The 288,358-nt window shown below is 36.0% G+C and overlaps 1 protein-coding gene across 7 annotated transcripts; it reads right to left on the reverse strand.

The window, feature by feature from the left end:
* Window positions 1-1,762: 1,762 nt before the first annotated feature.
* On the reverse strand, window positions 1,763-228,863 carry LOC149789180 (protein kinase C delta type-like). Of its 7 annotated transcripts, none has more exons than XM_089975323.1 (19): window positions 228,710-228,858; window positions 203,535-203,680; window positions 144,317-144,482; window positions 98,456-98,652; window positions 85,131-85,191; window positions 80,839-81,004; window positions 75,577-75,608; window positions 74,584-74,669; window positions 71,926-72,055; window positions 70,483-70,646; window positions 65,654-65,674; window positions 46,062-46,241; window positions 42,167-42,340; window positions 34,737-34,828; window positions 29,251-29,313; window positions 26,570-26,708; window positions 25,843-26,031; window positions 16,031-16,171; window positions 1,763-9,389 (listed from the first exon to the last, which is right to left on the reverse strand). In XM_089975323.1, the coding sequence occupies exons 3-19, from the start codon at window positions 144,441-144,443 to the stop codon at window positions 9,246-9,248; spliced, it is 2,106 nt and encodes a 701-aa protein (XP_089831449.1). In that variant the 5' UTR covers window positions 144,444-144,482; window positions 203,535-203,680; window positions 228,710-228,858; the 3' UTR covers window positions 1,763-9,245. The 7 variants fall into 7 exon arrangements, with proteins under 7 accessions (XP_089831449.1, XP_089831448.1, XP_089831447.1 ...); XM_089975322.1 differs by lacking the exon at window positions 203,535-203,680 and adding an exon at window positions 227,995-228,088; XM_089975321.1 differs by lacking the exon at window positions 203,535-203,680 and having other exon boundaries at window positions 228,710-228,863.
* Between the last annotated feature and the right edge of the window lie 59,495 nt (window positions 228,864-288,358).

The raw sequence follows: 288,358 nt of genomic DNA on the forward strand, positions 1-288,358 counted from the left end.
TATTAACAGAACATGAGAATAATGTAATACAACCTTCTAAGTACATGATCAAGCTCATGGCAGAATTACATTTCATGATCATTAAGCAATAGTTACACATGTTGACTAGTTAAAATGAGTGCTGAATACAAATTATTTTTCAGTAATTTTTTGTTTCTATTCTGGTTCTAATAGTCCATATAGATTTAACCCTTTCTGACAAGAATTTTGACTGCAGAACCAGGTTGGACCTGTTCATTCATGCTGTAACTTTGGAATATAATATATATAGATTACACTTTTTACACCAAAATTACACTCTGATGCCATTTACAATAACAATAATTATGCTTATACTTATTGGAGGGTTGGCATGTATGGTTAACTTTGAGAAAGATGGGGCCTAAGATTAAACGGAACAAGCTTCAACTTAAAACTTGTAAGGATTGATTCAATGGACCGGGTAGGCATCTATATTCAGTGATCCTTAAACACGACACAGCCTAATGCTGATTTTATTTTTCAAATGATTACTGTTTTATTTACATTAATATACCCATGTAATAATGTTTAGATATTTACTGTGTAATAACACCTCATGCTGTCAGAAATGACACCTTAAATTTATGCAAAGGAAATGCATAATAAATGAAGCATCTGAATATATACTTCAACATGCAATAAACAAAATCTAATGTTTCAGACAAATGAAATGTCTGAAACTTGGCCAGTATTTTCAATCATTTGCTTTACAATGTTTGCAAAAGATACAAGATTTTAGCCTCATTTCATAATTTGCATTTGAAATGAGCACTTGTGTCAGATCCTCTAGTACTCTAAAGGACAGCAATAATTATGAAACATCACAAAGCATTCAGTACTACAAAAGTCTATTTATTGCAAAAAAAACAAAATACATGATGACAAAATGGTTTTCTTATTTAAATATGGGCTTATTTCAAGCTAATATGAAAACTTAGGAATTAAAAGAGATTTAAAAAACTAATTTTTCATCCGTCATTTTCATAAAGAGTATAACATTTTTGCTGTATTAAAAACGATACAATATTGTATCAAACATTTCTCTAATTTGCAATTCAAAAAATGTTTATGTCACAAAGATAGAAAAAACAGTGATAAAAATAATCTGTAAAATCTGAAGGACACACAGTTAAACTTTAATACCTTATAAAACGAGAGATTTCGATTCAGAAAAACATCTGTCAATATCTGACATTGTCCATATTTTTAGCTTTGAACTTTAAAAAAAAGCAAATGGTTAGGAGCTGAACTTGACCCCATATTGCATTTAACCACTTATATTTAAATATATGCTTTACTGAAGGAAGATAGGTGGTCTCACTCTATTTCCCCCAATTTACATAAATGAAGGGCATAGTTACTCCATGTGACCTATCTAGGTGAGTATACCAGAGAGCAAGAAACTGATATCATTACAAAACCTTAAACCTTTAGAACTGCAACAACATAAATGTCAATTAATTACCACTCTGGTCTTGACCTATATATTGCATATAACTGCATACATGTTGGATCCAGATGCAATATGCATAGACCCAAAATCTTGTAATGCCCTGGTGGATATTGATTCTATGCTATTTTTGTTTGGACTAATCAGTAAAATATGTTCTGGTATTGGATAGGAAGTGAAGTTTCACTCAAAGGGTGACGATTCTAGCATATGAGCTTTGAAGTGTTCATTAATACTGACAACTGATTTACATCTTTAAAAGTGAATAGGAAGGAAAAATATACTAGTGCAAAGGATCAAAATCTTTAATTATCCATCATGAAACAAGTTTAACAACCATTATTATAAAAATTGCTATAGCAAACTACATACTATTAATGGGAATATACTAATGTGTTTTTTTAGTAAGCTTAGTCAAATGTCACATGTACAAATATCGCTTCTATACAACTATAAAAATAGATAAAGGTGTCACAAAAAGGACAAAAAATACATACAAAGACATTACACTTTGATTTTAATCATCTCAAAATGGATTTCCTTTTTCAGCTACAGTCAAAATATTGCAAGTAACAAAATGTAATCAATAATGTAATGTTATATAAGAATGAAAATTAGTTGATGAAACATAGACTAATATTGCCACTCAGTATTGTATTACACCGATTAACATAGACCCTCATTCACCTGCATTTGTATACAACTTTATGGCAAATCTTAATCTGCATAGTTCACAATTGTTGAAAGATAATTTTATCATATACAGAAAAAATGCACTTATTTTATGTCACAACACACAGAAGGTGCATCATTCAACTGTCTACATTATTGATTATGCTTGTAATGAAACAAAAACAGACCTGCCACCCTGAGTGGAATTAAAATCAGGATGCCAAAAGGAAAAAACATGGGACTTGGAGAAACAAAATCAGGATTAGTATTTACGACCATATTTTTTTTATTTTTTTAAAAAAGGAATAGAAATTTTCATTGTCTTATTCTATTTACCTAATCTAAAACTGTATGCTAGTCATACCATCAAAAATCTTTCATTTTTTCCATTTTCATCTTTTACACTGATATTTAGTGTTGATTCCATTAACACACCAAATATTAGCATAAAAGATGAAAATGGAAAAATTATAGATTTTCACAGTATGACAGTACTGTATTCCAAACTGAATTTCTGCAACACTTTTGCTTTCTTGCACAGCCATTTTGAATCAAAAGGTATTTTTTAAAAATTGTTGCGGCATTTTTAAAGTTGTAATTTTGGGGGAAAATTGGGAAATCTGGATTTTCAGATTTTCAAACAAAAATTCAGTATGATCCCAAGTAAATCAGGATAAGTAGCAGATCTGCAATAAAATAACAATTATTAACTTTTAGTGTATTTAAATCCATTCCTACAATTCAACTAAAACTAACAATAATATAAAAACGTCTTAAAAACTCATTCTGAACTTCAGAAATTTCATTTAATATCAGAATATATGAATAATAATTGGTCAAATATGATTTTTAATAAATGATATAACACTGTAAAGCTGCAAGACCAGTTGCCTTTTTAATTACAGATCTTTAAACGCAGGAAAAAAGAAAAAATAACACATGAACAGAAGGAATTCAGAAGAAAAATATTTATATCTCAACACTAGTCCACTGCACTGTGAAGGAAAAATATATTTTTCTTAAATGAAGAAACTGTCTGCATGCTGAAATGTTTGCATCAATAATCCCTATTTGTAGTATACATTTACTCATTACAATAAGTAAACAAAAAATGACAAGCATGTAACTGCTATAATTGGACTCGAAACAGAAGATTAATTTGAAAACAAAATAGACAAAAATGATTGATGCCATATTTACTCACTTATTATTAACATCTGATGATAAAAAAACAGGCCCAATCTGCTTTGTAAAAAATGCTGCAATAGACTAGTTCTATGCCATCTGCACTTAGGGGTAAAAGAAGATAATGCAGCAATAGACTAGTTCTATGCCATCTGCACTTAGGGGTATGACAGTATGAGCATGATACTTTTTGGTGTTTAGACTCAATGCTATAATTTCTCAAACCTGAACATGTTACCAATTATTGTACATTTTGTTGTTGCTACAAACCACAAGTTTAAATGCCCAATAAACAATGATCCTTCTGTATAAACAATATACCCCATTCAACAATCCCCAAAATTAGGCACTGACAATAAATATTTTGCAATAGCACAACAATGTATACCAACAAAAATAAATTTTCAGTATTTTGTGGTGATTTGCAAGTACTAATTGTAGTACTTAGTAGCAGCAAATAGTTGAGTATCATTAACCTGACTTCCATCCAACCAACCATCAATTTATACAATATTTAAATTTATCCGGACATTTTTCATAGACACTGTTTAGTCTGATTACCACGACTGTATAACTGACAATCAGTTGCTCTGGCATTCTAAGGGTTAACACATAGCACAGGATAATCAGTGTTAACAAAGATAAGCATAAAGGTAATCAATGCAGTTACTGGCCTATTTCCTCTGCAGAACAGTCATGGCTTTCTTTCTGCCTTACCTGGTACTTGATAAATAACAAAGTGTTTATTAGTTTTTTAGTTTTGATACGTTTGAATGAAAACCACCACAAGCTATATTCAAGTAGAATTTCAGTTATTTGTTGCCTGATTTAGTAAGATACAGTGGTTTCCTGGGTAATAGTTTCAAAACACTGATTGTAGTTTGTATTAGTAGATTTCTTTCTAATGGAATTAAGGCTCTACTGCAATTGTTGAACAAGCAAGATTACAGAGAAATTGAAGATAATTATAAAATCAACATGTTCTCACAGCTGGCACTGTAATTTTCCCAGTAACTGCCAAATTTTCCCCATTTTATTATGTTGTGAACGAGGTAAAGGCTGCATCATAGAATTCTGCATCTTGCTCCTATTCAACTTCAAATGCTACCCATTATTGTAGCTTGTAATTTGTCCCATAATTAATCTTGTTCTCTAAATTTTGTCTTTCTAAACAAATAAAAGAATGATTTATTGCCAAATCCTGCATTCTGCATCCTCCTATATGTTGCAAATTTAATCCCTTCATTTTTACAGCCCTGAAAATATGTTCCAGATGTAGATGTTGCTGCTTTCAAAGCAAATATTCTGTAGATCACAGCATAGCCCATAAATATTCAACTGCCAAATATGTTTTTCTTTTTTTATACATTCAGTTGCATCCCAATCTGAAATTTGTATAGCCTTTGCAATTTTGACAATCGCCAGCACAAATACAGACTCTAAACACTTTAAAATTACAAAGAAATCTGTCTATAACGGACACTAAACAAGAAAATATGTAATTTATACTAGGTATCCTTTACAGAGATAAAACAGAGAGGGTCATAAATAAGGTCCTTTATAAGCAGTTACCCTTTACACCAGGTGTGTGCCTAGGCAGGTTTCCAACCATATACATGCATGTCATCTTCAAAAATGTTTATGAAAAATCTGTGACCTAAAGAACAATATGTTGTCTATATATGCCTGAAATATTCTACTACAGAACATAGATACAAATGTTTTCATCATTTTGCATTCTTAACTGCAGCGTCGGAATCTGTTCAATGTATTAACAAAAACTAATACCTCTCTATCTCACCCTCTCGCACATACACAAACATACCAACATATATTTACACCAACAAATATGCACAAAAGTACAAAAGAAGTTGTCAATGTTGCTAGCTATTTCAATATTTGTCAGGCACAGAACAATGATTGTCAAGATTTAGGTATACATTTATATCTATAAGTTTGTTTTTTTCCCCTCAGTTTTCTGGCTCATTTTGCAATGTTGCTACACTGCCAGAATAAGTACTTAGATTCTAATCATCTTAGAAAATGGCATCGTCCTTTCACCATTAATTATTTTAATGAGCTAAAATTACTAGCCCTTTCATGCACTAGCTAACATGGTCACATCACTTGTTATTCATATACAACACTTAGTGACAGGATTTCAAAGACTTAATGTCAAAACAAGTTGTTATTCCTTAAATGATATAATTTTCCATTTCTCTAATGGAATTAAATAATGCTAAAACATTCATATTGGACAACATGATAAAATATGTGTGCAAATCTGTTGCAGTCCAATGTGGTAGCACTGTGACTTCATTGTGGCCAATCATGAAAGACCTGCTACATGAGGGATCTAAAGGAAACACAAAGAGTTTAACAAAACTCAAATGACAAACATAGCCATTTTTCCCCAAAATACATTCATTATCATATTAATTTTGCCTTAATATTTTCTTGACATTGTTCAGATGAGGACAATAACTTTCATATCACTTTCATAAGGAGGTTAATTCCTTCTCAACAGAAACATTTCAATAAGAACTTTGAAGAAAAAAAAACTACCTTCCATGAAGACGGCTCCCCTCTATCCTGATTAACTCGAGTCTCTGTGCTGCATATGCTTAAGCTTTTGTAAATTGTACACCTTTCCCCGAACTTTTGCTGCATGTTGACATAACAACCATATCACACATATAACAGCCCTTGAACAATACTTTCCCAGCCTTACACCCTGTAGAACTTCCTCAATAATCTTGCTACCATTTGGTCTGAATAATTACCATCTTTTTGTGGTAATAAAAAGAAAATGATCACACTCTTATGCTGCAATGGTTAAAACATACACAATCAAAATAAGTGTTGTAAAGTTACATTATACCACCATGTCAAGTTATTTTGCAGAAAGCATGACTTCTTTCAGTGTAAGTGACCTTAACATACTGACCCTAAAATTGATAGGTGCATTTCTTATCTCAGATATTGTCCACCAAGATATCATGCAAAATCCATTTTTCTTCTTATAGTTACTGTGAACTTGACATTTAGAAGTCAAAATCATCAGGTGTATTTCTTATCTCAAATGAACCACTCCAGTGGCCTAGTAGTTAGAGCATCTGCCTCGGATGTGGGAGGTTGTGGGTTTGATCCTCGGCCAAGTCATACCAAAGACTTACAAAAATGGTACTAACAGCTGCCTCGCTTGGTGCTCAGCATTAAGAGGTTAGTGTTAGGACTGGTCAGCCTGGTGTCAGGATAATGTGACTGAGTGGGATATGCTATATGTCTGCAGTGTGATGCCCCAGTGCTAGACATCACTATAAACTGCCACACTGCACACATCATAGCGATATGACTGAAAAATTGTTAAAGCTACGTTAAAAATTCAAATCACACACACACACACACACACACTCTCTCTCTCATCTCAAATGACAGACATTTGCAAAATTTGGTCAATGTATCTTGCATACAATTAAAGTTATCATAAACAGTTGCCCTTCTTGCAGTTCCTGTGACCTTGACCACTGGCCTATTAGGCCCCAAATCAATAGGCTTCTTCCTTTCCCCCAAAACTAGCTACTTACAAAGTCTGACTATGATAAATGTGGAAAACTAGTTATTGTGCTGGAATGAAACAGAACAGATAGATTGACATCAACAAAGATACATTCTGCCTCATAGGAGATGTATAGAAACTGAACGTTATAACAACAGTATCCATTGACATGCACTCTTCAAAACTCAAATTTACAAGAAATGCAATATAATGCTTATAATCTTCAAGCCAAGAAGGGCATATTAAAAGGTAAATCAGCTTGATACATGGCAATTTGTGTTCAATCATCTACATCACATGTAAAATAGTTTAAAGTCAGATGAAACACAATTATAAAAACATGAATGCTGTACACAGTATAAGTAAACATCAATCACCCACAACCAATTATCCATACTCATCAATAACATGTCATCCAGATCTACACTTTGTTCTCTAGGCTTTCCACCAATGATCAGCAAAACATTTCATAGTACAGTAGCCACCATGGCACATACATCACCCCATACTTTGTTCTTTGTATATACAACATTATTTATCCCCAGACATTCATAATTTGTAACAAAATCCATGCTCCCAGAGGGACCTCAAAACCATTGTTTTATGCAAAGGTAGGAAAAAGACAGTAACCAAAGTACTATGCAGCTCGTTTACAAGTCAAACTGCAAATAAGAAATATCTTAAGTTGCAAAATGTGCCTGCAGATTATGGTCTATGCTGTTTGCTCTACAGATTACTACTAACAAACTGTACTGATTTTAACCAACTACCTTAGCTTTAATACACAACTGTTTCCAATAAACGAGTCCAAGCATAAAGGCTCATGATGTATTAACATAAAGTATTGATCTCTTAGTAAAGGTAGACTTTGCTTTTACCATTATTAAAAAGCCACATTAACAATCCGACAAAATACAGTAGAATCCTTACCTTTTCATTTTATGCTGTCTTTAGTGTTTCAACAAGTACATGTCTCAAGTTGGGGTGACACCTCAAATGAACTGCTTTTCATGTTGACAAAACAATGAAATTTGGCATTAACATGAAGGTAGGCTACTACGATTTGTACCACTGGAACAGGAGTGTCTGGGTTCAAAAGTGAACACATCTCAGCAGTTGAACACATCACATATGCAATGTTAACAACTGGAACATCCACTGCTAGTGGACTGGTCCAAATGTGGCTCATTTAGTACTATTTTTTAAACTAAAGATTACGCAATGATGGCTGAACATAAGAGAAGGTGTACAGTAGCCAATCAATCACAATGCAGGAAGTTCATTTTTTCTAGCATTTACCAGTAATTTAATATTTTCTCAAGAACTAATAATAATCACCACAGGACATGTTCTTTAGATGACAAAATAAAACATGATGCCAAAATTTCATATTTAAAATAAGTCACAACAAATCATTATTAAGCAGAAATTTTTTTTTAAAAATTATGCATAGGATATAAAGTCTCTTTTTTTTTAAACCAAACAAAAAATTAACCTTTTAATTCATAAACATTTTTAAGATTGAGACAGCACAATTATTATTACATGAATAGTCTGTTTTTCCTGCTGGTTGGAAGCAATCCATCTAGTTAAATAAAATGAGAAATGTACATGCAATGAAGAATGAAGTACAGTTTTACAACTCAGTTTTACTAATTTATTTACTTTGTAACTAATCATACATGAATTAACTCAGGGAAGAGATCATTAGTATAACATTAATCCACTCAAAAAATAAATGGAATCATTTTCTGTTCACCACCAATTAATCTTGCTTGGATTCATTATTAATACATTTGTTATTTTCATGAACATAGTTAGTCAGATTAGTGCTCTGATAACAGTTTTCTCAATTGTGATTGTAGGCAGCCAGAACAAAACTAGCAACAAATGCATGCATATAAAATCTAATACACTCTGAACTTGAGATTATCAATTTAAACATTCATTGCTGTAACATCAAAATTCATTGCATCTACATGCAACATTTCTCAAAAGATTTATGACATTATGCTACCAGCGTGATCAATGTTCACAAAGTTTGGATGAAGTGTAACTACATCAAGATATTTTCGACACAGAAATATTCAAAAATTCTTATGCAAAATGGTGCATTTGTTGCTGCATTTTAGATAAGAAAGTATCTATATATATCTGTAAATAATATATCAAGTATTTTTGGAAGAAAAAACAAAAGAACACCAAACTTAACCATTAGGAATAACAACCATCAATATACATTATAAATTCTCATTAGTAGAAATAATGTACATGCATATGGTAGTTTTTGTTAAATGAAATTATTAATATAACTGATTATCCAAAGCCACCTGAGCTTAGCTTTGTATCCATCAATCATCATAAAGCCTCAGTGCTTGTGAAGCTAAATCCCCTAAACATGCCCTGGTTCATCGTCTTAAGGAGATCCATATCAGGGGGAGTTAACTGTACCTTCTCCATTGTGAAATCCGAATCAAAGTTTGATATATCACTGTCTGATTTCTGAAACAGATGAAAGATTTAATGTTGAAAAATACTCACTCAAACAGACAAAAACAAATCCTCAAATTAAGGTATTTTAAGATCATTATCAATTCTTTTCAGTGATAAAGAAATTAAAGCTGGACTTGAAGTCTTTGGTTAAGATTCAAATTATGTCTTGAATTCTTCTTCATGCAGCTCTGAAAAACAAAGAATCTCATGAAATTTGTGTTCTTCCTCAAATAATTTTTGAGGAACAAAATACGCTCAAGTGTCAATTATTTCTCCTTAGATTACCTCTTCATTCCATAAAAATTCCAATGTTCTAAGCAGCAGCACAAGACTGATATTCTAAAATCTCAACTTAAGGAGACCATGTTGAGAATTCTGTCAAAAGAAAACCTGGATTTTTTCATGCAAACCCAGTACACAGGATATAAAACAGAAATTGTTTACAGTATACAAAGTTAAAACATTGGTCAACTCAAGGGAAGTGTTTGAATACAAAAGCAAAGCTTGGGAAACTTTGACCAACCATTGCATTATACAACTGGCTTGGGAAACTCTGACCTGCCTGTGTAATTGACTTGAGAGACCCAAACCTGCCATTGTACTATAAAATTAGGTGGGAGAAACTGACCTGCCAATGTAACATACACTTGGTTTGGGAAACCTTGCCAGTGTATTACATTATTGGTAACTAGATGTAACTTGTACAAAGGCAATGATGGTTTAGTCAGGTTTTACAAAATATTGTTTTGACACAAGCTTTCTGTTAGATATTACAAAATACTCTGTTCTGACACATTTTCTGTTAGATATGAAATACTCAGTGTTGTGATGATTTTTAAGCAGAACCCAGTATCTCACATAAATCCAAATGCGTGTCAGCAAAAAACCCATATCGTTTACAAAATTTCACACAAAATGTTGACATTGTTGAGAATGATATAACAAGTTTTCTTGCCAAGTTTTTCTTGGCAGGTAGATTAGCATGTGACAAGTTTTTTCCCGTTTTCACTAGCTGAGACAAGCATGACATGAAATCCTTGCATATCAATACATCAACTATAGACCTATTATAATAATATCTCTTTTGGATGCCACTTTGGTTGTTTGTTATCAGTTTGGTCTATTCAGGACTGCTCCGGTGGCCTAGTGGTTACAGTGCCTGCCTTGGATGCAGGAGGTTGTGGGTATGAACCCTGGCAGAGTCATATCAAAGACACAAAAATGGTCCTAACAGCTGCCTCGCTAGGTGCTCAGCATTAAGAGGTTAGTGTTAGGACTGGTCAGCCTGGTGTCAAGATAATGTGACTGGGTGGGACGTGATGCTACTTGTCTGTGGCATGATGTCCCAGTGCTAGACATCACGGTAAACTGCAACACTGTAGACATTGTAGCAATATGACTGAAAATTTGTTAAAACTACTTTAAAAATCCATATCACACACAACACACTGGTCTTTTCTGCACTGAGCTCCATCCCATACCTTAGTAATGCTATGTTGAGACGGTTCACTAAGGTTTCCACTTCATGTTCATCTCTTGCTAGGGCATCAATATCATCAGCAAAGCACAGACTGGTGATTGTTCTACCTCCTACACTGACACTGCCTTCATTGTCTCCTGAGAACATGATTCTTTCCAGTTAGATGTTGAAGACAGAGGATGAGAGAAGGCACCTTTGTCTGACTCCAACTGTGGTTCTGAACCAATCTCTTATGTTGCCATTGATGAGAGCTGTGTTAATTGCCTTGTTATACAGGTTTTCCATGGAGATGATATGTTTGCATTTATGTTGTATATCTGCATGGTTACCCACAAGGCTGCATGCTATACCTTGTTGAAAGCCTTTTTGAAGTCAATGAAGACATGACAGAGGTCTTGTTGATGCAGCTGCAGATTATTTTTCACAGAGAAATCTAAGACTGAAGATCTGTTCTATAGTGCTACGTCCTGCCCTGAAACCATCCTGTTCTTCAGCAATGATGTGCTCTGTTTGGTGTTTCAGTCTGTTGATGATAATCTTAAGCATAACCTTGCTTGGGTGACTGATGATGCTGACTGTTTGGTAGTTCTGACACATATGCAGATTCCCTTTCTTAGGAAGAGTGGTGCTCAGAGACTGGGTCTATTGGGTACAACATCCTCCTGTTTGCCAGATTTTGATGCAGGTTGTCATGAGGATATCCATCATGGAGGTTCCTCTTGTTTGAACAAGTTCTGCAAGTATAATTTCTACTCCGGCTGACTTCCCTATCTTTAGTGCCTTTACTGCAGCCTTTACTTCTTCTCTGTGGATCAGGTCAGCCTCTGTTGTGGTCAGTGGGAAGTTTAGTAAAACTTGGTCTCCAGAAGTCTACTGGTTTTAAGCTCTGAACAGTATTCTTATGGTTGTAAAGCTCTGAACAGTGTTTGTCCATCTGTTAAGAATCTCATGATCTTCTGTTGGGATCTAATCAGCCTTGTCCTGGATTATGGTAGATCTCCTGTTTCTCTGTTGTCAGGTCTTATAGCAATCAGTATGCCTTTTTACTGTTATTCTCATTCAAGCTTTTCTTGACTTCCTTTAATTGGTTCTCTAACCAGAATTCCTTCACTTTCTTGAATCTATTCTTAATCCTCATTTCCTCCTCAGTGTTCTCCTCACAATGCAGAGGTTGAGGCTATCTGCTGTGACCCATGGCTTCTTTATCTTACATTGCTTGCCAAGGAGCTCACTGACTGTGCATACTACTGACATGTTTATGTGGTGATCAAGGATTCTGTGTTGATTTCATCAGCACCCAGAGGGTACAAATTTGCTTCCAGTGCTTGTACCATGCTTGAATCTTTACATTTTTCAAGTTCAAGCTTGATCCAAACCTGTCTTATCTTCTCAAAATTTGACTGTCAACATCAGCAAATCATGGCTGCTTTCTATGTCAGCTCCTGGGATGCTAATTTTTTGGGTACTGTTAATGCTATACCAGAAGCACTTCCTTACCAAAATGAATCAATCTGGTTGTGATGTTTTCTGTTTGGACTGTGCCAAGTCCATCTTCTAGATAGTTTGTGGGGGGTCATAGGTGTTCGCTAGCACTAGTCCAGAAGCATGAATCATCTCACAATCGCCTATTCATTACAACATGGACCAGTCTTCTCACCAGTCTACCTCTGCATCTTCTCCCACAATGGCATTCCAGTCTCCTCAAATAATTAGAATATCCTTCTTGGGTGTCTGGTCAATGAGAATTTAAAGCTGGTAATAGAACTCATCTACTTCCTTGTCATCATTGTTAGATGTTGGGGTATAAATCTCTATGATGGTGACTTGAAAAGACGAGCCCTCAAGAAGATGGTAATCATCCTGATAGACACTGCTCGACAACCCATGACTGCACTCACAATGTTTTTATGTACCATAAATCCTACTCCATGGTTATGTTTGTCCGCATTCTCACTGAAATAAATCCACTGAAGGAAATAACAGTAAATGGACAGAAACTGGGCACAGTGATCACCTCTGATGAAGGACCGAAACCTGAGGTTCTTTCCAGGAATGCACTAGCTTTGCTGAAGCCTATTTGGAAGGACTGCATCATTACACATGGGTCCAAGATCAAACTTATGTGCTCCCTCATCATGTCCATATTCCTGTATGTAAGACTTGAACCCTGACAGCAGAACTAGAGAAAAGAATCCGTCTTAGAGATGAGATGTTATCAAAGCATCCTGAAAATCTCATACTTCAACCATGTTTCAAATGAGGCAGTGCACATCAGAATTCAAAGTACAACTGGATCATTTGAAGATCTGCTCACCACCATAAAAAAAATCACAAACTTAGATCATATGGTCATCTTTCATGCCCATCTGGCCTGTCAAAGACAATCCTACTGGACACAGTGAAAAGAAAGAGAAAACAACAGAAGGAGATGGAATGACAACACCCAAGATTGGACTGGCATGGATTTTGCAAAGTCCCAAAGAGCAGTGGAGAACAGGGCAAAATGGAGAGAGATTGTCATAAAGTCATCAACGGTGCCTTTACAACCAGCCAGGTTATGAGAAAAATGAACAAAATTAATAGTATCCCAAAGTTTAAACTGAATACAACTGATGTTCAAGATAAAACTTTTATCAAAGTGTATAATGAGACAAACTTACCACTTATGGAGACAAAACAGGCAAGACATAAACTCCTAGCCTATCAGTATATGAACTTTTGACCTACTCTCAAACTATACTTCATAGCAGCATTATTAAGTGCCAAGGTAACTGGAGGAACATGTCTTACAAATAACACCAAGGTAGCCCAATTGGCTGATTTTAGAGAGATGATCTAAATCCTAACGTTTTCAGTCCTGGCTAAGCATGCTAACCACTGAGCCACCTTGGCTCCTAAGCAAAATCTAGTTACCATGGGTCATGCCCTGCATCTAGCCATCATGGCATCTGACCTGAATCTAGCCACTATGACTCCTGCTCTGAACCTAGCTACTATGGGTCATGCCCTCAATCTAGCTACCATGGCTCATGCCCTAACTTTAGCAACCATGGCTCCAGCCCTGAACCATGCTACCATGGCTCGTGCCTCAAATCTAACTACCATGGCTCCTGCCTGGAATCTAGCTATCATGGCTCCTGCCTGGAATCTAGCTATCATGGCTCCTGTCTGGAATCTAGCTATCATGGCTCCTGCCTGGTATCTAGCTACCATGGCTCCTGCCTCAAATCTAGCTACCATGGCTCCTGTCTGGAATCTAGCTACCATGGCTCATGCCTCAAATCTAGCTACCATAGCTCCTGCCTGGAATCTAGCTACCATGGCTCCTGCCTCAAATCCAGTATCACAGTTCCTGCCCAAAATCTAGCTACCATGGCTCTTGCCTCAAATCTAGCTACCATAGTTCCTGCCTCAAATCTAGCTACCATGGCTCCTGCCTGGAATCTAGCTAACATGGCTCCTGCCTGGAATCTAGCTACCATGGCTCCTGCCTGGAATCTAGCTACTATGGCTCCTGCCTCAAATCTAGCTACCATGGCTCCTGTCTGGAATCTAGCTACCATGGCTCCTGCCTGGAATCTAGCTCCCATAGCTCCTGCCTGGAATCCAGCAACCATGTCTCCTGTTGCGAATCTGGCTACCATGGCTCCTGCCTCAAATCTAGCTACCATAGCTCCTGCCCAAAATCTAGCTACCATGGCTCCTGCCTCAAATCTAGCTACCATGGCTCATGCCTGAAATCTAGCTACCATGGCTCCTGCCTGGAATCTAGCTACCATAGTTCCTGCCTCAAATCTAGCTACCATGGTTCCTGCCTCAAATCTTGCTACCATGGTTCCTATATCAAATCTAGCTACCATGGCTTCTGCTGAAATCTAGCAACCATGGCTCCTGCCTGTAATCTAGCTACCATGGCTCCTGCCTGGAATCTAGCTACCATGGCTCCTGCCTGGAATCTAGCTACTATGGCTCCTGCCTGGAATCTAGCTACCATGGCTCCTGCATGGAATCTAGCTACCATGGCTTCTAGCCCAGATCTAGCTACAATGGCTCGTGCCTGGAATCTAGCTACCATGGCTCCTGCCTCAAATCTAGTTACCATGGCTTCTACTACAGATCTAGGTACAACAGCTCCTGCCCCAAATCTAGCTACCATGGCTACTGCCTGGAATCTAGCTACCATGGCTCCTGCCTCAAATTTTGCTACAATGGCTCCTGCCTCAAATCTAGCTACCATGGCTTCTACCCAGATCTTGCTACCATGGCTTCTGCCTCAAATGTTGCTACCATGGCTTGTGCATCAAACCTAGCTACCATGGCTCCTGCCTCAAATATAGCTACCATGGTTCCTGTCTGGAATCTAACTACCATGACTCCTGCATCAAATCTTGCTACCATGGCTCCTGCCTCAAATCTAGCTATCATCGCTCATGCCTGGAATCTAGCTACCATGGGTCCTGCCTGGAATCTAGCTACCATGCTTCCTGCCTGGAATCTTGCTGCCATGGATCCTGCCTGGAATCTAGCTAGCATGGCTCCTGCTCAAATTTTGCTACCATGTCTCCTGTCTCAAATCTAGCTACCATGGCTCCTGCCTGGAATCTAGTAACCATGGCTCCTGCCTCAAATCTAGCTACCATGACTCCTGCCTGGAATCTAGTTACCATGGCTTCTACCCCAGATCTAGATACAACAGCTCCTGCCCAAATCTAGCTACCATGGCTCCTGCCTGGAATCTAGCTACCATGGCTTCTACCTGGAATCTAGCTACCATGGCTTCTACCCCAATCTAGATACAACAGCTCATGCCCCAAATCTAGCTACCATGGCTCCTGCCCAATATAGCTAAGATGGCTCCTGCCCAAAATCTAGCTACCAAGATGGCTCCTGCCCCTAATCTCCTTACAATGGCTCCCGCCCCGAGTCTAGCAAATGAGTTGCAACATGCTGCGTGCCACTAGGAATATAACATTTTGTTCATGCTGATATAATAAATAGTAATACCTTTAAGCAGTTAGGATGAATCTGTGTAGTAGACCTTTACAAGCACAAAATCAATTTCTTCTTCCACTTATGCTCATTGTATTAAAAAAAAATTAACTTTTTAATAATTCTGCACATTCTTCACACACACTCTTGCCTAAACAAAATTCTGATTTACAGTACGTACAATCTTTGGCTTAAAAGGCGGTTCTATTTGCCTCTTCTCCAGTTTTTCCCAGTCCATGTTGCGGAAGAATGGGTGACTTCGGACTGGTCCTGCTGGACTCCCTGGCATTCCCATCCTCTCTACAGGGTTGCGTTCTAACAGCTGCATTTAAAATAATAAATATAGATTTTCACTAATTTCATTACATAATAAACTCCAACAATTTGTAAAGTTCAATGCAATGCATGTACAAGTTAAAGTTGTAACTTTTCTTCATATAGACCAGGGATTTTATTATTTTTTTCATATTGTTTTGGGTTTTTATCAATTTTTGTTGTGTCAGAGATAAATATGAAGCTGTTGTTTTAACTTGCATTACAGACAGGATGGTTTTAAGCAAATATTGGTGAAAGATTGACCTTGAAGTACTTTACTTAGAGTAACAGACAAGCTATATTAAATACTTTAATGGTGTTTGAAGTTTGGTCCTTCACTCTTTTTCCTCAGGAATGAGTTACCATACCAGAGACAATTTAGCTGGTTCATTAGATGTTACAGATGAGTTACCATACTAGAGACATTTTGGCTAGACCATAAGAAATTACAGATGAGTTACCTTACCAGAGACAATTTAGCTGGTTGATAAGATGTTACAGTCAAGTTACCATACCAGAAACATTCTGACTGGTCCATAAGATGTTACAGCCAAGTTACCTTATTGGAGGGGGCCCTGAGTGGCCGAGTGGTCTAAAGCGCTCTCCGTTACGGATCATTGCCATCTCACCTCTATCTGCGTGGGTTCAAGTCTCTGATTGAGCCAATGTGGGTATGTGAGTAAGCTTGCCAGTAGCTTCTCGTGGGTCGGTGGTTCTTTCTGGGGTTTTCCCAGGTTCTTCCTCCACCATTAATACTGGCCGCCATGAATAGCCTATCGTGTGCTGAAAAATGGCGTTAAACCCTACAGCAACAACAACAACAACAACAACAACAACAACCTTATTGGAGACAATTTGGCTGGTCCATAAGATGTTACAGATGAGTTACCTTACCAGAGACAATCTGGCTGGTCCATAAGATGTTACAGAAGAGTTATTACCTTACCAGAGACAATTTAGCTGGTCCATAAGATGTTATAGATGAGTTACCTTACCATAGATATTTTGGCTAGTCCATAAGAAATAACAGGAGAGTTACTGCACCAGAGATGATTTAGCTGGTCCATAAGATGTTACAGTTTTGTTACCATACCAGAGACAATTTGGCTGGTCCATAAAATGTTACAGTCAAGTTACCATACCAGAAACTTTTATGCTGGTCCATAAGATGTTATAGACGAATCACCTAACCAAAGACAATTTAGCTGGTCCATAAGATGTTACAGTCAAGTTACCATGCCAGACACAATCTGGCTGGTCCATAAGATGTTACAGACGAGTTACCTTACCAGAGACATATTAGCTAGTCCATAAGATGTTACAGTCAAGTTACCATACCAGAGACAATAGCTGGTCCATAAGCTGTTAGAGGTGAGTTGCCATACTAGAGACAATTTAACTGGTCCATACAATGCTAGAGGTGAGTTACCATACCAGAGACAATTTAGCTGGTCTACAAGATGTTACAGATGAGTTACCCTACCAGAGACAATTTAGCTGGTCCATAAGCTGTTAGAGGTGAGTTGCCATACCAGAGACAATTTAGCTGGTCCATAAGATGTTACAGGTGAGTTGCCTTAACAGAGAAAATTTGGCTGGTCCACACCATGTTAGAGGTGAGTTCCCATACCAGAAACATTTGGATGGTCCATAAGATGTTACAGTCAAGCTACCATACCAGAAACATTTTGGATGGTCCATAAGATGTTACATGTGAGTTGCCATACCAGAGACAATTTAGCTGGTCCATAAGATGTTTGAGGTGAGTTGCCTCAATAGAGACAATTTAGCTGGTCCACAAGATGTTATAAGTGAGTTACCATACCAAAAGGGGCCCCAAGTGGCTGAGTGGTCTAAAGTGCTCTCCATCACAGATCACTGCCATCTCACCTCTGTCTGGGTGGGTTTGAGTCTCGGACTTGGCCAATGTGGATACATGAGAAAGGTTGCTGGTAGCTTCTCGTGGGTCGGTGGTTCTTTCTGGGGTTTTCCCAGGTTCTTCTTCCACCATTAATACTGGCCACCATGTATATCCATTCCTGTGCTGAAAAATGGCATTAAAACCCTATAACAACAACAACCATACCAGAAACATTTTGGATGGTCCATAAGATGTTATAGGTGAGTTGCCATACCAGAGACAATTTAGCTGGTCCATAAGATGTACATGTGAGTTGCCATACCAGAGACAATTTAGCTGGTCCATAAGATGTTTGAGGTGAGTTGCCTTAACAGAGACAATTTAGCTGGTCCATATGATGTAAGGTGAGTTGCCATACCAGAGACAATTTAGCTGGTCCATAAGATGTTACAGGTGAGTTGCCATACCAGAGACAATTTAGCTGGTCCATAAGATGTACATGTGAGTTGCCATACCAGAGACAATTTAGCTGGTCCATAAGATGTTTGAGGTGAGTTGCCTTAACAGAGACAATTTAGCTGGTCCATATGATGTAAGGTGAGTTGCCATACCAGAGACAATTTAGCTGGTCCATAAGATGTTACAGGTGAGTTGCCATACCAGAGACAATTTAGCTGATCCATAAGATGTTGGAGGTGAGTTGCCATACCAGAGACATTTTGGCTGATAAGATGTTGCAGACAAGTTACCAAACCAGTGACAATTTAGCTGGTCCAAACATTGTTAAACAGTTACCATACCAGAGACAATTTAGCTGGTCCACAAGAAGTTACAGGTGAGTTGCCATACCAGAGACATTTTGGCTGATAAGATGTTGCAGACAAGTTACCAAACCAGTGACAATTTAGCTGGTCCAAACATTGTTAAACAGTTACCATACCAGAGACAATTTAGCTGGTCCATAAGATGTGACAGGTGAGTTGCCATACCAAAGAAAATTTAGCTGGCCCATAAGATGTTACAGGTGAGTTGCCATACCAAAGAAAATTTAGCTGGCCCATAAGATGTTACAGGTGAGTTGCCATAACAGAGACAATTTAGCTGGTCCATACAATGTTAGAGGTGAGTTACCATGCTAGGGACAATTTAGCTGGTCCACAAGACATTAAAGTCAAGTTACCACACCAGAGACAATTTAGCTGGTCCATAAGATGTTACAGGTTAAGAAGCGTCTTCCTTAAAAATGAAAGATCAGATCTGCTTCTTTTGAACAGTCATCACTGCTATCAATTTTAATCTAATTTTGGCATAAAAGTCTAGAGCTGGTTAACAGTACAGTAACATAATTTTTTATGATTTCTGCACAAGCCATAACAATACAGTGAAGTAAACAGAATGCATTCTGCAGAAAGCTAATTTTTATTTAATGTTTCTCTGAGAATATTTATTGTACCACAATAATGTTTTATACATAAACTCTGCTACATACTGAATGCAGTGAAAGAAAGATGAACAATTGTCTTTCCTGTCTATGTACCATTTAGACAAAGAGAAGAAACTCCTATCCATTACCTCCCAGTACCACCGTGAGGTGACTACCCATCAACTGGATATTTAACAGTTTAAGCTGAGTAATACATCAACAAGGTTTGGTTTTGTGGGTTTCATGCCATTTATTCAGCACACAACAGGCCATGCACGGTGGCCAGTACATTTCATGGAGGAAGAACTGAGAAAGAACCATGGAAGAACCACTGACCCACTGAAAGCCACTGGCAAACTTTTTTATAGACCACATTTGCCAATCTACAACAAGAACATCAAATGGACAGAAGTGAGATGTAGTGATCTGTAAATGCAAGTACCTCAGATTACTCGACCGCCCAGGGCCTAATACATCAACAAGGATATTATATTTGTGGGTAGGTGTGGGTGGGTTTAAAAGTGATGAGATCAAGTTAAATATTCATGGAAAAACAAAATTTTACTAAAATATTAACAAAAAATTTACTTTCTCCATTGAGCACATTTCCTGATTACATTAACATTAGAATGGGTGATAGGAGGATAAATGTTTGAGCATCCAACTTCTGCCATTGGTACCATCTGAAGGAAGAATAGATGGATTCATTATAAAAAAGATAAACCAAACTTATAGCATGACAGCACAATCTATAGTCACATAACTTTTTATGACACTATGTGGACAAGATGAAAAGAACAACTTTTCTGCACAAAGAACAAATCCAGGCAAATCCAGCAAAAGTGCTAAAACCCACATGCATGAGGATGTTGTACTGACATCAATTTTTGCCTGTGGTCATGATGCCACAGCCAATGGATACACCAGATTCAATTCACATCTCTGTAAGGCTAGATCACTGAGATAAAAACTAGAGAAGGCTGACTGTGTATGCCAGACAATAGTTTATAAAGTCTTGCATCAAAATGTTATATCCAAATGCCAGACTTGCTGAGATTGCTCATATCTTATGAGCTGAAATTCACCTGATTTCTCAAGATCTCGAAGTACACTGTGCATATTATCCCTTTCAGCTGTGATGACATGGCTTGAGGGATTATATCTTCTTATCATCGATCCCAGGATGAAAAAGATGTTGGGACCTATAACAATATTCCATGTGCTTCAAGTAGTGGCAGAATGGACCAGGTCTTGCATTGCCACCTCAATAGATATATCAATGAAGGAAAAGGTATAGATATAAAAAAAATTGAAGGAGAAGGTATAGATATATCAATGAAGGAGAAGGTATAGATATAACAATGAAGGAGAAGGTATAGATATAACAATGAAGGAGACGGTATAGATATAACAATGAAGGAGAAGGTATAGTTATAACAATGAAGGAGAGGTGCAGCTGACAACTCTTTGACAGCCAGCTGATGGCAACCATTTCTCCGCTACACAGCAAGGCTGAAGACATTATGACCATGGAAACATCCGATCTGAAGTGGAGATAGTTGGGGAGTACTCAAAGAGCATACAAAAACTCACCCTGCATGCAAAAAGCTAGAGATGTCAGAAAACATGTTTTATAGAACAGAAGCTTCAGTGAGATTGTAGCTACAGACACAAACTGATCTGAACTGAGCTACATCAAAACCTATGAAAAATTCCAATAAAAAAACAGGGTGAGGCATTTTGGCCTGTTAAGCCAAATTTAGATAGCAGGTCTGATAGTACATGATAGGCAGCCATCATAACTGGTGGAGGAAGAACCAGAGAATAACAAGGGAAGAACCATTCATGGGAAGCTACTGGCAAGAATTTTCACATACCATACTGTCTGAACTTTGAGATTCAAGCCTACATGAGCAAAGGTGTGATGACAGTGATCTGTAAACACAAGTGCCTTGGCCCATTCAGACATTCAGGGACCCAAAAGCCAAAAAAATAGCTGCCCAGTTGCAGGATCGATGTACTCAAAGGGACAATGCTACTGGTCTTGCACCAGTTTCTGAAAATCTACTACATTCATTCTTATGTTTTTACAGTGGAGAGCCTTCTAGTTCATGAGATATTCCTTACAAATTTGTTTCGATATTCCTGACAAGCCAAACATAAAGGAAAAGCCTTTCCAGGCAGGAGTGAAACACCTGCATCCATGGCTGTTTGCAGACTGGGCCTTATTGGGATATTCCTGGGGATGTTGATCACTATACAGATCTGATCATTCTCTCTGGACCTGCACCACCTGAAAAGGGACAAACATAATCACTCATTTTCTGAATTTTCTGCATTATCCTTGGTACCAGAATGATGATGAAAGAGGGTAGTCATATCTCCCAAACTCATTACAACTAACTGAAAGTCCTTCCACAGTCCAGGCTTTTGAGCTGGGGACAGAAGAAAAAGCGTGGACAGTGTCTGATTCCACATCATCAAAATGTCTATTTTTGGATAACACAAAAGTGCAATAATTCACTAAATGCCAGAACACTAAACCTGGCAGGAATATGATCTGGATCATGATATTCTGCTGGAAGCACAAGCAGAGATAGTCCTAAACTAGAACATATACATGATCAGAACCTACAGAGCTACAGAGCTGATCCTTCCAGAAATGAAATGCACTGAAAATAGCCACTATTTCCAAAAAGCTGATGTGAAGATGTAACTCCTCTAGCTCTCACTTGGCAGTCACACTGGTGAAGCAAATCATCAGGTGGCTCCCCATCCATGTCAGCCAGCATCTGTGCAAATCAGGACTTCTGCTTGGTGTTTTTCCTGGAATTCCTGCTGTGAGCCATTCTTTGTTCACTGATGCAGGAACAGTACTATTTTAGTCAATAACCTAACTTGCTGATGTTCTTTATGAATGACCATGGACGGATGTTGAGATGGAATGCGAGTGCACACAAATCTTGTTGCTTGGAAGCAAAAGCAATAGAATTTGCATGGCAATATTTGGACACAGACTTGGAAATACAAAATTAAGTCTAATGATAGCAAATGTGTTTATCTTTATGAAAAGCCTGAATGACTGCAATTTACATTCTAAACCTTGGAGACAGCTGATGAATATGACTGGTCTATGGCTTTGGGCACTAGATAAAACACAGAATAAAATCCTGGAGAGTCCAGCTTGTGAACTCTCTCCATCTACTTGTCGAGTAATGAACAGATCACTTTCTGCAAAATCAGATGACATATCTGTCATGGAAGGAACACCATAAAGGAGGGAGCTGATAAACTAAATCGTAAGTCCCTCCAAAGCAACTTAGATGACCTGTTTGTTTTGATGAAAAAGGTTCGAGTCTGGTGCCTATGAGCAGGTTGTTGCCAGGCAGCTGGGTTGGCAAGTCAGCAACAACAGTTGGGAGGTTTGGGGAAGGAGAAACCTTGCTTCTTATCTCCTCCAGAATTCAGACCTTCCAACATTGGAAAAAATCAGAATGAGGAAAATCACCATTAAAAATCAGAAGTCAGGGTAAAATATCAGGAAATACAAGAGTAAGGTGTATATATCATGATAAAGATGTCTACTTTTGTCATTTCAGTCCAATGTATGTTGCAGATTTGCATTTCTGCAAAAGTTCATCATTTATTTGTCCTTGGGTGCCAAATTTGCTTACAAGAATAACTTCCAGGGTTGATGCTGACAGGCTGGCTCTTTGGCTAGTTCTGTTTTTTTCTGACCATTGAGAATGCTCTCACAGCATTGTTGTTGCTATGCAGTTGTTGTTGTTGTTGTTGTTGTTGTTGTTGTAAGGTTTAATGCCATTTTGCAGCACACGATAGGCTATACATGGTGGCCAGTATTAATGGTGGAGGAAGAACCCGGAAAACCCGCGGAAAGAACCACTGACCCACGAGAAGCTACTGGCATGCTTTCTCACATACCCACATTAGCCGAATCCGAAGACTCGAACCCATGCAGACAGAGGTGAGATGGCAGTAATCCGTAATGGAGAGCGCTTTAGACCACTCGGCCACTCGGGGCCTTGGTATGCAGTATTGAAAGTATTGATAGCATTACTTTCCCAAGGGTTGGCAACAACAGTTGGCCAGATCCATCATTTTCTTCCTGAGAGCAACCCACTGATGATCTGATCTTTCCATTCAATTCTGCATTTAAATTGTAGATTTGGTAAAGCTGAAACTCTATGCAGATCATCAGTGTTGATTCCTTCCATTCGGCTGGAAAAAAAGGCCAGGTTCTTAAATGATACTACAGATTGTTTAGACACATCTGCAATGCTTGCACTGTGTTTATTAACGTCATCTAGACCACCACATCATATTGAGAGATGCTGTGAGCAACACTGGCAGAATGCATGTCATGATAGGCCCCGCGAGTCAATAGATGAATCAGAGCAAACTGATTCTCCCAATCACTCCTATATTTTTGATCCCATTTCTTTTTCTTGGCTGGTGAAAAGTCATCAGTTACTTCCTTTTCTTTTTTCGCTTCTTGTTGAGAAACTTATCCATTATGAAGCTGTGACTTGCTGATAAAGGTCGGATAATGAGAATCACACAGTGAGACAATCTCTTTGTATTGGCGGATGAAAATCGGAAATCAAGCCGGATATGGTAAAGTACTAAGAAACAAACCAGACACAGAAAAACCAGATATAGAAACATGGAAACGGAAAATGATGTTTTTGTAAACAAAAATAGATTTTTTTCTCGAGTTGAAAAATCTGGATTTTATCTTAAAAATCAGGGAATCTAGAGATAGGTCCAAAAATTGGTATTCTCCTGATTTTTTTCAGTAGGGTTGGCAGGACTGAGAATTAAGGGGTCTATTGCTGCCTGAAATTACACTAATTGTTGCTCCAATCTTTGCGTCTCTCAATTCAACTGCATCTGGGAAGATGTATGACTGGCATCTCTGAAAATCCTTGTTCATCCATTTTGACTTGTCCAGATGTAACAGTCTCAACAAGCACCATTTGGGATGGGGAGGGGGACCCTGTCATGGCATCCTCACTTAACTGGCACTGGCAACTGAAGACATCAGGTGATTCTGTCTACAAGACTTAACACACCACTCTTGGGACTTCAAGTTTTTATAAAAAAATCCCTTCCAACCACACTGCACATACACTGCAGGTCAAAGTCAAAGAACACCTTATGAAAAAGAGACATCTATCATGATGTCCTCATTGGGTTTAAATTTCTTGCACTTGCTAATCTTTTCATTACTGCTTAACTAAAATAACAAGAATGTCAAAAGTACTGGAAAATAACAAGCTGAATTTGTTCACACATAACATGAATTCATTACTTAATAAACAATCAAGTCTGTGTGCACAAATAAACAATCAACAAATTGAACCAACAATAGTGTGTTGGAGCACAGAGCCAAAATAACTAACTATACAACTGTGAACAAATTCCCTCAAATACTTAACAAAAATCAATACAAATAATTGGAACATGTAGCAAATATATTATCAGTATAATGTTGACCATACACAATGAAAACTTGAAATGGTAAAGACACAGTTGATGGGTAGCCACCTATCAGTGATAACGGGTAAAGATTTCTTCCCTTTGTCTAAGCCAAAAAGGAGTGGCTGGATTCAAAGGGTTGTAGAATTTATTTCCTTATGTTAATGCTATCAGGGAATATATTCAACAGAGAAATTAAATTTGTCAGTGAGTGCTTGCTTATGAAATACGTCCCACTCTAGTAGTAATAATATGGCAAAGCCCATTCTTATATGCTACGTAAATTCAACATGATACAACTGCATAGTTACCAATTTCATGAAGATATCTCAAATGGTAATGTGATAAAGCTCTTACAAGACAGTCATTATATGTATCAAATTTCCTGAAGATACCTCCATTGGTTAAAGAGATATGAAGTGTGAATACATTTTTTTCAAAGATGGAGAAGTAGCAATCTGATAGAGCTGCATCCTGAACACAAAAAACTAAATGCACCCTAAGTTTCATGAAAATATCTTCGACAGTTCAGGAGATAATGGCTGGAAAAGTGTATGGATAAATGAATATGAATAAAATGCCAAACCGACCGACTCGCTTATTTTCAATACAGAATACAATATCTCCTCATGATAGAAAAGCATAACAAGTTTCAAGAGGACATCTCAAAGGACTCAAGAGATATTAACTAAGCAAAAGTGTAATAGCTGGATGGTTAAGCTGTCTCTGGCATACCCCTTCATTTGTGGAGAACTCTATATGTGAAAGGAAAAACACCACCTGTAGAATAGTCTGAATTTGTACTATATGGCAATATCTGATTGTAAAGCAACCCATTTTAAAGATACCACATCTCCCTGCAGTTGTTCTTTATAAACCAATTTATTGTACATACCAGACTAAGTATAGAGCCAGCTTCTTTTGGCAGCCAGCGGGGATAGTGGGGAGTATCATTCAGGATGGAATGAAACAAGTCATCTTCATCATCTCCATGGAATGGAGATTGGCCAATCAACATCTCATACAACAGGACACCAAAAGACCACCAGTCTACAGAACTGTTGTATTTGTGTCCCTTAAGAATCTATAATAAAATTAAATGTTTATTAACTAATGTGCATCAAAAACAAACTACACTGAAAAATAAATCAAAACTTGCCAATTACTGTACAAACACAGACTTAAAACAATATAAATTGACAAGACTCTAAATAAAACTAAAGTCATTTACAAATATTACGAGAAGAAATTACCACAAAAAGTGCAACTGTGACTCACTGTTTTTACAATTTAGTATCAATTTTGCATTTTCTCAGTATGCAGTTGCTGAAAATGATTCTAGAGTTACCCTTATTGATATACCCCCATTTATGTTACCCTTTTAGAAAACAGATGTGATAAAATGTATATTTCATATGAAAAAAATGTTTCAGCAAAATTACAAGAGAGTATTAAATATTAAACACAGGCTGCAGATGCACTAGGAATATAAAATGTACCTTTCAGGATTTCAGAATTAGTAATTTAAATGGAAAGAAGAGAAAAAACTAGCTCTGTAAATATTTTGTGAAACAAATGGTTATGAAAGCTTTCAAAACAGGCAAGCCTCTGGTGAAAAACACCTCTGGAGCTATGTAATCTGGAGTCCCACAAAAGGTTGTGGCTCTGTTTTCTGCAAAAACCTTCTCTCTGCACATCCCAAAGTCAGCAATTTTAACATGGCCATCTCGATCCAGTAATACATTATCTAGCTTCAAATCTCTGTAACAAGATCATATATTGATATGTATAAACATCAGCATGTAACAAACTTTCTATATTTTGCAAATTCATATATATGCCCTACCTACATAATTAACTTAATCAAACTTACTACATCATTCAACTGTCAGCTCCACTCTATTTATATGGGGAAGCTCTATAATAATAATAATAATAATAATAATAATAATAATAATAATATATAAATCATTATGTTATGTATATTTAACTTAATTTATATTTGATTTAATTTAATTGACTGCTTGTAAGTGTTGATTTTTAAAAAAATGTATTTACTTGTGAAAGTAATTTAATTGTATTTACTGGAAATTGATATTTTCCAGAAATTAGTTTGACCTGACTGTTTTGTCGCAAACACCAAACTTTGTATCTAAAAGCTGACCAAGTTCCCAACCTTGATCGAGAATCAAGTAAACAACTTTTTTTAAATTCATTCTTCATGTGTGATTGATATTAGTGAAATCGAGGCTGACTGGAATACATGACCATAGACATGTGAATAGCTTCTACCCTGTTCTGGAAAGTGATCATGTGACCCTCATATGGGTATCTATTTTACGTCTTAGACTGTATAACCTTTGTCTATAGAGAAATTAGTCAGTTTTAGATTTTTACCTTGGACACTGAAAGGTGTTTCATTGTGACTGTGAGGGGGCAAATTTCTGTCAATCTACGAAAAGCACATTAGTTTGGGCCAGAGAACAATTAATTAGATTTATGGAGACACGTGCTTGTTAAATCGCTATACTGCAATGATTTCTAATGTCTGATCAGTGGAGGTGGTGATTCTTAATTAAGCTTTCATTTATCTAGCAGCCAGACATACTGTTAGTGTCAGAGCTAACTTCAATTTCATATTGGAACTGTCAAGAGTTGAAAAGTTCCAGAAACAGTTATTCGAAAACCAAGGGCAAGCTGACTGCAATTTTTGCGCCTAGTTATAAAAGACGGTAAATATATTTCATCCTGACTAGTTACACTAAACAGGGGCATGTTTCCCACACAAAATTTTCTAGCTGTAAATATTCCACCCATCGAAAAATCAAATTAGTCTAAGCTTTGCTGCAAGAGTAAAGGTACAGGGGACTCTGAGAATGAATTTGGAAGAAATTCTCTCATAAAACATTTGTCCAAGGGACCGGATGTCTGGAAGGTTGACGGACACAATTTTGGCAGTAGAAGCGAGAAACGCTTGAAAGCACAAAGGTATTTGCGCCAATTTTCACGTAATTTGTTGATACCAATATTATGACTTGCTTGAATTTAATTGCTTATATGTGCATGAATTTATTTGTTTAAATTCATAGATATTTCCTGATATGAGTATAACCGTGCCGAGTTTGTATATATATATATATATATATATATATATATATATATATATATATATATATATATATATATATGAATTCGTACAATAATCTTTATATAAGGTTGTCAAATTGTTTGAATTTGTCATCTTGTTTATATAGGAATTAGGTTCTAAGAATTTCATGCATTACTTTAGTTAATATGAGTTACGAGAATCCGTGTGAATTCACTGATCTTAGGTGATTTCACGTATGATAAAGACTTGAGTACATATTGACTGAAATTAAAGTTGTTAAGCTATGAAGTGATATTATTGCTATGATGTCTGCAGTGAGGCAGATTATAGTGATGTCTAGCACTGGGGCATCACACTGCAGACATCCCACCCAGTCATATTATCCTGACACCAGGCTGACCAGTTCTTACACTAACCTCTTAATGCTGAGCGCCAAGTGAGACAGCTGCTAGTACCATTTTTATAAGTCTTTGGTATGACTTGGCCATGGTTCGAAACCACAACCTCCTGCATTCACAGATGGTTGAACAATGACCAGTAGACCTAAATATTATTCTGAAAAAAATCAAACAAATGGACAATTTTCATACAAAATATCTGTTCAGCTGCTTCTTATTTTCAGAAAATTCAACCCATTTATTTCAAAAAGGGGTGGGGGATTTTGGCCCAAAATGTTAAGTTCCAGAATTATAGACCTTGATGCTGAGTTGGAGTACAGAACTAAACTTTTGACCATTCTGAATATTTATATTATTATACATAGTTATAACATCTGACACTCTATCAAACATGATATTACTAAATAAATTATGGATTCCATTAAAAAATTTGTCTATTCATGTTGAGAGTAGTACTTTTTTTCCATTACATTAATAACATGTATTATCAGAACATCAGTAATTTAAAAATATTACATGTATTTGATAAAAAGTTACTTTTGACTCTACAAATACTGGAAGTAAATCAATGATTTAATCTGAGATGAAATTGTAATTTTGATTTCTGAAAACAAACCTAAATCTTGCAAAAATTAACTGGGATCATTTACCTTGTGATAATTTTGTACAATGTACTTATACATTAAGCACATTGAATAAGTAATAATAAAAAAGCAATAAAAGCAATATTTTTCTGATTTATCTTCAGAACCAAAAAAATGTACTTCTCTAAATGTTTACTATTGAAAGAATTTACCTGTAAATGATTCCCTTGGAATGAAGAAACTGAAGACCACATATAATTTCTGATGCATAAAATCTGCAAAGGAAAATGAAAACATGAGATTTTATTGTACTTATTGCAAAGTTGGTTCACATTTACAATATTTACAAGTTATTATTTTTTATAAGTCAGCATGTTAACATATCACTTTCTGTGAATCCAATTGGTGAAAATAAGCCCACCAAATCCTTGTGCAGTATTATTATTACTTATCAACTGCAACCTATGCAGTGACCATTGCCATCCCACTTACTGGAACAAATTTATGTTGCTATTTACTATAAACAACATGACTGTAACTTCTTCAGTCAATAACTGAGGAAACATTTGAATCGAATGAGTGACTATCATAGAAATACACTATAGAATTAAAAGGGTCAAAATATGGTCCATTTACACTATAAAAAATTCTTGTAAAGCCAAACTAAAACTAGAAAACAAGTAAACCTGCAAGATGTTTGTTTGGCTAGTTAATAAAAATAAATGCTGAGAGATTTTTAGATACTCAATTAATCTCACAAGCATTTCAATGCAGCTGTTCAAACCAAACTTCCATATCAAACAGCTTGATTCCAACTACTTACCGGTCTTTCCTCATGTCCATAACATTGTTAGATGCATTGCGTCAAACTTTTATAAATCCCAATTTGTTTTGAATTTCATTCATAAAGATATTTTGAAAGAGTATGTACTAAAATAAAAAACCACAATCGTGTTTTGTTCTCAGTCAGGGGATATTGCTAACGAATAGAGCTTGGCCTGACTGCCTCAAGGTATTCCTACAACAGATCAAACTTGTTCTTTCTGCCGAATCAAAACAAAACAAGTATGCACTTTTAAGCATGTACCACATGCAGCCAGTCTGATTTACATTGCAATTAACATACAGCATGGATCAGATGTAACACCCCTTGGACAAACCTGATCAAAATGTCAACATACTGGAATTAACAAACATCACAGACAAAAAGTTGTCAAACTGTAGGGCCAGGAAACAAAGTTTTACAATTCAATAACACTGCATACTTTCAAATGAAGTCATGCTTATATCATTCAGTCCATCTACAGCTAGATGATTACAATCCAGCTACAGTATTTCTTTTCCATTTCTCAGTAAAAAGTCTGGCAAAACCCCTTAGCTCCAATTATATCCCCAAACTATGAAAATACTGTTGCATCTACCAGTAAATTTAATACCACTGTCAATGGTCATCGAGGAACAGATTATTTTTTCAGGTGGATATGTCCATGGAGGAATATACATTCCTTTTGGTGGATATGTGCATGGAGGAATATAAACTCCTTTTGGTGGATATGTGCATGGAGGAATATACACTCCTTTTGGTGGATATGTGCATGGAGGAATATACGCTCCTTTTGGTGGATATGTTCATGGAATACACACATTTTAGGAAGCAATATCCATGGAGGATAGAACATTTCTGAGTGGAAATGTTAATGAATATACACAATTTTTTTGGAGGATATGTGCATGGAGGAATATACACATTTTGGCAGTGGAAATGTACATGGAGAATAAATATTCAAATGCTTTGGGTGTCAATTTACATGGAAGAATATGCGTACTTTATGGTGGAAATGTTCATGGCAGTCATATTGGGATACAAATACACCTCTCCCGCACTATAAGCAAGGCGCGAGTTACCGAGGGACCTCCAAAATTTGAAAAAATTGCTTTGACATCAAGAAAACCGGGGGGAGGGTGTGTGTGTGTGCGTTAGGGAACTGGGCTGTTTAATGACTGAATCCTCATTTTACAATCACGTCAATAATAATTTTTAATAATGTGCTTTTTCTAATGAAGTTGTTCATTATTCTGTTTAAATAAATTTTTGTTTCCTCAAAATATCCAACATATGAAAGATCGTTCCAAGTGGTTTGAACAACCATCAAGTGTGCGCGAAAAATCTGTGTATTTACGTCACTGCTTTTTGTTTTCTTGACAAGTCTGGTTCCCGTAGTGGTATTTAATAGTATCTTGCAAAATTGGTAGTCCACAATTTGGGAACTAGACTAACTGTTGATACACCACCAAACAAGATTCCTTTTTTTTCAAAAACACGCGACATTTATTTCACGACACGTCTACGTCGAAACTCAATTTTTTATTGTTCAATTAGTAGAATGTTAATGTCATGATTTCATTGGAAGTAATAATGAAATTTCTTATCATCCCTGAGGATATCTCTAAATGCCAGTTCAAGAATTCTCTGAAACTCGCTTGCCCACAATGGTCCGTATCTGTGAAATCAAGCTCTTTATTTTACGAAGTATTCATTTCGCTTTGCTGCCTTGTTATCTTTGATCATAGTTATGAAAGAGTCGGTTAATTTAAGGTAGTTTCTGTTACATACACAATAACGTTTATTACAGTGTTCGATTGATCAAACGAAGTGAGTTCACCTGACATACTACTGAGGCTGCTAGATTTTAAGTTAGTCTGATTTTTGTGCCTTTTAACAATTCTTTTATTCCATCTCCTTTTTTTAATTCAAAAGACATAATTAATGTGATAATATAAAGGAGGCTAGCTCTTAATTCAGTGCAACAATACAATAAATACTTTCGCAAGTCAGTTACCATAACATGGTCGGCACTTAATTAGGTTCTCAGAGAAATGCTCACAAACATAACTGTTATGGTAGATTGACGCATTTTATGTTTAATTACAAGAGGACACATTGCACTAATGACGATTACACTTATAAGGAACTAAAAGATGGAACTAGAACACAAATTTCAATTGATAAGAAAAATTATTTAATTTGTATTTATTTGTATTTATTTATTAAAGTACTGCCTCCACTCGGCGTAAGTGACATTTTCATTGATCGAAATTTCCTTACATATCATTAATTGCGGTGTACTAGGAATGTCGTTTGGACAGAAAATGTAAAAAATTGTATGAATTATTTTTAAATATAATATTTCATAGTGTTGATTAAAATTTCCAGGTCCTATCTACCGTTTTCAACGATAAAATGAGCGATACATCAGAGTTTCCGTTACCAATTTTGATCGTGATTTTCTTCATGTTCAACAAATAGGGATAAATTTTTGGGGTATTTTCGGGTTTAAAAAATGGGATCCACTCCTGACACCGCGTTATAAGCGGGTTTGCGAGTTATCAGGGCACGAGTTATTGAGGGAGTGGTGTACATGGTCCTAAAAGTCCTGTTACTGGTCTGGATGACTGAACTAATTACAACACCTGGAAAATTTTCCATGAGATGTTGGACATTAAAATGCTGTTTTCTTCCTCATTGGTCAATGAACATTAAAGAAAGTATCTTTCTTTATCATTATTTAGAGTAACTGCTATTTTGAAATGTAGACTTTTATCTTGGTATGGTTTGATGCTCTTTGGTACAGCAACTTAAGTAGGTTTTTTCAGAACCAAGGCAATTGGAGTAGAAGTGTCTTGCTCATGAATATGCGAAGGTAGCTGACCCAGGCTGGTCTAATGGAAGTATCAAACCTATACTCTTTAAAGTCATGAGCTCCCTAGTTTTTTAAGAGGATAAAATTAATTTTAATTACATAATGCTTACCTGATATTATTGCATTGTAGTATCTTTTCCAAGTGCTAGTGCCAAGTCCAATGTAATTATTCCCTCCTCCAATTATTAACTGGAGGTCTAGAACAAAACATGATCCCAGTCTGATACCCTAGCCCACTTCCTACAATTGGAATATGTCCTTCTTCTGACTCGGATCAGGACTGAACAAGCTTAAGAGCAGGAAGGGAGTGGGGAATTGAGCAATAATGTCAGGTAAGTAATATATAATTAAAATTATTTTTAAACACTCCCACCCCAAATGCTGTTGAACCTGACCTCTGATCTTTTGATGTTAAAATGTATTGGGTTCTTTCCTGCTCCATGTACATGCTGTTCACATGCTCTGAAAAATGTAGATGATGTAGAATTTGAGTTATTGTGCAGGAACTGTTGTTCTTCCTTCAGTCACAGTGACCTGGCCTTTCAACTTTTGACCCTGAAATCAATCGAGTTTTTCTTTACCCAAAGTGCAAGACATTTACAAAGTTTAGTAACTGTAGATGGTGGACAACTTAATTTACTAAAACCAAATTTGGAAACAAACAAATGTATGTACAGATGGATGGATGGACATCATATAATATGATCTGCCATACGGCAGTCATATACAAAGGGGTGAGGTTTGGACTGGTCTTCTTTCAATTGCTAAATCTGATTTGTAAAAACTAAGACAATTTCCACTCCTAGTCCTGTATTTGAGGTAACTGTTCAATTATTACTCTCCAACCATGTGATTTTCCTAATTAAAATTTCCACAAGTCATGATCTAATAGTTAAAGTCACAAATATGCAACCATGAAAAGTGTTACCCTTAAAACATCTCATATGAAAACCATACCTTTTAATATTTGATTAAAAAACATTTTTTATGACAATGTAGAATACAGCACACTGTCACTATAATGCCATCCATTATAACACAGTCCCTGTTTTAAGGTGAGCATGGTCATGAATCCCACTTCATTAAGTGGTTGTAAAATTATATATTGTTGTTCTTGTGGGTTTAATGCCATTTTTCAGCACATGATACATATACATATATATACATGGCAGCCAGTGTATCTATACATATATATACATGGCAGCCAGTGTATCTATACATATATATACATGGCAGCCAGTATGTCTAGTGGAGGAAGAACCTGAAAATATCCTGGAAGAATCACTGAACCCACAGGAAGCTACTGACAAGCTTTATAATATACCAACATTAACTAAGCCTGAGACATGACCTCACAATTACAGAAGTGAGATGTTAGTGATCTGTAAAGGCAAGTGTCTTAGTCCACGCAGCCATCGGTGACCCCAAAATTATATGTATGATGTACTTAATTATAAGGTTGCCTCACTATAAGGCAATATATTCCATAGCCCCCACTGACAGCATCATAATGAGAGAGTGCTGTATGATGTATCACAACATAAATATCAGACTTGAATGCATGAAACTGTAACAATAATTGACAGGTACCAGATGGGTACCTTATACTTTGTCAGATCCTACTGCAAACAAGATAGACACTGACCCATATGCACTGGCAGATCAGGGTCTATATTGTCTGCTTTAATGATTACTCCTACCAAACTGCATAGACCCAAATCTTCTACATTATTATGCAACAGCACATCTGGGTCTAAGTAGATTGCAGATGTTTCAGACTTGTATCACATATCTGTACGCAAGTCAGACCCAACGGCAAAACAGCACAGACACAGGTCTGCCACGTGTGCTGGCAGATCTGGTTCTATGAAGTTTGTCAACATTAAACACATACACCCTGAATTGTCAATGCATTATGGTAGTGCCACAGACAATTGAAGAGCATATGCATTTGGTAGCCATTTGCTGGATAGTTTTCTGTAATGACTGACACTTACTGAGCTCTCGGCACCTCAAATTTGCCTGATGCCTGTATATGGAACATCAAATCTCCTCCATTTAGATACTCCATCACAAAGTACAAATGACTCTGAAATAAACCATTCTGAAGTTATGGATGCAATTATGTCAGGATAGGAAGGCACAACAATGAAATGGCCACTAAGGTGACTATTTGTTGAGATACTTTGTGCAAATCAGAAAAGTTCAGCAAGCACAAATTTGTGTCACAGAAATTAAATTCAGGAAAATATTACTCTTGAGAATTTATATCATAGAATGATAATAATGATATTGCAGAATGGTAACAAATATTAGGAATTTACCGTTATTGGCATCAATTTACTTGTGCTAAAATAGTATGATTTATATACTGTGGAACTTCTTTTGGTGAAATATAGAACTGGTATCAACAACATTTTATTTGAAAAACATTTAAACTGATAATAAAAAGATAAAGTACTCAAATCCTGGTAACAGGTTTCATACTATATATATATACATATATTATTATCACATACATTAAAAATAATATGGCATTTAAAGTATTGGTATAAAGCAAATTGATATACCAATACTATTGGAATATCAAATTGTGATCCACCCATGGCGCAATAATATGAATATATAAACATTCTTTCAACTGCAGGCCTACAGATCAATGATGAATTTCTACTCATTCATTAAACATAAATGACATGAAAATAACGATAAAAAGTATTAATAGTCTGTTTTCTAAATGAAATTATAAAGGTACACAATTTCATCGGAATCCTTTCTTTTTTTCCATTCCTCTCTCCCCTCTTGTGCATAAGGGACAAAATAAGCAAAAATCATGAGTGAGAGAGAAAAACATACTGCGCTGGAAGAAAACATTAAAACTGAACTTGTAACAAGTAACCTAGAGTAATCTGATTTGTCATAATGGTATGTTTCTGCTTTCCTTGGGATCTATCTACAGTTTTCATAATATCAATGATACATAGTTGCAATAGCCTGTTGACACTATTATGTTAAACTTGTCGGTTATGAGGCAACATACTATAGTGCATTAAATGCTTTGTTGTTTTTCGTTCTTAAACCTATTATAATGTTCTAAAAATCGATTATTAATTATTAAATATAAAAATGTTGGCAAGCCTCGTTTTCTTTTAAGGAAAAATTTATACATCTCATGGAATATCATTGATACAGTGTACACACATATATATGTGTGTATATATATATATATATATATATATATATATACACACACACACACACACATATATATATGTGTGTGTGTGTATGTGTGTGTTTATATGCACACATAAACACACACACACTTGATGACAACTGCTTTATGCAATATACAATATATACACATTACTTTAATGACTGATACAGCTTTGGAAATTTCGTTGTCTATCATATTTTTTCTAATACTATGCTGATAACTACTGCAGTTGCCCCTAAGACCGCAAAATAATCCAAATTATTCAACAAACGTCCGTCCTATATATACAATGCTTCGAACTCACCATCAGTCCTGCTAATGGAAAGTGTCAAACAAGTTCCAGTGCTTATTTAATCTGTGTAAGATCAGCAAATAAAAGATAACAGAACAATATCATGGTTTATCAGCTTTCCAGACACTCATCTCTATTTCATGTTTATCTTAGTTTACATTATTATGGTTCACATTATCATTTCTCTGATACCATTGATTGTGTGTCTAAACTCTCTGGTAAGTAAACTTCCCATGTGGGATTTTTGTTTCACTTTTACCAAACAAGTAAATATAGTGTACAACAATAACTGTGATTGGTCTGATTCTTTAAACTTGCTATATTCCTTCAGCTAAAGTCAGCTGACAGAAACAATTGTTACATGCTCAACAGCAAGACATTGCCAATTTTGTCTCATGACCTTCAAAGGGTGTAAAACAACATTACAATTGTTGCAAGCCAAAGATTAAAGATACTATGGATGGAATGGGGATATATATATATATATATATATATATATATATATATATCCTTTAAAAACTCCTGAAAGTACGAGTTACAGAGGGACCTTTGAAAAATTAAGGGATGGACATGAATGGTGTTAAATATTCATTTAATAATCCTGTTGGGCAAAAGTGTCAATAGCTATTCCTAATAAAGTTCTACCCTTTTCTGTATAAAAATACCTTTATTTCAAGTATATCTGAATAACCATTTAAATCATTACTCCAAGTGGTTTTAACACAAATCACACTTGTACCAGCAAAAATATTGTCGTGACACTGCCTTTGCATGTGAATGTGGATATATTCTAGTGTTACTTTAGAGTCAGAATAAAATAAGATTCTTTTATTTCATTAGTAGTTATAGCAAAATTATTGTTCATCCTTGAGAAAAGGTCGAAGTGCCAATTTGGGAATTTTAAGCATATTATAAGCTTTGAAATACATTTCCCCAAAATGAATCCTATTTGTGAAACTTTGATTATCATGGCCTTAGTACACAGTGTACACTTGGTTCATTTGCTATTGTTGATCACATTTGTGAATGAGTATGATAAGCAACTGAATAATGACAGAAACCTTTATTGGGTTACATGTACTTAGTGTCAGTGTTTGATTAAACAAATGAAATAAATTGATTTAACACACAATTCGGACCTACAGTAGAATATGCATGCCTTTTAACTTTTTTTATTCTACCACCTTACTTGATTTGATACAAAAGACAAATTCAAATTCAACATAATATTCAACTTCTTATTAAAAGTTATGAATTTCATGATGTTGATTACAATTTCATAGGAATAACCGATGTTTTCCACCATAAAATGTGTGAAGATTTCATCTACTAATTGTAAGCATGATTTTATTCATGTTAAACAAAGAGTGGCCTATCTTGGGATAAATACATACATACATACACACACACACACAGAGTTGGTGGAAATAACTGTAATGGATGTCCATGTATTATTATTGTCAAATACTGTTAAGTTAAAATTACAAACAAGTTTCATTCAAATACATTTACATTTTCTTCAATTACTGATTTAAAAAGAAAGAAAGAGCTAATGGAAAAACGACAGAGGATCAACAAAAAATGGATAACTAGCATGTTTAATGGAAATCTGAAACAGTATCAAAGTAGTGAAACTCTGGCCTAGATTGCACTCAAATCCATAAAGATTACACTCAAATCCATACAGATTACACTCAAAATCCATACAGACTGCACTCAAATCCATAGAGATTACACTCAAATCCATACAGATAACACTAGTTTAATTGTTCTTCTGCTGCTTTGCTGATCAACCTATTTTGGTGCTTCATTAATAAACTATATGAGGAAATTCGAAGTAGGACCTGTTTGCTTCATCAGACAAGAATCCTTTCAACTGAAATACTTCCTTGTTTGAACAATAGTCAAGAACTGAACAAACATGTGAAGGTTAAGCAAAACGTTATGCCAAATTTAATTTTTCCATCCTAGAAACAGTTAAAGACAGTTCTAACAAGAATTGTTAAAATTATTGTGTCTATGATACCAATGATGCCAATCTAAAGAATTTTATATCTTACTATACTGTCTTGTTCCAGGTCTATGATCCCAGTGATGCCAATCAACAGAGTTTTACATCTTACTATACTTGTTCTAGGTCTATGATACAAGTAATGCCAAACTACGGCATTTTATATCTTACTATACTTGTTCCAGGTCTATGATCCCACTGATGCCAATCTACACCATTTTACATCTTACTATACTTGCTCCAGGTCTATGATACCAGTGATGCCAATCTACAGCATTTTACATCTTACTACACTTGTTCCAGGTCTATGATACCAGTGATGCCAATATACAGCATTTTACATCTTACTATACTTGTTCCAGGTCTATGATCCCACTGATGCCAATCTACAGCATTTTATATCTTACTATACTTGCTCCAGATCTATGATCCCAGTGATGCCAAACTACAGCATTTTATATCTTACTATACTTGTTCCAGGTCTATGATACCAGTGATGCCAAACTACAGCATTTTATATCTTACTATACTTGTTCCAGGTCTATGATCCCAGTGATGCCAATCTACAGCATTTTAAATCTTACTATACTTGTTCCAGGTCTATGATCCCAGTGATGCCAAACTACGGTATTTTACATCTTACTATACTTGTTCCAGGTCTATGATCCCAGTGATGTCAATCTACAGCATTTTACATCTTACTATACTTGCGCAAGGTCTATGATCCCAGTGATGCCAATGTTCAGCATTTTACACCCTACTATACTTATTTTCATGGATTTCATGACAGCCACAAATTAAAAAACACAATGTACAATTATCCTATGAAATAAACAGGACCTTAGAATCCATATGATTCATATTAGCAAATTAGGTACCAATAGAAATGCCAATATTCACTCGTCCCTCCATAAATACATATACACAAAATTAAATAAATAAAAAAAACTGCTTCAGCTCCTAAACCGATTATTTTATGTCGGCATCCTGCTATTAAACAAGAGACTGCATATTATCTGTCATCTAATTATCTTTCTGCTTTCACTCATGTTGATATAAAAAACACAGATTTAAATCAGCAATAAGAACTTTAAGATCAATAAAAAGAACTGATCTCTGATATTTTCAAGTGTCTATCAAATCTATCATATAAAGGTTACTTTATGATTTTATTCTAGTAACACTTTACCAAATATATGAACAATAATTAATGTACAGTCAAAATTTACTATTTAAATTTCAATCTCTCATTTTAGTATTTTTAGATTTGTGCGTGTGTGTGTGATTTGGATTTTTAACATAGCTTTAAAAAAATTTCAATCATATCGCTATGATGTCAACAGTGTGACAGTTTATAGTGATGTCTAGCACTGGGACATCATGCTGCAGACATGCAGTATGATGTCCTACCCAGTCACATTATCCTGACACCAGGCCGACCAGTCCTAACACTAACCTGCTGAGCACCTAGTGAGGCAACTGTTAGTACCATTTTTATAAGTCTTTGGTATGACTTGGCCAGGGTTCAAACCTGCAACCTCTCACATCAGAGGCAGACGCTCTAACCACTAGGCCACCAGAGTGGTTTTAGATTTGTGTATACTCTATTACTTAATAGGATAATCATCATCAATTCTTTAGCGATTGTAACAAAACTTTATGCATTGGGGGAAGGGGCCACAACAATACTGCGATAAATGACCTTCCTTGATAGAGGTGATGGTCACAGCAGCAATAAAGAGGAACAGCACATATACAGTATAAGAAGACATTTGCAACAAGATAATAAAGCACACTTACAACAGTAAAAAAAACATGACTGGAGTACTCTTATGGCCCTATGAAGAATTTTTCAGTAATTCTGCTGGGCGTACAAGCCCAATTAGTTACTATTATAACTGTGGTCTCCCTTGAAATGCATGCAGTCCACTGATCTATTTTCCATACTCATTTACAAATACACAAACCAGATGAGGGTATCATATCACAATATACAATGTACAGTCATTGACATAATGTTTACCAAGAAATACACATTTTATTCATACATCCAACTATATTGGACAGAAATGAGTAAGCTAGATTGTACACATTATGGAAAACCCTATGCCATCATAAATACAAATACGTATCATATGTTAGTAAAGCATAAACTGTATGTCAGAGTGACTCTTTTTATGGTTGTATGGGAATACTACTAACAGAGATATCAAGTTACATAATCCAATCATGAACAGCACCCAGTAAATTAACATTAAACAAAAAATTTCATTTAGGTCAATAAGGCATGAAATAGCCCCTCACCAAGTTTCATCATTCATGATAGGATGGTATCATCCAGCTTTTAATACATAAAATTTAACCATGAGTGACACATGAGATAAAGGCCACAGTGACCTACATCTGTGATGAGGGGGTAATATTCATCGAGAAGCAATCCCTTACCAAGTTTCATGACTCTTGGTACAACAGAAAGAAACTCTTGCAGTCATGAGCTAAATTTGTAAAGTATTAAAATGTGAAAGCCAAGTCAAAGTGACCTTCTTTTGTTGTAAGGGTGTGGTACTAAAATATATATACATTATCTAGTTTGATGATTCAAGCATGAATGGTGCTTGAAAATAATCTTGCCACACAAAATCTAATCCAACTCTGCTAAGCATTAAATATATTCCAAGTAATCTATTTTTGCATGCATCACCTCACAAAGTTTCATGATTCTAGTTATAGAAGTATAACTGTGTAAAAATTCAACTAAATGCAAAACATAACTACAATTGTAAAATCAATGTACACTTATGTACAAAGTTATCCCCTTCCCTTGATGGTAGGTGCAACTAAACCCACTGCCTACTGTTGCTTAGGACAGAGGCAAAAGAGAGAGAGAGAGAGTGTGTGTGTGTGTGTGTGAGATTTGGATTTTTAACATATTGTTTTAAAAAATTCAATCATACTGCTATGATATCTGCAAGAGAGAGAGAGAGAGAGTGTGTGTGTGTGTGTGTGAGATTTGTATTTTTAACATATTGTTTTAAAAAAATTAAATCATACTGCTATGATATCTGCAGTATGTTAGTTTATAGTGATGCCTAGCACTGGGACATCATGCCACAGACATGTAGCATCCTGTCACATTAGCCTGACACCAGGCCAACCAGTCTTAACACTAACCTCTCAATGCTGGATACCAAGTTAGGCAGCTGCTGTTCCATATTTTAACAAGTCTTTGATATGACTCAGTTAGAATTGGAACCCACAACCTCATGCATCCGAGGTTGACACTCTAACCTAAACACTTAGGCAACCAAGTGGTCCCTAGGACAGAGGAACAAAGACAGCTGAGATGCAGTGAGGCTGTGTGCATGTATGTGAGTAGGTGTGAGTGTGTGCATGCATGCATGTGAGTGTGCTTTTATATATGTGAATGCCAACACCAAGAGTAGTACAATAGTTCTGTACTTCAAGGAGGAAAGCTAACTAAAGGTGGTCTCAATGCAGGTAGTCACTCATCAGGTCATATTTTTTGACATGATTGCATGAAAAATGTGCTGATTCATGACAGATGGTCTTTTGAGCCAGGTGAGCTAAATCTGCATACCTTTCAATTCAGCCATTATGAAGAACTTGTCAATTTTACTGAAACTAAAACATCATTTTATCATAAGATTTGTATATAATATCAAATATCAGAGTAATTAAAAACAAAAATAAAAGCACAAGTCTGTCTCCAGACATATACATTACATACATACATACAAGAAATGAATTAAATACATTTGGTGACTTATTCTTTAGGCTGTAAAATTATATGAGCCAAACCATATATGAAGTATAAGGCTTCCTTTTCAAGAAGGTCTACATTTCTGGCTTCATTTTGAATTTCTAAGGTATTTTTATGTAGTATCCCTACCTCAGTCTGGAAGGTACTGTGAAGATGAGTAAGGAAGGGATGTGAGCAACCGAGAGCAAGGACTCTCATTTCTACCATGGTACATTCAACATCATCATCCTCAAGCACAACATCTTTCTTCAAAACCTTTACTGCATAGAATTTGTTCCTGCCCTTCAGTTCAGCAAGCATAACCTTAAAAAGACAAGAGATCTTCAGATCAAAGCTGTAACAGCTAATAATTATCAAGAGTCCCAAGAACTGTTGCTTTTTAGCCTTTATTATATAAAATCTGTTTTGCACTTCAGGTCAGCAAACATTAGTTTAAACTAGAAAATTAACAAAATGCTCTAAATAATTTGTTTTGGAACCTCTGTGGTTTGTACCATTACCTACACAGACTATATAAAAGCACAACAATTCTGCATGAAATTGATTCATTTCTTTCAAATATTTTTACTCTTCAATCCTTCTGCATCTGCATGCAAATATTATCATATCTATATCTATTCCAAATTAATATCTTAGCTAATGATAATTCTGCAACAGCTTAGTCCAGGTCACTTTGACAGTTGTTGATTAAATAGTTTATGCTTGAAATATTTCACACAGTGACCCTTTAGCAAAACAGATAATTAAAAGGGTATTCACCCCTTCTCAAAAACAGACTTATTCAGCATCCAAAGCATGCAAATGGATGAAGCAAGTCAAGATTACCAAAAGGTATTTGGGGTTCCAAATTCATGTAGCATGCTTAATATTAGTCAGGTCATATTTAGGCAAATTTTAGCAATATTGTGCTTTTTTTAAAATCAGATATAGACTGGGTACAAGCTATGAGTCACCAGATCAAGCTGTGCCACTTCTGAGGGCATGGATAAGCATGAGGCCCAAGAGACTAGTGCTTTTTACATGTTAAATCAAACTCTAGTTTTTTGTAACATATCTGAATAAGACAAAGGTTATTAATTTGAGTATGGGGTAATCTACCTGGTATATGTGACTGTCAATGATGCTGTCTAACATAGCAATGATGTTTGTGGTCTCGTTTTCAGATTATTTTCACAGTACAATGATGGGTTTGAAAACCTATCACGTAAATGTTAGCCAATGTGGGTATGTGAGAAAGCTTGCCAGTAGCTTCTCGTGGGTCGGTGGTTCTTTCCGGGGTTTTCCCGGGTTCTTCCTCCACCATTAATACTGGCCGCCATGTATAGCCTATCGTGTGCTGACAAATGGCGTTAAGCCCCAAAACAACAACAACAACAACGTAAATGTTACTAGAAAAAATGATCAACATTACTGCTAAGTTGACCTATAATGGCCTGCTATATGATAATATAAAAATAACTGCATTTGTTGCAACAAATGGCTGTAATAATTGTAAAATATGTAAACAAAATTAACCAAAAAGGAGATTCACTTTTCAAAATGCTTTAACTACATAGGCACTTAAAGGGTTTAATGGCAAATCAGCACAATCCTGACCATGTAGTGATGCATAAATGTAAGTATTGAAAGAAAGAAAAAGTTAAACAAGATGCTCAACTGAACCTGATATCATTCACCTGCGTGATACATGTCAGCTTGTGAATGCAAATTCACAGATGTATTGAAACTGTAGAAAGAAAAGAAAAAGCTTGGAGCACAATGTTACTATAGTGCTAATTAATGTTGGTGTCAATGATCTACTTTCCAATACCATATATATGCACCCCTACTTCATTCAGACCTCAACATCGTAGCTAATATATTACATGCCATAATTACAGTACACTGTATAAAAAAATTCGATTTATTTTTTAATACTAACATGGATTTGCAGGTCATATTACTTGGCAAAAACAGGCTAAATCCAAAATACCAACACAAAACATACTGAAAAATTATTTATATTCACCATTCATTTTAACTATTCTACATGACTAATTTTTGCCAAACGATCATGAAGTCCAAAAATTATGCAATGAGTTTAGTCTGAGTGCTAAACTGCATCACTCACATTCTTTTTAACAAATTTGTAAAGCAGTGTTAGGGTTCATACAGAATTCTGAATGATAAATTCAAAGACTTTTTTCTGAAACTTTTAAAGACCACAAACATAATTTCCACGACCTATTTTCGCTAACATTTTGTATACAAGTATTGTTCTATGAGACAACACTGAATGCAAAATACTACAATATTGTTTAATGATGAAATTCAAACTATAATTAATCAAAAGAAAGAAACCAGGAAAACTCTACTTCATCGGAATCTAACAACCTTGGACAATTTTATTTGATTATGGAAAGAAATTAAAACGTTTGGGTTTCTTTCAATTTTCAAAGACTTTTAAAGACCTCAGGGTAATCTGATCAATTTTCCCAAACACTCAAAGCCTTAAAATTACTACCACATTTTCCCCAGACTGTCAAAGACCTTAAGAACCCTGAGTGTTGATTAGTCCTTTTTCTGACAGGACATGTTTTGAACTTTTAAAAACCCATCTACTCTTAAGAATTTTCATCCACAAGTCAAACCATAAAAGAAGCTCATTTAGGTCAATATCTGGTGGTGTCATTTTCTTTAAAAGTACAGATTGGTCTGCTAACTAACTTGATTATCAAATATAATGACTCTGCAAGGCAAAGTTTCAAATTAAAGAAACATGATTTCTTGGGTCATATACAGTTGCTATAAAAGAAAATCAGGATAGTACATGTAGATCTATGATGAGCAAATTAGTTCTCATGCTATTCTTATACAGCAGTCTTTCCTTTTAGAATATTCTCAAATTTTTATGAGTGGAATTAAAAAGATGATAATATAAATGAAAAATACAACTTTTTATTGCTTTATTTTTTTAGTTTTTATTGTACCAGAAAAGCATAATCCATAGACAGGTAAGCTATTTTGGTGAAAAAAGCAAAATTATTATGCCAATAATTGGCATGTATGCATTCATATTCAAATACATCCAAGGTTGAGATATCATAAGCTTGTATACCAAAAATCAGAAATATAACTTATGAGTGTTTACAAGCTCATCTGATGAAATACTGGACCAGTCCATTAATATGTCTATATGATGCTAATATTGGAGAGCTTGATGATAATAGCACATATCCCAAGCTTGAACAAAACTGGATTGGAAAGACGGCTTTCAGAATGGTAACAAGCTCAGCCAATAAGATGCAAGATCACTCAATAATATGCATTTATCTTGCTCAACATCAACCTTTGCCTGAGATCTTTAGATATATCTATATTCTGCGATCTTGGTGATATAAATAAATATTCCAATGACCAAAATCAGACCAGAAATTTGGCCTCAAGAGTAGCAACAAGCTCAGCCAATCAGACGCATGATGACCTTATTAATATGCATCAATCTTGCTCATTATCAGAAGAATCAGACAAAAAATATGACCTCCAGAATAATGACAAACTCAGTCAATGAGATGCAGGATTACTTCATTAATATACATAGATACTGTTCATACCTGAACCATATGAGATATTGCCAACATGAAAATACATTTAAAGTTTATTAAAACCAGTTATTAAAAATGGTCTCAAGACTGTGTAGATGGATAGAAGATTAACACATGACTGACACAGCCATACCATAAGCTCACTAGCCTTATGGACAGGTGAGCTAAATACAATGTCAAATTTCTGATACAGTTTGAAATCCCACCCAAAAGTCCTAGATGTTCTAATCATGGGACATGTACCTGGCAAAAAGACTGCCTCCATTAGTTGCCTCTTACAGCATAAAGCAGGGTACATTAAGCTGACTCTACATCACCCAAGTCTGCTGGGGTGCTAAACAAAAACTAGTGGATTAATCATAAAATCAAATTCTACATCATGCATTCTTATCTTGCCAAAAGTCATAAAATCAAATAAATTCCATATCATGCATTCTTACCTTGCCAAAACTACCTTTTCCTAATACTTTGAGCATTTGGAAGTCCTCTGGCTTAAACTTTCTTCTCGGTGCAGGTGGAGGTCGTGATGGTGGTTGCAATGGAGCATTTTCTCGTTCCCATATTTGTTCATAGCTCTCTGACTCTGAATCACTATCTTTTTTATTATCTTCCTTGTCATTCTGAAACACATATCAAGGGTCTGAAATGTATGTGGAAGGATCATATATATATATATATATATATATATATATATATATATATATATATATATATGAATAGGATTGTGAAATATAAAGACTTTTCATAAAAATCAATTAAAAGTTTATATGCACTGCTCACATTACATGAAACAGTCCTTTTAATCTAACTGAAGTTCATACACGCTGCTCAGATTTGCATAAAACTGGGTAATGTAGGAGCTGCTTCCCTCACAGATCTTAACATGTATTTATCCACTGAACTTACATACTGTAATTAAAGTTTCATGATTTGATTTGCACTCATAAACTGCTGAGTTGGTACTGATCAACATATCTGCAATGAAGTACTCTCCAAGGAAGCATGCTGAATGTCAGTATAAACCACATCTTAACAGATGACTGAATTCTGCTTCATGTTGTTTTTCTAATGTAAAGAGCCTGCACACAACATTCACACCAGCCTGAACACACGGATCATACAGAATAAAGAAAAAAGCAACACCCCCCAAAATAAATCTGTTGGAACCGATGCCTCGTTCACAAATGTATTACTACATTTTTGAAGAATAACACCAGATCTGTCCAAGACAAAAAAAATCACAAACACTGTCAACAGTATAATTTTAAAAAGTAATTTGACTGAGCTTTTAATTGGATTGGCAGTGCATGACATGCACTGTAAACAGCTAGAAATCATTAATCTGTTAATTCATGATGAGGTCACAGTGTCAAAGGATTATTAAATTTCAACAGTTGCCAAAATTATGTCAGAATTAGTTGCTAAAATTCAACAACATCCTTTTGCTGTCAAAATGTACCTAATACCCAAGTAATTGGATACAAGATTAAGCACTCTTTCTTCCAGGATAATCTCTTTGCATTTCTATCATTTTTATTTCCCAGCAAATGATTAGAATATGTAAAATTTCAAATGCTGTTTTGCCTCCCAATGTAATAAGAATTTCATAATATAAGTCTTATTATCATTTGTAATTGGTTGTAGTGGAAACTTTAATAAAAATATGGAGCCATGGATCTTATCAAATGTTAAGTGGGTTTGCGATTTATCTTGGTGCAATTTGATGAAGAAATGATGTATTCCACCAATAGTTCTGATTCCCTTATGTTTGTACTTCTGCATACCTGGATGTCAGTCTCAAATAATATATAGAGATTATGGTATCAAGCAAACAGAAACTGAATGGTCAGTCACCAATACATATCACTCACACACTTATGTCCATGTGAGCTTTGAGACTTGGCTTGACCAACAGGGATATGCGAGAAAGCTTGCCAGTAGCTTTGTGTGGGTTGGTTGTTCTTCCTGAGGTCTTCCTGAATACACTGGCTGCCATGTATGTAGTGAAAAATGGTATTAAACACCATAAAACCAAATAATCAAGCCCAGATTTTATCCAAACCTTATTTAACAAGAAGCCCATCTTGACCTGATTACATAACCTTACAGTTGCCAAGCTTATGCAAGCAGACTAATGCAGTATTGTAAAAACACAGTTTGATGTAATCTCCCAACCTTTACATCATGTCCATTTTGCCTACTTAACCAAAGCCTGATTCAAATCCTTTGCAAACAGATCTTACCCACACTCAAACTCATCCAAGATCTTTATGACCTAAACCTATTTAATAAATTCTGAGTCTCTAGAGTGGTTAAATGATCAGCCAATCTCATGCAAGATGTCATTTACATGAACAAATCCCTTTTATTACAGAACCTGTCCAAGACCACGATGATAAAAACTAATTTACCGAGTTTAAACAAACTTGCATCAAAATTGAGTTCAGCAAATCAGACAAAAGACTAATAAAGAACCAAGATCTTTCTCATGTCAAACTCACTAATTCATGAAATATGACTTTTCAACATTTTTATCAAAATCGAATCAGAAATAGAGATACTTGACTGTTTATGTACACATCCAATCAGACGCAAAATCACCCCATTAATATGCATCGATATCCTCATAATCATAATCAACCTGTGATCTTCATGATAAAGCCCAGTTAGCAAGTTCGATCAAATACAGCTTCCTGAGAGGCAAGAAGCTCAACAAATCAGATGCACGATTGCCCATTAATGTCAGTGGCTATAAAAAAATTTCCAGATCTTGGCAGTATAAACTCAGATGTTCCAAGCTTGGTAGAAATAAAACCAAAAATAATTATGGCCTCCAGAGTGGCAGCAACCTCAGCCAATCAGATACGTGATCAACACATTAATATGCATAGAGCTTGCAGATATTACCTAAATCACCCGAGATCTTGAAGAAGCAAGTTCATGTTCCCAGCTTACTTAGAATCTGACTAGACATATTGCCTCCAATGTGGTAACAAGCTCAGCCAATCATATGCAAGCTCATCTCATTAATATGCATGGCTGTTCCTCATTGTTTATCTTAGCCATGGTCTTAATGAGATAAGCCTATATTCCAAGTTTAGATATTTGCATACAACTTATACATGCATCAATGACAACTAATTTAACATCAAAATATGTGAGTGCAATGTATTTATAGCAGCATCTTATTTATATTTTAAAAAACTTAATCTCCAGCCCTAGGTTGGAGTTTTTTTGGGTAGGTCGAAAAGAGTAAACGACTGCTCCAGTGGTATGTGTAGTTGCATTTTCATGTCAATTCTGTAGAGGGTGGGGATCTCAAACATGTTAAAATTGTGAATCAGGAGATATGTCTCCTAAAGAGTAAACAATGGACCCTGGAGCCAATTTCATTTGCATATTAAACTTGTGTTTTATGTCAGTTAAATGCATACATGGTTATTGTGTTGGCATGTCAATCAATTCAATCATTTCCAATTTATGAGCCAGGGACTGAATTCCTGTGGGTAGTGATGGACACAAGATCCAATGCCAGCTGAGAATGTTATCTGTCTTTTCATGCCAATAATGGTTGATATGTATGGTTATAACTTGATACTAATAAGATCCCCCATGTTATACCCATATACATCTATATATACTTATCATGTAGTGACATTCAAATGGATCAATGCCTGCTGCATTTAAAATTTACCTTTTCATGACAATGTGTGTGTGCATGTCTTTAAATTAAGCTTGTTTTTTTGATATATATAAATGTAACAATTTATTGGATACTTACAGATAAATGAAAAAATAAAAAACTTTGAAATGTAAAAGTTTATGTACAGTCTTCAATATTTTATCAATATATTATAAATAAATGCATTATACGTAATAATAAAAAAGTAACAAAACTGTTTATTTCTATTTATTCATAAAGCTCTACTTTAGTTTTCATTGGAGATGCTTGCATCCTTATGATCTAGTTTTATGTATTTCTTTGTATCTAAATGTATTTTAACCATACTGCATATGCATTTTTCATGCCACTTGTGCATTTAAGATTATAACAAGAATGTACAAGAACAATTTTAAGCAATGACATCATGTTTATAGCACAGATCACACAGAAACAGAACGTATTTAATGATGTAAGCAATACAATTGAATTCAGTCTGAAACAATAAAGCAAAACTGGTTTACTTTGTTATATATATATATATATATATATATATATATATATATATATATATATATATATATATGAGATGGAATCATATATTTTATGTTGTGACCCAGGGGCTAACTTCCTGAGAGTAGGGAATAACCCTGGAAAATCACCCAGGGCCACAGTTTACAAATGTTGACACTTGTATTATGGATACCACATGCTAATTTCCAGTTATGAAATACAACTGAGGAGGATATTTGTTTAAAAATTATGTCAGAACACACTTACCTTCCTAGCTCCACCTCCATGATTAAAATTGTGAAAATGCTATTCCATGTTTAAATGTGTTTAGCTTTAAGGGTGTACAAGTTTAAGTATGTTACACATGTAGATATGTCCAACCACATGGATGAAGAGATTATCACAATATACTCATGCTTCCCTGAAAGCATGGGGGATAATGAACTATTAAATGGGAGAAAAAAACTTTGGGGCTTTAAGTGGTGTGGTGGGAGGGAAGAGAAATGCAAAGTGTAATATTGCTGCAACAAGTTTTTAACTGAATGTGGACTGAACTGGATGGAAAATGCTGATGTGGATTGAACTGGATGGAACCTGCATGATACCAAACACATTTGGGTGAAAGTGTGAAGTGGAGGTGATAATTACAAGTTTACTGGGGAAAACAATCTCCTGTATTAATGTGCAAATCTTACTAAATTTTGTGCAAGAAACAAGAACTACATAACCAAAGTGTTTACAAAATAATCTTGTGTCATCTGCAATGAATGTTGCTTCTGCACTACATTACTAAACTACTGATTGGACCCTGACCTTTCTTGCTTGGACTACCCACAGGTGCATGAAATGACATGTCTCTAAATTTGTCTAACATTTTTCAACAATCATCACAAGTGAGACAGAAGTATTCATATAGAGTTGATACATCATTACACTTATTACAACCAACCCATCAACAATGCTCAATGAAAACATTAAAGTGCACATGAAGTTCTTCAAAACAATATATTTTCTTGCAAACATTGTTCAATATACTTAAGCTAAAATTCTGTTGAAAATGTAACAAAACAAATGGGAAGAAAAAGGACTGGTGTACATGTTATGCAAGCAAATATACCCTGACCCAGAGGTTATAGACCATTTGTGCATGAATTTGCTTTCAAATTTATAATAATAACTTTCTTAAGTAATTAACTAATCTTTAAATTTACATGGTCAAATAGAACTTCACACATCTCAATTTCTGTTAATTTCAAAGAAATTAAGTGTGGACTCCAATTCCAAGTTGCAAAGTAAATTGTTTTCAATTTGGACTCATGAAGTGAGTTCTACGATTTTAATTTTAATCTAAATTCATGGTGGACTCTAGCACCGAATTCCAAAGTTTTTATTTTGAATCTTAAGTCATGGTGGACTTGAATACTAAGTTCCAAAATATTTATCTTTAATCTGACTCCTGATGCATTCTACCACCGATTTGCAAAGTTTTATTTTGAATCTTATGTTTATGAGTCTATGTTCTTAAAATAAATAACAGAAAAGAGTGAAAGACAACAAGCTTTGAAAATTTAACAAATAATTTATTTCTGTAGAATACAAAGTGAAAATGAAAAGGAAAAAAACTTATGGTATTGCGAATTAAATCCCAAAATAATCAGAGAATTACAGACACAAGTCCTAATAATATAAAGTCCTGAATAAGTTTCAGTACAAATCCTGAAGAGGTCCAAATCTGAAGGTGATGATGTGTCTGTTATAGCTTATGGAGTGCTGATGTGCCAAGTCTTTTGTTGAATCATAGTAATATAATTCCAGGTTTGAATTCAAAGCACAAATGGTAAAATCCTCACAGTTACAATATATATAGTTCTCTACCTGACATCAGGTCACAACTGGCATTTCTAAAAAAAAAACATTACCTAATGGAAAATAACCTTCTAGGATGACCTAATGAGCCTTGTTTACTTACAACACAATAACCTGTAAAATTCACTTAGGAAATTCCAAAAACCCAACCCAAATAAACATATTTAATCCTTCTTGTTTACCTGAATAATAATCATGATATGAAGCTCATACACATGGAGGATTTAGTTATGTATTAGTTTTGACATAAATAAAATTTAAAAAATATTAAAAAAGTCAATCAGGTCAAGCAGAAATGAACTCAGTTTTGGACAAGGTCAAGTCCAGCATACAATGTTACATAGCATGTAATGAAATATATATAAAAAATTAAACTAACAAACAATTAAATTAAATTTACATAACACTTAACTCATGATGGGCTCTAACACTCAGTTTCAATGTTTGATTTTGAGTCTCAACCTGAGCTCATGTTCAAGTAAAGGATCCTAGAGGAGTGCTCATTTCAAATGATATTTAGGCATGGAGTGAATAAATTTTTATTTTTGTGATATTTTACACTGCCTAGTAAGAGATCAAAATTATTCATTGAGTTTGATTAATTTGAAATCATCTCAAACTGAAGAACATATTTAAGACCACTCAAAAATAGACTGATTTTATATGAGATTTTATAAGATGAAGCTGCAGAATTATGTAGCAAAATGAATTTGAAATACATTCAGACTCCTCAAAACATTATGATGTCTTTATCATCATGTGTAGCATATTATTTTTTTTGTATTAACATAAATAGTACAATATTCAGGTGATAAAGTTTCATTAACCTCAGGGCCATGTGTCAGATTCAAGTCGGCAAGAACCTGTTGATGCAAGCAACTGTCATGATTGAACAATTTCAGTACATGCATCATTAAGCAGAAATTATAAGTTTATGTACTTACTTCAGATCACTGCAATCAAAATACAATGTCTGACAAAATGTAAGTAACATATAATTGACTTCTACAAAACATGATAAAGACAACTGCAAGAAAATATCTTAAGAAAACAAGTTGACATAAAAGAAGAGACACATGAAAGAAGCTGTGAATCAGTGACATGGTTTTGCTACAGATATGAAGCAGTGAATCAGTGACAGGTTTTGCTGTAGGTATGAAGCAGTATTTAGTAAAGCAGGACTGATTTGCTCAAGATTAAAGTCTGGAAATGTATTTAAGTTTTTTTTAAAAAGATAAAAGCCAAATCAAATATATGTGTTTGTTTTGCTTTTGACCCATCCCTGCATCACCTGAGACTACATACAGGATCCAAAAAAATCCATGATCCACAAATGACCTTTTCATCTTCAAAAACAGGGTGAACACAAGAAGACAAAAAATCCACACAATACACCCCCCAAAAAATGCTCAAAATGAGAAAATTGTACAAAAATCTAAGACTGTGCACAATTTTTTTTTTAAATTTCAAATTCCAGAGAACACATTAAGTTTATCTTTCTTAAAAAGAGATGTTTTCTCCACATTCTCCCAAAGATGAAATACTATCTTTTAACATCTCAGTGAAATTATGTATTTCATCTTAGGTAGAATGTGGAGAAATTAATTAAAAATCTCTAAATAAAAAGAATGTAAGAAATAATGAGAAAATCGAAAAGTACATTTGAAAATCTGCATTTTGCTGAAAGTCCATAAGTACTCTCACCCTGAAGAAATAACAAATCATATGTGACGATCATCCCTTCATACAAAATTAGTTCAGGATAAAATGAAAAACAAATGATCCTTCATCATCCAAGGATTACATCAGGTTACAATGAAACACAAACCACCCTTCATTATCCAAGTACTACTTCGGGTTACAAGGAAGTACACAATTCATCCTTCATTATCCAAGAACTACTACAGGTAACACTGAAGTACACAAATCATCCTTCATTATCCAAGAACTACTTTAGGTTATGAGGAAGTACACAAATCATACTTCATTATTCAAGAACTATTTTAAGTTGCGAGGAAGTACACAAATCATCCTTCATTATCCAAGAACTACTTCAGGTTACAATGAAACACAAATCATCCTTCATTATCCAAGAACTACTTCAGTTTACAACGAAACACAAATGATCCTTCATCATGCAAGAACTACTTCAGGTTACAATGAAACACAAATCATCCTTTATCATCCAAGAACTACTTCAGGTTACAATGAAACACAAAAATCATCCATCATTCAAGAACTACTACAGGTTACAATGAAACAAATCATCCTTCATCATTCAAGAACTACTTCAGGTTACAATGAAACAAATCATCCTTCATCATTCAAGAACTACTTCAGGTTACAACAAAGTACACAAATGATCGATCATTGTCCACAAAAATGACATAATGATCAAATACAAATCCTGGATTGGCACCAAAATAATGCTACAAATGACCTTATTCCAAATTTTCAGACAACACAATTCCTCCACTCAAAACGGTTACCTTACATTCACAGCTATTTATCTTATATGCAAACAAATTCTGATGTCACACCAAATATTTTCTGTATCTATTTCATCTCCCTTCATCTGCCGTCTCACCTAACCAGCAAAAATCCAATATTGCCTTCCTCAAGCTGGCTAGTTAAAAGATATTGTTTTTAGCACCACATTTACTTCTGCACTGTTCAGGCCAGGATTTTATCTGCAGGGTCAAGATTAACCATCAGTAGAAGAAAAAGCAGTCATTATCTCATCTGTGATACCAGGGAACAGAAAAATAATGCACTAATACGCTAAATGCTGAATCAGGTTACTATACATTAACATCATTTTCTGCAGGATCACTTTAAAACTGTACTCCAGACTTATCTGAATTTAAATTGGATATTTATAACTACTTGGTAAACAAATAAAAGGTCTTCAAAGTTGCTACCATTACAACCAAGAATATCAGCTGCAATATAGTGAGGGGGTGCATTTTAAGGATGACTGTACAATTATCTTATGCTATCACACAACTGGAGCCTGACATTAAAACAAGAATTTGTCCTAACATTATGGTGAAACAAAAGATTCCAGAACACCCCATGGAAACAATGCCCATGTGTACAGCCCTTTATGGACATCATTGGGGGATCGGATCAATAAAATTAGTTTACTCCCCCCAACCCCCTATATTTTAGTATCAGTAACACCATACCCATTGCTATTACATAGCGGAGTTTGTCAATCTGGTGGGAGACTGATGATATTACAACTGGTCGATAAACAACAACACAAGGAATACTCACCTACAGCAAGACTACTACAGGATGGAATCTGCCTGTGTACCTTCTAAGCAACGATGTATGGGCCCAAGGAGAAAATATCTTCACTTGGGTGAGCTAACAAGAGAAGGTGAAAGGAGGAGAAAGCAGTATGAGAATGACATCCTCCAAAGACAAAATACACTACTCTCTCGATAACTCGTGAACCCGCTTATAACGCAGGGTCAGGCGTGGATCCCATTTTTTAAACCAGAAAATATCCCAAAAATTGATCCCTATTTGCTGAACTTGAAGAAAATCACGATCACAATTGATAACGAAAACTTTGATGTATCGCTCGTTTTATTGCCAAAACCGGTAGATAGGACCTGGAAATTTAATGAATGCTCTGAAATAACAAATTCAAAATAGGTCATACAATTTTTTCATTTTCTTTCCAAATGACATTCCTAGTACACCACAATTAACGATATGTAAGGAAATTTTCGATCAATGAAAATGTCACTCACGCTGAGTGGAGGCAGTACTGTAGTAAATAAATACAAATTAAATAAAAATTTTATCAATTGAAATTTCTGTTCTAGTTCCATCTTTTAGTTCCTTTTAAGTGTTATCATCATAAATACAATGTGTCCTCTTGTAATTAAATGTAAAATGTGTCAATCTACCGTAACAGCTATGTCTGTGAGCGTTTCTCTGAGAACCAAATTAGGTGTGTTTGATAACTGACTTCCGAAAGTATTTGTTCTATTGTTGCACTGAATTAAAAGCTGGCCTCCTTTGTATTATCACATTAATAAAGGAGGTGGAATAAAAGAAAAGTTAAAAGGCATGAAAATCCTACAAACTTAAAATCTAGTGGCCCTGGTTTGTATGTCGGGTGAACTAATTTCATTTCATCAATCGAACACTTATAAATGTTATTGTGTATGTAACATAAACTACCTTAAATTAACCAACTCTTTCATAACTGTGATCACAGATAACAAGGCAGGCAAGCAAAATGAATACTTTGTAAAATGAAGAGTTTGATTTCACAGATACGGACCATTGTGAGCAAGCTATTTTCAGAGAATTCTTGAATTGGCACTTATAGATATCCTCAAGGATGATAAGAAGTTTCATTATTAATTCCAATTAATTAATTCACGACATCAATATTGTACTAATTGAGCAATACAAAAAATTGAGTTTCAGCGTAGACAATTGTCTCACGAAATAAATGTCTCGTGTTTTTGAAAAAAAGGAATCTTGTCTGGTGATGTATCAACAGTTAGTCTAGTTCCCTGCTCTGTACACTCCCGATTTGGCAGGATAATATTAAACACCAGTACGGAGTCCAGACTCATCAAGAAAACAAAAAGCAGTGACGTAATACACAGACTTTTTATGCGTACACGTGATGGCTGTTGAAACCAGTTTTAACAATCTTTCACATGTTGGACATTTTAAACAGAATAATGAACAACTTCATTAGAAAAAGTGTGTTATTAAAAATTATTATCAATGTGATTGTAAAATGAGGATTCAGTCAATAAACAGCCCAGTTCCCTAATGCTGCCACATATCCCTCGGTTTTGTCGATGTCAAAGCGATTTTGTTACATTTTTGGAGGTCCCTCAATAACTCGCGCCTTGCTTATAGTGTGGTGTAGGTTTGTGGACCCCATTGTTCACCAGTTATCAAGGAAGAGGTGTAAATGGGCCCATGAAGCAGCATAGACAATTCCTGCCCATTCTTCTCCTTTTAAAGGCTGCTAAAAAAAATCCAAAAAGCCCTATAACTGGAAACAAAAGTCTAGCTTGATCAACCCGAGCACAGATACAGCTGAGACTGGAGATCTCAACTTGGAGTGGAAGTGGAGGGAAGCTGAAAACCTGTTTGGCAAAGGAGAGAAGTAGAATCATAAATCTGACTACCTGATACATACCAGCTCTACACTTAGTATTGTGATATCTATACTGTGTGCTGAATTTTTGCACATGACTGAGAGTTGTACTTTCACTTTGTAGCTTTGGGAAATAAATTTGTTTTGCTTCTTTTTGTAATATAGTTTAAGACAACAGAGTCATAATAATATAACATTTAGCTCACTCCTTCATTTTGCAGAAGCTAAGGTGAACAAAGGAATCATCTTGATGGAAAGGATCTCAAAGGAAACTTCACCTGAAGGATTCGGTTGGGGGGGTATCAAGAGATCACAAAACACAAGATTCCATGTAGGTATTAGACAGTAAGACACTGGTCTTTGCTGGCTGTTCGAAATATCTGATCAGGTTTTTCAAGTGAAAATCTGTGCCAATGGCTGGGCCTTTAGAAAATTTCTGAGTCAGAAAGGGCCACTCGATAGTAGAAACTGACCAGTTTCTCTTGGAAAAGAAACAGACGAAAATCAGCCACTGCACGCATTATGGAATAACTAGGATTGATGCATTTCTATTACACCAATCACAAAAAATTCTCCATTTGGCAACATATGCCTTTCAGGTGGATCAAGTCCTGGACTGATCGATGCACCTCGCAGCTTTGATCAAAAACGTTTCTTTGGGGGAAAGATCATTTGAGACATGCCAAGCATGAAGGTGGAGAATCTGTGGGCTGTTGTGAAGGTGACAGTCCCTGTGCTGTGACCGGAGGTCCTATTCTCAGGTAAAGTCCACCAGCAGATCAAGAAAATTGCTGAACCACAATCACTGGGGCCACAGAGGGGCAATCAAAATGAGCTGATCAGTAGAGTACATGACTTTGTGTAGAATTTGTGGATCATCCTGAAGGGTGGGAAAGCATCAGCAAGCAGATGACCCCACTTCAGGAGGAAAGTATCCATTGCCCATGCCCTCTGATTGGAGACTGGGAAAACAAAAGGTGAGCTTGTTGTTAACCTGGTGGTAAATATCCACCAAAGGAGCCCCCCCCCCCATTTTAGAACAGGGAGTCTACTATGGATTGATGGAGTGACCATTCAGTTCTGTTTCCTCGACAGTCATCTAAAATATTCTTTTTGTGAGGAATATGGCAAACTCAGGATAATTCCTTCTAAAGTTGTCATCTAAGAAAGTTCCAAACCTCCAGGCTGAGAGAAGGTCCACGTGTGCCTCCTAGTCTTAAATGACTTAAATGGCTTGAAATTTGAAGAATTTCCCCATCCACGCCAACCAAGAAGTACTTCATCTGTGGAGGAAAGATAGGAATATGAAGGTATGCATCCTGAAGATGGATGAAGACAGCCCATTTGCCAAGTCTTATGACATTCCTGACTGAAGTTATGGTCTCCATCATGAATGGTTCCTCCAGCAGAAAAATAATGAAGGTCAATACACAAGGGCAACATGTTTATGGGGTGACCCAGAGGCGATCCAGTGTTATGTAAATTTCTGGACCACCATAACAGGACAAATTCTTGTCATGTGGTTGGGGTATCTGCACCTGGAAAATAGCAACAGGTGTGGTATTAATGATATTGGTTTTAATACAAACATTCATTTCCAGATCTCATTTATCAAGAAAGTATGCGATTGACACTGATATTAGTTTTAATGTAAACATTCATGCTATATTGCTATATGTCTGAATCTCATTTATTAAAAAAGTATGTGATTGACTAACAACACAAAGTAAACCCATACCAAAACTGAATCAAAATACTTAATACACTATTAACATCCCTCATATAAACCTATTTTCATAAAAGAAGTTTTATATCATACAAATCTGCATAATCAAGGCATAAGACTGATTACTTATTTTTATTGCAGAGCAATCTGCATAATGAAGGAAAAAAAATTGGTAAGAATGAACCAATCTCACCAGGACCTTTTTTTTTTTTTTTTTTAATTAACCCCATAATAGGGTGACCAATGGGTCGGGGAACCATCCCAGGGTCACCTTACAATCAAACATTTCTGGTTATCAGATAATCTAGGGATGATAAATATAATCTACAGAGAAAGTAAAAAAGAAAACACACACACACACACACATGCATATGGCACACAATCTAGGTGACATGGCCTTTCTGATATTACAATATTTTGTTCCTGTTTACCATCAAGTCAGAGACAAGTTAAATGTTCATTGTTGAGGTCCATTTTTGAAGAAATTGGTCCTCTTTTTTATTTACCTTAGCAGTGTATTTTTCAATGTTCTTATGCATTGCAACTATTTGCTTAAAAACAAAAATAGAAGGATTTTTCACATTGAATCTGCAAGTATAAATATAATATTTTGCCAAAATAAGCAGAAAATTACCCAAACTGTCCAGTTGTTCACTTCCAAAAACTGTTTCTTTTTTGGACACATGTACAATATTTGGGCAAAAAGGTGCAAAAACTTCAATAAAACGGTACCAAAACTGTGAAGTAATACTGCAGTCATAAAAGAGATGCTCAATACTTTCAGTTTCACTCTTACAGAAAGTACATTTGTTGTCATCAAATATGTTAATTCTTTTAAGAAAATCATTAGTAGCGATTATTCTATGGATTAATTTAAAGTTAAAAGAGATCAACTTGGTATCCTTGGTACAGCATTTTGCCCGGCTATATATATCAGACCACTCCTCACTACTTATATTTTTATTAAATACTTGCATCCAAGTTTCTTGCTTCGCAGTGTGTTGCCTTTTAGCTTCCTGTAAAAGATCTTTGTAAACAAACTTGAGTGAATCTTGTTTTCACAAGTTCGCTATTTTATCCTCCTGCTTATCAAAATTATTATGTACTAGGTGATTTTTTATGGCATCTTTCCATGCTTTAGGAATTCTGGATATTAAGGAGAAGTATTTCAAGAAATCATTGCTTCCAGTTTTTTGTTTTATTATCTCAAAAGGTATAAAATTACCGTGATCATCTACTAGATCGTTCAGAATTTCAAAACCAGCTTCTGTCCAGGATTTGTATTGATAAATCATTTTAGGGGGGACAAAATTTAAAATACTCATGGATAGATACTCGTTAGGACTTTGCAGTTCTTCTTTATATTTAGATACTGCCAAAATTACATCTCTCCAAAAACTGTTTTTAATGAACTTACTAAATTCTTCTAATTTCCTTCTCCCTAAATTCCAAATATCCTTTATATTTCTGAGTATAGTTGTACTGACTAAGCTCTGCCACATTCCATCTTCCTTTTCCAGCAATCTTTTAACCCATCTTATCTTAATATACCTAATGAATGAAAATATGTTATCATATTTAGTCCTCCCTCGTTTTCTGGGGAAACTAGTATATCACGTTTTATTCTCTCTACTTTTCCACCCCATACAAATTTAAATAATGTGCGATTTAGTTCTGCTTCAACTTTTGCTGATGGGTTAGGAAGTGCTGAAAAAAGATGTATGAATATGGGCAGAACAAGAGTCATTACAACAATTACTTTACCAACCATTGACAGATGTCCATTATTTATAACACAACTATTAGAGTCATTACAAAACAGTTTAAACCACTTACAAACGGAATCACCAAAATTAAAAGATTGTAAAGCTTCTTCCACAAAGATCCAGTTAATTGAGTCAAAGGCTTTTTCGAAATCTATTAACAATAATAAACCATATCTGTTTTCATTCTCAAGTTGGTCCATGATATCATATAATAGTCTGGTGTTTTCTCCAATGAATCTACCCTTCATATATCCTTTCTGAGTATCGCTGATTATTGATGGAAGAACCTTTTTAATCCTAGCTGCAATTGCTCCCGAAGCAATCTTATAATCAGTATTTAAAAGTGATATAGGTCTCCAGTTTTTAAAATATCTTCTGTCTTTTTCCTCCTTTGGTAGACATGTGATGACTCCTTGAATCTGAAAATCTGAAAGTTTTCCTACAGTATATCCGTAATTTATTGATCTACATATAAATCCCCCCAGAGACTTCCAAAAGAATTTATAGAACTCTACAGTGAATCCATCCGAGCCAGGACTTTTTCCATTTTCCATCTGTTTTAGAGACATACCGAATTCATTAATTGTAAGCAGACCCTCGCATGATTCTCTTTCCTCTCGACTAAGTTTAATATTGTGATTAAAAAATCTATTTCGAGTTTCTTGAGTAGCCTTGTCATCAAGCTGAGCAATTCTACTTTTGAATAATTCCATATAAAACTGTTTTTGTGCTTCTAAAATATCTATTTGGTCAGATATATTTGTCCCATCATCTAAAATAATTTCCTTTATTGTCTTATTAACATAGTTTCTTTTTTCAAGATTTAAAAAGTACTTTGTGCTTTTTTCCCCAAATTCATACCATCTAGCTTTAGATCTTAATATAACACCTTCTATGTATTTTTTCCTAAATTCCTCTAATTCTGCTTTTTTCTCTCTAAATTTTCTGGAATTTCCCCATTTATGTTATTCGACAGTCCCCCCTGAATTTCTATTATTTCCTGCCCAATTTTCTTTAATTTTTCCCATTTCTCTTTTGATTTCCTAATAGAATAACATATAGTTTCAGATCTTATTTTTGTTTTCAAAATTTCAAATAACATTTGATCGTTACAGGAAAGAGAAACATGGAGAGAGTCATCTTTATTTCCCCCTAGATAATATTCATTTACAGTGTCAGCTATACACTTTTTGACCAAATCAGTATACTCAATGTTCCTCAACAGTTGGGTATTAAATTTCCAATATCCTTTTCCCCTTGGAAACGTTGAAAACGCCACACTCAGAACAATAGCTGAATGATCAGTCTTGTATCCTGGTAAGATACATGCATCAGCTGTATTCATATGAATGTCATCCGATACAAGAAAGTAATCTAGTCTACTTTGTTTCAAGGGAGATTTTTGCCTCCAGGTATACATCTTTAAGTCTTGGTTGAATTTTGCCAGGGATCAATTAATTCCAATTCGTTTTTCAGGTCTTGAATCGCTGCCCTAGACTGTTGGTGTTTGTCATGTAAAACATTATAAGTATCCAAATCTAAGTCTTGAACAGTATTCCAGTCTCCGCACATTATAATTGATGAGTTCTCAAAAAATAAAGTCTCCTCCTTTAACTTTCTAAAAAAGCTAGGATTATCATCATTATAACCATACAAATTCACGAGGGTTATTCTGTTGCCATTAATTAGAATATCTAAACTAATAAATAACCCTTGACTGTCACATCTTTCTCTATGAATTATAAATTCAAAAGTATTTCTAAAAAATATTGCAACCCCAGCACTCTTACAAGAGCAGTGGCTAAATATACATTTGTATCCCCATTCAGCTGCCCAATATATTTCATCATTCTTTGTACTATGAGTTTCTTGCAAGCATATTATAGATACATTCTTTTGTTTTACTCAGTGGAAAATATCCCTTCGTTTTAAGACTGAACCTTGCAGGCCTCTAACATTAATAGATATAATTTTTATGTTATTATCCATGAAAACAGCAGAAATTTTACACATACATATTCTTGTACAGGAATATATGAAGTAATTATCACCTTGAGTTTATCATATGCATGACTTTCACACTCACACTCACACAGAATACAAACATCCATAATAAAAGCATCCATGGTGTTACAGTAAATGCTGTAGCTTTGGCTGCATTTAACATTGATACAGTATACTATGGACAACAAGTGAAACAACTCCATTTGCGATAACTCTTATGCACCTCTGACAGACCTTTCCGGAGCTAAGACAGTTTTGTAAACCAAACGGCACAGATTAAAAAGAATATAAATTACAACTTAATTAATGAAAGAAGGGGTAAAAGGGAAGAAAAAGAAAGGGTGAAAGAGCACATACATGGAAGTGGTGGGTGATTGAATGTATGAGCAAAAAATGTGAGACTGAGAGATTTATCATGGAAGAGTAATGTTGAGAAAAATGAGTAAACAACTGAGCAAATGTGTATATGAGAGTATAAGAGTGAAAGATGATTTATAAACTAGTGAGAATTTATTAGGGAGAGATATAACAGTGGACCAGCGAATAAACAAACATATTAATTAAGGATAAAATTGGTGAGCGAAAGAAATGTCTTATAAACAAAATATTAAAACAAATTAGAGTAGAAAAAGGAGTATAAAAACGAAAGTTCACATACCTATTCAGTCAATTTCATAAGTTCACAGAATTGCATATTACACTTATAATCTAATTTTCTCATCAATTTCATCATAGATGTCAAATTTTATCCTTTTTCTTGATTTGGTTTTACCATACACAGATCCATTAAAGTACCATACACTGTCAATTTCTTGATGCCTAGATAATTTATTGATAAGTTCAGTATTCATCCTGGTTACATCCTCTACCAGTCTAATTCCTTTGTACTGCAGAAAATCCTTCCGCTTCTTGATAATTGGAAGTTTACAATCCAGACTCCAACATGTGACAATCACTGGCCTTGGTTGTCCCTGTCGACCTGGAATCCTATGCACAGCCACTATGTCCCTGTTATCTAAATTAATTTTTGTAACTTCCTTCACCAATTTCGGAATTCTCTCTCTCAGATTTTCATTTTCCTCCTCCTCCAGCCCTAAAACTTTTCTGTTCAGTTTCCTTGAATATTGTTCAAATTGGTTTGAAGTTGTACTTGCTTGCTCTGATCTCCTCTCATAATCTTTCATATCAAACCTCATTTTATCATTTTCCTTCTTTGCTTCTTGTAATTTTTCTAGCAATTGGTGGTTTTCAAATTCCAGTGAATCCACCCTATCCATCAACTCTCCTGTCCTCTCCTTTACTACCCTTTCACTTTCTGCTACTATCTCCTTTCTCAGATCTTCCTTCACATTCTCTAACAATTTCCTCACAATAGTTGTAACAATTTCTGTTAGGTCATCTTTTTTCACCATGTCAGCAACAGCAGATGTAAAATCTGCTTTTGAAATGCTCCCTCTGAGACTTTGCTTTATTTCATCCAAGTCCAGCTGAATTGTACTCAAGGTTGATTCACTCATACTTGTGTCAGATGTCTCCATTAGGGTGCCACTCTGTAATCTGGTTTTTATTTGTTGCTTGCCTTGATCTTTCTTTCCACTCATACTTGTAGACAATCTTGTTTGGACTAATTTTTTCTCACTACTCAGTTGTGACACTGACATTTATTACTCACCATGTGCCAAACAATTCTTACAATTGAAGGCAAACTACATTGAAGTAAGTAAATGAGTCAAACAGATCAGGTAGGGAATGTCCCAAAACTGCACCACTAAACTTCCATCTCTATTCCATCATATTTAAATTTTGAGTGGAAAGACACATTTTTTTCAAAACTGATTAAGATCTACCAATAATGTTGTATGTCCTGCATTCCTTGAATATTCACACATAATCCCAACAAGTATGAACCATTTCACTGTAAAAATAACCACTTATAACTGCCAAAATCTACAGAGCCCACTTTACTAGCTTCCACCTATAGCCGCCATTACTGAACCCCCTCACCAGGACCTTCATTAATGCACACTTGAATGGTAATAAATTTTAATTGTGGGAAATTGCTTCCAACATGCCAAAACTTTTGATTGCTCTGAGTAAATGATGATAGAAATTACATGGACTTTATTATGTATCACTAAGACCCATCATGATAATGATACTAAAATAAATTAGCATGAATGATGTTGCACCTGCACACTGTACAAAGGCAGAAAACTGCAAAAAGGATAGATCCAGGCATGATGTTACACTGTGCTGGCAGATTCAAGTCAAAACAATGCCAGATCTACTGCTTAATTAAGCAACCATAAATATTATTGATAAAAAATGTTATATACCCAGTATTTATTGTTCTTTCCATAATAATAATAATAATAATGTGGGCTTTGTATAGCACCTAATCTTTAGAAGCTCTAAGTGCTTTACAACATTAGACAACACCTATAACATAAAAAACATATATAATGATATGATTACAAAAAATAAACACCATGAAATTAGAAAACATAAAAAACATGCTGAAAATATTTAAGGTAGGAAACATTATTAGGTCTTTAAGTTTGTTCTTGCAGTCGAAATAAGTGAGTTTTAAGAGCACTCTTGAATGGCACTCTTTGTGTCTAAGTTCAGTGGGCAATTTCTTAATAATTTCTTATACGGTATGCCACAATAATGTCTCAAAATAATCTTGGCAGATCATGGAAATAAATGTTATTATAAACAATGAAATGTTATCCCACAAATAAGGCACCATATAGAACTTGTACTAAATTTAATAAGTTGAAGGTCACCAAAAAATCAATATGTGTTTAATGGCACATAAGGTGCCAATTAAAAGTAACTTTTCTAAAACTAAAATTAAAAATGAAGAATTGCAAGAAATAAGATAAACCCTTCCAAATAAATTTCAACACAAAGTGAAACAAGGTAAAACAAAATGTAACAATTTACAAATGCTGATAAATGTGTATTAAAAAAGTATAAAGGTAAAATAAATAAAATCTTTAAAATATATACCACTATCCCTTGAAAAGTCCCAAGATTTTCTAGGATGGTACATCACCATCAAGTTCCTTAACTGAATTTACATACAAAACCAGATATAAAAAAATCTTCAAACAAAAAGGATATCCAAAAAGAAGTGCCGAGGTTGCTGATGTAACTGTGCAATAGTAGCTGATTGATTTAGAAACTTTGAGTGTCAGAACTATGATAAATAGGAAAGAGATACATGTATCTTCATGAACACCAAAACTACCAGCAGGCCTTGCAATGCATACATTTTAATTTTAGACAGTTACATAACAGTGTTAAATATGGTCATGTGATTCCTTGAAGCAAAAGGAGAACCTTACCTTTTGTACTGACTTTGTTATCTGGAAATTCAAAAATATATTTTGGTGCATACTTTACTACGCTACATACATGTGCTATTAGTAATATTATATCAGGATATGTGTGATGGAACCAGATAGTAAGAGGCCCAAGTGGCCCTTAGAGTGCTCACCTGGCTGATGCTTGTCTAACAGCCTAAACCTTTTGTACTGGTTTTGTCTTCTGCATATTCAAAGACGTTTCTGGTACATACTGTACTATGCCACATACATGTACTATTAGTAAAAAATTTACCAGGAAAAGCATCACGGAACCAGGTAACAAGGAGCCCAACAGACAATGACCAAGACAAATCTGGTCAATTGGATGCTTTCTGGTGAAAGTTCTTCCAATGTTATTGATTTGCATGCTGTAATATAATTTATTTTTTGTGGGTCTCTACTTTTATTTTCATGGGTACTTAAATTCTGGTTTTGTCCATTGTGTATTTTTAAAAGTATTGTATTCCATGGATTAACCTCAACAAATCCTTAAATAAAGCATACATATGAACAAAAATATGAGGAAAACAACCAATGATCATGCCAATGATTAAAACAGTACTACCACCTGTGTGAGCACAAATCAAACAACCTGTCAAGATCAATCACTTACACTCAGCATCAAAGGGAGTTGACAGAACCAACAACACTAAACTACTAACTGATTATTAAGTACATGTGAATAAACTCTTCCTTAAAAACTGTCCATAAGTCTGCACCATCAAGTTACTTTCAAAGTGACTGGTATTACCATAGTGCCTAAAAATGATAAAAATTGACTCAGATCCCCATTGGTTTGGATAATGACATCATTCCACGTATGAACTAGATACATCTGTTCAGAGCCCATCAAAGAAGGAAGATACTAACTAAAACAAAAAACAATGGAATCACTCTTCTGTTTGAGTCTGTCCCCTGCACAAACCAACTTTAACCACAAGAATCTACTTAAAACATTGTCACTGAAGCCAACTGATTCTGACTGGATAACTGAAGCCAACTGATGCTGACTGGATAACTGAAGCCAACTGATGCTGACTGGATAACTGAAGCCCACTGATGCTGACTGAATAACTGAAGCCAACTGATGCTGACTGGATAACTGAAGCCAACTGATGCTGACTGGATAATTGAAACCAACTTATGCTGACTGGATAACTGAAGCCAACTGATGCTGACTGGATAATTGAAGCCAACTGATGCTGACTGAATAACTGAAGCCAACTGATGCTGACTGGATAACTGAAGCCAACTGATACTGACTGGGTAACTGAAGCCAACTGATGCTGACTGAATAAATGAAGCCAACTGATGCTGACTGGATAATTGAAGCTCACATGATATTGTATGAATAAAATAAGACAAGCACAAGGATTGATTTTTAGATGATTTTCATTTAAGTATTAAATCTAATTTTCGTTTATAGTATTATTTCCAAATCTTTTCACTTTCAGTTAAAACAGTGTAAAAACAACTTTTCTCATTCTCTCTTATCTTACTTATCTCATAACATAGTGATTTAAGGCAGTGAGTGGAAATTATGGCTACCGGATACCATATAAATATGTGTGCATTAAACAATATGAAATGATTTCTACTTCTTTTTATAAAAGGGTGAAAATAAAACATATGTACAAGCCAATATCTTTAACCAGATTACAGAAAGAATGCTGATTTATCCAATAATTTTACTGATCTCTAGGAATGAAACACAGTTCAAATGGCAGAGCTTCTTTTTATTACATGTCGCTATTTTTTCATACGGTCTTTAAATCTGTGGCTCTGGGCAACAACAAAATACTCAAAAATTGGTACCCCATGAAAATTAGTGATACTACAGCATGCTATAAAAACAGCTCAAGATTTTTTTATTTCGAGTATCTTCATCCAATATAGTTAAATTATGGTCATCAGAACTGATGGTGGATCAGCCCTTAATGCCATGTGCAAAATAAGGTTGAAAACTCGTATGATTTTTTTCAAGAGTTTACACATTGGACAGAGTGCCAATGACATGCTCACTGGGACTTACAACCAGGTGAGCTCAACACTAAAGGAAAAAAGCAACTTACAGGAAGCCTTATCTTATAACAAACACACAAACCATCATTAATTAAGTTTGCTTTATTATTGAATGTAATTTCCTAGAATTCGTCAAACCTATCTACAGATGCCACTCATAGCAAAAGGACAAAATGGTCTTTGCAGGCAGGTGACCTCTATGGGACTTGGATCGTGACAAATGCATGTACTATGCACTGAATAGGATTAGCATTAGTAGAAGTAGTACTATCATTATTATTATTATTAATATGCATGTATTATTAGCAGTAGTAATATTTTATCAGGTTTCATGTATTTAGTGGAGCTATTTAGCAAAAACAAAAATAACAAAATAACAAAAACGTTCCCCACAAGATTGCTGTATCCTTCCACTAATCCCTCATGTACATTACATGTGTTAAAATATTTATAAATTTTTAGCAATTCCTTTATTTTGCATCCAAATTTAACCTATGATTGGAAAGGGCATGAAAACAGGTGTTCACACTTCAAACTCACTGAGATAAAAAGACAGCTTTTATGACAGACCTTTGATGATTAGGGACTGAGAAGAAGGTTCTAAGGTTATCATAATATGCCTTTATACCTACCATGCCTTGCCCATAAGAAGCTTAATCTGCAAACTTGGAGTGGTCACTGCTGATATGCTCCAGTGACTGTAGAAGGCAGGGTCAAACCGCTGCTTGGTTAAGAAACACATGGCCAATGACCGCAGAAGACAGGGTGAAACCACTGCTTGGTTAAAAAACACATGGCCAATGACTGCAGAAGACAGGGTGAAATGACTGCTTGGTTAAGAAACAAGTGACTGCTGACCACAGGAGACAGGTTGAAACAACTGCATGGTTAAGAAACACATGACTACTGACCACAGAAGGCAGGGTGAAACCACTGTCTGGTTAAGAAACACAAGGACACTGACTACAGAAGACAGGTAACCATTGATTACATGACATTTTATATAGGAAATTTGGTGGGAGGTAAATTAGAATTTCTGTTGTGACACGGTGATCATTACGACAAGTCTGACTGTACATACTAGTAGTAACCAAGGAATGCAATCATTATTTTCTTATTAAATCATTATGACTGTGACCTTTACACAACAGAATCAACCGGTTTCATTCTAACCCCAAGTGCAATTGATTCACACAGTCTGGTCAAAACACACACTCTAGAACAAATGCTTCTTATCTTAAATGCAAGCCCTTCTCAGACCTTGGTACTTTTAACTCCCAATCCTGAAGATGCTTTCTTACCCAGAGTCAAGTGCCATCCATCCATAAGCTTTGGTAAACGCAAGCTCAAGTTCTAGTGCAAATACCATTATTTATATCAGCCAAAGTGACCCTGAACTCTGACTCCAAAATCAATAGCCTTATTCCTTACTCAAAGTACATGCTATCCACAAAGAATAATCCAGATCTGTGATGCAGAAGCAATTTTTCTTCTTTCAGTCGCAGTGACTACAATACCCCAAATTCAGTAGGTTTGTTCCTTACCTTAAGTGCAAACTTTCAACAAGTTTGATCTATGGCTATGATGCTGAACTAATGCTATAGTGCAGAAACCATTTTTTCCCTTCCATTACAGCAACCTTGACCCTGGAACTTTGGACCCTAAAATCATTTGGCTTCTCTAACGAAAGCATAAGCCATTCACAAAATTTGGTAAAAGTGAATAGTGCAAAACCAAAGTTAATGTGCAGAAACAAAACAAGCAACAGACATAGTTGAATATAGACAATGTCACATGTGCTACCTTTTGGCAGGCATTTACAAGTTAATAAAAAGAGCATAAAACAGTCCTTCTGTGTTCATGCCAGCAATTTTTATGTTTGCTTTTGAGTAATTTTTTTGAAAATGGCAAGCTGTAGTTAACTTAACAAAAGGTCAGCTGTTAACATGCCCTCCAAACATGTTATTTTGTTCAACTCAGTTTTTGAACCAATAATGTAAACACTTTGCTATTTTGAAGAAGACAACAATCTTTTGATGAGAAATAAAATGGCTGACCTATGGTAATTATCCTTTGAGCCCTTTTTACCATTTCAGGAAAAACATTGAACTATTAATGGTTACAGCAGGTGAGATCAAGTGACATTTTAAACAAATACTATTTTTCAAGAATTTGCTGGCATTTTGATATATCTTTTGGTAGTCTAGTTCCCAGTCCAGGTTTTGCTGGTTAATGACAGGTTTCATGTCACTTGCTCACTCAAACTTGAGACCAGTCAGGAACTCATTATGAAATAATGGTTGGTTTAATAATAATTTTCTAACAAGAGGTGTAAATGGACCTGAGATTACTGGCTGTATCTACCATCTTGCCTGGTTTGCAGAATAGGAAGTAGCTCAATTCCATTTATCGGATGGTTGCAAAGATGGCAAAATAATGACTAAAAGTGACAAATGTTCTGGGTTACACTCACCAAAATGCATCACAACATGGCACTTGCCCAGTAAATATTTTTCCAAATAATTCAAAACAAAAGAACTTACAAAAATGCCCTAAAAGACTTTTAGAAAACGATTTCATTGTTATGTATGTTATATATCACTAATTCTCAGGATAACCCCATACTTGAAGATATACCCCCATCCAGAATATTAACAAAACTTTGCCAGTTGTTATATGTGACAGCTGTTTCCAATGACAAGACTATTCCATGCCTGTCTAAAATTGTTCAAAATAACCCCCCTTGGCTTATCATTAGAGATATAATGTAATCTTGGATTACTTACACTTTGAGCACTTTTCTGGGGGGAGACAGAAAGGCGTTCACTACCCTGCCCTAGGACTCCGCCCTTTTTGACCTGGTGTAGTGCTTCTGCCAACAGCTTCTGATTAATCCCACACAGGTTTGGCATGAACTTCTGACACTTCTTGTGACAGTTTATGCCACAAACTGAAAATGCAACAGACTTGTATTTTTCTTGGTGCATAACATGACGTTGATATTACCTTGACAGTCACTGTGCAAAAGAAATTTTGTCAGCACAACTGTAAATAAACTAATTCCTCTGCTAACTTTCTTTGTAAAGGATATAATAGTCAAATAGTTACTTTTTAACAGAGTGCTGTACACATCAATTTCATTTTGAAAAACAAATAATACAAAAAATAAGTAGAAAACTAGCAAATTGTCCTCAATAGTAAAGAACCAGGATGTATATATGTATGTATCAGCAGTGTAGCAATTGCCCAAGCAACCCCTACAAGGGACCCAAAAGAACCAGAACATATGTATGTACAATTGATGCAGTAACTGTAAAAGCAACCCATGCAAGGGGCCCAAAACTCCCATCAAAGAACCCTTTTGTTTTTACTGAGACGGGATCAAGTCTTAGTTTTAAGGAAGGGGGCACTGACAGAATTTCTTGATATTCCACTGTGTGTGTGTGTGTGTGTGTGTGTGTGTGTGTGTATGTATGTATGTATGTATGTCCATCAGCATAATAATAGGTATATGATACTATTGTCAGTTAAAGTTTTAAAAAAATTTAAAATAAAAAATTGTTCAAAAAATAATAGGATCATAAACCTTGTAAAATAAACATAGATATGAAGTACTATGACATAAAAGATACACAAAATCTACCAATATGATGACACAGCTTCATTTCACAATCTAACAATGTCATTTAAAGCAAATTCATTTCTTTCTGATTTATTCTTGACACTCTAACTTAACTACTTTCATATGAATGAACATGTACAAGATTTAATTAAACATTAAATTAACATCATCAGTAAAGACACTGCCAGGACTTCTACCACAGAAACTGGCAGGTCCAAAATTACTGAAGTAGTCCATAAATCTGTAGTTGTGCCAAAAATTGCTGCTCCTGACTGGATGCAGGACTTTTATGTTTGTTTCATTCATAAATGAACCACAAGTTTTCTTGTTCCATTGAAAGTTAATGTGGCCTTGCATGGACAATTTCTGTCATCCAAAAATGTATGGCAGACCCTGGACACACTTTGTGAACAGATTTTCAACAAATCACCATTTAATACTCTCTTGAAGAATCTACCTAAGTTGCTAGTGCTCTTATGTACTTGCTTCTTTTCACTTGTTCTGTCATTCTTTCATCCTCTAAAGTGAGTGATGTTCAGAACATTAAATAAAATACCTTACTGATGAGTTTTCCAGATAATAGTGAGGAATACAAAAACAAACTCACCCTGACATTTGAGACCCTGTCTAAACAAGCCATACAGTAATGTACCACAGTGATTGCAAAATGTTGGGGACATGTAGTTGTTGACTTTGAAGGTGTGTGGAACATTAATGTTGAATCTCTCTGACATCATCTGAAAAGATTTAGGTAAAATAAAACTTCCTAAAAACATTCCAAAGCATATATATATATATATATATATATATATATATATATATATATATATATATATATATATATATATATATATATCACTCAAGGAATGTATGTCAGGTTTCAATAAGGATGTTTTTCCAGAGGGTTGGTGTGGCCCCTGAATATTTTTTAAAAAGTCTAAAGAGGGAAAATAGAATGACATAAGGGGAAGTAGAAGGAAATGTATGGACAAAAGGTCAATTAAGAAAGAATCTAGACACACACAGACACACAATATCAGCAAAACAACAACTTTGTAATTTCTGTCTCAAATATTTAACTATTTGCTGTACTGAGAGATGCATTTTCTGTTCAATCTTGCTTTCATTTCAGTTTAGTTTAACTTCAACTACTTTTTAAAAATAATTCTCCCTTTTTGAACTGTTTTGCTAACTATGCATTTAAAAAAGCTATTTTCTTCAGAAATGGAGTCCTTTATGTCATCAACATCACCTGAAAAATAAGTAGCAGTTGGCAGTGAATTTCTACAGCAGAAATGTTAGAAGCAAGCATACAAAATAGGTCAATACTGGAAAGTTTCCATCACCAAACGTGTATGACACAAAAGATCGCTCATCTGGCTGACTTGTACCTAACAGCCAAATGCTGGACGAAATCTGGAACAATAGGATACTTTCTGTTCAGTGGTGTAGCAACTGCTCAAGCAATCCCTGGGGAGGAGGTACAAACCTCGCATCAAACAACTCTTATTTTATCTGAAGGAAGCCACAGAATTAACTTTTGTGGCAGCTGAAAGAGGGCACAATATTTTGCTACCATACTGTTTCTGTTGAAACACATTCCAGTGATCTTGACTGCACTGGTTATAAAAATAATTGTTTCAAGGTTTCCCTTGTTTTATGTCTTCATCCATACTGGAAGGCAGTCCAGCATTATTTGTGTGATACTAAAAGGCCACAGTACCAGGACAGTCTCTGTCAAAGGTGGTCTGGTCTAATTCTATGAATTATTTTTTTTGTAGTTGATAAAGTTGTGAAATCTTTATCTGTTTCCAGTAGTAGCAGGCATAATTAATGGCAGATCATCTGTATAAATGTGAAAGGCTTTCAAGTTAGGATACTGTCATATTTACTCAACTTCTGTTCATTAACTTTTTAAAAGTTACAAAAAATTTTCTAAGTTTAGTAAAAACAGCTGCCATATTGAATTGCAGATTGGCATGATTTGTCTACATTTCAAACCCTTCATGTCAGGATGCTTTGTGTCAAATTTGGTCAAATTCTTTTCTACTTTTTGTAATGGCAGCTATGTCTGATGGTGGATACAAACCATCTCTACAAATCTGAAAGCCAGAATGTTCTGTTAAATTTGGTCAAATTCTGCTGAGTAATTTCTGATAATTTTAGTAATGGTGGCCATATTTAAAATGGCAGATAACATCATTTTCAATAACCTGCAAGGCCTATATGTCACAATGTTTTCCATCAAATTTGGCGGTTTTAGAAAGAAGTCACTTAAAGATTGTGTTTTAAATAATGGTGGAAATATTTAATTGCAAATTAATGTTTGTACTGAACTGAAAACCTAATGCAATCATGCATTCTGTCAAATTCTGTTGAAAAGTTTTGTATAAAATTGAAAGTCACATTATGTCAGGTTGCTGTCAAAGAAATTTGGTCATGCTTTTGAGAAATGTTTAAGAAGTAGTATTTTAAAGGTTTTGTCCCCTATTTTTAGTAACAGTTGACATATTTGACAGCATAATGGCCTGAAAGACCTAAATGCCAGAATGCTTTCTGTCAAAAGTGGTCAAATTCTACTTATCAGCTCTTGAGAAGACACTCTTTTAAGGTTCTTATATACTGACCTGTGTATTACTGGTGGGACAAGAACAGACTGATGTTGTATATTAAACGGCTATTTATTACAAACACATTTATTGTTACATGGATGATCTGGCACTTTATATAGATGCTCAGTCTATATTTCCATACTATATATCCAGAATGGTACTCCTGATGTGTTTTCACTGCCATTCATCAATCAATATTCTCATATGCAACTAAATGACTTTTCTAAATACCAAACTGCTGTATATTCCACTCACATTGTTTGTCCAGAAATATTTTAACTGTAAAAGAGATGGCATTCAATAAATAAATGGCACACTTGGTCAAAGAACTCATTTGATATGGCATATGAATCCATCAAGGTAATCCTTACGCCATATCGAACTCATTCTTACTGGGAACAAAACACCTGTAGCTTTGTGCATGTACCATATATACTCACTTAAATGACGAGTCCAACTGCAAAATGCACAGACCCAGATTTTCTATGGCATAATGCACAGGCAGAGCTGGGTCTGTGTAGTTTGGTTGGAGTAATCACTAGAACAAACAACATAAAGCCTGATCTGCAGACACTTTACTCTGTGGCAGATAAGGATCTTTGTTGTTAGCAGTTTGACTCGACTTATAAACAATTACAAATGGTATGCCATACCTTGGTCTCCCTGCTATCTTTGGCACTGCCAGGACATTTGCCTAGAATCTTGTCATGGCACTTTTTATGTACAGTGCAATTGCATGCTGAAAACATATCAAAGATAGTGATGATGTCACTCTAAAAAGAAAGAATAATCACAAAACAAAATGAGCAAAAGAACAGTTTCATAGACAATGGCATAAAATCTCCAACATATTGCTTTTTAAAAAATCTAATTCATTTTACTTATTAAATGGATGCTGCAAAATTTCTCGTTAATTTTTTTTCAATCTCAGATACATCTACTGCAATAAATGTGCAGCAATGACAAAGTACTTAATTTGTTTTGTTCTTCTACAGCCAAAAGATTTTTGTTTCTGATATTTTATCTCACTACCATATATATTCTCATAAAAATTGACTCCAACAATTGACTCAAAAAAACTGACTCAACCCAAACCATGATCTGTCATTGCATAAATCAGGTTTTACACTATGTTTTGTACAGGTTAGTCCTTAAAAAACTGCACAGACCCAGATCTACCAGTACATTACATAATGGCAGATCTGTGTCAATGCAATTTGCAACTGAATGTAACTTAAATGTGATTATACAAAGTGATACACAAACAAATACAGCAAAATTATTTATAGCCAAACAATTCTGTAATGTTAATGTAAAGATAACTATTATATATGATGACAAATTATACATTAAATTCACACAAGAAATTCTAAATTTATGAACTGTACAGTATATATCAAATTATAATCCCATGTCTGATGACAATCCCACCCTGTACCTTTAGTGCAGATATTTACTACACAGATCACTGTTCATTTATAAGCCCATTCCATATGATTGGAAAAATTTATTTGGCTGACACCCAAACTCTCCCACCCCCAATGGGCTGATCAGAGTTGAAATACTTTAGTTCAAATTGGATTTTTAATTTCATACCTACAGAACAAACAAAATTCATAAAACTTGTTCAACACTATTATACTTACATGTACATTGGTAGCCTTGTTTGTTCAAACCCCTGAAAAGATTGAAAAATATTCATCATAAAAGTATTTATAAACAGGAGTCAAATGTTTCTTTTTGTCAGAGAGTTCATGCAATTCCTTTATCTGGCCATACCATTCACACAAGGATTTAACTGACCATTGCCTTTTCCCTTACAAGGATGATACAAACTTGTGTTTATGCAAGCAAGAGATGAAACCCAAGTATACAGTTATGAGTCTATGGTCTTAAACAATGACAGAAAGAAGGGAAACCATTAAGCAAAATCAACAGATAATTTAAGTTACAAAGTGAAACTTTAAGAGGAACTTTCAGTATTGTGAATTAAATCTCAAATAATCCTAAATGTTATATCACAAGTCCACAAGAATAGAATGTTATAAATGAATTCCAATAGTCTTGAATGTCATGCATTAGAATGATATAATCAAAAATGTCTTTGAATAAGTCCTCAATAATCCAAAAGTAGTGCTTTAGTCTGAAATATCAATGAGCACTTTGTAATTTTCAATGAATAATTTAAACAAATAACTCCTCTAAAATTATAACTGAAAACAACTATAAACTCTGACCACAAATTCCCAAAGAATGATATTAAAACAGGAATAAGCAATTTGTTTATCTAGTCCGTTATATACAGATTGTCACCTGATCTATGACACAACAAAATGCCATGGATGTGGGTCATTTCCCATGGAAAATTCCATCAAATATTGACAACAAGTTCTCTTCCAGAACAAATCTAAGGTAATAACCAAGACTAGGTCCTGAACTCAATTTCAAGTAAACATCTTACAAAAACATGACAATAGTCAGATAGGCCAAAAACTCAATCATGGACAAAGGACAAGCACACAATATAAATTATATATATATATATATAAAGAATATTAATGTACAAACTTAAGGCATACAGTAAAATTATTGCTAAAGCTGCAATTCAGTACAGCAACGGATACAGAAACAGAACATATATAATTTGCAAAACTATTTAATACAGAATATTAAGATTGATGTTCCTGATGTTGTAGGTACTGAAGTACAAACTTTAGGCACATACTACCAGTGCTAAAGTTTCATGTGACTACAGTAACTACACTGTCATAAGCCAAGGGTGAAAACCCACTACACAACTTTATGACCAATGGTTATCTTTTCCAAGAGTTCCTCAATTCATATAAATATAAATATACCTGTTTAAATAATCACTGTGAGCACAAGTAAAATTTTCTTGCACTAAGACCCAACATAACCTTTCATTCTGTCTGAATGAGCCAATCAAAGTTTCTCTTTCAGACTTAGTAAGTTATTGATCCATAAAATGGGCACCTCTGTTCGACAGGTGTAATAGTCTGTTACATTGTTTAGTTGATGATATACTTTTGTTTAAACATTCTGATGAAAAATTAAAAAGTCACAGCACAGGAAGTCATGGGTTTAAAAAGAGCATAGCGGATTGCTGTCCACAGCTTGTGACAATGCAGGAACTGACAGAGATAAAGGTCATAAGCACAAAGGTCATTCTTAAAAAAGCATCAAATTTGTATTTATTGATCATTTGAAGGTGCAATAAGAAAATAATCTGCTCTATTTTTTATTCTGAAGCCATTTTCAATAAGGCAATTCTTTGTTTCATTGTTTTCTTGCTTGTCAATAAGATATTTATTTTGAATTAAATGATGAGGTCATATTTTATGTCATCAGTTCGTTTACAGCTAATTTAGCAAGATCAAACTATACAATGGGCAGCAGTTATAACTTTAAAAAAAAAATCTTCAGGTTTACAAAAATGCCATCATTACTGTTGAAATGAAAGTAAAACTGGATACTGGATGGATGGACAAATGAAAAAAATCAACATTACAAACAATGAAATACTGATAAATTAGGAATATCAAAAGGCACATATTGAGCACAAGTCTAATATGTGAACCAATTTTCACATATCTTTAATAGTTTATCAGTTTGCAAAAAAATTAAAATTGTGATGGATGAATGGATACCAGTGTTCGCAATACTGAGGAACATGTACAATTTTAAAGAGGTATCTTAAATGAATTTTAGAAGCTTTGCCCTGAAAACGAAAACATGGATAGTGGGTGAACAGAAAAATGATCAAAATCATTAAATAAAGAATTTTAAATAGCAAAAAGTACTTCTGAATATGTAGTCTAATATATGTACTAAGTTTTGTACAGATATCATGACTTGTTTGCAAACTAAGTGCCAGAAACAAAAAAGAATAGGACAAACCTTAAAAGCCTTAAAATGCACGCATTACTTATTTGTATGACTCTCAATAATTGCAATTTTTACTGACTACCACTGAACAGTTCTGCAGTTAACTTGTTAACACAAAGACATACCAACAGGAGTGATTTTTCCAGTGCACTAGCATTAGACAAATTAACATGTTATCATTATTCATGATTTTCAGAGCTGCTTCTCTAGCAGGCAGACAATTATCTCAGTACCATTTATCCCAAGATTTTCTAAGATAATTTAAAGAAATTTCTATTATTGTGTCATCTGAAAGTTTTTCAAATAAAATAAATACCTTAACAAATGGTCAATAGCACATTTTCATAAACACATACCGTATATACTCGCGTATAAGCCAAATAATTAATGAAAAAGTAACGACCTGGAATGGGGGGGGGGTCGGCTTATCCACAGGCCAATATCTAAACTTGACAGTTTTTAGGTCTTTTTGTTGACTACTCTAATGGCTGTAAATCTTGAGACATGAAACAATAACTATTTCCGTGTCCTAAGACATAGACATGTAAAAGAGTAACTTTCTGTGACCCGTCAATTATTAAACTGTTACACAGTACTATGATTGATTTTGTTATTAATTTGCATGTGCATATTTTCTGATTTCTCCAACACGAAGTTAAATAAAGGTAAATACAGACTTCATAAATCAAGGGCCAGTTGAGTTTACCTAGGAGACCAAGCTGAACTATAATGTACAGTACTTACACAGTGCAAAGCGTACATAGCGTCACTAAAATCCTTACTTATTCCCAACATATTAGATGCAGATTTTGCTTTATTCACTGTTTCGACTAAATTGCCATCTTCCAGATAACATTTCAGCTAGTCCTTAATAGCTGTTTCATTTACGTTGAATCATGCGCTCATGAGTTACTCATTTTCAACCATATAAGTGATCCTACAAACTGGGGTCATATTTTTAAAAAGGTACGCACGTTTATTTATACAAGGCACGAAGAGTGGTAATAATAAAGACCAAAATTCTCATATAGTTCAACTAAGATCAACATCAATCAATTTTAGTTTTGTGTTTTAGCTGAACAAACAGCATAACTTTCCACACAATGGAAAGCTTGGAGGGAATGTTAACCGCTAACTATACAAGTACATTGATGTGTAATTGCCTTTCATTCCTTAATATTAGCACGATTACCGTAGTTTTGTAAAACAGGGTCAGAGGCATATCTATGAACTTTTCAAAAGCCAAGCAGGGAGACTGAATAAAAAAAATTGAGATTGGGACCTAAAATTGGTAGGATTTTCATGGCATTTTTAAAGCATTGTTTTCACAAAATATTGATTGATCTTCCTGGTCCAATATGCGTGAAATTTGCAAAAAGACTTGCTGTTTCTCCCTGTGACATGCCCTATTTTCATATTCTGGTCAGCTGTGGTCAAACTGCACAGTAGCTAAAGATAAGTCTTAAATAAACAAGCAAGAAAGCCAACGCAACTAATTAAAAGTTAATCCTTATCCATACAACTATTTTGTGAAAATGATTGGCCCTTGGCCGTAATTTAAAGAAAATGCATTCTACAACACTGTGCGTTATGCAAGCATCAGCAATTGATTGGCAAATAAAGGATTCCCAATTTTGGTGAACTAAAGGTACCAAAATACCTGGCCTCATGGCACCGTACATATGACAACTATTTTCCCCTCTTTGTATATCCGACCATATTCCCTTATTGTCAACTCGTAAAGCATTTAGTATTGTTGATTATAAAGCATGTATTCTGAATTAGTTTTTGGAAGATACATTTGCTGTGTGGTATCTATTTTCATTCCTTCTTTTAATTTAACAATGGTAATTATCACTGGTATATACAGTATAAAAATGCCAAGTGTTTACTCATGTAAGTTTCATTCATGGGAATGGTGCTATAGCAGATGGAGTTACAGCATCCATAGTGATCATTTTTGGGACTGAAATTATTTGTAGATGATTTTACTGTTGCGGTGTACTTTCTTGTTCCAGTCTATATTTTATTTCTGTATTACTGTAATGGTAAAACAAACAATTTATGCAAATAATGTTTAAACTTAACATTCTATTTAGTGAAGAAGCGTATTCTTTAAAGTAAAGTGATTATTTCACCACAACAATAATTCACAGGTGATACAACAAACATGTAGGACTTTTCTTGTTTAGAAGAAATGAAAATCGAAGACATAATGTAATAATCAGGAGTTCTCTGCAAAAAACAGAAGATATTAAGAAATCGGGAGGTAGGTGTGGAGCAACCCTCAAAATTGGGAGTTATTTTTCCTCCTGGCGTGAAAGTTGACAGGTATGGTGTAAGGTCACTTACATCAAAAGCAAACTACAACTCAGCTTTTACAGTATTAGCATTGAACTGTATTGCTTGTTAGTTGTGTTGTCATACTGGGATTACATTATAATGAGTTAGGTATTTACAATTTCAAACAAAGTAAAAACATAATTACCGGTGAACTGATATAATGTGTCCAATGCAATAATGCATAAACAAACAATAATCGAGTCAAAAGGGAGAGGTAGTGTTACAGCAACTTGCGAATGCTAAATTCTTTTCATCGTTTGATCAAATTATACACAAATCTAAATTAGACAGAAACAACAAGAAAACAGAAAATTATAAAATAAACTTACTTTTCAAACAAGTTTATACCATTTCTTTTTAATAATCATGCATGCCAACCTCGAGATAATTATACATGTAATTTTTTTAAGTATAACTTTGCCTAAATAAATGCATTTAGAACTTACCTTGTGCAACTTGAGATGTCTCGGAGTTGTAGGTTGGCTTATACGCGGGTCATGCACTTTTTAGTGTTTATACCTGTACAGTTTGGGGGTCAGCTTATACGCGAACGGGCTTATACGCGAGTATATACGGTAAGTACTGAACTAGATGGAACACAACATATTCTTTCCCATGCACAACATTAGAGGACATGGCCAATATAGCAAAAGACTTACCAGAGAAATTCATTACAGAATGAGCAGTAAGTTGGCTGTCGGAAGAACTTTGCAATGAACTGATGTCCCTGAACCTGATGAACTTTCTGTTGCTTTATTGCTCCTCTTCTACGTGTAATACCTCCAGTCATGAATTTTTCACCATCATCATGAAAAGGTGCTTGTTCTGAGCAGACACAAATCAAGCTTATCAGTAAATTTAACAAAAGTTCAAAGTGAGGAGAATATGTCCAACATGCATATGCAATAAACACTGAACAAATTCAATAATGGAAAAACAATGTTTTTATCTGACTCTGGAAATCAATCAATCAATGTTCCTTTAAATACCTTGGGGTAATGAGTTGCTCACTCTTGACTTTCACTTACCAAATGGCATTCCTTTCTCTCTGAAGCCATCATTTCTATTTCTATAACAGTAGCATACGCAAGTCCATCATTAAGGTGCTTACTTACCAAATGGCATTCCTTTCTCTTTGATGCCATCATTTCCATTTCTATAACAGTAGCATACACAAGTCCATCATTAAGGTGCTTACTTTCTATACACAATCCACCTTAACTGAAAGTACATGTGTACCACATTTTCCAGTCAGATTAAATCATTGGTTAGGACAATGAACATAGGTTATGCAGTTTGACACCACAAATGTTATCAAATCACTTCAGTAATCATCAGGTTGAGATAATATACTAGACCTATCAGGAACTGGTGTCTCACAAATGGCCCCACTCACTACCATCTGCTTGGCACAGCCTTAAACACAAGAGCTTGTATTGGGAAACCAATTCTGCCAAATGGGCATTCAAGGTGTGACATGGAATATTAGAAATCCAACTCATTCAAGGACTCATCAATATAAAGAGACATTCAAAATTTGGTTTAAAAGTGAACAATTCTTGTAAATGTAAAGCTGCAGAAACCAAATTCTGGAGGATGGCAATCAGGGGCTGTAACTCCTGTAAATGATGATATAGATAGCTAAAAATTAAACTTCTTCAAGGTCTTCCCAATATAAAGCTGCATGCCCAATTTAACTGAAATCCAGCACTTCTTGATAAAGCTGTACTGCATGAACCAAAATCAGGAGTAAAGGTAATAAGGAAATGCAACTCCAGTAAATGATGACACAGAATGCTAAAAACTGAATACATTCAAGGTCTCAACAATAATGAGATACACATCTGGTTGAAATCCAATAAGCCTTGGTAAAGTTAAAGTGAAAGCTTATGTTACATGTATTTATAATGCATAAGATGTAAATGACAGGCTTTTTATTACATGCTCATTTTTGTTTACTTTACATTTTCCAAATCATGCAGTATTTTGTGCAGAATTTGTATACTGCACAACACGTGTCTAAAAATAGTGTAGTCTATAAGGAACTACTTTGTAAACAAAACAATGTACACTCAATTAGTACGCATTCAGTTTTTTGTTTATTAGATTTGTTTGCTGCTTTGCAATTTTCCCCATTTAACTATTTTGATACAATGTTAGGCTAGTGATAGACGACATACAATTTATGATAGTCATAGCTGGGGTCCCTCCAATTGTGAGCTTGCAAGTAACAGGACAGAAACAAGTTTTCTTCAGCTGGTGATAAGAATGGTATGAAATCTATGGACATTTACGCATCTTGAATTTCCTCAAAATATACTTTCTTATTCAGTTCTGCATATCCAAAGGACATGACCCATGCAATGGAAAAACTGATACACACCAAAATTGTGCTGTAATTTCAACAAAATTCTCAATCATTCTCCTTACTGCACTGAACTGACACAATAAATCCAGTCCATTATAAGCAGAACAGTTTAATAAATGCACATTCATTTAAAACATGACTCTATTTCAATTTTAAGTAGACCAAACCAAGAATTTATTTAAACTAATATCAAGCATGTGATGAAGTTCAAAGGTCACTGGGCGGTAGTGCATTACTAGACATTCATTAATATTGTTACAGTGTATTGATGAATCTACAGTTGTGTATTTATTTTGAATAACAGCATAAATTCAATTACCATGTTTCCTGTAGTGTATTCCTTTATTATTAAGACTCAGGTAGGAAAATGAAATGAGTATATAATAAAAAGGTTATTGCATCTGTTATTAGAAAATATAAATAAGTTATTTTTTACTAATACTTTACTCCCATGGTCGTGCAGTATTACTCAGAAAAACCTCGTTCATAGCTTCCCATACAAATGAAGTAACCATAAATATAATTATCAGAATAGAATTATATTTTCCTGTCTCGAAATGAAATCATTTGAAAGTACCATATTATCGCTGTCACAGTCTGCTGTCGTTTAAAAGACTGTCCATGACATCACAAGACTGATTTGTGTAGAACGGTCCCAAGTAATTTGCAGTTGAAACTCATGATTACAGAAGGTCATTGGCAATACAGCAGCAGGCAGAGAATTTTCAGTTAATGAAAAGTCTGTGAGTGGAAAAATGAAGTGGAGCTTCAGAAATTAAATCCTCATAAAAGAGCACACTCAGGAAAGAATGCAAAGTGGCAAAATCTATAAGAAAAATACCCGGGCAAAGTGGGTTCTTGCACAAAGTGATAGCCAACATGCAGTGTCAATGGTAGCCATAAAACTCAAAGCTCAACTTATGTCTGTGGAGATGAAAATTGGTGATTTTAGAGGAGGTTCAGGGATCTAGGTTTACAAATTTACAAGATGAAACAACCCTTCAGCTCAAGCATAGACAACTGTTGGGTGACAGCTTCCTGATGAATGCGAGAAGATAGATGATTTCAAAGATTTAGTCCATAAAGAAATTAACCAGCTGAGCCTGAAACCTAATGATGTCATTAACATGGGTGAAGTGCTCATGTCCTTTGATATACTCGCAACTCTGTCTACAGCTGCAACTAGAGTGAAGACAGTCAGTGTAACAATGCACCTGTTTTATGGACATACTGGCATGCACAAGAGGTGGTGAGAAATTAAAACCAATGGTAATTTTTAAGACTATGCCTTGAGAAAAATTACCAGATGGCATTACTGTGGTCAGTAACAAAAAGGTTGGATGAACACTGAGGTGATAAAAAGATGGACAGACAGCCGCTTTCATGCATGAAAGGCGGGTTTTTAAACCCAAGTCTCTGCTCATTTTTGATGCCATGGCCGCCCATAAAGAAACATCAGCTCAAAAACATATCAAAGCCATGGAAGCACATATCACCATAATTCCAGGGGTGGACTAACCCAAATATTGCAACTGTTTGATGTAGGTGTCAATCACCAATCTTATATATATTAAGATATATCCACAAAATAGTTATTATGACTGTGGCAAACTGTATTTGAAACTGACAACATAAAAAACATTAACATTGCCACTGATCTAGAATGTGGAATGAAAGACAAATGGATAAACACACAGGCTTGACGATATTTTAATATTTATGATATAATGCGCTGAATTTTCACCTGTCAAAATAAAAATCCCTTTATCTGGAATGAAGGTAAAAAAATATTTTAAAATATTTGATTTTAGAGAAGATTTTATGCAAAAAAAATAAAGTTCTTTTTCTCAATGATCTTCCATGTTTGGCATTTGAAAGGCCTCAATTTTGGTAGTTTCTTCTGTACAAAACATAGCAACTTGCATGCATATTCTATCAGCAATAACTATTTCATTAAAACAAGTGGCTCAAAATTGCCACACACAGTAAAGATAGCACAAGACAATTGATGAACTGATCAAAGCAAATTTTTAAAACTTCATGCATACAAAGAGGAAAGTCTACTTCAGGGGAAGGCAACTTATTTTACATAGTGTGCCACTTTTTGTGGATTAATTACAAAATGAATAAGCTTGTGCTACCAGTAATAGAACAACACTCCTAAAATCAAGATTTTTAGCTGCCATTTGGGTGCCACAAAAAACCTCTTGACGTGCCACCTTGTGGCACATGTGATGTAGGTTGCTGACCCCTAGTCTATTTCTCTGGATAAGTCACTATTTAGTATGCATTTGTTATCATCTTCTGCAATGGTAAAAGGTCCATCTCATAATCTAGTTGACAAAACATCACAAAATACATGAGAAAAATTGTTGACATGTAAATGTATCATTAATCATAATTCATCATGACAATGGATGCAATGGTTAACTAATACCCAGTCCAACCTCCCATAACCATCAACTCCATAACACAGCCATATTCTGTATCAAAACATGTTCAAATAATTTATCTTTCCTCAAATGCCTCTTGCCTTACAAGCCAAAATATTGATCTACGTCATGGGTGTTGGCAAACACCTACCTTCATTTTCACTGAAGTAGCGAATCTGGATTTGAAGTCGACCCGAGGGCTTAAAGTCAAGCTGAAAAAGGATATTTTCAAATCAAATCAAATGTAATAAGTAATAAAAACAATATTTACTACAATCAAACTTTTGAGTTTTCTAATGCTTTGGAGTATCTAAATGACAATAATTTACAACAGAGGAATTTAACTCCCAAGTTATTACTATACATGGACATCATAAATGTAATGCTGTAAATAATCTTTATATATTTTTCTATATGTCCTTGTCTTTATATGTCACCAGAAAATTTACATTTACATTCAAAATATTATTTGAGAAACTAATTCTTTAGAAAGCATTTTCTACAAGTGCTTCAGGGGAAAGAACTACTATCAGGCTAAGAATTTATCTTAATTTGAGTTCCCTCCCTTGACATAAACAATTGATATTTATTGCTAATGGATCTAATTAGAAATTGTAGCAAAACAATAATGGTAGTTACTATCTTAAGTAACAGAAACTACTGGTAACAATTAAAGGATACCATGCTATAAGTATTCAGTCCAAACCAAAAATACAGTCTTGTTAAAATGACTCAACCTACTTTTACAGTGGTTTTGGAATAGTCTGAGATGGACTGGTCACTCGTCAGCAATGAATATCAGAAAATTATATAAATCATTTTATTTTGAATGTAGATCTTTTAGGTGCACAATAAAATTATACTTATCACCATATTTATCCTCCTATAATGATTTGGATTTTGCAATACTGGTAACTTGAAGTGTTTTCTCCAGGTTGCACCATTGTACTTGACAAGACAGTACAATTCAAAGGAGTGAATATAAACATCAGCAATAAACCATAAAAGGCACACTAATAATAACGGTCTATACTGTGCAAATTTGTGCTATGTACACCAAATGATAATTAGGCCTGTCCTCCAAAAAAATCAAAAACAGTTATCTCTTATGTCATGCAGTAAACTTCTCATTACCATGTGCATTCTTTGCTCTCAGCAAGTGAATTGTTAAAAATCAAAGAATATCTGATGTTTTAACACTGAATAATAAGTCAGTTAAGGTGATAATGACTTATGGTCTGATACACAAAGTAAATACTATGTATTTTTAAACTGTAGCAAACAAAATAATTAAGATTAATGACAATGACTATGAGGGTATTTAATACCGGATAGAAAATGCACAAGAAAATACAATAAGCATGACCAAACCCCGCATGATCAAAATGAAATACAAAGCTTTCCTTTTTAGTGCAAAAATGTAGAAATTTAAAGGAAAACACTCCAAAAGTATGTATATGTAGACACTAAGTTACTTAACTTCCTATCTGTAGAAATTTCTATCATGAATAAAAACGTGTGGAAATATTATAGTATCAATAAGAAATATTTGATTGAACTTATTCCAGTAACTTAAAGAAATTCAATGGCAATGTTCATAATTGTGGTGATGTATTTAGCAAGTATTAGGTTTAATTAGATGATGAAATAATAGGCACAATCCCATGAAAGAAAAATGCCCCATAAAGACCCAGGGTGTCCTTTAAGTATGCACATGACCAGAGACAAGTATATGTACATAATGCTGCTGCTGCTGCTGTTGTTGTTTTGGGCTTAACACCATTTTTCAGCACAATATAGGCTATAAAAGGATGCTTGTAAAACTGCTGGAGAAAGAGCCCATGAAAACCCTGTTAAGAACCACAAACCGATATGGGAAGCTACTGGCAAGATTTCTCAATACCACCATTGGTTAAGACTGAGACTCAAACCCACGCAGACAGAGGTAAGATTGCAGTGATCGGTAAAGGTGAACACCTTATATCACTCAGCCAAATGGAGCCACATACAAAATGCTTAACATTTTTTGTGACTCATCTGTCTTAGATCTCTCCAAGTGCTACACATTTTAACTGAATTTGTTCCTTGTTGAAGTTTAACTCCTTGTTTTCACCTCCAATGTCCATAATCACATTTTCTTGTGACTAATCTCATGCAAGTTATAACTCACCTGAGTAGCGGTATGATGAAGTCAATGCTGCTTAAATTGGCTGAACTTAAGAGAGGGCAGTTAATCAGCTATTCTAATTCAATTTAGAAAGGGTATCATATTGACAAATTAGTTAATTTGCAGGCAATATTTAGTCACTATCATACTTATGAGTTACTGCATATTTTGAAGATGGAAGCCAACATAAGACACAGTATATTCAACAGTATATCCAATCATCAGTTTCACTCTCTACCCGCTTTCCAATAAATAAACATATATATTCCTACTACCGAATAATACGACAAATCATATTCTTGAAGGTAACTTGGTGTAAATTCAGTTTCAAGGTTTTCATCCAGCCCAAATTCTTTTTCTCTCTCACTCCTGATTTCTGGATATTTTGTCCCTTATGCATGAGAAGGGAGGGTGGAACAGAAAGCAGAAAGAATTGCGATGAAACTGTGTACCATATTAAATTCATTTAGAAAATGGGGTTATTATTACTTTTTATTGTTATTGTCATTTGTCACTAATGATTAACCAGTGGAAATTCACCATTGATCTATAGGCCTATAACTGACAGCACACAGTCGAATGAATGTTTATAGATGTGTATTATATTGTATATGTCGCCAAGTGATGTAGCAACCAAGCAAGCAACTCCCATGATCGCAATCTGGGGGGGAATGCAGCCAAATTACCATCAAACAACTTTTTTGATTGGGAGGGGGTCCCAGAATGAAGTTTTTGGGTAAGAAGCCAGAAGATTGCGCTATGCCAATATTGTAACAAAGACTTATTTTGGCTAAAACATTAAAGAACTTGTCAAGACTCGTCCACTAACAAGTTTCACACTTCAAGGTAGGACAGAATGCATATAACATGCCACAAACTCATATGGTTATGAGCTAAATAGAGGAAGGGGGGCACATTATTTCTTCTGGTTACTCAAATACTTTACCTCATAATTCTCAGCAGACCTTGAGATATTTCGCTAAGATCTTCCTAACTAGTAAAATCAGAGTATAATCTAACCAGATGCCGATTGACTAATGATTTTTTATAATCAACAGTGGGAGAAAGTGCCAAAACCTTTATGTTGAGCATTCTACAGTATCCAGTGCATATTTAACAAAAAAGACTCCTGCTATGTGAACTTAACCTTGACCCCATAAAATCAACACACATTTTGTAGTTTAGCAGTGTTCAAAATTAACTTCAGATACTGCTGGACTTTCTGACCTTCCTCTACTGAAACAAATACACAATCCTTTAAAATATTACTGGTCTCATCTAAAAAAAAATTGGTCTTGGGTGCCTTGCGGGCCACAATTTCAAATGCTGGAGATTTTTAGATCATAGTGTGTGTCATGTTCAATATTATGTGCTAGACTGAAGCATAATGGGGTGAGCTTACTAGCACCATGTTCTTCTGGCTACCTCAATATCCAGCAGAACAATGCAGTTTATTATATATCCCCTCTTTTAAAAAATTCAATTTAATTGATACCTCATAAAAGTTCAACACATTAACCCCTGATGACAAGTTTACGTAGCAGGAGGTAGTAGCCTACTGCCAAGCTCTGTAGTGTCAAGGTCATGTATGATACACTAATATGGGTGGTATTATAGAAAGGTAGACAGATGTAGCTCTAAAATGATACCAAATAATCTGGAAGTTCTAGTTGTACTACAAAATACAGAGGGAAAAACCTAAAAAAATTTACCTTATTTTTGTCCACCCAAAATTTGTGCATGGTCAGAATCCGATTTTGTGTCCGGATTTTAGACTATTTTGGTCTCAGATCTAAGGCAAACCGGTATGAATTGCAAACAGAGAGAAGATGAACCTTTTCAAAAAGTAGGATAAGATGGAATAAAGAGCGGACTCTATACAAAAATAATGGGTCCGTTAAGCAACAAAATAAAAACTTTTACCCTTCTGCTCATGCGTGAGCCAAATAGGGAATGAAAAATGATGTTTCTAACATAACTAGACATTATGCTATTGGAAAATCACCTGGAAGTTGCTTTCTTAGGATTATTTCAGAAATAGCTTTCAAATTGTGTTTCCTACTCGAATTTCAGGTGAAAACAACAAAATCCTCCAGGGGTTAATGTGTTAAGGAAATGTTTTGAAAGAAATTACATTCTAATAAAGAATATCATACAAAATTTTGAGTGAAATGTGTCCAAAAGTAAACAATACATCTTTGTCTTTAGGTAAAAGAGATTTGGACATGTGATTTTGTTTCTTCAAGTCTATATTATTTGCTTAAGTGCCTGGTTCATTTTATGGAACTTTCTGCAATTAAGAGATGTTTCACAGCCAATATAATTGAGAAAATGTTCTATATTGTGTCATACAGAATCAAGAGTTGATGGTTTTTATTCAGGACCATAAGATTTTCTAATAAAAACAAAACTTTCTGTAATTAGTTTGTTGCTTGGGGATAATGTTTTCTATTGGTCTGGGTTCTCTTTTCAATTCAGAAAGCCACCTTTGGGCACGTCACATATCTCTTGCCATTTGCTACCTTGGTCATTCAATGAACTCATCAACATCAACTTTTTCCCCAGGAACATCCCTGTCTGAGCTCTAATCTGTACTGCTGTCCAGAGAGCTGACCAAATCTATGTGGCCAAGATTAGACTCCTATCAGGGGAATAGGAACCTTTATCAGTGTGTAAAATGGCCTGATAAAAACACTATCAGATGTTAAATTTGATAACAAGTCTATTAAATCATAGTCAACAAGCAATTCCATAGCATCTACATTTGACCTGATCACTTTTTTAAGCACTTTGAACACATTAAACCCTGGCGACGAGTTAATGTGGCAGGAGGATGTAGCCTACTGCTGAGCTCTGTAGCGTCAAGGTCATGCATGATACACTAAAGTGGGTGGTATTACAGAAAGTTAGACAGATGTAGCTCTACAATGATACCAAATAATCTGGAAGTTCTAGTTGCACTACAAAATACAGAGGGAAAAAACCTAATTCTTTGGACCCGATTTTTATCTACCCAAGATTTGTCCGTGGTTGGAATCCAATTTTGTGTCTGGATTTTAGGCTTTTTGGTCTCAGATCTAAGGCAGACCGGTATGAACTGCAAAAAGACAGGAACCTTTGCAAAAAGTAGGATAAGATGGGCATTTGGAATAAAGATTGGTCTCGATACGAAAAAAATGGGTCTGTTTAGCAACACAAAAAAAAGAAGAAAAAAAAAAGAAGTCCAACTTTTACCCTTCTGCTCATGCACGAGCCAAATAGTCAACAAAAAATGATGTTTCTAACACAACTAGGCATTAGTTTATTGGAAAATCACTTGACAGTTGATGTCTAAGGATGTATTCAGAAATAGCTTTTAAAATGTGTTTCCAGCTCAAATTTCAGGCAAAAACGACAAAAACATCCAGGGGTTAATGTGTTAATAGTAGTTCCCCAACAACGCTGAACATTATTACATATCAGCAAACTTGCTGGGTCTTATGTGTGCGTGACAACAGCAGACAAGTGTTTGACAACATCCAATAAGTGGAAAAATTGTATTGGATCATCCACTGCAGTGCAAATGCAAAAGAAGTCATGAACTGGATATACAGTGATAGAATATACTGAGTTCCATCAAGCTATGTTGACTAGTTTTGCAACCTATTTATGATATATGCAAGACATAAGGACAAAAAATCCTTCTAATTATATGATTTAGAGTAAATTTTATTTTTAGAACATGGGTTTAGACATTTGTATAATATCAACCTTATTATGAAACTGGATCACTTTATACAAATTTCTGTACAATACTGATAATATCCAAGAGACTGACCAATCTCTAAATGATGCTGATGCAAACTAATATTCATTTCAATCCAATTTTTATATATACAAAAAATGTAGTTTTAAATAACTGTCTTTTAAATTTTAAAAGAAATTACAGCAAAATTTTCAGAAGTGCATTGTGTTCATTATTATTCATTTAAGAATAAATGAATAAGCAATACATTATGTATATAAACTGCATTTATTCTATAAATTAAGTCAACATAAATTATTCTGAAATCTACCTGTTTCGGAAAATCTGAACAGACATCAATGCATGCTGCAATTTCATTCTGAGATCAACAGTACATCTTGAAAGTAATATCACCAACAAACTATTAGATATAAAAATGTACGAGGTAATGAACATACCATATAATCACTTATAAAACTAGTCCAGCTGCAAACTACACAAACCCAGATCTGACATCACATAATGCACCAGCAGATCTGAGTCTGTGTAGTTAGGAGTAATCAGTAGAACAAACCTCACAGACTCTTATCTGCAGGTGCATTATGCTATGGCAGATCAGGATCTTGGTAGTTTTTTGGCAGTTTTGACAAGACTTATAAGCAAGTATATACAGTATTAAAATAAAACAATCACTCAAATAATTGTATTACAGTGCTGGAGTGGGTTCAGTAGGAATAGGAGCTAGGCTTCAACTAGGCCATCATTAGAGCCTGTCTTTTCAGCAAACATGAAACCTGACCTGCCATCACATAATACACAAGTAAATTAGGATCCATGTTGTTTTTGTTCAAATGATTGCTCCCAACAAACTGAAGTATACAGATCTGCTGGCATACAATGCAACAGCAGAGTAGAGTCTATGTTTGCTGTTAGACCCAACTTGTACAGAGTATGTATGGTACCTTTGGATGTTAATGTGCATATCTACCATATATACTTGCTTATCAGCCGAGATCCTGATCTACCATAGCATAATGTGCCTGCAGATCAGGGTCTATGTTGTTTGCTGTACTGATTAATCCTAACAAACTGCAAAGACCCAGATCTGCCAGTGCATTATGACATGATCTGAGTCTGTGAAGTTGGCAGTTGGACTTGACACATTATGAGATGGCAGCTCTGTGTTTGTGCAGTTTTGACTTGTAAGCGAGTATAAACAGTACTTTGACTAGAACTGCATTGCAGGAAGAAGTATTATGGTATGCAGATAATGATACAAAAACTCTAACAAAGCAGCATGATTACATGGTCCAGTCAAAACTGGACATGTGCAAGATCATGCTGACCTTAAAACTGTATGATACATATATTGTTCTACCATAACTGTTTTCAGCAAAGGAGGGTGTGGATTAAGAAAGGACGAGAACATACCATATATACTCACTTATAAGTTGGGTGCAGCTCCAAACAAAATAGACCCTGTTCTGCTGCTGAATAATGCAATCACAATGTTCTTAATTCTACTTATTTTTCCTAACAAACTAAACAGACTCTGAACTGCCAGCACATTATGCAATGGCAGATCAGGGTTTATACAGTTTGCAGTTGGATCTAAAGTATATAATATAAACAGTAAAGAGCCCACTTTTTGCTGAGACTGCCTATTATATGAAAAAGTAAAAATGTTAACACTGAGATTTATTCTAGTGAGACTCTGGATGTCCAACTGGACAGACATGCACACAGACACCAAAGTGTGCAAAGTAATTGCAATTTTGAGTTCACACCAAGGCAGGTGAAGATGAAGATGAGAGAGAAAGCCTGCAAACACTCTTGAAATCTTGCAGAGAGGAAGCTACGTGCATGCACATAATTTGGTTGGAATTTGATACAACACACAGGAACTGTACTCCCAAAACAAAACAGTGTGCAGGGTAACCCATGAATTCTAAATGCCAACCCCCAAAATCTGCCAAGAACGGTACTGTGAATGGTACATTATATGCCCACCCTGTGTTTAACAGTCCTCCATGTAATCACTAGTAGAGCATGGTTAACCCTGAAGATTATGGACCAACAAGTCTCAATGACCTGGACTTTAGGTCTAGGTATACAGTCCTGAATTAAACTTGCTGTGCAGAAGAAACCATTATTTTCTTTTTTAGAGTTGACTGTAACCTCTGACCTTTAGACCCCAGTATTGACAGGTTTCTTTATTAGCCTAACCTTCCATAAACTTTGGTCACTGTAGGTAATTCAGAACTAGTACCATGGTTCTGAAGTAAATTTATTATTCAAAAACAGTTTCCTTCTTTCAATTTGTGACCTTGACCTTTGAACCCTGAAATCAATATACTTTTCTCTTATTCAACATTCAACAAGTAATTCACCCACAACTTTGGTGATAAAGACAGGTGCTGTAAAACTGAAACTATTATGTGAAAATGAAATGTTCTGGACAGTTGAATGAACCATCAGATAAATAGGGTCATGGCATAAGTATGCTCCACCAAAAGGTGGGTATAGACAAATAATAACTTCAAGTCAAACTATTTCAAGACTAATTAATCAGAGTCATATGCAACAAACAGACAAATTAAGACCTAACAGATGGATGGACTAATGGCTAAATAAACAGAGACACACAAATCAATACAGTAGAACCTATCTTGAAAGACTACCTGCCAAAAAACAAATCAGATAATAAGTACACCTATAATCTAGTCTCTTTCATCATAAACATTGAACCTTCACACCATAAACTACTTTCACTCCAACATCCCATTCATCTGAACATGTTGCAGTCTACTGTCTGCTTGCATCCTGTAGAACAGAATGTTTGCAAGCATCACATCTGGCTGATGCAATAAAAAAAACTTCTCTGCCATAATGTGAAATGTATTATAATTTTCCAATTTTAATAAATGTGCTCAGCTTTAAAATGGTGCAGTGTTTCTTTTTCAAAGCAATTAACTGACCAGTCAAAAAGGTTACTTAAGGTCAAGGATGCAAGTGGCATTGATGATGATTGCTGTATGCATGCATGCATAACAGCCAAAACCCTCAACTTTCATTTCGTAATGTGCTGACACATAAGGGTCTGTACTGTTTACATTAAGTCCTACATAAATATTCATGTACAACTACAAAATTTGCTGGTAGATCTGTGAAAATGCAGTCAGGACTAATCTGTTGAAGAAACACAAACCCTGATCAACTGGTGCATTATCTGATGTCAGACCTGGATCAATGTATGTTATGATTATTCAGTAGAATATAGACCCTCATCTACTGGTGCTTCATGTGCTGGCAAATCTGGGTCAATGCAGTAGGACTAATCAGTAGAACAAACACAGACTCATATCTGCTAAAGCATTATGTGATGTCAGATCTGGGTCTATCATGTTTGTTAGGACTAATCAGTACAATTAACACAGACCCAAATCTACTGGTCCCTTATATACTGGAAAATCTGGGTCTATGCAGTGAGGACTAATCAGCTGATAATAAGCCCTGATCTAATTGTGCATTATATGATGGTAGATCAGGGTTAATGTCTTTTTTGCAAGGACTAATCAGTAAACAGACAAGAGACCAAAATCTGCTGGTACATCATGCAATGGCTGAGCTGGGTCTGTTACCTGCAACTGGATATGACTTACAGTACAAGTGACCATAAACATTATGTTAAATGAACAGCACAGACCCTGATCTGTTTTGATAATGAACCTTTTGCTGTTGGCTGTGCAAAGTACCCAGATATATCAGTTCCTGTTAATTTCCCCATAAGCATACCTTTCAGATATAATTACAAGTCATCATCTCTCATGCCTGGTTTTTCTTTAGCTTCATAAATATAGTGACTGTATTTAGTGTAACATCATTCAGTTTCGACAATCTCAGAAAACAGAGTGTACTGATCTGGTATGAAAATTAATCTATTGCATACTTAGTGATCAATACATTATCATAGTTTTTGTGTCATAAAAATCAGATATTTTATTACAATCTTGTAACTTATTTCATTAATAATTTTGATGTATTTATAAAGAGTATTTGCTAACCTAAATGAAGTTAATCAAAAGGGAAGTGAAACAAAAAAGTGAAGAAAACAAAATGGCATAAAATATTCTGAATGGTTTAACCCAGAATAAAACGTTCTTGCTGTGATAAAAAGGTTCTAACATAACTTGTCAAGAATTAAATCATGGTAAAACATAGTAGCTGATTTAATAGTAGAATTTTAATCCAAAACTTTTCAGTCATGAATCTAGAACCAATGAGCCATAATAACTCCCTCCTAATAATGCTTCATTAACTGCCAAAATTGCTGTCTCTTTTTTTTAAATCTTCTCACTGAACGTTAGTTGCCTGCCTCTATGCACTTTTACACCCAACGTTTAATGCAGCTTGATGCAACTGGGAGCTATCTGAATTTGACCAATTGTTTCTCTGCTCCTTATACAACACCTGTATCACTTAAATGAACAAGAAATGTGTTCATGCAATACAAATGCCCCTCCATGATGACCTCCACCCAGAAAAGAACTGGATGGATGGATGAAAATACAGACAGATACACAGAAGGATGATAGCAATACTACATTCTTCTTCCATATTCATGAAACTGAAAAACGTCTAATACACACATTCTTTTCAGTTTCTATCTTTAAAAGGGAACAAGAATAAAGTACATTTTTAAAATTGAAGCTCTTAATTTTCCATTACTTCAAGGCTCAAACAACTGTCCACCTTAACTCTGCATATGTAAATTTGATAAATTTCTCAAGAAATTAATTCACTGGCAGCTGACACCATAAATAAACAATACAGAACTTTAGGAAACAGCAGCAGTGCTCTAGATACCTTTCAAATGTCTCTGCAACCATATCACAATCTTAACTTTAGTGGCCATTTCAAATTTTTGGTTACCTTGCCCTATTAATTTGGTCACATCAGAAAATATCAGCATAATTCAAATGAGTGGGGGAATTAATGGTGACAAAAACTGAAGGTGTTAGAAACGACGAATTAGAGTAATAAAAAAAGTGATTTTTAACAGCATACTTAGCTCTGCATGACAGCAGTCATTATCTGTTTCAACCTCAGAGTATCCACTGAAATTCACTATTTAAAGTATTCTAAGTATTATCTCTACAAATTGCCTAGCCTGAAATTCACTATTTAAAGTACTCTAAGTATTATCTCTACATATTGCCTAGCCTCAAATTCACTATTTAAAGTACTCTAAGTATTATCTCAAACATATTGCCTAGCCTCAAATTCACTAATAAAGGGTCTTAACTTTCATCTTCTGATGATGATAAATTATAGTAAGAAAGCTTCAATCATGGCTGCATTTGGGGTGGTTTTTGAAGGAAAGTGATTTTACTGTTGAATAAATTTTCCATATAGGTCTTCATTTCTGCATTGTCCAGGACCTGTACCATTAGCCGAGTCTGATTGCTCAGGAAATATATTAGACTTATCACTTGTAGGTTCCATGCAAGCCAGAGCAGTCACATGTAAGATGGTGACATATGCTGAAACCCAATATGAATCCTTTGTATCTTTTCTATAAAATTCCATATAGGAAATAATTTGATGGAGTGACAAAGCACAAAAGGGGGAAAATGCAATAAAATATGGCAGAATACTCGGTCACACAGTACAGTAAACCAGGTAAGATAAAACCATGACAAAGTATTATACATTTATGGAATTGTCTGAACAAGTTCAGTAAAAGAAAGCTCTCAAGTGAGATCATGCATGAAAAAAATTGGGAATGTTTTGGCCCAGAGTATGTCATCTCAGTCAAGTGAGAAAAATGAATGCTATGAAAATATGTGATGTATTCATGACATTATGTGGTAAACAATGTACGTGCAGATATGCAATGGCGGGTACCATATAGTACATGCATCTCCAAGGCATTTTCCCAATCACAGGCTGAAAGGCATGACACAACTGTTTTTAGTGTTAAACATGGTAATACCTGAAATTAGAAAGTGCTGATATCATTTTCTATCTGCAGCATTAGGTTTCTAAAGGTCACTAGAGGACAACCAGTTGACGATTTTTACTTGTATATCTCAAGTTTTAATTGCAAATTCAACCGTTTTACTTGCAGCTTTGAGGGATGAAGAGACTTTTGGGTTTTTGCTTTAAGATGTCACCAACATCTTTACGCATATGAGTAGCCAGCTTTGAGGGATGAAGAGACTTTTGGGTTTTTGCTTTAAGATGTCACCAACATCTTTACGCATATGAGTAGCCATCAACTCTATGACCAACACTACATAATACTATGTAACGTAATGTTCTGTGTAAAGTTTCTGCCAGACTTAATACCAAGTAAAACCATGATCATGATTATTTTTTAAAATGTTAATTTTATCTTACCTATACATAAACAAACAACAGTTTAAGAAATCAAAGAACTGAGAATACTGATGGAAGAATAAAAAGTTTGTTTAATATAGTAGACAGGATCAAAGGGAGTTATGCCCCTCTATATGGCTTGAATGGATTTTCAAGGTCAAAAGTTCAAGTAGAGGAGCATACAATAACTGTTTTATTATTAGAATCAATTTATTCTCAATAACAGAATGATAGGCAGAATGCTATAGGCTTACGGATGGAAATCCCTGCAAGCCAAACTGGCTGGTTTGTAAGTTACCACTTAATTCTAGAGTAAAATAATAACCACCAATGAGAAATGAATATAGTGTATCGCTGTAGTAGATAGTAAAGTAGATACAATGATGCTGCCTCTAGGCTGGAACTACATTACATAATGGAAAAACTTCTAATAAAAATGGCTATTAAATGAACATAAACCATACACAATGAAATAGTTGATAATGTATCCTTTCCATTCACATAGCTCTTTTGTCATTGAAAGCATAGATGGTATTAAAAAGCATCTCAAATCTGCAAGGGGTCAAAATTCACTGGGAGCAAGTTAATCATTTTTAGTTGATTGGAGGAGGGGAGGAGAGCTGTTTGAAGTTTTATGTACTATCCTTACAGACAAAGACAAGTACCTGTGGTTTGGGCAATTAACAAATAAGAAAATCTATATATTAGTTAACACTTATTCATGTAAGTTGTTTTTGCTGTACTCCTATATTTCTGAGTCGATTATCATTACATATTTTCATATCAATGCCAATTTAAAACTTCAATGAACAAAAATTCATTAAATCTGATGATTTTAACCTCTAAGAGAAACAAAAAATCTTAAAAGTAGTACAGTACAAAAAATAATTGTCATCTTTTTAAAATCCTTTTCTTCTATCAATGTGCTATCTGACAAAAATGAACAATGTTTGGCATGCATTACTTAAGGGAAAGAAAATGGAGTTGCAACCACTTTGAAGCTCAGTTTGATACAAGAAATTCATTTTGATTAACCAATGTTATTCATTCCTGACACATTCATTTCAATTAAAGTGATCTGTTATTAACAAGTGAGAAAATTTTTTAATTTAACATGAAAAATATTGCACACACTGTAAAAACATGCAAACTCAAAATAATTTTTGGAATTCAAATAAATTAAATTGTAATAAAATTTAATTACCCATATTGTTGCAATATTTGAGTCTGTGCATTTCTCTGCTAAGGACCTCGCTCTGATAGAAACATCTCCAAGGAAACGATTGGGCCGCTCCATGCATACCATTTGGATGACCCTGCCCTCGTATAGATGAGCATCAAAACAGGTGTTCCATTCTGGATAGATTGTCTTCTTTTTCTGTATTAGCTGCACACCACGACCTGGAAAGAAGTAGGTAACAAAACATTGAAATAATGCATGAACTGAATGCAAGAAAGGTGCAGAATTTCATTGCACATAAACAACCAGAGATACAAAATAACACTGCTTATCAAAACTGGCTGATACAAAACATGCTCCAACAAAGCCAAGGCTGATAAGCCCGTGTAACATTTCAGTCAATTCTACAGAAACCTACATTGGAATGAAGTATGGGCCAAGAAAGCAAAGTGAAAATAATTATATGCAAATAGCTCAGGACTGACTTGCTTTATGCTGACAGACTTTCTGGTGCTGAAATTTTTCTGAATTTCAGTTCTCTATGGACAAATAGACTGAACATTGATTCCGCAGAATGACAGGTCTCATCTTTTTAAGAGTTATGGGCTTGCAAAATACTTTCATACTGAGTTGGTTACAGCACCACCACTACCATCATCCTCATTATGTACTGAAAGTTTCTCCAAAAATGACAGGAAACAATTTATTCACATGTCCATTTTAGATATCAACTTGTCTATATTTGCCTCATATGTCCATTGCTGATACTAATTTGTCCCTATTTTGATTTGAAGGCAAGAAATCTGTACATGCTTCAAGACACACTCAGTCAATAAATAAACTGATGGCTTCCTCAATGCTAGAAATGTAGGAATCAATTCAAAAATCTAACCCTTTTACCTGCACATCCCATATGATGTTCATGACGTCATACTCTTGCTCCCCATAAAAAGAACCTCAATAAACCATAAAGCAACGTCATCTTAAAAAAAAAATATTATTCTCACATTCCCGGAAAAGCCTAAAAATAACCTAATAATTTCAACCGCAAGTCTGCATTTGTTATATATTCTAATGTTAAGTAATATGTCATTAAAATCAAATGTTAGTAAAGATGATGTATTTTTTTTGCCAGAGTTTGGTTATCTCACATGAATCAACGTTTAAATGGAACACGTAACATATTCATAGTAGATACTGTGTAATACATAGAAATGCATAGATGGGAGGCAAAGGTAAAAGTGTAGTTATGCGTAGATGGGAGGCAAAGGAGGTAAAGGCATACAAAAGTGTACCTGGGGAGTAAAGGGTTAAATGCCTCAAAAAATATAACTCCTTTAACCAATGAAACTAGCTGTGTAGCATTCCCAAAAAGATCTGTATAGAGTTTAACCATTTTTATCTGGTTTTGTTCCCCACTCAACCTGTATCTGATTTATCTGTCTAAATAAGAATGTGAAGTGCAAATCATATGCCTGCCATCTGGCAAATGGCATTATTACAATTCTTTTATATAAAACTCTTTCATTCATTGACTAATACCCTGTACTAAAAATTGTAGTGCCTGTTTAATTCATGCACTATGTCACTGTGGTTAAACAATGTTGCTTTCCAATACTAAATGATGTGCGCCACTTTACAAGCAGGTTTATTCTTGTCATCTAGGAAAAGGGCTTGTGTTTGCACTGTGAGCATCACATGGTGTCAAAAATGACCTTTGGACATGAAAATTCCAGGCAGAAATTTGGGGTTGGGGTGCATAAACTTCTCCTGTTATGAACTGCCATTGACTTCTTTGGTCAAGTGGGCTTTGTTTTAATATAGGTATCCAATATAAGTATATGGACCTTGTTGATCTCACTAGTGTATTTCATACTTTATGATTTTTTATACTAGGTCGCTGATTGTAGCATTAAATCTGTACATAAAACTTGACCCCTGCCCCATAAACCAACCAAGAGCACTCCATGGCATACCTCATGCCTTGTATTGCCTTGTATTACCATAATGCCAAATACTGCAACCACCAACAAAACACTTTCTAGGCAGTAACCCTGGGGTAATAACCAAAATCCCTTACATTAGTATGTCCTGCTGTTACAAATGAATGCATAAAGTTGAGTTAGCAAATGTTTCAGTATCTAACATTTGTCTCCCAAAGCTGATAGATACCACCTAAGGTTTAAATTATTTCTGCCTATGAGTAGATTCTGATTGCTGACTGCCTGCCAAAACTGCTTAGACTGTCTGGGTTGAATATTGTTTTAATCTCAGTAAGATTGCCCATATGAAACAAGCACATAAATTATAGGTGCCCCAAGTGGCCGAGTGGTCTAAAGCACTCACAGTTATGGATCACTGCCATCTCACCTCTGTCTGCATGTGTTCAAGTCTCGGGCTCGGCAAATGAGGGTATGTGAGAAAGCTTGCCAGTAGCTTCTCGTGGGACCCTTGTACCTTGGTGACTTTAAGTTCTAATTTGCAGATACCTTAGTTTGTTTTTCATCATTATCATCACCATCACAAATCTTTAATAATGACAATCAAATGGGGGGAGGGAGTGTATCACATTCTGCTGATAGTCACTCACAACAGTGAATTTATATAACAAATTATTACTATTATTATTATTATTATTATTATTGTTATTATTATTTAAAATTATGATTACTTTTCAACAATGTTACTTACAGCTGCCTTGCTAGGTGCTCAGCATTAAGAGGTTATAGTTAGAACTGGTGGCCTCAGGTGTCAGGGTAATGTGAATATGTGGGACATCATGCTACATGTCTGTGGCATGATTCCCCAGTGCTAAACATCATTACAAAATGAAACACTGCAGGCATTGAAGCGATATGACTGAAAAATTGTTAAAGCTAAGTTAAAAATCCAAATTACACATACCCACACACACACTTTTGAATAATGAACTAGTCACTATGTGGGTAGATTTGTCTGTTTGCATGGGAACTTTATTGATATTTACAAATCGGTGAACACTTTTCTGACCAGACCTAAAAATTTGATCTTCTACCAGAAATGGCAGATTATGTTCAGCTGTAAAGTTGGTAAATGGTGTCAGTACCTGCAACTTTATCCACAGTTGATGCAGATTCTGCAAATATGGAATTGAGTGATAGCATATTTGTGGCCATGTTTTATATGCTTTTCTGAGATGTAGTTGCTGCGGTTATGTATATTTAATTTGCATTGTTTGCTAGTTTTTTATACTTTTGTATTTCATTATATGCTGTGGGTTATTTAAAATTATAACTTTGTAGCTGACCTTGTCCAAAATCATGTTGATTGTGTATCTGACAAAGATCATTGAATTTTTTTAATTCTGTAAACAACTAATACATAGCAAATATTTACTCTGTGAGTATGGATTTAATATTGGGATCATAATGAATAGAAGTAAACATATTTACGACTTTAAGTCCGAGTCAAAGACATTATGTTTTCCCTGTCCTTTATTATAATTTTAGTCAGACCTTATAATTATAACTAGGATTATGTCTTATAAAAATCTGGAACCTTGCAGAACGAAATGTTCCATTAGGTATAGTTTTGTTTTGAAAATACTAAGTGTGAGGTCAGATGAAGGACTATATAATCTTGTTACTGAAACAATTATTTATTGATGCTGTAACATCTGAGCAGAATCAGTTGCATTACTTAGTGTCCAGTGTTTCATACTGAAATTCCATTAAGGATATATTCTTGGATTGTATTATTGTGATTCAACAAAAGCCATTTGGCACAACATTGTGATACAGGCCACACCACAGGCACATCAACAGTTCCAGCATTGGATTTGTTTTGGATATCACTAAAGTTTATTCAGAATTTTAAATATTAGGGCTTGTATTAAAAATTCTAGGATTATTTGGAATTTAGTTTGCAATATCATAAGTTCTTTTTACATTTTTAAATTTTGTATTCTAGGAAAATAAATTATTTGTTGAAATTTACAAAACTTGTTGGTTCTCACCCTTTTCTATTACTTATTTTAAGACAAGAGAGTAGTAATACTGTATGAGAGGTGATGTTATTTTTGCCACAGCAACAGACTTTAAAATCAGCTTTATAGGAATGCATATTCATATCCGTCTGAACATGATTGCAACCAATGAAATTCCCACTTCCAACCATCACTGAATTTCATCTGATATTTCAGTTGCTTGGATCTTGGCGTTTTAGCACTGGTGTTCATAGACATCTTGACAAACTTTAAATACCATGTCAAACCAACACAGTTTTAGGCAATTTGAGCTACTGTAAAATTCTGCCATAATCAATTAATATCTATAATCCTGTCCAAATTATTTTTGATCATACATCATAAGCATCAACTAAAATCCATCTCCACAACTTCAAGCATTGTGAAGAACATACCATGTGAGAGAATCAAAGTAGTTTTATTGTTTTATGCTGACTGAGCTCTTAAATAATGCAACCATAATCAGTTAATGTAAAACTAGACATCAATACAAAATGAAACACTGCAGACATTGTAGCGATATGACTGAAAAATTGTTTTATGCTGACTGAGCTCTTAAATAATGCAACCATAATCAGTTAATGTATAACTAGACATCATTACAAAATCAAACAGTTTGAATTACTTCTGCTCACATACTACAATCAACATTGATAATCTTCATACAATAAAGCCAGCTGACCATGCCAATAGTATCAAATGGTGAAATTAGCAACTACATTGTCTTGCCCTGCTGAAGTCAATTAAGTCATTACCATAAATATATCACACTGGAACCACAATGTGAAATAATGAGAAAAAAAATCACTAATAACTTTGTTTAGACAGAAAATTTCTGTGAGTAATAGGAAAGGCATGAGACACCCCTAAATTCGAGAGAACCACCACCACCCCCATGCAGGAGGTTCACATATATTTGTGCTCATACTGGATGTACAATTGGCACCATTTTCATTCAGGACAAAACCATATCTCACAAGAAGTCTTTTGGTGAAAACCCCATCCAATCAAGAGAAGTAGCTATAACAAGATTTTCAAGAGGACCACAGTGGATATCCTTGAATATCATTTTCATTCATGACCAAGCAGACCATGAGATTAGTGCATGTGACAAGTCTCATGGCAATCCTCAAGTCATTTAGGAAGAGTATTGATCAATTATGTGAACTCCTCTGGTCTATGACCAATAGAGCAAGAAAAGACCAGAAAGGTCAAGTCCCAATTAATACTTGCATGTTGTTGTTGTTGTTGTAGGGTTTAACGCCATTTTGCAGCACACGATAGGCTATACATGGCAGCCAGTATTAATGGTGGAGGAAGAACCCAGAAAGAACCACTGACCCACGAGAAGCTACTGGCAAGCTTTCTCACATACCCACATTAGCCGAATCCGAGACTCGAACCCACGCAGACTGAGGTGAGATGGCAGTGATCCGTAACGGAGAGCGCTTTAGACCACTCGGCCATTCGGGGCCCCAATACTTGCATGTCAAAATATACCTAAGATGAAATAGGAACATGAAATTACTTGCCCCAGTATTTTAAGTCAAAATTTAAAATTGATTGAGCTGGTGTGCAAGCATGTGCACTGCAAAATGTTCCACAACTCATTCTACCAATGTAATTAAAGATGGTGATTTCAAAGTTGGAGATAGCATTAATAACTATTTGTAAATATGTACAATTTTCCAAATTTATATCTTCTTGCACATACCCACACATAGATGGGGGAGCCTTGGGTGATGTAAATAAATAATGCCCCCCCCCCATGGTATAATTAAAGGCATCTTGATTCCAAATTCAAACTAAAGATTTCAAGTCCAACATGGCAGTAAAGTTCTCAATCTTTTTGATATACAGTTAGTAGAAATTTAATTTTTCATTTTTTTTTTCCATTTCTGTTTAAAATATTACATGAAAATCAAACTTGGTCCAAGACTTGCCAAAATAAATCTGGTTTCTTTCTGTCAAGTCCTTAAAAAATTACAAACCATATATGCACAAAGATCTGCAGTCACATAATGTGCTGGCAAATCTGGGTCTGTGCAGTTTTGTTAGAATTGAGAAGATCAAAACAACAATGATCCGAATCTGCAGATGCATTATGCAACAGCAAATCAGGATCTTTGTTGTTTGTACTTTGAGTCAACTTATAAGTGAGTGTATATGCTAGAAACTGAATTTATGCTGGCAATTCAAACTTCCAAGTCCAATAGGAGGTGTAATAACTCAAATTCTTTTGGCAAAATAAAACTTCTCAGTATACAGAATTGTTATACAATCCATTGAGTCCTTCAAGTATAAAGAATAATGATACAGGACAAAGTTTAAGTTCTAAGAAAAGGGTCATAACCCCTGCAAACTTTTACATGAGCAGATCAAAATCAACTAGGCCTGTGTTTTCTCAGCATAAAGCCTCACACTGAATATGGTTTCAATCGATGAAGTCTGCTGAAGTGATCTAGTTGAAATGAAATTCACAATGTTACACTTTTAAGAATTATGTATGTAATCTGTCAATTTTGACCAAAAACAACAAACTAGACTTAAATCTTCTAAATTAAATGTCTGACTTTGGTCCACACATTTTTCCAATGTTATTATGCAGAAAAGATGTAAGTAATTTTGTGAGAACAATGATCACAGAAAAGACATGCAACACTATATACCACACTCCACAGTGTTATGACTCTAGGGTCTTAAAGTATGCATCAAAAAATGAGCAAAACCAAGTTTTGTAAAATTTAAATGTTAATTTATTTCCCTAAAATACAAAGAAAAAGAATTAAAAATAACTTGCAGCATGGTGAATGACTTCTTAAAATCCTAAAGATTAAATCAATTCAAATATTTCCAAGTAATCCGAATGAGTTCCAGTCAACTATTCCAAATGATGTCACTATACTGTACTGATATGTCAGCAGTAACAAAAGAAATCAATATATCTGATATAATCCCAAAATGTCTTTAAATGAATTCACCATGATTTCAATACAACTATTAATCCAAACATCTTTAAATGAATTCACAGTACAGCTATTATATTTCCAAATAGTATTTACCAGTAAATGAATGTTATAGCACTGTTAATTCTAACAAATGATTAAAATTAAATAAATGATAAATGCTCTCTGAATAACTTCCAAAACCAATAGTACACTATAAGAATGTCTAAGTCTGCATACTTTTGCATAATAATTTACTTATACAGAAAAATAATACAGTATGCAATAGTGAACAATGAAAAATGAGACTCTGAATGAATCATTCTAGATATAATGAAATACTCTTATCAGTAAACAGAACAGCAGTTTCAGTTCTAGCCAATCAGAAAATTGGGTCAGTCTGACCTTTTACCAAAAACTAATGTCTTTAACAGATCATGTGATATTTACTTTAACTAAGAAAATTCATCAACTTATAAATTTATGAATGAAACAACGTATGTACTAACACATGACTCATCTTTCAAGTGCAGTCTAAGATCACATGACATTAGCATTAAAAATGTCATAAACTAAATGACACTTTAAAAAACTATTATGAAAATAATACAAATAACAGATACACATAAAAATTGAGATGGGGGATGAGGGAGCAGGAATAATTAATGGGTAAAAGTTCTAATTTAGTACAAAGATGAATATCTTTAAAAATATTACACATTTATAGTCATTTACTAACCATAAGATGATATCAATCTTCATGTCATGCACATTAACTGAAGCATGATAGTATCTATAAAACTATCTGTAACAACCTGAGATATATCCATGAATTCTTTCTAAGTTCCTGAGGAAAGGATGAGGACCATAATACTCTGCAACCTCCTTCTTATAATGGAGGGGAGCATAATTAGGAAAAATGTTTATTTTACAGAAACGATAAACATCTTTCAAAACATGACACACTGTAAACATTTTTAGGCATTGTAAAATAACCATATCTTGAACACATTATTATAATTATTCACATTAACTAAGGCACCATAATACTTACAAAATTATCTGCACACACATCCACACAAGTATTATAACTGCTCCAGTGGCCTAGTGGTTAGAGTGTCTGCCTCAAATGTGGGAGGTTGTGGGTTCAATCCCCAGCCAAGTCATACCAAAGACTTCTTGTTTACTGTAATATCATTATATATCTTTTTTTTATGTTATAGGTGTTGTCTAATGTTGTAAAGTGCTTAGAGCTTCTAAAGATTCGGTGCTATACAAAGTCCTCATTATTGTTATTATTATTAATTCTAAACTGTCCCAGTGTCCTAATGGTTAGAGCATCTGCTCTGGATGCTGGAGGTCGTGGGTTCAATCCCCGGTTGAGTCATACCAAACATAAAAATGGTACAAAAAGCTGCCTCGCTTGGTGCTCAGCATTAAGATGTTAGTGTTTGGACTGGTCAGCTTGGTGTCAGGATAATGTGACTGGGTGGGACATCATGCTACATGTCTGCGGCATGATGCCCCAGTACTAGACTTACAAAAATGGTACTAACAGCTGCCTCGCTTGGCGTTCAGCATTGACAGGTTAGTGTTAGGACTGGTCGGCCTGGTGTCAGGATAATGTGACTGAGTGGGGACATCATGCTACATGTCTGCGGCATGATGCCCCAGTACTAGACATCACTATAAACTGTCACACTGCAGACATTTTAGCGATATGACTGAAAAATGGTTAAATCTACATTAAAAATCCAAATCACACACGCACACACACAAATATTATTATAATTCTATGGTTTTAAACTAAGAAATAGAAAAGAGTGAAAATCAACCAGTTTTGTAAAATTCAACAATTTATTTTCCTAGAATACAAAAGTGAAAATTTAAAGGGAAATTACAGTATTGTGAATTCAATTCCAAATAGTCCGAAAAGTTCAACGCAATTGTCCAAAATATTTTTAGGTGTTTTGTTGACACAGCAAATTTTGCTATGGTTAGTGTTACACATAACCATCAACTTTGATGTATGGGCTAGGCTTGCAATAAATTGCTGCCTATGATGGATGGGATATGCTCTGATTGAGGGCATAGTTGGATTTTAATTAGGACCCACTAGGAGAACAGTTCAATAGATATGTTAACATAGGGTCAAGAAGAAGAAATGACAAAGTAGAGACAATCAAGGGACAATTTTAGGGCCATTTGAAATAAATATCATAAAATGTCATTTTCCAGACTAGTTATTAACATAGGTTGAATAGAGAGAATTAATCTAGCTTCAGTCTCTCTCTCTCTCTCTCTCTCTCTCTCTCTCTCTCTCTCTCTCTCTCTCTCTCTCTCCCTGCTATCAATAAACAGCATATCAATAAACTGAAGTTTGACAAAATAATAATTTGACCTTCAAAACCTTTCTGTTTTGGCTCCATAGTTTTCAAAACCACTGATATAACAATCCTGAAATCACTGCATTTGCTGGACATGTCCATCAGATCAAACATTTTGACCAGCACATACTCTAACTGGACATCAGCCACAGGGTACCTCAAATGTCATTATAGCGAGCTGTTTTCGATTTCTTTATCAATGAAACTGCCAAATAATTACCCTAACAGAGTAAAATTCAAATGTCACTGGGTCTAGTTTACAGTCTTTCAGTGATGGACTATCACTGAAGGTGTCATCCACTCAGCTTAGCAGTGAACACTATAGGTCCAGTTTACAGTCTCTCGTTGATGGACTATCAATGAAGGTGTCATCCACTCAGCTTAACAGTGATTACTATAGGTCCAGTTTACAGTCTTTCATTAATGGACTATCAATGAAGGTGTCATCCACTCAGCTTAACAGTGATTACTATAGGTCCAGTTTACAGTCTTTCACTAATGGACTATCAATGAAGGTGTCATCCACTCAGCTTAACAGTGATTAGTATAGGTCCAGTTTACAGTCTTTCATTACGGACTATCAAAGAAGGTGTCATCCACTCAGCTTAACAGTGATTACTATAGGTCCAGTTTACAGTCTTTCATTAATGGACTATCAACGAAGGTGTCATCCACTCAGCTTAACAGTGATTACTATAGGTCCAGTTTACAGTCTCTCATTGATGGACTATCAATGAAGGTGTCATCCACTCAGCTTAACAGTGATTACTATAGGTCCAGTTTACAGTCTTTCATTAATGGACTATCAGTGAAGGTGTCATGCACTCAGCTTAACAGTGATTACTATAGGTCTAGTTTACACATTGTTTTCTCTGTCGGACAGTCAACAACAATTTCGCTTTCATTATTCTCCTCCTAAATTTATTTGGGGATCAAATCAAATTTTAACAGCCAACTTTACCAAAAATGCCATCAAAAACCTTATATACTTGCTTATAAGTCAAGTTAAACTGTAAAAAACAAGGATCCTGATATGCCATCACATATTAACGCCTGCAGATGTTCAGGCTCAATGTTGTTTGTTCTACTTATTAATCCTAATAAACTGCACAGACCCTGATCTGCAAGTATATCAATGTGATGGCTGATCTTGATCTGTGCAGTTTGCAGCTGAACTCATAAGCCAGTATACATGGCAGGTGTTTCATATCTTCAAGTTAGTAAGTCTGGTAGTCATAATTCAATAAATTAATTTTTAAAACCATTGGAGTAAAAAAAAATACATATGTTGTGTGAAAACCTATGGCATATTTTCTGAGATAAAATGATTTTGTAAAAAAATATTTAGTTTCACAAGAAAATTAAATTTCACAAAAATATGGCTGCCCATGCTAATTTTCAGGAAAAAATGTTCAATTGGAAACATTAGAATTTCAGGATCCCTGATAAGCATGTCTATACAAGAGTTTTACCTTTTTATCAAACAAATCAATCAAATCACTTCCACAATCCAACTGTAGGAGGACGATATGTAACAATGAGAAAAGTATACATGTTCAAGAGAAATAGTCTGTTAATTAGATTTATTAATCATGCTGGATATAGTTATATGTATTTTCTTAAGGAAACTCTTATCTATATTAAGTAATTACAATCTGTAAAGGGGTCGAAATCGATTCCATCTGGAACCGATTTGTTATTACTAAAGTTGCTTGTGAATAATTCATGCTGAACTATGGACAGACACAGGCCTGGAAATCACAGAGATTTTAAAGAGACACTTTATATTACATTATAATCTATTATTCCTCTTTGTTCCATCTGGAACAAAGGGCTTTGCTGCTGCTCTCCATGCGTCACAGTCTTGGGCTATATATTTTCCTCCCTCTAGAGCATGTAAGATGGATGCTAACATTACTGGTCAGAGAGTGGCAAAGGCATGCTGTGTCTTCATAATCTCATCTGTTCCTCCTTACTTGTTCACAATGCTGCTGAAGGCATTAAAACTTGTGGACATTCTAAATGGCTTGTCCCTCTAAGAGAATAGATGTATCTTGGTTTGTACTGACTAACATGCATTTTGTCTTATCAACAGTGATCTCCAGGCTGGTAGTTTGGGCTATGGTATGTATGCTATCTTTAACTGCATGTGTTGGAATGTATGCAACAGCAGTCCACTTTTATCTGCAAACTCCAGATCTTCCAGTTTTTGACAAAAGTATAACCCAAGTGAAAAGATCAGTGAAAGTAAGATTCCTTGCCTGATGCCAGTGTCAACAGTGAAAGAAAGAGACAGGTTTGTTTTGTGTTCGATATGACAGGATGTGTTTTAAATGAGACACTGGATAAGATTCAATGATATATTGATGCATCAATACTTTTGGCATAATGAAACACATTTCGATACAAGAGGTGGATACACAATGAATGATACTTACCCTATACTGTAATCATCAGCAATCATGAATAATTCTTAGTCATTTGCCTTGTAATTCCTTTTAACTGAGAATTCATCATGTGCACAGGCACTCATTTTGTCAGTAGAAAAGAAAAAGAACTACTGGCAACACCCACCTGCCTTCTATAAATTAGATCAAGGTGATGTGGTTAGCAAAGATTCTATCCCCTGCCCAGCCAACTCCACGTTAATTATCTTATCCCAACAGTGCAATGAAATAAGTTACATTGAATTCTGATTCATGGTTATTGTTTGCTCAGATTACCTTGAAAGACCACATTCAGTCACCAAAGCACTGTCCACCTTAAAAAACACCACTGTAAATTAAATATTGCTCTCTCTACTGCAACAAAGAACCAAGCTTTTCCTCTGAAGAACAGTAAACACACTGCAAATTTAGCTTATCAAGGCTTGGCTGGTGCTGATTACCATGAAAAGACCAAACTGCATTAATGAAGCCTTAATCAATTTATAGTCACAAAGATATATCACATACTATGATTTAAGATGAAATGAAAAAAGAACAAAGTTATTTTCCAAAGAAGAAAAAAGGTTTTTAGAGTTTATACATTAATTATTTTGTTTCATGATGTATGAGTTGTTGTTGTTGTTGCTGTATATATATTTAAGCTAGCTAGCTAGGGCACCTGTATGAGATTTTACCTAACAGATTAACTGCAGTCATAAAATGTATGTCCCCTGAATGTGAATCTGATGAGAACATTATCACTGCTTGAATTTGAAACATTATATTTCAGTTCAACCAAGACCATATCAAAAAAAATGATTTTATCCAGTTATGGAATGCTCAACAGTACTGTTACAGTAATCATAATATTTGTTCTGCTGCAATGCAGTACTTTGCACAGCTTTAGAACATGTTACCAGTCATTACTGCGCATGTATTTCTGGTCACTGTTTAAAATTGCTGCACAGAACAAAACGCTACACAGTGTTGCGAAAGAAACGCGTTTATTAACATAAGCAATCAAAAAACAAAGTTATCAAAGTTTATAAGCATTATTTATTTCTTTATTAAGGCTATTACCAGTAAACAATTTGGTTATTATGCAACATGCAACGGATTTAATATTTCAAGGGGGCGAATGTGACATGTGTAGTTCGATCCACTTAGCAACACAAATTTTCTTTTATCTGTAACCCTCTATAAATAAAGCATTATTATTATTATTATTATTATTATTATTATTATTCAGTACATTTTCAGGTCAGCATCTTTAATTGTAGCTAAAAGTACCTGATTCATTTCACACAAATTATTTAAAATGAATTAGATACTTTTACTACATTTAATGTCAGTAGCCTGAACATTTATAAAATTCATGATACTGTGTGAAACGATCTATATGCAGTTATAGTTCCTTCATCCTTGTGTCAGATTAACGTGGAAAAAACTTTCCTTTAATCCTTGTAAACGATGTAGACCAATCACTTAAAAAAAGAAAATAAGGTGAAAGAATACACAGCTAAATATGAAATGTTGAGATATTGAATTATTCACTGAAAGTGATGATACCATCAGTGATAGTCATTATAAAATTTATACAGAATCAGTAAGGAGGCAAATTTGAAGCCGCAATGAGGTTTGTCACCTTGTGTACATTTTTATTTTTTTTATTATGGAAGGGAAGTGAGTGTCATCATTGTCAAAAGTTTTCCTTTTTCACAAACAAAAAAGTGCATGTAGCCAATGCAAATGTTTTGCATATGAGGGAATTACAATGTGAGAGATTTTATTGGTAATCACCCCCCTCCCAATCACACATCCAGACTTGTGGATGAGATTTTCCTTGCACTAGAAAATTGCACTTTTTCTTATGTTTTGAAGATAGCACTGTACTGTCTTCAACTTCAAGTGAGACATGAAATTGGTAATATGATGTTTTTAAAGCATTCATGCACCACAAAACAAAGGTCATAGTGGCTAACTGATGAGTCCTGCATCTATCAAATGGATCAGCCAAGATTGGCCTAAAAGATTGAATTGAATCACTGAAAATTAACAGTCTGAAAGTATGTTTGTTATCTTGTCATGGATGAAAATGGCATATAAATATAAGCTACATCTATGTCTGCCTTTAATTTGCATGCTGGAAATACAACCAGTATGTCAACACATAAAAGGGCACCACCTAACACTGAATGACCTTCTAATCATGGAAAGATCATCAAGCTAATATGTGTATCAAGAATGTGCTGTATCATAGGCTGCATATCCTGAATCATACTGATATGTGGCACAGGTGTGTTGTTTCACCCCTAATAGATAATCCTGACAATCCTCTCTGAGATGCCATAGTAACTCAGGATTTTCCACATGGTGCTTACCATGTCATGAAGCTTTCCTGATGTTCATTTTAATTTATTCCAAATGACAATATGTTGATCAGGGTTCTCTGATTTGGCTTTTCTCTTAAAATTATGAAATATACAAAAATATCTGACCAGCAACATTAAGTTTACAATAACAGTAATTGTTCTGCACAAACGTTACCATTGTCATTTGTATAAGAGATTACAAAAATGATAAAGCTGAAAAAAGTGCATGTACTGTGTTAGATGTTGGGACAGAGTTTAGTTTTATTTCATTAATTTCATTGATCTAAATACTGCATGAAAGCCATAATTTATTTATTCAGCAATTTCCATGGGTATAATTTCCATTTACACCAGACTGAACTGTGTATTGGCATCGCTGAGTATTAGGAAAATGTATTACAACTACTCTAACACTGCTGAATATAAAGTTCATAATCATTAATATCACGGTTTGACATAAAAACTGCTACCTTGGCAAATTCTGAGCTAATTAAGACAAAAAAATTTCATTTATTCTTCAAAGCTCACTATTTGAGGACATAATGGAAGAAATTAAATATATAAAACAGTAATTTATGCAATTCATGGCCAGTGATGATCATATTAACAAGATCTATGTAGCTTTCAAATTTTACCACCAAATTAAAATCTTGGGTTTTTTTAAACAAAACATATGGTTCATATTTCACGTTTTGACCTTATTTTTCTGGATTTTTTGTTTTAACTTTCAATGTTGGAATGGTTTATCTTCCTAAAGTATTTTACTTTTTATTATCTTGACATTTTTTGGAAATTTGTAATATTTAGCCAGGATTCTGCTGACATGCCATTAAATCCTTCCAATAATGCTTAAAATAGGAATCCATGCAAAATTCCCAGTGAATGTGTCATTCCACTGCAAGTGAGTCCATGCCAAGTACGTTTCAGACATTTCTATTCAATTAAATTTCCATTCAGGGCTTTTTTTAAAAAAATTATAATTTTTGATGTCATAATAAAAAAGATTTGTACATATGAATAAATTCAGATACAAACCCTCTATCTTTTAAATTTGCTTGCTGAAACTGAAAAGTAGATGGCCAATCACCATAAAATACTGCAACCACACTGATATACAACAACAAAAACAAAAGACTCAACTGGAAAGGAAGACAGCAATTTTGTTGGCAATCAGCTGATAATGAGAAAGTTGAGAATCATAAAAAAGTGTGGTTTTAAAATAAATGTAATTTCAAATGCAATGTGACAACAAGTTCAATGAAATAACAATTCAACAGTTTCCTGCAGATATTGATAATACACATTGTAAAAAGAGAGAAAAAAATCAGAATGCCCTGGAATGCAGTTATTATTGCCCAACTGCCAAGAAAAGATCTTGCACTTCAAGTCAGAATATACTTGTGCATCCATACCTACACTGTTGACTATGTTTATTAGCACAATACCCTAGCACTGCACCTTGAGAATTAATATCTCCATGCACTTTTTCTCTGTGTGCCAACATATGAAAAGGTTTTGGTGTTATCTGTTTAGCACAGCTATTTTTATAAATTGGTGGGGTTTTTTTTTATCAGACTTGACTTTACACAGAGAGTATTCAAAGTGACATATTTGAAAAGTGAAACAATCTCAAAGCTCTTTTTTTATACCAATTAAACAATTTCAATCAATATTTTAAGTAGTACTCAAAGTAAACTAGAAATACATTCTTGGAATACCAACACCATTAATTTCCGTGCCTGAAAACCATCCAAAACACAAAACTTAACCAAGAGTGAATGCTAACAAATGTGCTGATAAAATAAATAAATTAACAAATCAACATACTTTTCATGTACCATTATTTACGTGTATATTGCTGTGATTTACAGAATCGAACTTGTTCCAACTGAAGAAAACTTTGTGAAAAATATTAAACCGCTTTCACTATCCAACAAAAAACTTAACTGATAAAGTAAAACATGCTGCAAGAAATTCACCATAGATACCATACCTGACCTAAACTAATTTATCATGCTCAGTGCTCTTCTCTCCTCAAGAAAGTAACTAATGGCACTTCAAAAAAGAAAGTTTTTAAATGTTCAGAGTTAACACAGCTGTGTTCTTGCCTATGCTATCAAAATAGCCAAGAATTCAACAAAAAAATCTACATGCACTGCAACTTAGCAATATTATTTGAGTGACCCATCAAGCTCAGTGTTCTGCCAACAAAGTTTACTCTATAATCCCTGTATTTATATGTATACTAGTATTTATTTCAAAAAGTTTCCTGACTTAAGACATCTAAGAAACAACTGGACTAAACCATGGCCAGTAATCCATGCCTAATGCCTGTCTGTACCATGCATGTCCAATACCTGTCTGTACCATGCATGTCCAATACCTGGCCGTTCCATGCATGTCTAATACCTGGCTGTACCATGCATGTCTAATACCTGGCACTACCATGCATGTCTAATACCTGGCACTACCATGCATGTCTAATACCTGGCACTACCATGCATTTCCAAATAATTCTGCAAAAGCAGCAGGTGGTGATTTGGAATTTTAACATAGCTTCAACAATTTTTCAAATCATATCGCTACGATGTTCGCAGTGTGACAGTTTTATAGTGATGTCTAGCACTGGGGCATCATGACACAGACATGAAGCATGATGTCCCACCCAGTCACATTATCCTGGCACCAGTCCAAAACAATTCAGTTCCAACTCTATTTCACAATGGAATCTGTACCATTATTTAATTATCGTCTCAAAGAATGGCATGTTTGGTCATAGATGAGTTAAGTATACCTGGTGCCCAACAAAGAATGGTATGTCTGGTGATATACAATTTAATTATAGCTATTCTCAAACAAAGAATGGCATTTTTGATGATATTTGATGCAAGAAAAGCATCATAGACAAAAGAATAAAATGTATTATAGTCCACAGCAAATAGAATTATGATCAAATATGTCCCCACCTCCCTAGAATTTACATTAAAAACAAAAACCATTTTCAATGGAATCCTGCAAAAGCATCTTAAGTTGAACACTGTATATACCAGTATCTGAGTATCTATCGATGTGTGCTGCATACAATTAACACTAACGAAAGCATATTTCACAATTACTGAGTAAATAGTTGGTCAGTATGACCACTTTAGTTCATTTCTGAAAACTGCCTTTGGACTAATTGCCAATTTGCGAATTTCATTCGTAATGATCCTATTGATCAACTTTTCTCAAGACCTTTCTCAAGACATCAAAATCATGCAATTATATCTTCACAAAGGTTCTTCTCACAATTTTCCCATTTTAATTATCCACATTCAAGTTTTTTTTCCAGGATTCTTAATAAATATTTGGAGACTATGAATTAACTGACCCATTTTCTGCATGTCTTTAAAAACAGTATATATACATACACAGACACCAAAAGGTTATTGCCAAAATAACATTTTCATGTACAATTGGTAACTTTCAGACATCATTTGAAAAGAATTTTTTTTTCACTAATATTATTTGAGAAGCCCAAGTTTTACAATAAAATGACAATATAGACTAACAGCCCTTCAGAAAGTGGAGTAATGGCTTGTTTATGATTGGAAACAGCCTCAGCCAGCTACATGCATAATTCCAATTGTTGACGATTGGGAGAACCACATGTTCTTATTCACTAGACTGTTGACATTGATAAAATGAATAACATTTGTTTAAAATTATACTCCTTGCTTGTGGAGAAAAAAAACATATATCATAAAAGCATTAGAAGCATATCATACCCATTCTTGTAAGAGAAAACAGTTCAAGTAAAAACTTGATTCTCCCCCTCAAAACTGTTAATTCGTTATCCTCCAAATGCCTCCTTTTTGTGTCACAAGGTAGTACACCTATGGTCTGTGTCATGACCACATTTCATGACAGACAGAAGCAGACATCGTTTCATAAAGGAGTGAGGATCTAGCTTTACAATGATGCCAAGTGACTCGGACATTCTACTCGATGAAAAATGCAGCAAAAAAATTAGAATTTTTTAGATCAGATAATTTTTGAGCCAAGATCAGATCCATAGTCTGTGTCCAGATTTTCAATTTTGTTCCTCTGGTCATCTTGTTAAATTTAAAGCAGACCTGTCCAAATGGCACACATACAAAAGAACCCCCTGTGCATAAGGTAGGGTAGGTATGAGATGTGGAGAAAAAGGGGCCTGAAAATAAAGTCACAAGTCGAGAATAAAGGCACAAGTCCAATAAATAGAAGAAAAGACCAATTTTCATCCAACTGCTCCTGTGTGAGCAAAACAGCCAATCAAAAACAACTCTTTATGTCTCTTTGAACGAGAAGATCAAGAATGTCAACAAACTGAGGGTTTTCTTCACAAAAATTTAAGTTCAATCTGAAGCAATAAAAATACTTTATACTGTACCCCAATTTGTAGTGAAAATGAAAATAATAACTTGGGTACAGTGGGTTAACAACACTTTCACATTAAAACTTTCCTAGTCACATATACAGAAATTGGATTCAGTGGATAAATTGCATACAAAATAAAATTCCTAGAAAGGAAACAAAATTCTTATTTCATGCGTCTGGTATATTATTATGAATGTACAACATTGGAATGTTGTTGTTGTAGGGTTTAATGCCATTTTTCAGCACACGATAGGCTATGCATGGCGGCAAGCATTAATGGTGGAGGAAGAACCCAGGAAAAACCCCGGAAAGAACCACTGACCCACGAGAAGCTACCTGCAAGCTGTCTCACATACCCACATTGGCTGAATCCGAGACTTGAACCCACGCAGACAGAGGTGAGATGGCAGTGATCCGTAACGGAGAGCGCTTTAGACCACTCAGCCACTCGGGTCCCCTCATTGGAATGCAATTAAGTTTGCCTTTGATCTCATATGAGTTTTGGTACTGGACCATATGAAATGCTAACAGCTGATTGGTACTTGACCATATGAAGTGCTAACAGCTAATTGGTACTGGATCATATGAAGTGCCAACATCTGATTGATACTGGACCATATTAAGTGCTAACAGCTAATTGGTACTGGACCATACTAAGTGCTAACAGCTCATTGGTACTGGACCAATTATGAAGTCCTAACAGCTGATTGGTACTGGACCATATGAAATGCTAACAGCTGATTGGTACTAGACCATATTAAGTGCTAACAGCTCATTGGTACTGGACCATATGAAGTGCTAACAGCCCATTGGTACTGGACCATACTAAGTGCTAACAACTTATTGGTACTGGACCATATGAAGTGCTAACAGCTCATTGGTACTGGACCATATTAAGTGCTATCAGCTGATTGGTACTAGGCCATATTAAGTGCTATTGGTACTGGACCATATGAAGTGCTAACAGCTGATTGGTACTAGACCATATGAAGTGCTAACAGCTCATTGGTACTGGACCATATTAAGTGCTAACAGCTCATTGGTACTGGACCATATGAAGTGCTAACAGCTGATTGGTACTGGACCATATTAAGTGCTAACAGCTGATTGGCACCGGACCATATGAAGTGCTAACAGCTGATTCCAGGTTCTGATATAAGGTATGCACAAGATGAGCTTTCACCAGCATTTTTGCTATTTTTTATTGAAAACCATAATTCCAGTCTTCCAATACAGTGATGGCCATAAGAGATCTTATCCATAACTAGATAAAGTTTCTTCTGATTAGGGTGTACAAGGATTTTCAATGGATTTCGGCACAAAATGATCATTATAGTTCAATGTGCAATTTGAAAGCAAGAACCTCTCATTGCATATGCAATGCAACCAGAACATTAGCTGCAGTCCATCATGACTGCCATCAGTCATCAATATTGTTCTGGTACTATAAGAAACTATTGTAAGAAATTTGATATTTTCCAGCAAAGCCTATCTTCTTCAAGTTTATAATTTGTGAACAGATTTTATAGCTGATGCTGGTAGGTATATAATGGAATACTGTTCTTTCTATTACTAAAAGAGAATAATTCATGCACATATTATCAAGGAAAAACATTTGTACTCGATTAATTACTATTAGTATTATTAATATTTATACCAAAATTCTACTCTCCCACCTGCTACTGGATAAAAGAAATACTGCTTTACCTGTCTGGAAAACTGCATTAAAGTGTTGTCCTATCATCATCTATTTTCTTTTTGTTGTTTGTATTTAATGACAGACTGTGACAATACGAGTTATATTTATGTGGATTTTTTATTAGCTGTAGATAATGGTAAGAGATTACAACATGGCTAATTCTTTTGCTTCACATCTTAAGCTGTGCTTCTGCTTGCTTTTTTATGGTGGAATGAAACTGATTTGAAACCGACTTTAATGGCATTTCTAGCGATTCTACTCATTCTTTCGAAGCTGTCTTAAGGACACAACACAAGAATTTTCTTTCTATACCACTCAGCAAGATTTAGACAAAGCCAGAATAAGCATGTGCAATACCATATATAATGGCTTATAAGTCAAGTCCTGATCTGCCGTAGTATAATGTGCCTGCAACTCAGGGTCTATATTCTTTCTGTTCTACTGATTATGTCTAATTAACTGCACAGACCCAGATCTGCCAGTGCATTATGCAGTGGCAGATCTGGGTCTGTGCAGTTTGCAGTTGGACTCATTATATAAGCGAGTATATTTGGTACTGATTAATGTTGGGGATTGTATTGGCAGCAACCCCTCTACAGACTTAAGGATGAAGAATAGGCCTGATATCCCATACTGCATGTCCTAAGAAGGCACAAATGGATCTAGTAGCCACAGAGGCTCAGTGGTTAGTGTGCCAGATTTGTAATCAGAAGATTTGAGTTCAAATCCTATTATTGGATCAGCCTAGTCAGCTTACTGTGGTGTGTCCATTGTCAAAGCAATCAACTCAAAATAACCTTGACACTAAGCAACCTATGTTGGTGTAAAACAGAAAACTAAGCCAAATCCAACCAATAATTCTGTGCAACTTTATTATTAAATAGACAAAACCTGAATAAACAAATGCAGCTGAACCTTGCATACATGTATGCTGACCACCATGGGAATTCATTAGCAGTCTTTCCCTTTTTTAATAAACAAACATCTAAGTCCAGCTGCTACCAATGAAATTCCACACCAATAAATCTTCAACAACCAATTCTATCAGCCCAAAAGACACATCAATCAATAGCAAATTTTACTCTTGGCTATTGCAAAGAATTTATCCTCCTTAAAAAAGATTAAAAGGTCAAGCCTCGGAAAAAAACAAAGTTGAACGAACTGGTACAAATTTTCTAGAATAAGCTTATGAAGTGGGAATGTGTAAGATCTGGAAATAGTTCTACCTGGGATAGGTGCCTATTTTCTGGTTCTTAAAAAAAAATCTACAAAAATCTCTATCTTACAATACTTATCCTTTAAAAATCCAGACAGGACAATTTTCTGATTGCTAGGTATTTAGATTTTGTGAAGAGCAGCAAAATCAAACATTTGCTTCATGTTTTGAACAAAAGACTAAGTTACAGAATATTCCATTTTCCCAATGTCACCTTTACCCCGACCCAGAGTAGCCCAGTTTGAAACATGTATAATCAAGGTAATTCTGACAAGCCATTGTTTGATGTTAAACATTGCCGCAGGCTACCACTAATCCATTACGTAAGATTTCCGTGGCTAGAAGTGGAGAGCCAGACCTAGGAGCTGCGAGGCCGCCAGATAGCCAATTATCACCTAGATGTGGAAACATTTGTCCAGATCAAAAGAAGTTGCACGAAGAAGTGGAAGTGTCTTAACTTTTCTCCCTGCAGACAGACAGCCAGGTTGAACTGGCCGCTAAGACGACTGGACAGGGTCACAGCGCCACCCAATCCGAATCGAGATGGGGAGAGACCCTGATTTGGGTAGAATATCTCCGCATCTTCCAGCAAGAATTAGTTCGCTAAGAGAAATTACCCAGAGGAGGTTAGCGTAACTCCGAATAGCCATTCGTTATTGGCGGGAATATCTTAGAACAGGAAATTCTAAGTACAGACAGCTTCAAATAAGGTCAGTGAGCTAGTTGTTTGGTCTTTGCAGAATGCGACTGCATTTTTAATTGTAGATCGTATGTATACTTTATTATTACTAAAATCACAGTACGAAGAATTACTTTGTGGTGTTAATATGTTTGCATATTTTGAAGAAATGAGTTGATATTTGTAAAGAATTATATAGCTTGCTAGCCATCGTAAGAGTTAATATTGTAATTTGCTATGTGGGTATTTTATAGTAGACTAACACGTGTTCATGTGATAATAGATTTTGCCATTGTTGAATATTTGTGTAATGTACAGACATGCGTCTGATTATTGTCAGATTGTAGTACAATGAGATTAAATATATATGTGTATATACTGATGTGATGCAATGTATTGATGTCTGTATGACAATCGCTGATACCGTGTTATTATGCCATTGTTTACCTGCAAGAAGTGTGTGGGAATTTTGATGTGTACACATGCCTGACAGAAACCGTGATAGCCTTATCTGATGATTAATTGTTGATCTAGTCTGAGGTGAGATTCGATAAAGCATATGTTAACACCTTGTGGTTTTTCACAGGAAACTTTGAGGGACAGACCAGTTACAGTTTGGTTCCGTAGTCTCAGATAGAGAGACGGAGGAAAGGAGAAGAAAGGAGGGAAGTCAGGGGAAGTTGAAGTCTAGGAGGAAAAGGGGAGAGAAGGGAGGAAGAGGAAATTGGTAGCGAAATTGGAGGAGGAGGAGATAGTTGAGAGGGAAACGGAGTCAAAGGAGGTGTTGGAGGAACGGAAGGAAGGAAGGAATTAGCGGGAAAGAAAGAGATGAGTAGACGCAAGTACGGGGGAAAATCGAACTCACACTGTAAATCACGGGATGAATTAGGCTGTCACTTGGTTGAGGGAAAGACAGGTGATTGAGAGTTTATCGTTTTAAATTATTGAATTTATGAAATTGTTATTAATTGAATTCATCTTCGTGTTCTCTATAATTTAACCATCGGCATTGCTGACTGGGGGCTCAGAGTTGTAAATCTACCTTGTCACTAATTTAACTTTCTAACCCCACGAGCCAGGGTGGAACTTTCATCATAATTTAATTAATATATATTGGAAGAACCCCACCCCAATGCATGCAAACGTCACACCCAAAAAAATTAATGTATCAAGGACCTGAAAGTAATTAAAGTGCAGGACAAGTCTATCAAAACCTGGACATGGTATTGTTTTTATAGTTTTACAAGCTATTTTACAGTTAAGATAAAACTGTACACAACAATTGGCTATCTTTTACAAAGAGACTTTTACTTTATCTGAGGTCGTAGAGTCTGTAAAATCAATTTCTATCAGAGTTTAAGATGGGTACATAACCCAAAGTTATTTTAGATTTCACCATTAATAATACTGGAGTTCACAACTGCCAACCAAATTATGTACAAACATTAGAATCATGAGAATCATCAACATTTTTATGACTTGTGTACGAGTGCCTGAGGAGGTTGGAGACAAACAAAACTGGACTAGTGAAACATATGGTAATTTTTTTACTGCCAGCCAATTGGGATTAACACAGCTTTATGTTCAAGGAATCATTTCTATCTAGAACATTCATTACAATCTGTAAGTTGAAATTTTAAGGTTTCTATTTTTATCTGATTGCCAGATTAACTGATGTTTTCAGTATTTTCATGAAATAAGGAATAGCTAGGACAAAAAATTCTCAAGTCATGACACAACCATGTTATATCCGAACTTTATTTTTAATGAAACATGTTGCAGCGGGATTCCCCTGTACATGTGCTTATCTGGATATATCATTCACCTCACTACTGCCTTTGTGGGATTCCCTAATACATGTATTCACCTCACTACTGCCTTTGTGGGATTCCCCTTTACATGTATTCACCTCACTACTGCCTTTGTGGAATTCCCCTTTACATGTATTCACCTCACTAATGCCTTTGTGGGATTCCCCTTTACATGTATTCACCTCACTACTGCCTTTGTGGTATTCACCTGGCTGCTATATCTGGTGGATATCATTAATGGGATACAAACATCTAAGACAAAAATCTGTACTGTCATATAATGTGTTATCAGATCAAGGTTGATCTTGATCATTGGTATTTTCCCATATTGAGTGCATACATATCTTCAAGAGTTCAAAAGTTTTGGCAATATCTCACTGTCTTCATCAGCAACTAATGCTGATCACATGACTTGCAATAGTCATGTGATATGAAAAGACTGGTATAGATGGGTAGTAATTCAAGCCCCTAATCTCTGTTTAGTGTTTGCCTCTGCTGTTGTATTGCCTCATTCAACTTCCTTTTCCATGTATTGTCCTCAGATGTGATGACCTTTGTCTGACTGGGAACCATGGAATATCCTAAATTGCAACAAAGCTCAAGTGAGAGAGATCATACTCTCTACTGATGTGTTCCTTGTTCCTTATTTTCTAACACTGTTTCACCAATGTAGTCATTCTCAAAATCAGTACATTCGATATGATAAACCACACATTTAAAAAAAAGAATATTCTGCTTTGTCCATCACATGTCTAACTTGTTCTTTTAAATGGTTGTATGATTTGTGATATATGTAATCCCTTGTTGTCGGAACACTCAAGCTAGGACTTCTGATATACCGGTAAAAAGTGTTCCTCATATAAGTCACGTCATCAACATTAGTCGCAATGTGATATTGCTGAAAACTTTGACCTTTATGCTCAGAGTGGGAAATTGCCAATGATCATCAATTATCCAGAGCAAGGAAGCAAACCTTTCCAGTTGTAAGGTTTATCCTGTTCACTCAAAATTGCAATTTAAACAAACTGTTCACTCAAAATTACAATTCAAACCACTGTTCACTTAAAATTACAATTAACCTACTGTTCACTCAAAATTACAATTAACCAACTGTTCTCTCAAAATTACAATTAACCAACTGTTCTCTCAAAATTACAATTAACCAACTGTTCTCTCAAAATTACAATTAACCTACTGTTCATTCAAAATTACAATTAACCTACTGTTCACTCAAAATTACAATTAACCAACTGTTCTCTCAAAATTACAATTAACCTACTGTTCACTCAAAATTACAATTAACCAACTGTTCTCTCAAAATTACAATTAACCTACTGTTCATTCAAAATTACAATTAACCTACTGTTCACTCAAAATTACAATTAACCAACTGTTCTCTCAAAATTACAATTAACCAACTGTTCTCTCAAAATTACAATTAACCAACTGTTCATTCAAAATTACAATTAACCAACTGTTCATTCAAAATTACAATTAACCTACTGTTCTCTCAAAATTACAATTAACCTACTGTTCTCTCAAAATTACAATTAACCAACTGTTCATTCAAAATTACAATTAACCTACTGTTCACTCAAAATTACAATTAACCTACTGTTCACTCAAAATTACAATTAACCTACTGTTCTCTCAAAATTACAATTAGCCTACTGTTCATTCAAAATTACAATTAACCAACTGTTCTCTCAAAATTACAATTAACCAACTGTTCATTCAAAATTACAATTAACCTACTGTTCACTCAAAATTACAATTAACCTACTGTTCACCCAAAATTACAATTAACCAACTGTTCATTCAAAATTACAATTAACCAACTGTTCATTCAAAAGTACAATTAACCTACTGTTCACTCAAAATTACAATTAACCTACTGTTCTCTCAAAATTACAATTAACCAACTGTTCATTCAAAATTACAATTAACCTACTGTTCACTCAAAATTACAATTAAAAAAAAACAACAGACTCTGATCTGCCTGATCATTATGTGAAAGCAGTTTGTGGGTGATGCTGTTTACACTTAGATATACGACAAAAGCAAGTACAGTACACAGGGGTTGAAGAAAAAGACTATAAGCTATACATATGAATTAGGAATATTCATAATCCAGGAAAATTTCCTTATGTGAACTGACCTTTATTGGATAATGTTTAGCATCTGTACCCAAGTCTGGCATTTAAATGGTATCCCCAGGTTAACACCAAATCCATTTATCAGCCTATTCTGATGACAAATAAAGACTTATACAGCAAAACATGTGATCAGTCATAATCTTCAATCAAGTTTCTAATTTAGAAAAGATATTTTCTACCAGTAACCAGTCACCCTTGGGCAGTCAGCAGAAATCAATTACTAGGACATGTTTCTTGCCTCAGTGGTCTAAGTAAGCCCTGCAGCACCAATACAAACCACTGTTATCAAACCCTCTGCAGATAGAGGTTTTTCTACAATGCCTCTAAGGAATTTTTGTCATTCAGTACTAATTAGTGCTACCATATTATTTTATACTGGAAAATATGAAAAAAAACTGCTGTTGTATAAACATTTTCCATACAATCAAAACAACCTCTTTTGTATTTTTATGAGTGTCTATTGTGGCCAGATGTTCATTAAACAATCACTGTAACCCACTTTGGGAATTATCACTTATAATGACTACCTCATAATGACTACCTCCAAGTCTCTTTCTGAGATACAACTTGCATCAGTGAGACAGAAAACAACTAACAATCCATTTTGTCTCAAGGATTTCTTTAGGAGTTCTCTGGGGTCCCAAAACAGGCTACATTCACAATGCAACGTATTTCAAACTCTCTGAAACTTACATTTTCATTCATGTAATTAACTTCTAAAAATGTTATGTTTCCAACTGATCATATTTTATCTCAGAAAATGATAAAGTGAAGTCAAATTCCTGATCGTCCACGACAAATCTGTCTCCTTTATTGTCACCACTAAGAAATTTCATAACTCCAAAACAGAAAACAATTTAAATTTAAATGAACTGTAATCAATTATAGCATGTTTAAACAGATTACTGGATTCAAAAAAGTTAACTGAACAAATTTAGGTTATACACTATATTGATTATTTTGGAGACAATAAATTAAAATGTGAATCTGAAGAGGGTTAGTGGCGTTTTTCCAGTAAAAATCCATACCCCCCCCCCAATTTCATGTCAAAAATGAAGAAACTTTTTAAATTTTCGCGTAGTACAGCCATTTAAAACTCTAATATCTCCTTAGATAAAGTACTGAAAATAACCTCAGAGTCATCCATGCATTATGCTTTCATTACAAAATCTATGAACAGTGTTCTTGTGTGTAATTCAACCAACATTATAAATGCAAGTCTGAAAAAACACTTTAAATGGACCTACCAAAAAAAGCTGCAGTATTTAAAGAGTTGATTAATTTCAGTTTCGATTATGCCTTTGTGACATGACAATTCAACTTTACTTCCATTTAAAAAAACTTGTAGGATGGATATATATTACATTCAAGACACATATTAGTGTAAAAGTAGAAACTCCGATGGCAGGTTTCTCAGTTTGAAGGAGAAATCACATGGCTCATAATTTGATCAAACATCAATATCATATCGATTAAAATGAAACCCACCAATGTTTAGAATCAATGTCTTTTTAGATTCAGTATTATTCAGATGATTTGGCATATATGACTTCTTGCATGCAACTGTGGCATTAGGGCTTTAACATGGTTACACTCATAAAAATTATAATGCTATGCCACAAGTGTTGATGCATGTTAGGGGCAAGGTGGTTTTAGCAAAGCATTAAACAAATTATTGGCTATATCATGTGCAAGAAAAGTTAAAAAGTAATTTTACCATGGCCTAAGCAGGTATCAAACACACAACCATTGGTTATGAGACTTACGTTCTTTAACTGCTAAGCAACTTCCCTGTCTCTGTATCTGCCTGTACAAGACCATAAAGTCAAACCTAAAAAAAAATCCCAAAAATTTGGGAGCAGGTCTAATATCCAACATCCTTAGTAAATATCTGCTAACATTTTGAAAAATGGAGGTAGGTTTACTATATGGGTTTTATCATTCCATTAATATGGTAATTGCACAACTGTTGAGACCAGAGATTTGCACATACTGCTGCATACTGCACTCACAAATAGGGGTTTATTCCATTTATTCTGGTTTATTATGATTTCAAGCAAAATTGTAAGTGGGCCACTGTTCACTGTATTTAGCATTTCAAACATTGCAGATACTGACCTGGTGCAGTTTCTGACATCTCATGTAACTTATTCACTGCTACAAAGGGGTACACACGGTGTGTTTGTGTTCAGTTAAATATGGTAAATCTATTTCACACTGTACCACAGTAAGCATGCACGCCTATACCGGTCTTATTGCTTTATTTCGGTCACCACTTCATTATTTTACTCCTCCATGCAGGCTCCATTATGTAGAATAAAGTGCATGTCAGAACAATCAACTAATGGAGGCAGTATGTTTTCCATCACGCCCATTACACCATAAAGTTCAGAGTGGGGTCCTATACTTGTTAAAAGCGTAGTATATATGGAAAAATTTGGACATTGTATCTTAACAATTATATCCTTTGATTCCTTTATATTTGTATTGCATACATTTTTATAAATTAGATTTTGCAACAATTTTGTCTTTTATTTTAACCTCCTTGTAACAAAGTTACTCAGTTTAAATAAAATTTCCAAACCTGTCCAGGTACAAATGTGAGTTCAGCAGTAAATAATAATATTTTCCAAAAAATTCATTAATTCATGTTTTAACCACTGCCGCAATATTTGAGCTCTCTGTGCATGAAAGCTGATGTTGTCTATTACACCTATGATACAGGCGTGATTACCGTAGCTGAGAAATTCCACAAGGTTATATAATACAAAAATATTAGAAAAATGCCTGCAAACTTTTGTCTGGAAACAAACTTTCTTTTTATAATAACTGATCATTCGCCTAGATTACTTTGCTAAAAACAATTTCTGCACAACAGTTTCATTCCAAATAATTTCATATTTATTTCATCTTAAAAGATGTTGGGCCTGCTTAATTTCATGGTATTTATCTACATGTGATCTTGTACAAACTTTGGGACATCCCCCTGAATATGTGATTTAGGTAAGAATCAATCCTTCTTAAATGCATTGTTTTAGCATTGTGCAAGTAAACTACAATTTAAAGAAATTGTTGTCAAATTTGTTTTCCTTCCACTTCTGTGTTGCTTGAATTATAAATGAATCAGCTGATTACAGCATCTATCTTTAGCATTCTAAATTGAAATCCAACTGGTTCCAGGTGCTGGCAAATAAGAACAATAATGCTGTAAATTATATATGAAGGAAGGCTACAACAACTGTTCCCAATGATAGATTTCCATTTGCTTTGTGATGTATATTGTTGCTACACAGTAAATCGTGAATCATCTGCCATAATAATGGCAGGGACAAGCTAGAAGATAATAATGCTGACAGTAACTTGATTGTGTTTTGGAGCATTTGAGAAATAAATCAAAGGCCAAGTGATAAGAACATGTCAAATTTCCCTGGGCAACAGAACAGACTTTTGCTGTCTTTAATGAACACCCTGATACCCAAACAGACTCTTCTGGTGTTGAGATTGATATTGCTCCACTTGATATGTAATTAAGGGATTCTATTGAAAACACTGGCAATGAAGTAACTTTATGGCATAACACTGCACTGTATCCATTTCAGCCAATGGACAAAATGTGCATGTATGATGTCAAGTTCATATTTTCAAGGCGAATCTAATTATGTTTTGTTTGTGTCCTTCTACATTCTAAGGCCCTTGGGTGATTCCTGCCTGCACACAAGGCAACGATGAGACAGCAAAAATTATAAATGAGAACATACCCTATCTATCTTTCTGTCATACACATACACAAATTAGTCTCTGCTGCCAAAGAAACAAATGGAGTAAGAACAGTAGCTGAATTTAAATGTCACTACGAACACACTCACCACCCGAACCCATCTCAGTCTCCAAGTACACATGCTGGTCATAATGTTAATTAAGAATGGAGCAATCACTTGGCTCCAAGTACTCATGCTGGTAATGATGTTAATTAAGAATGGAGCAATCACTTGGCTCCATGGCTGGATAATTATATGTTAGTTATAATGATTATCTAAAATCAAAGGAATGAATCTCCATTGTTTAAGTGATGGTTCCACTGTGGCATAACTGCACATTAATTCTAATTATTATCCAAAATGGAGCTATTATTTCACTCAGTAACTAGAACCCATTTTACCACTGTGATGCCTTAGGCTTTCATTTACTGATAGGACAGCTTGCACTATGTATTCCATATATGGGTATACATGTAGGTCAGAGGTGGGCAAACTTTCCAAAGCAAGTGCTGCATACACAAATTTACACCTTGTCGTGGCCCGCATAGTTCATTAAGTCAAATAATTAATATTTGAAATAGCAAAAACAAAAGGTTTTTCTAAATAACATCTAATTCATTTTCAGTTGTTAATATGTTGTTAATATTTGAAAACTTAAACTTCAAAAGAAGCACATTTATATGATAAACAGAGTAACATAAACAGAGTCATTTCGATTAATGACTTGTTCCTATGCCACATGAAAACCCATGGCAGGCCGCATGAAAGCCCTTGGCGGGTTGCATGCGGACCGCGGGCTGTAGTTTGCCCACCCCTGATGTAGGTGAATGCATTTGCAGGCTAGTTTTGCATAGTAATGAATAAGAATGCAGAGTATATCCACATTTTATTGTCTTTTAAATGCCCTTGGAAAGGATTGTTGCAATTATTATTTCCATCATTATTAATACAGCAAGCACTAAATTCGCCATTGTGCTATAATCCAGCAATCCCATTATGTGAAGAATGTTCAAGAAACCACACAAGGAGTCATGCAGCTAGATGCATATGCATAATTCAGACAAAAGCAAAATGCAAGTATATAAATGTTTAGGTGACCTCAATCACCCTCCACAGTTCTTGTGTGTAAATCAGAAAATTTATATGGTTACACCCCTGACAAATATAAGAATCAAAATGGTTTGATTTGTGCAAGCATTTGCCGCAACATGTGAGATGACTTCAAACCTGAGAGATTAAAGTCATTCCAGAGTGATCTGGCAAGCCTTTGCACATGACAAACCACATATGATTGGTACAGAGTGATCTGGCAAGCCTTTGCACATGACAAACCACACATGATTGGTACAGAGTGATCTGACAAGCCTTTGCATATGACAAACCACATATGATTGGTACAGAGTGATCTGGCAAGCCTTTGCACATGACAAACCACATATGATTGGTATTCTTAAATGATCAGTAATCCAGAGCAGTAATTATGATTCAACAACAACTACCAAATAAGAGTCCATCAAGGAGAAACATGTGCACTACTGTACCATTCCGACAAAAGCTACCTAAAAGGAACTGACTTAACTAGTTGAAAAGAATTTCCAGGAATTCAAGTCAAGACCATTATTACCTTTTTAACCATCTCTGATATTTGTTCAACCATAAAAAGATTTTCAAATCAGTTCCTGTGGATGTCAGATTGGTACCATTTTCAATAAGGACCAACAAGGCATCATTTAGGATCCATGAGACATAAGTCTCCTAGTGGAAACCCAAATGATATGTATATCTATAGCTTTTGTACATCCCAGCACATGATTTATATCTAATTTTTGCAATTTTTATTCATGGATGTTAACTGTACAGATAAATCTTTAGTTAGATTTCACTTACATGGCAGGGTCTGTTAAGAAAGGAAAATTAAATTACATTGGATCTAAAAATACACGCAGATGTTTGCGTATGTGTTGACAATTACTAATAATAATCTTCATGATAATAAACACTTAATATAATGCCTTTGGATTAATTTCTCATTGGCTGATGGGGTATGGACAGTTCTATAAGAATTCGGTAACTTCCCATTGGTTGGGCTAGGTCACATGAATAGGCAAAGTTTGAGGTAAACTAAGTAGTAAGATCCATCACTGTATTAGGAAAGAAATGAGCAATTTGTTTCATTCTGATATATTGGAGTCATCCTCATTTCATTGTACTTAAATATTATTTAAGATGGACTGTTCAGTGGAGATAGAAAGAGCTCATTATTTGGACTATAACATTATTCTGGAGCTAAAGTGAATTATTCAAAGGAGTTATGGACAACACCATTTTGATATGATTCTTGGTGACACAGTACATTTCTGGTTTCGAAATTTATACAGAACTTCTCATTCTTCTAGATTTTCATAATTTTCAGGATTATTTTGGATTCACATCATAATATTGTTACTTCCTATCACATTTTGATTTTTAACTTTGATAATTAATAATTTGTTACATTTTACAAAGCATGATGGTTTTGCTTCTTTCTGTTACTAATTTTATAACGATAGAGTCGTTGTTGTTGTTGTAGGGTTTAACGCCATTTTTCAGCACACGATAGGCTATACATGGCAGCCAGTATTAATGGTGGAGGAAGAACCCAGGAAAACCCAGGAAAGAACCACTGACCCATGAGAAGCTACTGGCAAGCTTTCTCACATACCCACATTGGCCGAACCTGAGACTCGAACCAACACAGAGGTGAGATGGCAATGATCCGTAACAGTAAGCGCTTTAGACCACTCAGCCACTCAGGGCCCCCTATAGAGTCGTAACACCAATGTTGATGTGACTTCCTGTTTTAGAGAAACAAGATTATAACAAGTTTTTAAAGACTGCTGTCATGCTGACCTAATTGGATATCAAATTGGCACCATTTCCATGTAGGACCAACTATATGTTGTAAGAGGTCATTGTGAAAACACAACATCATCCGCCATCAAGCAGAAGTAACCATAGCAAGATTTTCAAGATGGCCTTTGTAGTGACCATACTGGAAGTCAGTTTCACACCATTTTCATTTACAACCAACTAGATATAAGAATTCTTTCAGTGAATACCCCATGCTGATATGACCATTTAAGAGTAGTGATAATAAAAATTTTTAAAGATGGCCACTGTGGCAATCATACTGGATGCCCGAGTAGCACCATTTTCATTTAGGACCACTTAGACTACATAAGAAGTCATTTGGTAAAAACCTAAAAACCTATGTCGATACAACCATTTCCTTTCAGCAGGAATTACAAAAAATAAATTCTGGACATCATAGGAAGTCTTCTTGTGAAAATTTTGTGGCAATATTACTTACTGTACAGGGGCCCCGAGTGGCCAAGTGGTCTAAAGCGCTCACCGTTCCGGATCACTGCCATCTCACCTCTGTCTGCGAGGGTTCGAGTCCAAGGCTAGGCTAGCGTGGGTACGTGGGAAAGCCTGCCAGTAGCTTTTCGTGGGTCGGTGGTTCTTCCCTGGATTTTCCAGGGTTCTTCCTCCACCAGTTATATTGGCCGCCATGTATAGCCTATCTTGTGCTGAAAAATGGTGTTAAACCCTAGAACAACAACAACTTACTGTACAGGAATAGTAATGATAAGATTTTCAATATGGCTGCTGTGGTGGCCATACTGGATGTCAGATGGGTACAGCTTTCATTAAGGACCAATTAGACATCATACATTCCTTTAGTGAAAACCCCTCGCCTATATGACCATCCATTTAGAAGAAGTAGCAATAAAAAGATTTTCAGGATGGTCACTGCTGGACCAAGCAGACCAAGGAGTGAATTTGTTTGTAAAATTTCATGACAATCCTCCAAGTCATTTTAGTGTGGAGTAGTCATAGCAAATTTATGCTAATGGTCAAATGGATGATATAAATAATGCTGTGTACCATAAAAAAAATTGTGTATGACAGTATAAAGCATTACATTTGGGACACACAATTTAATGCTCTGGAACAGGGTCCTGGAGCATTTTATATTTCTGACTGTCAATCACTGTAAAAGAAAAAATTTGTTCAGACTTTTACAAGATTAACACCATATTATATCCATTATTTGAAGGAAAAAAGTCTTGAAAACCCATCTCTGCTCACAAGAATTCACATTCCCCACATCTTATATTAGATGATTTGCTATATGTATGTTAATTGTTGCACAAGTTGTATTCCAAAATCTTTAACAAAATTGGGATGATTCAGTGGGCACTATAGCAGACAACATATTTATTAAGACATTGGGCTAACATCAGAGAGCTTGTTGATACAAACAAGAAGTGTTGACACAAATGACTGTAATTTACTTGTACGCTGTTGTAACGATAGGCAGGGAAACTCTGAATGGGATGCCAACACCCAGGAAGATATTTATCAGACAGGGACATTAAATATAAAACACTCTTAAGAAACAAGAAAATATTTAATGTTTTTGAGATATTAAGAAAATTCAGATGGAAAACAACTGCTATCCTGAGAATTCTTTGGACAATCCTTGGTCTTACTAAGGAATATATGTACTTGATACATTAAAAAATGCAAGTAAATAACTAAACAAATGAAATTTGGGGTTTGTTCTTCTGTTCATTTTTTTAAAATCAAAAATATTCTGAAGCTGATTTGGTCTGAATATCTTTCACACCATCCCATTCAGCCACAACGTTGGAACCAGAAAAAAAAATACTCTGGTAAACCAGTATACTGATAATACTGCACAGTTCTACAGACTACAGATCATCCCATAAGTTGAGACTTCTGGTCCATGGCTAGTAGAGCTCAAAATTGCCAGACAGGATCGATGTCCTATATTTACACAACTAGTACATGGAAACCTCTCTGTAATGAATACTAAACGGAACACAGCATGCTGTCTTTTATATACAAGTGTCCTTTAAAAAGAGATTAACGATGAAATTAAAAAGATATTTATGAATCTTGTCACATGTGATAAGTTGCTCTACTATACCAAATGTATCCAATGACAAGCCCATTGTTAATAAGCCCATTGCCCATGTTTACAACAAGACAAATATTTACCTAGAATTGTACCTGTCTGATAATAAGTCTACTTTGTGAGCGATTTATTGTAATATGGTGTCCAATGAGGTAGGTTAATTTTTTTTTTTACTGTGAGCTTGAGGATGTAGAATAGGCCTGATGCACCCTCATGCATGTCACAAGAGCTGATTAAGGGAGGAAACCTTTTTGATATGGAATGTGTCCCACAATAATGCTGATGGTGTGAAAGTCTTTAACCTTTTAACAGTGTTAGATTTATATATGGACTATTTTGTATTTTAAAGTTTTTTTGCCTTTATTTTTGTGCATTTGATTCTTTTTGCCTTTATTTTTCTTTTGTATGCCATTTTAGATATCCCTAAGCTTACTTGGTACTATATAGCTAGCACTGTGTTGATGTGCCATTAAACAATATACATATATACCAGGGAAGAGTGGTATACTGACAAAGTGTACAGTTTACATCTGATTAGAAAAGTTCTGCCTCCAATGATTAAGTTCATAATAAAGCTGAACAGCATGAAAATTACTTTTCCAGAAATAAACCAGTTTTTACTACTGGTAAATAATAGATTCCAAAAGATTTGTGGAAGCTTACATGTAGAATTAATGCATTCGATCAGTACAGAAAACTACAGTATTCTGGTTATTTCCACTAAAACTTCCTTGTACTCTTTCTGATCTATCTACTGCATGTGGCTTTGAGTATGAAAAGTTAAAATAGTCAATGAACCATGAAGAACAAACAGAAAACCTCCTTAAAACACCCTAAAGATGATTTGGTGGATAAATTAAGAGTGGATTCTTACATTCTGCCTTCAAATCAGTCACAACATTGTCTGTACCCTGCTTTGGTTTCCCTTCTTCAGTTAAATCCTGCTCTAATTTACTTGCAATGCACTCCATTCATTGTCGCTTGATCAATCTCTCCTTCTTGCATACTTTATGGCATATATAGTGTAAATATTACACCGCTCCATGTATTATTATGCTGACAATTTTCAAGAATCAATCGACCTGTACAGGACCCTATTGCTGCATTCAAAAGACAATGTTGTGAACTCATTTCAATGCAGTTCCCACAACCCAGTCTAATTATAATCAATGCAAACTGTATCAATCCATGAATATCATGTTTTACTGCATGAATTGGATCCCCATCTTTAATTAACAAAACAGGGACATTGTGAACAAAATCGGTAGAACTGTAGAAATGTTGTAATTAAGAAGCTCACTTCAGTCTTCATTTAAATCGGTGGATAAAGCTTTCCCATAATCATGTTAAGCATCCCTTCAGCCCTCTTTCTCTTACCCCCCCCCACAACACCAGTTCAACAGTTACACAGTCCTCTCACCAGGTCAATAATTTAATAACTGGCAATAAGCAGAACCACTATCAGCTCCAATCAAGGTATGATCCCTCTGAGTGAGGGACTGATAAGCTCCCTTGTTAACAAGGACATGGTGGCTGCCAAAATATTAGCAGACCCCTTAATAGGTAGAAAAAGATGCTTCCTACACGACCCTCCAAAAAACAGCACCAAAAAGCCTGTATTGTGCATAGAAGTCCCAGTGCAGATGCAGCTGTGACAATAGATATAGACTGGGAATGGAGCTGCAGAAAGAAGCGTTTTTTCTTGCAAACAAACCCAGCTTATAAAGGAGAGAAACAAACTCCTAATTACCATTGACTTGAAAGTAACTATTTTCAATACACAGAGCATAAATCTCATTCATTTGCCCCACAGATGCCAAGGACAGCGTGAAGACCATTTTAAGGGTAATGTTACTGAATAGAGCTTCATCCAATAGTTTGTAAAGAGGATTTGACAAAACCCATACAGCACAGAAAATTCCATCTAGATATTAGTGGTCATGAAACACTTCTCTGCAGCTCAAAATACTTAATAAGACTGGAGAAATGAAGATTGAAGCCAATGGCTGACACTTCGAGAGAACTTGAGCATGTTAAACAGGGCTGGCCTATAGCCCATAATAGTAGAGACTGAACTTTCTCTACCAGGAAGATAAAAAAGTCCGCAACTGTACGAAGATTAATGACCAGGATCAATGCACTTCCTATTACACCAATCACAAAAGATTCTCCACTTTGCATCATAGACTTAGATGTGAACTGCCTCTTAACATGGATGTAGTTGGCAACATAGCTGGAAAACTAGTCCTGGCAGACTGACTGCTTGAGATGCACCAAGTGTGAAGGTGGAGAATCTATGAGCTGCAGTGACGATATCCCTTGTGCTACATCAGCAGGTTCCTCCAGTGAGGCAATGCCCTGGGTAGGTCTACCAATGAGTCAAGCAGACTGCTGAATCATAATCATTGGGGTCACAGTGGGGTTATCAGACTGAGCTGAGCATTGTACATTTATACTTTGTGCAGCACTTGCAGAAACATTCTGCTGGGTAGGAAGGCAAAATCAATCTGACACAAAATCTGAAGGTGTCCACTGCCTAAACCCTCTGATCATATACTGGGGAGATATAGAATAGAAGCTTGTTGTTCCATCTCATCGTGAACAAGTTTACTAAGGGTTTCCACCACAATCTAAGCAGGAATTCTGCTATGAACTGATGCAGAAACCACTTCATGAGGACTACCTAACCTCTCCTGTCTAAATAAATTTCTTGTCCCAAATATGGTGAACAAAAGAAGGTTCCAAACTTCCATGCAGAGACAAGAAGCATGTCTTCCTCCTTGTCTCTTGAGGTGTGCACCCCTTAGAGCTATGAATACCACCCACATTTCCGAATTGTTATGTGAAGGTTAGCTTCTTCCTGGGATCACAAACCCTCAATAAGTAGCCCATTTTGGCTCCGAGTGTAAAAACACAAATCTAATAAGAGTATGATCTGGGTAAAAACCAGTCCCAATTGGCCCACCAACTTGGGTGCTGATGAAAATCTGGTCCCAGAGAAATCTGAGCTTACTGCCGAGGATCCAAAGCCGGTCTCCGGTGTGCCAAAAGCAGAAACTATAGAGCGCACAAGCAAAGTCTTCCTGATGGAACCAGGTCTGCAAAGGATATTCAAGGTCCTTAGGAGGGATTGGTGATTTATATTTTTAATGACGCTTTAACAATTTTTCAGTCATATCGCTATGATGTCTGCAGTGTGGCAGTTTATAGTGATGTCTAGCACTGGGGCATCATGCCGCAGACATGTAGCATGATGTCCCACCCACTCACATCCTGACATTACGCCAACCAGTCCTAATACTAACCTCTTAAAGCTGAACGCCTAGCGAGGCAGCTGTTGTTACCATTTTTATAAGTCTTTGGTACAACTCAGCCAGGTGTTGAACCCGCAACCTCCCACATCCAAGGTGGACGCTCTAACCACCAGGCCAATGAAGTGGTCCCTAGGAGGGATTGGTAAAGGTGGGATATTTCCGGTGAGAAGGAAAAAGTGGAATGTGAAGATACAATTCTGAAAGTCTATGGTGGCTACTCAGCCAAGCCAGGCTTACAATATTCCTGACTGAAACAGTGGTCTCCAACTGAATGGTTCCTCCTGAAGAAACATGTATAAGGCAGAATGAGAGATAATAAGCCTGAATTTTCTGCTTCCTTTTAAAAGCCAAGAAAAAATGGGAGCAGAAGGCTGGACACTGGTTGTTTCTCACCCCATCTACTGTGCCCTAACACAGTTTTGACTGTGGAAAAAGGATGGGGTCCTTGATGGAGGAGGTAGATCTTGAAAACAATCCTGGAAGCCCTTCCTCAGAACTGAAAGGACCCATGCATCTCCCTTGAAGTTGATGCCCAACTAAACCTTTGAAAAAAGGGATAGCTATGCATCCATATGGATCCCAGGAAAACAGATGCATGACAGAAAAAGCAGCTAGTCCCTTGAGCCCACCTCTCACCCCCTATTATGAAAGATGGAGGGGCCTGCAACTGCAACTTCCCTCTTTAAGCCCCTATAGCCACCTCATCCAGGTAAAGACGGGTGAGAAGGAAGTTTGAATTGGGATTGTGGTGTTACTGCCCAGATCAAGCAAACAATAAAATATAATATGAAAGTAATGGATGGAGTAAAAGAGATATAAGCAAAGATATAAAAGAGAACAACACAAGCCCCCATATGTAAAATATAACAACTTAATTACATAAACAAATGAAACTGAACAAGACATTTAGATGACTTTCTCTTAAGATTACTTAAAACAATGGATTTTGTCTGGGAACATAAACACCATCGTTTAGTTTAGCCAATCAGGATTAACTTTCTCTAACTACCTAAATTTTAGCACTCCCATCAAAGTCAGAATAATTCTCTCTAGTCTGCCTTGATTAATAACTATTCTGGAAAATATCATTTTATGACAATTATTTAAAATGGTCCCAAAATTTCCCAAAATTTTTCTCTGGCTTATCTCTCGACTTAACCCTACACTGACATATCTGTTGAACCATTATCCTAGCAGGTCCTAATTAAAATCCATTCTTGCCTCCAAACAAGAGAGGTAACTATTGCAAGCTACCAATTTATGATAAGTCTAACCCACACGTCAATCTTAATGGTTACATGTCACACTGATCATGACAAAATCTTGCACCATTAAAGATTCCTTCTTGGAATGTTGAGGCTGCTTAGTCCAAAAGAATTTAGCACAAGGCCCGGGCGGGCTGTCAGGATGTGCATTCTGGTCAGTTTTGACATTCCATGAGCAGATGTGAGAATCAAGCATTGCTGGTCTCAGGTCAAAAGAAACCATGGAGGGAACGAGGCCTATAAAGAGCATCACTGCCTCCAAAGGGGCAGCCCTAAGAAGATTCTTACTGTGTTCTATTAAGATCATTGAAATGTCCAGAGAAACATCCTTACAAAGGTGGAGTGACTCTGCCGTTAGCACCATGGTCGTAGATAAAGCATTCCTCTACATCTTAGCAGCTGCCTCCAGTAAGCATGTGAGTACAATCCTTCAGAGGATTTAAGGAGGATGCCTAAAAAATAATCATCAAGCGAGACTGTGGTGATAAGCATCCTTGTCTCAAGTTCAAGCACCTCCATAGTCTTAATTGGAAGGTGAGACCACATCCTTGTCTAAATCCCTACTTGCAACATCTCAACATTCAAGGGAGAAAATTCAATGGCCAAACTGGAAAGTACACTTGCTAGCTGGCTGCCAAATCCAGCAGTCTCAACTTGGAGGGGGTAAAACCACCTCTTCTGTTGCCTAGCAAACTCTGGGCCCCTCGAACACCTTTGTGAGAGCACTCTGGAGCAGAAGACCTGGATGTGATGCAACTCCTAAGAGTCTCCCGAAAAGGTATCCTTGTCCTGTGCTGGACATTCCATCCCAACATTTCTCTGTTGACTGGGTGGGTACCTGGAAGTAGGGACATCCTTGTACTGAAACTCTTCATGAGGAGTGACAGGACCACATTCAGTAATAGACTTTCCAGGAGGATGAGAACACTTCATGTCCTTCCTCAATTGTCTAAGGAATTAAGACCAACACCCCCACCCCCGTTTTTCTTGGACTACACACAAGCAGACAATGTGGTACTGCTATGAGGTTAAGACATGGATGCCCCCATATCTCATAGTGATAAAGAGGGAACATATGATCAGATGCACATATGTGTCAACTCCCTGTTCCATAAAAGAGTTGATGAGTAACATAAAGATAATGCAGGTGGATTAGTATTAACCCGACCCATGTACTCATACCAATAATGGGGTAATAATGAGTGGTGATCAAAGCTCACTGGTACCTAGCACCTGGCCACCAGAAAAGAACTGTCAGGAAACTCGAATCAAGTGAATGAGTCCTCCTCAAGACTTTCTGATTGTGACTGCAACTCTCCCTTGTCAGGGTGGCATGATCTGCTCATCACTTTCACTGGGCTAAGGGCCTTGAGAGGGTGCTGCTCATGCCTGAACTGGGGGCCACACTCACTCTATTCTGGAGCTATCTTCCCTTGGGAGGGGCATTCAAATGAACCTTACCCAGCAATGGATCTTGGCAGATCAACTTTCTGGGATTGTATGGCCCTATCATTTTCCAGAAATTAAGGACTGAGCCCATAAAAATCAGAAAGATCACACACACACCCCCGAATCAAAGAGTCATCTTCTTTCAAGTCCCTCGGGACTCAGATAAGGATCCCATGCAGTCCAGGGATCAAGGAAACTAGAAGGACCTTTCTTCCTCCCCTTAAATGCACTGACATTTGGCAAGGCCTCAAACCTTGTCAGACCATGAGCAACAAAACATATATGCTTGAACAGTTCATACACAAAAGACAGGTGGAGTGGGGGGGCATAGGACATTTTATGCAAACACTTCCTCATGCTCTGCAACATTTTAGTTTTCCTGTAAAGTTCCTGAAACTGAAATCAATAATAAAACTGTACCGATGTCACTTTTTGCTGATTATGCCGATACCGAGTATAGCCGATTATTAAAATTGCCAATACCGATTATGAGACCGATTATTTCAAGAAACCGCCTGTTCTACAGTTAGTAAAAGCACTAGTATTTGATTGACAAGTAAACCATGCCCTATTTTTGTTATAACTAACAATACCTAAAACGGGTGCGGATTTATGTTAACAGTTCAAATGTGGTCTCAAGCTACCATACATGTGATAACCACTTCCCCCATTTTATATCCCAGCTTATTTCTATTGTTGACTCGTATATGCAAATAAATCTCTTTACTAAATAACATATTTATTCCGAATTAGTTTTTTGGGGCACATATGCTCGTGATAGGTTTCTTCATTCCTTTTTTAAATTTAATGATGATAATCAATCAGTAATTCCAGGTCAAGTTGACTCATGGAAGTTTCATTGGTGGGAATGGAGATCATAATTTGCTTGAAGAGAAAAAATCTACAGCATTCAGTGATCATTCCTGGGATTTAGGAAGCAGTTCACTAATAAGCAAAGCATGTAAAGTGCAGAAAAATAAATTTCTGAACTCCTGGTTGATGGAGATGTACTTTGTGAAGCTAGCCATAAAAGCTGGGGGGGGGGGGGCATTTAATTCCTGAATGCGTGAAATTGATGGTCGCATTATACATCACTTATCTTACATTGCAAAGTAAGATCATAGAGTTTTAGTATTAAAATGTTATTATCTAAATAAAGTTTCTTACAAAACTATTATTTGGAAAATAATATACATAATATAGATTTGCTTAATACCTGATCATAGTTTCTATTAAAATAAGAGAGACTGAAGGAAAGTAGACATTTTACATTTGATAATGCATTTATTTCAGGTGACAACCATAAGACCTATGTACTAATGGTGATGCGCAATGCAAAGACCATGGACGTACTGGAAAACAGTCATGTAATGATTTATTTTGTAATATTATCGCTGTATTGCTTGTTGTCAATAAAGAAATAATTATCCCATCTTTCTCAATTTTCATTGCCTATTACATTAGTAGTCTTGGAAAAATATTCACTACTTATTGTGGTGACATTTTTTGAAAACTGGCAACAAAATATTGAGACTGGCGATTTTTTTTTTTTTGGCAACAACTTTATAAAAGCCAGAACCATCCCTGTAATGTGTATGCTGGAAGTTCAACAGCCACATGAGGCCTCATTGGCTGGTTGGCTACTGTGATTGAGATGAGTGCATGCATGAAACTGATAATTTGTTGTGAGCAGACAATCAGCAGTAGTTTACAGCAAGCATGTTAAAAAGTATTTACTTTTAAGAATATACTGTCTTTCAATTAACCCCCAAATCAAATGTTTATTCCTTAATTTCCACTATTTAATTCTGATTTAAAATTCAAGCCATGTCAAGATGACTGTTATGATTAAACTTATATTATGGAAATTTGTTTACATCAGCACCGATTATTTCTGCCGATACCAATTATGCCGATTGTTCCAATAATCAGCCCGATTATGAGTATGGCAGATTAATCGGTACAGCTTTAATCAATAACAAAAATACTGATAAGAACAGTGTTGTGAGACCTCAGATGAACATTAATAAATGTACCATATATATACTGATATGAGGCCACAGCAATTCTGGATGTTAAGGGGAAGGCAACACATACTCTAAAACCATCCAATTAATAAGTTACATTGATGATGATGATATGGATATAATAAAATTGGATGCCAACAGGAATAGCTGTTACTTATCACCAAAGAAGAGGAAGGGTATAATAGGATTAAGCCTTCCTAGATAAGACAGCACAAAAAATACCTCAGATTTAACAAGAGTGCTTTTACAGACTCACAATTTACAAGGACTGAGTGTATGATTACTTGAATAATACAGAAAAACTGATCAGAATGCCAGAAGCATTTAGGAATACTAGAAAAAGGCAATTTTTCCGAGAGCAATTTAAATACAAATGATGTGAACAATGGTATCCAAGAAAATCAGATAATTGCTGTGCAAGGGCCTACAAGATGAAGGCCAGAGTGGGTTTTTGTTCTTTCTGTTCTAGACATTCTGGAAATTTCTGTCTAATGGAAGGATGGAAGTTTCTAATCTTGATGAGGGTAATTAATTTTGTCCAAGAAAAAGCAAGCAAAGTAAAAGTGACAGGAAATGTATTAAAGCTATTAAAGATATGCTTTTATGGTAATACTATCCCAATGAGGTCATAGCTACTCATATAACATCTATCCATCTGTGACCAGTATAAACTTTTATCTGTCTGCATGATATGTACCATACATGTACTATCCAACTAAGTTCATAGTCGTTCAAATGACACACACACCCATTTGTGACCAAATTCAGATCTGAGTGTATAAAATGTCCCATACATACTATCTCAATGGGGTCATAGGCTTAGCTACTCAAACACACACCCATCTGTGACCAGTATAAACTCACATCTGCTTGTATACAATGTCCCATACATACTATCCCAATGGGGTCACAGTTACTCAAATACCACAAACCCAGACCCATCTGGTACCAATACAACCTCAGACTCCATTTCCTGGTAATGGAACTCACAAAACAAACAGCACAGAGCCTTATCTAGCACCTTCAATCATAAAACTTTACTGGACTCCAAATCTTACTCAAAAATATCAATCCAATCCAAAACTTGCTTTGTAAATTCTGATTAAGATTTCAGTGTCAAGTAGCATTTCTTACTCAAAATCCAAAGTCTAGTTTTATAACAAAGATGCCTTAAATTTAAAACAAGATTTCTATGTCTAGAATAGCGTTTCTTACTTGAATTATGAAGAAACATTTCTGACTCAAAATGGCAAGTATAGTTTTATGATAAAGGATCCTGGATCTGCATATCTTTCAACAAAAGTCATCTGGCTCAATGCTATTTGTGGTTTTCACAGCTGATACACATTACACATCAGGAATTATATCCATGGCAGAAATAGCATTAATTTTGCAAGGAAGCGCCCATCTATGACTGCAAAACTGCAAACCTTGTTAGATATTCACTGACAAACTTCTGTCACCTTGCTATGTAATGTTAGCAATCAATGCTGACCTTGCTATGGCATGCTGATGAATCAATGTTGTAACATCTGTATGACATCAAACCTGAAAATCTGTTGTTAATATTGTTGTTATATTTGTTTTACCGGTAGTTAGAAACAGCTCAGACTCCACACAATTATCATATCTGAAATTGTATGTAAACTGTAGGTCTCCAGCAGCCAAAATCACACACATATAAAACTGCTTCTAAAGGATTTCAAACTATTCCGAGATATGTAGCTTAAATAATATCTGTAATCTGAACTCATTTTAATGTACAGTGAATGCATTTTACTTTCAAAAATATTTATTAACACATCTGAATATGGAAGAAATATATCAATACTTTTTTTTATAACAATATGTATTTCTCATTTGCCCTTGGTCAATTAGGCAGATAATGATTTCTTCTTGTAGCTGTCTAATGAATGTAGAGGTAAGACTAAAAATATGCCTATTTTAGCAATACATCCATGAAAACATCAGCAGAACAAGGTGATAAAATGAACCTTTGCAGGTCTGTCCATGTGTCTGTCTGGTCTATTGTCTATCTATTCTGGTATTTATATATAAGTTAGTAAATTGATTTTTGAATATATTGAGTCAATATAATATCTCGAGCTCAAATATTAAACTTTGCAATGTAAGTGTTGTCATCAGGCATCAAATTAAATGCGAGCTAAAGTTGATGCCATATAAAGTATGACCACTATGGAGCCATCAGGTAGCTCAGACGGTAAAGCATTTGGACTCGTAATGCAAGAGTCACACTGTACAACACCCATGCAGTCCAGCCCTTGTCAACTGCCTCAGTGTCACTGAGAAAGGCACTTAGTTCCCACTATTATACAGCCAATGTATTAAATATGCAAATAAAACCAAAAGAAAATTATTCCTCAACAGTGCATTAAACAGATGGCTTAAATATATGATTGTCATTGTTGACCAATCAATCTCATGACTGTTAAGTCTTTAAGCTGAACTTGAGCACATAAGAATCTATGTACTTGTTTTGACCTGAGGTATGTGTCAGATATCTACTAGATTCCACAAATGTGAGTACTGAAATTTGCCCAGCTTCCTCAGCTATTTGTCAGTTATTAGGAAGGCTGTAGCTCAGTGGAGCACATCAACTTATGTGCCATCTACAGGTAACTGTGTGAATGTGACAGGATAAATACCTGCATGAAAAGTAAAGAAGGACCATGCATCTGACATCTTCTGGGGAAAGTTAGCACCATTTCTGCCATGGACCTGCAGCATGCTTACCACATTACCGTATGTACTTGCTTATAAGTCAAGTCCTGTTGCAAACAACCAAAATCTGATCTGCAATATAATAATGTGCTTACAGATTACGGTCTCAGTTGTTTGTTCTACTGATTATTCTTAACTAACTGCAGAGACCCAGCTTTCATCTGGACTTGTCTTACAAGCCAGTATATATGGTACCTTGGAAAATATCTTAGAATGCTTTGGGGCCATTCAAACATGCAATACTGAGCACTTACCAGGAGTGTTGATTGACTCTTTCACATTCACAGCAATATATGGATCAAATGTCTCCTCCACTGAATCCATTGTTTCTCCACGCTCCACCTGGAGCAACTTCACACGCACAAATCCAACTCCAGGCATTATGATTGTCAATACTCAAAACACTCTACCAGTGATTTTCTGAAATAAACAAAGAAATCTTCTGTTAATAAACTTCAAACTTCACCTAAAATAATGAAATTAGTATTATCCCATGAAGAAATCCACTCCATATTAATCCAAACAACATCAAGCCTTAAATGTGCACGGTCTTCTCAAGTTTTATAAATGCACCAAATCCACAGCCAATATGCATTTAAATCAGGGGTTTCCAACCTTAGCTCACAACCCAAATAAGGATCACAGGTGGTCCTCAAAAGGGTCATGAAAGGTCATCAGAACACTGTTTTTGCTTATTCAATGCTGAAAAGTGTCCTGATGGTGGCCAATTTTGGGTCACAGTAAAATAAAGACTAGGAACCACTGATTTACATACTCTGCTTCTTAATCAAAGTACATATACAGAATGCATACACATGTAAACAATATTGATATAAAAACACAACATTACCCCTTCCAACCACTCACCTGCACCACCAACTGACATCCAAGCTTCCACTTAACCAATCCCTGCAGCCTCCCATTCACTTATTTCCAACCAATCAAAGGTAGCTTCAAGTTGCTTGCTTTTCTTTAACTTTACAATTTTTAAAATTTAACTTTAATCTGCACTACACAGCCAGTATGGTGCTGATATGCTGCCAAGCCTTGTGTGTGTGCGAGAATGGACGCACACACACAGTGGATGTCAGATACATACTCACAGGTAAATGTACCTGCAAAAACCCTGTGTAGCAACTAATGGAACTCTTAGAAACATTACTGTATATCTGCCTGCTGCAAAAACATTTTGAAAGTGGTGTATATACCTAACCCATTCTCCATACATTAAGAAGATTTAATCATTGTACCATATGTACTTGCATAAAAGTTCCATCCAACTGTAAACTGCACAAACAAATCTACTTTCACATAATGCACCAGTAGATCTGGGTCTATGCAATTTTTGCAAGAGTGAACAAATATCACAGACTCTGATCACACAGTGCCTTGTTTAATGACAGTAATGGCAGATCCAAGTCTGTCTTGTTTGTAGTTAATTGTACCTATTACGTGGGCGAGTATATTTTTTTTTAAAAATCCAATGACTTTGCAAGGATAAATTTCTGGGGAAATTCAAGGAGTTATAATTCAACCTCACAAATTCAATAACTTTGCAAGGTAGTTTGTCTATGCTAAAACAAGAGTCCCTTGAAGGGTCTGATGCTCAAATGGCTGAATTTTTTTTCAAGGAATTCAAGATAAGACCATTTCTTCCTTTTAACTGCTGAATGTTGAAAACTTCTTTAATTTCTTCAGCAATACCAAGATTTTCAACTTAGCTGCTGTGGTGGACATTCTTGTTTTCAGAGTGACACCAATTTTCATTTGGAGCTACAGCAACTCCGCGGTTAGCATGCCAGACTTAGGGCAGAAAGGGTGCAGGTTGAAATCAACAACCAGCCTGTGTCAGCTATCATGGTATATACTTGGGAAACACACTTTACTTCAATCACCTCAGCACTAAATAACCTACTTACCAGTATATTGCTGTGCCGTAATGTACCAAGCCAAACCTTTTCATTTTGGACAAAGCTGACATCTCTAAAAGTCTTCTGGTGAAAACCTCACATCATAATTGTCATTGGGGGGAGGTAAAACAAGTTTTTAAGATTGTCATCATGGCATTTATATAATATTGGACATATGACTCGCTCCATTTTCAGTGAGGACCAACTAGGTGTTGCAAGTCTACTGGTGAAAACCCAATGTTAATAATAAAGCCATCCATTTAGAAGGAGTAGAGATAAAAATATTTTGAAGATGGCCACCATGGTGGCCATATTGAGGGTTAATCAATTTCACTCAGGACCAATTGGACATCATAAGAACTCTTCAGATGAAAACTGACTTTCTAAATCACTTTCCATTTAATAGGACTATTAAAAACAAGAATTTTCATATACTGGACTTTGGATCAGTGCCTTTTAATTTAGGATCAACAAAACATTATAGGAAGTCTTTTATATAACCATTTATTCATAAGTTGTGATAACAAGATTTTTAAGGTGGCTACTGTGGCAACCCTCTCAGACATGACCTTTCACAATCTTCATTCAGAACTAATGAGACATCATAAGAATTCTTGTGAAAACACCATGAAAATATGACTTTCCATTCCACTGAGTAGTGACAACAACACTTTTAGGATAGCCACTGCTATGGCCATCCTGCATATCAGATTGACACGATTTTCTTTAGGACCTACTTGAAGTCTTTTGGTGAAAACCCCATGTCAGAGTAACAATAAGATTTTCAAGATGGCTTCTTGTTGTTGTTGCTGTTGTTGTTGTAGGGTTTAATGCCATTTTTCAGCACACGATAGGCTATACATGGCGGCCAGTATTAATGGTGGAGGAAAACCCCGGAAAGAACAACCAACCCACGAGAAGCTACTGGCAAGCTTTCTCACAATTACCCACAAGATGGCTTCTGTTGTGGCCATATTAGATGTCAGACCAGCACCATTTTCATATGTGACCAACTAGATATCATGTGATGGGTTTTTTTTGCATAAACCTCATGATTATATGACCATATTCAAGAGAAATAGTGATTTAAATCACATGATCTTCAAAATGGCTGTTATAGCAGTCACATTAGATATCACATGGGCACCATTTTCAATTACAACCAACTACACATTACCAGGTGTCTTTTAGTGAAAATCCCATGTCAATATGATTTTCCACTCAGCAAGAACAAGATTTTTAAAGATGGCTTCTGTGGCTGCAGTTTAGAATGTCCAAGCAGCATTTAGGACAAATGAGACCATGGGGAGAAAGTCTGTTTAAAGTTTCTTTGCAATCTTCCAAGAAAATTAGCAGTAGCAATATGGACTCACGGACAATGAACAATGGATGAAATATCATCTATGACCAACTAAAATCCACGACATAGCAAATGTGCAATCAATATTTAAAAAACACATCAAGTCCTGATATCTGAATATTTTCTAAATTTGTTTAAAGTAAATGCAGGTTGGTTTCCACTTCAGTGCAACAGAATTTTAATGTTTAAAACTGAACAATCATTTTTTAACTTGAAAATCATGCCTCTGCACCCTACTGTTACCCTATAAGAAACTTATTTTCTTGTTTACGTACAATTATTCAGCTAATAAATATTGTTTTAGTTACCCAAGTTTAAACTTACCTGAAAAGTTTCCTACATGTAAGTATTCAAAAGCCAAATTATTCTGAGCCACTCCAAGTTTCATGTTTGTTACCTAAACCATAATAAATCACATCCAAGCACAATACAAAAAATCTTTCTTATCTAGATAACCAGGAGTGATCTCTGTTCCCTCAAATAAATCTCAAGATTTTATTATATCCTTTTAACTACTGTATAATGGAGACACAGAAAATGGGTCTGCATCACATTACAAACCAAAAGATTTGTGTTTCATGTTTAGAGAATGGGGGCTAACAGTACTTTAAACACTTTAGTGGCTATATCATCACAAGGAAAACACAGCTAAGTGCCTTTCCCAAGGATACACCATGGCAACTGACAAGGGCTAGAATATATGGGAATCAAACCCATGACCCTTGGTTTACAAGTCTGACGTGCTGCCTTAACTGAGCTACTAGAGGTGCACATTATTTGTGGTATGTACCAGAGTACTTTTCTTTTGTACCAATTTTCCATCCATATGGAATGTTTGGAAATTCCCCAGTAATCTTGTCATGCAATGATATTAACAGCATGTTTTCATTTTTCATAACAAGATAACTAATCTTTTATGAAAAATTGTACTTGTCACAAATTCATTTTGAATTCTATAAATATATATTTATTATCCTTTAATCACATGTTTGATGTATGTAATGCATGCCAGTATGGTGGCCAAATGGGTTCTTCTTAAAGATATCTGTGTGAAATCCAACTCAGAATGTTTTTTTTCAGCTACTTACTGGCACATGTTAATGTATTAAGCACATGCATTCCTTTGCATGATCAAGAATCATCTCGATGTTTTTAGGACAGCAGTTGTTTTTTGTTTGAATTTTTAAGTAATTTCTCAAGTCCATAAAACATTACTTTTTGTAGAGTATGAGTCTTTTATTATTACTGGCCCTCTCTAATAAATATCTTGCTGGGGGGAGGTGTGGTGGTGGTGGCATCCCACTCAATAATGTAGCTAGTGAGTTGTAGGTCTCATTGTCCAAACTTATTTTTATCAACACGATCTCAAATGCCAGCACATCTTTCACAGGGTGTCAACTATAGTGTAAACTTGATTATCACAGTTTAGTTTTAGATTATATATTGTACAATAATTAGCTTTAACACAGCAAGGTTGTGACCATTTAATTGTTGGGGAAGGGGCTGAAATTTTCGTTTGAGCTGAGATGTTTTCTTGTCTTCTATCCCAAGATAATTTTGAAAAATTCTTCAGATTATATATTGGATTTAATATGTAGTTATTTTGCTATAACTTAGAGGAAGATATTTTTGCAGCTATTAACAGATAGAATTTTTTTTTTAAATTGTCAAACCCCTGCCTCAGAACATTAAACTGTGTGTCCCTAATATAACTGTGGTATACTGAGGTAGTACTGTAGTATGTTCCGAAATAGAGACATATACTTTGGTACAAAAATTTTCATGCAAATCAAAAGAAAAACAGGCAGTGTAAACAATGATCTTTTTTCATTTACATAATCACAATATCCATGTAGTAGCCTAAAAAGAAATTAAGTTTCTCAAAGAAAATTGTGAAACCTCTTTTCAGGACACCTAGCTACTCATTTAAAGAATTTACATTAAAAACATTCATCCAAAATGTAAAGATATCAAAATATATTCTGCTTATTATATTATCTGTTTTTTATTAATACGTCTATGAATGATAAAAAAAACCAATAAATGCTTTAATAAACTGTCAGTCTCCATCACAGATTCTTTAAATGCTCCTTTTTTCACTTACAAAGTCACCATTCTTCACATGACCTCTGCAGCAGAACATGACATTATATCTATGTACACACTTTGCCAAGACAAAATCCAATTTTTATATTATAAACAATGTCCCTATTGCCCACATCATCTGTACAGCATTATATATACACTGAACCTTTCAAGACAAAATACAATTCCACACAGAGAAAAAGGAACCAACTACTAGCATATGTAAATTGTACCAAACTGTGCTGGTCAAAGTCACATATCAATAAGTAGGCCTGTCAAAAATCTCATTTTCAGTCAAGAAGATATTACTTCCATAGAACAGCCTCCAGACCTTTAAGTGGCTCCTAGGATGTTTCATCATCTCTGGCAAAATAGTAAAGTGTCACTATTGGTAAGATAAAAACCTGACATTGCCTTCTTCCTGACCCAGTTTAATGTTGATGGCCACTGAGTACAAGTCCACCATGACCGATAATTTTCAACCAGATTTTTTTGGGATAGATAAGGTGCAGATCATTCATAAACCAGGAATTAACCGACTGGTAAAACTACATAAGAATTAAATTTTAGAACAACAATTAATATTAATATTTTATTTTTGCTACAGTTTCACAAACCTGTTTTCTCAATGCTCATTATGATATCATAACCCCAGTGATGCCAACACTTGCTTAAGGAATGAGATCAAAATATATCTGCTTGATGTAATGAAATTATTGTACATGCAGTTTTTACTGTACCTCCCCCACCTTCTCCTTAAATTGTGTCTGCAAAGTCTCTATGCTGATGAAGTCTAGACAAACTAATGACTGTTGTAATAATAATAATAATATATAATAATAATCACTTTTAACACATTAACCCTTGGATGATTTTGTCATTTTCGCCTGAAATTCGAGTAGGAAACACATTCTGAAAGCCATTTCTGAATACATCATAAAAACACCAACTTCCAGGTGATCTTGCAATAACATACTGCCTAGTTGTGTTAGAAGCATCATTTTTCATTGGCTATTTGGCTCGCGCATGAGCAGAAGGGTAAAAGTTGGAGTTCTTTTTTTGTGTTGCTTAACAGACCCATTATTTTCGTATCAAGACCACTCTTTATTCCAAATGCACATCTATCCTACTTTTTGCAAATGTTCATCTGTCTGTTTGCAGTTCATACTGGTTTGCCTTAGACCTGAGACCAAAAAGTCTAAAATCCAGACACATAATCGGATTCCGACCATGGGCGAAATTTGGATAGAAAAAATTTGGGTCCAAAAAATTAGGTTTTTCCCTTTGTATTTTGTAGTGCAACTAGAGGATACACGGTACAAATTTCACCTCCAACTGTAAACATATGGAAACACCATGATATTCAAAATTCAATAATTTAAAATTTCTGGGTGCTGATGATGAGACCTATAATTCTCCATGCACATCTAACCTTGGTGCAAGGTTATGTGTGGAGAACACCATATAAGCCACAGCATTTTGTTTACATACATGTGCATGAAACACATGTTATTGATTCTGTACCAAATGAATCAGGTGCTACTTTCATTATTGAGTACTCCTGAGTCAAGCCTGTAAGAATGCTAAAATTGCATCAGAAGAAATCTGTCTATATTTTTTTTAAATTACATATAGGATAAGCTCTCAAAAGATATTTTTACTAAAATTTTAATTTTCATTATTAACCAATTATGGACCACCAAACCCATAAATATTCTATTATTTCTTCACCCATTTCTAGACTGGTTCACATTTCTTCCATATAATTAGTACCGTGTGTCCTAGAGATTCCAGATTATTTGGTATCATTGTAGAGCTACATCTGTCTACCTTTCTATAATACCACCCACTTTAGAGTATCATACATGACCTTGACGCTATAGAGCTCGGCAGTAAACTACTACCTCCTGCCATGTAAACTCATCACCTGGAGGGGTTAATGTGTTAATAATCACTTTTTTTAAAGAAGTATACATTTCAGACCCATAGTATATACTTGCAGTCCTAAAGTTTCACTTATAAGTGATTATACACCGCATCTGCAGATCTGGGTCTATAATGTTTGTAGTTTGTCTTGAATTATATACTAGTATATAGGATATTTTAAAGTTTCAGCTCTGACAGGAGCCAACAATGTAAAAGATGTGACACTTTCAAGAAGTTAAACAAAACTTGACTACTGTTCACTATGTTGTCAGAAGCTTTCTGCTCAAGAAGTTGGTATTGGCAAGACAGCAACACCTGATACCTTACACACATCATGGCATGAACTAAAGCTATAATGTTATTACCATATACATGCTTATAAGCTAAGTAAAACTGCAAACAACAAAGATCATGATCTGCCACCACATAATGCACCTGCAGACCAGGGTTTATTTTGTTTGTTACATTGATTACTCCTATGAAACTGCACAGACCCAGATCTTTCAGCACATTATGCAACAGCAGATCTGGGTCTATGCAGTCTGCAGTTGGGCTCATCCTGTAAGCAAGAATATATGTTACATGTATCAGAAAGTGTCATCTGGATTACAGAAAAGTGGCTACTAGGTGTCACAATACTTACAAACTCTGATACAACAAAGTACAGATGCCACTCTTCCCATCTGCTCTATCCAAAGCACCGCATCCTGATTTGCAATTGGTAATATTCCAAATGAAAAATAAAGATAAAGACCAACTGCTCTGTCTGGCTTATAAGATGACACAGCATTATCTTTTTGTCACAATGAATAAATTAAGTCTCTCTTCATCAATGAGTTAATCATAATAACTGGCAAAGGCCAAGTCACTGTACTGCTTCTTTCTTTGGCATAAAAAATCTTCCAGGTCTGAAGCCTAATTTCACTCAAAGCATTATCTGGATTGCACACAGAGGTGTCTCTTTCAGTTCATAAAATAGGTTATAATCAATTGTGTCTCGAGCTATTTAAAGTAGCATTAAAAAATTACACAATTAAACTTAGGTAACTCAAACATAAATCATTCAAATACTTGATAGAAATGAATGACCATTCTCTGACTATTTTTTCCTATTACTGTAACTCTAAAATTTGAAACATTCAAGAACATAAACAAAAATGCTAATCTCACACCTCTTCTAGTTTCAGATGCACACAACATTTTCTCTCTAATATGTGTGTCTGTGAGTGAGGGTTAGAGATTGTTCTACCTCATTTTAACACCATATTATGGACACAATGAGAAAAATAAACAATTATACTTTCATTGGTCTAGCCAACATAGGACAATAAGGGTTGTAAGAATACAACATGACACTTATTTTATGTCTTAATTTTTGTTTTAAAATATATTTGACATAACTCTGTGTAAATGCACAAATATCATCAAGTGAAGAAATATATTTTATTTATACAAACTTGAATTTTCCTTATAAAAGATCTGACTGATGTTTTGATAGTGGATTCCGACTGCACATGAAACATAAAATTTAAAAACTTTTTAAGGACGCTCCAAGATAAGTGTAATCATTTTCAAGAACCTAATTTATGAAACATCTTAAAGACATATAATGTTTTTTCATTCATTTTGTGATATACTTCTGAAACAACAAATTGTGGATTAATTAGGTCAGACCTCCACTGCACTCAAAGTGAAACATATTAACTTTACACTATAAGAGCCATTTGTCTCAATCAGTGCAAAATGATCAACACAATTTCAACTGTTTCAAAACAATGTACAAGTCACTCTTGATTTCCTTTAAAAAAATTAAAGGACTTTCAATCACTTTTCAGTTAGCATGCTAATTTTCAAGCACTTTAAAAATATCTTCAATTTGCCACTTAAAATTCAATCACCTCCAATCCTTGCAAGGTATGAATGTATGAATCCTGCAATATTCCAACAAAAATCTAGGTTTCTCAAGAGAATTGGATTATCCAAGTTTTACTGTAGTAGTTTATACTGTGGATAACCTAACAGAACAAGTGAAGTTGTTTTTATTGCTGTATTAATACTTCAATCAATAACCCCTGCCATAGCCACTAGCCCGGGGCTGGAGACTTAAATAAAATCACAAGCCCTGACTGAAGTTCCACCAGCCCAGACTCCAATTTCCAAGCAGCAGAGGGGCTGTACAGACCGAAACTTTTTGCACAATAAACCCCTCCAGGAAACTATTCCTCGATAGAGGGCTTATTTCGACGAAATAAACCCTTCTATTCAGAATACAGGACAAAAAAAAATGTCCCCCGAAAACTCGAAGAGTTTCCAGGGACAAACTCGTTGAGTTTGCACTGACAACTTGGGTTACTTCAATAAATCTGAAACAGTTTCCGTGGCGGGGTCGTTATTGAAAAATCCATGGGTCGGGTCCATCCCCTCTGCTGCTCTGGGAAATGAGTTTCCAAGGAAAAACATTTTTATGTTAGCGGAATTAAATCATTGACAAATGAATAATGGCAAATATTGGAGAAGCACATACGACTAGATTAGCTCGAGAACGTCTCGAAGCAATTCAGAAATTTCTTCCTGTCCGTGATAGTGTCAGACAAAAATTACAACTAAGACAGCAAGCACGGGAAGGCTTTGCAGAGACTACGGAGGAATTATTTAAACCCGTGACCAAAGCTACTGAAAAATCCGCAGCTGTTACCAAAGAGGCTTTAATAGAGCAAAGGAAAATTTTACAGGATATTTCAGCTGGACTTAAACCCCCGCCTCCACCCGATGAAGTTGTTGTGTCAGTACCTGCTGGTAAGCGAGTAACAGGGAGAATTACTGACCCCGCCAAAAGATTTACGCCGGATTATATTGAACTTCTTAAAAATGTACCAGAAGAGAAATTACCTGAGACAATACTGTTAGGATTGATTAGAAGAGATGTGTCTTTAAACCCAGAACACGGTTCTATGACAGATGATAATTTTATCAAATATTCGTATCGTATACGTGAAAATAAAAAACAAATCAGCAGGGACGATACAAAATACGATAGACTTGTAGATGCTATACGTAAACTTGAAATTCCACCATCGCAACCTCAAGAAGAAAAATCACCGTTGCAACACACAGAACGACAACAATATCCTTCACGGCGAAGAGCAATAGATCCTGGCCTAACTCCGTTAAGTGAATACGAGGCTGCATCTGAAGGAAGTCCGCGGGGCCAAAAATTCAAACAAACTAGGTCGCCGATAATTAGCTTAACAACATCTTCTGAAAGTTTGCCTCAAGACATTTTATCCCCAAGAATTGTACCATCAACAGGGGAGGGTTTAGGATCCGGTTTTATTGCCTGCCCTAATAATATCATCGATGATGTATCACGGTTGGAAGTTCTCATCGGAGGAAGACGTGCCGGAAACAATTCTCCGGAAATTATAAATGAAGCCGCAGATATCTGTCAGAGACTATTTCAGCGTGGCATCATGGATATCAGCATCTACCGGGGGCTCATTGATGAACTCGCAGACGGTTACCACAGCGACTAATAATTAAATTTGCTAGCAAATTCAGTTAGATAAACAATAATTAAATAAAATGATACTACACGATTCTTTTCGCAGACCAAGAAGTGTCAGAGTAGTAAACTCACGATTACCAGTATACGAGGTTGTTTACGGAGATGGAGTCGGTGATGTTGTTAGGGATTTAGTCACAAGAATCGCTCCGAAAGCTGGACCGTTAGCAAAACAATTCGCGATGAAAGCCGCTGATGTTGTCAAGGATAAAGCCATTGGCACTGTTGGTAGTCTTGCCGGGAAAGCATTTCAATCAATCAAGGATCGACTAGCACAGCTGATACGAAAAAAAAACCCAGTCGAGAGGTTGGTGCCAGTAAAACTACCATCCACTGAAGCTATGCCGGCAAATGTTAGTAGCGTAGTAAATAAGGCCGTAAATCAGAAATTAGCTGAGATCGCAACAGCAGGAATTACCTCCAAAGCGTTGCAAGATAGTGTAACTGCTAATTTGATAGCTGGTAGTGGTTTCCGGTGACGATAACATTTTAATTAGATCATCACAAATAATAATAATGTTTGCACGAAAATCCAATGACGCGTTTGATATGTCCAAACCAGTACTTAAAGATGATTCTGTACGTGATTTTCAATATTATTCTTATGAAGCACGTGATCCTAACCAACGCGGAAGAATTGAACTACAGGTCCAGGATACAAGTAGATACTTCTTGCCCGCTGAGGCCTTCATCGAAGTTGAAGGTAGGCTTTTAAAGAATGATAACACTAACTACGGAATCGGCGACCGAGTTGGATTTGTTAACAACGGCATCATGGCGTTATTTAAATCCGCTATTTACATGATAGATGGAAAAGAAATTGAAACAATTCATGATAACGTCGACGTTGCCACAACAATTCTCGGGTTGGCGAGATACTCGGATGATTACACCAGATCAGCCGGACCATCAATGATGTTTGCAAAGGATATAACCGACAGCCCCGAGAACAGGAATGTAACAATGAATAATGCCGGTGACGCAGTTGCATCGATGAACGAAAATTTTAATTTGGGTTTTGCAACACGTAGATCGATGTTAAGTGGAGATGAAGAGTTCTCAGGTGTGATTCCATTGTCTCACATCTTTGGATTCTGCAGAGATGTCCACAAGGTCATATTCGGTGCCAAACACACAGTTGTACTTGTGCGAAAACCTGATGATAATGACGCTATCTGGCGAGATGCTGCTGTTGCCCCTGGTCAGGTAATACTAACTAAACTGTGGTTGTGGATGCCAGTGTTGTCTCCGTCAATCACCGAAGAACAACGACTGTTGTCTTTCATGGACACGGGCGGTAAATCACTGCTATCCTGGAAAACAACAACCACAGACGTTATTCAGGGTGATAATGGTGGGTTGTTTACATGGCATATATCATCGCAACAAGGAGTATCAGCACCACGACATATTTTCATTGCATTTCAATACCGTGCTAGAACAGATAGCCAGGAAAGAAATCCAATGGTATTTGATACACTTGGAGTTTCTGAAGTTTCGTTGAGAATAAATGGGCATCAGGAGCCATCTGAGGATATATTAATAGATTTCGAACATCATCGTGTCGCACGCGCGTATCATCGTCTGATGTCATTTATGGGGCGCGACCTTAATGTAGACACTGGCCTGCAAATATCACAGCGAGACTTTATGAGTTTATATCCGATTTATTACTTTTCGCTGGAACATCTTGATCTGGTTAAACAATCTGTTGTCGACCTACATTTCCGAGCTCGTGTAGGTGTTCCTGCTGGTGGTTACAGAGCGATTGCTGTCATACTCTCCGATAAAGCAATGCTGCTTGAAGGTGTTGGCGGACGAATGAGGGTCATCGACGCTCCAATCGAGAATATGTAACGCAATTAAAATCAAACTTAGGATATAATGTCATACAGTCATGTTAATGTCACCTTGACTTCCGGTCAAACGAAGAAATTGCAATCAAAGAACGCAAGCACGTGCGGGACATCAATAACACTAAAACGAGATCAGATTACTGGTGGTCCAAACAAATTGTCGTTGACTAATACTCAGCTTAAACATTTTAATAAGGCACTAACAGCAAAAACCGGTGTCCGACTTGATTTCTCTGCTGCAGCTATCAAGGACATGACTAAAACCGGTGGAATATTTCCTCTTCTCGCAGCAATACCGGCGTTGATTGCCGCGGCAGCACCAGCCGTAGCAAAAGCCGCAGCACTCGGTGCAGTTGGAACTGCAGCTGGAATGGCACTAAAAAAGGCAACGGGAAAAGGATACAAGAAAAAAAAGGGACGCGGTCTAAGACTACCAGGAACTCCACCATCATGGTATCCAAAAAAATTCTAACGCCGTTGAGCAATTTTGATTTACTCGATGCTGTTAAAAAATTGCGTGTAAAACATTTCAGAGGCGTATTTATGCGAGATCAATTACCGCAACGACCGAATAATCCAGAAACTGGCATTATCAATCTCGACAACAAAGATGGTCCGGGAACTCACTGGGTTGCTTACGCGATCGATCCACGTGGAATTATCTATTTTGATTCGTACGGTTTAGCACCGCCAGTTGAGTTTCTCAAGTATGTCAGCAGATTTTCTAATGTTCCAGTGTGGCAGTCGACGTTACCAACACAAACATTAATTGATCCGCCCATTTGTGGGAGGGAGGTTTTAAATGTTCTTGATGCAATCTCAAGAAATCCAGCAACTCCTCCTCATAAAGTAGTGTATGAATATACCGCATCGAGAAATGCTAGCATTTGAAAAACAGCAATAAGAATAATGGTGGATATTTACGGAAGACCTTTCACACGAGGAGGTAAACCAAGCACAGATGCTGATCTCTCAAAATATGCGACCAAAGATGAAGTCGATAATCTTTTGAATATAGCTGGAGTTGACCCAGATGAAGTTGCTATTTTCCAAGACAGGCAAGGAAAACTAAGAACGAGCAACATTAAGTGGAATGATATAATTCGCAGAGTTCTTGGAGCTACCAAGGATAACTTCGTTGCATTTAGTGATGGCGGCCGGATCAAGGACTCGAATATATCAATCGCAAGCATCAAAGACAGTATTGATAAAGGTGTTGATAAATGTGTGAAAAAAGCCGGTGACACGATGACAGGCGAACTCAGCATGAGCGGCAACAAAATAACCGCGTTAGCGAATCCCGAATCCGACCAGGATGCGTCAAACAAACAATACGTGGACATCGTCAACGGTAAACTAAATACGCTGCGTGCAGAGCATGATGTTCACGTGGGCGCGTTTACAAGATTTCGAAGAAACTTCGTAAAAACTGATGAGGTCGTGGATAAGTTCTTTGGGACTCCTCCAGTCGTCGATGTAAAACTCGCTGATGTAAAGACCGACATTAACACGATCAAACAAACACAGCAGGATATCGTATCGGGTATTCCTGATATCGTTAACAAAACCAGTTTGATTAAAGTTCCCACTGGAGTTACTCCGGGGCATATCACCAACATCGTATTCACGGTATCATCGGGATTCGCAACATGGTCACGACAAAATAACACTATCAAATATACAGCAACAGCCACCGGTGTTTACAGGTTGTCTGTGTTTTCAGCCGCTAAATTTGAAATCTTCACAACATATCCTTGGAGACATTCCACCGATAAGTATTCCGGGGTTTGCACTGTAATACTAAACAGCGGAACCGAGGAAACATTTATGCTTGAAGCCGAGGACGATAGTTTAACAGCAACATCTTACTGGTTTTGTTTGGAATTCGTCGCTGCAACGCCTCAATTGGTTACCGCGTAATTGAATAATGTCAACGACGCCAGATGCTCAACAATATCGATACAATCAAGTCCGTGAGTGGCAATCTGAGTTAAAAACTGTCATCGAAGTAACTAGTCAAAAAGTAAAAAAATACAAGCGCCGCATAACAGTGCTGGATATTATGGTTTATTCAGTATCTGCCGTTGTTGCATCTGCCGGAGCAATACTATCAGCGGTCACTCCGGTAACTGCAGCAGTCGCCGCCACGATCTGTGTTTCCGCGGCCACAACAACAGCTGGAGTTTTCGGCATCATAGCAAAAAAAATATCATCATGTGCTAACACAAAATTACACGATTACACGACAAAATTAAATACAGCCACGACCGCATATCAGAAATTATCATCGCTGATATCATCATCGTTAGACGTGCAAAGTAGCGACGCTACGATATCAGATTCTGAATTCAAACTAATGTCAGATGCGTACAATGACTATTTGAAAACTAAACAAATAAATAATGTCAATAGAACTGCTTCAACAAATAGTCACAAACACAACACCGGTAAGGACCACAATGATCTCAGTGTCCTCGACGACACCAGAATTCGGTATTAATTTTCGAACTCCAATTCCAGTGAGTGAAATCGCGTTAGCAAAGCTCAGTGTGTATCACAGCTGGCCCAATGTTAGGTCGGCATCATTTGGTGGTCTGCAGCCAAATAATTCATTCGTGTTCGGGAAAAGCAAAGCCGACTCCGGCGAACAGGGTGAACTTGACTGGAATACAATTACACTTCCCACTGGGAGTTATCAGATCGAAGAAATCAATAATGAGATACAACGCCAAATAAAACGAATCACCGGCAAGGAAGCCAAAATATCTATAACAGCTCATGAACCAACGCTGTCTGCGGTCATTGAAATCTCAACGCCAGGATACGCCGTGGATATTTATAACAGCTCAATCCGAACATTATTAGGATGGCCAAAGGCCCCCGAGGTTAAACCTCGTCCACCAAAACCTGAAAAATCGGATTTTATGACCTATAAAGAAGCACTACACGACCTCGAGTACAATTATTATTTACTCCTTGCAGATCAATTACTAGCAAGAAAAAGTACTTTAATGCCCGATACTTGGAGTATAGAAGCTCCACGTGTTAAGGGGGGGCAGGAGCTCCGTGTTTACCGTCTAGATGATATAGAATCTGAATTATTTATTCCGATCAATCTAGTACATAAACAACAGCTACAACTCCTGCGAGTATATTTCCAAGATTATATTTCTGATTTAACAAGTCCGCGTGATAATATTATCACAACCATAGAAAAACTAAACAAACTCGCATCGGCCATGGAAACTATAAATCTAAGAATAATTCAGGCTTTACTGGATCTTAAAGACTATATCGATGATAATTATAGACAGATAGCCAGAGCAGATTTTGCAATTAAATATGGTATTCAAGTGAATGATATTTCAGATTTTAAATTTCCTGGATATAACGTGCCCGAGCTGAGAAAATCAGTCTCTGATCTCATCGATCAATCTTTCGAAGATATTCTTGCCGCGTACGAACGAATAAAACCACAACCTGTTATTCTCAAGCACGACAACAGTACAGCATCCGATGGCAGACACATCTCACCCGGGATCGTAAATATCACAGATGTTATTGCGGTCAATCTTGTATGTGACGTCATCGATGGCAGTTACAGCGCATCAGATACTACGACGGCACAACAGGGGTTTATCCTGTATACGTTCACACCAAGAGACCCCCCTGGTTTTCTGATTGTGCAAGAACCAATCAATCCGGTCTATCTACGGTGTCATAACCCGTGGTTGTCAACGATAAATTTCAAACTCACCGACCAGAGGGGGAATTTGTTGGACCTGCGTGACGAGACTGTTAGTATAAACTTACTGGTGAAGTCCTAAGTCAAGGGATCCATAATATTTATAATAGTTTTTTTTTCTGCACTGATCCATTTTCGTCATTTTATCGTGCAAATACCCTATCAAAACCAGCATAAGTTATCGTTGAAAGTGCTAGCACGCATTTAAAAAAAAACGGTTGTGTATAATGTATCAACCCGAGTACATTCATGCACGAGTTCATATTCATGATAAGCAAATTCTTTACGAGGCAATAAAAACCGCATTTCAAATACAGACATTCCCAGAACAGTATTTCCCCGTTAAAATAGTTATTGACGTGTATGGTGACGAAGACTTCTTGTTAACTCCGTCACAATTAACAGAGCTACAGCAAAATCATATGATCATAGTTTGGTGTCAACGAGAACAGATTATGAACTATTCTCATTCCTGTATTGATGTTGAAACGCTTAAGCAAATCCTGAAAATCTGAAAGCGCCCTTCACTTGAGAAACTCTTTGAGTTTCCAAGGGCAAAAAAAATAATACACTTTTTTTTTTACCCGTGGAAATGTGCTTTACACTCCAAGCGGGGGGGGCGCTAGCGTTCTCAGGTTCTACTTTCACTTTGTGCTGTGAGTCACACGCTATGCGGTTTATACTTCCTTGTCGGCCTCGTAGTCAGAAACACTAGTATTTTTGTCAGAAATGCAAGGCATTTCCGTGTCTAGATTCTTTATATAACCTTTTAACCGTCTCACCCTGGTGCTAATTAATTTTCGAGTCTCATACTCTTGTGACAATCCAAGACGAATCTTCTCAACTGCACGGCACAGTGGAATAAATTCAGATACCTGATTTTCAGTTATCCCGGCAAGTGATCTGTAAACACGATCTTGCAAACCCTTAATGAACCTATAACGAGCAGGGAGATTGTTCTTCCCCAAGCGTGATAGCTCATTCAAGGATTCAAAATCTGACATAATTGTTTCAGTGTCTAGTAAAATATTAAAACCTCGCTGTTGTAATTCTTTAATTTCAACAAGTATGGTATTTATATTTTCGTGATTCATATTATTATATATTTTTATATTTTTAATAGAAACACTTTGCATGAGAAACGCTAGCTTTCCAAAACAAAACGAGACAGTCGGAAACATTTATCCCCTGCAAGGGCCTAGATCGTCAAATAACGTTCTAGAACCCCACGAGGACTGCTTCCGACATGACAATACAACATGTAACACGAAACACTTTATCCCCTGCAAGAGCCTCTAGATCGTCAAATAACGTTCTATAGGCTCAAGAGGACGTGTTTAGTGAATTGACAAGGACAAACATATAACACGTAACTTATCCTAAGGACGGACCCCTCTGACTGCCAAGTGACTCAGAGGCACATTTATTTACAAGACGAGACAGCCCTGGCTTCTAGGATCGAGTTCTCTAGCAGGCCCGGCAAACATTTATTTGACAACACAAACAACCTTTACCTCTGATTCGAGTATCACAGCAAGCAAAGGTACAATGAACATGTAATCTTATCCTAAGAGACGGTACAGAACAGACAACCTTTACCTCTGATTCGAGTATCACAGCAAGCAAAGGTACAATGAACATGTAATCTTATCCTAAGAGACGGTACAGAACAGACAACCTTTAACCTCTGATTCGAGTATGACAGCAAGTAAAGGCACAATGAACATGTAATCTTATCCTAACTTATCCTAAGACCTTATCCTATGACGACACAAACATACACAGGTGGGTCATTTTCTACGGTCAGCAGCAGAGCAAAACCATCCATTGAATCGACCATTGGATGGTGCACAAAAGACACCCGCCATTGGCGGATTAAATTTATGGTTTTGCTTGCGCGTGCTGACTTTCGATCGACCCAAAGGTCTTAGGGAGCGATTTCGTATATAACCCAACTGTTACTTGCGAGTTGGAAATTCGCTCTAGCAGTGGGCGGGACTTGTTTAAAATATTTTAATTGTATGTTTTCTTAAGCGCGGTCATATAACAAGCACAGAAGAGCAAAACAGTCGGATATATTCAGTAAAACGAGGATATTGTTTGTAAAAAAATATATATTCTACGGTAAATAAATGATTACATGTTATGAACTCGATAAAATATTTTATCAAGGTGGCTTTCTTAGGGGGAGCAAATCCTCTGACCAGCAACGACAACTCTGCAAAGCGTTACACACTCTCGGAGGAGTTATCGTCGTTTGTGTCAACGATAAGAGTTATATAACAGAATGAAATCTTCTGTTTGAGCTTCTTTGAAAATGCTGTTTTGTAGATCCCATCTGCGACATGCTGTACAGAAGGTGGACAAATACCGAAATACCTACCGGCTGCGCTCATTGATTGAAATATTATTTCTTCACGAGTCTCAACATTCACAGATTTCACTGCTCTTCTTATAGCTGTTTTACATTTAACTCTTCCTCGTATGGTATTCTTGCTCTGAGTGATCGCTTGAAGGTTTTCAATACTGTTATCAAGTCTGTTCCCGTTAATATGATCAATGACAAGGCCTTTAGGGATCTCTCCGTTAAAAACCTCATAGACGAAACGATGACATAAATACCTCCCTTTCCTAACAGTAAATCTTAAATAACCAGCATTATCAACTGTACCAACTTGTTTCCTCAGCCTGTAGTTTCTCACTATGCCATCTCGGTTTGCCTCATAATTTGGAATAGTTGGATGTCGGACGAATTCTTGATTCATTATACTATAAGCAAATCATTGTCTAATTCATAATTTGTCTGAAAACTTATTTATGTAATCACGCTCGCATTTGAGAGCGTTATCACAGTCTGGATTTTTTTTATCATAATACCGTTTTAGTTCTCGATAGCGTTTTCCACCACACGCTGAACATAATTGCGTTTTTCCTCGTACTCCAATGCCGCATCTGATACACGGTATCGGTCCTAGACTCCCACCGCGGACCTGTTGAGCATGTTGTCCACAGTATTCGCCTCTGCAGGGTTTGCTACACGGCGCTGATGAATTTAGTTTGATCCACTTGCATTGGTTCATCATATAATATATTTGTCTATTTAAATATTTGTCTTAATTATAATAATGGGTTTTGAAAGACTATCCAGAATAAAACCCATATCAGGTTCTAGATTCGATCTTGACCGGTTAACCGCTGATCCACGACGAAGAGAGTTAGCAGAGGTAATTGGTGTTATCAAGAATGCCAAAGAAGAGTTTCGTCGTGATGGTGCCGCACACACGTGGTCTTCGTATAAAATTATCCTCGGAAACGCGAGCATTTCTCGTGACCGTATCATTGATGCTACCATGAACGATACAATCGCGCGTAACATAATTGGGTATCTCGACGATAGAAGATATTTCGTACAGATAAAATTTATTGTTGGAGTCGGCGAGGGAACGTGGATTATCAGAGACAAACTAGACCCTGTTCTTGATGCCAGAGGCGTTCGTGGAAAAACCGTTCTGTTAAGTAAAGACTCAAAACCGGGAGTACTTGTTGGGATTGATATACCATATTATGCCAGAGCGTATCCTGTGACCGCAGTTGTTTATGGAATTTATCCGATGAAGAAACCACGCGTTGATAAACTCAAACCGATGAAGGTGTCGGTGTTGAATTGTGTAGCTGAGCGAGTAATGGAACATTTTAAAAATGCAATGCGAGGAAACGGCCTAACACCGCTAAGACAAACTAAAATAACAGCGTGGGCGACACGAGTAGCGGATAAAGGAGCGTCAATAAATGATGTTGCTGAGCTAGAGCGATTACTAAAATTTCCTATAACGGTTTCATCGTTAACCGGTGAGGTATTGTATGAGTGTAAATACAATTCCCGTGGAACACCAATAACTATTATCGATCATAACAGTCACGCCTGGACTGACTCGGTTAGGATATTTCCGCAAGACCGTGTTGTGAAGTATTATCCGGAATTGCAAAGCAATTCTGGGAGCATGTTTGATTTTATTTATCAGATAAGTAAAACCGATCCAGTGTCTGTGTGGTTATTCAGAAGTAGCGAAGATGGAGAATATGATCAGTTTGTGAGACCCAACGGGGAAATATACAGAACAATGGCGTTACAGCAGGAAATGAAAAAACTCGCAGAAAAATATCATGCTGGCAACACTGATACGTTACTGACACACTGTTTTACTGTCCCGGGTGTTGTCGCGCATGTAGCCCGGGAACGAAATTCATGGAGACCAACTCCGAAAAGTTTTCTTGCTGATATCCAGCAGAGCTGTGTCGAATACGGACACGGCGGTTTGTGGAATACTCAGTATGATCACCGCGGTATGATATCCGTGGACATGACGGCGTGTTATCCAGGAAGTTTCCTTGGGCGTGGAGAATGCAGCGAATATTTTAAACGGTTTGGCCACGCTGGCAATACCATGACAAGAGTAGCTGTCAACGGTGTTTTACCCGATTTTGACTTGACCGGATTTGCTTGTGTGTCGTCGTTTAAATTCGCTAAGGATTTACATCCTGTGTGTTATGTTTGGTTTGGCAGACATTTCGTTGAGAAGCGATGGGCACCGATAGTGTTATTGCGATACATGCTTGACAGTCGAATACTGTTGTCGCTGACGGTCAGCGAAGCGATTATATGTTATTGTCGTCAAACCGAAGTTTGGTTGCCAACTCCAACGCCGGTTACGTTAGAAGAAGTCATCGAAGATTGGTCACGAGAATATCCAGAAACTTCTATCGACGCTATCATCAAGAAAGCTCCTGAAGTACTTAAAAGCAAACTCAGAAATGATGAAAGCACAGCAAAAGATCTAGGACGAAGAATAATAGGGAAATTCACTCAAGGTGGAGCGTATGATCATAAACAACATCACAGTCGATTAATCATGGACAAGACTGAATTGGATCTTATTGTCGCTGATGCAGCCACGAACAACATGTTCTGTAACCGCAAAGATGTGTTTCTGTCAAACGGGGAAAAACTAGGGACTGTTTTTAGTTATATTGACGGAGAATCATCTCAGTACATACATTTGAGATCTTCGATGCTGGCTTATGTATCCATAAATTTGTTGTCGATGATCAATAGATTCCCTGTTGCCGCAGTGAGAGTTGCAACGGATTCATTTTATATTGATAAAAAACACTCAGCGCTGTTGGATAATGTTATATCGGATGATCCATCGTGGGGCTCGTGGAGAATAAAGAATGAAATGTTACACGGATATTGTAAATCGGCTGATGTTGAAATCGAGGATGAGTATCGCAGCGCAGAAATATCTTCGATGGTTTCGTCGGGGGCAACTTCGTTGTTGCCGCCGGTGCACGATCCTGTTACAAGACACAAAACAGTTTATCTGAACGGTCCTGGTGGTTCTGGTAAAACAACTCGAGCGATTGAATTATTTAGAAACTCTGACATGATTGTGCTAACACCCACACACAGACTTGCCAGGGAGATGAGACAACGGGATGTTAACGCGTGCACGTATCACAGTTTTTTCAAATACAGCGGCGGCACGTGGACACCTGAACGAATGGGAACGAAATATATTCCCGAGAAAATCATCTGGGATGAGATAGACACTGTGCCGTTGGATACATTAAAACAGTTTCTGGATTGGCTGCTAAAGAAAAATACCGCAGTGGTGATGTGCGGCGATCATGGTCAACCACCCCCATTTACAGGTGAATCTCCACACGAGTGGCTGAAAACTTTTGTAGATTATTATGAGGAAATAACTAACGATGTTAGAGCACTCGATGAAACGCTGAAAGAGTTTAAGGCACTGATCAGGCTACAAACCAATAAAGTCCAGTGTGAGATAATGCGTGAAATAATTCCAGAGACTTCGCTGAGCGACTTTTGGGAAACGTGGAAACCAGGTGATTTAATTGTGGCAAGTAGAAAGATAGTCAGGGACACACTTCAGCAGCGGTTATTTCAGTTACATCAGAAGAAATTTCCCATGTTGCCAGTGCCGTTGTGTTATAGACCAGCTGATACGCGATTGCAGAATATTGATGTTGATATTCCAGGGCGCCTGACTGCGTCGGGTCCGGAGAAACAGAATTTAGTATTAAATGATATTGTCACAGTTGATGTTGATGCTGTTGAACAGGCACTGAAAATGAGCAAATCCCCGTGGACGCTAGGATACGCTATGACCATCCACAGTTCGCAGGGACTAACTATTTCAGATACAACAGTTTGGATTGTTGATGATCGCATCGAGTGGTCAAATTTAGTTTATTTAGCCGTGTCAAGAGTAAGAAGGATAGGTCAGTTACGAAGAATTGTATTAGATGATGTTGTCAACGACAGCTCAATCGCTGATGACACAATAAGAAAGAAATTAGCCGGTTACAAACAGAGCGACAAAAAAAATGGTAGAGAGTTTGATCCCAAACAAAGTTTGGATGTTGAATTTGTAATACAATTACAACAACAGCAGAATAATCACTGTGCGAGTTGTAATTGTTTATTGCTGTGGCAGTATTCGAAAAACGACCCAAGGCAATTCACCGTAGATAGAATAGATAGCAGTCGCGGTCATACACGTGAAAATGTGATGTTGACCTGTCTTGAGTGTAACCGACGCAGAGGTGTTGCTGCAGTTATTTAAATGATTGAATCACTTCAGTGCGGATCACTTTAGTGATCGGGGTGGTAATTGTGTATCCTCGGGAATCACCTGAAGTTGCTCGCGTTTAAATCCGCGTTGAGGAGCAGTCGAATCTAATCTGTAGATTGCGTTTCTCCCAGTTGATCTGGTTATGCTGGATATCTTATGTGTAGTAACACTCCATGTGGGATCGGTTGCTCTTTTTTTTCCTCCTTCTAGTTCGCCTGGTTCGTATAAATACCTAACGGTGACATTACCCAGCAGTGGGGACGCTAGCGTCCCTGGCTGCGTTGAAACATTTTGTTGCTGTTGTCCGCGTTCACTGACGCGGGGTATATATTTTTTGTGATTGCATTTACAGGTCTCATGTTTGTTGTTCTGGTAATTTCATTATTCAGTGCGGCTATCACGTTTGGCAGTCTTGCAACCCATTCACGAGATCTCGTATCGTAAATGAATTCCCTCGCGTACTGGTATCCGAATAATCTCTCAGCGAGTGTTCTATTAAATCGCTCAACAATTGCCTGATCCCGATGAATTTCAGTATGTCCTCGTCGTATGGTAACGTTATGCTGCTTTGTCAGTGATGACACCGCGCCCTGAAATTCCTTGCCAGGATCAACTTGTAATAATCGTGGCCAGTTTAGAGGTCCTCGTTGATAAATTCGTTTAAACGCAGAGGCGACTTCGGACGCTGTTTTAGTCGCTAACGGTTCTGCTTCTTTGTATCTACTGGCAACATCAACTACTGTTAGCGCGTATTTGTATATTTTTCTACGGACAGTATCATGAGGCAGGAATAGTATGTCAGCCTGATGAACTTCATTGGGCACACTAACATCAAAATGTGCAAAGTTGATTTGTCGAGGTGGTGGTAAGTAGATTTGCCATATTGCTTGTTTTGATAGCCAATTTTTGGCAACCTCGCGTGTTACTGATGCCGCGTTGGCGAGTTTATTAATTGCTGAGTTACCTCTCCAGTATCCGATTGGGGAATAATAAATCGCTTGCATTTTTATTTAATTATCCAGCGCCTAATACTAATTTAGATTTCATCGCTGATCTTACTAACCAATTAGCGAGTGACTCCTTAAATGATTTATTTTTTATGGCGCTTAGTGCATGAATTAATTTCACATCCGCGATATGCCTGTCTTGTAGATCTTTACTTCGATAAGCAACATCATGTATGTGACACGCTGCGTCGATAGCGTTTATCGGATACTCTCCCGGTTTTGGTTTAGATTGTTCATCAAGTCTGATATCTAGTCGGGTCCCTGGACCGCAGTAATTGTATCCTGGGAGATGTTTTTCTCCGGGATACTTTGCCCAGGGAGTTCCGGGGAGCTTTCCAAGTTTGGCTGCAATGTCACCTCCGCTAAATTCTCGCTTTTTTTTTGAAATCTAAATTTTTTTGTGCCACATCGCGTACACTTACCAGAAAGTGCTTGTCTGTTATTTTTTGTTGTAATGGTTGTTAGATCATTCGTAGGGGTTCGTGCCTTACACTTCACACAATATAGATCCATAATTATTATTCTTTATATACAAATGGAAATTACAGATTTTTCTGCGACAAAAAAGAAAGAGCCAGTTAAGCATAATTCAGTGCTACCAAACTCTATCCGCGCGATTATAATTGGGCCATCCGGTTCAGGTAAAACACAGCTGTTGCTGAACTTGATAATGAAGTGGATGAAATGGGATAAACTGTATTTGATAGCTCCATCTGTAGATGATCAACGATGCTATAACGTTATAAAAGATTTTAATGAGAGTGCAAGCGCGCTGAGTAAAGACGGTGAGGATGTTGTTGAATTTATCACTGATATTGAAGAAGCCCCCAGCGTCGAGGATCTTGATGAATCAATTAACAACCTAGTAGTGTATGATGATGTTATGTTGGACAAGCAAAAAAATCCCGCAAGAATATTTTCCCGGGGACGTCACAAAAACACTGATGTGATTTATGTTACTCAGCGTTATACACAAATTCCTAAAGTAATCAGGGATAATTGTAATCTTCTTGCGATATTCAATGGAGTTGATACACATACACTGAGAAATATTCATCAAACCTGGTGTGGTGGCGATATGGATTTAAATAAATTTAAAAATTTCTTCAGTCATGCTCAAAGAAAACCTCACGGATTTGTGACAATAAATTTACACGATCCCAGAACAAGATACCGTATTGGACTTGATACACTATTTGCAACATAAAAATGTTTTTCCTTGGAAACTCATTTCCCAGAGCAGCAGAGGGGATGGACCCGACCCATGGATTTTTCAATAACGACCCCGCCACGGAAACTGTTTCAGATTTATTGAAGTAACCCAAGTTGTCAGTGCAAACTCAACGAGTTTGTCCCTGGAAACTCTTCGAGTTTTCGGGGGACATTTTTTTTTGTCCTGTATTCTGAATAGAAGGGTTTATTTCGTCGAAATAAGCCCTCTATCGAGGAATAGTTTCCTGGAGGGGTTTATTGTGCAAAAAGTTTCGGTCTGTACAGCCCCTCTGCTGCTTTCCACATAAACTAAAATTTCCTTTTCTTTTAATACTGCCACACAAGGTTGCAATGGCTACATTCAAAAATAAATTCAATACGGTTCAAAGAGGTTTGAAGGTAATGCATGTGTAATTAGTATTCATCACAACACTCAATAGGGACTGGAATGGCTCTGGTGTTCAATCTTCTCTGCTGGATTCTCAGAGTGAATCCTGGTCAAAAACCGAGTAGTTGACGTATGCCAACATGTTGTTTGGGGGATTGCAGTAAGTGCAAAGAATTAATATACCCCCAATCATAATGTTTTGTGCTGGCATGCTTCAAAAAGCATAACTCTGTCAACCAACAGTTCTGGAATTTACTTTTGTTGGGCTTTGCTATAGCTAACTGCTTCCTAAATTGGCTTCAAAAATGAATTACACTATTCCAGGAACTAAAATGATCATGCTTTGCATTCTACATAAGCGCTAAAATCAAGACTTCAAATAAACATTGCCACTGTTCACAAATTTGTCAAATATATAATAAACTTGTCTTAAATATTCTCATTAAAGGCAATGATATGTAATAACTTTTGTTCTTATACATGCATCTAGCATCCATTTGATTTATTTATAATGGGTTGTTCTACTTCCTGATCCTACCTATGTAAATTAGCTCAATGGGTGCACCCACCACAGCCTTCAAGCCATTAAGTAATATGGGAAATGTTGGTTTATACCCGACCTCTTTGCCTTTAATTGCCCTTATTTGAACTGCCCAAGGGATAATTTTACATCAGCTCCAATCATGACCGTCTACTGTTTATACATGATACATATAACACAGGGGCTCGTATTGTTGCCTACAATTTAACTAATAATCATATATATATATATATATATATATATATATAAATTATTTTTTCATATTTTCTCCCGAGTTTTCAAGATTACTGAAAATTGTGTTTCCTCAAAACATGACCGTGTCAGTGGGGTTTGGGAGCACAAAATTGTATGTCCAATGTCTGTATATGTTGTTCTGTTGTGCATATGGTGAGGGAGTAGCATGTGAGTTGCTTGCATTGCACATGCCTAACATGCAACCATGGATTACATTAACAAGTTACCTGTTCCACTGTTCACTCCTCCAACGACTCTCCAGGAGTTAAGTTTAACATTTCTGTGTGCAATAAGTTACTCAAAACTTTGTATCAAACAAAATAACTATTGTACATCAGAATACTACACAGTGCTGGCAAGTTTTTAGTAATTACGCTGAGGCAGTTTTATGATAATTCCATGCCTTATCTTTTTGTGAATTGTTTGGGTGTGATGATTCATTTACTTTTAATTCTTTATGTGTATATGTTGTAGGTCTTCTGCTTCTTCTGGTGATTCATTTAGTCATCATAATGTCTGATTAAATTACAAGAACCTGTGGAAGCACAACTTTCTTTTTTTGTCCCATATACCCATAAAGGTATTACAGATCAGTACCATTTTTATTTTGGACAAACATGTATCATACAAAATGTATTAGTGGAAATCCCATGCTGATACAAGTACCTCTTCAGAAGGAATTGTGAAAACAAGATTTTTAAGATGGCCTCTCAGGCATGACCATTTTCACTCTGCGCCATAGTCGCTAAATATGCAAATCTACTATCTGGCAATTTACTATCCAATTTTTTAACATTATCTCTATCCAACTAACTGTGAGGTCATTTGTGTGTGTTAAGAGCAACAAATTAGTTCCAAATATGTGGCCCCAATACTTTGTGAATTTCATGACTTACATCCAATTCATCTCTTGGAAATAATTTTAAACTGAGTACAATTCTTTCAAAAAAATGTGTTTATATGTGTTTTTGCAAAACTTAAAATTACCCATGCTAATTGAAGCCCTTCCATTTTCAAATTTTAATTTTAGGAGGTGTGTAGTTTTGCATGCTGTACAACTCTTCAATTGTGGAAGTAAATCTTGCTTGTAGTTTGCAATCCCATAATGCCTCAATAGAAGTGATCAGTTAAAAAAAAAAAAAAAAACAGAACTTGTTATGTTTCTGGTCATTTTATTCAATCAAATGAACATCATTTTCAAATCAGAGCAAAGAAGTGTTTTAGTGAAAGCTCCATGTCAATATGACCTTCCAATTGTGAGGAGATGCAGAAACAAGACTTTCAAGATGGCCATAATGGTGGCCATGCAGATCAGATCTGTACCATTTTCATCTTGGTTTTTAGTTTTGTGGGTTTAACACCATTTTCAGCACATTACAGACTACATATACCCACCAGTATATTTAGTGCAATAAGAACCCAAGAAAATCCACTGATACATGGGAAGCTAACTACTGGCAAGCTTTCCTAAACACCAACACTGACTGAGGCAAGAACCAAACCCATGCAGAGGAGAGATATGAATGATATATCAAGATGAGTGCCTTAAACCACCAGCCATCCCAGCTCCTTTTTCTTGAAGGTCCAGCTGGATATTATAAGAAATCTTTAGGTGAAATTCTTATGTCATTATGATCATTCATGCAGAAGGAGTAGCAATAAAGAGATTAAGCTGGTGGCTCTGCTGGAAACCAGTTTTGTTTAAAACCAATGGGATATCATAAGAAAACCCCACGTTAATAAAACTCTCCATTCAGGAGAAAAAGACTTAACAGTTTCAAGATGGCCACCAGTCCAGTAATAACAAGTCTTTGGACTAAAAGAACAATTATTATTTTATGCTCATTAAAAAATACAAATGTGCAAACAAATTAAAGTTTGAAAATACAGAGAATCAGAGTACACGTTAATAACTGCAGACAATACAGCTGTACCAGATCCAATATCCAAGTATGCTAAATGAAATTCTTGTCTCATCATATCTATCCTGATGGCTGATTTCAATCCCATCCATACCAAATACATGCACCACACTCCAACAAAAGCTGTGAACTCTACGATTTCAAATTCAATGCAAACATTAAGTACCTGACCTAAATTACAAGGAAAACCTGGTAGAGGTAAAGTGTTTGGTGTTTACAGCTTTATGGTCAGCAACATAACTAAGGAGCAGCAGAGAGGGTGAACAGACCACTTAAGGGAGTGGTCACCCTTGTGTTTGGACCAAAAAAAATAGTGACCACTCATAGAGGTCAATACCACGTCTACGATTATTGTTTGTCCCAAACAGAATTGTAGACGCCCCCTCTCTGCTGCTATCCATGTTGTAAAGAAATTTTAAGTTTGATGAATATTTTTCTTTTCATCTGAATCATGGGAATCTTCATCTGTTTCATCTTCATCTGTTTCATATTTATTTGTTCTATGTTTCAAGTAATATTCAAGTTCTGATGGTGGTTTTTCTATTTTTGGATTTATGTTCTTTCTGTGTTTATAATATATCATCAAACTTCTGTATCGATCTCCACCGCAATGTTTGCAAATCTGATACAATCCTCTAACGCCGTTGTTACATCCAACACAACTTCGTGGACCAGCATGAGGATTTTTGTTTATAAGATAATTATGTTTCTTGCAATATTCTCCACGGCATTTTTTATTACATTTGTTAGTGGTTCCTTGACGCAGCCACGCACAGTTGTTCATTATTTTTTTAATTAAATTTACACCTCTTCTGCTGATATTAATTAAAAGATTGATATATTATATTAAAAAAATAATGGTACATTCGGAATCTCATACTGCAAGAACAGCTCGAGAACGATTAGAAGCAATTAAAAAATTTCTTCCTGTCAGAGACTCATTCAGAAAAAATCTGCAAGCGCAGCAAGAAGCACAAGTTGAGTACGAAGAAGAAACTAAAAAACTATTTAAGCCCGTCACTGCAACTACTGAGAAAGTTACAACTGTCATCAAAGAAGATCTTCTTCCAGTATCAGAAAAAATAGCAAGAAGAACTAAACAGGCAAAGAAGATTTTACGAGACCTTCCAACTGGCATAGCTGCAGCTCAACCTCCACCTGTTGGTGAGGAAATACTTGAAAGTATTGGAGAACTTCGTACTGAAGTCGCCGATGTGAGAAAAAAACTTGCATCTGAATCCAAATCAACAGGAGAAAACTTAAAATTAATTGCAAGATTTAACGAAGGAGTTGTTGATATTATCAGAAATACTGAAAGAGAAAAATTACCTGAGATGATAGTAAATAATATATCTGATAAATCTGATATTTTCAAACCTCTTCATGAAAAAACAAATGATGATATTTTCATTAAATGGATATATCGCATATATTACAGCAAAAAACAAGCTAGAGGTCCAGAATTTAAAAGACTTAATGAAGAAGTAAAAAGACTTTACAGAGAGAGACTGGAACAACCAGAACAAGGAGAATTCTCCCAGTATCAGCTTCCTCCACCTCTGCAACAAATAGAACAACAGCAATCTTCTTCGCCGCAGCAAGAACCTTCACCTCTGCAGCGATTGTACACCCGAAAAAGTGCTATATTGAGGAAACCAACTGAGCAGTTTAGAGAAGAAAGAGAACGGACGTTGGCAAGGGGGGATGATGATGATCCTCCGAGCGCTGTTGGAAGTGGTTTTCTGACTACATCAGAAGGAAATAATTTTATTTGTCCTGATAATATCATCAATGACGTGTCACGGTTAGAAGTTCTCATAGGAGGAAAACGTGCCGGAAATAATTCACCAGAAATAATTAATGAAGCAGCTGATATTTGTCGGCGACTATTTCAAGGTGGTATCATGGATATCGGCGTTTACCGAGAACTTATCGATGAACTTGTTGATGACTAGTTGTTAGATAAATGGTAAATAAAAATAAGATGATAATACATAATAATCATCGCAAACCTGTACAGGTTAGAGCGGTAAACTCACAATTACCAATCTATGGAGCTACTTACGGAGATGGACTTGGTGATGTTATTCAGGGATTATTTACAAGGATAGCTCCAAAAGTAGCACCTGTTGCAAAACAATTATTGATGAAGGCCATTGATATTGTTCGTGATAAAGCTCCTGGTGCAATTGTCAATGTTGCTGGTACGGCGTTCTTGGCGATCAAAGAAAGACTAGCACGATTATTGCGACGAAAACAACAACCACTAGTAAAATTACCAAGTACGGAGGTGATGCCTGCAGATGTCAGTAAAATAATAAATCAAGATGCAAATCAAAAACTAGCGGAATTATCTGAAGAAACAGAAAAAAATATAACAGCAAATTTAATAGCAGGAAGTGGTCTTCGTCGACGATGATCACCATTTGGAAAAATGATAATTATAATAAAATGTTTAGACGTATATCCGACCCAGTATTTGATATGGAGGCACCTGTCCTTAAGTATGAATCTATACGTGATTATCAGTTTTATTCCTATGACGCAAAACAACCAGATCAGCGGGGGAGAATCGAATTACAGGTTCATGATACAAGTAGATATTTATTGCCCGCTGAAGCGTTTATTGAAGTAGAAGGTAGACTTGTAAAGGGGGATGATACGGCATATGGTGCCAATTTGCGTGTTGGTTTTGTCAACAACGGAATTATGGCACTGTTTGATAGCGTCACATACATGATTGATGGAAAAAATATTGAATCAATTCAGAAGGATGTTGATGTTGCTACAACAATAATTGGTCTGGCGAGATATTCTGACGACTTTACAAGATCAGCTGGTCCAACAATGATGTTCGCTAAAGATATCACCAACAACGCCAACCATAATCAGTATATCAAGTTACTCACACCACGGGATACTTCTGTTGCTAATCAGGCAGAAGCTGCCAACCCAGACCGTGAAGGTAGACCAGCAGGTGATTTTGAAATCATAAAAGATATTGCCCCGACATACAACTTAGGGTTTGCAGCACGCCGAGCAGCGCTGTCAGGAGATAATAGAAATTTTTCATGTGCAATTCCATTATCTCACATCTTTGGATTTTGCAGAAATGTTAGAAAGGTAATCTTTGGAGCTAAACACACAATTGTGCTCGTAAGAAAAGGTGATGATAATGATGCAATCTGGCGAGGTGCTGGTGTTGCTGATGCTGGTAAAGTAAATATAACAAAACTTTCATTGTGGATGCCAGTAACGACACCATCTATTACTGAAGAACAAAAATTACTATCTTTTATGGATCAAGGCGGTAAATCATTGCTATCATGGTTAACAGTAGCCACAGATGCTATTCAAAGTAATGTTAATGGTTTATTTACATGGCATATAGCATCACAACAGGGTGTTTCTGCACCACGACATATTTTTATTGCGCTGCAAAATAATAATCAGATAAATGATCAACAACGTTCACAAATGATATTTGATAACCTTGGAGTTAATGAAGTTTCCTTGAGGATAAATGGACATCAAGAACCGGCTGAGGATATATTGTTAAATTTTAATCAAAATCATGTAGCGCGTGCATATCATTGTTTGAGGTCATTTATGGGACGTGATCAAAATATAGATACCGGTTTGCAAATATCACAAATAGATTTTACAGGTCTATATCCAATTTATTATTTTTCGCTGGAGCATCTTGATTTATCCAAGCAATCTGTCGTTGATATACACTTTCGAGCTCATGTTACTAACCCACCAGGTGGTGGTGCTTTCTACAGAGCAATCGCGGTCATACTTAGCGATAAAGCCATCTTACTTGAAGGTGGTAGTGGTCGAATGAGAGTCGTTGACGCACCAGTAGAAAATCTTTAATTATTCAGAAAAAATATTATTTATATAAAATTGTCGTATAGTCATGTTAATGTTACTCTGACTCCCGGTCAGGTAAAAAAGCTTCAATCAAAAACCGCCAGCAAATGCAGAACTAAAATATCACTAAAACGAGATCAGACTAGTGGTGGTCCAAACAAATTATCGTTGACAAATAATCAGATTAAACATTTCAATAAAGCCCTAGAATCAAAAACTGGAGTTCAATTTCATCTCTCTCCGAGCGCCATCAAAGACATGGTTAAAACGGGTGGTATACTTCCACTTCTCGCGGCCATTCCGGCATTAATAGCTGCAGCTGCTCCAGCTGTAGCAAAAGCAGCCGCGTTAGGTGCTGTTGGAACAGCTGCTGGAATGGCACTAAAGAAAGCAACTGGAAATGGATACAAAAAAAAGGGACGCGGCTTAAGATTACCGGGATCTCGATGGGGGAGAGGTCTAAGGCTTCCAGGATCACTTCGTTAGACGTTCCAGCATCAAATTTTGATTTACTTGATGCTGCTAAAAAATTAAAAATAAAAACCTTTAGAGGTGTTTCTATGCGAGATCAATTACCGAAACAACCAAACAAACTCGAAACAGGTATTATTAATCTTGACGAACATTCCGGACCCGGTACTCATTGGACCGCATATGCGGTTGATCCACGTGGAATCGTTTATTTTGATTCGTACAGGTTAGCTCCACCCGTTGAATTTATCAAGTATGTCGCACCACTTCACGCAGGAACCTCTGGTTGTAAAGTTTGGTATTCAACGCTACCCACACAAACAATGACAGATCCACCAATATGTGGCCGTGAAGTAATTAATGTACTCGACGCTATATCAAAATCATCCAAACCACCACATAAAGTCGTGCATGATTATACATGTAACAGATTCGTTTCGCGTAAAGCGTTTTAAACAACAGGTCTTATTATAATGGTTGATATTTACAGAAGATCTTCTACTAGTAAGAAAATAAAATCCGACGTTGATCTGTCGAAGTATGCGACTAAAGATGACCTCGCTGATATTATGAACCTGGCTGGAGTTGACCCAGATGAAGTGGTTATTTTTCAAGATCGATATGGTAAACTAAAAACCAGCAATATCAAATGGAATGATATAGTTCGACGAGTACTCGGTGCAGTTACGGATAATATTCCCGTGTTAACTGACAGCGGCAAAATCAGAGATTCAAGTGTATCATTAGCAACAATTAGAATTGAAATTGCAAGAAGCGTTGCTAATCGTATGAAAAACACCGGCGACACAATGACGGGTGAACTCAGCATGAACGGAAATAAAATAGTAGTTTTAAGAGATCCAACATCCGACGAAGACGCAGCAACAAAAAAATACGTCGACGTCAACTACAACACCGTAAATGGTAAATTATCCACGCTGCGGGCCGAGTATGACGTTCACGTGGGCGCTTTTACAAGATTTCGAAGAAATTTTCAAAAAACCGACGAATCCATTGATAAATTCTTTGGCACTCCGCACACCATTGATATAAAACTCGTTGATATCAAAACTAACCTAGACACGATCAAACGAACACAGCAAGACATCGTAGCGGGAATTCCTGAGATCGTCAACAAAACCAATTTGATTAAAATTCCAGCTGGAATAACTCCCGGGCATATCACAAACATCGTATGCACGATATCATTGGGATTTGCAACATGGTCGCAGCAAAATAATACTATCAAATATACCGCAACAGTCACTGGCGTGTACAGGCTGTCTGTGTTTAGTGCTGCAAAATTTAAAATATTTACAACGTTTCCATGGCGTCATTCCACAGACAGGTTTTCCGGGGTTGTATCTGTTATATTAAATAGCGGAACCGAAGAAATATTTATTCTGGAAGCAGCTGATAAGAAATTAACCGCAACATCTTACTGGTGGTGTTTGGAATTTGTAGCTGAAACACCTCAATTGGTTACTGCATAAAAATATATATGGACGGTGCACAATACAGATACAATCAAGCACGTGAATGGCAGGCGGCGCTAAAAGATCAAGTCAATCAATATACAGTAAAAGTAAAAAAATATCGACAACGATTAGTTATCATTGATGTGATTGTTTATTCAGTATCCGCTGTTGTTGCTGGAACCGGTGTCATATTATCAGCGTTGACAATGATGGCACCAGTAGCTGTAACTATTTGTATTTCAGCAGCAACAACTATTGCAGGTGTGCTTAATATCATCACAAAAAAAATATGTACTTGCACGAACGAAAAATTAACCGATTACAAAATAAAATTACATACAGCGACGGTAGCATACTCGAAATTATCCTCGCTGTTATCAGCGAGTCTCAGTGATGGAATTATATCTGATTTTGACTTTTCAATGATGACCAAAATATACGACGAAGGTATCGGTATTAAAGATACAAGTATTAATAATGACAGAATTGCTCCAGCAGATCGTGACCAACACAACTCCGCCAAAGATAACGATGATCTCGGTAAGTTCAACTAATCCTGAATTTAGTGTTAATTTTCCTACTGCAATTCCAGTAAAAGAAATAGCACTAGCACAATTACGGGTATATTACAGCTGGCCAAATGTCAGATCAAAATCATTTCATGGTATACCAGCAAATAATTCGCTTGTATTTGCTAGTAAAGACAAACCCGATGGAACACCTGACTGGGTTGTTGTTGGAATACCAACTGGCAGTTATGAGATTGAAGAGATCAATAAGGAATTTCAGCGTAGAATAAAATCAATAACGGGAAAAGAAGCAAAAATATCAATTAATGTTTATGAACCGACCCTGTCCTCGACGGTTGAAATACATTCTCCCGATTACGTCGTTGATATTTATAAATCTTCAATCAGATCCGTGTTAGGTTGGCCTGAAATTCCCCCGGTGTATGAAGGACTACCAGAACCAACTCGGGATGATTTTACATCATCGAAAAGTTTTCATCATAATATTAAAATGAATTATACAAGTTTCTGGTGGAATATAGAAAAACGTGTATGGGATAAACGGGATCAATTTCGTGTTAATAAAACCGGTGAGTACTACTGGCTCTTACACAACGTTGATGGCGGTAATTCATTTTACGATTTGAATATCAATAATGTCTCAGGGATTAACTATTTCTGATACACGAGTCTGGATTGTAGACGATCGTATCGAGTGGTCAAATTTAGTTTATTTAGCGGTATCGAGGGTCAGAAAAATATCTCAATTACGTAGAATCATAATTCCTGAAATCGTTGATAAATTTAACATCATCGATGATGATATAATAAGAAAAAAAATTAATCGGATACAAACAATCTGATAAAAAAATAAACGTGACTTTGATCTTGATGTTGAATTTATTATTGAGTTAAAACAGCAGCAGAACAATCATTGCGCCAATTGTAATTGTATAATGTTATGGTGATATTCGAGTAATGATTCAAGACAATTTACCGTAGACAGAAAAGATAACAGTCGCGGTCATACACGAGAAAATACCATGTTAACCTGTCTTGAGTGTAACCCATTCGCGAGATCTTTTATCTTAAATAAATTCCCTCGCGTATTGATATCCAAATAACCGCTCCGCGAGTGTTCGATTAAATCGCTCAACACTTGCTTGATCACGGTGAATTGCTGTATGACCTCGTCGTATTTTGGTATTATGTCGTTTCATCAGCGATGATACTGGACCAAGAAATTCCATACCAGGATCAACCTGTAGTAGCTGTGGCCATCGCAGACCACCTTGTGGTCCGAGTCCTCATTGATAAATTCGTTCAAACACATCAGCTACTTCAGATGATGTTTTCGCTGATAGCGGCTCTGCTTCTTTGTATCTACTTGCAACATCAACTACGGTTAACGCGTATTTGTATGTTTTTCTATGCACAGTATCATGCGGTAAAAACAGAATATCAGCTTGATGAACTTCATTAGGAACACTGACATCGAAATATGCGTACTGAATTTGTTTAGGACGTGGTAGATAAATTTGCCATATTGCTTGTTTGGATAACCACGCTTTAGCAGTAGAATGTTTAACCGCTGCTGCATCAGCAAGTTTACCAATTGCTTCTTTGCCTCTCCAGTATCCTCTCGGTGAATAATAAATCGATTCCATTATTAATTACCAGCCCCAAGCGCTAATGTACCTTTCATTGCGGATCTTACTAACCAATTAGCTAATGATTCTCTAATATTTTTATTTTTTATAGAATTTAATGCATGAATTAATTTTACATCTGCAATATGTCTATCTTGTAGATTTTGCCTTTTATAAGCTACATCATGAGCATGACAAGCTCGATCAATAGCGTTTATTGGTTCCTCGCCTGGTTTTGATTGATCTTGATTATCGAGCCTGATATCAAGTCTGGTACCAGGACCGCAATAATTATATCCCGGTAGATGTTTTTCTCCAATGTATTTAGCCCATGGAGTACCTGGAAAATTTGACATCAAATTAGCAATATCACCACCACGCTTATTAGGTAAAAAATTTCTTTCTACCGCATATAGAACATTTTCCACCATACGCTATTTTTTATTTTTTGTTGTAACCGTAGCTAAATCAGTAGTTGGAGTTTTAACTCTACAACGTAAGCAATATAAATTCATGTTATAAAATATATGGATATAATTGATTTCTCAGCAACAAGAAAACGAGAGCCAGTTAAACACCATCCTGCGCTACCAAATTCCATCAGAATGATTATCATAGGACCATCTGGATCGGGTAAGACGCAATTATTACTTAATCTGATAATGAGATGGTTGAAATGGGATAAATTGTATTTAGTAGCACCATCCGCTGATGATCAACGATGTTATGATGTACTTAAAGATTTCAATGAAAACGCGCGATTACTGGATGAAGATAATGATGTTATAGAGTTTATAACCGATATTGATGAAGCACCATCCGTAGATTCCATAAACGGATTTATTAATAATTTAGTTGTATACGACGATGTGATGCTAGATAAACAATCAAATCCAGCCAGAATATTTTCCTGAGGTAGACATAAAAATACAGACGTGATCTATGTTACTCAACGATATACACAAATTCCGAAGGTGATCAGAGACAACTGCAACATTTTAGTTGTGTTTAATGGCGTAGACACACACACACTTAGAAATATTCATCAAACTTGGTGTGGTGGTGACATGGACATAATTAAATTCAAAAATTTCTTCTCACGAGCGCAAGCTACTCCACATGGATTTATAACAATAAATTTACATGATCCAAGAACAAGATATCGTGTGGGTCTTGATAAAATATTTGGGTAACAGGGGTGATGATAAAATTAAATTTAATTAAACAGATATCATTAATATAATGAACAACTGTGCATGGCTGCGTCAAGGAACCACTAACAAATGTAATAAAAAATGCCATGGAGAATATTGCAAGAAACATAATTATCTTATAAACAAAAATCCTCATGCTGGTCCACGAAGTTGTGTTGGATGTAACAACGGCGTTAGAGGATTGTATCAGATTTGCAAAAATTGCGGTGGAGATCGATACAGAAGTTTGATGATATATTATAAACACAGAAAGAACATAAATCCAAAAATAGAAAAACCACCATCAGAACTTGAATATTACTTGAAACATAGAACAAATAAATATGAAACAGATGAAGATGAAACAGATGAAGATTCCCATGATTCAGATGAAAAGAAAAATATTCATCAAACTTAAAATTTCTTTACAACATGGATAGCAGCAGAGAGGGGGCGTCTACAATTCTGTTTGGGACAAACAATAATCGTAGACGTGGTATTGACCTCTATGAGTGGTCACTATTTTTTTTTGTCCAAACACAAGGGTGACCACTCCCTTAAGTGGTCTGTTCACCCTCTCTGCTGCTTAAGGCTATTTAGTGCCGAAGCAATTTAGTCAACTGCCTTGCCAAATGGATGGAACTGAATAGTTCTAAGTAAAATAAGTACATGATGCTTTTCTCTTCTTATACATGTTTTGTTCACAGAATTATTTTACAATACAAAATGATTATGAGCCCACCATTGCTTATGGGTATGTTCTGAGTTTGATGATTTTCAGAATAACTGCTTTTGTGTCAAGCCAAATTTATCACATTATGCTGTACATAACTGAAGGCCTTAAGGTAGATTACTTAAGGTACATTAATTTCTGTAATTTAAGTTACTTTCTCTAAATAAAGTTTTTATTGTTACAAGCATAACCATCTCCTATAGGAACACTGTGTACAAATTATATAACTGGTTCTCCAGTTTTCATACATCTGATAGAGATTATGACAATCTGTTCTCAACTGTCAAAGCAAACAGGAAATTTGATTTATTTCATCGATTACAGTTTTAGTAAGAACAATATAAATTGTGTTAATGAATATAACAGTACCCCAGCTCTAATTACTGTTTTTATATTTACTCCATTTAAATTTAGCAACACATTTAATTTTTCACTTGGAATTTCTAATTTAGCAGCCTAACTAACAATACCAATGGAAATACCATCCTGGAGTTCTTATTATTGTGCCTTGAAGCAATTATCAGCCTGTTTATATGCATCACTATGCCCTGTACTAGTGGTATCATTATATCCCATAATACTAGACTTCTTTAACTTCACTCCAAGGATAATAATAATAATAATAATAATAATATTAATAATAATAAATACTTTATTGATGAAGGTAACTCAGTATATTAGAATATTCTCCCCTGAGGCCCTTATGATGAACAAACTATTGAAAACACGAGAGAGAAAAAATACATTTAGTATAAAACAACAAAGTATCAATGAAATGCATTAAAATTATAAATCAGTGCACAATGTTTACAATGATAACTGCCATTCGAGATAGTAGTCACATGTTTTTGTTCTGAACACATTTTGATCTGTTTGTGATCTAATTTCAATAAAGAGTTCAGAACAGCAATGGACAGCAAATGATTTTTTGAAAAGTATTTGTTTTGGGGAATGGTGTATTGCAATATCATTTCTAATTGATCTCAACTTAGGTTATTGGTACTGGGGTTTTTCTGACTTAAAATGAAACATACCATTCAAAATATTCATTCTTTACTTTGAACATTAATATGGACTTTTGTTAGGCTACTCTGTATTAAAAATTTCAATCATTTCAATTTTGAGAATAGATTTCTGGATGGTGTCTCAAATGGTAAATTTAGAATAATTCTTGCTGCCCTTTTCATGTCTGGATTGTTTTGTATTAGTATCAGTATTTCCTCCAACTTATCCACCAGTGGTCCAAATGAGGAAGAATGAATGCATTGGGAAGAATGAATGCAATGAATACAGATCTTTCCATCGCTGAAATATTTTTTCCAACACATAACTGCTACTATGCCTTTAAACTTTTGCCCCACACAAGGATGAATAATACACCATATATACTCACTCACATAAGACAAACTGCAAACTGCACAGACCCAGATCTGCCATCACATAATGCGCAAGCAGATCTGGGTCTGTTTGTTGGGAGTAATCAGAAGAACAAAAAAACAGATCCTGATCTGCAGGTACATTATGCTAAAGCAATCTTTCTTTGTAGTTTGACTCATCAGTTATAAGTGAGTACATATAGAATGGTAGTATTTGCTTTACTATATTACTGGTATTTCATAGCAGTATGATTCAAACAGACATGGGTAATGAGAAAATTCTGCTTTGTGTGCTTGTTTATTTAGTACTGGTTTCTTTGATCCTTGAATATACATCTTTGATGTCACACAACTTGATTTGGACCACTCTAGTGACCTAAGTAGTTACAGCATCCACCTCGGATGCTCCAAGTCACTGGTTCGATCAGTTTCAACTGTAATTTTTATTATCATTTTAAATAAAAATGAGCTACAGTCAAACCTATCCAAATGGTCACCTCCATACAACAGTCACCTGGTCACCGTGCAATTCTAATTTCAAATCAATAAATTTCCAACATAAAAGCCATGTGTATAATGGTCACTTACTTTCCATGGTCAGTCAAGTGTTTTCTTACCAAATAATGTTTTCTCTCATCTTTAAGAGGTTGTTGTTGTTGCTGTTGTAGGGTTTAATGCCATTTTTCAGCACACAATAGGCTATACATGGCGGCCAGTATTAATGGTGGAGGAAGAACCCAGGAAATGCCTGGAAAGAACCACCGACCCTCGAGAAGCTTCTGGCAAGCTTAATCTCACATACCCACATTGGCCGAATCCAAGACTCGAACAAATGCAGACAGAGGTGAGAACTTTGGCAGTGATCCATAACGGAAAGCACTTTAGACCACTCAGCCACTCAGGACCCCTCTTTATGAGGTTACTATATACATGCAAATGAAAGTTTGTTTAATGAGGATGGTTGGTTACATAAAGGAATAGTTTGTGAATCACTCATACTCGAGTCACACTTGTCAGTGTAATTAAAAAGATATTATATCAGATTCAAAAGGAAGTGAATTTTTTCAGTAGCAGGAAAGGGGAGAATTAGTTCATAACCAAGATACATGCAATGAGAAAAGTAGGTGTTTTGTCAGAGCAAAAATGAAAGTTACCTTCTATAACAGTGTAATCGGCTTTTTTCCAAATCTTAAATTTTTTTGAAACATTATGTTAATTCAAACTTTATCAGATGAATACAATTTAATTGTAACAAGATACCAATTCATCACATTCAAGGGTCATTCAATATTTAAAAAAAAAACACGTCTATAAAGCATGTGATGTTTTGCTTCAGATGATAATAACAATAGCCAAATAAAGTTCATTTAATTCCCTATTCATCACAGGTCTCACATATGCTGATTCGTTTGAACTTGGGAAGCCGCACAAATGGTAAATCCAAATATTGCTTTAAGTGAGAAAAGCTGTTCTTAAGTCTAATAAATAAAGTTGCCCAAACAAATAGCCTAATAAATAAAGTTGCCCAAACAAATAGCCTGTCCTCTGTTTTACAGTCATATGTAAGCTGTCAAATAGAAGAAAATAGTCTTTTGTCATGGCGTACAACACAAACAAAATTAAAGCATTTTTTTACTTTTTTTATTTTCAGACTCAGTGACAATTTATTTTATAGGATTTAATAATGTGAGAAGGATACAGTAATCCTGTGAGGAACCAAGCACATGGAATGACTATATATATATATATATATATATATATATATATATATATATATATATATATATATATATATATATATATATATATACTTTATGAATACTAAATTAATAATAATAATAATAATAATGTTATTTAGTGCATGGTACCTGTTCAAAAACCAAGTCTGAACCTCCATATAAAGGCTACATGTGTATTAGTTAGAACTGTATATTGAAATCTCTTTGAAACTATGCCATTCATTTAAATTCTAATATTATTAGCAGATGGAACAAATTACTCTTCAAATGTGCAACTTAATTTCATTCTTAACAATGCAGGGCGCAGTTAACTGTAGATGTATCTGTATACTTGTACATATGATATATGCTCTTTTATGTATACAATATTTTTACATTTATATTTTAATTTAGATGTCTGGACTATGTAGTCTGAAATAAAGAATTCTTATCTTATCTTACTGCCAGCCTGGCCTTTTCCCATAGTTGGCCACTATTGACAGGTTTGGCTCTACTGTTCAGCTGAATTGTTTAGCTTCCGTATATAGGAAATCTGATTCATACACATGTCCATGCAGGAATTTTTGCACTATGCAAGGATAAAGAACTCTAGGAAGTGGTAAGAACAGCCTTTTTGGGGCATTCTATGCAATATCCGTGACAAATTCTGCAACTGAACATCATACACAAAAATATTTCAAGTGGTGCAAGTAATCAAACACATGATAACAGATTTTTACCTAGGAGAAGAAAAATATTTCCTTACTTTGTCAATAAAGTTACTTGGGGCTAAAGAATATCCTACATTCCCTTAAAACAGAACGGCTGTGCCATACTCCACAATGTATCATCAGTAGGTTCATGTACATGCATGGCCACACTATTTGTCTACTGTATCTAGCATAACAGGAATTATGTATGTGTATTAGAACTGGGTACCATGGTAATGTTGTAGTGCATTATTTCTAAATATACTGTGAGATGTACCACAGTATACTGCAAATATATTTGCGACACACAATTTGATGCTGCAAGACAGGGACCTGACACAAATTTAAGGAAAAAAATTCTGCCCATCAATAGCTGGAAAAAATATCTTGCTCTGAAATAAGGTAAAATAACATCATAAACATTACATGATTTGATAAATAAGTATCTGGAGAAAAGAAATAATATAATATCTCATCTCAAATGAAAATTGGAGACCCATTCCCTCTCAAATTTAAACATGCAGTACTTTATGGTAGAAAATTTGCAACTTGTATGTTTTAACTGTTGTAAAAGTTGTACTAAAGTGAGTTGATTCAACTTACACTATAGCTGAAAACCTGTAAAAGACTCTGTGCTGACTGACATTAGAATGCTTGTTGAGTGAAATAGTAAGTGCTGACGTCAATACCTACAATTTACTAGTGTACTATTGATATAATATGCAGGGAAACATTGAATGGAATGCCAACGATTGGTCAATATTTTATCAGAGAAGGCGGTGTATATATAACACACCAATCCAACACATTATACATTTTTTAGTGGACTTGATGTTGTGATGCAATTTGGATTTTTAACGTAGCTTTAACAATTTTTCAGTCATATCGCTACGATGTCTGCAGTGTGGCAGTTTACAGTGATGTCTAGCACTGGGGCATCATGCCGCAGACATGTAGCATGATGTCCCACCCAGTCACATTATCCTGACACCAGGCCGACCAGTCCTAACACTAACTTCTTAATGCTGAGCGCCAAGCGAGGCAGCTGTTAGTACCATTTTTGTAAGTGTTTCGTATGACTTGGCCGGGGATCGAACCCACGACCTCCCGCTTCTGAGGCAGATGCTCTAACCACTAGGCCACCGGAGCGGTTTTAGTGGGCTTGAGAAATTACATAAAATTAAAACAGAAAACAATTGCTCCTCTTACAATCTTTGGATTATAATAAAATAAATAACTTTTATTTTTGTTTTTGAATCAGAATGGTTTCCAAAACTCTGGATTTGAAATGAATGTCTTTTACAACTTAAACATTGGGCCACCATGTTGGTACATGTGACAAGGGTCAAACATGTGACTGAAGGATCATAAATATAATTAGAGTTGAAATATTCAAACTTAATCTGTGACAAATACAGTTGTTTGGGGAAAAAAATTAATAATTATTTTAAATTTTATTTTGTCAAGTAAAATGAAAACATGCTGTAGCATTAAATGTGTAACTCTGGAACAAAATACCATAGTAAACCTGTGTACTGGTAATACCATGCAACTGTAATGCATATAGCACTAAAATGACATGGGGGCCCCGAGTAGCCGCGTGGTCTAAAGCACTCTCCGTAACGGATCACTGCCATCTCACCTCTGTCTGTGTAGGTTCGATCTCGGATTCAGCCAATGTGGGTATGTGAGAAAACTTGCCAGTAGCTTTTCGTGGGTTGGTGGTTCTTTCCGGGGTTTTCCCGGGTTCTTCCTCCACCATTAAATACTGGCCGCCATGTATAGCCTATCATGTGCTAAAAAATGGCATTAAACCATACAACAACAACAACAAACTGACATATTTTAATGGAGTTTTACTAATGATGTGCTGCAATCACAAAATTAACATGTGCACATTGAACCATGGACTTGAAATCTCATTTCCACCATTCAATCACATTTTTGGAGCATGGGAACATTAAATTCAAGCCCTGATATTGTATTTGAATCAATCAATAAATGATTCCGTCAACCGAGAATTAAGTAATTGGCATCATTTTACTCCATATTACCTAATAACCAATCACTTAATTTTTGGAAGAGGGGGACCTCAGGGACTTTTTGACCCCAAAATAGCTTGAAACAAATGTTCATACTCAGGTTGGTGTTATAAAAAAGAACTAATTATATCAATTAGTTGAAAAATTATGTATTTTTGAGGTAAATAAAATAAGTATCCTGGCTCAAAGAAGATCCCAACTCAACCCCCATCCAGATGAAATAAGCTGACCTTTAATGAAAAGCTGTATTTGAAGAATGTCCACAACATGCTACTGTGTAAAATCATAAGAAATGTGATCTGAACAATAATAAAAGCATGTGAAGTTGAGACTGAAGATGAAACCTCTAATGGGCCTACAAAAACTTCCAACATAAAGGCTATGCATTAAATAACTTCACTGGAGAAACAGTGCACACCCAGTGCTTTGTTACTGTTTATCCTTTCTATTCCTGCCACAATACACATTCAAGACACATTTATCTTCTAGACCAAGAAACAGTGTTCAGTCTGCACTCATGTAATGGTTTATCAGCATGGAAGGATATGCATGAAGTATGTAGTTTCCCACTTGCAAGTTGTAGTGTTAAGTAATTAAAACTACATGTGTTGACTGTTCTTGTGATTTCTACCACTCTTTCAATATGTACACTGCTTGATTATGCAACTTTTCATTATAACCTGATTATGTGACTTTTCATTATAACCTGATTATGTGACTTTTCATTATTGCCTGAGTATGTGACTTTTCATTACTACCTGATTATGTGACTTTTCATTATAGCCTGATTATGTGACTTTTCATTATTGCCTGAGTATGTGACTTTTTATTATTGCCTGATTATGTGACTTTTCATTATTGCCTGATTATGCTTCATTATGTGACTTTTCATTACTGCCTGATTATGTGACTTTTCATTATTGCCTGAGTATGTGACTTTTCATTACTGCCTGATTATGTGACTTTTCATTATTGCCTGAGTATGTGACTTTTCATTATTGCCTGAGTATGTGACTTTTCATTACTGCCTGATTATGTGACTTTTCATTATAGCCTGAATATGTGACTTTTCATTATAGCCTGAGTATGTGACTTTTCATTATTGCCTGATTATGTGACTTTTCATTATTGCCTGATTATGCTTCATTATGTGACTTTTCATTATTTCATGATTCTGTGACTTTTCATTATTGCATGATGTGACTTTTCATTACTTCTTGATTATGTGACTTTTCATTGTGGCTTGATTATGTAACATTTCATTATTGCCTAATTATGTGACATTTCATTATGGCTTGATTATGTCACATTTCATTGTGGCTTGATTGTGTGTGTGTGTGTGTGTGTGTGTGTGAGAGAGATTTGGATTTTTAATGTAGCATAAACAATTTTTCAGTCATATCACTGGGGCCCCGAGTGGCCGAGTTGTTTAAAGTGATCTCCGTTACAGATCACTGCCATCTCACCTCTGTCTGCATGGGTTCGAGTCTCGGATTCATCCAATGTGGGTATGTGAAAAAGCTTGCCAGTAGCTTCTCGTGGGTCGGTGGTTCTTTCCGGGGTTTTCCCGGGTTCTTCCTCCACCATTAATACTGGCCGCCATGTATAGCCTATCGTGTGCTGAAAAATGGTGTTAAACCCTACAACAACAACATCGCTATGATGTCTGCAGTGTGGCAGTAATAATAATCAGTGACATGCATTATTTATGTATCCATTGTTATAATTATCATTTTCATCATTCTCTGACTGTGTGATTTTGATTTTTAATGTACCTTGAACAATATTTCAGTCATATCACTATGATATCTGCAGTGTGACAGTTTATAGTGATGTTTAGCAATGAGGCATCATGCCACAGACATGTAGCATGATGTCCCACCCACTCACATTATCCTGACACCAGGCCAACCTGTCCTAACACTAACCTCTTAATGCTGAGTGCCTAGCATGGTAGCTGTTAGTACCATTTTTGTAAGTCTTTGGTATGACTCAGTTGGGATTCAAATCCACGACCTCCTGCATCCAAGGTGGATGCTCTAACCACTAGGCCACCGAAGCGGTCAGCTTGATTATGTGACATTTCACTATGGCTTGACTATGTGACTTTTCATTATGGCTTGATTATGTAACTTTCCATTATTGCATGATTATGACATTTCATTATGGCTTGATTATGTGACTTTTCATTGTGGGGAAAAAAACGAATTTAAAAAAATTACAATCATCAGTACATGTACTTATCCCCACAAGTAATATTGTAATTAAAAGATCAAACAAGGCTGACTAGTGACAACTATGAACCATTCATATACATTTATACCATCTGAATAAATTCTCTTGAGCGATATTTGAAAAATTATTATTTAAAGGAATTTCTATCCTTTTATCATTGCAGACATATTTTATATCAGATCTGCATTATTTGTATAAATTTGAAAGGCCAGGATGCTTTTTGTCAAATTTAATCATTATCTATTCAGAACTTGAGAAGTTGTTTAAATATATTTGAACCTTAGGTAACAATCTTTGTACATACATCTAATAGTGGATAGGCATCATTTTGTTCAAACTTAAAACGCTTTCATGCCAATATTATGTCAAATTTAATATAATTATAAACATCAATTTTTTAGAAGTTGTTTTAAAGTTTTTTTTTCTATTAAAAGTAACTGACACAATATCTGACAATAGAGATCATAATCATTTGTACAAACTGTAAAATCCTTCACAAGTTCAAAATGGGATGCTGCAAAATTTCACTACATTCTAAAAATGTGGTTTTTAAGGAAATGTTATTTAAAAGTTCTACTTTTAGTAACTGCAGCTGTAGCTGATGATACATGGATATCTTTTGTATGAATTAGACAGTGTTTCATGACAGGACCTTTGCAAATTCCATAAATAATGGTTCTTTTTAGATGATGTCATTAAAAGGCTCCCTATTTTTAGTATGTTGGCCATATCAAATGGCAGATCAGCATCTTTTGCAAAACCTTTAAAAGCTTCATGTCAAGGTAATTCCATCGAAGTTAGTCAAACTTTCTTCAGCAGTTTAATCTGACACAATCTGAACCAAAAATCAAAAGACCTTCATGCTAGAATGTGTTCAGTCAAAATTGGTCTAATTCTGTTCAGTGAGGAGTCGATCATTAGACATTTGTTATTTATAGTAATGGCAATCATATTTTATGACAGATCAGCAGTTATCATTCATACAAACTTTAAAAACTTTCGGTCCAGGATATTCTCAGTAAAATTCAGTTGAAATCTGGCCCATGTTTTTGGAGATGTTGAAAATATCAATTGTTGATGGAAAACACTAAATGGACTGATAATGCACAAGAGACACAAAGCCATACCAAATGATGGCATAATTCACCCACATATATTCCCATGTATAATGATTCACCCAAATGCAAGCAGTACAGACATATCTGCCTGCCAAGCTCATGCCAGTGCTAAGGGTTTTTGAGATTCAAAAAATGTGTTTTCTAGTCCCAAGATGGGGAAGGGGGCAGTGTGTGTGAAACAAAAAGCAACATTATACAACAGAAAATAAGTTATCATCTTATATAGGCTTAGAATAATGTTGTATGTGATGTGATTTGGATTTTTAATGTAGCTTTAACAATTTTTCAGTCATTTCGCCATGATGTCTGTAATGTGGCAGTTTATAGTGATGTCTAGCACTGGGGCATCAATCACGCTGAAGACATGTAGCATGATGTCCCCCCCCCCCAGTCACATTTTCCTGACACCAAGCTGACCAGTCCTATCACTAACCTCTTAATGCTGAGTGCCAAGCGAGGCATCTGTTAGTACCATTTTTATAAGCCTTTGGTATGATTCGGCCTGGGACTGAACCCACAACCTCCCGCATCCAAGGCGGATGCTCTAACCATTAGGCCACATGGGCAGTTTAGAAATAATAACTGGAAATTAAAATCAGAATAATAGATAACAACATATCTGTTTTCTATGATAAGAAAACAAAAAAATAGTATGTAGACTTTGTATTGTCAAATATCATCATCATACACATCACCAAATCACAAACATTAAATGAAAAACTGCATGTTTCTGTCTTGAAAAATCACTGGAGAGTGTAACACATTGTTAACAGTATGTATAGTCTTTGCAGTTCTCAATAATTCAGAAAGGGATCTGAAGGTAATGCAAGCATCCTTTTTGTTCGTCTTTGCACTCATTAGGGACTGACCATTCAAGGAGGAAGGAGTAACGGGAGAAAAAAATTCAAATTTTCACATAGCTTAGAAAAAACATTCTTGCACTGATTTACAGAAAAATGCACCTAGTATCTCCATTATATTTGCTGAAAAGAGTAAATTATCTTAAGGGAAGTGAAAAAAAATTCCTGGATCCCTAACCCCGAAAAGTAAATGGTCAGTCCCTTAGAGCCGTGATGGAACTGTCGTTCTGACCTCCCCTAAGAGCTTGTTGAATTTTTCTCAGCAGAGAAAACAATCTCTCTGCACTGATGTGAAGGATTGTCAAAAATGCAACTGCCACACCCATTACAGTGTAGGTTATCAAAGTTTGATTTTCTTGAAAGCAGACGACAGTTGTCTTTTCCTTACTCTTGAGATTCAGCTCTGCATTTAATTCTGTGCATACAAGAAATTATTTATCATACGCTCTCTTTAAATAAATATGGCATACATGCACTTCAAACAACAACCAAAATAATCATGTTTTTTTTTTAATTATTTATCTTCCTACTGCACCTGAGCTGGTGAATAAGCATATCAGCTTGCCTGCAGAAGGGACTTTCCATATGGAACCAGACTAACTGTCCATTCTATATCAACAGTCACAGGCAGTACTGTCTACTGTTACCTGTAGCAGGCAATGTCTGATGGGACTTAACATGACATTGCCCTAGCTTTTGTCAGTCAGTTAAGTATGTAATATGTGAATGGTGGTTGTTTATCTCTGACTACCTTTCTATTGAATTACCACCTAGACAATTAACTATAAACAGCCCAAAGGATAGTTTTACAAAAGCACTGTGCAGGAATGTTCACTGTTTAATTTTCTGGCATATATCATGTTGGTACAGATACATCTGCAGGTAAATGTAGATCCAGATCTGCCATCACTTAAAAAATGACTTCAAGAAAATAGCACAGACCCTAATCAGCTAGTGCATCATGCTATGGCATATCTAGGTCTTTGCTGCCTGAAGTTACACATTTGTTACACATGGGTACCTACTGATCTACCAATTACTGCCCTAACAGCTCTCTCACTAGGTGCTCAGCATTAAGAGGTTCTGTTAAGCCTTGTTGTGACTTGGTGGGACAGCATGCTAGATGTCTGTAGCATAGCATGATGCCCCAGTGCTAGACAGCAGTATAAACTGCCACACTGCAGACATTGTAGCAATGAGGCTGAAAAATTGTTAAAGCTACATTAAAAACTCCAAATCACACACAGACGCAGACACACACATGCACACACACACACACCAATTACTGCCACACACCTGTATATAAAGTATTATGGGCAAATGTGCTGATGAACGTTCTGGGGTGTTAACAGAACTTCTATGGCAGCAACTTGCACCTTGCTTTTCAAATACCAAGGGTATGAACAGGACTCCACCTCAACTGGGACCCAGGCAAGGGTATGACTCCAACTCCACTGGGACCCAGGCAAGGGTATGACTCCAACTCCACTGGGACCCAGGCACAGGCACAGGGTAAGACTCCACCTCCACTGGGACCCAGGCACAGGGTATGACTCCACCTCCACTGGGACCCAGGCACAGGGTATGACTCCACCTCCACTGGGACCCAGGCACAGGGTATGACTCTATCTTCACTGGGACCCACATTTTAATTTCACCATTGTATTGACAGCATGCTATTTAGAATCATAGTTGACAATGAGGGATCCCAGGTGGCTTATTGGTTTAAAGTACTTGCCTTTACCAATCACTGCCATCTCACCTCTGTCTGCATGGGTTTGAGTCTTGGGCTCAGCCACTATGGGTATGTGAGAAAGCTGCCATAAGGTTCATGTGGGTTAGTGGTTTATACTGAGGTTTTCCCATGCTCTTCCTCTACCACTTATACTGGCCACCATACATAGCCTATCTTGAGCATAGAAATAGCATTAAACCCCAAAACAACAACAACTTGACAATGATGTTCAGAAATAGTTTCTTTCCACCACCAGGATTCAAACATGGCCAGAGGCTAGTGTGCCAGTCATAAGGCCACCATCTCCTTCCAAATACAGTATCTATATGACTTGATTAGACTCTTTTAATCAGTACAAACATACATACATGTTTAAACCAAGGCTGAAATGTAAACCTTGGTCTGGTAAAGCATTATTTGACTGACAGATGTCTAAGCTTCTTGCAATAATACAGACTTGACACATGCATCTTAATTAAACGTATAGACTTTAAAAGTAGATTTAAGTAGAGTCTAAGGCAAAATCTAAAAAATCCAAAGTCTTTCCAAGATAAGACTAAACTGGATCAAATCCCAGTACAATTATTATGTCTTCAAAAAGTCTTCATAAGAAATTCACAAATAACCAATATTCTTGGCAAGCAATATTGTACTGGTGAATTACACAAAACTATTGACTGATGTTCTTGATACATGTCAATAAAAGCAATGCTGATTTGCACTAATCAAAGCTACAATAACAATTCAACTTTAAAGTGTGTATGTTAAATACATTATTTAACAGAGAGATACACTGATAGTGATAACAAACAAATGATATACATTCATCTGGAAAATGGACATTTCTGGCAATCCAGTGAATTTTCCAATTACTCACCTGATCTGGCACAGGCTAATTGTGCTGATTCAGGACTGAGCAGTATTTCTCTTTACCAAATGAATGTTCTCTCAAGAATATTGCTGACTCTCTTTACAGCAAGCATATGCTTTCAACTGAAGTTTGTTTCCATATGTTTTGTTTAAGCTACCAGCACTTTCTTCTCGCTCTTCAACACTAATAACACAGACTGGTCTCTAATTACCTACAACTGATGTCAGAAAGGTCAAAGAATAATTTCATGAAAACAACCTTCACAGTCGAATTTATGTTGTTAGCATCATCATCTGTTTACATAGTTTTATAGCAGCTTGAAAGGTACAAGAGTTTATTCTGGATGACTAAAAATGTTTAGTACTTGCTGAGTGAGCAAGTGGATTTTGGTAGATTTTCAAACTGTATGTATTCATTCTTATTCTAAAGTGTACCCCAACTGGAAAGCTGCACATAATGTACTGACAAATCAGGGTCTAAACTGATCATCCAGCATGGTAAGTAGTAGATTATTATACATTACTGCCTATAAAGATCTCTCTCTCCATCTCTTTATATTTCAAGTTGCTAAATGATTGGAATTTTTTCAGACTGAAAAGATATCTATCTTTCTTCTGTTTACATTTTTTGGGAAGGATGACATTCTCTTTTGGGGGGCAATTTATATTTACATTGTCAAAAATGAATTTAAAATCAGCTCCATATAGCCAATATTGTGCTAATATGTCATTCAATCTACACACACACACACACACACACACAGAGTAATGACTACTTGGATGCAGAAAAACATGACAAGAAGATATTACTGTTCTGAAAGGAGTGTAGCCACGGCTGTCTCATATAAAACTTAAAAATGGCAGTTTACTGCATCTGGTGTATTATATTTCATTACTGTATCCCTTTGGAGCAATGAACCCAGCCGACAATGCTTTCTTGGTTTGATTTCATTAGTATGTGAACTTTCCAGGATGTCACTATTAACAGCATTTATTATAAATGCATTAAATGTGCATAGTCATCAGTAGAACTGGTCATGGACAAGCGATACCAAACTGAGAATCCCTGACTGGTGCTGAAACAAAACCTTCTTTTTAACAAGTCAACATGAATTGGCAGCTCAGTGAAAACACTGATAATCTCCAAGTCAATTATCTACAGTCATCAATCATTAATGAAATGATACACAAGCTACTGTGTATAAAATTACCAGTTATCTGGGAAACCAATCAGGCAAGATCAATGTCTTTGAATGGGTATAGATGATTGGTTTACTGTATAAATATGCTCACATGATGGTACTGAAATAATACCGTACAGACAGTATATGGGGATATGAAGTCTAGATCAATATGTCTGTACTGAAATAATACTGTACATACAGTATATGGGGACATGAAGACTAATTCAATATGTCTGTACTGAAATAATATTGTACAGACAGTATATGAGAATATGAAGCCTAATTCAATATGTCTGTACTGAAATAATACTGTACAGACAGTAAATGGGGATATTAAGTCTAATTCAATATGTCTGTACTGAAATAATACTGTACATACAGCATATGGGGATATGAAGTCCAATTCAATATTTTGACATTCTGATATCATGCTCTTGAGCGATGCATTACATCACACAACTTTGTAAGAGTGGGGGAATACAGCTATGTTCCCAAATTCCAGTCTATTATTTGACCAACTTGCAATGTACATTGTTTTCAGCAGACAACAGCCATAAAAAAATGTCTTAATTATTGCAAAGATTTAATTCTCCATCATATTTATTTGTTATTGTTTTGGGTTTAACACCATTTTTCAGCACATGATAGGCTATACATGGAAGCCAGTATCACTGGTGGAGCTTGAACCCATGGAAAAAAATGGTCAGAAACACTAAACCACAGGAAGCTACTGGCAAGCTTTTTCACATACCCTCACCGGCCAAGCCTGAGAATCAAACCCATGTGGACAAAAGTGAGATGGCATTGATCAGTAATGGCAAGTGCTTTAGACCACTTGGCCATCCAGGATTCCTATATTTATCTATACACCATATTTATTTGTACAATTATTTTCTTTTTTTGTAGTTGCTTTCTCAACAGATAGTTCGACACATGGTATATCAGGTGTATGCTGGCTTTATAGGCAAATGAGCCGCAAAATCTGTCAATATCTTCTGTTCATTATATTTTATTTTCAGACCATGAGCTGGATCTAAAAGACATAATATAAATAAAGCTTAAGTTTAAGTTCACTGAAGGTTTCTTTTTAAATAATTCTATTTCAATGACACTAAAAATTGTTGCTCTTTCTTAAATTTTACCCTCTCTGAAAAGGTGGGATTTCTCCTAATCTCTGCAAATATCTGTCAAAGATTAACCCCATTTGGTAAAAAGGTGTTTTTGTTAACATTTTCTACTTTTTTTCCTGTAAATTAAAATTGCTGTAAATGAAGTTGTTCAGTTTATAAAACAATGGTAAAAAATTACATAAATTCCCAATCAGAATCCTTCTATTCTGCTCAAACAGTAAACTCAGATCCAATGTCAATAAACTATTATTATTATTATTATTATTATTATTCAAACAGTAAATCTGATGAATTCCAAAACTTGTTACTAAATACATGATTACCTTGAACTGAGCTTAATATACAATGCAATTAACCCCATTCCAAAACCCAGCACAAGTTTATTTTTGATGGACAAATGTCAAGATAATTTTGATGAGAAGACCCATCAAGACCAAAACTTTAACTTTCTTTTTTACAGATTTGAGACCCAATATTTTGTCACAAAGGTTATATCAATTTTCAATTTAAAATATTGGAAATATTCTGATGTTAAGAAGCAAAAATGAAAAGATGCAATTTCAAAACCCACTATAATTTCAATCATTATGTCTATTTAAGATCTACTGTATATACTCGCTTATAAGTCGAATCCAACTGCAGGTGCAGATCTGCTGTCGCATAATGTACCAACAGATCTAGGTCTGTGCAGCTTGTTAGAAGTAATCAGAACAACAAAAAACAGACCATTATTGGCAGGCACATTTGCTATGGCAGCATATAATGATATTTGTTGTTTACAGTTTGATGACTTATTATCAAGTATATATAATCAAGTACATGTATATACAGTAAAGGTGAACAGATATACCATATATATTCATTTCAAAGTCAAACTGCAAACAACAAAGATCCTGATCTGCCAAAGCTTAATGCACCTGCAGACCAGGGTCTATGTTGTTTGTTCTACTAATTACTTCTATCAAGCTCCACAGACCATGATTGGGTGGTTCTTTATGCGATGGCAGATCTGTGTCTGTGCAGTTTGCAGTTGGACTCAGCTTAGAAGCAAGTATATATATGGTGCTGTTAAAAAAAAATTTTTTTTAATTGAAAACAAAATGAAAGAAATTAGTGAATAACCATGGCAAATATTTATGTACTGAAAATGCAGTCAGGATGGATATTTGGGTTGGAATTCTCATTTTTATTGCAACTTCAGATTTTAAAAAAATCTGATTTTTAATGGGACAATGCCAGTATTCTGTCAACTAACTGCTTATGAAAATTAAACTGAAACAACACAATTTTTATGGTAGTCCAAACTTATGTACAGTTACCATAATGTTGCAGCCATCAATCCCCCTGAATATGAAATCTTGCAGCATCAAGATTTTGTTTTCTCTATGATTTGACAATATAATGTCTCATACTACATGTACTTGTATGTTATCTGTTTGACAGGTGGTATAGCATATTTATTTTGACCCCAACAGTCACTGAAATGATTAAACTCTATGAACAATGAATTATATGATCATGATCCTCCCATCACAAGTCACTTGCTCTAAATCAACTTATGTCAATAAGTACATCAAAGGACAACTGACAGTAATATTTCGAATTATTCTGTTACTGTCAATCTCAATTCATTTTATAATGTACCTTTGATCTCAACAAACAGAACAAGTATTTGGCAAATGTAGCTTTTAAAAAAATGTGATGGGGTATTTTGTGAAAACTACAAAAATAAGCTTGTGCAATGTGACTGAGTCTTTATCATCAAGACATTAATCACGCTCTTTTGATGGTGTTATACAGCTTAGTCACCAAGATTAATTCAGTATGCATTCTTTGATATGGCTCTTCCTAAGTGAGTGCTCTCATAAAAAACAAGTCCTATCATTTCAAAACATGCATCAAACACCCTGAACTTTAACAAACAGTAGTGTTTATTCTGATCAAATGTCCCATCATTCAACTTGGACTATACTTCTGGTTATGCAGCAATTCACTGGCATCTTTGGAAAGAATGATTAAAATTAACCTTTTTGCATAATTTTAATGTATTACAAAATTTCTTGAAGCATTTTTGGTCAATCTTTCTGCATATAAAATGCAAATACAATGGTCATTCGGAGCTCTAATTGTATGCTTTAAATGTCTGAAATTGTGAAACTTTATAGTCGGACCATGGCACTAAACCCATGATTCTTACAACTATGACTTTTAAATCAAAAGATAAAGTTGGATTGTCCTCTGTTTATCCTGTTCTGCTATAACATTTCACTAATGTAAACTGGAGAATCGGTCATTTTGAAAGAAAAAATTTGTTGAAATTAAGATAATGGATAGTTGGATGGCTACAACAATGAAATACCTGCCATGTCTCACACTTGTATAATGAGACCAAGATGAATGTTCAATGACATTTTAGATAAGCAACGCATTTAAGTTCATTGATTTAAAACAAAAAAAAACTTTTTCTGTATTATATTTTCACTTCATTTCATTGCAAATAAACAAAGAATATTTTCTAGAAGGTACTGCCTGAAGGTATGTGGAGGCAGTCCCTCCCATCTGCTGAGGTGGTCTATTCATCACCAGTTTCATTATCCTTATAACTCGTTAAAGGGAATAATTCTTATTGATTCATTTGTTCAACTGATCACTGTGTCTCATGAGGACTTTTTTCAACCAATTAAACAGAGACATTTTTTTCATTATTCACCAAAACAAAATGACAATGCAAACTCATTCAAAGACAAAATAGTTTGTCATTTTAAACAAAACAAAGTACATGGATACCACCAAATATGTACAGATGCATACTGTATACCTGTGAAATTATTAATGTTACGTTTTCAGCAAGAAAGAAGATTAATATCATAACATTACAAAAAAATATTGCTAGGTCTTAAAATATGTTAAAAGAAAGGAAGTAAAACCAACAATTTAAGTAACGTGCAAGAAACAATGGGGCTATGAGAATGGTACAAGCAGTGGAAGTTCTGAATTTCTGTATAAGTCAGAAAAGTGGGAAAGCATATACAAACAGAAGCTGAATGGGTCCACTGCTATTGCTCGCAAGCCTGGGACTGAAAAGAAATAAAAAGGGAAGTATGTTGTTGAGCTGCACTGGGATGTGCTTAGAGGCATCCTGAGGGTCAATGGAGATGGCCCAATCTGATGGACGCGTCAAATTCTGGATTGAGGAAGTGGTTTCTATCAAGAAATGTTCCTTCATAGTACATTATTTTCCACTATTCTTGGTGACCAGGATGATTTGGGCATAGACTATGGGAAAATGCCGACTCTGGTCACTCTCTATTGCCCCTTTCTGAAAAGGGTATACACCTCTTCCATTAATTTTGCCAGATTGGACTGGTGGAAAACACAGGTGTCCTTGATAGAGGGGGTTGTTCCTGAAACTTCAGTCAAAAACCATCTCTCAAATTAGAAAGGATCCACCCATTGTCCATTATACTTGACAAAGCCTCCAAAAATGGCTAGATTCCAGATCTGATTAGTCCATTTGCTGAAAAAAGTACAATGATTCTTACAATTACACTTTGAATATTTGAGATAGTGTGGGTCTTTTGGCAACACTTCCCAACAGATGTGGTAATTTTTATTTAAAAAAACTTTTCTTATATTTACTTGAATGTTATATGCATCTTATAGTGTCCATAACCTCTCTCCACTTGGTGTAAACTAATGCATAAAAAAATGTATTTTAGTCAACTGTTCAACAAAACAAAAAATCTACTGGTCCAAGATGTTGAACATCATGAAAAAATTAACTGTGCAGTAATTTGGACCAAGTAAAAAAAAATTACCTTTGGCAAGACACTTTTGAGTCAAATACCACGTTTTAGCCATTAATTCTTATATAAAATCTGGTAATCTGAACACATTAATTTATTCAATCTGAGTAGTACACCTCTCCCTCGATAACTTGTGCACAGCGGGGTCCAAAAACAAGGGGTTTGGAAACGGGTCTGTTTAATGGCTGAATAATCATTTTAATATAATTGTCAACAAAGATTTTTTTTCTAACTAAGTTATTCATTTTTATGTAAAAATGACCTTTATTTTCAAGATGCCCAACTGCTGCGAGATCATTAACATTACTCCAACTGGTTTTAACAACCATCATGAGTAGACAAAAATATTGTGTACATGTATTAGACCACTGCTTTATGTTGTTGAGTGGTCTGGTTCACTGAACTGTATGCTGCCTGCTTTGCTCTCTGCTGTAGTGGAATGCAATGCAAGGAGCATACTCACCTAAATGATATAACTAAAACACACATTTCATTTGACAAAAAAAAACTTATTTAACTGGTATTTATTTTAGTGCTGAATCAAGTAGGCATTTGTGACATTTTCATTGATCAAAATTTTGCTGCATACTGTTATTTATATTGTACAAAGAATGTTGTTTCGAAAGAACTTTTTACAAGATACATGACATCTTATTAAAAGTTGATAATTTCATAATGTTATTAAAGTGTATGTAGCACACAATACATACAAACAATGAGTTTCATGTGGAAAAAGTAATAAAATATTGTTATTATTATTGTTCTCTTTCAGACAGAACATTTATTTCAGAGAACTATGCCATATAGTCCGAGTTTCCTCTGACCCTTGCCACCCCATTTTTGATATTTGGACATTTATGTTGGGGTGTAGGGTCAGAGCACATTCCCTATCGAAAAGTTGGAATTCGCCAACACCATTTGGTGTCGGCATGGGGTAGCCGCTTACTAGCCGGCCCAGCAAACTTGAACGACATTTCATCGAGATACACCTGCATGAAATCGATAGGAGTATGATTTATTTTCTCAGAAATTGCGATCATAGCATTCGTTATGTCTTTAATCCGCTGATACACGAAACAAAAGTATATCATTGCTAAAATTTGACCTAGATCTGGCCATTCGCATTCCAAGTCACGTGACTACACAACTCTCGCAACCTACATCTCAAAGACATCAGAGGTCATACAGTCATGTGATATCAACAAATAATTATTTCTATTGTAGCTGTAGGAAAACAAATCGAACATATAAATAAAAGTCATGTAATTTTTACAGAAAAATGAAAAAACAAACTTCTCAAAATATTTATTGTGAAAATGACAAAAATCTTTAAATGTTGCAGAAATTTGAAGAAAACCAGATTCACTAGGAAGAGCATGTGTCAATGTGGTAGTCACGTGACACCAACAAAAAAACATCGTTGACACGTGCTCAGTACTTCTTGAAAATGGTTTTCTCCACCTGCTACGATACCAACAGGTTTCTGTTCGTTGTTCTCAGAATAAATATTTTCAGAATTAGGTATGCATTCTATTTATTTACAAACATTATATGACTTCTACATAATATGTCCAAATTCTATGTACAACAACTTGGGGAAATTTGTTTATTGTCAATATCACAGGACTATATGACTTCTGATGTCATTGACATGTAGGTTCCGAGAGTCATACAGTCATGTGACTAGGAATGCAAATGGCCAGATTCAGGTCAAATTTCTGCACCGATGTACTTTCGTCTCGTCTGTCAGCAGATTAAAGATATGAAGAATGCTATGCTCACGATTTTTGAGAAAATAAATTATATTCCTATCGATTTCATGCAGGTATATCTTGATGAAAGGTTGTTCAAGTTTGCTGGTTGGCTAGAAAGTGACTACCCCATGCCAACACCAAATGGTGCTGGCGAATTCCAACTTTTCGATAGGGAATGCGCTCTGACCCTACACTCCAACATAAATGTCCAAATATCAAAAAATGGGGTGGCAAGGGTCAGAGAAAACTCAGACTAAATGTCATAATGTTGATTATAATTTCCTGGTCATATCAACCATTTTTGACGACAAAACAAGTGATATATCAAGGTTTCACTTACCAATACTGATCATGATTTTCTTCATGTTCAACAAATAGGGGTAAAATTTTGGGTATTTTCAAGAAAAAAAATGGAATCCATGAATGACCGTGTGTTATAAGCGGGTTTGTGAGTTATCATGGCAAGAGTTAAAAAGGGAATGGTGTTTCTTGATCTCTGTGCAGTAAATGGTGTTTACATTAATTTAATAATGAGTTCCCATATCCATAATACATGTATAAATTATGCACATGCAGGTTCTATCTTGTACACCTTTACTTATCACAGCTATCACTTACCCTCCTTCCTGTGTAATTAATATCTCTCTATTATCAACCAATAACAGCAGCTGAATGAGTTCACTAAATTTCTATACATAGTTCCCCAATGTAATTTACTGTTAATCCTCCCATGAATCCCTTCAATGAAACATCAGCAGAAGTCGCTGAAAGAAACAAACAACTCTCACAGCTCAAAGTGGTACTACATTTGTCTTATTATAAGAAAAGTTGAATGGTCACTTTCAAGTATGACAAGAAAGAAATTATCTTTAACAGTCACATTCAAGTACCTTAAGAAAGCAGTGGTCTTTCTCAGAGACTATACTGCTAAAAGCACAGAAAATTTCAATCTGTCCCAGTTCCCCACTTAAAAGAGACAAGAACTTGACAACAGACCATCACCTATCAATAGGCAACTATACTGTACCATATACATGTATACTCATTTATAAGTCGAGTCCAACTGCAAAATGCACAAACCCAGATCTAACATTGCATAATAATAATAATAATAATAATGAGGGCTTTGTATAGCGCCTAATCTTTAGAAGCTCTAAGCGCTTTACATTAGACAACACCTATAAGATAAATAATATATAATGATTGATATGATTACAAAAACAAACACCATGAAATTATAAAATATTAAATAACATGCTGAGAATATTTAAGGCAGGAAACATTATTAGGTCTTTAAGTTTGTTCTTGCAGTCGATATAAGTGAGTTTTGAGAGCACTCTTGAATGGGATCACTGTGTCTTTGTGTCTAAGTTCAGTGGGCAATTCATTCCACATTGCTGGGCCCTGGTATGCAAAAGAACGCTGTCCATATGACTTTGTTTTCATAGTGGGAATAATGAGTATATGATTGTCAGAAGAGGAGCATAAGTATCTTGCTGGTGTGTACACATGGGTGAGGTCGGAAAGGTATGCTGGACTAGAGTCCGACAGTGAAATGTAGCACACAGAACAAATTTTGTGTTTGATTCTGGATCGAATGGATAGCAAGTGTAGGGTACAGAGCAGTGGGGAGGTGTGCTCTGATCATGGTACTCCAAGTATGATCCGAGCAGCTGTGTTTTGAACTATGTGAAGTTTCTGGAGCAGATATTGAAATGAACCAGACAGAACTGAGTTACAATAGTCCAGTCTTGAAAGTACTAATGAACACACAAGTGTTTTAGTGGCATCAACTGAAAGATATTTGCAAACTGAGCTGATGCGTCTCAGCTCAAGATATGCAGCCTTGCATAAGTTCATGACATGTTGGTGCAATGGGAGAGTACTGTCCTGAGTAACACATAGGTTTCATACTGATTGTGTGAATTTAATGTTGGTGTTGCTGATATTTATTGTTTGAGGTAAAGGATGTGAATGAGAATGTCTTTGTGTTGTGATCAGAATGGCCTCAGTTTTATCATCATTCATCTGCAGCTTGTTACATGTCATCCATGATTTCACATCAGAAATACACCTCTCTACACCTTGGATGGTAGCATCAACTTCAGTTGGGTGGCTAGATTTGTATATTTGGGTGTCATCAGCGCAAAATTGGTGAGACACTGGATGATGATCTATGACACTTGAGAGCGAATGAGTGTACAGAATGAAGAGAACAGGTCCAAGAACAGACCCCTGTGGAACACCACAAACATTTATCAACTGGGCTGGAGTATATTCCATTTGCAGATACAATTTGTGTCCTGTTGACCAAGTAGGACTTGAACCACATTAACTCATTCGGCCCCGATCCCGTCTGTAGGCGTGATGTGGTTTCTGAATTCATTGGCCGATCCCGCCTGTAGTCATGAACTGTTTACTGCATTCAATGGCCAATCCCGTCTCCAGGCGTGATGAATGTGTGTTAGATACAACGTCTCTGATTGGTTAGAAATGGTTTATTCCAAGAACTAAACAACTATTAAACCAATCAGAAATGATTTTACTTTCATTTGTGGAAATTTGAATTGTTCTGAAGCAAAAGGCTAAAGTTTGAGAGCGGTTTAACTACACATGTTCTGTTCATGAAAAATCGTAAATGATGGCGGACGGAAGAGTGATTTTTGTTGAGAGCAAAAATGTGGAGTTTCTCGGGTTTAATCACGAAAATATTGAGCAAGCTGAGGAAAGATATGTTCAGCAGTTGAATATTTTGTGAGATTTAGATTTGGACATAGAAGTTTCTGAGATTGAATCATCCGAAAATGATGATGCTGACAGTGATGATGACGGAGTTCTTGCGGATAAACGTTGCACATAAGTTTGTAAATACTGGATAAATAAGTTGTAAAAGACTTCGACAAATAGGAAAAAAATTACATCAATGTGTTGACAAATTCATTTGAAATAAATGGTGAAAATTTTGTGGATCTCGTTTGGATATAAGAAGAGAAATTAAGGTAAGAGTGAACGCATGTGCACGATGTTTTCAAACAGGTAAAAACTATGGGGCACAAGCAGTTAGACAAGGCTTTGTGCTTCTGAGGCAAATCAGCAGAGATACCGAAAACAGTGCTGGGGCCGAATGAGTTAAGGCTGTATCATGAATGCCAAATACATGCTGAAGACAGTGAAGTAATATATCATGGTCAATTGTGTCAAATGCTGCAGACAAATCAAGGAGGGTGAGGACTGTAATCTTTCCGTTATCCAACGCAGAGAGAATGTCATTAACTACTTTTAGAAGAGTAGTTTCAGTACTGTGGCAGGGGCGATATGCAGATTGTACATTGCTAAAAAGACTGTTTGAATTCAGATGAGATACAAGCTGGGATAGAACAACCTTTTCTAAGATTTTTTATATGAATGGGAGATTAGAAACTAGGCAGTAGTTCTTTAAATCGTTATGGTCTAGTGTTGGTTTCTTCAGCAGAGGCTTTACAAGGGCAGTTTTGAAAAATAATGGGAATTCCCCGGATGAGAGAGAGGTATTAATAACATCAGTTAGTGAAGGCAATACTGGATCTAAGCACTCAAGCAGCAGTGATGTTGGAAATGGATCAAGTTCACATGACTTTGGTGCACTCTTCGTCAGGATTGTATGTTCGAAATCCATACAGACAGGTTCAAATGCTGCTAATGGTTGCCACTCAAATTCTGTATCCCAAGTGTATGGTGACAACGATCAACTGAAATTGTGATGTCAAGCTTATCTCTAATGGTTTGTACTTTGTCACGGAAGAAATTTGCAAACATGTCTGGAAGGTCGACTGGAGAGAAGGTAGTTGGAAGTGGTGTTGATTTGTTCCTTGACATCAGCTTGTTAGTAATCTCGAAGAGGTCTTCGCAGCTGGAACTTTCCATGATCTTAGTAGTGTAGTGGGCTGATTTTGCTGCATGGACTATATCTGTGACATTCTTCTTAGCGGTTTCATAGATTTGCTTATGAATAGTGAAATAGTCTTGTGGAAAGCCAAAGCCTCTCAGCTTTATGGCAGTCTCTTTTAGCAGTGCGAAGCTGGTCCCTAACACTGCTATACCATGGAGAACACTTTTGAATTGATACTCTGCACTTGGTAGCTGGGGCATGTTTGTCAAGCAAAGAATGCAGGCAGTTATCGAGTTGTTCTGCTGTAGGAGGTAAGCAAGTTGTTAGGTCAGCTTGGATGTCATGCATTAATTTGGTTCTATTTATCATACAGAGGTTTCTCTTAGTAGCAGATAAAGGTGGAGGGTTAGGGACTGATACATCAAGATGGCATATAATGCAGAGGTGATCTGGTGCAAGGTCATAGGATACCAGGGAGGACCGAAGAATGTTATCATCAGGTCTATGAAGAATCTAGTCTAAAATATGACCATGTTTATGGGTGGGTTGGTTAACTGACTGTTTGAGGTTGAAAACATTAATGGAATCTATGAGTTTTGATGTATTTGGGTATCCAGGACATTCAAAGTGAAAGCTGAAATCTCCAAGAATAATCAGGTTGCCACCTATCAAATTTCCATAGCCCATGAGATTCGGAAACTGTTCCGAAAAGAGAGAGTCAGCCAACTTGTTTTTTCTACTACGAGGAGGGCGGTATAGGCAGAAAAAATGGACTGACCTTTGCTCCAGTGTGAGTGTGGTTTGGACTAGTTCAAACAAAGTGTGGTTGAAATTGAATGTTGTGGTGTGGTTAAGACGTTTGATCATGGAGTTCTTTGTGATGACAGCAATTCCACCTCCACAAGAATTACGGGGGAACGACTTGATGGAGTAACCAGTGAGTGTTCGATCCACACACTTGGGCTCATCGCCTGATGTTTTTAGCCATGTTTCTGTCAGGAAAAAGACGTCAACATTCTGGTCGTTGATAAAATTAACTATTTCTGTGTGCTTTTCCAGTTGTCCTAATGACTGGGCATTGAATAATGCAATACGCAGAGGTATCTCTTGGATAGCTGACACAAAGGTTGACGAATTAATAGGGATTTGAATTAGATTATCTAAATTAACGGCCGAACATTTTTAAAATTGTTGAGCCGAAATAAGGGAGATAACTGGAATTCTTCTTCCTGTTCTACACCGGCCAGCTTTGAAATGTTTCTTTTTTAGCTTCTGTTTACATTTAGGTAATGATGAATGTAGTCCCAGTTCGTTTAGAGCACAATGTAGTGTGGAGAGCCAAGGAGTGATCATTTAAAGTAATTAATGAGGGTCCATCATTGCAAAAATGGGTTGACTGGCAAGTATCATGTGATGGCGGTTTGTTCAAAGACAGTGGAGCAAGACAGCTGAGAAAAAGTCTAATTGTTCTCATTTCCGAAACAAGGAGATGAAGAAACACATACGAATTGAACAGCCAATAAATAATGAACACAATAACGTAGATGATGGCAGACAACAAGCACAAATATCATGAAAATGGCACTGAAGAACAGCTGCTTCAAGCGGGTTAAGCGATAGTGGCCATCTGGGTCTGTGCAGTTTGTTAGGAGTAATCAGTAGAAGAAAAGGACATAGACCCTACTCTACAGGTGCATTATGCTACTGCAGATCCGGATCTTTATTGTTTGTAGTCTGACTCAATGGTACTCGTAATAGATATCAGTGGTGCATGTAGCTTACATCCAATTAACATGATATCAGTTCATTTCTGTACAGGCGACAAGCATTCTCAAGGCAGACAAACATTTATCCTTAATATAATTCCAACTAAACAGTCCACATTTATACCTTATTTAAATGTCATCATTATGGCTTGATCCTGAACATTTCTTGCCATATAACATTATACCTGTTCTTACAACAAAGTTACATATATAAAAAAATTTCCACTGCATATATGATTAATCCCTCTTTTATTAATAAAAAAGTAATCACTTTAATGTCATCATGAATTATAAATTGACAATTATATTGTATGTGTATCCAATAATTTTCATGTGAAATGCTAAGCCACAGATACAAGATATTTTCCATACATACTTGCTTACAAGTCAAAATGGCAAAATAACTAAGATCCTGATCTGCCATAGCATAATGCACATGCATATCAGGGTATATGCTAATTGTTCTAATAATTACTCCTAACAAATTGTATGCACCCAGATCTGCTGGTGCATTATGTGACAGCAGATCAGGGTCTATGCCATTAGCAGTTGGACTTGACTTATAAGCAAGGATATATATATATATATATATATATATATATATATATATATATATATATATATATATATATATACACACACACACCAGTCATAAATAGGTAATAGGTCATATATGTCTTGCCAACTGCACTGAACCGATATGCAACCAGCTTACCAACCAACTCCACAAAGATAAACATCGACTCAAAAGATGAACATTTCAACAGCAAAAGTTGAACATATCAAGTTGAAATTCCATAATTTTTGGAAAAGCAATTTTGTCCCCCAACTTTTTAATCCAGACTATACAAATTTTGTATGAATGCTGTTTAGGCATTTGATTTTGTTTTGGTTTATTGTTAAATGACATGTCAACACCTTAAAGGTTATATCATGCATATGCACCCTGAGTATTGAGCCTTGTCCAGAGATGGAACTTTTTGCTGTGTGTGATCTTCTGTTCTGGGGGTAGGGTTAATACAATAGCTGTCATCTTTCCACCAGCAGGCTCACTATAAAAACTAGAGAAGTATCCCAATGCACCAAATGTTGATACCATCAACAATAATCTATTCAGTGAACTGCATTTCTTTTGTACCAAGGTTTGAGACTCTTTACGACAACACAGAAGATGCAAACAGCTTTTATTTATGGGTCATTGAAATTTTAAGCTCTCATCATTTTCTTTTTTTCTGACAACAAGTTTCATCATGTGCTTCCTTTTACTACAACAGCTAGCCTTTTCAAGGCATTAAAAAGGGCTTCTTTCATACTGTATCAGCCTTCAACAGTTACTGACTTGCTTCCTGGAATGTATTCATGCTAAGCATTACATCAAGTATACATAAGATTTAGATCTTCTTCCAACAGCTAGTAACTTGAATAAAAATTTCAAACACGTTTTAGGATTTATACTATTTATGCTGGATACATCTTTTTAATAAAGCACGGCTTCAGAAAGTTGTGGGGTCTAACCCCTGGCAAGTCATACCAAATATTTATAAAAATAGTACTAGCAGCTAGAGGTTAGTGTTAGGACTGGTCAGCCTGGTGTCAGGAAAATGTGACTGGGTGGGGGCATGATGCTACACATCTGTGCCATGATGTTTAAGTGCTAGACATTACTGTAAACTGCCACACTGCAGACATCATAGTGATATGACAAAAACTGTTAAAGCTAAATTAAAATCCAAAGAACACAGACACAAAAATAAAATAAAGCATGGAACAACAGAACAGAACAGAATAATCTTGTTACAGATACAAATTGAGAATATATTGTAAAGATGAAAAAAATACATTTGACAGTTGTTGCTGTTGTGGGGTTTAATGCCAATTTTTCAGCACAACATAGGCTATACATGGCGGCCAGTATTAATGGTGGAGGAAAACCCCGGAAAGAACCACCGACCCACGAGAAGCTACTGGCAAGCTTTCTCACATACCCACAAGATGGCTTCTGTTGTGGCCATATTAGATGTCAGACCAGCACCATTTTCATATATGACCAACTAGATATCATGTGATGTTTTTTTTGCATAAACCTCATGATTATATGACCATCTATTCAAGAGAAATAGTGATTTAAATCACATGATCTTCAAAATGGCTGTTATAGCAGACACATTAGAATCAGATGGGCACCATTTTCAATTACAACCAACTACACATTACCAGGTGTCTTTTAGTGAAAATCCCATGTCAATATGATTTTCCACTCAGCAAGAACAAGATTTTTAAAGATGGCTTCTGTGGCTGCAGTTTAGAATGTCCAAGCAGCATTTAGGACAAATGAGACCATGGGGAGAAAGTCTGTTTAAAGTTTCTTTGCAATCTTCCAAGAAAATTAGCAGTAGCAATATGGACTCACGGACAATGAAAAATGGATGAAATACCATCTATGACCAACTAAAATCCACGACATAGCAAATGTGCAATCAATATTTAAAAAACACATCAAGTCCTGATATCTGAATATTTTCTAAATTTGTTTAAAGTAAATGCAGGTTGGTTTCCACTTCAGTGCAACAGAATTTTAATGTTTAAAACTGAACAATCATTTTTTAACTTGAAAATCATGCCTCTGCACCCTACTGTTACCCTATAAGAAACTTATTTTCTTGTTTACGTACAATTATTCAGCTAATAAATATTGTTTTCATTACCCAAGTTTAAACTTACCTGAAAAGTTTCCTACATGTAAGTATTCAAAAGCCAAATTATTCTGAGCCACTCCAAGTTTCATGTTTGTTACCTAAACCATAATCAATCACATCCAAGCACAGTACAAAAAATCTTTCTTATCTAGATAACCAGGAGTGATCTCTGTTCCCTCAAATAAATCTCAAGATTATATTATATCCTTTTAACTACTGTATAATGGAGACACAGAAAATGGGTCTGCATCACATTACAAACCAAAAGATTTGTGTTTCATGTTTAGAGAATGGGGGCTAACAGTACTTTAAACACTTTATTGGCTATATCATCATGAGGAAATGACAGCTAAGTGCCTTTCGCAAGGATACACCATGGCAACTGACAAGGGCTAGAATATATGGGAATCAAACCCATAACCCTTGGTTTACAAGTCTGACGTGCTGCCTTAACTGAGCTACTTGAGGTGCACATTATTTGTGGTATGTACCAGAGTACTTTTCTATTGTACCAATACTTAGTATTTTCCATCCATATGGAATGTTTGGAAATTCCCCAGTAACCCCGGAAAGAACCAGGGACCCATGAGAAGCTACTGGCAAACTTTCTCAGATACCCACATAGGCCGAACCCGAGACTTGAACCCACGCAGACAGATGTGAGATGGCAGTGATCCGTAATGGTGAGCGCTTTAGACCACTCAGCCACTCAAGGCTCCTACATTTGACTGACTGAAGAGACTGACTGATGACATTAATATACAGAAATAACGAAGGAACAATGAAACATGCACATGTACTCACAAGGGAATGGAGTGAAAGTCATGCAGGATTTAGTTGCTCTGTAATCTAAAGATGTTTTTTATATAATGGTGTTTTAATAATTTTGCTGATGATAAGGTTGATTTTTTAGGATTATTTTTATTTGTTCATGGATTTTTATGAATATTTTATTCTTACAGGTGTACACAAGGAAGGAGCTTTCTAAATAATTTAGTTACTTCTGAAGGTGGTTATTACACTCTTTTTCCTATGTCAATGATTCGATGTAAATGCAGTGCCACATATTCTTTTTACAAGTCTAGACTGCATGTTGCAAATCTTTTTCTTCATTATTTTCAAATCCACTGATTGCAATTTTAAATGGACACTACAAGTTTTAAAAGATAATTTAAGTTCTGACAATCTACAAACATTAAATGTACCAGGTTAGACAGGGGAACAGCTACATCCTTGTCAGACTCCTTACAGAAAATACAAATTTAGCTTCCATTTGGTAACCTAGTTCCATCCTTATAAACAAGAAATCTTTTAAATTCTACATCACTATAAACCTGTTCTGCAAAGAATGACAATCATTCCATTGATGCCAAAGAGGAATGTGGTCAACCCACTTTGGTGGGTGTATATAAATAAAAGCTGGTTCAAGTTTTGTTTACACTGTCCTGGACTAATGGAAAAATGATTGAGGGAGGCCAACAAAACAACATATATGGTCATGTCAGTGCCTAATATTCATAGCACTGTTCCAGCCACAATGAAATATTTCTGTTTTTAGACTTGTTATTACCATCTGATCAGGCTATTTATTTCAGCAATGTTACTTTTGGTTCTCCCTTGTCAAATTTTACAAGATCTTGTTTCATTTGAAAAATTCTACAAATTTTATGGAACTGTCAATATGTTAACATAAATGCCTGTAATACAATCTTTCAATTAACCTTCCTTGGTATAATTTTATAGCAGAAAACATGAACTTTCATTTTAATATACAGTACAACCTGTTTGTTTTACTACTGCTAATTTAATTGCCATATTTAACCTCATGACCTTCAATAACCTTGAGGACATGTCTTAGCTTATAATTTAGGTTTAACACTAGTGTTAAACAGGCTGAAAATATTGTCTTCTTCTGACTGTGTTTTAAAAGCATGTATTTCAGTTTGTACAAATGTTCTAGAGTTTGTGTTAATATATTCAACTTAACACATTAACCCTTGGAGGTTTTTGTCATTTTCGCCTGAAATTCGAGTAGGAAACACATTTTGAAAGCTATTTCTGAATAGATCAGAAAACACCAAATCCCAGTTGATCTTTCAATAACATACTGCCTAGTTGTGTAAGAAACATCAGTTATCATTGGCTATCTGGCTCGCGCATGAGCAGAAGGGTAATAGTTGGATTTTTTTAATTTATTTTTTTGCTAAATGGAGCCATTATTTGTGTATCGAGACCACTCTTTATTCCAAATGGCCATCTTATCCTACTTTTTGCAAAGGTTCATCTGTCTGTTTGCAGTTCATACCAGTTTGCCTTAGATATGAGACCAAAAACTCTAAAATCCGAACACAAAATCAGATTCCAACCACTGGCAAAATTTGGGTAGGAGAAAATCGGGTCCAAAAAATTAGGTTTTTCCCTCTGTATTTTGTTGTTGTTGTTGTTGTTGTGGGGTTTAACGCCATTTTTCAGCACGATAGGGCTATACATGGCGGCCAGTATTAATGGTGGAGGAAGAACCCGGAAAACACCAGAAAGAACCACCGACCCACGAGAAGCTACTGGCAAGCTTTCTCACATGCCCACATTGGCTGAATCTTAGACTCGAACCGCCGCAGACATAGGTGAGATGGCAGTGATCCGTAACGAAGAGCGCTTTAGACCACTCGGCCACTCGGGGCCCCTTCTGTATTTTGTAGTGCAACTAGAAATTCTATATTATTTGGTATCATTGTAGAGCTACATCTGTCTACCTTTCTAATATACCACCCACTTTAGTGTATCATGCATGACCATGATGCTACAGAGCTTGGTAGTAGGCTACTACCTCCTGCCACGAGAACTCGTCGCTAGGGGTTAATGTGTTAAAATAAAATTTACCAGAGAGGTATTGCCCTCAGTCTGCAATCCACCACTCTCCATCTTTAAACTGCAAACATTAGTATCTTTATAAACAATCTCATTTTCCTAACACTTATACAGTTTAATTCGTCATGTCAACTGCTTTTCAAACTTAAATTGCTTGCTTAATTGATTGCAAACCACAATCTAATCAGATTAAACACCACATGGCAGGTCTAATCTTTAGAAGCCAACAGGTCATTATTCCAATTTGTTCCTCACCAACCATACACTTCAGCGATCAGTTGTATGAACAAATGGTCACTTACAGGTGAGGATGAAAGGTAGTTACTGCCCTTTACAAGCAAAATCAGCTGGCCAGGAAGAGAGCTCATTAACCTGTAAAGTGTTCAATATGGCTACTTCAATTGTGTTAACAAGACTCAACTTGAAATAAACCCTTATCCGTAACTGACCTTAATTTGAAAACTTGCATGCAACATGTAAAGTTGTCTACACAGGCTTCTGATTATTCCTGCCTGTCTTCCAAGGTAAATGTATGAGCAATCTAATTGGATCAATTTCTTTCAACTGCATCCAATCAGATAGGGAAGCAGTACATGTGTATGTGTGTGTGTGTGTGTGTGTGTGTGTATATATATATATATATATATATATATATATATATATATATATATATATATATATACATACATACACACACACACACTAATTCAGCCAGCTATATGTGCAAAAGGTCCATGATGGGCAAAGTGGATGACCCTTGGCTGATGAAGATGGGCATGTCCATATGTTAACAATAAGTGGACTTCCACTTATCTTAACAGTCACTCCTTGTTGCCTCTCTTAAAGGTGAATGTCTTTTCAACTTGGTGCACAATACTTTTGAAATCAAACTAAATACACCAATACTTTAATAATGAAGACATGTTGAATTATTTAAGTAGTTGGTTAAATGGTCATTTTTTAACAGCACTTTATTCTAGCTATGGATAGTGGGTGCCAAGTTCCCTTCCCAAGGACACAGATGATATGTTCTAACACTGCTTTTGTATTATAGTCATTACTTAAAAGTAAGGTCCCAAACCTTAGATTTAGACACTTAACCATTTAAAGAGTAATTTTGTCATGATATTTCTCAGCTGCGGTTTGAAACCATATTTTCAGATTTAATCACTTAGGTATCTACCTCTCATGCTTAATAACGATAAATCCTAATGAGTTTGTGTCCCTCATATCTCATCAAGTGACTATTTTGTAAAGTTTTGTTTTTCATTTACATTGGCTTCTGCCTACCTTAATTTAATTTTAAACTATACCCATTTTGGAGGAATTGTAAGTAAATTCTGACATTTAAAATTCCTTTTCTTAACTAATGCATGCACATATAGATGGTGGCTTTTTTATTCATTAAATTCATGATACAACATGGCTGTTAACACATTTCAGTCTTAAACTGAAGAGACATAAATGGTGAAAGGAAAGAAGGTAACTAGATACATTTTAATATTCTGTCTGATATTCTGAAATGAAAATTAAATACTTAAATGTTGTGCTAAATGCAGCAATGCTAATTTTGGTAAACATAGACATCCGACAGGTTTTAATATTCACCAGTGTACTCTTTGACAAACAGAACAATGTACACTGTTTACTTCTGCACTCTACTTTGATACAAGGTTCTGTCCAATCAAGGGATATAGAGTCCCAGTATGGAAAAATAAGAACCAGTCTGGTAAATAGCTGAACATAACACCAAGTATATAGTGGTTTGGTGGGCCATGATCAGTAAAAAATATCTTGTGTTTTGTAACTGGAAAAAAACCCAGATGCAATGTCCTTTTGATGCAATTTCTATCTGTTTACAAATTTTACTTGGGAAAACTCAATGTCAAAATGTAGTACCTGATTCATTAGTTGCAAAATTAGTCACACATTTCATACATCAGTAGATATAACAAAAATGCTACAGCTCATACGGGTCCCTCCTGCTGCAATATACTGTACATGTTGTATACACAATAGTGCTAGATCAAGCTGTCTCTTATCATAGTGCATGAATTCCATCAGACTTTGAATTGCTGATGCGTGAGTTCAGGGCAGTATATCAAACATTTACGATTATTTGATTCTGTTTTAATGTGTATGGAGACCATTGACATTAGTATAGTCTTTTACCACAAGTGCCTAACTTGTAAGTTGGCTGATCACAGGCACAAGTGTCACAATTGCTTAGAAGTGTTAGGACTATTTGCAGCATTACTTCTTGCTTCAGAAATTTTGATTAACAAGAATCAAAATCTCTCAAACATGTCATCTTTGGCATGATGTGAAGTCTATAAAATTACTGATATGTCATCATTTGATTATGTGTACAAAACAAATAGTCCTCTATACACAATTTAAATTCGCTCTTTTAAATACTGATTCTGTAATATTATAACCACATTCTTATCAACACTGTCAACAGCAGACACCAATAAGAGGTCAAACTAGCCTTTGTACACAGGCGACCACTGTACACTGGTCCTTCATTCAAAATTGCTGCTTTTTTAAAACCAAATATATTATTACATTATCAAGATTGTTAAGGTGCACTATTTAACAAAATCATATATCAAAATTGTTTTATGTGTACTATTTATTAAAAAAATCACAAAATATGTGTATGTTGTTGTAAATTTATGTTCCACGTAAGATTACTGTGCTCACTTTAATCCATCTTACAAATTAAATCATAATGACATCACTGATCTGGGGGGGGGGGGGTGCACAGTGACAAAAATATAATTTCACTACTGACTGACAACAGACTGTAAAATGGGACTGATTGTTATGTCTTCCAACTTGTACAACTCAGGCTTAGAAAATAAGTTCATGCTGCAAAACAAGATCTGACTTAACCTATTGCTCAACTCAATGAGAATAAAATACAGTCTGCTTATGTGTGAGGCATGTAATCAATAATGAATCAAGCCATATATGGCTATTCTTTGTAACCCATGACCCAAAACATTGCCTGCCTTTACAGATAAGTTTTGAACACTGAATGACACAGAACACTAATGAAAACAGATACATGTCACATATCTTCGAAAAGATGAACTTTGTTCATCAGAGATAGCTTTAATGCACAAGCAAATAGATGAATATATAGAAGTATACATGTCACAAGAAACAAAAGTTGACTCCATTTCTGCTGTGATAACACAACTACTTTACCACTGTCATGCAAACATATTGCTTGTTAGCTTTGCTAGCCCAATAAAAAACATGACTTATTTTCAAATTTGACAATGACACCTTCTGAGATACACTGACAATGAAACTGGATTACAAAGAATACAAGCGAGATAAGAAATGTTTGCACATCAATTTATATGATAGACCTTATCAAAAGAAAACCTTCCACATGATGGAGAAGTCCAGTTTGCATTGAATGTGTGGTCAATGTATGCTCCAGTCATTGCTTAAGGCATGTATAATTGAATGTTTGGTTAGGAAACCAATTACTACAGAAAAACAACATACTAGAAATCTGCCTGAGGAAACATGGACAGTGTGACACCTTAAACTCTATGAAAAGGTGACCATTAGAGCAGATTTAACTGTAAATATATATTCTACTTGACAGATTACAATCTTAAATAACAATACAAAATATATTTTTTTATCACGAATATCATTACCTCACAAATAATGACAAAAACCTCTTGACTGAAAAAGTGCCATGGCCAGTGCAATATAACATATACAAATTCATATAAACACAATTTTCAAACCAATTTTATGAAGTTATGACTCTCTGGTTTTGCAAAATTCAACAAATAATTTAATTCCCAAGATTACAAAGTGAAACTGTAGAAGAAAAAAAAATAACTTATGGTATTGCAAATTAAATACCAAATAATCCTAAAATTTCTAACACAAGTCTGAATATAATGTCCTTGAATCAGACCAAGATAATAATCCCAATATTTATTCTTCAGTCAGAAAAAAATCAAACAAGGATGTTTACTAAACTGTCACTGATTCTGGACAAGGTCAGCTACAAAAGTACAATTCTATATAACCCTGCATATCATAAATTTGTTATACAAAATGCAAATTAAATGCACACAACAATGAAATTTACAGTATACTTAGTACTCATACTGATGTAATTATCAGGATTGACTATAGGGGTTGGTGACATGTGCCACTACACAGGGTACCACAACTGAGGGTGGGGTGAGGGTCAGTGAGCAGGCTAGAATATCACACAATTTGCCAAGTGCATAACTAGACATCCATGATCACAATTTTTTTTGCCCTGTGTCCCAAACATTTTACTCCTGTGCAACTCAAATAAAAAAATCTGATGCATATTTTGATTTAGTACACAGCCATGACCAACGCTGCCAAAAGTGACAAATCTTTAAAATGAGACTTATTTTCCATTTTAAAACTGACTTGGAGCAATTTGATGGCCAATAACATATTGTTTGAGGATGAATTACTGACATAAAAAACTACATTTCAATGGTGAAAAACTTCTATAAATACAAAATTTGGCATTTAATCAATGAATTATTATATTTAAAACATAATTTAGAACAGATATTTTATCATAATAAATGCTGCCAGATAATATAGTTATCACTAAAGTATCAGTCAAATATTAGTAACAGAATCATTCAGGTCAACCAGATACTTAAATACAGTGTATGTAAATATTTTTTATGAGTTACTTGCTCAGTTGACAGAATGCTTATGGCAAGAACAAAAATATGAGAGTGCACTACAGATGGCAACATCATGGTGCCAAACTTTCAAAACAAGTATGACTACTATCTACATCTATTTACAACCACTAAATGCATTCAAGTGCATTGTAGTATTTTTCTTTGTCCCCTAAAGCAGCAGGGTATGTTCATCTGCCCTTGGGATCTACATACAACAATAATTATTAACAAAACTCAACCACCATAATCCAATGCTTACAAAACAAATTTTTCCAATCAAGCAATGAGATGAATTCATTGATCATACAATAGCAATCAAACCAAGTGAAATATCATTTGAAATACATGTACAATCAAGCCATGAGATGATTTCATTTGAAATACATGTACAATCAAGCCATGAGATGATTTCATTGATTATGCAATGGCAATCAAGCCATGAAATTATTTCATTGATTATACAATGGAAATCAAGCCATGAAATGACTTCATTGAAATACAATTACAATCAAGCTATGAGATGATTTTACTGAAATACAATTACAATCAAGCTATGAGATGATTCCACTGAAATACAATTACAATCAAGCCATGAGATGATTTCAGTGAAATACAATTACAATCAAGCCATGTGATGATTTCATTGAAATACAATTACAATCAAGCCATGAGATGATTTCACTGAAATACAATTACAATCAATGCATGTGATGATTTTGTTGAAATACAATTATAATCAAGCCAGGAGATGATTTTATTGATTATACAATTACAATCAAGCCATGAAATGATTTCATTGATTATACAATTACAATAGGTGTAAAATGATACACGTGTCTCATATTGATACAATTCATGATACACAGCCTGCAATATGATACATATAAATACACTTGATGGTCTTTTCATTTTTGAAAGGTAGGTGGTGCCCCTTTATGTATGTTATTTAATGGTTGTATTTCCAGTATAAAGATTATAGATAGAGATATAGTTATCATATTATATGCAAGTCTCATCGATGACAAAAAACAAAAATACTTTCGAACAGAGTCCCAGTTGCTTTTCTGTGAGTTTTACTCATCATTTTAGGTTATTTAATGGTGGCTCCATTAAACTCACTTTAGCCACCAGTCCCTCTGTTTTGCATTGCAAGAAAGCGTTGAAAATATCTTATTACAAATTTCACATCTAACTTAAACTTAAAGACATTATGATATTATCTGTTTCCTCATGCAAAGAAAATATCATCTAGAACAAATATGGGCATGGGATTAAGGATGAATACCAACAAAATCTATCACACTGTACTTCCTGCAGATGCATAAGAATGATGTGGCCACCGTTACTTGTATTTGTTAGTGAAGAAGGAAAACTACTGACAACACCCAGTCCTAGTCTATAATTTTCTTAATTTTGCACAAGGTGATAAATTTCAGTTGTTTGAAATCTGCCCCCTTGCTGATTCTGTGGCAATTTTATTTATTCCATCAGCACCTTCATTCACTCGTTAAATATCCAGCATAAAAAGAGAAATTCCAAATTTTGTTCCCCATGAACAATTTAAGGAGAGATGCTGTCAGGATTTTATCTTAAGAGTGACTTCACTCTTTGTCACTGAAAGAAAGGGAGAGTAGAAAAGAAGGAGTGGGAGGAGGAAACAGTCATGGTTCAATATTTTTACCTAACACTTCAATACTCCATTATTTTAGAGCTGTACTGAATTCAAAATCTTTAAAAGATATCACCTCGAGTTGTATAGGTATTAATCTGTTCATTGTTCTGAGCATGCTCTGTTCCTTATCGTGTATGAATATTTTTTTCCTCCTTCTGAAAGAGAATATGCATAGATAGCTTTGTCAGCTTAAAGATTTTGGAAAACTGATCTATGTGACTGTTATTTAGAATTTTCCAGAGCTCACAGATGATTCCATTCAGATACATCTGCTCCAAACTAGGATTTTTCACTAACACAAATATTACTTTTTTGAGTCAGTAGTTTACTAACTACTATGCCAGATTTCTTATCAGTTCCATGATGCTGTATTAGGGTTTTTAGTCAATCAATTCCATAGTCTGCTTGCGCAGACAGAGGTATTCAAATAAATATCTTTACTTCTTAATTTTATTATTTTTGATCCTTACTTATTCAGTTTATCTTAACCCTGATATGTATATGTGGTTTTGTAGCATATGATTCACAGGGCTAAACTGATTTATAAAAAAGTGAAAATTGCATTCTACTTTTAAATTGTATTTTAATTAGGTTCAGTATTCTGCCCTTTCTACATTTAATTTCGAAATACTTCTGAAAGGGCAACTGACTATCATGCCCTCTCTTGTTGTCCATCTGACTCGTAAACACCATTTACAGACTCAGAATCGCTCATTGGTATCTCCATTAACAATTTCCTAGTTCCAGTAATCCAATACACTTCGTAACTTTAAACATTATTGTCATCATCACTATCACCAGCCAGTATTTGGCAAACAAAAACTTAATGAACCAAGCTGGGAATCAGACATTATGGGTTTTCTAGGTGGCCCATATTTTATGGATGCATTTGTAAAACTTCCTTAATGGAGGGTTCAAACTATGCCATAAAGCTTATTCCAGGGCACAGCCTGTCATGCTTGAAGACCCCATATGTGTAAACTGTTGCCTACCCAAAAAACATGTAGTGACAAGAACAGTTAAATAAAAATTGTATACTTCACCAAGCACATTTTCAACTAATTTGCGGGAGTTCTTGTACATCACTGTTCTGCAAATGTATGAATCTGTACATATTTTGCATGATTCACACAATCACACACCCTTACATCATCTCTGTTTCAGTACTTTATATATCAATGACTTTAGAGTGAAGTTTATCTGTTGCTTTGCTAGTACTTCCTGTCTGTCAGGCAGAGAATAAGCTACAGTGATTCCTGATTGGTAGTTATTATTTAACATGGACTGGAACAAGCAGTAATCACCAATAAGATTTGTTGTTGTTGCTGTTGTAGGGTTTAACGCCATCTTTCAGCACAAGATAGGCTATATATGGGGGCCAGTATAACTGGTGGAGGAAGAACCCTGGAAAACCCTGGGAAGAACCACTGACCCATGAGAAGCTACTGGCAATTACTCATAACTGCTGAAGACTTAACTAAAACTAACTTGTATATGGTAAGTATCGTTCTGTATTGATTCTCCTTCTCTTGTATCGATGTGTATCTTTCCAGCAAAAGTATCCATGAATAGATTCACCATTAACAATCAAGCCATGAGATGATTTCAGTGAAATACAATTACAATCAAGCCAAGAGATGATTTCATTGAAATACAATTACAATCAAACTTTGAGATGATCTCATCTTTGGTACAGTGGCAATCAAGCCATGAGATGATTTCACTGAAACACAATTACAATCAAGCCATGAGATGATTTCACTGATTAAAGAATTACAACCAATCTATGAGATGACTCATCGATTATACAATGGCAATCAAGACATAAGATGATTTCAATGAAATACAATTACAATCAAACCATGGAATGATTTCACTGAAGTACAATTACAATCTAGCTGTGAGATGATTTCACTGAAATACAATTACAAACAAGCCTTGAGATGATTTCATTGATTATACAATTACAATCGAGCCATGAGATGAATTCATTGATTATACAATTACAATCGAGCCATGAGATGATTTCATTGATTATACAATTACAATCAAGCCATGAGATGATTTCCTTGATTATACAATGGCAATCAAGCCATGAGATGATTTCTTTGATTATACAATGGCAATCAGGCCATGAGATGATTTAGTTGATTATACAACGGCAATCAAGCCATGAGATGATTTAGCTGATTATACAATTACAATCAAGCCATGAGATGATTTCATTGATTATACAATGACAATCAAACCATGAGATGATTTAGTTGATTATACAATGGAATCAAACCATGAGATGATTTAGTTGATTATACAATTACAATCAAGCCAAGAGATCATTTCGTTGATTATACAATGGCAATCAAGCTATGAGATGATTTAGTTGTTTATACAATGGCAATCAAGCCATGAGATGATTTCATTGTTTATAAAAAGGCAATAAAGCCATGAGATGATTTCATTGTTTAAACAATGGCAATCAAGCCATGGAATGATTTCATTGTTTATACAATAGCAATCAAGCCATGAGTTGATTTCATTGATTATACAATGGCAATCATGCCATGGGATTACTTCATTGTTTATACAATGGCAATCAAGCCTTGAGATGAATTTATTGATTATACAATGGCAATCAAGCCATGGGATGATTTCACTGAAATACAATTACAATCAAGCCATGAGATGATTTCATTAATTATACAATTACAATCAGGACATGAGATTATTTCATTGATTATACAATGGCAATCAAGCCATGAAGTAACTTCACTGATTATACAATTGCAAACAAACAAGATTTCATTGATAAAACAATTGTTAAAACCATTTAACCAACTTCACTTAGCTAGGCTGTGCAATGGACATTATGTACTTTTCATGCCTGCTGTTATATGCAAATCTCATTCAAACAACACAGTACCATTGTTATAACACAACACTGCTGCTGCTTAGCTGATAATGAGCATAAAGTAATATAAAGTAAAATCTTTATTCATCCAATGACACAAATTGTTTCAAACATACAATGTGGGGTCTGTTAATTGGTACCATCCTCATAAAATAAAAATGCCTAATCAAACTGAAAATTCTCCCCCTCCCTGTAAAAATACCACAGAAGGAATTTCCTCATACCAGAAATTCCCAATTTGTGAAAATACTGGAGAAATCAATGCAATGAGTATATTACTGGCACATCAATGAGTCAATTATGGCCGCGCAATGAGTCATACTGCAATGAGTAAATTACTGGCAAGAACAATGTGGAACTTCTGCATGTGAGGGGCAAAAGTAGATAGGTTTCTGTTAACAAGGGTCACTTCTAAATGGGTTACTAAGCCATCCAAAAATTATGACATAAGCATAAGAAAAAAACACCACTGAAATGGGACACATAGTTTAAAGCCCCCCTAAGCACAATACAACTTGACCAATTAATTAGAACTTTCCACTGATAACTGGAAGCTTCTCGTTTTCCTAGAATAGTCTGAAGTGTCTCCATTCATTACCACTAAAATGCATCAGACAAAACTACTGGTTACATAAACAGCTTTAATTTGGAACGAATTTCAATAGATCTTTCAAATTACTGTTACTGGTTCCTTGTTTTAAACACAGCAACATAGTTTATTTAGTGCCAAAATAATTGGAGTTAAGAGTATTGTCCAAGGACAAACCACCAATCCTGGCTGATCCAACTGCTACCATTTCAAATGCAATTTCAGTGCACTAATCACTGACCATACGTCTGGGATATTGTGGCTCCTGCCTCCATTACTCATCTCTTATCACAGACAGGATAGTGCATCAGGCCTGTTATACATGAACAAGTCCACAGAAGTATTAGGCTGAGTTACAATATTCATATGAACACAGATACTAACAGGCATCAGATTTTAGTTTTCAAAGCTATCTTAGATCTCAATGCCAGGTTCTGGAAGAGAATTTTTTTTTTTACTCTGATCATCAACTGTCGCTATCTTATTCGACTCTGATCACTTTACACAGCGTGAACAATCTCGATGCAAAACAAACAAAAAAATCAGCCTTTTTCTGTCAAATAGGTTAGACGTTCATGCAATGCCCCCCCCCCCCCCCCAGGTAGAATTACAAAATTTGTGTCCGATCTTTCTGCAAAATTATCTGGGCATCTAACAACTAAATTCTGTTTTAATTTACCTTCCATCATCATTACAATCCAGCAGTTGCATTCAAGCACAAGCAATGATGAGTCCAACTGCAACTACACAGACCCTGATCTGCTGCTGCATAATGCACCAGCAGATCTGGGTCTGTGCAGTTTGTTAGCAGTAATCAGTAGAACAAACAACACAGACCTGATCTGCTGGTGCATTATGCTTCAACATATCTTTGTTGTTTGCAGTTTGACTCGACTTGTGAGTACATACATACGGTACTCCAACCATAATTGTCTTATAGTCTGGAGTGGATGATGAGAGAGGACAGGATCCTTAATATCAACAATGGAGTACATTCATTTTTGGCCAAGGTTTGAGGCACATGAGAGATCTCTGGAACAGAAGGATTTGGTTATTTAGGACCAAGCAACTGCAGTAAGGCTCCTTGTGCAAGAATACAACACTGTTCCCAACCTGACTGATCCAATGGTGGAATTTAAATCTGTCCTCTTCTGGTCACAAATCTGGCTAGCTAACCAGTGTGCCACCACCATTAGTTATCTCTTATGATTAGCTGCTGGGCTCAGAATTAAGGGGCTTTGTTCACTAACCCTCAAGATCTCAAATTCTAATGATCCAGCCTAAATGGTACTGATCATGCTAAAATTTAACAGAAGGCAGTTCACTTTCCAACTCAACATTTAATATCCATTACCTCAAAAAATCACAGCCTATCCTAGGTCTGACTTCAGCCATTTGTGTTCTCTTCTCTAGATAACATCTACAATCGCACACTTTGTCATCATCTAATTTCCTTAGTTTTGGTGGCAGATATACATGTTGTTGTTGTTGTAGGGTTTAACGCCATTTTGCAGCACACAATAGGCTATACATGGCAGCCAGTATTATTGGTGGAGGAAGAACCTGGGAAAACCCCAGAAAGAACCATCGACCCATGAGAATCTACTGGCAAGCTTTCTCACATACCCACATTAGATATACATGTTGTAAATGGTTCCATACGTTTACATTATCTGCACAATACATTCAATGTTTCTCAACGATATAAATATTAAAACACTTTATTTGTCAAATCAGTGAACATGATCCTTTCTGATTTGTCAACGCAAACTTAATACCCTACAAATTTTTTATCACAAGTAAAAAGGTTGCTTCATGGCAGTACAACAGATAAGTTCCATGTGTGTGCGAAGACTGCTGTGATGATAAGCCCAATAATTTACTTGATGTGTGTATAAGGGTTTTAACATCCATCTAACTGCATCACAAGCATTATTGTACTTCATCCCATGCATGATGTTGGTAGATATTCAATAAACACAATAAACAGATCAATTAACAAGTAAAGGAAATGCCAACTCACAACCACTTTTTCACTTTATTGACAGTGACTGGTGGTAATTTTTACTGCTCCAATGGAATAGTGATTGCTTGGTTTTAGTGATCCATCAGCACAATCTCTAACCATGGAATAGAGAGATAGCCAATTAGTTTCAATTTGGGCCCTGATGCTATGGGAAAATTGGGTCTTTTATATCCTAGACCATAACGTGGGGGTTGGGAAGAAGGAAGGGACATGCCACATCATCTAGCTAATACATGAACATTTGTTGGAGAACTTCATTTATGAGACAAATTTAATATTTCTTGTTTGCTCATCATATTACCAAAAATCAATAAATATTCACTAAAATTAAGTTCTACTTGGAAGTTTTGCCAACAAAGAACCTTGTTAAATCTACATAAAAAATTAACAACAATCTTTCTTTTAAAAACATTATATATAACTTCCAAATCACAGTATATGAACAGATGGTCAGACACTATGACAAATACAATGAGAGACACTATGACAAATACTATGAGAGACACTATGCTTGATGTCAAAGCTGAATGATTAGTATTTCCTAAGATAAATGTTAGGACCCATCCAGGCTCTGAGAACATATTAAATTTATTTTGTTCGATATTGTGTTCTCATTGCATGTTGGTTACACATATTTACATAAAGTACATTCCTTTGAAATTCTGTCATAGTAGTAAGTATGCAAAAGAACAAATTTAAAATGGATTTTTCCTATACAGATATAACAATGCAAGGTAGGCAATGACTTGTTCATGTGGGTCAGGTTGCATTACAAGTTTTCATCAACTTTTTTATGCTATTTGTAAAGTGTTGAATTTTGAATAAGTATTGAACCTTAAAGTTGAATGCATTGAGTATTCAAATTTTATCACATTTAAGCCAGAAAAGTCTTTGTGAAGGGTCACTTCAACCTTTCTTCTTTTCTCCCCCTCCATGTCAATGTTAAACTTGAAAGGCCAGCATCTATGACTCATTAAGATTTGACCAGGACACTGCAACACTGTCCTGAGAAATTAAACATCTGAGCTATCAACCATAACCACTTGATAGGAACCCATGGCAAATAGTCATTTTCAAAGGGAAGATGATATGCAATGTAGTTCAGAGATTCTCCAGGCTATCCAAAATCTGAGAAAGAAATGATTATCTTGGAGAAAAAAATTAGGAGCCGCTGCGTATAACTGGTCAGAGTAAATTAGAGCATACACTTTTGAACTAATGTGAATTTAAAGTGATGACTTTGGCTGAAATGTTTTAGTCCGAAAATTCCTGAGAGAGAAGTCTGGCTCCAAGGAAGCCTAAAAAGAATAGTGCTTTCCTTGTTAAACCAGAAAAAGGGACTAGGTGGCTGTCTTGTAAGAAAAGATAGGTTTTAGTGCTAGGATGCATAATTTCTGAAAGAGAATAGCATTAAGTATGCAATTTTAATTTTTCATACAATTTTTTATTTTTTATTGCTTGTTTTAAATGTGTTTGATATGACTAGACTCCATATTATGTATCATTTATTCAATTTCATGGAAATCTGTTGATGCTAGAGTTGTTATGCAATTTATCTTTTTAATTTCCCATGTACTAGTTCATTGATATAATTCATGGATTGCGTGCAATCCAAATTTTCATATGTATAGGACTTCATAGGGTTATATGAAATAATTTCCGTTGTCTGTTAGGATGATACTGATTATCGACAGTTAACGATAATCACATGTTTATATCTGATTTTGACTGCTATATAAGGCTACATGTCAATAGCAAAGGGAAATTATTCTGCATGGGGCAAGTGACCTTTACATTGGAAATGGTGCCACACTGAATTTTCTTAAGTTGGGTTCATCTTGATTTGTTTTTAAAAAAAAGGTAATAAATTACACCCTCCATCCCCAGCCAAAACAATGCCAAATTTGTCTAATACATAGTGTGTGTGTGTGTGTGTGTGTGACAGAGAGAGAGAGAACAAATTTTACCTTTTGTTTCTCAGATGTTTTCACATTTTCCATTTTCTTAATTAAGTCAGAGAAATCCAAAGGTCTGTACATGTGCTCACCTACACTTGTCTGCCTGTTAATAGTTTCATTGAAAATATTGACTACAGCCAAGTATTGGATTAGACTGAAAACTTCAAAAACTGCTACCTAATTGTCAGCAGATAGTGATAATCAGACCTTAAGCTTTTCAACATCCGCATGAATCCCAATCAGGAAGTAAGGTGCCGTGAAAACTAACCGCAAAATCTGAGCACAGGGGTTCGTTACAAAGAAAATTTGGAGTATCTGTCCTTAAATAATGGGATGGGGGTTCTATATATGCTATACTGTTACAGGTTTGAACCCCCATCCCTTGATTCAAGGACGGGTACTCCAAATTTTCTTTGAACCGATCCCTTGTGATCAGAGCAAGTAACGTAATTCAAAACGAAAGCGTCGTACATGCTTAATTTAAGTTACATGACTTAATACTGACCAAGAACATGACATGGGGTTTTAGCATTTATAACCACTACTATCCCTGCGTAGATACGTTTTCATAACATGTTCACAAATACTTGTCCACCACCACCATTACACTCCCCCTGCCCTCCCCATCCCCAGTATTTGTTCACTCGCACCTGCACGACCTGAGAAAATTGGAACAGTAGTTTGTCAAAAGATAAAGCCAAAAACGTGTACGAAACGTACATACCTACAACATTACCCTTTCGTGTGTAGCTCCTTGCAGCAAACTTTTAGCTAATTTTACAAAATATCCATACAAGTTACGAAGCTGTCAGTCACTATAAAACTACACAGTATAGCACATAGGTATGGTGTATATGGCGTCGCGCACGATAAGTGCGCAAACTCGGCGAGCGTGTTCTATTTTTAGGTTGCTTGAACTTTATTTTCCTCAAAATTACACACGTAGATGATGCGCCATTCCTTATTCAAAAGCTAAGAAGTATATGCGTGTGTATCAAACAATAGGTAGTAACTTCGTGATAATCTTGACATAGCTTATTGTGTTCTGGTCACATAGTTACCAATGAGAACTTTCCATACTTCCTGGATTGGGGTGGGGGTGGGGTAATCGGCAACATTTTTAAGGGACATTCCTTACGTCAAATATATATATATATATATATATATATATATATATATATATATATATATATATATATTCAGCTTTTGACTCACACAGCAGAGCAATAAGTTACTTTTGAATTACTTACTTGAGAATGTCTGTAAACTTATTCAAAAAGGCTTTTTTAAGAATGAAGAATGGTACAATACAAGTTATAAACAAAATAAAAAAAATTTAAATACAAAAAATACACACAAAACAACAGAGTAAATATTCAACAGAAAGAGAAAAGGCAGCATTCGAACGAAGCTCATTTATGTCCAATATTCTGAATTCAGCCAGCCTTGAGTCCGTTCCTAGAATATTGAAAGGGACACAAATTTAACAAATCATATCATTGAATTACTTACCGTTTTGGGGATTCTCTCTGACCTAGGCTTTTAATACAATATCAGTTCGTATTGGTAAAGAGAGATATATAATATTAATTTATCTTTATTTTACAATTCTAATTTTTACGCTTGTGGCTGTAACTGTGCAGTCTTGATGATCTAATTTTTAAATTTAACTGACGAAATCAAATTTATTTTGGTATGTCGCACAAGTACACATACAGTTATTAATCCTGTCTATGTTATTGTGGCTCGATATATCCGAAGACCAACCAGTAGTTTTCATCTGCCTTTTTTTCACCATTAATGTGAGGGGACAAAAATGGCAGAGAACTATTTGTTGGTCTAGAGGTAGATCCACATGGCGTGAGGATAACACGTCTTGTGATAACATCGTAATTTTGATGAATCATTTTCAATGGATAATAACGATTCTGCTATCTTTTGTGGACTGACACTTCAAGGACGATAATTTGTACAAATAGCAGAACTTGTTTCATAGTGATTTTCGTTGCCATCTCATTGTTAGCAGTGGATCAAGACCCACCATGGCTCGAAGGGCCTCGCTTTTGAAAATTAATGGCTCACAAAACAATTATGTTTAAAATAAATGAAAATGACATGCCAAATAGTTGTGTGAAGACATGTTGGTTTAACAACGTATTTCATGACGCTTTCGTAGATATTTCTTGTACATAATTTATCAGTAGTCAATCCAGTGATGATGATGATGATTAATGATTTTCGTTGCCTTGTCATTGTCAGCCATGGACCAAAATCCACCAGCTTATTTGAGGCCTCACATTCAAAATGAATGGCTCCTATATAACTATGTTTAAAATTTATGAAAAATGACAGGTGAGATGACAGGGGATTCAATAACAAAAGCTACATAAAAACCCTTTTTCTTTCTTAGACAAGGGCGCAAGCACGCATGCGCAAACACTAACAGTTCTCAGTCCTGTCTCCTTTTTATTCGGCAACTTTTACATTTTTTTCTCTCAATATTTCACGATAATAACCCAGTATTCGAGAGCATTGCCAGAAACTGAAGATTATTTGGAAACGAGAGATTGACGGGGGGGGGGGAGGAACAAAAGTAATATTTTGTTCGCTTTCTTTTGATGATTATTATTTTGATTATCTATAGTTAAATTAAAGCAGCGCAGTTTATGAGAGTAAATTGCGCACAACAAATAATTTCCAATTATTGCACGTACCTAAATGCATTCATAAGTAAGTTGGTACGTATACACACACATGAATGCTTGTACCTGCAGTTATTACAGACGAATAGAAAAATGCAGATCAGGAAAACAAACACGTTCTAGTTATCAGGATTCTATACCATAATCAACTGAGCTGAACTTAAAATAATTGTAATTTCCGACTAAAACACAAGTTCATATCAAATAACAAGTACAATGACTTGACAGCTGGTAGATGTGGCATTATCTAGAATATATGAATGGTGCCTTAGATATTTTATTAACTCTGTGTGTGTGTGTGTGTGTGTGTGTTGGATTTTTAACGAAGCTTTAACAATTTTTCAGTCATATCGCTACGATGTCTGCAGTGTGACAGTTTACAGTGATGTCCAGCACTGGGACATCATGCCGCAGACACGTAAAATGATGTCCCACCCAGTCACATTATCCTGATACCAGGCTGACCAGTCCTAACACTAACCTCTTAATGCTGAGCGCCAAGCGAGGCAACTGTTAGTACCATTTTTGTAAGTCTTTGGTATGACTCGGCGGGGGATTGAACCTACGACTTCCCGCAATCGAGGTGGACGCTCTAACCACTAGGCCACTGGAGCTGTCAATTTATTAACTAATTAATTACGGGAAGGAAAGACCTGAAAATATTGCTTACAAGCTACAATAGATATTTTACCTCTATTGGTCCGCAAACTAGTATGTATAGAATTTATCAGGACATCAGCACCCTCCTGGCTAAACAGTGACGACTGAAGTTTTGTAGTAAAAATATCCGAGGAAAAATGTGGAAAATTTCAGCGACAAAATTCCAAAAGGACCGTAAATATGTAGTTATGTAAAATCAAAGCCCGTAAATATGTAGTATGTAGTTCTTCACAAAAGACCGTAAATATGTAGTTCATCAAAACAAGAGACCGTAAATATGTAGTTCTTTAAAACAAAAGACCGTAAATATGTAGTTTTTCAAAACAAAAGACCGTAAATATGTAGTTATTTAAAACAAAAGACCGTAAATATGTAGTTCTTTAAAATCAAAGATCGTAAATATGCAGCTCTCCAAACCAAAAGACCGCAAATATTTAGTTCTCCAAAATAAAGACCGTACTGCATGGTATACGAGGTGTCTCCTATTTTCAAGACAAAAAGCAAAAATATTTAAACCGTTTTATAAATATATAGTATGACAATTTCTACAATTTTCAAAAGAAACATTCCCAAATAAAATAAATAATTTTCTTTCAAATTGAATTATAAAAGGCAAAAGATGTTAACTTTCTTTAAAAGTCTATCTATTTAAACAAAAGGGTTAAAAATGTTAAATCCTTCAAATTCTAGGATGTATCCAGATTATAAATTACTTCCTAATCACAGTTGTTAACAAGACATACAATAATTAAGACATGCTTTGTTAAATCCAGAAGTAGGTATCTATATTCAGTCTCACATTTACTGTAGAAGCTGCAGAATACACTAGGAAAAATAGATTCATCTTTAACTGTTGAAACGTAAATTCAGCATAATAACAAACTGCGTCGTCTCTCAGTATTTAAAGCTACGGGTGCCTACCTTTCTCTGTACTTATTTACTGCACGAGGAAACATTTTAAATGTTGCCAAAATAGATATAGTTTTTATTTTTAGTTTGTATATTTATTTATGGATCATGATGAAAACATTTATAACCACTAACCCACTAACTGAATTAGCAACAAGAGATTATATTGATATTGATTTTTATGTTATCAGAATTGTGCATCTGCTTCAGTAGCTTGTTCATACTTGACGCACCGACTGGATAACGCGCGTTAGATTACAATAAGCGGAGATCCAGACCAGGGACGTCAATTCAACTTTTTTCAGAGGGTGGGGGTGGCAAAAACTTATGGGGGGGGGGGGCAAACCTTGTCGGGGGGGGGGGCGGATTTGATTCATGCAAATATCAACGCGCTGGCTCAGGCTGAATAACAGATTGGAGAGATAGTAATAGCAGGGACGTCCCTTAAATTTTGATGGGGGGTGGGGGCGCAAAACTTGACTGGATTGTTAATTTTCCTATACAGGCTACAGCAATTTTACAGCACATGCAAATTTAGGAGGGGATTCCCCCCCCCCCCCGCCCCCCAATGACGTCCCTGATCAAGATCAGAATCGCACAATATGCCGACGAATCATGTTATACGAGGTGTTTCCTATTTTCCACCTGATGTAATGAAGTTAAAAAAAAAAAAAAAAAACCAAGATCCCACTCATAAATGTGCCAGCTGATATAGTCAACGCTGTTCTTTCTATTTACATTTTCAAGCAAATAGCGTGAAGTCTGATATGTCGGTTCATTATGCGGATGCCGATCGAATTACATGTTCTTAACAGCTGGGTACGCTACGTGTGAACAGACAGTCATGATGTATTATTGATGCTAAAAGGAACTCCTTTGTCCAGGTTTTAAATTCAAGTACCATAACGATACATTATAAAGTCACCGGGAAAATGAGTAACCAGGAGTGACCTGGCAAAGGCATCGTTGCATCGATTTGGTCTACTAACGGAATAATTTTAAGTATTGTGTACCACCCGGAATGGGAAATTAAACATAAGTGCTATTTATAGAAAGGTATATAACATCCATACGGTCTACAGAGACAGTGTCACGATAGACCTTATACTGGACACAATGAAAGATAGTACCTACGTGTAGGAACAACCTGACGAGTGTTCATCAAAAGGTTATGAGTATGTATGTATGTATGCATGTATGTATGTATGTATGAATGTCTGCTTATATCAATCGAGTGAGAAGAAACAATTGTTACGTGTTTAGGGTTGAATAAACAACAACACAGAAAGAGTGAAAACAATAAGCGTTTTATATTTAACAAATAATTTATTTTCATGGAAAAACTCTGTAAAAATGGAAAAAGGAGAAGAACTTACGGTTTCAAGAATCAAATCCAAAAATAATCTAAGAATAATCCACGAATTAAATTGCAAAAGTCCTAGTAATAAATGTTCTAATAATTTCAAGTTCGAATCCTGATGGAAAATCCAAGATGGATGACAATGATGTATGCTGTGGTCAGTACTGTGCTTATCTACAGTTCCTTGTAGAAATATAAATAATGGCACTCCGGTGTTGGAAATCCAATTTAAATTTGTAAGCAATGTCTTTCCAAAATTTCTGTGTGAGCACTCCTCAAAATATTTCCAGAGAAAAAAGAATTAATCCTTTTGAAATCCAACTGATCTGAAGAAAATTATAACTGAAAATACGGCTACAACAAAATAACTTGACATCAGTATAAAAAGCCCCAAACTGAGATCTCTCTCTATAAAACAAAGGTTATATTGTATTATAAGACACAGTTTCGAAATTCCCCAAGCTGCGAAATCAGAAAGGGGTTCACGTGATCATGTTTATATCACGTACACAGATTATGGCCTTGATTAGACCAATAATTTTCTCTAAAAAATAAAAAAAGTTGTTTTCATCTTAAACCAAAGCCCCATCATGACCTTGACAACAACCAATCATTTTAAAATAAAAATAAAACTTTGTTTACTAATTTTGAAGCAAGGTCAGCATCCAGGCCAACACCTGCTTTTTATGAAAGAATGATTCAGGTCAAACAATTTTCTGGAAAAATATCATCTCCAGTGAATAAATTTACATTATAATAGCATATAATAGAATAAAAAATGTAAAACTGACAAATAATTAAATTAAAATAAATATGAATTAAATAATATATACGTAACACAATATGTAGTCACACAAAGAGAATAAGAAATGTTAAGATCATGTTTGCTATGTAACTAGTGTCCAAAACTAGATGATGATGATGATGATGATGATAAAAAAGCGGCGAGATATTGTTAAAAGTTCTTTCATCTCCTTCACTTGTCAAGCTAGGGCAATCATGTTCATATTGCTGTAGATCGTGTTTCACTTTTGGATGAGATCACGTCCATATTGGTTGGATTGGGGAGTGGGAAAGATTTACATTAATTTCAAATAACTCCGGATTTACATACTGTGTGTCAGAGAATTTTTATGTCTTGGTTCAGCACTTTGCAGATACAGTACAATACATGTAATCAATATTGCCCCCTATGAGTATCCCTATTCTTATGTATATAGCCCTGGGATTGTAAATAGGAAACTTTTGAGATTCCCACTCTACAATCAACTATATCTCTACTAGGCACGAAAAGAGAAATGCAAGCATGTAATTTAAATTGGACCCGGGCTACATCCTTAAAAAAGGAACGTAGCCCATGGGTCATAGTTTGGAAATTATTCAAATCCTCAACGTATACTTTTGTATGTAGTTGAAGGGCATTAAAATACAAATGCCCATGCCCAGCTGACGTTTGCCCCTGCTGTAATCATTACCCATGAGGCACCAACTTCTGAGTTTAGATCATAATAGGACAATGCGGATATAACTGCTTAACAAAACTCAAATTTCTCTTTATTACTTGCTGCTCTGCAAGATCACATAAAAGAGTTTGAATGCAGAAATTAGTAAAATAGAAACCCCAAAATCCTTACAAGTAAATTTACAGCTATGAAAAAGTGTTCTTTACTGATGCCACACTCGGGGCAATACAATATTTCCACTTAACTCGTGAAATATCCAGAACGTACATATCCTTAATTTATCCTGTCAACAATGTTAAATATCCGGTGTCCTCAATCGTTTAATCGAACTTGCTTTATGATGTAATTGATTGTAGTAGATTATGTCATCCCAAACTTACTGCTGTCTTAAGTGGCTGATATTTTTCGACCAACATATCGGTTTGAAAGTTTGCTGAGCATAAAGAGTGAGTCAACCTGCTGAACCGAAAGGGGAAGGGGCCAGGCCTACAAAGTAAGTATAATCTTCACAACTTTGATTCAGAGACATGTTTAGAAAAGAGAACAAATGTTTTTCTGAATAAATATCGTACGAAACCCAAGCCACTCGTTCAAATACCGCGCTTTATTTTGTACTACACGTACGAAACCCAAGCCACTCGTTCAAATACCGAAGTTTTGTACTACACGTTCTACTTACAGATAAAACAAAACATCCGTTATGCACTTTTACACACATCAATGACTGCATAACCTATATCGTACTGAATTCGACAGTTTTCGGTCAGGTGATAGAAATATTTCAAGTGTCTAAGGCAGTACACTTCTTTAAAATAAATTCTTACTGCGCAGGTCCAATTAACACTATCAATACATCATATAAAAACATTACTTTCACATTCGTATATTGTAACGCAAGTGAACCATGGGAGAGATTCGACATAACATTACATGCTTGCGACTTTTGCCTCTTCTTAAACAATAAAGACGCAAAACCGTTATATAATTTTAATAATGTCAAAATAGGTGCTCGCTGAGAATTTTCGGGGGAGGGAGAGCCAAAATCAAACGAACGAGTCTGCAAAGTGATGACAATAGGGTCAAGAGGAAAGGCAAACGAAAAATAAGATTTCCCATTAAAAATTGGTCGTTAGTGTTACGTGTCTAGGCTCTTACAAAACTTAATAGAATAAAAGTGAAAACAACAAGCTTTGTAAAATTCAACAAATAATTTATTTCCCTTGACTATCGAGTGAAAAATAAGAAAAAGGAACTTACGGTTTTACAAATCAAATCCAAAAATAATCTAAGAATTAAAAAATAGAAGTCCTAGTAATAAACAGTCTTGAATGAAACTGAGTTCGAATCCCGATGAAAATCCAAAATGGAAGGCGACAACGTCATTAATGGTCAGCGAAGTGCTGCAGTGTCAACAGTCTCTTGTTGAATCACAGAAAATACTATTACAGTGTCTGAATTCTGTATAAATTTCAAAAAATGTCCGTGTCCAAGAAATAATTTAGAGCACTACTATTTCCAGGGAAAATAATCACTTGAAATCCGATAATATGAAGAAAAGAAAATAATTTGCCCAAACTAGACACAACATAAACACCCTGACGTCTCAAGTGTTAAGAAACGACTGACTATTCTCTCTCAAAACATTATTAATAAGACTAAATAAGACGCAAAACAGATGCCCGGATGGAGGTCAACCTTCTAGAAATGGAAGTTTGTTACATGATAATTATCATGTCTTCCAGGTATGGCCTTGACTTAACTTAATAATTCTTACTCTGAGAAAGAATAAAAGAATATATAAAAAAAAAAGTTGTTTACCAAAAGTCACTGGTTCTGAATCAAGGTTAGAAACTAGATACAGTGTTTCTATTATTATGTGTTTACCAACAAAAATTAAAAAAGTCCGGTCCAACAGAAGTGAACTTAATTCTAAAAAAAAACAAGTCAAATAAACAATGTTGCATTACAATAGCATGTAATGGAATAAAATAAGACATTGAAACAAACAAACAAACAATTAAATTAAATCAAATATACATAACACCCCTCCCCCATAAAAGAAAAAGAAAGATTAATATAATAAAGGTTTCTTTTGTCATATAATTATACACGAGGTTTATCAAAAAATAACATAAAAAGAAACATTAAGAATGATACAAAGTATACATGAAAAAATATATTTCTACACACGGGAAAGAGCATCTGCTATTAAATTGTCTTTTCCTTTGATGTGCCTGATGTTAATATTATACTCATGTAACAACAAACTCTACCTTAATAATGTTTCATTTTTGTTTTTCATCTTGCTAATAAAAGTAAGGGGGCTGTGATCACTAAGCACAATAATAGAAGAAGGAGCTGAACTAATGTAAACGTCAAAATGTTGTAATGCCAATATCAAAGCCAAACATTCCTTCTCGATTGTTGAGTAATTTCTTTGGTGATTATTTAATTTCTTAGAAAAATAGCATACTGGATGATCAACACCATTTTTATCTTCTTGACTCAATACTGCTCCAACCCCAACATCACTTGTATCAACAGATAGTTTAAATGAATGACTGAAATTTGGAGCTGTAAGAACTGGTGCACTCTTAAGTATGGCCTTTAACTTATCAAAAGCCTCCTGACATTTTTCAGACTAGTAAAACTTGGGGTTTTTGTTCAATAAATTTGTCAGGGGTTCAGCAATTATGGAAAAATTGGATCAAAATTGCCAATAGTATCCAGCCACACCTTAATATCGCATCATTTTTTATTTTATTTTTTACTAACAGGCACAGGGGATTCAGAGATAGCCTTGACTTTAGCATCTATTGGTTTAACTTGTCCATGTCCCACGATATGTTCTAGAAATGTTACGCAAGCACGGCAGAACTAACTTTTGGATAAATTAATTGTCAAACTTGCATCAGTGAGTCTGTCATAGAATATCCGAATAATAATTCTTAGTCTGAGAAAGATTTTTTTTTTTTTTAACAAAGTTGTTTACCTAAAGTCACTGGTTCTGAATCAAGGTCAGAAACTAAATACAGTGTTTCTATTTTTAGGTGTTTACCAATGAAAATTAAAAAAAAAAATCAGGTCAAACAGAACTGCATTTAATTCTTAAAAAAATCAGGTCCAATAAACAATATTACATTACAATAGCATGTAATGGAATAAATTAAAAGATTAAAACTAACGAACAAACAATTGAATGAAATCAAATGTGCATAACGGTTAGTCATGTGGACGACCAGTAGCAAGCAGATCTTGTTTGCAACCAAGCGAAACAAAAATTACAGCAATGGACACGAATAAATTTTAAAAGTTGTAAAGATGAAAATAAAAAAGGAGATGATATAAACAATAGGCTTGGGGAAAGTTTCAACGAAAGAAAGCATGGAAAGAAACAACTTATCAAAGAAATAGTTGTACAATAAGAAAGTTAATAATTTTCTGGAAAATGAAGGCGATACATTTCAGTTTACTAAGAACTAGTATATGTTGTGGAAGGGTCTAACAAATCCGTTAAGACTATAATGTGGAAGTATTTCAATCGAAATGGAACTTTTTACCAAAGCTATATGATGGTTACAATGACACTCATGATAGAGGAAATATAGGATTCCAACTAAAGCGAGCAGGGGAAAAACCATGTCAAAATGATTGATCCAAAAAAGCATGTCAAATTATTGATAAAAAAGCATGTCATATTATTTATCAAAAAGCATGTCAAATCATTGATAAAATACATGTAAAATTATTGATAAAAAGCATGTAAAATTATTGATCAATCTGTTCGTGTATCTGACGACAGATATATTTGGGAACGCCTAAATTTAAAATCGGTCAAACATCCAGTACCTCAAAACAAAAAACATTAAAAAAGGACACCTTCCTCAATTGACAGAATTTTTTCTTCTTTCTAATCAGGCAAGTAATTTTAGGCGATCACGTCCTCTACGAACTGAAGGATGCTTTACAAGGTTAGCTTCTAGGGTTTTCAACTGATACACCATTTTGCAGAACCTGAAACGTATTTTTTCGATGAACAACAAAGCACACATAACTGATTACGGTAACCATTAACAATTTCTCCGTTCTATCTGGCTCGATTCGAGAAGTTCTCAGACTACGTGATATTGGCCTCAGATGAACCAATGTACAATGTATTTTTTGTTGGGTATTTTTCTGGTTTATTTTTTATTTTGTAAAATAATTGTTTCATTATTTTTTAAACATTTTTAAGGAAAAGAAAAATACTGTAGACTAATTATTGTAAAGTATTTGCTAGAGAGATTAGTTTGCTTTTCATATATAGTAGTTTACAAACTGTCTTTCCAAAAGCAGCAGGGAGGGCGAATCATACAAGTTTTTTCCGCCTGAAATCATCTCTATCAATAGTATTATAAATACTAAGACTTATTTTGGAAAACAAACCCTTATTTTGGCAACAGTGACAATAAAGGTGTCTATTTACCAAAATAACAGGTTTAATCATATAATCTAGTCTTGGAAACGTTATTGCTGCACCGGTTACATAAAAAACCAACTTGGGTTAGCGCCCTCCCTGCTGCTCTTAACAAAATAACGTAACCGCGGAATTAAAAATTCGGGTAAACAATAATGGCCAACATCGGAGAAGCATATTCTGCTAGACTAACTCGAGAGCGACTAGAAGCAATCAAAAAATTTATTCCTGTGCGAGATAGTGTCAGAGAAAAATTACAACAACGACAGCAAGCACAGGAAGGTTTCGCAACGACCACAGGGGAATTATTTAAACCTATCACTGCAGTCACTGGAAAGGTTTTAACTGCTATCAAAGGACGAACTGAAGAAGAGGCTGCAATTGAGGGTGGAAAACCAGAGCAGGGTTTGCTTCAAGCAATAAAACAACTTAGTGAACAACAAGTAGCAGCCGCAGCTGATCCAGGTGCAGTAGGTCCACTTGCAACTGTCAAGGAAACATTTATAAACAAATTTACCGAGGATGGAATCAACGAAATAAGAAATATTCCACTGAGTAACGTAGATGAGCTTAAAAAGTTTTCTGTTTGGATCGTAGAAAATTATCATCGCAGACATGAATTTCTGAAACCAGAAGCTGCCAAGGACATGTCTCAAGCTGAGTGGGGTGATTATGTGTATAAAATAAATCGAGGCCTTCCCCGAATATTAAATGGTGATGATAATTATAATTTTATAAAAACGGGTATAATTGGGTATAATAAAAAATTAAAAGATGAAAAAAAGCAGAAAAACAAGCGAAAAAAAGAGAAAATGCAAGCGAAGGAAACGCGAAAGAAAGTTACCGCAGAGAGAGATCAATCACCGCCACCTGAACCACCTAAACGAAAAGGAAGACCTAAAAAAGAGAGCTCAGCGCCGTTTTACTCCGATCTTCCAGAGGGGGATGTTTTTGAGGAATTGAAGTTGGAACATAAAACCGGGTCTGGTTTTATTCCCTGTCCTGATAGCGTTATCAACGACGTATCTCGGTTGGAAGTTCTCATCGGAGGAAAACGTGCCGGAAATAACTCTCCGGAAATAATTAATGAAGCTGCTGATATCTGTCAGCGACTATTTCGCGGCGGTATCATGGATGTTCACGTCTACAGAGAACTTATTGATGAGTTAATCGACGATTAGAGAAATATTAATAATAAATAATGATAGTACATAATTCTAAACGCAGACCAGCTATGGTCAGAGTGATAAATTCAAGACTACCGGTATACAGAATGACTTACGGAGATGGATTTGGCGATGTTGTTACGGGTTTATGTACGGGAGTGGCACCTAAAGCAATACCGATCATAAAACAATTAGGTATGAAAGCTTTTGATGTTGTTAAAGATCGCGCTATTGGTGCTGCTGGTAGCGCTGCCGGTAAAGCATTCACGGCGATCAAGGACAAACTATCACGACTGGTGCGCAGAAAAAAACCTCCGCGGGTATCGTTACCAGCCACCGCTGATATGCCAGCGAATGTCGGCAAAGTAATAAATGAAGCTGCAAATCAAAGGCTAGCCGCGTTAGTCAACGAAATTCCTGAACAAATAAATACGAGTTTGGTCGCGGGAAGTGGTCTTCGTTTTAGACGATAACTTTTACAATAAAATGTTCAACTATGAATCTGACCCAGCATTCGCCATAACCGAGCCAGCCTCTAAAATGTATCAGTGCGTGATTATCAGTATTACTCTTATGACGCACGAGAACCAAACAGACGGGGGCGAATTGAACTTCGGGTTCAGGATACCAGTAGATATTTCCTGCCCGCTGAAGCATTTATTGAGGTAGAAGGTGAAATTATAAGAACCGATGGCACAAACTACGGAGCCGGTGTTAAAGTCGGTTTTGTTAACAACGGAATTATGGCGTTGTTTAACAGCGCTATTTACATGATTGACGGAAAAAATATCGAAACGATTCAGAATGATGTCGATGTTGCCACAATAATAATTGGTTTAGCAAGATATTCCGACGATTATACAAGATCATCTGGTCCGACAATGATGTTTGCCAAGGACACTTCTAATTTTCCTAACAGTGATCAGTACAATATTAGACGACCAAGAAACTTTGCCGATAACGCTGACGCTGATGTGTGGCCACTGGTTCATGGTGCTAATGCAGAATTTAATTTAGGTTTCGCTTCACGCAGACAAATGCTAAAGGGTGATAGTAGAAAATTTTCATGTGCGATTCCGTTGTCCCATATCTTTGGATTTTGCCGGGATGTCAGAAAGGTAATTTTCGGAGCAAAACATACAGTTGTACTTGTTAGAAAACCCGACGACAACGATGCGATATGGCGACCTGTAGGTGATCCTGGTCAAGTAAGAATATCAAAATTATCACTGTGGATGCCAGTGATGTCCCCTGCAATTACCCAAGAACGGCAACTGCTTGCTTTCATGGACCAAGGTGGCAAAAAGCTGCTATCGTGGCTTAAAACAACCACAGATAGTATTCAAAGTGCCGTCAATGGTTTATTCACGTGGAATATAGCAACACAGCAGGGAGTTTCAGCGCCGCGACATATTTTCATTGCTTTTCAGGATGTTAGACGAGTAGGTGATCAAACACGTTCGCATATGATATTTGATCAACTTGGTGTCACTGACGTTTCTCTGAAAATAAACGGGCATCAAGAACCAGCTGAAAATATACAATTAAATTTCGCTAACAACCATGTTGCACGTGCATATCATCGATTGACAAAGTATCTAGCGCGTGATCTGAATATCGACACTGGTTTGCAAATATCACAATTGGATTTTATATCTCATTATCCAATCTATTACTTCTCGATGGAGCATCTTGATTTAGCCAGACAGTCTGTCGTTGATATTCACTTCAGGGCTACTGTAAATAGAGACCTACTAGCAGCAGATGCTATAGCTAATTACAGAGCCATCGCGGTCATACTTTCCGATAAGGCAATGTTGCTTGAAGGTACTGGCGGTCGAATGATAGTCGTTGATGCGCCCGTAGAAAACTTGTAAACAATTAGATCAATATCGTATTAAATAAAATGTCATACAGTTACGTTAATGTGACTCTGACTCCCGGTCAGGTAAAAAAATTACAATCGAAAAACGCGAGCACATGTGGGACATCAATAACGTTAAAACACGATCAGCTAGCGGGCGGCCCAAACAAACTGTCGCTGACTAAAACTCAGCTAAAACATTTCAATAGCGCGAAGCAGGGTAAGACTGGAGTTCGACTTGATCTCTCTCCGGCCGCGATCAAAGATATGGTTAAGTCCGGTGGAATACTTCCATTTATACCAATAATTGCCGCCGCGTTAGCACCAGCAGCAGCCGCCGCGACAAAGGCGGCCGCGTTAGGAGCTGTTGGAACCGCAGCTGGATTAGCTGTCAAGAAAATGACCGGAAATGGTTACAACAAACAAGGAGGAAATATACCAGCACTTATGGCGAGCATGATGCCTGCTGTTAGATCATTACAATCTGGAAATTGGGGACCAGTAGCATCAGCCATGGCAAAAGCATTAGCATCAAGACGGTCACAAACAGGATCAGGTTATAAAAAAACAGGCCGCGGTCTCAGACTCCCAGGAACTCCGGCGTCATGGTACCCAAAACGATTTTAAAAACGCTCCAGGCTTCTAACTTTGATTTACTCAACGCTGTCAAAAAATTACGTATAAAAATTTCAGAGGTGTATTTATGCGAGATGAACTACCGCTGACGCCGAATAATCCAGAAACAGGAATTATTAATCTTGACAACCGCGATGGCCCTGGAACTCACTGGGTTGCTTACGCGATCGATCCACGTGGAATTGTATATTTCGATTCGTACGGGTTAGCACCGCCAGCTGAGTTTCTCAGGTACGTTCAAAGGCTTCCAATTCCAGTTTGGCAGTCAACGCTGCCAACACAAACACTAATTGATCCTCCGATATGCGGTCGTGAAGTATTAAATGTTCTTTCCGCGATAACAAAACATCCAGCGATTCCTCCTCACAAAGTCGTGCACGAATACACCACATTTGAAAACAGCGGTGATAAATAATGGTTGACATTTACGGAAGATCAAGTAGAACCAAAGAAAAAAAGGAGGATATTGACTTATCGAAGTATGCAACCAAAGATGACGTTGATAATCTTTTAAATCTGTCCCAAGTCGACCCAGATGAGGTTGCTGTTTTCCAGGACAAAGACGGCAAACTAAAAACTAGTAACGTTCCGTTGGGTGACATAATTCTCATAGTTCGTGGAGCTGCCCCGGACAACATCGTTGTATTCACTGACAAAGGCAGAATAAAAGATTCGTTGATATCAATTGCGATGCTTCGAGATGATGCACGAAGAGTCTCAGCGACGCGTGTAGCGAAGACCGGTGATACAATGACAGGTGAACTCAGCATGAATGGCAACAAAATAACTGTGTTAGCGGATCCGATAGGTCCCGAGGATGCCACAAATAAACAGTATGTCGACGCGCAATACGGACTTGTTGTTGGTTTAATCAATGACAGAGTAATAAAATCCGGGGACACAATGACGGGCAAACTCAACATGAGCGGAAACAAAATAACCGCGCTAAAAGATCCCGAATCTCCCGAAGATGCCACAAACAAACAATACGTAGACGTCGTTGGTGGTAGACTAGCCACGTTGCGGGCAGAGTATGATGTTCACGTGGGCGCGTTTGTAAGATTTCGAAGAAACACTAAAAAAATTGGTGAGACCGTGGATAAGTTCTTTGGGGTTCCTCCAGTCGTCGATGTGAAACTCGTTGATGTAAAGACCGACATTGACACAATCAAACAAACACAGCAGGATATCGTATCGGGAATTCCTGAGATCGTTAACAAAACCAGTCTGAATAAAGTCCCCACTGGAATTACCCCGGGGCATATCACCAACATCGTATATACGGTATCATCGGGATTCGCAACATGGTCCCGACAAAATAATACTATCAAATACACAGTAACAGTCACTGGCGTGTACAGGTTGTCAGTGTTTTCAGCCGCTAAATTTGAAATCTTCACAACATATCCCTGGAGACATTCCACCGATAAGTATTCCGGGGTTGTAACCGTAATACTAAACAGCGGAACCGAAGAAATATTTATACTTGAAGCCGAAGACGAGACATTAACCGCAGCATCCTACTGGTGGTGTTTGGAATTCGTCGCAGAAACACCTCAATTGGTTACCGCGTAATTGAAAATCGCAAGCGATTTTAAATAATGTCAACGACAACCGAAGGGTTTCCAGATGCTCAGCAATACCAGTATGATCAGGTACGCGAGTGGCAATCAACGTTGAAAAACACCATTGACAGATGCGCAATAAAAATAAAAAAATATAAACGCCGCGTCACCGCGTTAGATATAACAGTGTACTCGGTATCCGCCGTAGTTGCATCCACGGGTGTGCTATTATCAGCGCTAACTCCGGTAACGACCGCAATCGCTATCACAATCACAATTTCAGCATCAACGACGATCGCAGGAGTCGCCAATATCATCGCGAAAAAAATATCCTCGTGCGCGACAGCAAAATTGCACGAGTATCAACAACTAGCCAACGCGGCCAACAGCGCCTACTCGAAACTGTCCTCGTTGATCTCATCTAGTGTAGACGACAACAACATATCAGATCTTGAGTTCACGCTGATGTCCAACGTGTACAGCGATTATGAGCGCATAGCGAATACTGAACCCGCAAATGGTTTTCATTTAAAAACGATAAAGTTAAATAACGATGGAACGACAAGCGTTGCTCGACATAGCCGCGAATACAACTCCGGTAAGGACCACAATGATATCAATATCGTCGACGCAACCAGAGTTCAGCATTAATTTTCCAACTGCAATTCCGGTCACCGAAATCGCGTTGGCACAATTACGAGTATATCACAGTTGGCCCAATATCAGGTCGACATCATTTCAAGGACAATCGCCGAATAACTCATTTGTATTTTCATATCAGAATAACGCTGATGGAACCCCAGATTGGAACGTCATTGCGTTACCCACTGGGAGTTATCAGATCGAAGAAATCAACAAAGAAATACAGCGTCAAATAAAACGTATCACCGGAAAAGAAGCAAAAATATCAATCACTGCACACGAGCCAACGCTGTCCACGATCATCGAGGTTTCTACACCTGGTTACGCCGTTGATATCTATAACAGTTCAATCAAAGCCGTGCTAGGATGGCCAGCGGACGCCCCTGATGTAAAACCGCGTCTACCAGAACCTGTAAAATCCGATTATTACACGGATACTATGGCGTATCATGACATTTTCTCACGTCACGACGACGATGTGTCTACGATGAAAAGACGAAAATGGGTGTTGCGTTCCCCACATTACGACAACGATGTGTCTACGATGAAAGATCCAGGATTTGAGGCAAGTTATAACGATCATGATACGATTGTAGATGTTAATGCTAATAAGTATAAGGGACCATCTTGGTGGTTCAGGCGTCGTCCAAGGGAGCCTCCCTCTCCCTCCTCCCTCCCTCCCCTCCTTTCCCTAGCTGCTGATGCAATTGGGAGGGTATTTGCATCAGCAACTAATATTTACATGTATCTTCCTGATATCGAAAGAAGGTTTAATGAAATGAGCAAATTATTTAAAGAACAACTTAAACTTCTACAACAATCCTTTCAGGAGCATATTTCTGACCTATATAGTCCACGTGATAAAATCATAAAACATACTGAAATAATAAATCAACTAATCGACGACATATTTTAACCGGCGGTTGGTTCAGATGGTAATTGATAATCCGAATAAACAAAATTTTTTGAAAGAATTTAAAATAACAGAGGCTGAATTACGAAATTTTAAATTTCCGGGATATAACGTTCCTGAGATGCTAACGTCGTTGTCTGCGCTGTTGGATCAATCCTTTGAGGATATTCTTGCCGCGCACAATCGATCATTCCCGGAACCTGCTATCTTAAAACACGACAACAGCACATCAGGTGATGGCCGGCATATTTCTCCGGGCATAATGAATATCACCGATGTCGTCGCGGTCAATCTTGTGTGTGATGTCATCGATGGCAGCTACAGCATAAACACGGACGAATCAAATCAGGCCCAGCAAGGGTTTATATTGTACTCGTTTACTCCTACACAACCGCCTGGATTTTTAATCGTGCAAGAGCCAATTAATCCAGTATTTCTGCGGTGTCATAATCCGACGCTGACAAGGATAAATTTTAAAGTTACTGACCAGCAACAGCGACTGTTAGACCTCCGCGGGGAAACAATTAGTGTAAACTTGCTAGTGAAATCGTCCAATTAGCGATATCCATAACATAATAACATGTCATCGTGCAGTGATTTCACCGACAGTGATTGTGAATCTGAATTCGAATCTGAATTCGAATCTGAATCGCTTTGCGATTCCAGAGATTCCCGTGATTCCAGCGATTCCAGTGATTTCAGCGATTCCGATGATAGCCCGGTCGGAAACGCTAACATTTCAATCAACAACAGCAACGTCGTGATAAATTATGTTAAATAAACACAATAAATATAATGACTGAGGGATTTTACCAGCATGTTCGCGTGCACATATTTGACCGAAAAGAACTTGCCGACGCGATCAGAGCCGCATTCACACGAACTTATGATGAAAACGCTCTGCCATACCCGCTGAAAGATACACGAATCCGCATAGGAAATGCAGGCACCGACAAGATGTTGCTGAGCAGCGATGATATCGAACGTCTGCGCGACCTCGATTACGTTTACGTGTTCTTCAGCGATGACGAACTTCTGAATTATGCGCACTCGTGTTTGACCAGGGTGCAGTTAGATGACATTCTCGCGGGGGGAAATATTTAAACAAATATATTTTGCCTAAATATAGGAATGAGATTTCCACATATACGCGCCAAAAATATACACTATCCCGAAGATATGAGAATTGTTTCCGTTGGAACTAAATATAACTCAATCTTTGACAAACTATCTCAGTCCGCGCGCGCTTCCGATGATATCTCCGATGACGATCTGCGTCGGCTTGGTGCCATCATCAGCGGGAAAACTCACGAGTTTTCATCGTCCAGCGACGACGAAATCTATGAGGTTGTTCATGACGAACTATTTATCGACTATAACAGTTTATTGTGCGAGTACAATAACGCCAGTAAATCTTTGTTTGTAAGAATTACTTATGACACTTTCCAACGCGATAAGGGTTTTCAAATGGATTATCAAGAAACTAAATTCCGCCCCCGTCGCGACATTGAAGCACTCAAATTTCTTGAACGAATTATGATAATCGTGGTATCAAGTTAATCCCTGGTGTTTCCGGGCAATCTTTTTTTTACCGTGGGTTTCGACGGACGGTAAAAAAAATTTTACTGTGAAAATTATCGAAATAATTATTCGTCAATGAGTAATTTATCGAGTTTATCAGAGAGAACCCTCGAGAGTTTTTCTTGCTCAAAGATCTGTCCGATGTCGTCAAGTCCGAGCCACCGGTACGAAGACTTTAATTTGATCTTTATGCTGAGGAATGATTTTGTATCTAAGTTCGTTATTAAGCATTTTTATGGTTCTGTACTCTCGCCTGTGAGTTTTGTAGCCTTGCTCGCGAGATTCTGAGATAGAATCGTACTGATCCTGCAGCCACGTAGAGTTAAAAATTTCACTTGATGCTGCGAATTTCTTTACCGCGTTAAGGTCACCGGTAAGGGTTGCAACTGATGTCTCATCCATTATATCTATATCGGGTTTGTCTCTCTAATATAATGTCAAACCTAAACAGGTTCATAGAAGGATATAAATTTATTGTATTTTTTCGAGTACACCGTCTTTGTTACAAGATTAATATTTAGATAAATTGATTTCGATTGTATCTCGAAATATTTAGCAGCAGAATACATTGAGGGAAAATCTATTTCATCGGAGTCTATAACGGCAACGACTGGTCTCGGAGGAAGCTTTTGAAAAACCCTTGTTGAGTTACGTGAGTTTTCGCTTTGAGTAACGGCTCTTAGGTTTTCTATGCAATTATCTAGTTTATTTCTGTTGATGTGATCGATAACTAAACCCTGCTTGATCGGTCCATGAAAACATTCAAAAACAAACCTATGTAGAAGATAATTTTTTCTCTCTCTGGATTTGCAGACCTTAATGCGTTTATAACCATGTTTGCCAATATCTCCTAGAAGTTTTTTTAGTCTGTGATGTCTAACTGTTCCATCTGCTGAGGCTTCGTAGCAATCGTAGACTGGGTGTCTTCTGTATTCCATTTGTTTATACTAGATGGCATTTGTTTGTCTAAATAATAGATCGGATGGTTGTTGATGTACTCTTGTTCCGTGAGTTCACGATTGTACTTGCGTCGATAATATCGGGCGAGTTCACGAAATCTTTTACCGCCGCACCTTGAGCACAATTTTGTTTTTCCGCGGATTGCAACGTCACATACGGCGCAATTAACCCCGCCGTTGGATCCTCGCTTGAAATTTTGATTATGAGAAGCACAATATTCTCCGACATACTTTCGTTGACATCGTTTTTTAGTTCCGGCAATTTTCCAATTGCAATAGTTTTCAGGTATATATATCTGGCTTTTTTTTAATTAAACAATATTTGTCCTATTGTTATATTATGGAAGAATTTGACAGATTGTCATCGATAAGACCAACCAGCGGCCGGTTTGATCTTGACAGGTTAACCGGCGACACGAAACGAAAAAAATTGACAACGTTAAATAGCATCATCGGACAGGCGAAACAAGAATTTCGTGCCGATGGTGCATCTCACGTATTTTCGACTTATAAAGTTATCAGCGAGAGCTCTGATGATATCTTTGAAGAATTATTCGGCGATGATGTCATTGACGGTACAATGACCGATACGCGCGCCAGTAACATCATTGAGTATCTCGATGATACCAATCACAGCGTGTTAATAAAATTTATAACCGGAGTCATCGACGAGAACGGCGACGAGAAGTGGATTACCCGCGATAAACGCGATCCTGTTCTTGCTAACGGGAAAACAGTTTTGTTGAGTCGTGTTAGCAGACCAGGAATGCTAGTTGGAATTGATAGTCCATACTATGTCAGAGCATATGCTGTAACTGCGGTTGTTTACGGAATATATCCGCTGAAGAAACCAAAAATCGATAAACTTGCTCCGATGCGGATGACTGGAAATGCGAGCATTTCTGCGTTGAACTGTGTAGCCGAGCGGGTAATGGAATACTTCAGAAACGCAGTGCGGGGCAACGGTTTAATGCCGTCGAGAAAATCCAAGATAACAACGTGGGCCAATCGAGTCAGCGACAGTGGGGCATCAATAGCTAATGTTGCTGCGTTGGAACGTTTGCTGAGATTTCCTATAACTGTGAAATCATTGACCGGAGAAGAATTATACAAATCAAAATACAGCTGTTACGGATCGCCGATAACAATTATTGATCATAACAGTCACGCGTGGACGGAATCAGTTAGGATATTTCCGCGAGATCGTGTTGTAAGGTTTTACGACGGAAACATATTTGATTGTATTTACGAGGCAAGCAAAACAGATCCTGTATCAGTGTGGCTATTTAAAAGCGATGAGGAGTCCGAGTATGACCAGTTTGTGAGACCTAGCGGAGAAGTATATAGAACCGAGACGTTACAGCGCGATATGAGAAAACTTGCGGAAAACTACTCAGTTCCCGCCGACTCGTTAGATCAGTTGCTGACGCGCTGTTTCACTGTTCCTAGTGTTGCCGCGCACATAGCCAGAGAACGAAACTCATGGAAACCAACCAGCGACAGATTCCTCGAGGATATCAAACTGAGTTGTGTCGAATACGGTCACGGCGGGCTGTGGAATATTCCGTATGATTACCACGACATGATATCCGTAGATATGACCGCGTGTTACCCGGGTAGTTTTCTCGGGTACGGAGAATGTAGTAAATATTTTGCTAGATTTGGACATCCGACTAGTTTGATGACCAGAGTGTCAATTAATGGTCCGCTGCCCGATTTTGACCTCACAGGATTCGCCCGAGTAACATCATTTGGATTCGCTGCAGGATTACATCCAATCAACTACGCGTGGTTCGGCCGACACCTCGCCGAGAAAAAGTGGGCGCCTATTGTGTTGTTACGATATATGCTCGACAGCGGAATACTAACATCGCTGACTGTCGGCGAAGCAATCATATGCTATCACCGGCAAACTACAGTTTGGTTACCAACGCCAATTATTGATGAAGAGCTCATGACGGGGTGGACTCCCAAAATGATCAAGGATTATATTAGCTGCAGAGAGAGTGCAGCGAAAGATCTCGGACGAAGGTTAATAGGGAAGTTTACTCGGGCGCAGCATTTGATCACAAAATACATCACAGCAGATTAATCCTTGATGATGCCGAACTGGACTTTGTGATAGCTGACGCCGCCGCGAGAGATATATTTTGTCACCGCGAGGATGCGATGATGTCAAACGGAAAAAAACTGGGCACGATTGTTAGTTACCTTGACGGTGAGTCACGACAGTTTACCCACTTGAGATCATCGATGTTGTCTTATGTTTCTGTGAATTTGCTGTCGATGGTAAACAGATTTCTCAGCACCGCAGTGAGAGTTGCAACAGATTCATTTTATATATCAAGAAAATACCTGACCTCGGTGAAAAGCGTCGTTGGGGAATCGACATCTTGGGGGTGCTGTAGAGTGAAGAATGAGCGATTACACGAATACTGTGAATCAGCTGATGTCGAAATTAAAGACACTTATCGTGATATGACTGAAATACCTTCGACGACGTCAACATTACCGTCTGTGCACGATCCTGTTACAAGACATAGAACTGTTTATCTGAATGGGCCAGGCGGTTGTGGTAAGACGACTCGAGTGATTAATCTGTTTCGAAATTCTGACATGATAGTGTTAACACCCACACACAGACTTGCCAGGGAAATGAAACAGCGCGGAGTTAATTCTTGTACTTATCACAGCTTTTTCAAATACAGTGGCGGCACGTGGACTCCTGAGCGTATGGGCACAAAATATATTCCTGGAATAATTATGTGGGATGAAGCAGACACCGTGCCACTAGATACAATAAAAAGGTTTCTTGAATGGTTGTTGACAAAAAATACTGCGGTTATTCTGTGCGGTGATCACGGTCAGCCACCGCCGTTCACAGGCGAGTCTCCGCACGATTGGCTGAAGAACTTTGTTGATTATTACGAAGAAATCGACGACGACATTAGAGCACTTGATGATCGACTAAAGAAGTTTAAAAAGCTGATCCGGCTACAGAATAATAAAACTCAGTGCGTGGTTATGCGCAAGGTGATTCCGAGGACATCAATGAAAGACTTCCTGGAAACGTGGACCCCAAGTGATCTCATAGTGGCAAGTAGGAAAACAGTTAGAGACGCACTTCAACAGCGATTACTTCAGCTGCACAAAGAAAAATTCCCAACGCTGCCGGTACCGTTATGTTATAGACCAACAGATACACGACTACAAAATATCGATGTTGATATCCCCGGGCGCCAGACTGAGTCGGGGACCTTGACAGAGTCAAGGAAGCATCAGCTAGTGTTAAATGATATTGTGTTAGTTGATATCGATGTTGTCGACGCTGCACTTGCCGCTGATAAATCTCCGTGGATGTTAGGATACGCTATGACAATTCACTCCGCACAGGGATTAACTATCGAGGACACAAAAGTCTGGATCGTTGATGATCGCATTGAGTGGTCAAATTTAGTTTACCTGGCCGTGTCAAGAGTGCAAAGAATATCACAGCTAGGGAGAATTGTGTTAGATACGACAACGGCATCGGCCGCCGATAAGTCAGTGCTGATCGACACGATAAGAAAAAAACTAACTGATTGCAAACACAGCGACAAAAAAAAAATAACCGGGAGTTTAGTTTGGACGTTGAATTTGTGATCGAGCTGCGACGACAACAACGTAATCACTGCGTAAATTGCAATTGTGTAATGTTATGGAGATATCCGAAAAATGACCCAAGACAGTTTACGTTAGACAGAAAAAATAGCAAACTTGGCCACACACGTGAAAATATCATGTTGACCTGTCTTGAGTGTAATAGACGCAGGGACGCCGCTGCAGCTAGTGAATCACTTTAGTGATCGAATCACTTCAGTGATCGAAATCACTTTAGTGATTTTGGTGGTAATTGTGTATCATCGGGAATCACCTGAAGTTGCTCACAGGCGAATCCGCGTTGAGGAGCAGTTGAATCTAATCTATAGATTGCTGGTCTCCCAGTGGATCTTGTCACGGTGGATATCTTATGTGTGGTAACACTCCAAATGGGATCAGTCGCTCTTCGTTTACCACCTTCAAGTTCCCCTGGTTCGTATAAATATCTAACTGTGACATTACCCAGCACTGGCGCCGGCGCTGCCAATGTTGAAGAATCACGTCGTACGGGTATATTTTTTTTCGTGATCGCGATGGCAGGTTTCATGTTGGTTGTTCGAGTTATTTCATTATTTAGCGCAGTTATCATACTTGGTAATCTTGCAACCCATTCGCGCGATCTCGCATCTTGAATGAATTCTTTCGCGTACTGATATCCAAATAATCTTTCGGCGAGTGTTCGATTAAATCTCTCAACGATTGCCTGATCACGATGAATTTCAGTGTGTCCTCGTCGTATGGTAACGTTATGTTGCTTCATCAGCGATGATACTGCACCTTGAAATTCTTTGCCAGGATCAACTTGTAGCAGATGTGGCCATCGTAGATGTCCTCGCTGATAAATTCGTTTAAACGCAGAAGCAACTTCAGATGCTGTCTTTGTTGTCAACGGCGTTGCTTCCTTGTATCTGCTTGCAACATCAACCACTGTTAACGCGTATTTATATGTTTTTCGACGAACAACATCATGTGGCAGAAATAGTATGTCAGCCTGATGAACTTCGTTGGGTACACTAACATCGAAATGCGCGAAGTTAATTTGTTTGGGCGGTGGTAAATAAATTTGCCATATTGCCTGTTTCGATAGCCAATTTTTGGCAACCTCTCTTGTTACCGACGCTGACTTGGCGAGTTTATTAATTGCTACGTTACCTCTCCAGTATCCGATCGGGGAATAATAAATCGACTTCATTGGAGATGCTTGCATTGTTATTAATTACTAGCGCCTAATACTAGTTTAGATTTCATTGCGGACCTTATTAACCAGTTAGCGAGTGACTCTTTAAGAGATTTATTTTTGATGACGTTTAGCGCGTGAATTAATTTCACATCCGCGATATGTCGTTGCTGCAAATCAGGATTTTTATAAGCTACATCATGAACATGACAAGCCGCATCGATAGCGTTTATCGGATACTCGCCAGTTTTTGGTTGATTTTCGTTGTCAAGTCTTATGTCAAGTCTGGTTCCAGGACCGCAGTAGTTGTATCCGGGAATGTGTTTTTCCCCGGGATACTTTGCCCAGGGAGTTCCAGGGAGTTTTCCAAGTTGGGCTGCAATGTCGCCTCCGCTAAACTTTTTTTTTGAAATCTAAATTTTTTTGTGCCACATCGAGCACATATTCCTGTGAGCGCCTGGCGATTGTTTTTTGTCGTAATTGTTGTTAAGTCGTTTGTTGGGGTTCGTGCCTTACACTTCACACAATATAAATCCATAATACTATTCATTTGTATACAAATGGAAGTTACTGATTTTTCGGCGACGAAGACAAAAGAACCGGTGAAACATAATAGTGTGCTACCAAATTCTATCCGCATGATCATCATAGGGCCGTCCGGATCAGGTAAAACACAGCTGTTGTTGAATCTGATAATGAAGTGGATGAAATGGGATAAATTATCTTTGATAGCCCCGTCTGTGGACGATCAGCGATGCTATGATGTGATAAAAGATTTCAACGAGAGCGCAAAAGCGGCCATTGGAAGCGATGACGACATAGTTGAGTTCATAACTGATATCAATGACGCGCCTGGCATTGATAGCATTGATGGGTCAATTAACAATCTAGTTGTGTACGATGATGTTATGCTGGATAAGCAGGCAAACCCTGCGAGAATATTTTCTCGTGGTCGTCATAAAAACACTGATGTCATTTATGTGACTCAATGTTACACACAAATTCCAAAAGTGATCAGAGATAACTGTAACGTTCTCGCGGTGTTCAACGGAGTTGATGTGCACACGCTACGAAATATCCATCAGACTTGGTGCAGCGGAGACATGGATATAAATAAATTCAAAAATTTCTTTAGTCGTGCACAGCGAACCCCACACGGGTTTGTGACGATAAATTTACACGACCCCAGGACACGATATCGAGTTGGACTTGATACGTTATTTTGTTAAGAGCAGCAGGGAGGGCGCTAACCCAGGTTGGTTTTTTTATGTAACCGGTGCAGCAATAACGTTTCCAAGACTAGATTATATGATTAAACCTGTTATTTTGGTAAATAGACACCTTTATTGTCATTGTTGCCAAAATAAGGGTTTGTTTTCCAAAATAAGTCTTAGTATTTATAATACTATTGATAGAGATGATTTCAGGCGGAAAAAACTTGTATGATTCGCCCTCCCTGCTGCTCCAAATATACCAATGTCAACACGATCTTTTTCCATTTAAGTAATGACCGCAATACTGTAATAATGCTGTCAATCTGAGATACACTGCATTTACTGTGGGAGAAAAAGAAATCGTCCATGACTGGTGTACAAGGATGCAAAATGAGATTCTAATATTTTCCTCATATGTTGCGCATTGTAACCCGAGTGTAATTTTAGAATTTGTCTGGTCTTCTCTACGACATCGCATCTATTTGCAAATCAACAGGAACGAAAGTATTGGTGCTCATATAATGTATGCTTGTTTGTAGTTGTTATTGTTGTTGTTTATGTAGGATGGGTGTAAAGTTAACATCGAAAATCATCAGCTCAGATCAATTCCCGCATTGTACTGCATTTCATGATCATTAGTTGAATGTGTAATTATGGTAACATATTATTGCTACTAAATTAAAATCTGATAGAGACTGAATATAAAAACATTTTTTATCACATGACAATCATCTGTTCGGCTTTTCTGTGAACAAGATTAACAATAGAAAGTAAACATTCAAACATTAAAATGTGATCTTTAAAGGCTCTGAAGATAAATAGAGGATATATGTAGATATACAAAAACATTTAACGGGTGAAGTGGAAATATTGTATTGCCACCAGTGCCGTCTTAAGGCATGGGCACACTGGGCAGTTGCCCAGGGCCTCACGCTTATAGGGGCATCATGCTGCCCATATTGTTAATGAATATTGAAAGTTCTTTTGGCAATTTAATTTGCTTTAAAAGGGCAGTGGGAAGCACGTTTCCCAATTTTAAAAAATACTGACATCTAGCGGAATTCCTGTGGGTGGGTAGGGCCGGTAGGGGGCCCCAGTACAATGCTTTGCCCAGAGCCTACAATGTTGTTAAGACGGCCCTGATTGCCACCTGTGGCGAAGACAAGAGCGACAATACAAAATATTTCCACTTAAAAGTTAAACCTTTCCTTATATCATCTAAACAAACGTAGATTTTCTTTTTATTATATATTTTGTAAAAGATCCCAAACAGTTATTTCCATTCCGTGCCAATGAGATTAACATCTGCATTACTTCATCGATTAAAAGAAGTTTTAAAATTTTACAACATATTTAAGACAGCGACTTCTTACAACTTTAATCTGTATATATTATTCTTTAAATTGTATATTTTTTCTAAATTGATGACTGTATTCGAACACAAATTAAAAGATTGTTTTGTTAATACATTTCATTCGCGGATTGATAATGTTGGGATGTGGTAATATTGAATAAACGTAAGGTAAAAAAACATTTAAAACTATAGAACAATAAATAGATAAAATGAAATAAAAATCAATAATTTTTTCATGTTTCAAAGAAACCAGCCAACGGTGACGAACAAGTTCAGCCTTTTGAAACTGAAGAGTTCGAACAAAAGTTTGTAAATGAAAGATATGAATACATTAACTCACTGTGGTATGGTCGGAAAAATGGATTGAAAAAAATAAATAAGACATCTTTTTCGATGCTAGCACTGATAAAAGTTCTAAGTCGTTGTTGGTGAAGAAAACAACTAATCATGTGGTTTCTTAGTTTTGTTTTCATCCCACGAATTCTGTTGTATTACATAAATTTTTGTCATTCCCAAATCCATATGATTTTACTGACAATTTATTCTGCGTAAGTTTATTGAGATTACATTATTTAGAAAACTAAAAAATTGGGGGTGGGGGAAAGGAATGACTATTTGTTTAAGGTAAAGACAACTCTTTTCGGATCTAAAGGATAGTTCTCCAGAGTATTACACTTTTTTTCTTTTCTTTCTTTCTTGAGGATGGGATGGGTGGGGTGGGCTGATCAACCCACCAAATACCGCTTCAGCCAACGGTATGACAATGGACCAGTAAACCATCAGAGAGGAAACCAAGTCTAAATGATAATTTATTATAGGATTAAATGATCATGACTGAGTATTTATCGATAAGAAAATTTTACCTTATCACGTAAGCTACCTAAAAGTGAATGTTTTGATGATGTAATCTGCTGATACGATGACAGAAAGGAAATAAATTGGAATAATAAGGATTAAATGATCATGGTTGGGTAGTTATCGATGTGTGAAATAAGAAATTTGTGGTAGTTTTCTTACAATATTACACCAAAGTGCGTATTAGAATTGATTTTCATCAATTGGTTATAACTTGTGTCTAAGTTATATGGATATTAGGCCAATTTTGGTAAAGCCTCTGTGCGATGCCACTTAACCAGTTTAATACAGGTTAATTACTTTATTCCAGTTTTCAAACTAAAATGTGACCATCCACAATTTTGCATATTTTTCAAGAAAAGTTAATTTAGGCCACCCTTTATATGTGAGTCTACTTTTGTTTATTACGTCCCGGTGACAAAGAACTGACCTCTACCGCCTTGCCTCTAGCATTCGTCTGGGGCCACTGGTCTTTTAAAATCTGTACTACCCCTGTAGGACTCAGACCACCGATCTTTATTTTTATTTATTTTTTCCTTTCAATAAGATGGCCATCTCACTCACAAAATAAAGAATAAGACCAACTTCTATCCCCAGATTTTACATAAATAAATAATAGAATCCAGATTTACTACTACTGCCACTAATAGTAGCTTTAGTAGCAGTAGTAGTAGTAGTAGAAATAATAATAATAATAATAATGATAATAGAAATATAAGTCAGCACCTCATACCCTTGTCCGGAAACCAGTTTTTTTACACAGCTGATAAATATATGGCATACCTGTTTGACGAGATAAGCCTATTTTCCATACAGGTCATTTGATATTTATAAACCTACTGTTTTAAATGGATGCTGATGATATAATTAAAAGATAAACAAAGCGTGATTAAAATCATTGTGAAAATCAATTAACTGGGCTGTAATGTGTGGAACAGCAGGATATGGAATAATGTATTGGAATTTATATAACGAAGATTGTTCTTCCATCGATATTAAGTTTATATCTGAGTGAGTAATATAATTATCACACAATCAAACATTTAATTAAACATACCACCATTTATACAAACATAATTTGTACAATTTAGTTTCTAATAGTTTGATATTCCACATAATTATAACTGGATATAATTAAGAAAGAGGAATTTAGCAGCTGTTTTCAATAACATTTTATGTTTATTTTTTAAAATAATATACTGATATGAACAAAGTTGAGTAGATACATTCGTAAAAAAGTATGATCTGTGGTAAAGAGAGGATGGTTTGCATATACCGATTATGAATCTTATAGCATTCAATTAATATAAAAAAATAGGGTTGATATACTTCTTTCAACTAGTAGCATTAGACCAACATCACCAGATTATTCAATCATATGTGACAGTATTTCAGGTGGTCAGGTACAAAATAACAAATAGATTTATGGAGTCTGCATTTGGTGGGATGGCGTATTTTTCTTACCAAGTGATACCGTAATAAAATACTCCTTAAAATGTTATATTTAAAAAGAAATCAACAGACCGTATTTTTGAAACTCTGAAGCTGAAATGGTCTTCGGGTATTTTTGCTATTAAAGAATGCGGAATGTCACTTCGTCATCATTGTTGCATCTGGAAATGAGATCAGCGGGTGCAACTTCAGAAATCAGAGTTCTTTGATCTCTAAGCCCTATTAGTTTAAGGTCGTCTCACTCAGAATTCTCACATTGTGGTAATAACAAACTCGTTTGAAAGTCAAATGCTGTATACGTAGTTACTGTCCCTGAATTATCAGGCTATAGTTGCGCGCACGCGTGTGTGTGTGTGTGTGTGTGTGTGTGATTTGGATTTTTACGTAGCTTTCACAATTTTTTCAGTCATATCGCTACGATGTCTGCAGTGTGGCAGTTTATAGTGATGTCTAACACTGGAGCATCATGCCGCCGACATGTAGCATGATGTCCCCACTCAGTCACATTATCCTGACACCAGGCCGACCAGTCCTAACACTAACCTGTCAATGCTGAGCGCCAAGCGAGGCAGCTGTTAGTACCATTTTTGTGAGACTTTGGTATGACTCGGCCGGAGATCTAATCCCCGACCTCCCGCATCCGAGGCTCTATAGTTGCATTGTAAGTATTAAGAATAACCGGTTCATGGTACAAACCATTCAGTTTCATTAAACTAGCCTACCAGGTAGGCATCAGTTTAAGTTAGGGCCCGATTAAAGGCTTCGGTGGGGCCTGGGTCACTTGAGATGGGGGGGGGGGGCTACATATATACAAATATTATGTGAAAGCAATCCTTAAAGTTTATAATTGTACACTTATTGTAGCTATATAAAGCTATGTATTAGACGGTTCAGAGCTATATACAGTTTATCGAAACTCTTAATTTTATCCACGGCAATCATTGGGGAAACGAGACTAGGAAGACCTGGCGAACGTGCCTCCCCCTTGCACACACATATACAGAGGCGTAGCTATGATATTTAGCGCCCGGGGACGAACTATAAAATTGGCGCCCCAGCCCCCTCCCCGTTTAATCACATTTTTGAATATTACCCTTGTTTACTTATTATAATGTAACGTTGTAAGCCTCATTTTGGCGCCCCTGTATCTTGGCGCCCGGGGACATATGTACCCCCCTGCCCCCCCCCCCCCCAGCTACGCCTCTGCACACACACACACACACACATATATATATATATATATATATATATATATATATATATATATATATATATATATATATATATATATATTGGACTATGCGAAACGTTTCTAGATTGTAATGTACCTGACATCTTCGCTAGCCAAAGTTCCGATAACTATGAGGTGCCGTAGCGGACAAAAGCTGGTCCAGTGAGGAAGCTGTAGTTGAAATTTCGATGTCGTATATCGAGAAATCCAAAATCATGTGTTGGATCAAACTGCATGTCCTCAATGTTCCATTTTCTAAATCGAGGTTTTAGATTTTATATGTTGAATCATACAGTGGTGGTGTAAAGTTCTTTTACCTATGTCGACGTTTTACAGTGTTTATTTTGAATTACACAGCGATGGTTGAAATGTCAATATCGTATGTCGAAAATCCCAAAGTCACACGCTGAATTTAACTGTTTGTAATGAAAGTTCAATTTCATATGGTGAGTATTTAGATTTCATCTGCTGAATTTCACAGGAACGAGAAGCAGCCTCCTTGTTTAAAAATAACGCGGTCCGTTCACGAAAGCGACCGCTAGTGAAGAATTAATTCTCGACATGTGAGTGGTAACTTTCAAAATGCGCCTCATAATTTAATACACAAATGATGTATCTTAATACTCGATATTATTTTTAATTGTTAAAATGGACATTGTGTAATGTTACTTTTAACATCAACACTTCATTTCATCATATAAAATTAGCCATTCTGACAAGCACAATAAAATGTCCCACCACCGCTGTGTAATTTAACATATACAATCTAACAACTCAACATGGAACTTTCAGCACAGATAATGTGATTCAACACATTAAACTGAAACTCTAGACACATGACATTAAAATTTAAAAAACCGCCGTGTAATCCAGAATATACAATCTAAAAACTCGACATTGGACATCGAATTTTCAACCAGGCCGTGTAATTCAACAGATGAATTCTAAATATTCATTCTAAATATTCATCATATGAAATGGAACTTTCAACATAAACTTTTTGAACCAATACATAAATTAGGAATTCTCGACGTATGGCACTGAAATTTCAACCACCGCCGTGTAATTCAAACGACACAATCTAAAACCTCGACATAGTAAATATATCTCTCAACTACTACTGTTTAATTTAACAGATACAATCTAAAATCTCGACCCAGATAATGGAATTGTAAGGACAAGCATTTTTCACACAACACGTGGAATTGGAATTCTGGAAATATGATATTAAAATTTCAACGGCAACGTTCTGATTGGACCAACTTTTGTCCGCCACGGCGCCTCATACAGAACCCTATCTACACCTTGGCATATCAATGCCAGTTCGTGTTTGCACAAATACCTTCTACTCAAATACACGTGTAATGGCTTCACTCAGGTACACAGTCATACTTTCGATGTTGAACTTACAAATTATTCTTTTTTGGTCAATTGCAAGCAGCGTTTCGGAGGATGTACAATGTACCAAACCATTGGTTAGTTGGTATTATATACCAAGGGAGGCAACACATTAAATCCAATAGCTGTCCCTAGGACAAAGCACCAATATAGCTGTTCAATCCGCCAAGGTGTAGATAGGGTTATATGAACCTTGGCTAGCAAAGATGGTGCTATCTCTATTAGCAATTTTTCTTTGGAAAGACGAGATCGACCACAAGGAGGAGGGATTAGTCATGTACGTATCAAATAACCTAACATACAAGAGAAGAAGAGATTTCGAAATATCTACTATAGAATCAATATGGATCGAATCAAGTTTCCTCAGTAGTCTATCTATCTATATCTGCTCACCTTACCGACCTCCACACTCCCTCTCATCATGGACTGACCAATTTTAACATGAGTTAGAGGCTGCTTTATCTTACAACAACGAAGTAATTATCTAAGGGAGACCCTGATATTGATTTCTCTCAGATAATAACATTAAATGGCTACATATGATACAACTACAGGACCTTCCGCAGGCAATAAATGCTTTTTAATAAATAAATGCTCCAACAAGAGTAAACAGCCTGTACTTCTACTCTGATCGACCACATCTATACTTTTTTTTTTTTTTTTTTTTTGGAGGGTTCTCTCTCCTTTTGATCTTCACAGACCATTTAGGGAGGCCCTCCTGCCCTACATGTTTGTATTGGTATTCTGTATGTTTAGCTATCGTGTTATTGCTTTTTTGAATTGTAAAATTTCAATTCAATTTTTTTAAAATTTTTTTTTTAAATATATTTTATTCTTCTATTTTTTCAATATATTCATCTGTGCTGAACCAAATTTCTTCTTCTATCCTTTTTTTCTCCTCCTCTTGTTGTCGTCTTCTCCTTTCTTGTCTTTTTGCTTTCGTCATTTCCCTAAGTGCTTTCCTTACTTCTGGGCTTGTTTCCCGTTTCTCTTCTTTAGTCGAATTGGGTTTTTTTTGGTGCTTCTTCCTGCCCTTGTTTTCTATTCTCTGTTTGTAGCGATTCTGAATTTTCGTTTGGACTGATTTTTTCTTGCTGCGGTGTCTTGTTGATTTGGGTTATTTCTAATAGCCTGGGTGCTTGTGTTTTCTGGATCTGTTGTAATTTTAATACTATAATCTCCTGTATTGTGTCATTTTCTTGCTGTAGTGGTTTGGTCCCATGTAGCAGTTGTGATTGTATTGGTAACACTTCTTTTTCTTGTAAGCTTCGTTTTGTTTGTTGTTGTTGTAGGTTGTTTTCTAGTTGTTGCTGTGGTTTTATCTTTTTTGTTGTTGTTGTTGTTGTCCGGTTTCAATATCTTGTTGGATTAACGTGTTATTTTGTTGTTGTCTTTTCTCTTTACTTCGTGCTTGTGTCTGTATTTGTAGTTGTTGTTGTTGTTTACATCCCTTTAGTCCGTTTTCTACTGGAAGCTGGGCTTGATTCTGTTGTTGTTGATTTTTATTCTCCTGTTTAGTATTGGTAGTTTCATGCTGGTCTATATTTCCTAGTTGTTGCTGTGATTTTATTGTCTTTTGTTGTTGTTCTTGTCTAGTTTCAATCACCCGTTGTTGTTGCCCTGATTGTATCTGTATTTGTTGTTGTTGCTGTTGCCTTTTATGTCCTTGTTGTTCATTTCCTACTGAAGACTGGGTTCGCGTCTGTTGTTGTTGTTGTAGTTGAATATTTTGCCCTTGCTTTTTGTCCGTAATTTCTTTCTGTAGTGAAATTTCTCTTCCTTGTTGTTGTTGTGGTTGTATTTGTTCCATTCTTTGCTTTTATGCTGCTTGTTTCGGTATTTCCTGTTCTTGTATTTGTTGTCCCTGTACTTGTAGCTGTTGTTGTTGTTGTTGTTGCTGTAGTCAATCTTGTGATATTGGTTGTTTTTGTTGCTGCATACTTCCTATTACCATTTGCCTGCTGGATATGTTTGTTGTTGTTGTCATTGTTGGTACTATCTTTTCCGAATTCTGAGGACATTTGAATGGTGTGTGACCTGTTTTCCCACATCTATTGCATGTTCTGTCATATATGCATCCCTTATACCAAGACTTGGCTAAGAACCCGAATATGTAAAAGGCTCTCTTCACTTTCTTCATATTACTTCTTTCTATTTCTAGTATCTGTGTTCCGTCTAATATTGATGTTGTTTCTATCGTTCTATTCCGTGCTGAGCTAACTGGAATATTAAATTTTTCCTCAAAACGCTTCACTATTTCTTCTATTGGAATTTCAAGCGGGATGTCTGTTACATGTAATTCTCCTGTTCGTTTCTTTATCTCCCTTAGCAGTGGTTCTTGTTCCTTTATTGTCACCTTTTCTTTCCCAATACACATCTCTCCATATGGTAAAATCGGTTTCTTCCCTTTCGGTCTTACTATGTAGCCTTTGTATCCATTAGGGTTTATGGAGTATACTCTGTTCATACATTCTGGGTTGGCTATTTTCATGGCTATCATTACCGTAGTAAGATTTGGTATATTTTCCCTTTGTATGTGCCTCATATCTATTTCTTGTGTTCCTTCTCTATATGTACATTGTAGGTAGCTTCTTCCATGCGTCTCTACCCTTTTCAGCTTGAAGAATTTCTCAAGGTAATTGACTTCTCTTCTAGTCGCCATATTGCCTCGTGTTGCACGTGCTCCGATTTCGGTTTCTTGTTTTTCCATGTTGAATTCCTGTATTTGTAGATTTGTTAATTGATATAAGTTGATTCTTACCCTTTATAAGATTTGGAGTCCGTAATGGACAGTAAAGATATTCCTGTTGGGGGTCCCAGGACCTCTAAACTGTTTGCTTTGTACGCGCCATTGCTATAACTGACTGTACTTCTCAACAAGGAGACCACATCTATACTACCCATCCTAACAATCTCTACGAGATAAACGTACCATGTTTCCCTATTAGTGATCACTATCCTATATATGCAACTCGTAAGCAACAGAGCGCAAAGAAAAACAACTTACACTCCTATATGCAACACAGATGTCTTAAAAACTCTGCAGAAAATGAATTTCTCACCGAACTATCACAAAACATTAACACAATAAATTTCCCTAACAAAAACCCAGGTTTTGTTATCTCTAGGTCTATCTGGAACCACTGTTTTCGTACTAAGATTCCTAAATACCCACCCCACCCCAATACGCATCAAAAGAGTTAAACGATCAAAACAACCAGAATGGGATACCAATGAAATCGAAGAGGCACAACGCAAACGAAACTGCTATCATAAATATAAAGACTTTACAAACTGTCGTTTCTGGGGGAACAAAGTCAAATCATTCCTTGTAAAACGCAAGCGCTCTTTTTTTTTCTCTCAAAGAAGCCATCACCTCAAACTCCGATAACAGATACATACGGAATCACTTGCGAAATCTAACTCCAACGAAACTTCCACCTCTAGCTCCATTAGAAATTATAGTTGATGCCACTAGCTATACTGATGAGCTCGATATTGCAAACCAACTGAACCTCATTTTTTACTAATACATCCCAAACCCTTGACAGGTCTAATTTTACAAAGCCTAACTTAGACAAACTTACTAAATTCGTGACTGAAAGAGTTCCCGATCATTTTAGTTTCAACACTCCCTTAATAACAGACACTTTTGATATTCTCGATAAACTTGACACAAACAAATCAGCTGGTCAAGATGGAATTCACCCCAAAACTCTGAAAATGTCGGCTTTATCAATTTTCAGAGTCGTTGAAAGACATAATTAACTGTAGTATCACTTCCTGTAAATTCTCGGAATTATTGAAGCATTTGCAATTTATAAGGGAAATGAAAATAATGACCCATCCAACTATCGACCCATATCTGTTCTATCTGTACTTTCAAAAATGATCGAAAAACGTGTCAGCAAGTATATTTTCAGATATCTTGACAAGTACCAACTCCTCCATAAATCACAATCAGGTTTTAGACAGAATCATTCATGGCAAACTGCACTGACAAAACTTACAGACTAATGACTACTAGCAATAGAATCAGGCGAAGTTACTGGCGCAATGTTCATTGATGTTAAAGAAGCATTCGATTTGGTTGACCATTCGGTGCTCATTAACAAAACTTTCAGCCAACAAATTTTCTAAAAAGTCAGTTGCCAGGTTCACGTCATATGCCACTAACAGACACTAGGTTGTTTGCACGGGTAAATATACTTCCGAACCAAGTCATATCTTAAGTGGTCTTCCTTAAGGATCTATATTAGGGCCTCTTCTTTTTCTACTATTTATCAATGACTTAGCATTGTCTCTTGCGCATTCTAACACAGATCGTTTCGCCGACGACAATACATTGCATTTATCTGGTAAATCTAAAAACTCCTTTAAAAATACACGTCAACTCGACCTCAACAAATATCAGTTTTGGTGTCAACAAAACAAAATCTGCATATTAATATCTCTAAAACGCAATGTATGACAATCGGAACAAGGCATCGCCTATCTACTAACATGGATTTACTTCCAACTCAAAATGGCTTCGACGTATCTATTGTCAAAAATCATAAACGTCTTGGTATCTACATTGATCAACATCTCAGCTGGAATGCACCTATCGATCACCTATGTGCAATTTTAGTCAAAAGAATAACTGTTAAAATCGCTTTCGAAATTTCTACCTCCTCAATCACTTGAACTTTATTTTTCGGGAATTATACTACCGCTGATAGATTACGGTTGTACCATATGGGGAAACACATCCAATTATAACCTGTCCAGAATTTACAAACTCCAGAAAAGGACAGCCCGAATAATACTGAAACTTCCTGTTACGACTCCCTCGAATGTTTTGCTTTCACGTCTGCAATGGCTACCTATACAAAAACGTATTCTTTGTTTTAAAGGAATCATGACAAGTCTTTAAATGGTCTTCTCCAGATTTTTATCTCAAACCTAATTGAACCCAGATCATCAAATACTGAGCGTAATCTCCTATCGACGAGTAACAACGATCTCCAGATTCCGTGGTCGAAAACCAAAAGCTCATTTACTGCATTAGCACCTACTGTATGGAATTCCTTACCCCTGAGGATACGTAATTCAAATTCCCTTACTTCTTTTAAAATATCATTAAAAAAATTCTTTCTTGACCAACTAGAATGACATATTAAAGGCTATGAATGAAAAACTTTAAAGTTATATCAATAAATAATAAGTCCAGATTTGATTCGATATATATATATATATATATATATATATATATATATATATATATATATATATATATAATACATACGACTTATGCTGAAATGTATGTACCTGTGTACAGAACATTGTTTATATGTGTGTATGTTTCCCAGTATAATCACACATAATCATTCATTTTTTAAGATTGCCAATTACAAAAACTGAGGACCACATGGCAGATATATATATATATATATATATATATATATATATATATATATATATATATATATATATATATATATATTACGCAATAATAATTATAATTACATGGAAAGGAGTCTTGTGACTAACACAAAATATATATAAAGCAAACTAGTTCTTCTATACACGTTAAAGTTCATCATTTTCCTTGTTGTGACAAATGTCAGTGTTGTATTCTGGAAACATCAAACTCCCCAATCTGATCTTTGTTTTTCATTTTGCCATTAAAAGTAAGGGGATGTGATCACTGAATACAATAGCAGGAGAAGGAACTGAACTAATATACACAATAAAATGTTGCCAAGTCAATATCAAAACCATATATTCCTTTTCCATTGGGAAGTAATTACTCTGGTGCTTGTTTAATTATTTTCTTAGAAAAATAGCAGCTGGATGATCAACACCGTTTTAGTCTTCTTGAATCAATTCTCCACCAAACCACAACATCACTTGCATCAACAGCCATGTTAAATAACTGACCGAAAACTAGAGCTGAAAGAACTGGTGCACCTTTACGTACGGCCTTTAATTTCTCAGACGTTCCTGACGTTTGACAGACTATTCAAACTTGCACATCTTACTCATCAAATTGGTCAGGGGTTCAGCAATTATGGGCAAAGTTTTGCAAAAATTTTGATAGTATCCAGACATGTGGAACTGCATAACTGGCATTTTTATTTCCATAATTATTGACCGCACCCCCGTTTTTGTGTTTATAGTTTTTGTTTGTGATTGTTTTGCAACTATAGGAATAGTTCAACACTAGTTCTGCAATATTCATTGTCATTTTTTTTATAGTTAACTTGCTGGAACCGATTAGTGTACTTCCAGATGTTGTTATTCGACATTCGATTTGTATTTTTCACACACACACACACACACACACACACACACACACACACACACAGTGTTGTTGGCTTTTCTTAATGATTATATGTTCCTTACATTTGTATTTTTTTTTACTTGATATTGTCTAAACTCAAGTACATGTTGTACCTTACCAGTAACATTTATTTTGTAAAACAACATAATATATAACTAATATTTCTCTGTGAGTGTGGATTAAATATTCAGATCATTATTACCGTAATTATGCTTACCTAGCAAACGGTCAAGCGCTACTAGGTCCAAGGCAGTTAGTGGTCGTCACCTCGAAGTGGCGTTGGTGGATACATTTACTAGAACTGGCGGGGTTATGTCCTGAAACGTTTCTGCGACATGCACAATATTATCCACCGGAAACGTTTCTGTGGGTGGCACTTCAGCAGTAATTGGAAAGACATGCTAATGACATCTCCAGCTGCTGGTACAACCGCACAAAGTCCAAGACGCTTCGGAGTTACCTGCGGGCTTAACACCAAAGCGTCTATAGTCTACTACTTTGGAACATTCCATCGCATATTTTGGATAAATCAACCTGCTAATGGCAACTATACCCCGATCAAGTTAAAATATCCGGAAGGAATTCGCTTGTACAACCCGTCGTACATTTGGATCCTTTCTGTTTCTAACACCACGAACACTCTTGGACAACCCACCGTAATGTCCAATCAGATTCTGTTTGGTTTACCAACCACATGGCATCCAGCAGTTAATAGTCAAGCTATTGCAAGCCCAACTGACAAAAGTTTGGAAACACAAAATGTTCGCTGTCAGGTGGTACTATGACAACCACATTTGCTATGGGATGTTTCTCTATTACCGATCTTCCAGTGGCTACCCTCACCGCGGACACCATCGCGGCTAGTTACAGAAACGTAAAAACGTATGCAAGTAAATAAAAAATTTTTCTGAGTTATTCATTAGAAGACCTTTATTACTTTAAAGACAATTTAAACAAATTACATCCAACAATAAAATTTACATTCAATGTCTCTAAAACTAAAGTTTCATTTTTGGACGTTGATGTCATGAAAAATGAAAATAATGAAATTACTACCATGGTTCATGTTAAAGACACGAATATTCATCAATATGTTGAATATTCTTCGTGCCATCCTAAATCATGTAAAAATGGGATACCATATAGTCAAGCAAAAAGATACAGAAGAATTATTTCGGATGATGCTGTTTTTAAATCATCTTTGACAGAGTTAGGTCAGCATTTTTTAAATAGAAATTACCCTACTGACATCATTAATACTGCTTTCCAAAAAGTATCTTCCCTTACACAGCTTGAATCTTTACAATATAAAATCAAAAATAGAAATGAAGATATCATTCCTTTTGTTATTGAATATAATTCAAGTCTGCCTAATATAGGTAAGATTATCAATAAATATTGGGATTTATTAAACTTATCATGTAAAGCAAGTGTTAAATCGCTACACGAAAGCAAACCCACACTTGCTTATAAAAGGACTAAAAATCTTAAAGATTTCCTAACTAATTCCAAATTAGAAAAACCATCATATAAAATAGGATCATCAACTAAATGTAATAGACCTAGATGTTCACACTGTTCATTTATTAATGAAAATACTTCTTTCAATAGTAATAATACGAAAGAAACTTTTAATATGCGTTGTGACATTAATTGTGCAACATCAAATGTTATTTATTTGATAACATGCAAAAAATGTGGCATCCAGTATGTTGGACAAACCAGTCAACAAATATCTAAACGTATGAACCAACATAGATCAGATATAAAAAATGATATCGATCAATCATTTTCATCTCATGTTGCCGCACATTTTAACAAAAATTCCCATACATTGCAAGATTTCTCCTTCCAACCTATTGTAAAAGCTGATTCTGAAATGGAACGTCTACTAAAGGAAACCTACTGGATTCACCGTCTTAAAACGGTATATCCAAAAGGTCTCAATTCAAAAACACTATATGACATTTAGTAATTTTTCTGAATTATGTCCCCTGTTTACAATTAGATATGAATATTTCATATTATTTTACTTTGCAGAAAATCTTAATTGGTAAAAGTATAATCTAATAACATAAAAATAAGTTTACTAATTCTTTAAAAATGAAAGTAATTTGAGCAGCAGAGAGGGTGAACAGACCATAGAATTCCGACAAAACAAATAAAACAAACAAATAAATCATCTCGTAGAAAGGTCCAGATTTTACAAATGAACTTTCCTTGAGATGTTTATTTTTGCAATGACCGATTGTGCTAATAAAACCTCAGTTCGAAATAGTAGCTGAAAAAATAAAGTACTCTACGTGTTTATTTATTTCTTGTTTATTTTTTTGACGACCAACGTTGGTAGGTACCCTCTCTGCTGCTATTAATTTACCACCATACCAAGTTTGATGAATATTTTTCAACTCGTTCTCGCTGTCGTTTTTCCTCATCTGTTTCATCTTCATCTGAATCTTCGGAATTTGTTCTATGTTTCAAGTAATATTCAAGTTCTGATGGTGGTTTTTCTATTTTTGGATTTATGTTCTTTCTGTGTTTATAATATATCATCAAACTTCTGTATCGATCTCCACCGCAATTTTTACAAATCTGATATAATCCTCTAACGCCGTTATTACATCCAACACATCTTCGTGGACCAGCATGAGGATTTTTCTTTATAAGATAATTATGTTTCTTGCAATATTCTCCACGGCACCTTTTGTTGCATTTATCTGTTGTTCCTTGACGCAGCCACGCACAGTTGTTCATTATATTAATGATATCTGTTTAATTCAATTTAATTTTATCATCACCCCTGTTACCCAAATATTTTATCAATACCCACACGATATCTTGTTCTTGGATCATGTAAATTTATTGTTATAAATCCATGCGGGGTAGCTTGCGCTCGTGAGAAGAAATTTTTGAATTTAATTATATCCATGTCACCACCACACCAGGTTTGATGAATATTTCGCAACGTGTGTGTGTCTACGCCATTAAACACAACTAAAATGTTGCAGTTGTCTCTGATCACCTTCGGAATTTGTGTATATCGTTGAGTAACATAGATCACGTCTGTATTTTTATGTCTACCTCGGGAAAATATTCTGGCTGGATTTGATTGTTTATCTAGCATCACATCGTCGTATACAACTAAATTATTAATAAATCCGTCCAAAACATCTACGGATGGTGCTTCATCAATATCGGTTATAAACTCTATAACATCATTACCTTCATCCAGTAATCGCGCGTTTTCATTGAAATCTTTAAGTACATCATAACATCGTTGATCATCAACGGATGGTGCTACTAAATACAACTTATCCCATTTCAACCATCTCATTATCAGATTAAGTAATAATTGCGTCTTACCCGATCCAGATGGTCCTATGATAATCATTCTGATGGAGTTCGGTAGCGCAGGATGATGCTTAACTGGCTCTCGCTGCCGAGTTGCTGAGAAATCAATTATATCCATATATATTATAACATGAATTTATATTGTTTACGCTGTAAAGTTAAAACTCCAACTATTGATTTAGCTACGGTTACAACAAAAAATAAAAAAATAGCGTACGGTGGAAAATGTTCTGTATGCTGTAGAAAGAAATTTTCGTTTTTACCTAATAAGCGGGGTGGTGATATTGCTAATTTGATGTCAAAGTTTCCAGGTGCTCCATGGGCTAAATACAGCGGGGAAAAACATCTACCAGGATATAATTATTGCGGTCCTGGTACTCGACTCGATATCAGGCTCGATAATCAAGATCAACCAAAACCAGGCGAGGAACCAATAAATGCTATTGATCGAGCTTGTCATGCTCATGATGTAGCTTATAAAAGTCAAAATCTACAAGATAGACATATTGCAGATGTAAAATTAATTCATTCATTAAATTCTATAAAAAATAAAAATATTAGAGAATCATTAGCTAATTGGTTAGTAAGATCCTCGATGAAAGGTAAATTAGCGATTGGGGCTGGTAATTAATAATGGAATCAATTTATTATTCGCCGAGAGGATACTGGAGAGGCAAAGCAGCAATTGGTAAACTCGCTGATGCAGCATCGGTTAAACATTCTACTGCTAAAACGTGGTTATCTAAACAAGCAATATGGCAAATTTATCTACCACGTCCTAAACAAATTCAGTACTCGTATTTCGATGTCAGTGTTCCTAATGAAGTTCATCAAGCTGATATTCTGTTTTTACCGCATGATACTGTGCGTGGAAAAACGTACAAATACGCGCTAACCGTAGTTGATGTTGCAAGTAGATATAAAGAAGCAGAGCCGCTATCGGCGAAAACATCATCTGAAGTAGCTGATGCGTTTGAACGAATTTATCAACGAGGTGGTCTACGATAGCCGCAGCTACTACAGGTTGATCCTGGTAAGGAATTTCTTGGTCCAGTATCATCGCTGATGAAACAACATAATACCAAAATACGACGAGGTCATACTGCAATTCACCGTGATCAAGCAATTGTTGAGCGATTTAATCGAACACTTGCTGAACGGTTATTTGGATATCAATACGCGAGGGAATTTATTCAGGATAAAAGATCTCGCGAATGGGTTGCAAGATTACCAATCGTGATAGCTGCATTAAATAATGAAATCACACGAACAACCAACATGAAACCCATTAGCGCGGTCACAAAAAAAAATATACCAACACAACGAAAAGATGCTGGAAAACAAAAAATATTAGGTGATGTTACAGTCAGATATTTATATGAGCCTGGTGAACTTGAAGGTGGTAGCGCGAGAGCAACTGATCCTATTTGGAGTGTTACCACACACAAAATATCTACCGTGACAAGATCCACTGGAAGAAATGTAGGCGTTTCCAGACCTGCAATCTACAGATTAGATTCTGCTGCTCCTCAACGTGGATTTACACGTGAACAACTACAAATAATTCCCGCGGATACACAACTACCGCCGCGATCACTTCGGTGATTTCGATCACTTAACTAGCGCCTCTACGTCGATTACATTCGAGACAGGTTAACATGGTATTTTCTCGTGTATGACCGCGACTATTATCTTTTCTATCTACGGTAAATTGTCTTGAATCATTACTCGAATACCGCCATAACATTATACAATTACAACTTGCGCAATGATTGTTCTGCTGCTGTTTTAACTCAATAATAAATTCAACATCAAGATCAAAGTCGCGTTTATTTTTTTTGTCAGATTGTTTGTATCCGATTAATTTTTTTCTTATTATATCATCATCGATGATGTTAAATTTATCAACGATTTCAGGAATTATAATTCTACGTAATTGAGATATATTTCTGACCCTCGATACCGCTAAATAAACTAAATTTGACCACTCGATGCGATCGTCTACAATCCAGACTCGTGTATCAGAAATAGTTAATCCCTGAGACGAGTGGATCGTCATAGCGTATCCTAACACCCATGGAGATTTGTCAGCGCGTAATGCATCTTCGACTACACTGATATCAACGGCGACAATATCATTTAATACGAGATTCTGTTTCCTTGACTCTGTCTGTCCTGGAATATCAACATTAATATTCTGTTTTCGTGTATCTGATGGTCTATAACACAACGGTACGGGTAGTTCTGAATATTGTTCTTTATGTAGCTGAAATAACTGTTGTTGTAAAGCGTCTCTGATTATTTTTCTACTTGCTACGATCAAATCGGTGGGTCTCCATGAGTTCAAAAAATCACTCATTGATGTCTCTGAGATCACTCCACGTATTATTTCACACTGAATTTTGTTTGATTGTAATCTGATTAATTTTTTAAACTCTTTCAAATTTGCATCAAGAGCTCTATGATCATCATCTATTTCTTCGTAATAATCAACGAAATTTTTTAACCAATCATGTGGAGATGGTCCAACAAAGGGCGGCGGTTGACCATGATCGCCACACATTATTATGGCGGTATTTTTCGTCAACAACCAATCAAGAAACATTTTTAATGTATCCAATGAGACCGTGCATATCTCATCCCAAATAATTATTTTAGGTATATATTTTTCCCCCATCCGTTGAGGAGTCCATGTATCCCCGCGCCATCGGAAGAAACTATGATACGTGCACGATTGTACTTGCCGCTGTTTCATCTCACGTGCGAGTCTATGTGTGGGTGTCAGCACGATTATATCTGAATTTCTAAAAACATTAATCGTTCGAGTTGTTTTGCCGCATCCACCAGGTCCATTGAGATATACTGTCTTATATCTGGTTATTGGATCACTCAACGATGGTGCCTTCGACATTTCTGATATTTTATTACCCTCACGATAAACATCTCTCACTGGAACATCTGCTGATTCTGTGTAATTGTGTAATAGTTCCTTTTTTATTCTCCACGAACCCCATCGTTCATCATTACTTGTAAATTTCATAACAGGTTCTAAATATTTACTTGAAATATAAAACGAATCTGTTGCGACTCTGACTGCGGTCTCAGGAAATCTATTAATCATCGATAATAAATTTATAGAAACATAAGCCAACATGGAAGATCTTAGATGAGTATATTGCGGGGATACGTCATTTATGTAACTAACGATCGTACCTAATTTTGTTCCGTCGGATAAATAAACACTCTCTCGATTTACAAATGTATTTTTCGCCGTTGTATCAGCGATTATAAAATCGTACTCGGCATCATCTAAAATTAATCGTGCGTGATGTCTTTTATAATCATATGCACCACCTTGAGTAAATTTACCTATAATTTTTCTACCGAGATCTTTTGCGGTTTTGAGTTTAATCTCGAGAATTTTAGGAATATCATCTTCGGAAACTTCAGGATATTTTTCCTTAAACTCGCTGATAACTTCAGAATCTGACATGGGCAACCAAACTTTGGTCTGTGCATGATATGATATAATTGCCTCACTGACCACCAACGATGTCAGTATCGCACAATCTAGCATATATCGCAACAGAACTATAGGTGCCCAACGTTTTTCACAAAAATGTCTGCCAAACCAAACATAACAAATCTTGTGAAGATTTTCGTTAAACTCGAATGACTCAATACAGGCGAATCCAGTCAGGTCAAAATCAGGTAATGGTCCATTAATTGCCACTCGCGTCATCTCGTTTGTAGGGTGACCAAATCTTTCAAAGTACGTAGAACAATCTCCGTATCCCAGAAAACTTCCTGGATAACATGCAACCATATCAACCGAAATAACATCATTGTAATTGTATTTGGTATTCCATAATCCGCCATGTCCATATTCGACGCAACTTGCGCGTACGTCCTCGAGTAAATCAAATCGTGTTGGTTTCCATGAATTTCGTTCTCTGGCGAAATGAGCCGCAACAGATGGAACGGTAAAACAATTAGTTAGTAATTTGTCAGTATTTTCCGCGTGTTTGCACTGTAAAAACGTCGCAAGATTTTTCATCTCGTCATGGAGGGATTCTGTGCGATATATTTCACCGTTCGGTTTGACAAACTGATCAAATTCACCCTCCTCATTACTTTTGAATAACCATACCGATACAGGATCGGTTTTACTTATTTCGTTGATAAAATCAAACATACTATCTGCCACAGAATTATCTGCCACAGAATTATCTGCCACAGCCATATCTGTGGGGTAAAATCTAACAGTTCGATCACGTGGAAATATTGTTACTGCGTTAGTCCATGCGTGCGCGTTATGATCGATAATATTTATTGGAGCTCCTTTCGATTTATATTTCGACTGGTACAGTACTTCTCCTGTTATTGTTGCTACGGTTATTGGAAATTTTAATATTTTTCCTAACTCAGCAACATCTTTTATTGTAGCACCTTTATCCTTAACTGAATCAGCCCACGAGTTTATTTTTTCACGCCTTAAATCGGTTAATCCATTTCCACGCATCGCGTTTGTAAAGTGTTCTATTACTCGTTCAGCCACACAATTTAACCTTGACAAGGTCAAGGATGATAATTTCATCGGCGCTAGTTTATCAACGTTAGGTTTTTTATTTATCTCATAAATTCCATAAATAACCGCCGTTACAGGATACGCTCGCTCATAATACGGTTTATCAATACCAGTCAATAGACCCGGTCTGGAATTTTTACTTAATATGATAGTTTTATTATTACCAAGGACAGGATCATATTTGTCACGGATAATCCAACTACCTGTTTCTGTTAATACAATAAATTTTACTCTGAAGAAATATTTTTGATTGCCCTCGTATTCAGCGATGTAGTTAATGATAGTTGCTGCTCGCTTGTCGTTCATTGTGGCGTCCGTGACAGCGTCCTTGACGGAGTCCTTGACAGAGTCAAGGCGTATAATCTTGAACGTTGACCATGTATGAGATGCACCATCCGTGTAAAATTCTTTCTTAGCGTCATGAATTTTCGAGATCAAACTTTTATTTTTCGGATCAACCAGATCTCGTACTGGCAAGTCAGAAGATAATCTGTCAAGGTTGAATTTATACTTAACAGGCCTAGTTTGGGATAATCTCTCAAACTCGTTCATATAATTAAAACAAATATTTAAATAAAGAAAATTATATATATATATATACAATGTCCCAATGCAGATGGTTGATGATCGGCTCAGTAAATCGATGCAACAAATCCTGTAGAAAGGAATTTTGTTGGATGCACTCACAAAACATACGACGAGGAAGTCTAGGACCAATACCATGTCTACGGTGTGGTATTGGAGTACGTGGAAAGACAAAATTATGTGGGAAGTGCGGCGGGAAACGGTTCAGAGAACTTAAAAGATATTATGACAAAAAAAAATAATAGCGGTGAAGACGCTATAAAATCCGTGGAGGATTATATATCAAGATTTCAGACAAACAATGATTTAAACATATAATATTATTATAATGGAGCAAAATATATTTGTCCCACATCCTGTCATAACAAACTATGAATCAAATATTAATGGTGTCATCAGACACTGCAAGTTAAAAAAACAAGTTGGTTATATTACTAATGCTGGTTATCTAATGTTCACATGCGGGGGGGAAAAGAAACATCATCTGTGTCATAGATTTACGTATGAATGTTTCTTCGGAGTGATCAATGATGGTCTTGTTATTGATCATATTGACGGGGACACTCAAAACAATAATTTATCCAATTTACAAGCTATCTCTCACAGCGAGAATAATACACGTGGAAATACAGGAAGATGTAAGACAATCGGAAAGAGGGCGGTAATTTCCACAAACATAGAAACTGGTGAAGAAATTATGTTTCGTTCAATATCTTCTGCTGCGAAATATTTTGATATTCACCCGCAATCAGTACAAAGAGTGGCAGAAAATATATATAAAACAGCTTTCTCGAAAAAATATAAACAGAAAATTACATTTCAGTATCAATAACTATCATCACCACATTATTAACTATCATCACCACATTATTAACTATCATCACCACATTGAATTAATTTTTTTAATTTATGTCACAGTAGGTCCTCCATACACTACTGAATTTTTGATTTAAGGGGAGATTACTTTGTAATATATAGTTTTCTTCGTAGATGGTTGGTTTTTTATGATCGTAATTAGTCAGTTTAACTAATTACATCGTAACTAATTACATCGTAACTAATTACTCGTAGAAGTATTATTTATGTTTTTTAAATATTTTCCCATCATACAAAAGATAATATTATTGATCCGTAGGAAGCTGTGTTTGAAACAGAAACCGTTACTCATTGTAATTGACCTGCAGTTGTGTGTTCACTGAACTTACATTCTGGAAAGTTCTTTGACTGGTGCATTAATGCTACTGTTATTATTGATTTTCGGTCTGCTACAAATACAGAAACTATTATTCAGAAACTGTTATTATTCAGAAACTGTTATAAATACAGAAACTGTTATAAATACAGAAACTGTTAAATACAGAAACTGTTATTATTCAGAAACTGTTATAAATACAGAAACCGCTACAAATACAGAAACTGTTAAATACAGAAACCGTTATTATTCAGAAACCGCTGTTTAGTGTAAATATTGGTTCCTTAGCTATATATTAACTTCCGAAACATATGTTCGTAACAATGTTTGATAGCTCGATCAGTATGGTATTGGACTGTGGCGCTCGCGGTCCAGGATCAAACCCCCATGGCTGACAATTTGTCGGTGGTGCGCATAATTGCGATTTTTATAATAGTGGGGGGAACCGCAAGAACCCCTCCGCTCAGCAAATTCACAACCACAATATTGACTTGTGGTTGATACATATTTTCGTATCACCCACTGGATTAATTATTGTGGGTGTGATTTTGCTGAGCGTACATGTTTGTACTGTCCTTAGTTAAGTTATATGTTTGTACTTCATTCATAATCTGAGCTCGCTAATACACTCGATAGGGGCTCTTCATTCATTGTATATAACCATTTCATTGTATATATCCATTTCATTGTATGTATGTCCGATAAACTTGGTAGATTGCGGTGGCAAGCTACGAGTTTAATGAGGACTGTGCTGTCCTTAGTTAGTACCGTATTCATAATCTGAGCTCGCTAATACACTCGATAGGGGCTCTTCATTCATTGTATATATGTTATATGTATATCCTCTAAGCTTGGTAGATTGCGGTGGCAAGCTACGAGTTTAATGAGGACTGTGCTGTCCTTAGTTAGTTATATGTTATGTGTATATCCTCTAAACTTGGTAGATTGCGGTGGCAAGCTACGAGTTTAATGAGGGTTGTGCCGTCCTCCCTCTTGGGCCTCTAGACCGTTGTTTGGCGGGTTAGGGGCTCTCGTAGAGGGAATAATTTGCCTAATGAACTTGGTAGATTGCGGTGGCAAGCTACAAGTTCTTGGCTGTGCTGTCCCTGAAACATCCCGACGAACTCGCTAATACACTCGATAGGTGTTCTAGGGATATTTTTTTTATTTTAAAGATTTATATATTATATAATGAACCATGAAAATATCAATGATGTAATTGTCGCTATTAAAAAATTAAAAAAAGATGGAATTAATATATCTGATGAACTTAATCCTGAAAAAATAGTTTCTGACTTTGAGATTTTACAAGAACGTAAAACCATGGGGACACACACACTATCATCTGAATACAGTCTCATGAAACGGATTCAATCGGCAATGTTTCAGTCGCTAGCTACCGTAGAAGATGATCATGTGAAGGAGTTCGTTCCTCTTTCTACCGCCGTAGAAAGAATTAAGTCGTTATTATCCCACGAGTATGAGGCAAAGAAAACGATTAGTACTCGCATAAGACTAATAAGAAAAATAATGTCAGCGAGTAACTTCGTTACTGATGAAACGATCCAGAGTAACTTCGTTACTGATGAAACGATCCAGCGTAGTAATTTTGAAGATGACTGAGATCTTATTATTTCTGAATTTGATGGGTTAGTAATTTGTTTTTTTTTTTACTGAAATTTAACAAATTTGTACAATTTCTTAATTTTACAAATTATTTATTTCTGAATTAATTTATTTATTTACTGAGGATTTATTTTTTTTTACTAAAATCAAGAAAAATGCACAAATTACTTGATTCTGACGGGGTAGTTGGTAGTCAAAATCAAAGAAAAATGCACGAACTACTTGATTTCTGACGGGGTAGTTGGTAGTCAAAATCAGGAAAATTGAGCAATTTCGTTGTATTTTAGTAAAAAAAAAATAAAAATCTCAGTAAATAAATAAATAAAATTAATTTATAATAAATAAAATTTGTTAGGAACAATTTGACAAGGTTAGAACTTTCTTGATTTTGACGGGGTAGTTGGTAGTCAAAATCAAGTAGTTCGTGCATTTTTATGTTTCTGAGGGGGTAGTTGGTAGTCAAAATCAAGTAATTCGTGCATTTTTATGTTTCTGAGGGGGTAGTTGGTAGTCAAAATCAAGTAATTTGTACAATTTCAGTAAAATTAATAAATATTATTTTTTTTAAGTTGATCGAATTTGAGTCTGATCTCTGTTACAAATGTTCTTCTAACTGTTAAGAAATCCTCGCGTGTAAAACCCTCCTCCACATGAAGATCTACGATAAAAGTCCTTACGACAGAAATCCTTAAGACAAAAGTCTTAGGACTTTACATACAGATTTATCACAAGCTCTTCTTCACGTATGTCAATCAAGCGATTAAGGTGGTCTGTGAGTTTAAAATTGATTCGTGTTAACATATTATTGTGACACCGCAAATACACGGGATTAGTTGGTTCTTGCACGATTAAATTTCCAGGGGGAACTTGTGGTGTGAACGTGTATAGGATGTATCCTTGTTGAGCCTGATTTGATCTTCCGAGATCTATTTGATAGCTGCCATCGATTACGTCACAAACCAGATTGACCGCGACCGTCGGTGTTATATTAACGATCCGCGGAGATACGTGCCTTCCGCCGCCATGTGGATCATTATCATATCTGAGAACAGTTGGAGGTGGTGCTAGTTTTTTCCACGCATCGAGTATTTTAGGAAAAAACTCATCAATGACATCACTGACAGATTTTCTTAACTCGGTTACACTATACCCGGGGAATTTATAATTCGGTACATCGGCTTCTGTTAATCTATATTTTTCTAACCATTTATATGCTTCAAATTTTTTAAATGATGGCCCTAAACTAACCATCGCTTGAACTATTCGGTTATTAAAATATTCCATATCTGATATAAGCTGATTTAATATTTCCACACGCGTGATGATTTTTTCACGCGATGACGCTGATATGTCAAACATATGTTCGTTAAAATATTGATTCAGTTGATCTAGTTGTTTTTTACATTTTTGATTGATTTCCTGAAAATATATAATAATATCACTCCGATCAAAAGCCAAAACATGTCCTGTTTCCCCCTCCCGACTTAGAAAAGTCCATGTCTCCAGGGGGGTATGAAAGATAAAATGGCTAAATATTAATTTATTTTTAAAATCACGCAGTTTTTCCCCGTATGTTTGATTAAGTTCATGATATGATTGTCTATCCGTGACATAATCAGACTTTTTCGGTTCTTGTGGTATCGGTGTTATCGGTGGTGATATTTCAGGCCATCCTAGCACTGATCTGATTGAAGATCGATAAATATCAACGGCATAATCAGGCGAGTTTATTTCAATCGTCGAGGACAACGTCGGCTCATGAACGTTTATTGATATTTTTGATTCCTTCCCCGTTATTGATTTTATTCTGCGCGCAAATTCCTCACTGATTTGTTCGATCTCGTAACTGCCAGTTGGTATTCCAACAACAACCCAGTCAGGTGTTCCATCGGATTTGCTCTTGTTAGTAAATACAAGCGAATTATTTGCTGGTGTACCATGAAACGATTTTGATCTGATATTTGGCCAGCTGTAATATACCCGTAATTGCGCTAGTGCTATTTCCTTTACTGGAATTGCAGTAGGAAAATTAACACTAAATTCAGGATTAGTTGAACTTACCGAGATCATCGTTATCTTTGGCGGAGTTGTGTTGGTCACGATCTGCTGGAGTAATTCTGTCATTATTAATACTTGTATCTTTAATACCTTCATCGTATATTTTGGTCATCATTGAAAATTCGAAATCAGATATAATTCCATCACTGAGACTCGCTGATAACAACGAGGATAATTTCGAGTATGCTACCGTCGCTGTATGTAATTTTATTTTGTAATCGGATAACTTTTCGTTCGTACAAGTACATATTTTTTTTGTGATGATACCAAGCACACCTGCAATAGTTGTTGCTGCTGAAATACAAACAGTTACAGCTACTGGTGCCATCGTTGTCAACGCTGATAATATTACACCGGTTCCAGCAACAACAGCGGATACTGAATAAACAATCACATCAACGATAACCAATCGTCGTCGATATTTTTTTACTTTTACTGTATATTGATCGACTTGATCTTTTAGCGCAGCCTGCCATTCACGTGCTTGATTGTATCTGTATTGTGCACCGTCCATATATATTTTTATGCAGTAAACAATTGAGGTGTTTCAGCTACAAATTCCAAACACCACCAGTAAGATGTTGCGGTTAATGTCTTATCATCTACTTCCAGGATAAATACTTCTTCGATTCCGCTATTTAATATAACAGATACAACCCCGGAAAACCTGTCTGTGGAATGACGCCATGGAAACGTTGTAAATATTTCAAATTTTGCAGCACTAAACACAGATAGCCTGTACACGCCAGTGACTGTTGCGGTATATTTGATATTTTTATTTTGCTGCGACCATGTTGCAAATCCCGATGATACCGTGCATACGATGTTTGTGATATGCCCGGGAGTTATTTCAGCTGGAATTTTAATCAGATTGGTTTTATTGATAATCTCAGGAATTCCCGCTACGATGTCTAGTTGTGTTCGTTTGATCGTGTCTAGGTTACTTTTGATATCAGAAAGTTTCATGTCAATGACGGAAGGATTTCCAAAGAACTTATTTATGGCATCATCGGTTTTTTGAAAATTTCTTCGAAGCCTTGTAAACGCGCCCGTGTGAACGTCATACTCGGCCCGTAGCGTGGATAATTTACCGTCTACGGTGCCATAGTTGACATCGACGTATTTTTTTGTTGCTGCGTCTTCGTCAGATGTTGGATCTTTTAAAACTACTATTTTGTTTCCGTTCATGCTGAGTTCACCCATCATTGTGTCACCGGTGTTTCTCACGCGATTAGCAACACTTTTTACAATTTCATCTCTGATGGTTTTAAGTGACATACTTGAATCTCTGATTTTGCCGCTATCAGTAAACACGGGAATATTATCCGTAACTGCACCGAGTACTCGCCGGACTATATCATTCCATTTGATATTGCTGGTTTTTAGTTTACCATATCGATCTTGAAAAATAACAACTTCATCTGGGTCAACTCCAGCAAGGTTCATAATATCAGCGAGGTCATCTTTAGTCGCATACTTTGACAGATCAACGTCGGATTTTATTTTCTTACCAGTAGAAGATCTTCCGTAAATGTCAACCATTATAATAAGATCCGTTGTTTAAAATGCTTTACGCGCAACATATCGGTTGCTTGTATAATCGTGCACGACTTTATGTGGCGGCTTGGTTGATTTTGATATTGCGTCGAGTACATTAATTACTTCACGGCCGCATATTGGCGGATCTGTCATTGTTTGTGTGGGTAGCGTTGAATACCAAACTTTATAACCGCTAGTTGTTGCGTGGAGTGGTGCGACATACTTGATAAATTCAACAGGTGGAGCTAACCCGTACGAGTCAAAATAAACAATTCCACGCGGATCAATCGCGTATGATACCCAATGAGTACCAGGTCCGGAACGTTTGTCAAGATTAATAATACCTGTTTCTAGTTTGCTTGGTTGTTTCGGTAATTGATCTCGCATAAAAACACCTCTAAAGGCGGATATTTTTAATTTTTTAGCAGCATCAAGTAAATCAAAATTTGATGATGGAACATTTAACGAAATGACCCTGGAAGCCTTAGGCCTCTCCCCCAACGAGATCCCGGTAATCTTAGACCGCGCCCCTTTTTTTTGTATCCCCGCCCTGTTGCTTTCTTTAGTGCCATTCCAGCGGCTGTTCCAACAGCACCTAACGCGGCCGCTTTTGCTACAGCTGGAGCAGCTGCAGCTATTAATGCCGGAATGGCCGCAAGAAGTGGAAATATACCACCCGTTTTAACCATGTCTTTGATGGCGCTCGGGGAGAGATGGAATTGAACTCCAGTTTTTGATTCTAGGGCTTTATTGAAATGTTTAATCTGATTATTTGTCAACGATAATTTGTTTGGACCACCACTAATCTGATCTCGTTTTAGTGATATTTTAGTTCCGCATTTGTTGGCGGTTTTTGATTGAAGCTTTTTTACCTGACCCGGGGTCAGAGTAACATTAACATGACCATACGACATTTTTATATAAAATATACTTTTCTAAATAACACGATTAAAGATTTTCCACCGGTGCATCAACGACCCTCATTCGACCACTGCCACCTTCAAGTAACATGGCCTTGTCGCTAAGTATGACCGCGATCGCTCTGTAATCAACACCACCACCGGTATTTAATGTTGCTTTGAGATGTATATCAACGACAGATTGTTTTGATAGATCAAGATGTTCTAATGAAAAATAATAAATCGGGTACAATTTTTTAAAATCTAGTTGTGATATTTGCAACCCGGTATCAACATTTTGATCACGTCCCATAAATGACATCAAACGATGATATGCACGTCCTATGTGATTTCGTTCATAATTTAGTTGTATATTCTCTGTTGGTTCCTGTTGTCCGTTTATCCGTAAAGAAATATCTGTGAGACCTAGTTGGTCAAATATCATATGAGAGTGAGTTTGTGAGTTTAAACGATTAGTTCTCTGAAAAGCAATAAAAATATGTCGTGGTGCAGAAACACCCTGTTGTGATGCTATATGCCATGTAAACTGACCGTTAACGTTAGTTTGCATACTGTCTGTGCTTGTTGTTAACCATGACAACAAGGATTTACCACCTGCATCCATGAAAGAAATTAATCGCTGTTCTTCTGCGATCGTTGGAGTCATTACCGGCATCCACAATGAAAGTTTTGATAATATTACTTTACCAGCATCACCAACGGGTCTCCACAGAGCATCATTATCATCGTTCTTTCTTACAAGAACGACCGTGTGTCTAGCTCCAAAAATAACCTTTTTAACATTCCTGCAAAATCCAAAAATATGCGATAGTGGAATTGTACATGAAAAACCTCTATTGCCTCCTAGCAACATATTTCTACGTGCTGCAAATCCCAAGTTGAAATTGTCATTAGAACCACGAACCACTGGCCATATATCAAGATCAGCGGTATCGGCAAAATTTCTTGGTCGTATTATATTGTACGGATCACTTTCAGGGTTATCGGAGTTATCTTTCACAAACATCATTGTGGGACCTGCTGATCTTGTATAATCATCAGAATATCTCGCCAGACCAATTATTGTTGTAGCAACGTCGACATCATTCTGAATTGATTCAATATTTTTTCCATCAATCATGTATGTGGCGCCACTAAATAATGCTATGATCCCGTTGTTGACAAAACCAATTTTTACTGGATCTAAGTAATTAGTATCATCCGTTTTTATAACTGTACCTTCTACCTCAAGAAAGGCATCAGCGGGTAAAAAGTATCTACTTGTGTCATGAACTTGTAGTTCAATTCTCCCCGGCTGATTTGGTTGTTTTGCGTCATAGGAATAAAATTGATAATCACGTACAGATTCATCCTTAAGGACGGGTGCTTCCATATCAAATGCTGTGTCGGACACGCGCTTGAACATTTTATTATAATTATTTTTCGTCTAACACGTTGATCACCGCCTTCGGAAAGTTCCACCTCGGGAAGTTCCACTTCCTGATATCAAACTTGAGATATTATTTCCAGATTCACCGAGTCCTTGATCTGCTAACGCCGCTAGTTTTTGATTTGCAGCCTGATTTATTATTTTACTAACATCTGCGGGCATCACCTCAGTACTTGCCAGTTTCACCGGTGGTTGTTGTTTTCGTCGCAATAATCGTGATAATCTTTCTTTGATCGCCGAGAACGCCTTACCAGCAACATTGACAATTGCACCAGGAGCTTTATCACGAACAATATCAATAGCCTTCATCGATAATTGTTTTGCAACAGGTGCTACTTTTGGAGCTATCCTCGTGAATAATCCTCGAATGACATCACCAAGTCCATTTCCGTAAATTGCTTCATAGATTGGTAATCGTGAGTTTACCGCTCTAACCTGTGTGGGTTTACGATGATTATCATGCACAATCATCTTATTTTATTTACCATTTATCTAACAACTAGTCATCAACGAGCTCATCAATAAGTTCTCGGTAAACGCCAATATCCATGATACCACCTTGAAATAGTCGCCGACAAATATCAGCTGCTTCATTGGTTATTTCTGGTGAATTATTTCCAGCACGTTTTCCTCCTATGAGAACTTCTAACCGTGACACGTCATTGATGATATTATCAGGACATAAACCAGATCCTGTTTTAGGTTCATCTTGGGGTGGTGGTTGCATTACCGAAGTAAGTACTTCAGTGGTGTCCGGGAGTGAACCTTCTCGAAATCCATGTGGTGAACCTGTCGGTGTAAATGTCATTTTCGGTGCAGAAATTGTACGTAAATGTGAAGGAATTTTATGTAAAGGTGCAGAAATTTTCTTCGAGGAGGATGATTTAAGTGACTCTTTAGCCTTTTTAATTTCCGACATCAACCTTTGTTGTGGCGAAGAAGATTGTTGTTGTTCTATTTGTTGCAGAGGTGGAGGAAGCTGATACTGGTAGGACTCTCCTTGTTCTGGTTGTTCCCATCTCTCTCTATAAAGTCCTTTTACTTCTTCTTTAAGTCTTTCAAATTCTGAACCTCTAGCTTGTTTTTTGTTGTAATATACGCGATATATCCATTTAATGAAATTATCATCATTTGTTTTTTCATAACGGGGTTTTAAAATACTAGATTTATTAGATAAACTATTTAATATTGCTTCAGGTAATCTCTCTCTTTCAGTTTTTCTAATTTCCTCAACAACTCCTTCGTTAAATTTTGCAATTAATTCTACGTTTTCTCCTGCTGGTTTGGATTTAGATGCAAGTTTTTTTCTCACATCGGCGACTTCAGTACGAAGTTCTTCAATACCTTCAAGTATTTCCTCATCAACAGGTGGAGGCTGAGCTGCGGCTATGTCAGTTGGAAGGTCTCGTAAAATCTTTTTTGTTTGTTTGGTTCTTCTTGCTGTTTTTTCAGCCTGTACTGCAGTTTGTTCTAATACCGGAAAAATACCCTTTTTCCTCTTCTCATCTTCCTCCGCAATATCTCCCCATATAGTTTTTTCAACAGCCGATGCAGCTTTCTTAGTAGCTACAGTGACGGGTTTAAATAGTTTTTTAGTGTCTTCTTCGTACTCAACTTTTGATTCTTGCTGCGCTTGCAGATTTTTTCTAAATGAGTCTCTGACAGGAAGAAATTTTTTAATTGTTTCTAATCGTTCTCGTGCTGTTCTTGCAGTATGAGATTCTGGATGTACCATTTTTTATTATAACATAATAATTTAATTAATATCAGCAGAAGAGGAGCAGCAGAGAGGGGTGATGATAAAATTAAATTGAATTAAACAGATATCATTAATATAATGAACAACTGTGCGTGGCTGCGTCAAGGAACAACAGATAAATGCAACAAAAGGTGCCGTGGAGAATATTGCAAGAAACATAATTATCTTATAAAGAAAAATCCTCATGCTGGTCCACGAAGATGTGTTGGATGTAACAACGGCGTTAGAGGATTATATCAGATTTGTAAAAATTGCGGTGGAGATCGATACAGAAGTTTGATGATATATTATAAACACAGAAAGAACATAAATCCAAAAATAGAAAAACCACCATCAGAACTTGAATATTACTTGAAACATAGAACAAATTCCGAAGATTCAGATGAAGATGAAACAGATGAGGAAAAACGACAGCGAGAACGAGTTGAAAAATATTCATCAAACTTGGTATGGTGGTAAATTAATAGCAGCAGAGAGGGTACCTACCAACGTTGGTCGTCAAAAAAATAAACAAGAAATAAATAAACACGTAGAGTACTTTATTTTTTCAGCTACTATTTCGAACTGAGGTTTTATTAGCACAATCGGTCATTGCAAAAATAAACATCTCAAGGAAAGTTCATTTGTAAAATCTGGACCTTTCTACGAGATGATTTATTTGTTTGTTTTATTTGTTTTGTCGGAATTCTATGGTCTGTTCACCCTCTCTGCTGCTATTTGTAAATTAATTTTTATTATAATATGATTAATTATTTATAAAATACTTGATAGTAAGCGTTATGCACACCATATTTTTATTACATAAATTGAGTTCTGATAACCTCTTTAACAGTTGTAAACATTATATTAGTATATATGTTCTATATGTTGATCTTTAATTTTTTTTTACTTTTCTTATATTTTTATTTTATTTTTTAAATTTATTTTCTATTTATTTGTTTTCTATACCTCTAATAAGCGTGCATTATACATAATACAAATATTACTAAAACTGTTTATCTCCATTTATTAATAAATTGTGAATAAATCAGGAGATATTATGACATGGGAGTTTTTACCATCGATGCAAACTTGTTTGTCGCGGCAAATAGCAAATTACATTTGACGGATTATATGACAGTGTTTAAGCACAGAAGTTACCACAAACAGTATGTGGGTCATTGCCGTGTAACTACAACAACAATATAAAAAACCAGCAACACAGTCACGGTCATATTCCCGTGTTGGCCTTGAACACAGACAATGGATTTTCCATTTCGGCATCATCAGATTACTCGGCGAATTATCGTGCGTATTTCGTGTTAGCAATAGATCTCGCCGCGTCTAACACTGGAAACGAATGAGCAACAGTTGGTTTCCGCCAATTTTTGGATACAAATACATCGTCCCAATCAGGTTGTGATCTGAAAATGTCAACTACGAGATCGTACTGGCAATAACTCGCGAATTCTCTCTTGGAGTTTAAAAGGAATAAAACTTATACAAATTCTCATATACTGTATATCAGCGTGGATGCGATAGGAACTAGACTAATCAATAATATAGTTGATACAACTTACTCGATTTTCAATTTCAATTGTGTCACTGCCGATCCAGCCAATCTTGGGTTGACTAACTCTCAGAGTTTTACTCTAAATAATATTGTATAACGATGAATCAAATATTAGAAATAGCTAAAGAATTTTATAAACTAATTTTATTTTTTGATGAGACACAAAATATCGAGTTTCAATATGTGTTAAAAGATGAAGAAGAAAAAGACTCATTTTGATTGGATCAGAAATTGTGTAGAAATTAAATTTTAC

Source organism: Sinohyriopsis cumingii, chromosome 11 (assembly GCF_028554795.1).
Source record: "Sinohyriopsis cumingii isolate HCF-2022 chromosome 11, ASM2855479v2, whole genome shotgun sequence".
Taxonomy (NCBI): Eukaryota; Metazoa; Mollusca; class Bivalvia; order Unionida; family Unionidae; genus Sinohyriopsis; species Sinohyriopsis cumingii.

Bases quoted from the DNA above. Each gene is read 5' to 3' on its own strand.
- LOC149789180 (XM_089975321.1), bottom strand. From the start codon at position 144,443: ATGCCTGGAGTTGGATTTGTGCGTGTGAAGTTGCTCCAGGTGGAGCGT. The intron at 74,670-75,576 runs GTAAGTATAATA...ATATGTTTTCAG, and splicing joins ACAAGGCTACCAATGTACAT to CATGCAATTGCACTGTACAT. The intron at 70,647-71,925 runs GTGAGTTTGTTT...TTGCATTTTCAG, and splicing joins ACAGGGTCTCAAATGTCAGG to TTTGTGGCATAAACTGTCAC.